The 217,032-nt window shown below is 40.5% G+C and overlaps 3 protein-coding genes across 10 annotated transcripts in view; all 3 read left to right on the forward strand.

The window, feature by feature from the left end:
• The first annotated feature begins 50,258 nt into the window (after positions 1 to 50,258).
• Positions 50,259 to 174,808, forward strand: FNDC3A (fibronectin type III domain containing 3A). 6 transcript variants are annotated; one of them, XM_074913067.1, is made up of 26 exons: positions 50,259 to 50,369; positions 68,589 to 68,717; positions 91,979 to 92,054; positions 117,447 to 117,523; positions 122,244 to 122,481; positions 125,451 to 125,723; positions 127,741 to 127,799; positions 138,392 to 138,549; positions 139,726 to 139,785; positions 142,059 to 142,197; positions 142,864 to 142,917; positions 143,507 to 143,631; positions 147,801 to 147,975; positions 148,612 to 148,698; positions 154,341 to 154,479; positions 156,181 to 156,249; positions 157,511 to 157,629; positions 160,306 to 160,411; positions 160,494 to 160,669; positions 161,752 to 161,865; positions 164,625 to 164,774; positions 164,859 to 165,142; positions 167,156 to 167,365; positions 168,773 to 168,939; positions 169,448 to 169,575; positions 172,339 to 174,808. In XM_074913067.1, exons 2-26 carry the CDS (start codon positions 68,616 to 68,618, stop codon positions 172,651 to 172,653), a joined length of 3,600 nt encoding a protein of 1,199 aa, XP_074769168.1. In that variant the 5' UTR covers positions 50,259 to 50,369; positions 68,589 to 68,615; the 3' UTR covers positions 172,654 to 174,808. The 6 variants fall into 6 exon arrangements, with proteins under 6 accessions (XP_074769168.1, XP_074769150.1, XP_074769160.1 ...); XM_074913049.1 differs by having other exon boundaries at positions 50,261 to 50,419; XM_074913059.1 differs by lacking the exon at positions 50,259 to 50,369 and adding an exon at positions 50,511 to 50,584.
• A 281-nt stretch (positions 174,809 to 175,089) lies between these two features.
• On the forward strand, positions 175,090 to 178,169 carry MLNR (motilin receptor). Its single transcript, XM_074901292.1, has 2 exons — positions 175,090 to 175,849; positions 177,856 to 178,169. The coding sequence occupies exons 1-2, from the start codon at positions 175,090 to 175,092 to the stop codon at positions 178,167 to 178,169; spliced, it is 1,074 nt and encodes a 357-aa protein (XP_074757393.1).
• Positions 178,170 to 202,303: 24,134 nt separating this feature from the next.
• The window catches only part of CDADC1 (cytidine and dCMP deaminase domain containing 1), a 15,248-nt gene continuing 519 nt past the window's right edge, over positions 202,304 to 217,032 (forward strand). Inside the window, exons 1-10 of one of the 3 annotated variants that reach the window (XM_074913119.1) lie at positions 202,304 to 202,406; positions 205,109 to 205,203; positions 206,751 to 206,928; positions 207,762 to 208,340; positions 210,362 to 210,411; positions 211,479 to 211,648; positions 212,182 to 212,371; positions 213,021 to 213,081; positions 214,884 to 214,932; positions 216,798 to 217,032. The exon at positions 216,798 to 217,032 is cut by the window's right edge and continues 519 nt beyond it. In XM_074913119.1, the coding sequence (XP_074769220.1) occupies positions 202,325 to 202,406; positions 205,109 to 205,203; positions 206,751 to 206,928; positions 207,762 to 208,340; positions 210,362 to 210,411; positions 211,479 to 211,648; positions 212,182 to 212,371; positions 213,021 to 213,081; positions 214,884 to 214,932; positions 216,798 to 216,807 (1,464 nt within the window). In that variant the 5' untranslated portion in view covers positions 202,304 to 202,324 and the 3' untranslated portion in view covers positions 216,808 to 217,032. Of the gene's footprint in view, positions 202,407 to 205,108; positions 205,204 to 206,750; positions 206,929 to 207,761; positions 208,341 to 210,361; positions 210,412 to 211,478; positions 211,649 to 212,181; positions 212,372 to 213,020; positions 213,082 to 214,366 lie in introns of all 3 variants that reach the window. The other 2 variants (XM_074913109.1, XM_074913130.1) reach the window with 2 other exon arrangements.

The following is a 217,032-nucleotide window of genomic DNA, read 5'->3' on the forward strand; positions in this document are numbered from 1 at the left end:
GCAGCATCTGGAGAAAAGGGTCAGGTTGAAGGAGTTTCTCTAGCAGGTGCTGTAAAAACACAAATGAAGTCTGTGCTGTGAAAACCTCTCCAGTTAACACATCAGGGTACTACAGATGGATGAAATATAATGAAAATGAAAAGAAAATTATGAAAAGACTGTATAGGAGCTAGAGCAGAGGGATTAATTTACTCTAATTAAAGCATTTGGACAAGGAGAAACAGATACCTCCAGAGAAGTCCTCATGTCCTAAGGTACAACATGTCACATGAAACACTCTCTAGACAGGCCTGTTGATACCAGCCAGCAATAAAAGGAGCTCTGGATGCCAGACACCTGCCCGAATTAGGTGTGATGAATTGCATCTGAGAGTTAAAAGCACAGTGTGGTGGTTTCAGCTTTGTGGGATTTGTGGTGGAATTTTTTTTATTTTTTTTTTTTAAGTATTAACAAAGGATTTCATGGTCCCATGACGAATACCCGGTCCAGTGTTTCAGTATGACAAGTAGGTGCTGTGTTAGTTGAGGACTTTCCCAGGGTGGAGCAGAGCCACCTGAGGAGACTGAGGAGGGTGTACCACGAAGGAGAACATGGTGGGGGAAGCCCTAAAGGTGTCTGTTGAGCCGGTGTTCACATGAGCAACACCAGTCTGGACCTGCTACAGTGGATACAGTGGATATATGTCAGGGGATACAAACCCAGATTTGCCAAGAGTCTGACGTTTTCATACAAATCCTCTTCTAGTTAATAAGGTGCCCAGCACTGAAGCAGCAGTCACTTCCTAAGCTATGATGACTGCTTGTCATCAGGAAACTTCCTTTTCCTAGAAATCAGTGTTTTCCATCAGAAATGCAAGACCAAATTTTTGTTTCAACATCTCAGTGACATGTGCAGGAGGTGGCGTGGAAGGAGCAGTTGAGCACAGATCATGGGGAGAAACATGAGAAACCTGTGACTTTTTCAGAATGTCTTTTGTTGGCTTGATGAGACGGAGGAGATGGGGAGAGGCAGCAGAGACGTGTTAGTTTATTATCGCCTGGGTGTGAAGGGCCCTTGGAGAGGCCAGTGAGGTACGTTGCCAGTAGGGCAGCTCAATGCCTGGGTTTGCCCCCATTATGTAGCCCACTTGTATCAGCCCCCTTCCCAGCTGTAAATGCCAAGCTGGCCAGGTAATATGCAGGGGAAAGGCTGTTTCACTCCAAATCAGGGCATGTTGCATCTGCCTCCGGCATACAACCTGCCAAGCAGGACTGGGCATCCTCCCTGGACTCCTTGCTTGCAGACAGGGTACGAGGTGGTCACCTCCAGCTCCTTCGGGAGTGAGGCAGTGCTTTTGGGGTGAAACAAGTACAAATGCATTTAGAGGGTTACCGTAGGAGGAAAGAATCTGCAGCCTACAGTTTCATTTATGCCTAAGGTGAAGGGAGCTGACAGGCAAATCCTGCTCAGGGCAGGTGCAAGGAGAGAGGTGGGTCTCATCTGTGGGCACCACCATCCACCCCTGCGGTGCCATCCCACCGATGTCCTACAGCTCCAATATCTTCCTCCATGAGTGGGTGGGCTGGCACAGACCTGCACATCTGTCACTTTGCCACTGACCCTTACATCTGGGGAACGCAGAAACCCTTTACCTGGGATCTTCCTCTAAATAAGGCATTGTCCAGTCGAGGGATGGGAGCGTGACTGACCTATGCTGTACAGTTCAGTAAGGCAAGGTGAAGAAACAGTCTCCATATTAGTGAGATTCTGTTCTTCTGTGAACAGAAAAACGAAAATATCCCCTGAAGGCCTTTTTATGGTCAAAATGCTATGATTAAAAAAAATAATTAGCTATTGTGAGTTCCTAAGTTTCTCTTTCTTTTTTTTTTTTTTTTTAAAAAAAAAAGAAATAAATACAGCTGATTCACTTAGATGTAAACTGAATTCACAGAGGTGCAAGAGAAAGCTTTTTTTTAATGGTTCCTGTATATTTTTGTGCCTTGTTCTGAGGGTGTCTTCTGCTTCAGCAGTAGCCATCAAAGGACATAAAGTCAGAGCTACAGAAGCATGGTGTTTTTGTCAGTTCTGTAACTCTAGTTAACCTCGGACGAGAAGGGCACTATTGCTGAAATATAATAACAAAAACCTGAAATATAATAACAAAAAACATGATCTCCTGTTTCTCAAGTGATCAAACGAATTATTCATCTTTCTAAACTGAACCTAAACTGACAGCAACCTTTTCATTTAAAGCAAATTAAGGATCTCAGACTATCTAACATGCATGATTATTTTTTGTTGTTTTTCTCCCCCCTTAATTAAATGAAGAGGGTTTCAGAATTTAAACATTCCCCAATCTGTTGCATGAATGCAAATTTTTTCTGTGATTATTCATGCAGTACAGCAGCAGGCTGAAACCAGCACTGTTAATTCCCCAGTGATTCCTCCTGAACATATAGGGTGCATACAGAGAGTTACAGTAGCTCCTGAAGACCCATCACATAGGGCCTTATGTCAAGTCGTGGACAGAGTAATAGGAAATGGCAGTCTGTGCTCCAGAGTTTCCACTCTTAAGCAGAGGTTTAATGTGGTGGAGAGGCTGGGAGCGACAAGGAGATGCCCTCTTCCCCCCCCGTTGCAACACCCCACACAGTGCACGCCTGGTGACATTTGATAGAGCAAAGCCTGGACCATCGCACAGCTCCTTCCCTGGGTCCCCACTGTGGTTTTGTCCATCCCTGCTTAGCAGAATGAGTCAGGGCAAATGCAGGATGAAAGTGGAAGAGATGGATAAAGAAGTGAGACGTGCTGTTTTGAAGGTGGCAGCTCTGCCCGCTGCAGCTGTGAGAGCCCGGGGAGCTGGGCTGACTGGAGCACAAGGGCTGGTTACACCGTGGGGCACAGCTGCCCTTAGGGTCAGTCATGAGCACAGCGCACCTTGTGCCATTGCCATTGGGTGTTTTGCAGAAGAGATGAGGCTGGGAGGACAGTGCGGGTCCTGGCAATACAGATGTCTTCTGTTGGAGATCTGCATAGTGAGAAACCACCAACTATACCAATGCTGGTTGCCTGAGCAAGATGGGTTGTTGAATGTCCTCAGATGCAGATAACTTGATTTTCTCCAGTGCCATGCCAAGAGATATGAGCTCCCTTTATGGGCAGTGGGAGACAAGGGCCAGTAGGGGTGGGTGGCTGGGATCTCTCCCAACACCTGCAAGGCTGGGTCTCCCCAGGGTGTCCTAAGGAGCCTTGGCTCCCTATGGTCCTTCCTTTAGCATGTGTTACCACCCACAGGACTCCCCACAATGCCACATCCCCCCTGAGGTGTGGCCACAGCCCTGGTGAGCATGGCCACCTCTCAGGTGACCCTGTGGTGTCACCCAGCCGGCAGCAGGCTCTGCTCTGCTCCAGTACACCACCATATTGCCCTGGCTTTTCACATTCCAGTGCTCCCAGTTTTTCCCCCCAGCAGAGACATCCAGCTTTGCCTTTGCTTATAGCTTTGGAGCACCCATCCAAGGCAGAAGAGCACACACACACGGAGGTCATGTATGTTGTGGGTGAAAGAATTCCAACACTATAGGCAGCAAGGATCCCAGACATGGCTCCACCTCCTTTCCTGAAAAGAAAGACATGGTTCACTAAGAAAGCAATCCTGGTGAAATTGCCCAGACAGCACTTCCCCTTTCACTAACAAAAAATCAAGGTTTCCTGCGACCACCTGGTCCAAGCTACCTAAGAGACATTGTACCTGTCTTTTCTTTCATTTCCTATGAAAGATACTGTTCCCTGGCCCGTGCCTAAAAGCAGACTCATGCAGCCAGAAGAAGGAGTTCTCTACAGATATCCTATGAGCACAGAAATCCCCAACAAAGGGATCAGGAGGAGAAGAAACACAAAGATGTCCAGGAAAAATGTATAACTGCATTCCTCAAAGGCAGCTATCCCTTGAACGATGGTGGGAAGTGGGGAAAATAAGAGAACAGCAGAAATGGGGGCAACCTGTCTTCTTGGTAAATTCTGCCAAAGGAGGGGTTAGGGGCCTTCCTGAGCAGGAGATTGTATCTGCAATATCATGCTTAATAATCACAGTCAGAGGTAATTTGTTCAGTCTGGCTTGAATACCTGTATGGTTTCCACCTTCACAATTACCACGACAATCAGTTCCATCATTTCATAAGTACTCTGAAAAAGTACTTCCTTCTGTTTGTGCCAAACCTGCTGATGGCTGGAGTTTCTCTAGTTCCTCTTGTTCTTACACTGTGAGGTTCTTCTACAGGTGAAGAACCTCTATTTTTTCACCTTCTCTATGGCACCCCAAATTCAATGCACCCCAATGGGATATATAAGTCGCTATAGATCCTCAGCTACCTGTATCCCAAGGTGGAGACTCCTGGTCCACTTTGCTTCTTCTAGTCAGGAAACCATTTAAACTCATGATTGTCCTTTTCTGAATGTTTTCTAGCTCTGAAATGTGGGGAACAGAACAGCATCTTGAATTCACAGTTACACTACTCATTACTTAGTAACATAATGACATTTTCTGCTCTATTCTTGATTAATTTCCTAACAATTACCTTACAACATCTTCGAGCCCTTTTGCAGTTGCACTGTCTTACCTCTTGGCTGACAATTTCAAACCACATTGCCTAATATTAAACACCTTAGTTCACAGGAAACTCTGACCTGACTTTTCAGTGCTTCCCACAATTCCCATTAAAGTTGTTCTACCCAAATTTCCCTGAAGTGTAATCAGATAAAGATACATACATTCCTCTGAGGAATTAACCTACATATTTCTAGTGAGCAAACAACCATCTGTCTCTATCTGAGATATGCAGACTCCAGAACATGCCTGACTAAGCCCTAGGGTTGCCCACATCTCCCCTGTGACAGCCCTGAACACTGGATATTGCCACACTGAGGATGAAGCACTGTTTTAACCCAGACACCTGTTGGCTTCAATAAATGTTAGCCAGACTTTAAAAGGACTCCAATCCATCAGAAATTATTAATTAAATTTTATTTGTTTATTTATTTATTAGGAAAAGGAATGGCATCTAAGCAAATGCATCATGAGTTGGAATTAGGCTTCATTGTAGTGCTAGCCTTGGTGATTGACATCTGACTTATTCTAGTATTCTAGTATTCCACTGCAGAGGCAGAACGAGCTTGCTGTGTCCACATCCATGAATGTATTGCCTTGCGTGGCCTCCTAGGCCATCAGAAGAGATAAATTCACATTTTTCTGGGCTTCATCATCTGAGAACCTCCGGTTCTTCCCCATCCAATCGCAGAAAAATGCTTTTGTCTTCCCGGGTAGAGGAGGGGCTCATTGGGAGGTACTGGAAGGCTCTCAGTGGTCTCTGGTGAAATATTTCAGTTGCTGGAAATCTTGGACCTTCCCAGTCTGAGGTCAATGTCCTGTCTCTGAGAAGGGCTGACAGGGACTTCAGACAAAGAAGCATGAAAATCACATCAGACTGTTGTGGAAATACTCTCTCTAACAGAAATGGCTCCTTTGCTCCTACTTACTTGGAGCACAAACATGCCTCACACTGAGGATCCTCAACTTTTTCAGAACTCACAGAGGTTTTATTTATTTTGTAATCTTTGCTAATAAGACTGTGTATTCCCATCATACAGAAAAATATCTAGTTTTCTTTTGATTCATACTAAACTCTTGGCCACAGTGACACATTACAGTTCCTAGAATACTGCAGCACAAATGTTGAAATTTGCTTTGGAGTAAAATTTTGTAGCAAGGACCTACCTCACACTAACATTCACAAAAAGCCTATGCAAAACATCTAACTCTTACACGGCACTTTTCCATAGACCTCAAAACTATTTGCAAAAAGGGTCTACATCATTTTACTTAAAAACGAAATGATTCATTTTTATCTTGTAAATCAGGAACTTAATGATGTCAGACTTCTGGTCTTACTCCAGGGATCTACCAAATAGTCTACACAGTCATCCACAAAGTGGATGAAATTATGGGCAGTGTGACCATATGTAGATCTCTCCACTGACCCACGTCATGTCACTGCTGAGTACTCTTAAACAGTGTAGACCCTTGTGGCAAAGACCGGGTGAACACTGGGCTGTGTTAGAAAGAGTGTAGCCTGTAATTCAAGGGCAGTGATCATTGCCCTTTACTCAGCATTTGTGGGACCACATCTGGACCACATACTGTGTCTAATTATGGGCTCTCCCATACTGAAAGGCATGGGCATAGTGGAGCAATCTCAGTGGAGGGCCACCAAGCTGGCCAGGTGACTAGACCACACGGTGTATGAGGGGAGGTTGAGAGATCTGGGCTTGTTCAGCTTGGAAAAGACTGTATTTTCCTATGGCTCCATGATTTTGAGTACTGAAGACCCTAGAAATTGTACTAGTTCAGCAGTGGATAATAAATATCTGGATGTGCTCTGTTTACCAGTTGGTCAAACATCTGAGGAACCTTTGAGATAAAAGTCACAACATAGAAGTTAAAACAGTTATTAAAAGTTTTTGAAGTCAGCTATAATGTGAGTTTAGCAAATTTCCCAGCTTCTCCCTGTTAAAGGTGATAACTTCCATGCTGAACTGAGGGGCATTAAAGCGAACTTGAGCCCAATCTGTCTTTTATATAACCCATTGTACTAAATCCTGAAAGGTGGAATAAGGCTACTAGAATCAGCTGATACTAAGTGAAAATGTGAGTAATGCTTGAATGTTTCAGAAAATATATTTTTTTCTCCATAGTTAGCAATGTATGAGTCACTCAGGCTCCCTAGCTACTGCACTGCATGAATGACTCAAAACTCCACCGAGAACGGAGGGAGGCACAAGCAGTTCTCTCTTTGTGCCAGATTTTCTCCTTTTAAATCACCCTTGCTGTATCTCACCCACTTCAATAAAAGGGGAATCTCTTTCCCTATTACTTCCTTCCGCCGTCCTCATGCAAGCCCAGATAAAACATCGTGCACAAGGATGGTCAGTGCTCATTGTCACTGAAAAAAGCACAGGATATGATGAATTAAAGTGAATTCAGTTAACCATATTTAAGAAGTGAAAACATGTATAAACTAGGTGCTTTGCTAATGTTCTTGGAAGAGCAAGGACACTGCACTTTCAATCATGTTGGACCCAAATGTCCTCTATGCAATTTTCCTGTGCAGCAAAGCTCAGAGTCTGGGGTCTTGGAAATTTTAGTCAATCATTTGTTTGGAACCAAATTTTGAATTCAGTTAATTGTGGACCTTGAAACACCTCAGTCCCTAGAGACCTGTATGGTTTTACAAACTAGTAAACCCTGCTTAGTTTAAATGGGATAAATTGCTGCTGAGAGGATCCATTTTAATTTGTAGTAGGTATCTCCATCAGAATAACACACACATCCCCATATTTAATGATTGCTGGCCACATGACTGAACCCAGGTTCCTTCTGCTGAGATCTGAGCAGCTTTTCAGAGTAAACAGGCACATCTGTCTTTGGTGTCACGTTCCCACTGTCTTATCACTTGATGCATCACATGAGTCATTTTCCAGGGACTGAAAGATGGAGAAATCATGCTGGTCTGTATATTAGTTGTCACTTGAAAAAGATATGCTTCATAATACCTCATCCCTAGGCTGATCACCAGCCTCTTGTTCTCTGGACCAAGCTCTGTTGAAATGGGATATTTTGGACAGTGATTGTTTCCTCTTCTCAAAATCCTTCCACTGTAAGACCAGTCTGGTCACATAATGAAAAAAAGTGTAATATGGTCATTTGTTAGAGCAGATCTCAGTAAGGTGAGCTACTGGTTTCAGTTCTGCAGTTTGTTTCCTATTTATGAGAAAGTTACCAGGTTCAGAAGGAATTACTGTGATTTGTTTCCCTAAGCCATTTTTCCCATTACACATTTTTAATTCAAATTTTTCAGAAGTTATTTGAGCTTACTTCTCTTTGATTTTGCTAATCTTCAGCTGAGCAGATACCTAGTCATTCTTCCCACCAAAAGCTGCTTTGTACTTCACCCTTATCTGAGAAGCTTGTGCTGCCATTGAAAAAGAAAGGTTCCGGTCCTCAGGGCTGTAGGTGCAGCCTTCTGGATACAACATCTTTATACAGATGGAAGCAACAGCTGTCCAAGAGTCATGAACTCTTACTGCTGTTAACACAAAGTCTGTTTGCTAGAATTTCTATTTCAGAGTTAACCATTTCACTGCTGGCCACCTTAACCATTCAGAGCGAACAAAATGATCCAAGAGTGGGGAACTCTGCTAATTAGGCAGAAGCCTTCACTGCTATACATGCTTAGTTTGGATGAGTCCCTTCAGGTTGTCTAGAGTCTCTTCTGTTACCACCATGAAACACAGCATTCTTCTGGGCCAGTCATTATTTCTTTTACCCTGGGGCTTCTGAAACAGTTTTTGATCACAAGTCTCAAATTATGGTCAAAGACCGTTGACTTTGTCTTCTCTCTTGGCTGACCCAGATTCATTCCTTTGGTGTTAGACACCTAATTTAGGAATTCAAGTTATGCTACAGTCAACCGAGAAAGCATATATCCATAAGAAGCATGTGGCTATACGAGGAGCAGAAGAGGGATTTGGACTTGTTCAACCTGAAGAAAAGTCAGAGGATCTCACTGCTGATCCCAGATACGTAATGGTATGATGCAGAGGACACAGACTCTTCTCAGAGGTGTACAGCAATCGGACAAGAGGCAGCAGATACAAACTTCAAAACCAGAAATTCCAAACAGATTTTAGGAAACATTATTTCACCATGAGGATGGCAAAATATTGGAGCAGGTATTGGAGAGGTAGTGGCATCTCCATTTTTTGAGATATTCAGAACTCAGCCAGACAAGACCCTGAACAACATGCTGCAACTGGATGTGCTTGGAGTGTGGGATTGGATAAGAGGACCTCCAGAGATCCTTTCCAACCCAAATTTTCCTATGGCTCAGTAGTTCTTTGGGTGTGCAGGACATCTCAGATGTTGATCAAAAGTCAAAGCTACCCTGTTATGTTGCCTTTCACTGTGTAGTTTAAGCAATTTTAATTTTACAGTGGTAATTTCCCCACCATTAATAATGAGCTCTTCTCTTTTATGACTAGTTCACTGAAGTTTAATTTTGTTTCAGGTGAGGACCTATTTGTTGTATAATAAAAGTACTTTATCCATAATGCTACCTGAAATCTTTTAGACATCATCTAAAAATATTCATTTCTTTCTTTCTTTTTAGCTCTGCCTAATGGGTCTCATTTTTTCCTTGCTCATCATTCTACCAGCTGAATTATTTCAGTACATAATCTTTTCCATTCATTAACTTTTTTTTTTTTTTTTTTTTGCCTGTTAGCAGCAAAGATATTTGGCATTGAAAATTTTCAGAATATCAGTATATGTGGACTTTTAACATGATTAATTAGTGTTTGGAAAGAACTTTGCAATCAGTCAAGGAAAAACTGCAAGGCTATGAGGATTAACAGAGAGGCCTTTTCCCTTACTTTTTCCTTGATTTGTTTTATAAACAGTGATGCAAGCAAATACATCAGGACGCAAATTGGAAAGTCACTTCTTACTATGTTGGGTTGAATGAATAGAAGATGAGTGGAAGGATTTTGCTTGCTTTTTAAAAAGATATGAAAGCTCTGGCTTGCTCTATACATTTGAAGGCAGCTTAGTTCTCCATCAGCCTGTATTTTGTCAGTTAAATGCTTATTTGAAACCCTTGCCCAGCAATCTTACCAAATGATGGCTTTCTCACTACTGTTGCTTTCAAAGCAAAAACTCACACAACCTTATTTGGCATGTTATCTCCTATCAGCTCTTATTCAATTGTGAAAATGGCTTGAAAAACAACGGGAAACCCAAGCAAATGTGGTAACAAACAGCAGTGTGTCAGGGTTTAGGAAAGTGTGATTACAAGCACCATGGAGACCATTGTCAGGTCAGATCTGTCTTTTTTAATTAACTGAAATGGAGGGAAAACACTATGTTAATAAGATTATCAAATGAAAGCACCAAATTGTAGCTGATAATATCAGTATATCAGTAGTATTAACTGAAGATATCAGTCTAAGAAATAATTTTCTTTTGATTTTCAGTATCTATGTTTCTCACTTTTTTTTCTTTTCAGCTCACAGAGGTATGAAAATGTTCTGTGAGAGCCTCCTGAGGACTGGGCTGGAATTGGCCTTCTTGCACATTAGCTCAGAGATCAAACTCTCTCAGGGAAGAAAAACAGTGCTTTTGGCTTCTCCCTTTCCTGTAACATGCAAACTTAAAGATGTCCATACTGATTTGTCTAGGTCCCTAGAGCAAAATTTTAGGCTACGACATGAAGCTTCTCTATTCCTTTTGATGTTTTCAGAATTAGATCCTGGAAAATTTATTTAGGGCCAGGATTAATAAGTACATTTTTATCCCATTTTAAAGCTTGTTAGGATCTTCTCCCAGAAGATGGAAAAGAAACAATTGTCTTGGAGGGAGATACACGTTTCTAAGGAGTGGGCTTTTTTTTTTCAGAATCTTTATCAGTGATTTGGAGGTATCTAAAATCACTGTTGGCAAAAATTGTGACTAAACCAAGCACTGACTAACAGGTAAGTAAAGAGGAAGACAAAGCTTGTCATAGAGACTGATCAGGATTGATCAGCACATCAGTAGCATTAAAACATATTTTGTAAAACGCTATAGTGAAATTAAAAGATAAGTGTGCATCATTCAGTAAGGCAGATAAACCTCCTTCTATACAGAGAAGTTATCCAGTCACTCTACATTTACTGTAATGTTAATGCTTGTAATGAAAAAATAAAAGATAACACTTGTAGCACTGTCAAAGACTGCAATTCTGCCAACATTTATATGAGCCAGTGTGGAAACATTGAAAACTACAGAGAAGAAAAGACTTCTGCCCCTTTGATGTCTGTGCAGCCTTGGCCACTTCCTTAAGCACTTGTTTTGGTGGGACTTCATATTCAAGAGCAGTAATTCTATTTCTGTCTCACTCGCCCTTCCTATTCCTCTATCCCAGACGGAAACTACTGGCAATTCATAACATCCTAGAAAACTTTGGTAATGCCCTTACAGATGCTAGGAACTGCTCCTTCCACACACGCAATCCTGTTCCAAACACTCTCCAGTAAAAATTTACTTTCCCTGTGCTTTTTATAGTGCACCTCAGGAAGGCTTATGCAAAAAAAAAAGTAAACAGCTACAACTATAAATCATACAATTCCCCTAAACCAGAACTCTTTTATTCTAATTGGTTTCCTAGGACAAAGGTATGTAGCAGGCTGTTCTTAACATGAGACAGCTAAATGCCTTCCTCCATCATGCCACATCCCTGGTTCTCAATATGAGAGACACATGACAAATACAACTACAGCACGCAGAACGTCTCATTGAAGTTGCTATAAATATAAGGAGAACATATGCCCCATCAGTGTTTCAATATTATTCAGAGTGCTTGCAAATACTACAGCAACAGCAATGCCAACCCAATGCCAAAAGATTACAGACCTGTTCTCATAGCAGGAAAATTAATAAAGGCTGCCTCCTTCAAATAGATTCAGTGGTTGGCAAACGCAATACCAAACCTTTTCCAAGAAGTAAAGCTCTGTATAAACATTGAAAAATACATTTTCACACTATCTTCTACTACACAAGGGGATTTGAGGTAGATATCCCACCCCAGCAAAAAGATCTAGACATGTTCATCTTCTGCCTCCCTGGGGCATGGGTTAAGGACATCATTAAGAAACTTCCTAGCCTGGTACAGCCTTGGACTATCACTCATTACTGCCCTTTCATGGGGGTGGTGATGAAACTGCAACACATAGTCCAAGGGCAATCAAAAGAGACTTCAGGACCTTAGGATGGTTGGTAAGGGAATCTGGAACACAGGTTATTTTTCCCTCTATCCTTCCAGTGTTGGGCAGCAACACTAGAAGAAACATATGGATCCAGTCTATTAATACATGGCTCGATGGCTGGTGTCACAGCCACAGTTTTGTGGGTTTTGATAACGGGATATCCTAGATGGCACCAGGCCTGCAAGTGTCAGATGGGATTCACCTTTCTCAAAGCTGGAAGAGGGTCTTTGCTCACGAGCTAGTGGGGCTCATTTACAGAGCTTTAAACTAGACTTGAAGGGGGAGGGGGATAATAACAGGCTTGTCCATGACAAGCTGTGGGACGGGATGCCAGTGAAGGTTCTCAGCCTGTTGCTCTGAGATGTTTTGGCTATAATGGAGCACACTTCAAGCCTTATGAAGATGAGTCAGGGGGTCCTGAGGTAATAGGAGCCAATAGGGAAATACCAGTGAAATACTTCAAAGAAATTAAAGTGTGTTCCTCTAAGAAGGTGACATAGCCAACCGCTCAGCTGAAGTGCCTCTACACCAGTGCATGCAGTATGAGCCACAAACAGGAGGAGCTGGAAGTCATCATGCTGCTAGAAAGCTAGGACCTAGTTACCAGTGCTGAAACTTGGTGGGACAAATCCCATGACTGGAATGCAATTATTGACAGCTACAGGCTGTTCAGAAGGGACAGGCAAGGAAGGAGGGATGGAGGTGTTGCCTTTTACATCGAGAAGTGGATAGAGTGTGAAGAGCTGTCTCTGGAGAATAGCCATGAGCAGGTTGAAAGCTTATAGGTAAGAATTAGAGATGGAGGCAGCAAAGTTGTCAGTGTCTATTACAGGCCACCTGATCAAAGGGATGTTACTGACGAAGCCTTCTTACTCCAGCTACAGGAGGCATCGCACTCGCAGGGTCTCGTCCTGCTGGGGGACTTCAACCACCCTGACATCTGCTGGAAAAAATAGCACAGCGAGCTGTGGGCAATCCGAGAGACTCCTGGAGTGCATTGAGAATAACTTGTTAAGTCAGGTAACAGCCCCACCAGATGGGATGCAATACTGGACCTGTTGGTCACCAATGCAAGTGATGTCAAGATTGGAGGCAACCTGAGCTGCAGTGATCATGCACTGATAGAATTCACAGGCCTGAGGGATATTGTTGAGGCAAAGAGTAAAGTCAGGACCCTGAATTTTAGGAGAGCAAAATTCCAGCTGTTCAAGGAGTTAGTCAATAGGACACACTGGGAAACTGCCCTCAGAGACAAAGGAGCAGAACAGAGTTGGCAGATCTTCAAGGGCACTTTCCATAGGATACAAGAGCTCTCAATCCCCAAGTGCAAGAAATCAGGTAAGAAGGCAAGAGACCAGCATTGCTGAATCAAGACCTGCTGATCAAACTAAAGGGCAAGAAGGAAATGCTCAGGCAGTGGAAGCAGAGACAGGTATCCTGGGAAGAGTACAAGGATGCTGCCTGTTTGTGTAGGGATGGGGTCAGGAAGGCCAAGGCACAGCTGGAGCTGAACTTGGCAAGGGATGCAAAGAATAATCAGAGGGGCTTCTGCAGGTATGTCAGCCAGAAAAGAAAGATCCAAGAAACTGTAACGCCCCTTGATGAGCAAGATTGGCAAGCAGGTTATCAACAGATGAAGAGAAGGCTGAGGTACTCAACAACTTTTGCCTCAGTCTTCACTGGCAACCTCTCTTCCCACACTTCTTGAATGGATGGACTGCAAGACAGCGACTGCGGGAGTATAGTCCCTCCCACTGTAATAGAAGATCAGGTTTGACACCATCTGAGGAACCTGAAAATACATAAGTCCATGGGACCTGATGAGATGCATCCCAGAGTCCTGAGGGAATTGTCTGATGTAGTTGACAAGCCACTCTCCATGATATCTGAAAAGTCATGACAGTCAGGTCAAGTCCCTGGTATCTGGAAAAAGAGAAACATTGCATCCATTTTTTAAAATGGTAGAAAGGAGGACCCTGGGAACTACTGATCTGTCAGCCTCACCTCTGTGCCTGAGAAGACCATGAAATAGATCCTCCTAGAAGCTATGCTAAGGCACATGGAGGACAGGGAGGTGATTCGAGACAGCCAGCATGACTTCACCAGGGTCAAGTCCTGCCTATGATGGAGTCACTACATCAGTGGACAAGAGAACAGCTACAGATATCATCTGTCTGGACTTCTACAAGGCCTTTAGCACAGTCCCCCACAACACCCTTCTCTCTAAACTGGAGAGATATGGTTTTGATGGATGGACTGTTCAGTGGATGAGATATCTGTTGGATGGCCACATCCAGAGGGTAGTGGTCAATAGCTCAATGTCCAGATGGAGATCAGTGATGAGTGGTGTCCCTCAGGGGTCAGTATTGGGACCAACACAGTTTAATATCTTCATCAATGACAGAGCAATTGAGTGCACCCTCAGCAAGTTTGCAGAAAACACCAAGCTGAATGGTGTGGTTGACACGCCTCAGGGATGGGATGCCATTCAGAGGGAATAGGACAAACCTCATGAGTTTCAGCAAGGCCAAGTGCAAGATCCTGCACATGAGTCAGGGGAATCCTGGTATCAATACAGGCTAGGGAATGAAGGAATTGAGACTAGCCCTGTGGAAAAGGACTTGTGGCTACTGGTGGATGAAAAGCTGGACACGAGCCAGCAATGTGCACTCACAGCCCAGAAAGCAAACTGTAACCTGGGCTGCATCAAAAGAAACGTGGGCAGCAGGTCAAGGGAGGTGATTCTCCCCCTCTACTCTGCTCTTATGAGACCCCGCATGGAGTACTGTGTTCAGTTCTGGGGCCCCCAACATAAGAAGGACATGGACCTGTTGGAGTGGGTCCAGAGAAGTGCTACAAAAATGATCAGAGGGATGGAACACCTCTCCTATGAAGAAAGGCTGAAAGAGTTGGGGTTGATCAGCCTGCGGAAGAGAAGGTTTCAGGAAGACCTCACTGCAGCCTTTCAGTACTTAAAGGGGACTTGTAAGAAAGATGGGACAAACATTTTACCAGGGCCTGTTGCAATAGGAAAAGGGGTAATGGTTTTAAATTAAAAGATTTAGGTAGGTTTAGATTTAGGTAGGGTAGATTTAGACTAGATATAAAGAAGAAATTTTTTACAATGAAGTTGATGAGACACAGGAACATGTTGCCCAGAGAAGTGGTAGATGGCCCATCCCTGGAAACATTCAAGGTCAGGTTGGATGGGGCTCTGAGCAACCTGATCTAGTTGAAGATGGCCCTGCTCACTGTGGGGGGGTTTGGACTACGTAGCTTTTAAAGGTCCATTCCAACCCAAACTATCCTGTTATTCTATGATTCCACGATCTTGCTCTCCATGTCACATAGCAATTTACACAAACACATGACACCTCACACAAAGCTTCATCTCTGCTACTTCCACACGTGGCTGAATTTTCTCTACTTACATTCCTGACAATTTACACTTCATGTCACTTACTGTGCTTCCCATTCTAAGTCCAGCTCCACAACAGTGGAAGAACAGAAGCCGCTTGGCACAGGAGCACCTCTTTCAATCTTAGTCTCACAGAAAATATGAGTTGCAGATGTTTCTCAAACTGCCTGGGGAGACCAGAAGCTCCAAGGGTAATTCAGGGCATTGGGTCCCCACAGAAGTTGTTATACTATATGAAAGGGACATAATACAAAAGATATGAGAGCAGTAGATTGAGTGTATGGGGACTTCAGGAGCAGTGCATACAGATTATGCTCCCAGGGTGAAGGAGAAGACTCAACACACAATGTCACCATGAGAGACAATTCCCTCATCCCAGAACAGGAGCTGTTTGAAATTCTCTCTCCTCCATGCCCTTCACTGATGATCTTCTTCCTCTTCTGTGGCTGGACAAAGCTTAGCCTGGGATTCACAGTGAAGCCAGAAGGGCAATGTGCTCAACCCCGCACCTCCAACCATTGGCTTGGTACACAAGGACTTGTGTATGGGCACATGTGAGGCATTTGAACTAGCCAAGCAGACACTCCCAGCAATGTTTCCAAGCTCAAGCTCACAGCATTTCAGGGAATGACAGAGGAGGAGGACATCTCCCAGAGCTCCAGCTACCCAAACAGCAATTAGTTTTTCATGGGTGGATGACTTTAAAACAACAAATTAAGTCTACTATTCCAGGTTTTTTTTCTAGGTGGGTCTTTACTGATATTTAGTCTGTCTCCTCACAGACTCACAGCATCTTGCTTTAACTTGATTCATTCTGGGTTTATCAGCAGCATGCTTTTTCTTGGTTTGAACCCTTCATCCTCATCATCTCAGTTATTGTTGCCCTGGGACTCCGTCACTGGCTTAGCTTTCATCTAGTGCTACAAAGGCACCAACTCTAGACATGGATCTATAGAAAGGAGAATGACCCATGGCTGCTTCCTTGGAGGCATTTTCGTTTTATGCAGGCTGGGAAAAAATTCTGAGACAAGGCTTCATTTCTTTAGTAATAAAGTCAGCCAGTTAGTTAAGTGCTTCTGCCAGTAGCTGTCTCCTTATTTCAAAAGAGAAGATTTTTAACTTTGAGAATGAAAATCCATGAAAAAAGAACTTTTTGGGAAGCCTCATCTAGACACAATCTTCTCAGAGTAAAGCTTCATTAAAAAAAAAAAAAAAAAAAATTGTTCTCAGTTCCATAATTGCCAGCTGCCATTAACATCAATGGGAATTATGCATGTATACCTGAGGAAAAATGTGAGTGGTAGTTCTTAGAAATGAGAGAGGAATTAATTAAAAATGGATATTGAATTTAAAATATCAGCAGGATCAGCTGACTATGTGCTATAGAAAGGAAAAGAGCTGACTTAGAAAGCCTTAGGAATCGGGGTTATCACAGGAATTCTGCCAAGGCATTTATCTACAGTGGTAGATACTGCTATTTTGACTTGCAAACTGTTAGAGAAATATAAACTACTTTATTCCCTTGTCCCAGTTAGATTAGTCAAGTACTTAAGCACTTTATCTTTTAATTAATTGTATCAGCTAAGTATGTATTTAAAAACTGATTTTCTGTGCAGAAATCCCCAACATATTCATCACTTCTCGTACACCCCTCTTCTCCACAGCCTGCCAAGTACTGAGTCATAGATCCATTTTATTCTATTCTTTCCATTGCTGCACAACAATTACACAGTCTATGAGAAAATTATATTTGTTGTTTAATCATCAGGGGGACCAGCCATTCATAAGCAAAGGAAAGAGCAGCCTGTGCAGAAGGAGGATGATTTAAGGGAGGGTTTCAGAATGTGATCTAGTTAAAAGTCAGCTAAACTTAGTGAATTGAATATTTGGAAGCCATGGTGAAAGGTCATCTCTTCTGGCAGTCTATTTTAAGAGAAAAAATTTAAAGGAAGAATACAGCTGCTGTATTCATCTTGACCGTGCCAACCTGCAAAATTTTTATTTTCCAAAGCTTTGCTAATCTACAAGAGAGAGAACTGCATGTGACCATTTTTGTGGATTTGTATCGTAAAACAAAATGCAAAGCAAGATTTTCCTAACCCCATACCATCTTATTTGCCCATTGTGGATGGAGCAATACCCTAAACACAGAGATCATTCCAGTCAAATTACTTCTCAACCTCATCCATGCCAGTGTGGGTGTATAGCAGCTATGCTTCCTGAGGCAGCTTCCCCAGAAACACAACCCTGAACTTATCGCTAGTGAGCACTGCAAGGCAATCCCTCCCTCCTGAGTGCTCAAAGAGAAACAGAAAGGGACATAGGAAAGTTTTGCCACACAGTGTTTATTCTAACAAATATTAAATATATAACATCTATTTTCAAAGGCTCTAAGGTTGGACAAATGAAATCACAATGATCTTCCACTTCAGGAAAAGTGCAGACTGCGTTGATGAAAACATCGGGCTTCAGATTGTGTTTCACGGATACAAATATTAATTAATCCTGAAATTGTTCCTGACTAGACAAATCAGATAATGGCCCAAAGCAACATGCCCAAGTCATTCTTCAGGGCTGCGCAGGCAAGCAGCGTATCTTGGGTTGCGCTCAGTGTGTACTTGGTCCGTTATGAAGCACAGAGGAAGGACTGTACATGACAAACACATAAGCTCTTTATCTAGAAATTTCAGTGGAGTCACAACCAGGATGTGATTGCTCTCTTTAAGCCAGCACTTGCAGTTGGGACTGAGGTTGCCAGGCCTGCCTGGACCTGCTCCAAGATGGTGCGGCAATCACCCCTTTCTCATGCTGGAGGTGCCAGCTGCATCTCGGCAGCGAGGGGCACCAACTCACCCTTATTTCCCGACAGCTAGCCCGGCGCTGAGAACATAATGGAGGACAGGTTTTCAGTGCACACTGGACAGACACCCTGCCTGGGTCAAACCCAGGGAAGCCTGTTGTAGATGGGTAGTTCCTTCAGCTGCTGAGATCTTGCAGGTTTAAGGTATTAGAGGTCACACTGCTACAACTGGTTTCTGAAAGCATTGAGTTAGGATCAGGGTCAAGTCAAGCCAAAAAGGAAGCATCAGGTGACAAATTAAAGCTCTGGCAGCCAGGGGCTTGCAGTTACAACTTTAAGCCAAGCTACTGACTCACACTGGATGTGTGAACATGAGCAAGCAGTTGGCTTCTTGCTACCTAAATCAGCTAAGCTGGAAGATTGAGTCATGGCTGGACCTCCCAGAATCCAGATACAACATCTGAAGTGACCTTTCTAGAATAAGTAAGTACAAATTTGAGTGTTGCCTTTAAACTCAGCATATAAGTGTTAGATTGTGGTAGAGAGCTACACTGAAGAGGATGGGGAAGAGGATGACATAAGCTCCCCCTTCCTCAGCACAGTGGGGAGCTTCTTATAGAAATGAATGGGGCCTTTTCTGTCTTACACTGGGAATGCTACTTTCCAAGGAGTTTGCACTCAGCTTGCCTGGATATAGAGTGGTCCATAATACAGAGCACACAAGTGTGTCCAGGACATCAGAAAGAGAAAAAAAGCCATAGAATCATGCGAGAACAGAGGCTGAAATAGTCTCTGGAAGTCACCCAGGCTGACCTCTTCTCTCCTCACCCCTCAGGGCTATCTTCAAAGTTAAATCAGCTGGCTCAGGGCCTTGTCTAGTAAATTTTGAATACCTCCAAAGACAGAGATTTTGTGGGCTTTTTGAGCAATCTGCTTTTGTGTTTGACCACCCTCACTGAAAGTTTTTACCTTATGTCTAATCAGAATTTCCTTTGCTGCAACTTGTTTTTCATCTTTCTCTGTGTACCCAGAGAATTGCCTGGCTCCATCTTCTGTATAATCTCCTTTTAGGTTAGGAAAATAGTCCTTAACTTGTCTTCTCCAGTCTAATCCCAGCCCTCTGTCTATCACAGAATCACAGAATCATCTAGGTTGGAAAAGATCTTGAGGATCATCCAGTCCAACCATTAACCCAACACTGACAGTTCCCAACTACACCATATCCCTCAGCGCTATGTCAACCCGATTCTTAAACACCTCCAGGGATGGGGACTCCACCACCTCCCTGGGCAGCCCATTCCAATGCCTAGCAACCCATTCTGGAAAGAAATGTTTCCTAATATCCAGTCTAAACCTTCCCTGGCACAACTCAAGGCCATTACCTCTTGTCCTATCGCTTATTGGTTAAAGAGTCTCATCCCCAGTTCTCTACAACCTCCTTTCAGGTAGTTATAGAGGGCAATGAGGTCTCCCCTCAGCCTCCTTTTCTTAGACTAAAAATCTTAGTGGCCCTCAGCTGGACTTGCTCCAGCTTTTCAAAATCTTTCTTGCACTGGTGTCCCTAAACTGGACACAGTAACTGATATGCAATCTCACCAGTGCCAAGTACAGGGGACTAGCTTCTTCCCTTGGTCTGTTGGCTATGCTCTTCTCTTTCTATGTAGTTCAGTATGCATCCATCTCTGCAAGGGCATACTGCTGACATATTCAACTTGGGGTCCACTAGGACCCCAGGTTCTCTTCTGAAGAGCTGCTCTCTAGCCAGCCAGACCCCAGCTTGAACAGTTATATGGGATTTTCTGTCCCAGGTACAAAAACATCAGGAGTATATCCATACTAATCAATACACCTAGCGCATTGGTCAGAGGCGGTCCATAGTCAGAGCAAGCTTTTGGCAGTTGAGACAAGCAGTTGTCCAGAACAGTAGACTGCAGGGAGCAGCAAAGGGTCACAGTCCTGCTGCCCGTTTTGCTTTTACTAAAAAAGCTTTGGAAACCCAGGCTCACTGATGTTGAAGTACAAGACATACACATATATGTGGATGTACGGCTAGTGCTAGGCAAGATGGGACTCCCGTAAAGCTATCACTGTTAGCTCGTCTCCCATATGCCCGGTGGCAGCAGGAAGATCAAGTCCAACGCTCCAGGGCTCTGCTGCTGGGACTTCATCCCAGCTTGGCTCTTCCCCCTAACATGGGGACTCATTCTCCCCCAGGCTTACACAAACCTGGACAAGTTCTCATGTTTTTCAATTACATTACTGAGATTCTTCCTGTGTAAAAAGCTATTCAGCAAACTACAGTGAATTAAATTTTTCTCATCCAACAGTACAGTAACAATGTACAGATGCGGTGAGAAAATATATTCTGGATTTAAAATTAGTTCTAAATCTGCATTAAACAATCATCTCAACAATGCTGAACACTGTAAGTCCAATAACCTTGAAAAGTGCTGCATACGCTCAGCTCTCTAGATAAGCTGAGATAGTCACTGAACTGTATACAAAGCAAGGCATGTCATGATGAGCTGCATGTGGGTAGGGAGACTCAGACAGGCTCCTCTCCGCTGTTACTAAGCAGGGCACAGGGGCAGTGGAATACAGGGTTCTGTCTGGTGAGCAGAGACATATTTGACCCATGATCACAAGAAAGGGGACAATAGGTCAGCTGGATCAAAGATTTCCTGTTTCACTGGTCTGGCTGGCTCCTCACTCTAGGTGGGCTTCTGAGAATGTCCTGGGACTACCTGTGCTGAAGCTGATCCTGGAAAATGGGAGGAAAATTCTGGGTATCACTTTATAACTGCTCCCCTGGAAGCTGAAATCCCAGTTTTACCCATTCTCAAATGAAACAGCAAGTGTATTAAAAGTTGAAGAAATCTCTGGTTACTGCTGTGACCTATTACAAACTTCTGTCTATGTGCCCTGTAATGATTCAGCTGTAGAGGTGGTGCAGAGTCAGGCAGAAGTTTGACACCTAGCCTGTGGGCGTCCTAAGTGGATACAGATCTCAGGATATGGTCTCTGCCGAGGGATACGCAGGAAACAAGTGGGTATTCAAAGACATGAGGCTACCACCCACTTCTCTGAGAATTACAGCCAACTTTCAGCATCCTGGTGACCTTTAAGACAGAGAGGTGAGTTGTGGTTGGCTCATCTGAAGCAACATGGGAATTAATTTCTGCTGCAAAAGCCAGTGAGCACATCCCGCCAGCACCCGGTCAGACATGACTTGAGGAGAGGACTCTATGCTGCCCATGGAGTGTGAGATAATGTGAAGGTGTCCCTTCACCTCCTTCACTTCTTTACCCTGCAGTGTCTCCTGTAAATCAATGTTATACTCCTGCCACATCCTTTAAGTGTCACAGCGGTGACAGCCAAGTTAGATTACGAGTGCCTGGGGCAAATTCACATGAGTCCTGTTCCTAATGTGAAGTCAATTAGAATCAAGTAACACAAGGAACACATCTGGTTCTAGATGTTCATGATAATAAAGAAACCCCATTATGCTACTCATGCATTATAATTACTAAATAGCGATTCCTGAGATCACCATGCCAGGAAGTAGCCTGAACCACAAAATGGAGACATTTGTTTTAAGGTAGATTTCAAGCTTTTAGGGTCTGTAGATAAATAGACTCCATTTTCTCTTCAACTTATTAAAAAGCAAGATCTTAAACACAGCATTGAGCCATACAGTCAGTTCTGCACTTCGAACATCTCCTTCCCAGCAACTCTACCAGAACCCATTACAAAGGAGGCACCTGTGATTCTGGTTTGGAGGAATGACAAAATTAGGAGCGTGTGGAAAGTTTAAAGCTGGCATCAGTCAATTCAGTAACACAGAGCAACACATCAACATCTCAGTGGTCTGAAGCAGCTAGCTCAGCCTGATTCTTGTGAATTTAACTTAATTTGTTCACTTTTAGCTTTTTTTCTTTTCTATAACATCTATGAATCATTGCACCATCCAGAATGAATACCAACTGAATGCTTCCCTGGCTCAGAGATAACAGAGCCCCTTGCTTAGTCAGGAAAATAATTTTTAAAAATCAATGACATTGCTTTGGTTATAACATAAATTTTAAAAATAAGAGGGTAAGAGCTAAACAGTTGGGACGCCAGCAGAGGAATGTTTCAGTCCACTGCCCTTTCATACCAAGAGTTTGCCTGACAGCAATTAGATAAACATCAAATCTTAGGAAAAATCCTATAGTCATTATTTCATCACTAAAATATTATGACCAAACACATTAGGGACTTCCCTTGGGTGAATAAGAGAGCCCCATGCACCCCTGCTGTAAGCACCCTAACACAGAGCTGGCCTAGATCTTAAGGCTAGATGATCTTGATAGAATGATGCCATTAACTTCCAAAATACTCGCAGTTGTCTACAGAGTTGAATGTGGGTGCTGATAATTTTTTAGGCTGAGGCACAGTTCAGTCCCACCCACAGACATTGACCTTGAGCAGCACATGTAGCTTCCCAGGTCAGGGACTCCCATGCTTTCTTTTTTGGGGTGTCATGACATGGTGGTGGCAACACGGCAGTACTTCCTATCCTCCTTGTCCCCACTTTGTTTGATTTCAACTGCCAATACACTACAAGAACATATCTGCAACACACCTTTCCCTTCTTTCCTATGTACTAGGACCCTGCTAGCATCTATTTTTGTCTACACTGTTAGCAACAGCAAAGCCTTGTGGATTGTCTGTGACTCCTGCGTTCTCTTTGGGTTTAAATAGTGCTAGGAAGTTATTCTGCTTCCTCGGTACATATTGATTACATATATCGTTCACAAGAGGTTTTCTCCATTCTCTATGAGTTTAAACTGTGAGTCAAAATCACCTTGTACTGTATGAAACCTGCAGAAAAATACTGGGCATGGAGAGAGGAGGTCACACAGCTTAAAACAGGAGCCACTGCCTCCTTTGACCCTTCCTGGCACAGGTCTGCACAAATGTATGTGTGAGAGTACTTAAAGCAGCAGAAAACTGCTGCAGCAGAGAGGAGAATCTACGTGCAGTCCCAGCAACTCCAGACACTCCCAATGCATGGAATTGCCTTTCCTTGCTGAGTAGATTTGCCTGAAATCCTTAGGAGCTGGCATATAATAAAGGAGACACTAATTTCCTTCTCTCCTTACCCACGTAGAGTCACACATGCTCAGCTGCATGATCACATCTTTGTGCATAGCAAATACACAGAATAAACATAGATAAACAGTCCAGGGTAATCTACCATAGGGCTGAAATAGCTTTAAGAAAGAGGCCCAGGAAAACTACTGAGTAATACTTCTCAGCATCAAAGTATTGTGAGCGCTAAGGTTATAAGTTAAGCGTAGATGAATCCCTGGAAACTACTTGCTGTGAACAGAGCCTCTGAAGAAGCATCCATGACAAAATAGAGCAAATCACAGAGAATTCAATAAAGATCTCAGCTGTCTGTTTTGTTTTGTTAAAGCAAAATAGTTAATTTTTAGGGTGATTGTTTTTCTAAGGGAAGACAAACTCTAAACTTGCACAATAAAATAAATCCTTCTCTATTCTGAGTTGTCTGGCACACAGTACAGAAACTGAGAAAGGTCTGTGTTGCTCACAGCTCCACATGGATGGAAGAGTGCAAACAGCACACATGAACAGCCTCCTTGAGTTCGAATAGGGCTGAAGGAGGACACAGACTCATGCTTGTGCAATCCCTGGCCTTGCACTGCCCAGCATAAGCCATTCTGAAGTGGCTCTTTTTTCTCATCATTTTGCCTGAACACAACACACACAGAAGGCATTGAATTACCACCATCTCCTGCGCTACACAGGTGATCTGGTGTTAATACTTGCAGCAGAAGTTCCCTTGGCTTGTCCTGGCAGGCTACCTTCAGCCCTTGATTGGAAATCTCACTCCAGAAGATACATCCACTCCTGCTGTAATTCACTTCATCGAGGCCAACAGTGGCATTACCTTTCACCATGAGGTCACTAGCATTTCAACTGAATCACCTACGCTCTTTCAACATAAGTCACTGAGCAACCATGGCTTGGTAAAATGTTCAGTCACAACAGATGTGGGCAGAGTTTGGATTAGTCATGTAGGAAGAAAAGGCTTCATCAGCCACTCACCCTGAGAAATGACATTTCCATAAAAAATAAATTCAGTTTAAAAAGAAATTGATTTCTTATATATGAAGGAAAGCCTCCTTCTAACTTAACTTTTGTTTACTGTGAGCATCAGTGAAGCCTTCATTGGACAACAGCCTGCTTTGTGCCCAAGGCAGCAAGCACCTCTCTTGGAGAAGGTTTCTTATACCCTGAGGTCATCTTCTGCTTCCAGTGGGTTTGTATGGGAGAGGTGAAAGGGAAGGAAATGCTTGGTTCTCTGACAGTAACCCAGAAAGGGCTGTCATCTGAGGGAAAAGACAGCTGAACTAGCCGAGGTTGATCTCAAGGTGTGGTTATATCCCCACAATTTTATTCACATGTTCCCTCTAGGGGAAGCCCAGCAAAAGCTATTGGGGTTCCCAAGGGCAGCAGGTTTTTTGGAAGAATGGTAGGACTGAAGGAAAACAGAAACAGGCTGAACACACAAACACCCTTAAACCTTGATGCCCAGGCTGATGCATGACTGAAAATGGACATCTGCACTACTGTGCTCAAAACCAGAGGAAATAGAAAAAGAAAAAACAACAACAAAACAATCAAGAAGTTCCAGCTGAAGTGTTGGCTGAAGTATTTGCAACTGTCCACTCAGTACTAGAATAATTGCTCCTTGCACACCTCGGGCTCAAACCCCACCCAAAGGGGGCTGCAGACCAGGGACCGCAGAGTGTGATGAGACTTTAAACTCCAGCAAGCATGTCCACCCGACCACAGGCCTCTTGCCATTTCAACACCCCCTGTGCTCTCTGCCAAACACAGAGATCACAGCACAGGGGCTATCATTTCTATCTCCAAGCACCTCTACATCACAGCAACTCCCATAGCGGTGTGATCCCAACTCATGCCCCAAAGGGGAAACAAATTGATGTCTTCCACATAGACTGTGTTTGTAGCCCACATTGACAAACGGGATATGGACCACGGAGGAATTTTGTCTAATCAGCATTTTTTGCTCCAGATGTGTCTAAGGTTCAGCTTTCAGTGAAATTTAATGGTGTCTCCTGCCATTAAAAAAACCCAAAAATAAAAGGACTGTATGAAATTTCTAGGTGATCACTTGCAAGCTGGGTCCTGTGAGGAATTCACTGGAGGCAGGTGGACATCTATAAAGTAAAGCCATGGCTGGGATCTCACTCTTTGTGACCCAAATATTCAGCTAAAATGTTTCAAATGAAAAAAGTTAGTTGGCTTGCAGTCATCAGTCCACTGTGGATTGAGGAGAATCTCCAGTGGGAAAAAGAAGCTTATTAAACAGATGCTACAGAATACAGCAATATGGGACAGAAAGGAAAATGATATTATGAAATTACTTCTGTCTCAGATACCCTGTACAGTTTTTATTAAAGTCAACAGGAATTGCACACATGGCTCCAGGAGCAGGCAACGTCCAACAACAGAGTGTTAAAGCACAAGCTATGGGGAAAACTGAAAGGTTTAAACTCTGCGATGGCTAAATAAACACAAGCCTCACTTTTTTATATTATGTGTCCAAAAACCCAAGTCTGACACCTCAGAAGAAGAGGAATTTTGCACCATTTCCTACGTAGAGAGGTGCAGCAGACATCCCACAGGCAGGCCCATGCAGAGGAAGCTGTTTGGCACTTCCTTCCCTAATGGAGAAGCAGAAGCAACTAAATAGAAGGAAGCAAGCAATAAGCAAAGCTTGCTGAGATTTTTGCACCGCAAGCTGGGAAGATTTATATTTCATTCAGTGATATTAGATTGCTTTATGCACTTTCTTTTGTTGTTTTGGGTTTTTTTTTTCCCCAGACCAGGTGAAGTATTTATGGAATTTTTGAATTTAAACACCCACGGACTATGCTGAGTGACTGGTCTGCATTAGGTAGTGGCCATGCGATGTTACAAACGCCACAGTGCTTTGCAAGATGAGCTGCACAAAGAGATCCTTTCACTTACTACTGAAACGCAGTCCTCTTGCATTTCAGCTGGTTAAGAGTGCAAGCAACGTGTCACCATGACCTCAGACAAGAAATGAAATGTACTTCTGTAAATTTGCCAGCACAGCTACCAGCGTCTCCATTAGAGCTACCAGTGTCTCCCCACAGCACTGCGCAGTAGGAGAGCTGAGAGACCGCAGCGCGCTCCCAGCCCGCCCCCATGGCAAGTAATGCCACCCAGCATTAGCTACAACTAGGTCACATCACATCACAGCTGAAGATGACAAGATCAAGCATATAGTTATGCACATAGATGACATCAGCTCAGCTGATACATGATAACTAATGAAGCCATTGAGGGAGCTTAGATTAAGGATCCTGGTTAGATACCTGTTTGAAGAACCACCTTTCTGCTCTGTAGGGAAACAGTAGCCCAGTGAAAGGTCTGAGAAAGAGACAGGGAGGTAGATGCCTCTCCCTCCCCTGCAACAGCCCTGCAACTGGAACAGCCCTGCTCTTTCCACACTGCACAAAGTGACTTCATGAGTCACTCAGTGCTCTCTTTCAAGGACTCCCACCTATTTATGTAATGAAAAGCAAACAGAAGTTCTCACTGTGGTTTAATGATGTGATTGCACAGCTAATTTGTTTGCTACAAATCTTTTTTGGCTTTAAATTCGCCATCTAAGTTCATACCAGGTTTGTAATTCACACTGTTGAAAGGCAGCACCAACTCATACCAGTCAGCTGAGTGTGTCCTAAATGGAGGACTCCATGCATGTGACAAAATAAAAATCTCATTAACACAGGAAACTTTTATTGCTGTGGGATTTCTTGCCTCTGGCATAAAGAGGTTGTTCCTTGGGAGGGTAGTGCAGCACTGGAACAAGGACCCAAAGACACGATGGCGTCTCCAGCCTTGAAGGTTTGCAAGACTTGGCTGTACAAAGCCACATCTGATGTGACCCAGCCTTGATAATATTCCTATTTCAAGTGGGACAAAAGGCTACAGCCCTTTGCAATCAACTTTTCTATGATCCTGTGAGCTCTTCCTGCAACCTCATTATATTTCTGATGCAAAGAATTTTCCACACTAAAACTGAGAGGTCATGCAGGTTTGCATGGGATTAAAGTATATTTGATCTTTAAATGATCTTTAATGAAAATGGTGGGCATTTGAGAGGGACGTATTAATAGACTTGTGCAGCTGTGCACAATACTGAGGGCTATTTAGGGGCAGACCCTGAGAAGACCCTGACTGATCCCACATGCAGTGATGCCAGCTCTCTTACTAAAGAAGGGAATGTCAGAGAGAGACTGTTGACCTTTAAGACGCCAGCACAGTTGTGTTAAATTTCCCTTCACAGTGAGAAGCCAGTCAAATGTCACCATTCATTGTAGAACTGGTCAAAGCACAGGGCAAAGCTGCTGCATTTTTCACACTAAAGCTTCGAAACAAGCCATTTTTATTTTTCATCTCTCACTCAGGCCAGCAGTTTTAGCAAGTCTTCCTCTGCAAAGCAAATCGAGGTGTATAGCATTTTATTAATCTTTCCCAGCTTCACATGCTTTAAGATTTCCATAAAGCCGAAAACATCTGTATGAAAACTCTGTCCATAATAGAGATAACTGCCAACACTGAGTCACATGTTATTTCACATGATGATGGGCACTGTTGTCGCAATTCAGTTTCATATACCACAAATGTATTTCTCTGCAGGAGAGGAACAGTTGTTAAGTGTTGCGTAGTCTTTCATCTTAGAGCTGCCCCTTTTACCTTCTCATTGAAAAGTATCCTCTGTTAATCCAGGTTATGAATCAACCCTCATATTAGTCTCACCACAGTGCTCTGCATCAGCGTGACTAATGCTTGCCCTTTAAACATCCTGTGACACTTCCGACAAACTTGTCTGGTACTGACCAAATTCAGTTTGGGAAAGGCAAGCTTGAATAGCCCTCACATCATAAAGCTCTTGAGTACTTGTTTGGTTCCCTTCTCATTCAATTCTAGGGTTATTTAGGTCTGGCAGCTCCCAAAAATTGTCAGAGAGGTGATTCTTGCAGTGCTGTCAGTAGGATAATAGCAGGGAGCCAGAGGCAGCCTACCCTGGGGTCCTACGAGCCAAGGCACAGGGCGTGGGACTGCTGTGGTTGTGAATCTCTCTAGGCTGCACAGACACACATAGGCATCTCTTACCAGGCTGAAATGCTATTTTGCTCAGTATAGATCATGCCTCTAGAGAAACAGAACAGGACCTGTAGGCAGATAAATCCTATAGACATTCTCCAGGCCCCTGACTTTTTATTTCATCAGCAAACAAATATTTTTTCAAAAAACTCTTGTATTATTTTGTTTTCTAAAGAGCAAAGTCTTTCTTTGTGGTGGCTTTGGAATGGCCTCAAGATATGAAATGTGGATGCCTGATGCAGAAATAGAGTTTGCAAAGCATCTGGAACTACAGCTTTTGAGTTTTAGTTTCAGTGGGTTCCCAGTCAGACGTTTGTGATATTGATTTAATTGTCAGTGTTGTTAAAAATTTCACAGCTCAGAGAAGGGATAAGAGTTATAACATTGAATTGCTCTGCAATTCAAAATGTGAGAGTGTGTGTGCGTGCGTGTGTGTGCAAATGTGTGTGTAGGGATAGAAAAGTAGAGGAAAATTAAATAAACCATATAGGCCATCACCACACGTAGTGAGTTCAGAGGGTGATCTGTTTACTCTTTTGTAAGGAATTTTCTATAAAGGAGGGGCTCAACATTTAGGAAGCTGGCTTTTAGGCAGCTTTGCCATTCACAAAAGCTGTCATGAAGTGAAAAGTCTCGGCAGAGGTTATGAACGGACTTCAGAGTGGGTGGTAAAATTAGACAAAATCAATCTTTCCATCCCTCAGAGCAGACATGGCAGCAGGTGTGGGTGGGGACTGAAGGTGCACCACAAGGGAACACAAACATCCTAAAAAAACACTTTCCAAGGAATAATGATATCATATCTTGTTGCCAACACTGACATAACGCTCACGCTGTCTGCAAAATCGTTATGTTCCAAGCAACCCCTCCTGAAGCCTAGAAAAGAATAGGCACTGAGAAAAGAGACAAAAAATTCTTTTAAATCTCCTGCATGGAACTGGCTTAGTTCTTAAGAAAGTGCTATGGAAATAGCCAGGCCCTATTGAAAATTTCTAAAAAGGAAAAATATCACCTTCAATTATTTTGCCATGTACTGAAAATATCTTGATCTTAAAATATCTTCAGAAAGATCCTGAGCCTGAAAAAGTAATGCCTTTGCTCTCTCCGTGTGTCAGTGATGCTTCTTGTCCCTCACATTATGAACTCCAAATTCAAAGAAAAATCTGTAAGAAAGGAAAAATGATGACAAAGACCACAATACCCTGCAAGTCATCTCTCTGCTCCTGAACATCGCTGTGAAAATGGCCACACTGATGTCAACTCAGAAGAAGGTAATAATTGTGTACTGTGTTTTGATGCTAGCAGATATCACAGTGAAGGATGTAAGCTCATTGGTTTCTGCTACACTAATGGTGTGAGATACTATCTTATCTTTTATATGCATGAGTTAAGGTAGTTAAAAACCAGTGTAGCTTCACGGCATCCTTTCTGTAAGCCAGGTTACTACTCAGTCCCTACAAGGTCAAGAGCAAATCATACTAACTTGATCAGGTCATGAAAAGTCTTAAATCTTTCCTGTGAGGTAGCAGCTCATCCTTAGGTGTACATGCCAGCAGGACATCTACTGATCTGCCTGTAGTAAATCTGATCCTCTTCTTTGGCTAAAGATGATCTTTTAGGTATGCTGGACTACTGGATGGCATGCAAACTCATACCTATCCTCCCATGTAGCTACCTTATCTGTACAGGTAGATATATACATATCTATATATGATCATACATAGATAAATATATACAGATATTGCAATATCTGTAATGTGAGCATTTCATAGTGTTCAGAAATGTATTAACTGGACCACAGGAGACATAGAAAGTGACTATTTCTATAACTTTTTGAGAGACACCCTAATAAATCCACACAAGTATTTTCATAGGGAGAAACTGAAGACCCCTTTTCTCATTCCTTGGTGGGTATACATATGTCTGGGGAAAGGGACATCCCTAGTCAGAGGGCTGTGTCTGGCCTTACACTATATATCGGCTCTTCAATCCAATGGTCCTCCTAAATCCTCTGGATACAACCTCATTACCTGGGTGTGAAAGATCCTCATAAGGGTGTTTTTTTCTCTGGCCAGCAAGAGCCCTGGCTCCTATTTTACAAGATGTGAACTAAAGTACGGAGAAACTTCAGTAACTGTCAAAAGTTATGGAAGAAGTCATAGGGAAGTGGGACCAAACATGACTAAATGAGCCCAGCATCCAGATCACAAGGCAAAACCCTAAAGAGCTTACACAGCTCATAACAAAACAAGTGAGGATGACAAATATTTATGTAATGAGTATTTGGAATGCAAATGGTATGCATTGGGCAATACAGTGCAAAAGTTCCCTGTGATAACAGCAGGGTTTACTCAAGGGCATAGGGATACTCATTCCGTGAGGTAGCACCTACCACAATTTTATTTCATGTGCATTCCCCTACCCCCAGAGGTGAACCCCCAGGCACATCTGACTGTCACTATAGAGTTAGTAGGTAAAGTAAAAGCCCAGCTTCTTCCTGTCACTCCATTCAAGGAAATTGTTTTGATTTGGTCATTGGATTTGCTTGTTTTCAGAATGACGATGTGACTCTTATTGGAAAGATGAGTCAGTGAAATGAGTTTTGTTATGTTGGAGGTGAGGGTTATTGGCTGCTTTTAAAAAAAAATGTAACCCCAACGGGCCTCAGGGCAGCCTCTGAACCAAGTTTTGACTCCACACTTTAACATTATCCTCGAAAAATACAAATATCCCGAGCCATCTGGTGTCTGGATTTAACAGACCTTTCTCTCGCCTTGAGTAAGAAGGTTTTGTTTGATCAAAAGCAGGTTAACCATAAATGTATGACACTAAACTATATTATTTCATAGTAGAAGAGTAGATAAGCAGCAGCTTATTTGAGTGCAAGGTAAATTTGGCTGGTGTACTTTTCAGTCTACACAATATCAGCCATGTGGTACAGCAAAGCTTCCTTTCCCTCCAAACAGCCCTCTGGAATTTGAGAAAAAGGAAGCAGTTAAATGTCAAATGATGCCCACTTTCTTAAGTGGGCATAATTTTTAAACTGCATGCTTTTAGACTATTAGAAGAGTGTTTTTCTTGGAGTTACAACACTGAATGCTGTTATGATAAATGGAAATGCCTAGATTTTGAAAGTTTAATAACAGTGTAGCTATGGAGATTTTTGAGCATTTGCACTGGCTACGTAACCTTCAGATTCTTCGTGCTCTTACACACATAAGCCTGAAAGCCTGTGCCTCTCCTGGAAAACCTCAAATGGAGAACTGTGTGTGATTTCAGGCTCCCCAGTACAAGACTGTACTGGAGCAAATCCTGCAGAGCACTACCAAGGCACCTGGTGCTGAAGCACTAGTTGTGTTTTGGCGGCGTGAAGAGGTCCCTTTCAATTTAAATTATTTTATTATTCTATCTTTTTTTCCCCTTCTTTTTCCTTCTCTGCAGCTAGTACATGCCATCCTGGTAAGCCTATTGACTTCATCGCACTTTTGCAAATGAGGATGTATAGCCCCGGTGGTTTGACTTCACCAGGTTTCTAGGTGTGGTTTGAGACAGTGGTTTTGTACCTTAAAAACCAAAACCTGGCCCCTATATCAGCAGAGAAGGCCTGTTAAAAGGCCCTGCAGAAACCTGCAAATGTCACGAGGCTCACTTGCTAGGATTGCCAATTCATACCCACCATTTCCCCTTCCCATTGAAGAGCTTCATCCAGCACCACTGTCTTCTAGGGTCAGGCAGATTGGTTTCTCTGGTCCCCTCAAAGTTCCCCTGGTACTGTCTGTCCAATTAAAGATATTTTATAACAAAATAGGTCAGAATTAAACTTTTTAGTACATAAAAATTATCTCACTTGACTTTGTTCTCTTTTTCTCCTTTACTTATTAACTCTTCCTTTTGCACCTTTCTTTTTCACCCTCCCATTTTTCAATACTTTACTAGATTTACTTGCTCTTTGATCTCCAGGAATATTTCTTTAACCCTATTTTTCTTACAAGATCCCTTTTCATCTAATCCTGTTTCTGATTTTAGCCTCTTTCTTCACTGTTACCATTTCCACTCTTACTCTTTCTTCTCCCTCTTTGAAAATAAGTAACCATCTCTTAAGTCCCTTTTCCTGCCTTCCTCATCCTCTCATTTTTTCTCACTTGTGTTTTCTGTTCTTTTTGTGCTCCAAACCTTTATTTCTTTCACATGGCTTCCCCATCACTCTGAACTTCAGGTTGTTTCTCCACTATGAGTTCCATGTTTATTCTCCCTGGCATTCATAGTGTCCCTAAATGACTGGCCAAGAGTTTGAAGCTTTTTCCTCCTTCCTCCTCCATGGAAAAGGGTGAAGAGAAAAACTTGTCCCTTCTCCCACCTATTGGTATTGGCTGTGTGACATTATTCTTTTGCCCTCAAAATACTTCCAAATTGTGAGTGAAGTTGCTAAGGCATCCCAGAAGTCCTTCCCCTTCAGGGAACTCATCTGCAACTTTATTTTTCTCCTGTGACCTACACTGGTCATGCCAGATAAACTAGTAAGATGGTATCTCCATCTGTCTCCTCCTTTCAGAAGCTGCTGCACACATTCCCAGTGGCCACCTTTAAATAATAATTAATATTGTTTAAAGCCTTCCCAAAGACTCCTGAGCAAACCACACAGTTCTTCCTCCCTAAAATACAGTAACAACATCTTGTGGTGGGTTTTCCCCGGACAGAAGATGAAAACACTCATCTCTCTGTTTCCCTGCAGGACAAGGCAAACACAGCACTCTTCTGCACACGGTGCTCCGAGGGAGTGGCTCAAACCATCCTCTCCATATAAATCACATCTCAGATGTTTTCTGTAGCCAGTCACTTAAGTATATTCTCAGAAAAGCACCTCAGAACATGAAAGAAAAGACATCAGAAAAATAAGCATTTAAGAGCTGTGCTTTGCTTCCCGTCCAAGGTTAATTTTTGGATTCTCTGAAGCTACAGATGGATGACAAGAAACACAGAATATTGAGAGTGTAATAATCTTGTGCAAACCTCTCACACCCACACACTCTCCCTTTTCTGGGTCTGGCTGACTCATACAAGTCAACTTCAGGGAAAAAAATTACTTTAAAAAAGCACACACCCCCAGCCACTAATCTCTCCTGGATATAGGGAAGGTGCTTCTTTGATCTCACCTTGCTAGGACAGACAAAACAGCACTGGTTGGTACAAATGCAGACTTAGGGAAAGAAAGCTTCACTCAGTAGCTGATCCCTCTTCCTAAGGTGTATTTGTTTTAACACGGCAGTCAGGGTTCAGTGGCTGCAGTAGGATTAGAGGGTGACTGAAGAGTAAAGGTTCCGGGGAGTTTGTAGACAATCTGTTGTGTACCTTTTTATGTCAGCTGTCTTATTCTTTCTTTACCCACTCTGGCAAGATCTGTCAGCAAGCTCCCTTATGCCAAGTGAGAATATTTAAGTTGCTGGATAACTCCATTAAAATTTGTTTCCATCTCTCAAGGAACAAGGCATCACTTTGAACCTGATGAGCCACTTTCTGTTAGCTCCTACCCAATGATTTTGCATTAAAAACTCAGGAATAATATTTCTGCACAATGGGGGTACATGAGCAGAGGATTCTAGTGCTGGAATCATCAAAACAACCCTGAAAACATCAGATCTGGAGCCAGGAACAGTGTAGCTGAACTGTAACTTTATTTCCAAAAGACAGACAAGACAACGTGGAGGTAGCAACTGAAGGTACTCTGCTTCCAGGACTCAAGCTGGCGTCTCCCCTTGGCATCACACTGGTTTCTGTGCTCGTATCCAGCTATGCAGACCTAAGGCAGGGATTTTTAACACCATGCACAGCCCAGACATGTCCTCAGATATACCCAAACCCCTTGGCAAGCTCTCTTCCCCTGAGTTGAAAATTCTGGAAAATCCATGTGTGTGACATCCGATCTTAAGGAAAATGCCAGGATTTGTCCAGTAACAGATAATAGTACTCAGTTACACAGACCACCATTTAATTATATTGTGAGACATTCAGGGGAAACTCAGTAAAAGCAGACTTTAATATTCATTAAAGTCTCTTCAAAGACTGTTTTCTCTAGCAACCACAATGAACTTTGCAGGGTAGAAAAGACAGCCTTATTTTCTTTTGCAGGAAAACAGATTTCAATTAAGAGAGTAACACTGTCATGAAGACATGGACATGAAAACAACAAATTGTTTTCCATGTTCACTTCTTAGTAACATCTTCCCTCCACCTCCGTGTTTTCCCACAATAATGGAGATAATCTAATTCCTTCTGAGCAAGTTGGCCAAACTGTAATTGTGAATTGGAGCATCTTTTCCCTATATACCCCAAAGTGATGGTGAAAAGCACCCAATCAGAAAAGCCAGGATGGGATGGGTGTATATCTTGCTGCTTTTTACCCACAGGGGTGAAATACCAATGCCAGTGAATTCAGTATCCAAGAGTTTGGTGATACCGAGATGTCAGCTCCGATTTCCTGCTTGGAGCTTGATGATTCCTAATCAACACCACTGTCAGTAAGTATTAACTGGCCAGTACATCTCACAGGCAAATTCACAACAAACCAATTACTGTGTCACTATTCCTGTCTTACCAATTTTTGGTACCCGACTTAGGTGTCTAAATTAGAAAACCAGTCTCCCTGGCTCCCTTGGCAGTCAATGGAAAAGGAAAAGTCACACTGCCAAGAACAACTCAGAGTAAGGAACTAGTACCTGGGTGTGTTCTTCTCCATTAATTGTATAGGAAGATGAAGATCTTGTTCAGATGTCCACACTTGGGTTCTGTACCTCTCTTCCTTCTGCTTCTAATTTCTTATCTGGAGAAGGAGTCTCTGCAACACCAATGACCTGACAACCTAACTGCTCTAAACCACTAGTGCTGAAAAATTATTTTAAAGATTTAAAGTCAAATCTGCTGTCAGTTTTGATGTTTCTGTTCACATTTTTAGCAGGTCTTCTGCAGACCAGCAAAGCACGAGGTCTGCAAAATCCCCAAACCTTTTTCTCTGTGGTAAGATAGGAGAATCACCAGGGAACCTTAACTGTGCTCTATGCAATCAACACAGTGCAGCTGAGCTTAGCTTGGACTTGTGCATTCCTCATAAGTTGTCTGTATCTCCCATTTATACCCAAAATGGGCTGCTTTAATTCAAGATTCAGACAGAACATGGAAAATACAAATTTAAAAAAACAGAGCTTATAATAAAATCATGTATGACTTAGCTAATGGACAATTGTATATAATTAACCAGTTGCTAAATCTTAAGAACACCATCTTGTCTGTTAATTGCTATATTTTAGCCAAATAACTCTGTCAAGTATATTTATCACTGAGAGAGTCTGGACTGTAAAATCAATATGGGAGACTATGAGTGGAAACATTGCTTTAAAACGTATAGAAGAAGCATTGAATTTTTTTTATTTTTTTTATTTTTTTTTGTCCTCCTGGGAGAAATTTTCCTCTATAAAAGCTATGAAGGAGAAAGAAAAGTATCACTGTTTCATTTTAGAAATTCCTGGGAACCAAACCCACTATTTCACCTATGATTCTGTCAGCTAGAATTGCTAGAAGGACTGTGTAACTACATTTGCACTAAAGCAGCTGGAGAGTAGCTATTTTGTTTGCAAGACAGAAAATAGTTCACTGTTTCGGTGATGTTTTTCTACAGAGGTTAAGCATTATTTTCCTGACAGTTTCCTAAAAGGACAATTGTAGAAAACAATGATTTACATATAAAGTAAGATGAATAAAATGTTGTGGATTTAATTCAGGTTGGGAGTATATCAGAGATTCAAAGCAATTAAAAAAATCTAATCAGAATGATTTTACAAACCACAAGTAACAGAAATCAAAGGAACTCAGTTAAAGTTAAAATGAGAAAACACATTTAAAACACTCTGAACTGGTCTCCCAGCAAACTTGATGAAGGAAACAAAATTTCAGAAGTAACTTAATTTGCCACAACCAACCATATCAATACATCAGTGACCATGAGAGAAGAGAACATTTTCCTTTTAATTATAGGGTCATCACAAACAACTTTGGTCTTCATTAAATCTCTAGAAGAAGATACACTTGGCAAGTTTGGATTAAATAGCACTCTGCAAATCAGTATTCTTATTCTTCACTACTTCATTAGTTCTTAATCTTCGTTTACTGTAACTGCTCACAGTTTTATAAGAGTGACTAAATCCAGGGTAAGAGTTTTTACATATGCAAATCTCCAAAGTCCAGGAGATCACACAATAGCATTGACATGAATAAGCAGAGGCGGGTGGGATGAAAAACATTGTGCTTCCGACCAGTGTAATGCATGAAAGCATTTACAAATCAGCTAAGGGCAAGACCATGTGTACATTCAAGCATACCCATGGTGCAAAGCTCGGGGTGAAGGAGGAAGCCATGAACCCAGTGAATGCAGCTCTGTAATGATTCCTTGCAAAGTGAACATCTGGTCCCACCAAGGAGGATGTCTGGGTATTGCACCCCAGTCATTTCTGGATGCTGTACCAAAACTGTAGGTAGGTGTCACAGCTCTAAGAAGTTTTGAGCCACACCAGGAATCAGGCAGTGATTGACTTCAGGACCAGGACTGACTTCAGGACCGGGAAATGAGAGAAACTCCCAGGCAGAGGACTCCTGACTTTCCTTTTACAGTTAGAGTGCAACCCATTCACATATTTTACACTTCTGTCTTCAATGTGGATGAAATGCACCCAAGAAGTGCCCCTTGCTCTTCATTGGCTATAAGGAAACCTAGAGTGCCTGGCTGGTGCATAGAACATGCATAGCATTGCCAAAGGGATGCCTATCAAAATGTCCACGGAGACATGACCTTCGCAGGCAACAACCATCCCTATTCATTGTTGAAAGGGATTGCTCACTGTCTGCCAGGTTAAGGAGTTACGCGAGTTTTTATAGATTTTTTCTGGCAGAGAATCTACAAGAAACAGAACTTTTTCAGGAACAGTGGGAGGATAAGTATACGTTTAAAATAGTAACAAATGAGGAAATGAGTCTCATATGTCATGCTAACTGTGAACTCATTCATTGAAGAATTCTAAAAAAATGTCACTTCCCTTCCTCACAATGAAAATGGTCTCAAAAGCACTTTGAAATCCCAATTTCAGATATAACAAAGACAAAGAAGTATGGAGTTTGCATATACACTCAACTGAATAGATCAGAACTTACTTAGCCCTTTTGCGCTATAGGAATTAATTTTAAAAATTCAGAAAAGGAACAGAGGAAATAATTTCTATTAGCTTTTATGTATCTTCTTACAGAATTCTAGTGCAAGATAAATATCTTTTATATTTTTTTAAGGGAAAAGTATAGAAAAAACTAACAAAGCATAGAAAAATATAGAAATGCTATGTACAGCTTTATTACATCATCTCAGAATATTGTCTGAGGGTGACAGACTGGAGCCATAAATAATATGTTTCAGAACATTCTGTGGCAAATGACTTCAATAAGTTGGCTGCAAAGTGAAGAAAATATTACAGCTTAAAGACAATATAGTGGAGATGGAAATCGCCATATAAACAGATATTAAGCTGAAGTCCAGATTAAATATTTTATTCTATGCAATTTATTTTTTTTTATAACAAGGAATACCTAATACAAGAAACCAAAAGTTTTCTTTTGGTCTCCAGCAATATTTGTGCATGCTTACATCCTCCAAAGAGGAAAACCAGCAAGTGCAGGCAGGCCTTGTGGCCCCTGAGTGGACCCTTCACAGAGTCCAGTTATGGACCTGTTGCCATTTCAGCTGCAATTCCTCTAACTGCAAATCATCTGACTACTGTCCTACAAATCAGCCAGTTGTTTTAAGTCTTCTTTAAAGTCAGTGAGAAAACAGGCATTTTGGGGATGTATATTGATATACCAACTGTCAGGTGGCAAATGCTGGGATACAAGCAGGCAGCACCCTACAAGAAAGGCCATGTTAACATGTGGGAAAATGACCTAAAAACGTTTATTGATGATATCTATGCTCTTCTCAGAACTTACTGATCTCAGGTAGTCCTAAGTAGGTATCAGAGGTAACAGATGAAAACTCCTGCTACAGGAGGCTGCAAATTAGAGATATCTCTACTCATAAGCTATGGCTGGAACAGTGAACACCCCCATTAAGAAATTAAAGTTGCTGTTTACAGCTAACAGCCTGGTCCAACACTTTTTGGAGAAGTGCTACTCCACGCTGAAGAGACTTTGCTTGGAAATGAGTGGGAACCCAATGCATACAAACGGGGTAAGCAACTTCTCTGAGTGAGAAAAGGTAACTTTATTCAGCATTTCAAGTGATGAAGAAATACAAATGCACGTACACATATGAAATCGTGACATAGCCAGACACTGAAAAAAAAGTCAATCAGATAGTAACAAGGAGGTGAGACAATATTAAGAATGTAAAGAAATTCACATGGTACCATCCAGAGAAACTAGCTGAAATATTTCATAAAAGGACCCACAGACCATGGGCGGGCTCCACCCAGCACCCCGGGGAATGAACCACAGGGCTCTGGTGCGCCTGGACCAGAAGAAGGGTGATGTGCTGTGGGAAGTCTGAGCAGGGCGACACTGTTGAAGTCTCAGCACTTGAGACCAGGAGGTCTGTGCAATGTCATCTGCAACCACTGTAAGGCCTCTTGGCACAGTCCTGTAAATAAGAACCAGATCCTTTGATTTAAAAATCAGTATTTTTCAAATGTAACAAAGACCCTCTGTGGGAATGACTAAGTCTGTGATAGCTGTGCTGTGGTAAACACAAGATATTTTGAGTAATTGACTTCATAAACCCATAGGAATATATCTATATTTTTAAATAGATGCTACTTCTCAAAGTAGCATAATGGTTCAGGAGTGTTCATTTTAATGTTCCACGTGGAAAATAAATTCAGTCTGAGAGTGAGATTTAAGTATGGAGAGGACTGAGCAAGAGCGTGAAAAATAAGTAAGACTCCTGTGATTTAACTGCGGAGTGATAGCCACAACCCTGTAATTAATCTACCTAATAAAATAAGAGATAAAATACCATATACTTTTACCACCCAGAGATACAGCTTTATTGGTGTACCAAAGCCTTTTTTTATACAACATATCTCAACTTTCATGACTTGAGCTTTGCCATACAGTCCAAAATGTGTGTGCCACTGCTAACATAGTGATGGCAAATAGAGATCATCTGTGTAGAGGATCAATGAAAAGAGGATGCTTTCCTTGGTAATAAGACTCTTCCTTCCAAGTGTTTCAGGGAGAGTGGACATATTCACCCTTCATATTCACCCTTTAAAGCAGATCAGAAATAAGTATCTCTGAAAGACTTAATTTAATATTTTACCACTTAAAAAACTGGCTGAAGCAATTTTCAGTTGATTGAGGTTATTTTGTGGAAAATGACAGCAGATTTTCTCAGAGGATTAATTGCGTTTTTCTGCTTTCTGCACTGATGACTGATGCCCCATTAGTGGGTTATCAGGAGGCGTTCACTTGCTGTTGTCCATTCTGACAATGTCCCATCCTCTTTCTATCTCCCCAAGTCAGGGCAGACAGGAAGGTGAGTCAGTAATGCCATTATCTGGCAGCGTGCTTACTCACGATAAGTACCATAGCAAAAATGTAGGAGTGTTTTATTGCTCTCAAATGTTGTAAAATACACTGGTGCTAAATTAGGGACCATTGCTTCAATTTGGCTTTTGTTACACAGGGTGGACAGAATTTAGCCTACAGTATTTTAAGGAAAAGACACTATCAGAAAACTGTCTCCTCTACACACACAACTCTAAACAAGTTAGTCGGTATGTATTTAGATCAGCAGGGAAATTATTTCCTCTTTTTTCTTATGCTTGTGTATGACAAAATTAAAAAAATAGGTTTAGGGCAGCATGGTCTGAGACATTCAAAAAGGGAGTTTAAATTCAGAACAGAGTAGACCAGCAGTTACTAAAGAGCGGTTCATCTAGCAAAACCCTGTCACTGACAGTATATGGACTGAGATAGAAAGCTAAAAAATCCTTTGATGGACAATCCTTAATCGTATACCTCCAGTAGAAATGTCTTCCTGACCCTAAATAGGAAGTGACTGACTCTCATCTGGGAACATGAAGTTCTATAACTTCTTGTATGTTATTTTCTATTTCAGGTAGCAGCAGAAATTCTCATTCAACTCCTCCTAAAACTTGTGTTTGAGTAATGAGTTCTGAAAGTCTGTGTGGTTTTTTGGAAAGACACATTTAATCAGTTTGAGGTGTGCTGCCATTTTAACCTCATTGGGAACTCCCTTGAGCTCATGCCTTTGCAGAACCTGAGGAAAATTTTGCATATACCTACTGTATCATCCCTTATTTGTTTCTTCACAGCATCTAATAGCCTGACCTTTCTGTTTCTGCCTCACACAGCAGCCTATTTTTGTTGCTTCCTCTAAACCTTTTTCTGCTGTATTCTTATTTCAGAGAGGATCAGAGTTCAACACAGTGACTCCAGCTATATCACTTTCCAACAAGGTTTTCTAAAATTCTGCTGGACATAGTCTCCCCCTCCACTTACATAAGACTCTTTGGCAGACTGCCTGCAGGCACCAAAAACGTGCCTGGAAAAGTGAAAAAGTGGTCTAAGAGGTGTGTGTAAGTCTATACGACAGGTTTTCTGTCTAACAGCCCACAAGTCTAGTCTTGTGGATATTTGGGGGTTACTCTTCTGGTATGTGCAAATCTATCTCAAGAGAGGCACTGATTGATTCTGCAACAACGTGGTATGATAACATGGTCCATGCTATCCTTTAGTATTCCTAACATAGCCCTACACCTTTTCGACACATACCTTGCATCAAATGCCCCCACAGCCTGAAATGTCAAAACACCATTGTCAATGTCAATGAATACACATAAATTCTTCAGGTACTGCACATTAAAGTTGTTTAGTGGGAATATGGAAATCCTTCCTCCATTGAAAGAAAATGTCTTTAGTGGGACTGGCAGCCTTGAGCACAGGACCTAAAATCCCAAACAAACTACGATCTGTAGGAGGTTGTGAGGCTAGAGGAGTCTGATTGCTTCTCATAAAAATCCTTCAAGAAATAGGATGTCATCACTAAAAATATAAACTTGCACTAAACGATTGGAACAGAACTTTAGATAGGTAAAATAATCTTATCCTGTTTGCTTAGACACATCTGTCTAGACTGCTTTCTTTATCTTGTAGCCAAACTGTTCTCCCTGTAGCAGTCAGTTTTGCAGTGGACTCTGTGTCCAGACACACAAAAATATCCAGGGGACAAGCTCTGTAAAAAGCTCATGTTCTGTTAGGCAAAAGCTGTTGGAACTGTGTCACCAGATAAAGACAATTTCTTTCAAGGACCTTGGGTTGGAGGAGTTAATGAACATGCCATTGTGCCAGCAGCAGAAAGAAATTAAAAAAATAATCTTAAATTGAGGAGTGGAACAAATGGAAGTCCCGGAGAAGCTGAATCCCTACAGGTATACAGAAGGCAACAAAAAAGGATTTATACATTGCATCATTCTATATCTTCAGTCAGTATTGCCAGTAGAAAGAAAGAGTGTAAGAGACTTTTATGTCTGACACTAGCCAACTTAAGGTGGACGTGGTCTCTACCCATTTTCATTTAAACTCAGAGGGAAGAAAAAACATGGACTAGAAAAAAAATAAAAAAAGGAGGTGATCTGCACCACATAAAATAACACAAAAAATAGTGTCAAAGACAAAAAATTATGCCAAAATCATAGAATCATAGAATGGCTTGGGTTGTAAGGGATCTTAGATATCATTTAGTTCCAACCCCTGCCATGGGCAGGGACACCTTCCAGTAGACCAGGTTGCTCAAAGCCCCGTCCAACCTGGCCTTGAACACTCCAGGGAGGGGGCAGCCACAACCTTTCTGGGCAACCTGTGCCAGTGTTTCACCACCCTCACAGGGAAGAATTTCTTTCTAATGTCTAAACTCAATCTACTCTCTTTCAGTTTAAAACCATTACCCCTTGGAATGGAAGGATCTGTGACTGATCTAAGACTGAAGACCCAATATCTTGGAGGAAAAGAGGAGAAAGAGTTAACCAAGTCTTCAATGACAGGTCACACTGTGACTAGAATCTGAAATGGGAAAAAAAGCGCATAAATCTCATGCATTCTACCAGGAAACCCAAAATTAACATTTCCCCAGACATCTTAAATTTTGCATGAAACAAATTGCTCGTTCCAAATTATGGTTCTGTAGTAAGGGCCATGCTTTAATACACTCAGCAAGATGAAAACCCAAAACACTACACAAAAGGAGGTCTGAAGCAAACCACCTTTTTTACATTTTAAATGTGACATTGATGTTCCACATCAGAACATAGACTTACACTTAAAAATTAAACCATAAACTTAAAAGATTATGAAAACCAGGGGAGGCAGAGAGAATTGCTTTAAGAAGAATCATAATAATGATGAAGTTCTTATATTTTTGAAGTTCCTATGTCCATATTTTAATAAATGCTTAGAACATTGAAGTACTCAGCATAGAAAGAAAACACTCATGAAGAAAATGTGTAAAAGATAATCACTGTTTCTTGTGGATTTCATGCCCATTTCTCAGACAAAAGTTCCAAATCACAGTTTTGCCCACAGAGAGCTCTGGTACATCTGGCTTTCATCTTTCCAAAAGAGAACCTGATCTGCAAACACAGACAGGTATTTCTTGCACAATCCAGGGTGAGACAGTGGTAGAACTTCCCACTGTGACACAGAGCTTAAGGGCTGTCTACTGGGGCAGGAGGGTCATGCTGACTATGTAGATTGTGTTCCTGGACTCTTCTCACTTGCTGGAGCCTTTGGAGTAGTGCTCATCTGCTCTGGAACAAATGGGAAGTGATTCCTAGAAGACCAAAGACCATGCAGAAGAAATACAATTTTCTCCTTTTACACCATCAGCAACAATTCAAGCTGTGTGACCCTCACTTCTAAAGATAGGTCCTTCCAAGAAATCCAAGGCTGCTATAATTTGGAAAGTCAACATAAAAGAATTCTGCTTGATCACTGAACACACTCATTGCTTGGATTCAAAGAACACTTGAGTTTAAAAATATCAAATAGAAGCTCAGACTATTTACTTTTATTTCTTTTTGTTTCGTATTTTTAATACTTTATTAGGAAGAATTTGTCAGTCATTCATTTGTTGTAGAAAGACACAAAAATAAACAGAAGCTGCTCATTTCTACAGCCAGTGGAGTCTCATGGGTTGCACGGAAGTATCTGCAGTAGGATTCAGAATCAGCCATGCACAAGGTTTAACCACCTACTGTCTCTGCTTGAAGTGTATGGAAAGATTACAGGTTACTTGGGAGAAAATTAAAGAAGAATTGAATAGTTTTCAGTGTCAAAACAGAATCAGCTAGAAACAAAGATATGTGTCAATGAAAACAAAAGGATTTCACTTCGTTGAACAATATTTCCTGGCAATAATCTAAGTCCATAGCAGGTACTTACGTTTTCTGCTGATGCCTCACATACACTAATGTTTATCACCAGCTATATCAACATACTGAATTGGACAGAACTTTAGCTGGGTCCTTTGTTCTCAAAGTCAGGGTAGTTTTTCCTTACAGACCAACACAATGTAATTTAATTTCTTTATAGACTATTCTTTGTTACATTTTTTTTGCACAGACAAAATATAAAAGCAGATGTAGATGAAAACAGGCATAGTGGGTCAGACCAAAGAGCAGTGCTTTGTAAAAGTCCTGCACCCTGTCTCCAGCAACGGCCAACAGCAATGCAATGGGCAACTGCACAGCAATATTTGTCCCCAATATTTTCCCTGTCCTTAGCAATTTGTGGCTCAGAGACTCCTAAATCGGAGGTAGTGTCTTTGTTTTTAATAGCCCATAATGGCATAGGCTATTCCCCTTCTTCATCCTGCCGTGCTTCAAACTTTTCTGCAATAAATGCAATTGCATAAACCAAGTAACCAGATAAAAATTTCAGTTTGCCCAAGAGCTGTGTGTACATTAGCCAGTACCATTCTTACCAAATGAGCAGAGACCACACAAAAGCAAAATATGTATTCTCCAGGGGCAAAACCAAATTCACTTAACAACACATGATGATTAAACAGGAGGAAGCTACAATTCCAACAACAATAAGGCCAGCTTCTACTGCTTGTAGCACTGAGCTGCCTTTGCTATTTCCTGCCACAGGAACCAATTGCCAGTTGTTTGACACTGTTAACATTTCTGAGACACCTCATCAACCATGACTTGAGCTTTTTCCTGCACAGAACTTCAGAAAACAAGACTGTTCTTTGTGCTCATCCTGGTTTGAAGATTTTTCAATGGCTCCATTATTCTGAAGCTAGTGAAGTATACTTGATTTCCACTGTCATGGAGTTTTTAGGTGCAAACAGTATTTCTCTGAACACACAGATGATGCTTTCACATCGTCTGGATACTTCATTTGGAAGAAAAAGACTTGAAATGAGAGGAACCAGTTTTCTCCAAGCCACCATGAAGCAGTTAAATACTTCCAGAAAACCACAGGGAATGTTGGCGACATGCTAAATATTCAGTCTTCGGGGGGGGGGGGGGGGAGGAAGAAAACAGGAAAATCTGAATGAAGAGACTAATTAGTATTCCATGAGCACATTGAACTCAGGCTGTTATCTTGCCAGACAAGGACTTGCACTGCGAGGCTTTTTTACTGAACAAGCTTGAAATACACCCTTATGTGAAGAGGTTGACAAAAACTTTCTTCAACTTCTTTCTTTGTAAGCACAACATGAGCCTGGTATTTCAAAGGTCTGGAAAAAAAGAGTCACAGCAGAAACCCCAAACCCAGCATTTCAGGATGAGATAATGGAAATCCTGTGTGTCTCAAAACTCCTCAAGTTAAGAGTCAGAGCTGCTCAAATGGGACAGGTAACTTCCTTACCAATCAACTAGGTTGAAAATCCTAAGCATGGTCAGACCATCCTTAAGTCCCCCAGGTACATCTCTTTCACCAAATGATCTTCCAGAAAATTCACACTTGACTCTCAGTGGTCCATCAGATGAAAGCTACCATTTATTCTGAGAGCAAATCTCCTGGAAAAATCTAAACTTGGGTATGAAATTCCTGAATATTCAAGGAGGAAAAGTATCCTAAATAAATACAGACCGGTAACCTAGTCACTTAAATTCCACACATGAATTTTCTAAGTCTTTCTGTTTCCATACAATTGATCTTTTAATGCCTAACTTTTCACCATGGTTTGAAAAGGAAAGCTACAAAATTATTTCAAACCAACTCCAAGCAGAAGCACAAATTCAATGTTTCTGGTAAACATTCTGATTACAACCAGGGCTGACTGATTATTCAGCTTTATCTATCACAAGCCAACTGTTAACTAGGAGATCACTAAAGACAGTTCAGAAATATCTTAGCTCACAAAGCCAAAACAAACACCGGTGTTTTTTAAAAGCGATGAGGCCAATAAATACTGCTTTGTTGTGTCTACAGCCACTGCTTTAAGTATCATTTCAAGGCAGTAGATAATATGAAATCATAGCTTTAATTCATGATGGGAAAAATCGCAGTTCAACTAATGGGTGATTTAAACAAACAAAGATTTGCAAGGTTCAAAATGATCAGTTGCAAGAATGCCAAGGTGAACATCATTGTCGGGCAGTTTTCACTGTTCGTATTTTGTTTTTTTTACTTGAGATTGAAAAGTAATATTATAACAAGTAGGCTTGTGCCATATATTTTTTTTCTCATTTTAATAAAGTGAGATAACTGAACTTCAGGTCTAAACCATATAAGCAAGTTTCTCTTGCTGTGCATGTAACCCCTGACTCTATTTTGCTGTTCCGGTTGGCAAATAAACATACTAGAAATTAAATGCCACACACTTGGACTGCTCTGTCAGCTGGGCTCCAGCTAATGTTTTCAAAGTCTAAATCTTGGCACAAAGTTTGAAAATTTTTGACTAATTAATATTTCTTATAGAGTTTGGTTTGTTTTAGCACCTGAACATCTTAAGTGAAAAATCTATGTCTGTTCTTTTTAAGCAACACCCAGTTCTTTAAGTAATCCCAGTGACATTGGTGGAATTTCTTCCAGAAAATGAGACAAATCAGTAAGCAGGAAATGGCAGACTCCAGATATCCTCTGAATTTAATAAACTGAAATTTCCCTCAGATTCCTGATACTGCGTTACAGTTATTTCTGTAATGTAGGAGTTGAATGGTCGAATTTTGTTGTCTCTGACAGGATTAGCATTTTTATCCATTTCATACTCCCATTCATTTTGGTACCATCGTTCTAAAATTTCAGCTGGTTTAATCCTATCAGAGAATGATTTACTTCATCATCTATGTCCTGAAAAGCAGGTAAAGAAGCCAAAGAGCTGTTGATTTGTGTATTTTTAAGGTGTCCATCAGCATTTTGAGAAAAGTATGGTAAAATATATCATACAATATTTATTATTTAACAAGTGTCAAAAACCAGTTATAGACACAATAATATTTTATTATGTGCCACTGCCCAATGTGTTTTGAGTTCTACTGGTCTGCCAAACTATGTAAAAACACAGCTGATCATATCAGTTAAATCTCAGACTCTTTTTTCCTCACAAACATGTATTTTACTATTGAAATGAATCATGCCTACCATTAAACAGTTCTCATCAAACTTTGATTTTGAGACATCATTCTGGTATTAAATTGAGATTTTTACAGTTCAAATCCTTCCATACAAATCAGAAACCAGCAAATAATTTATACTGATTGACAGCCTCTTTGAAAGCTATCTGGACAAATACAATGAGTATTACGCAGCTCAGATGAATACACAGCATACCTGAGATGACATAGAGAAATCAGTAACTCAATTTTGTGATAATTAAGTTTTCCACAATTTTTTACCAATACATCAAAATTAAATGTCACTCACCTTATGAAGCTGCTATATTCGTGCATTAGTTATCTGGTTTAGAAAAAAAAAAAACACTGGCTGTATTTCTTTAACTGTTTTGTATTACACAGATACTACTTGTCTGGTAGAAGACAGCAGTCGTACTGACTCCATGGCTTTCATGGTCCACAGTCCAAACTGCTGTCCCTGTGGTCTGTGAGACCATGGTAGATGTTCCCCGTGGTGTTGTCAAATGAAGTTTGGATGATAAACCTCTTTGTTGGCGGTACACAAAACACTGTAAAGTTTGACAGCAGGTCTGCTGATCTGCATTTGGCAACCACTACCCTTACAGGCTCAGGTTGCTCTGCGTGACAACAGCAAAGCTGCCACTACCAAGAGTGGTCACCGTTCTCCCTTCTGGCACAGGTGACCTACAAATTTGGTTGAGTTGCAAAACCAGGTCATTCACTATCGAGAGGGGTGCTGCATGTAGGAGACTTGTTGAACTCTCCAACTTAAGCTATGTTATTTTACCTTTAGAACAGGAGGTTTCCCCCATTTCATCATAGAATGATTCATAGAATGGTTTGGGTTGGAAGGGACCTTTAAAGGTCATCGAACTCAACCCTCCTGCAATAAGCAGGGACGTCTTCAACTAGATCACATTTCTAAGAGCCCATCCAACCAGGAATGGGGCATTTTGCAAAGGTGGAGAGAATTGGAGAACTGGATCAAGTGAAGTAGATTTTAATATTAGCATGATTTGTCTAATTCTGATCCCAGACACTACATTGTTAGATATTTTGCTGAGTAAATACAACTTAATGCAAACATGAAATAATGACTGTTATAACACCAGTTCTTCAGTTCTCTGTACCTTTATTTGACTGACAAAATGAGAGACACAGAAGGGGGGGGGGGGGGGGCAGCATTACTATACAGTCAAGACTATACCTTAAGAGGCTACTCTGCAAAATATTCCCCTAATGGATTTCTCTCCTCACCTTCCCTTTACTGGGTTTAGCTACAATATCAATTTCATAAATGTTCATTGTTACCACTTGGATATATATCTGGTATGATACTGTAAAGAAATTCTGTCTCCTTGGGTCCCTCTGGGAAGTTCTGCAATGGATGAAAGCAAGAGCATTTGATCAGTCATCTAGAAGTAGCTGAGATTTGTATAGTCAATTCAGACTGGTAAATTATTCCAATCTAGTTTAGTTTTGGTTTAGAAAAATCCATTTATTACATGAGCCCCTAGAAAGAGATCAATGGGTCATTATATTGGTTCCCCCATGCCTTCCGTCCACTTTTAATATTATTCAGAATGATTTCCAGGTGACTTTAATTGTTTTTACAGCAGAAAATTGAGTTTTTTTATACACTTATTTATGTATCTATGACCTAAAAAGGAAGGAAGCAGATGAAGGACTGTGTCATGCAATGCAAACCTGCATACCACAAGGACCAGTGTTTGGACGGGAAGAAGAGCCCTAAACACTCTCACCTTTTTCCTGTCCAGCTGTAGGTCTGCACCCATACACCCAAAACATCACACAGATTTCTTAATTTCACCTGCAAAGGATGTGAGGGAGCAGCCCTCCTGGGAAGCCATGAAGGACGATCTCTCCCAGGGCTCTCGGGCAGTGGAGCATGTACAATTGGTGCTGTGTTCACCAATTCAAAACCATATGGTTTGACACAAAGCCAGGGTCTGTGGTTGCCTACAATGATGCCCATGGTCACTGCTGCCACTGGAGTTCCCAGCACCACCACCACCACCAATGAGTGATGCCTGACAAAAGCAAACACAGAAACCCTTTGCTATATTCCACCAAAACTGCCGGCTAATTCTGCAAACCCGTATTGAAAATAGAGTAAGTTAGGAAAATCAGTGATCTCCTAACAGCTGCAGTTGGCAAAGATCTCCAGTTTTATGCCCCTGGATGGTACAATCCACAGATGCTGTGCAGTGGCATTTGTTCAGCCCTGACTCATAGACAGATGAATGCCATGGAATGAATCACCAGCAGCACTTTCCGCAGTACCTAACGAGGTAGCTCATCCAAATATTGGTCAGGCCCAAGTCTCTCTAGTTTCCAGATCTGACATATCATAGTCTAGAATGCTATTCACCAGTGAAATTATGAATTTTGGAAAGGGGGGCCAATAGTGAGCAAGCAGGATGGCAAAACATCGGTTGGTGCATCCTTTGTCAATAGGAGCTACCTTCAGCCTGCTGTTAAGCTACAAAAACTACATGAACACTGCTGAAATGCAAGAGAAATAGCAACTTATTAGCAGAGAGGTTTAAGGCAAATTAATAGAACTACTTTATAAAACATCTCATTCTGTTCAGTCTACTGCTGCAGAAGGTCATTAAGCCAAACACTAGTAAAATCATTTTGATCCATAACGGTTGAAAGGACAAACATTAAGCAAAGGATAATCACAAATTAGCATTCAGGACATCAGCTGAGCATTGCAGGTGTTGTGGGAAGATAGTTCCTCCCTGCCTAAGCGCCTGGAAAAACACATTTCTTCCCCTTTCCCCTCAGATGTTGGGCACTATGTGCTTGGTCAGTGGGCCGGGGATGCCTCAGGTGCTCATAGTCACACACATGCTGCTGGGGCTCTGCTCAGCCTCAGGGCAGGTGGGCTGGAAATCCTTTGACTTTTGCTGTTAATGGCTGCATCAGCGTATGGGGAAGGGGCAGCCCTTCCTACCCTTCACTCTACCCAGCAAGGGCCGGGCCGGGGCCATGCCCAGATCCCAGGGCCAGGGCCAAGGCCCAGACCCGGGCCGAAGCCCCGCCCAGGGCTTTCCAAGGCCAGACCCGGTCCCCAGCCCCACACCTCTGCCCCACCGGCCCCGTCCCGCCTCCCAGCAGGCTCCGCCCTTCTGCCGCTCCCGCCCCGCCCTCCCCACAGGCCCCGCCTCTCGGTGCTCTCAGCCCCGCCCATGCGCCTGACCCCGCCCCTCCCGGCGACACCCCCTCCCAGCGGGCTGTTTCTGCGCAGGCGCACTGTGCGCCAGAGTCCACTGCCCCCTCGCGGCCCCCCCAGCCCTCCACTAAGATGGCGGCCGCGCGCCGGCGGGCGAGGCGGAGGGGAGCGGTGAGGCGGCGAGGGGACGGCGGCGGCAGCAGCACCAGCGGTGGCGGCCGCGGGAGACAGTGACAGGTGCGGGGAGGGGAGGAAAAGGCGGCGGAGCGGCGGCGGCCGAAGCGCAGGTACCTCGGGTGGGCGGGTAAGGGGGTGGGGGAGGCGGCCGGCGCGGCGCCGCCCCTGCCCGGGCGGCGCCATCGGGAACTCTCCTCCGCTCCCCGCCCTGGTGCCGCTGCCCGCCGGTGGCGGAGATCGAACCGTTAGCCGGGAGAGCCCGTGGGGCCATGGCGGTGAGTAGGCGCGCTTGCCGACCCGAGGCGGCTGGCAGGCCGCCCCCTTCCCCTCGGCAGGGCGGGGAGAGTGGTGCGACGGGACGGGGGCAGCGCCGCCACCTGCCCCCGGTGCCGGGCGCGGCGGGGCAGCCCGGCCCCTGAGGAGACGGCGCTGCCTGCGCCTCTGCCCCCGCCTGCCCGAGGGGGGCCGCGGAGCCGGCGCCTCCGCCCGGCGCCCCGCTGAAGAAACTTTCTGTCTTCTTTCCTGGGCTTCGCCGCCGCTCGGAGATGCCTCTCCCGGCCGGGGCGGGGGCATCTTCCTCCTGTCAGCGCCGGGCAGCGGGGCTCCCCGGGGCAGGGCTGCTGCGCGGCCGCCGCCGAAGGAGGGCGGTTGTTCGGGGAGGAGAAGAAGCAGATGCGAAGCGCGACCAGAACAGCTGAGCCGGCTGTGACAGGCGGGGAGAAGGAAGTGCTGGTTTTCAACACCTCTTTCTTGTTGTTGTTCTCCTGCTAAGCCGTAAAGGTTCCCTCGGAACTCCCAGCTAAGGGGATTGAGTGTTTCTGTATGTAGACAAATCTTCCCGAAAACACCATAATCTTCTTGCCGAGTGCTAGCAGAGGCATTCTTTCAGCTAGATTCATGCCCGATTCCTCCTTTCCTATTAGCCAAGATTGGTTTTAACCTAAACAGAAACTTTTTGTTGCTTCCAGGCAACTGGAAAGTGAAACCAACTAAAAGCAAAAATGAAACTTTTCAGCTGATTTTGTTGTGCGGAGTAAAGAAAACAAGCAGTTAGAAACAAGGGAAAGTATGTTGGGTAGGAGCAGATCATGCTTTATGAGTGGCATCTCAAGATGTGTTAGTAATTTGTTTAACCTTGTCAAAGGCAATTTATTAGCTACCTTGGGTGTCAGGTGTTATTCCAAAACATCTCACGTCATGAATTGATTTCTGTGGAGTGTTCTTTGTTTTTAGAAGTCTGTGTTTGATCAACTACATACCTGGCTATACATGTTTTAAGTTATCATGAAGACTTCATATCTCTTTAATTTTTCGCTGCTAAGTATCTGTTAGCTTCTGTTTTAGAAGCTATAGGTTCCAGTCCTGCTAGGCTTTGAGCTTAAAAGAAACTATTTTGTTGTTATGGCCATGGGTAACTTTCTGCTTTACACAGCATAGAAATATAACTGTAGCCATGATGTGAATCTGCATCTATAGATGTGTTTATATTCTGTGTCATGAAATAGTATGAATCACAGCAAATCAGCAGTCCTTAAAATTCAGAAACTACAATCAGTTTTTTTCTGTTTTTTTTTTTTAAAGGAAATTATCTCAAATAATTATGAAATTTAATCACATGGATGGAGCAGTAGCAGGTTTTCAGGCAGGGAGAAGGCTGTGCATGCATGTGAAAGTTGGAAACAGCTGAGTATAGTACTCAATGTTGCAAGTTGGATAGAGTTCTTAATGGCTGGTGTTCCTACTAAGCATGGGGAGCAGTAAGGGTGCTGCTGATCAAGTCTGGAAACACAGCATCTAGTTCTAGGTTCACCCTGTCTATACTGAGTGTATGCAAGTCATTTTGATGCATATGAATTGAATCTAGGACTTCTTTTGACAAACTACACCAGAATGGTTTTCTGGTGACTTGGGGGATGGAAAATTTACATGCTGAATTAGTTACATTGGGGCATTGGACACTGATTTTTGGCAGATGAAGCCTTAGTTAAAAGACAGATCCTTGTCCTCAGAAAGGCCAGGACTTGGTGATTGGTTGCTTAGGTCATTTGTTCAGGATGAGAGCAATCTTCTTTGAGCAGGGTCACAGGCTGACTACTGTAGTTTATAATATTCAAACAGACTTAGATGAGTGTCTCAGTTTTTTCAGGGCAGATGGAGATGTTCTGAGGCTTTTTGCTGTATGACAAACTCTAAGTGTATGAGTTGTGTGAATCTCAAGTCGTTACACACAATGCTTAAGTTATCTGATTTCAATCCGTTAGTGGCATTTCTACCTTTTTCTATTGGTTTTGTGAACTTAAAGCTCCAAAGTTTTTGATTTTCGTAGGCACTAATGTAATGGAATTGCAGAAACATCAATTATGTTTCAGACTAGTAACTCATTTACTTTGGACTGTGAGTCTTCTGGATCTTGGGATGCTTTTGTTTGTTGTTCTTTGCCTTGTGGCCATTTAATTTTACTTGAATTTGGACATATATCAGCTAACTCTGTGTTATGCTGATGATCATTTTGGCTCAAGATATCTCAGAGATCCTTTGTAATTGTTATTGCAACTTTTAACTACTTAACTGAACACTCTTCTGCAGTGTTCTGTCCTGTTCCCTTAGTGGGAAGCAAAAGCCTTAAAACCTGACTTCAGAAGAGGTACAATTTTTCATCTTTTCAATACTTTCTCTTCAATAGTTTGAACTTGTAAATGCCTTTAGGCAACACACTAGCTTACCTTGCTGGCAGGTCACTTCTGAAATAGTGTAATAGCCGATGCTATTGTAGATGTGTTGATCTCTAGAAATATTTAATGCTTGGAAGGTGTCAAGTGCTGGTGTTCTAATTGTCTATTGATACATCTGTCAAAGTGGCAAATCCTACAACCTATTCCAGTCACTGGTTTTGGGTGGATGAGGAGGCACTGGCAAAGATACAGTCTTGTTCGTTCCCAGACAGACAGATACTAGAGAAGACCATTTTTGTGAGGCTGCAGGCCTGCTTCCCAGACAGCCGCCATTGATGGTCATTGTTGTTGCCTCTTAGAATCTGAGGAGTTCTTGTCTTCCTCCAGTACTCAGCATCTCTGTACATTTTTTTGACCTCCAGCTTCTAATTGTTATGGGATTTCTACTTCAATCTCTGCTAAAATGTCTATCGGTAATGTGCCGTGTTTCATCGGTGCATTCCTGTGATCTAAAATATGAATCGGTTTTTCTCAGTTATATCTGTCAATAACACTTCTATATTTTATCATCCTTTTCTTTAAGACTGTTGGCTTGGGGAAATTCCCAGGCAGTTTGTAGCAAAATTCAACTTGGCTGCAGTTTATTGTGCACGAGTTGAATTGTGAGCCATTGCTTTTCCTGTAGGACCAGATCTAGTAAAAAGAGATTTGACTTGAACTGTCAACTCTTTAGCTTAACTAAAAGATACTGCCTCTATCTCAGGAAAGCAATAATAGTTCAGAATGAGTATGTTGCTGCTTTTTCTCTTCAGCAAACACAAACAATGTTTATTTTGCTCATGGGGCCAATGTTTCCTGAGCTACAGAAATGACCATTTTTTTGCTTGTTCTTTGCCATATGCAGTAAACTTTGAGCTTCCTTAATGCTGGTGTTCAGTTAATGCCAGTAGAAAAACATTATTAACCCTTTTTTTTTACACTTGTCTATCCGTAAAGTTTAGTGGTTTTGTTTATGTTGGTATTATTTTGGATTGTCATCCAGGGGTATGTATTTTGTAGGTCTGATGGGGTAGAAGGATGTTTAGGAAGTGTCTGTAGCATGTTTCTTGTAGGTTGTCATCTTTAATTCTTCCAATTAATTTACATTTAGTTTCAGATGGCACAAATGTTTTTGAAGTCATTATTGTTGTTCTTTCTGCCCCCCAGAGATCTGGTCCTGTTCCAGCTGCACATGTACTCATGAGCCTGTAACCAGTGAAAATCTTGAGACATTTTTCCTAAGCTGTCATAGATGGCTTTAACAAAATGTAAATTGAAATAGAATTTGCTGTGCCCTTTTGTCAATAATGAAATAGAATTTTTAGCTGTTGTTTTCATGCTGGACTCCCCTGTATAATGAAAAGTCTGTTTATACTTACTTGCTAGGTCATGCACCCTTTCTTATATTAATAATCTGTTTGGTTAGAATAGGTGCTGCAGAAACTGTTGATCTTCATCTTGATGGCGTAGCTGTGTAGAGGACTGCATTACTACTCTTTTTGAATGTAATGGTTTAGAATGCTTTTCTGTTTAGAGCTGTAGTACCTCAAGAATGGGATATCCTTGTGTTTTCCAAACCCTTTATTAAAGCTTTAACACCACGTTCATTGGTAGCGTCTTCACAGCACCTCTCATGTTGAAGAGAGTTAGACTGGATATACTTTGCCCTCTTTGTGGCTCCAAATAAACCTTCACCATTTATGTCCAAGCAAGCATGTTTTCTGGTCTCAGTTTCACCAGACCTACCTGTGTATCTACCAGTTTGATTAACTGAATTTATATTTTTGTCTCCAGGTAAGTTTTTCCTTTTTCAGGATGCGTGGACCATCTGGTTATACTGTTTTGCAATCAGAACATCACCTAGGTTAATATTGGTACCCTCTCTTTCAGTTTAGTATCTTGGCTGTCAAACACCATCCCAACAGCAGTTTGTGAAAGTTAAACAGAAGTACTGAATATGCCTGTAGTGTACCTCCCCTCCAGCTTTGCTTCCAGAGTTGTTCCGAAGCATGTAGAACAGATGAAAAGATAATGCTGCAAAAACTCTTCATTTATAGGCAATGGAAAATGTTGTATCTTATTATATTTAATTACTTTGGGTGTAAAGAGTTGTCAAAAATTAAAATATATTCAAGTTTTCAATCCCAGTTTAACCAGTAGACCTCATTTTTGTAATCCATTAGTAAGAGAGAAGCACAGCACTTTCTAAGATGCGATAAATGTCTTCTGCTTTCCAGAAGCACCAAAACAGGTTCTTCTAATTCCTGGTAAGATACAGGCTTCTATAATATAGTGCCAAAAAACTGTTTCACAATTATGAAAATTTACAAAATTGAATCAATACGCTCCATGATTTGAAAAAAACCTGTTTATCAAACTCTGGGAAATTGTCTGTAGGGAAAGCAAGAAGGTCCAGAAGGATTTATACTGTGACAGGTGTGGATAGATAGTAACTTGATTGTGTAACTGGGAGTGAAAAGGAGTATGTGGTGCACAAATGTTAACTTCACCTTCTGCATGATAGTTATCTCCAAATTTCCTTCCAGTTTTTTGTATGTTGGTTGCATTTAAATCTGTGAAGCTCAGTTCTTGATGTCTTTAGATTTTTAATAACTTGAGGTGTAAATGAACTTAACAAACCTAGAAGTTTTGCTGTTACTTGCAGTATAATGTAAAAAAACCCTGTAGTTCACAAGTGTAAATACTTCCTTGTAAATGCTATTGAGTTTCCCCGATGTACAAATCCAATGCCTGTGGTAAACAAAGCCCAAACTCTACTTACGTAAGATCCTACAAGCATGGGCTACTGCCAAGCTGCTGTCTCATTTTCCCTCACTAATGTAGTATAGTCAATACCATATCTTACTCCTTTGATTACAAAGTAAATACTTATTCTCTAACTTTCAAACTGCAGGGATTTGTTATTCAGAGTTTGTTGTTCTTTTAATTGGAAGAACTGTATCTACTAGATGACTTGACAGAAGGAAACCAAGACATAAGCAACAGAATATCAAGTGGATTAGTTTTACTTTGGGGCAGAGGAACACATTTTAGATGGTAGCAAATCAAGTAGTAGTGATCTGCAAAAAGCATGTGTGTAGCTGAAAACTAATCCATAAGCAGAAATTGAATGGATAAGAAGGTCCAACACAAACTTTGGTGACTTGCAGTGTCTTGGCAATGAAAGATAATCATGACTATAGCTATTCACTAGTATTTTAAAATATCTATTGATAGTCTCTTAGGGGACTTTCTAAGTGAAAGTAAATATCATAAGCCACAAGAGTTATCATGCCTCTGCATATCCTATAGGATGTATTAAAAATGTAAATGGAGAAGACCATACTTTAAGAAAACTATTTCTTTACCCATTTAGTTTAGGATAAAAGTAGATTGAAAATGCTGAAACACAGTACTAAGAAATGAAGACTAAAAGAAGCTGCAGAAGTAGTGACTGTTGACAATGATGAGTCTTAGATACACCTGAAATGTAATTTGTTTTAATTTCTTCAGGCTTGCTAATAAGTTGACTGCCTGCATATAACAGTATTAGTTTATATGCACATTCCACTTGATGGCATTTCAATGGTAAGGATAAATTACCATAGTTCAAGTAAAATATCTTAAGTACTCCAGTACATTTAATTATGTACATCATGACACTACAGCTCCAGATTAGTTTCTGATTTTGTGGCTTTATTTTTGTTAATGAATTGACAACTATTCAGTGTTGAACTTTGTGTGTAAAATAGGAAGCTGAGAGCAGCTTTGCTGACTCAATTGGGCAGCCAAACTAGTTGGTCCCATGTTGTTTTGAGTGACTAAAACTTTTCTTGGAGGATGCGGTGGAACTTGGGAGAAGGGGGTGCTGGTATCATCTAAGAAACCCACTCGTGTTTTGCTGGTCTTCCCCTTCAGTAGCTGCAGAGACTCCTCCACTGGAGAAATCTTGCATGGGTAGCATATTCAGCTTGAGATCCTGTTTGACTACCCTGCTTTAATTTTTTTTTTATGTGGATGCAAGTAACTGCTTCAATACCATTGTGACCAAGTTTAACATCAGGGAAGTGAAGCACCTGCCAGGGTGATGGACTCTTGACCTTTTTTACCGTTGTGGTCTGTAGCTTCATGAATGCTATGCATTGACACAGGAAGCAGCAGTTCCTCTCTGCTTATTCCTATGCTTGGCATTCATTTGTGTATTTGCATAAGTGGAAGGGATCAGTAAAAATGACCAATTTTTTTAAGATTAATTTTAAACTACATCTGGCCTACAGTTTAATTCACCATGTTGTTGACCAGTTGCTTGCAGTCGTGCACATGAGAGCTGCTAGTATGATTCAGCAGAACTGACTTACAGCCGTTCAAAGTCTTGATAAAAGACCATCTTTCGAATGTGTGTGTTAGACCTTAAAACACCTTCTTTTATCATGGATTTTTACTCTGGGGAAGTAGTTTCCATATGCCTGTCTTGACTTGTCATGTTCTGTGCTATTATCCTGTTCCTTATGGAGGCAGAGACCTACAGGTTTTCCAGAAAGAATCAGTGGAGAGAAGTTTTAAAATCTGTTAGACTTATAGCCTCCTTGATCCTATGTCATTTGGATAGCATAGTTTTCATTTTTCAGAATAAGCAGGAAAAAGCTGTTTCATAAGAGTTCTTTAGAAGCTGTTCATTCTGCTTGAATCATGCACTCTTTGTAGCTTCAACACCAGCGGCTGTCTCTGCAATAAATTTATCTCACTGGCCAATTGCATCCCATTAATAAAAATATATCTGTGTTTTTAGTTTTCCTTAAAGTAATCCTATAAAAAAATTACTTTGAAAATTTGTCCTCACTATTCATAGCTACCAAAAAGAGGGAATCAGTAACAAATGAGGAAGTAGCTTGATTCTTGGCATTGTATTTGCTTGTTTTCTCAAAAAATAAGCATGTTCTTAAACAGAAATGAAGACAAGAGTAATGGTTAACTGGGAAAGGCCAAGTTGTTTTTGAACCCATGTGATTTTCAGAAAATAAACTGAAGGAAATCCAGTCCTGGCAGAAGCTTAGAAGAACCTAATTTAGCTGGTATAAAAGTAAAACTAGGAAGGTTTAAGAAAGTTCTTGAGAGTAGCAACAGTGTAAAACAAAACAGCCCCATAGTTGAGATCAACATAGCATAAATAAAGTGGAATTGTATTGGAGATCTTTAGAAGTGGTGCAGAAAGTATACTATGCAGTTCACTTTCCTCATTTCTTTTTGAGGATGCTTCTCAGGAGTATCTAAAAGGAAGTTGTTCCTGTAAGAGAAAGGAGGGCACAGTGTAGCTCCCAAACAAGGTGTGGCAGTGAATCAGATTGATATACCTGTTAAAGACTAAGCATAAGTTTGCACCTGAGTGCTGGCAATTTACTTTTTTTTTTTTTAACGCACACTATCAAATTAGTTCTGAGTAAAATGAACAGATTAATTTTGATTTGTGATATGGTTGTACTTACCATTTCCTAAAAGTTACAGAACCAGTTTAGGCTTCGCTTCTTTGAAGGTATAAGAGGGAGGGGCAAATAGTTGGAAAGTCCTGAATTCTTCTTATGCAAGAACTTCAAGTTATATGTACTTCATCTAGATAAGGACTGTGATTTTTTTTTTTTTTTTTTTTAAAGGATCTGATAATAATAGCATTTAAAACCAGAATGTGGTGTTTTCAGGTAGTCTCCATTGCACTGGTCTTGTTATGTACAGTTCAGCATTTAACAGTTTGTGCTGGACAAGATGAGGTGGTAAGTGTCTGTGAACATACCCTGCCTTTCCAGATGACTGGATGTCTAGTTCTTCTCTATGTAGTCTTCACTTTCAAAAGTTTAGTTTTCTACATCAGCTGCTAGTAAGAGCTTAGCCTCTTTGACTCAGATTCAAAAACTACTGGCTCATAAATATGAATGCATTAAACTTGAACAGCTGGAGTGTTTCCAATTATCTACTATGCATTCTCATATAGGTTATAGTACTCATGACATGAGTGCATGAACTGCATTTGAAACTGCTCCTAAATCATTGCGGTTCACAACCTGGAGTATGAAGGTAACCTGAGGTAAGTATTCCTTCCCTATAAGACGCTTAACTCCTGCAATGTGGAAGTTTACCGTTGTGTGGTACAGCTATTATTGCTTTGAGAAGAACAGACAGGAATTATTAGGAGTGAGTTAGATGCAGTAACCATTTTAGCTGTTCAGTTGCAACTTGCATTTGCTCACCAGTCAGTATTTTCCTCATAACAGCATTGCATTAGTTTTACAACCTTTAGTGTTCACCTTCCAGTGTGGTGGAAGTGACATAGTATAAAGAGAGATGTGTATTGTGTTTCTCAAAGAAGTCTGAGAATTATGTTTAGTGAGTGTCGTGACACCTCTTGAGAGCTACAGTTGCAGTATATCTGTATTTATGATAGAGATTGTAGATTCTTTTTTCCTGTAGGGAGTTCCCATGCTTATTAAAACATTTTGCATATGTTCACTTTTAATTATTTTGATTTACAGTTTCTAGTGAATGTCTGACTTTGTTGATTTATTTTACGAAACTATACTTTTTAAAATCATTTTCCTGTATTGCCTACCTGCAACTCTAGAATTAGAATTAGATTTCTAGAATTAGAAATCTAGAACTGAAGGGAATAGCCATTTCCATTTCACTTTACTTAAAAGGAGATTGTCAAATTAATGAAATAGAAACGTTTCACAGAACACCTTTCTTCTAACAAAAAACACTGTTCTGTTGGAAAATGGTTTATCAGGTTTTGTAGGAAATACTTTTCTAAAATAGGAAAAATACTTTGAGGAACAAAGCACATTTTTAAAATAAATTGCACATTAATTGAACTAATTAGTTCAGAACTGAAAAAGAAAAACTGATGTATCATAATTGCCACATCTGAAACTGTGACTAGAAAATATAGTAAATGTATGGGGGGAAAAAAAATCATTCTGTTTAGTCTGATTCTTAAAAACAGAAAACTCTTCAGCATGCTTCATAACTTTAATAGCTCAGCTACAACCTTATGGATCTCTGGATAATTATATTCTAATGCATTTCTACAACGGCTACTTCGCTGTATCTGAGCTTTTTCCAGTAGTTCATTAAGTGACATGACTAACATCTGTTGCTTATGCTTTGTTCTTTTCTCTACACCCTAGGGATGCATTGGTGTATTTTGTTTCTAGAATTTTCTTAATTTTAGCATATTTGGACATCTTGAGCACTTGTATTTGTCCAGTCTTACCTGATGACTTCTGAACCAGATGGCTGATTTGACAGATTGGAAGGAATCACAATAGTAATTTTTACAAGTCTCAAATTGTCAGGCAGGAGATATCTTTTAAGGACTGTAGGAAGAGTAAAGAATACATTTATCTCACAGTAGGCACTAAAGAATGGACATGGTGAATACTTATAAATGCCTCAATCACAGGAAAAGTTTAAATAGTAGCTTGCACCTTCTTGAAAAGAAGACTCGCTCAGATGTGAGTCTCTAAATAAAATAGGGCTTTATTACTTCAGCTGTTTGAAAGATACTTATTTTTAAAGTGCACCTGCTGTCTTCATGTTGGAGAAGGCAAAATCAAAGCATTTCATGCATTAGGACTGGGTGAGGGTTTTATGGTCTCTGGTTATGTAAGTTCAGTCCTTGTTCTTTGGCAAAACACAGGAAGTGTTGTCTGCTGTTCAGGGGAGCTTTTCCTTCTTGTTGGAAGTTGTTTGGACCTGAGGATGAGCCTTGCCTGTAGTTCCTGCAGGAGTGCAGGTGCAAGAGGACCCTGGTGAAGGGGGAATGCACACCTGCTCTGCTGTACCAAGCCCACTGGGAAAACACACCTCATGGCAACCTCAAATTGTCAGCCGTAACATGATACAGGCTGAAGCATGTGTGAAACTGCAGTACTGACAGAAAAATTGTGGAATGGTCCTGGTTTTGTCACTTCTCATGTAATAGCAGCATGTGATTTGGAAACATTTAGGATTGATTTTATTGAGCCTGTTCCTTATGCTGCACCTTTCTGTGTTAGGAACTTTTGTCTTATCCGTGCTTAAACTTCCATCCTCATGTTATGTAAAATCAAGGCCCTTGTGTGCAGTCTTCTGTAATAACAAATGTATCTGCTGGTGACCAGATTTGACTGAATTGGGATGTGAAAGAGTATTAAGTTACTGTGAATGTTGTGATAATAAGTAGATAGGTAGAGAAGAAGGACTCTGCAAATCACAAAAACTGAGGAAAAAAGCAGATTTCTCCATCTGTAAGCACCAGAGAAGCCATTGCGGAGAGAGGAGCCTTAAGTGCTCCAGTTGTAGAAAAAAACTATTAATTGTACCAATAACCAGAAGTAGTGAATCTGTAGGAAAGGTGCCCTTAGTTGGGGTGGGGGTGGGGGGTGGTATACACAGCAATGTTATTAGCTATCATTACATTTATCATAGTAGTGCCTACAACCCAACCAAAATGGAAAACTTGTTTGTGTTGTGTGCTTAATAAAAAAGTATAACTTCAAAATTTGTAATTTATCTTCTCATGCAGCTTTCCTCCTTTTCTTAGGAGAAAGGCCAGAGTGTAAAGTAATTCTGTTATGGACAGTGCTATGGGTATGTCTTCCAGAGTTTGAACCTTAAGTCTGCAAATTTGTAATTTTTAATAGCACTGTTACTTTGACATTCTGGATTGAGAATCCAAAAATTAATGACAGCTTTTAAGAGCTCACTAGGCAAAAGTACAGTTACCTCTAGGTTTCAATCTATTGAAAATCATTCAACATATGGCATTACATGTAATATTTTGATTGACTAGTACTCTGGAATTCATAGAAGAATTCAGCTCGGGGGAGTCTTTGGAGTTTGCCCTCTTCCACCCTTCATCAGGACCATGAGTGGTCAGGTTTTGAAAATAGTCTCCAAACTTTTTTTTGATCATGCACACACACACCCCACCTCCCCTGTAAAAATGCTTGAAACATGCACCTCCAATTTATGTATATTTATTTTTTAAATATATGCATGTACTAAAAATGTATTGATACATATTATGTACACTATAAAACATACACAAAAAAGCAGAGAGGATAAGGTAAAGATGAAAAACACTGTTTAAAAATATTTTTTATTTATCAGTGACATAATATTTTCTTCCCACACCCCAAAGGATTGTCTTGTGTATTCCCTGGGGTGTGCATACCCCATTTTGGAGACCACTGATCTATCGGGTTGAGATTTTGTAGCCTTTCTGGTCAACCTATGCTAGTGCTACACCACTCATTATGAAGATGTCTTTTTTTTCCCTTATGACTAGACAGAATTTCCAGTGGTGCAGCATGTGTCCCTCACTACTTGTACTTCTGCTGTGTGCATCCAGGAAGAGTTTGATTTAAGGCTCTTGATAAGCATCCTTCAGGTAGTGGTATCCAGCCACTAGGTGACCCCCTGGCTACTTGAGTGTTCTTGGCTTAGACGAGGGTCTTCCATGGGCTTAAGTTCAGTAAGGGTCTTTGTGGCAGGGGAGGAGGATGTGGCTGGGAAGAGCAAAACTGGGTGTGGTATTCCAGATGCCACCATATAAATGCTGAGTAGTGGGGAATAATTACCTCCCTCAGCCCATTGGCTGTGCTCCTTTGCTAATACAGCCCAGTACTACAAGGATGCCTGCTGCTGACTCATGTTGTTTTACTTTGGTGATCCTGCTGATTTAATGCTGATGTGTTTTCAGAGATTATCATTAAGATCAGCTGCTAGTCTCTTGGAGATTGAAACACTGATCCTTTGCATGTGCAGAGGAAATGCACTGCCTAATGATCTCAACCTTAGAATATTCCTTAAACCTTATTGAACAATTGACTGAGTAAAAACCAGAGTTGTATATGTCTTTAGAATATGAAAGTAATGCCACAGAACCATTAAAAGGACCAAATCTGAAGGCATTTAAAGATTGAGTTAAATTGTCATTACACTTCAGGACAGCAAACTTGCTTACTGAACTGCTGCGTGGAACTCAGTCTTTGAGCCTTAATGTCATTTAGCCTTTTGGCTTGTTAGTGTAATCCATTCCTTATTGGTTCTTTCAGGCATAAGCCCTGGAGTCTCTAAACAAATCATGTCCAGTAACTTTAGATGCCTTCACTTTGTTTCAGCTTTGAAATATTTTTCTGAAGGCTATCAAAGTCTTTTCAAATTTGTATGATGATTAGGAAACGAATAGCAGTTCAGTTGTGGGTAGTGGGGAGTAGGTAGTTTGCTACCGAAGTCTTGTTCAAAGGATTAACCTTCTCAACTTGGTTGAAATCTCAGGAGACCTTGTACTTCCCTTGTATCTTAGGACAGACTCAGTGCAGAAAGAACAGTGTCAGCTGAGTTAGCAATCCTGAATTACACTTTGAATGTCTACTACTAGTTCAGTATATTCAGTAACAAGACAAGAAATGAGATAGCTGTTCGTGCAGCAGTTGTTGCTGTGCATGAGTCAGTGTAGATTTCTAAATAACCATACCTTTAGTGTACCACCAGTAGAAAATTACTTCTCAGCTGCTTCTGTGCTTAGCAACAGCAAATTACCTATCTATGCATCTGATGTGTCATACTCCTTCTCTGGTTCCTTTTAATATGTTCACAAGGGTGGTGCAGTGAGTTGACCTTAAATAAATCCTTAGATTTATCCCACATGTTGTTTTACCCCTTCTGAAGGCTGCTGCATCCATTAGTTTTCAGTGGTGCAGGAAATCTGACAGTAGGCTAGGAAATTGTTTGTAGTGGCTCTGCAGGCTGAGCTTTACCAGTTGTCCAAATGCAAGATGCTTTTCTTGTGTCCTTTTCAAGACCTTGCTAAATCCTGAGTATACGGGGAAACTAGATGGAGTTGGAAAACAGTTTTATCATCCAGAGCACTTTTATGTGGTGTAAGGCTGAAGCTGTGGGACGCACATGTTTTGCTTTCAGTATTTTCAATATGGAATTATATTTTCAAGAAGTTGTAGTCACTCATACCACTCTTTTGAACAAGTATCAATAATTTTAAATCAGCAAATTAGAGGCAAAGCTTGTTACGTTATTCCAGTAGAGATTGTAGTTATCTGCAGCCAGAGGCAGGGAAAATATCATCCTTGTTGCTAAGTGAGCTACACTTGTTGATATTACTGATACAGCCTTTTTGGGGAGCTTGTGTTTGACTGTCCGCTTCTATTATTCTGTCCTTTTCAGAATTAACTCTTCATGGGATTGAGTTCATTCCTTTTTGTTTTAGAAAGAATAGCTTTTACCTTTACGTATGAAAACCTTTTGTTATGCCTACCTTTTAAAGCTATTCATGCCATTTTAGTGGGGTAAAGTGACTTGGTCTCTTATCACTATCGTGGTTTGTCATTTCCAGACTTTCTTCTGACTTCTTTTTTTTTCTTTTTCCTTTTTCCTTTTTTGTAGTGAGAAGCCAAGGACTGATACCTTCCCTTTCTATTGGAAATTCACATGCTCAACAACTCTCTATTTACTGTTAATATTTAAGGGCTGTCTGTCCAGTTTTAATCCATGTAATAGCTCTTCTGTTTTTGTTGAAGAGTAATGTTTTGTTGTGTAATGCCAAATAAGGTTGAAGATTGTTTCTTCCAGTGCTCTTATTAGTACCTTTATCAGCAATATCTGTCACCAGAAGATTCTCAAGTTAATTGGATAAGCTTTTTTCCATCGATCATACTTGTATTTTAATTCTTTACAAATAACATCCAGTGTCAACTATTCGCTTTGATTTGTTCTCAGATGTTTGGTAATGGGCCTAGATTGTCCCATTCACTCTTTTACAATAGAATATTTAATGCAAGACTTCTAGTTTTCTTCCAGACCTCTGAGACTTTCTCAGGACTCACGTTATTTGCAATTCTTTTTCAAAGATCTAGGTAAATCTCGTCTTCCATAAGTCTTGAATACAAGCTATCTGGGTCTGCTGATTTAAAAGCTCTGTGCCCGTTTGATATCCTTACATCAAATGTAATATAATGGCATTTATTTCCAAGATATGTTTATTGAGCATTTCTGCTTATTTTGATGCAAACCTTTTGTCCATTTTTATCTGACTTCTCCTCTTTCTGCCATACAGTACTTTCTCCTTTTCAAATTCCTATCTGTCTTTATCTGTCCTCATAGCTAAAAAGAAAAGGCATCTGCAGCTGGTGGACATAACATGTCTTGCTGCCTGACCAGATTATGTGCACTGCCTTGTACAGGTTGCTGTCCCTTGACTACTGATAGGAAAAAGACTTTTGATGATACGTGTAGCATAGACCCACATTGGTGTGAAGTTTAAACCTTTAGTCTTCTAGACTAGTTTAGTGGCATTGCAGAGAAATCTAATATTGTATTGTCAAGAAAACATTGATTTATTTTTTCCCCTAGATTGATTACACAGTATGACAGGTAGCACTTTTATTATTGTTGTAGAAGATGTCAGGAATAATACTGAACCTAATATCTCCTGTCAGGGTTTATCGATGAGCAGTGTGCTTTGTCTCCAAAATAAATCAAACACTTGGATCCAGACATGGAATTTAGCTGTGTCCCAGTTAAGGCACTGAAGGCTGTGTGCCAGAGGTGGACTACCCACCTAAGCATTTGGGTGCCTGTGAAAACCTAATTTTTGTACAAATCAAATCCTTAAACACCTGTGCAAGAGAATGAATAAATGAATGAATGAATCTACCTGAGACCAAATGTTAGGTATGTCCAGAGCTGCTTCTGTCTTGGAAGGACTGAGCAAGTTGTCATGGCAGTTGTATTTGAGTCAGTTTGGGTTATGTTTAATTCTCACTGGTGTCCTATTTGATAGACATGTTTTGATTTATGCCTAATAAATGGTGATAGCACTGATGCATCAAGTTATGAATTCAATCAAAAGCCATTATATGTGATAAAGGAGGCTTAGTTCTTTCTTATATAAGAGAGTAGTCATTGGCATGGTGGCTTGGGAATAATGAGCTGGATTCAACTTAAACCTGGGGAAATTCCAGACTAACCTGGCTTCGAGTGTTGTGTTATAGCTTGGAGTACTGAAATTACCTTTCTGCCTGTGACACTTTAGATAGGAGCGCAAAATATTTGGAACTGTAACATCAAGAGATGGAACAAGAGCAAGCCTGGTTATAGCTATGGTGGGAGGAGGGATGCCTTGATTCTTACCTCTGCTTCCAGGCTGTGCATTCATTTTACATTAAACGGTCATTGGATAATATCCTGGGAAGCTTACCATCAAACTTGCTAGCTTGAAAGATGATCCAAGTAACTTTCATCAGCCCTTTGCCACCTGCAGAAGTGGTGGGGACTGACTGTAGCCTGGAGGATTTTTTGCTGAGTGGGGAAGCTTTTAAAATAAGGTAGGAATATAAAACTCTGTCCTCATTGCTTGGGAGACTAATTAGTATGGCTAAGCAGGTATAAATGACTTGGCATAAGTGGTAATGAATTCTTAAGTAATCACAGTTAGATTTCAAAGTCTTTTAACCTAGAGGGATTTTTCTTTCCCAAAATTTAATCTTTGCAGAGTATGCCAGGAAAGTAAATGAAACTTCTAAAATAATTTCAGAATTTTTTTTTTCCAAGTTCATAGTTTTATAGTAGGACAATCTTCAGTATGGGAATAGCTAAATCGTACAGCTATATATATACAGTATGAGAGGCTTATAGTGCTTTGTTAATACATTTTCTGTGTAAAGTCTTTGTTCTGCGTGAGTCTTCTTGTACTGACAACACTGTACTACAGATTTCAACCCACAGCAGATGTACAACATCTGCTTTAGAGGGACGAACAAGTAAAAGCAGTCAGTTGCGTGGGATAGATAGTTTTAGAGAATGCTTCTGAGTAGTAAGCTGTAAGAGCAGCTCTTTAAATTAACCAGGAATCTCTAGAACTTGGTACTAAAGTCAGTGTCATTAAGCTGACTTTACCACTCGAATTTTATTGGGTATGTCTTCATTTAAAGTAAGTTACATACTGTAACTAATAAGCACCTCTGTTTATGAGCAGGCAGTATATCTGTGTTGGAACTTTAGAAGTGTTCGTAGAGAGTTTTATTAGCCAGATGGCATCAAGGCAAAACTGTAAAAACCTGTAACATTATTGACTGTCAGGCTGTATAACTTTAAAATTGTACCTACTTATTTTCAACAGCCTACTGTAAGTCCTGGCTAAGAGAGGCAGTTCTACTTTAGAAATACTGTACAAGCTTATTCTCGGCTTAATCTTTATGTCTGTTTGATGTTAAGCACTGGTTTCAGATGCAAAATGTGATTACTTGTGGGATTCTGAATGTACCATTCACCTCTAGTGAATTCTTTCCATCTGTCTTTCTGTTTTGTTAAGAAATATCAATTTCTCAATTCTTGTTGATCTAATTCTTTTTTATTTCAAAAGCTAAATGTGCTGAGTCTCACTGGGATGAAGTTAAGACCAGTGCACTAAACCAGTATAACTTAGCAATTTTTTTTTAACAAAATGAAATACAGTTTCAGAAGCAGCTTATTAGACTTGCAATATATATGTCCAGCATGGAAAAGTGGTAATCTTCGGCTCTTCTGGGCTTAATTCTTCCACCCAGTCTTTATATAGAACTAACACACAGAATATTGTAAAACACATTACTTATGACTTATTAATGTAATTGAAAGGAACGCTCAGCTGAATCCTGGTTTATGTTATGCTGTTACTTGACACTCATCAGAGTTGAAGTGGATCACTGCTTTCATGGGCCTTTTGCCTGTGTGGCTTTTCTTTTCTTGTCATCAGATTTCATGTAACTTTACAGTGTGTACCAGTGAAGGCTTTTTCATAATGTAGTTATGAGGATTATAATTTTGTGTGCAGGCATTACCTCCCCCTCACCCCCAGGTTTTAGCTGCTGATATTGCTACTAAAGGGCCAGTTGGTTATCAAAATGACACAGCTTTAGTTCTGGGTCTAATACATTTTAAAAGTAAAGAAATGGCAGATTGTGCAGAAGATTTTTTTATTCATTTGTCTCACTTGGACATTTCATAGTAACTAGTTATTTCTAAATTATTTCTAAAATAAGTGTCTCATTCATTATAATAGTAGAAAAAGTGGGTTGGTGATTAAAAAAAGAAAAAAGAAATAGTGTCCCTGTTTTTACCTGTCATATAAACAAGAACACTATATATGTAAGTTCTAAGGTAACAGCTTGGTTTTTGTGGTTTGTTTTTTTTTCCTCAGTAGACATTTTGTCAGCAGTGCCAGACAAACTTAGTCAAAATCTTGGTTTATAGTCAAAGTTAAAAGATTCAGATTTGTTAGCTCCAAGGGTGTGATGTACCACCTTCTAAGGTTCAGCCGCTAGAGGGGGTCTAAACCACCCTCTGTACAAATGTTTTATGCTAGCTGCCAAAACACTTTTTCAAATTTACATGTTTGCTGGATTGTTATGGAAACATACTTTTTAAAGGTGTCTAATTTAATAGTTGTTTTTATTTTTTTAAACTGAGTTTGTTTTTTAAGGGTAACTATTCAGAAATACTTAAGCAGTGTAACCATTTGAGTAACTTCTCTTTGCAGGTGAACTTGTGAATTAGTGTACCATCAATGATGGCAGAACATCCACCGTTACTGGATACCACTTCGATTATAAGTAGTGAAATCCCTCTTCTAACTTCCCCTATTGTTAGTGGGGATGGAGCACAACAGGTAAGGAAATGTCAATATTTTTTTTTTTTTTAGTTCTTCCAACAGAATCATTGATACATTGACACTGTAAAAATCAGTAATAATTAATATAGAATATTTTTGTGCAGTTTTGGTCATGCCTGTGTTTTTGAGATTGAGGTGAAGGTAGAACTGCTGCAGGGAGAGATTTGTAAGGAGCACAAAGCAGAAAACCTATCTTGTGACAGAACATCTTTGTACAAGGATGGGACCAAACAGCTGCCTAGTTGTCTACCCATGCTTGAGTCTTAATTTGGAAGCTATGTATTTACATTACCACGTGACCATGTTAAGGTTAATAAGCTTTCCCCTATGGTAGATCTTGCTAGCTCAGGCACAATATGTGCTAACAACTCTGTGGTCTCTATACTGACACTTGCTTACAACTGGGTATCTTGAATAATGGGACTTGCTTTTGTGTGTTAGTGTCTGGACACTTCTTCAAATTTTTTTTTTTTTAAGACAAAGCCAGTCAAAGTGATAGAAAAACTTACGGTTTCAGAACACTTGAGAAAGGTCAGCTCCAGTGAGGAAGATGTGTCGACAAAAATACGCATTATCCATTTCTTTAACCTAAGAAGAATATTTTAACGCCCACATAAGAACAGTTCTGGAGCAGTTTCCAGAGGGAGTAAAGAATGAGAAATTAAGTGGTTGGAAGTATCTGAATGGATTGAGAGATCACTGTTAATAGCAAGAGATTGAACTTGATGATGTAAGCAAGTCCCTTTTAGTCTGCTGTTTGCATGTTTGAACTTTGTGCAGAATAAATAATTATTTATCATAAAGAGGAATTAATTTGTAGAGTAAAAACACAGATGAGCTCTAAAATGAGACTGGAGAATGGATTGCAACAGTTCATGAGATAAGGTTTGAGCTGCAGTGAGATCTTCACAATGCAGGGGAAGCTTAAATACATAGAAAGAGCTGACAGATCTTTTTAGTAAATATATGGATAGAACATTCCAGAAAAAGGGGGGAAAAAAAGTATCCAAACTTGCTTTGTTGTCCAATTCTTTCAAAAACTGATGTTTAGAAGTAGTAATCTGTAACATGCAAGAGGAGAACTGTTATTGTTTCCTTACATGTTCTGCCTCAAAGTTCAATTTTAAAGCCTTGCAAACAAAAAAGAATAAAGCATGCCTACGCAAAGTTAAACATTTCACCAGCTTTGCTTTTCCCAATTGTGAATATTTTTTTTTTTTTACTGCTGCTGCCATTTAAAAATTCTTATAGATGTGTCACAGAACCCTTGAGGTTGGAAGGGACCCCTGGAGATGCTGCAGTCCAGCTTTTCCCCACTCAAAGCAGGGCCAGCTAGAGCAGGTCACCCAGGACCGTGTCCAGTTGGCTTTTGTGTATCTCCAAGGATAACGGACTCCCGCGCAGCCTCCCTGGCAGTCTGTTCCCCAGTATTCAACCCACCCTCACAGTGAAATAATCTCTTGCATTTTAGTGGAATTTCTGTATTTGTTTGTGCCCATGGCCTTTTGTCCTTTCACTGGGCACTGCTGAGAAGAGTCTGACTCGATTTTGTTTATTCCCCCCACCTTCAGGTATTCATGCACACTGATAATAAGCTCTCCCTTGGTACATATCTTCTCCATACTGAGCAGTCCCAGTTCTCTCACACTCTCCTCACAAGTCAGATGCTCCAGTCCCTTCATAATCTTTGTGGCCCTTTGCTGGACTCTATCCACTATGTCTATGTTCTTGTACTGGGGAGCCCAGGACTGGACCCAGAACTCCACCAGTGCTGGGTAGGTAGAAGGATTACTGCTAGCAGTGCTCTTCCTAATGCAACCCAGGATGTTGTTGGCTTTTTTTTTTTTTGACTTGACAGTGCTTTGCTGACTCGTATTCAATTTGTTGTCCACCATTCCTTTTCTGAAAGGCTACTTTCCAGCCAGTCAGCCACTTGAGTACTGGTGCATAGGATTATTCTTCCTCAGGTATAGGGCTTTGCATTTCCCTGTGTTGAACTTCATGAGATTTCTGCTGGCCTTTCTTCTGCTTGTCAGGGTCCCTCTGGATGGTAATGCAGCCGTCTAGTGCATCAAGCACTCCTCCCGCCTTCATATCACTTGCAGACTTGTTGATGGTGCATTCTGTCCCATCATCCAGGTCTTTAAAGAAGGTAGTAAAAATTATCTGCCCCAGTATCAACCACTGAGGCAGATGACTAGTAAATGGCCTCATGCTGGACTTTTCACTGCTGATCACAACCCTTTGAGACTGGCAGTTCAGCCAGTTTTCAGTCCACCTCAGTGCCTGTGCTCATAATCAGTTGCTATGCAAGGATGTTATGCAAGGCAGTGTCAGAAGCCTTGTATCAACTGCTGTATCTACTGACAGTGTCAAAACAGTATCTACTGCTGTCCCCTCATTCACCAAGCTAGTAATTTCATTGTGGAAGGCCATCAAGTTTGTCAGGCATGATTTCGGCTTTGTGAATCCATACTGATTACTCCCAATCACCTTTTTATCTTTAATGTGTTTAGAAATGGCTTCTAGATTTGCTCGCTCATCTTACCAGAGCTGAAGGTGATGTGGACCAGCCTGTAGCTCCCTGGATCTTCCCCCTGGCTCTTTTTTGAAGATTGTAGTGACATTTGCTTTCTTCCAGTCCTTGGGATCCTCCCCTAATCACCATGACCTTTCAAAGATAGTTGAGACTGAGCTACTTGTTCTGTCTTTCCCAAAAATAAGACTGTCAAGCTGTGCTGTCAAGTTTACTCTGTATTGGTGCAAAATTTTGAGTCAGATATGAGCTTAAATGTTCTTTTGGGGATACTTTTGCGTTAAAATGTTGTCTCTTTTTCTTTTGCCAATCAAGATTAAAACCGGAAAACAAGCAAAGAATTTCTTCAAAGAAATGAATTTGAGGGGCTTTCTGTTAATCTTCCTAAGGGAATAACGTCATATACGCTGCTGGTATCCTTTTTTATTTTTTAAAAAAGCAGCTCATTAAGAATACTGTCTAAAGTGGAGCTGGTAGTGTTTATTTTAAAAAAGAAAAAAGAGAATCTTCAGAAAGCATTGGCCAGAAAGCATTGGCCAGACTCTCAGTCATCAATAAAGTCAGTTTCTTCATTTCATGGTAACTAGCAGTTATACCACAATGTTGTCTGGTGTTCTGTGTTCCACAGTGTCTAGTGAAAGTTGCAACTTTTGTTTTCTGTCCTTCGCATCTGATACGTGACTCATGAAGAATCTGTAAATGCATTTGTTCAGAGGCAGGAAACTTCACTGGAAATTCTTTTTGCATCTGGTGATTTAAAAGCTATCGCTAAGTAGGAAATACTTTGTATATCTGAACTATGGGAAATCCAGAATTGCAGGTACTGCTTACTCTGTCAAGGTTGCCCAGTTAAGATTTAGGCCACAGAAAGGTCAGGCAGGCTATTATTTTTTTTTTATAAGGGTCTTAAAATTATTTATGTTTGGATTATATGGTATGCTAATGAAAGGGGTATATACTTTCAAATTGAGTGATGTATTCAAGTACAAAACATTGTAATTCTGAGTACAAAACATTGTAATTCATTGTATTCCTTGTTGTTTTTTTTCTTGTAACTTTGAAGCTACAAGAAGTGTGAAGACTTTTGCCTTCATGATGGAGTTGCTCATTTTTCTGAAAGTTTTCTATTTGCTTAGCTACAGTACACACATTCTGTAGAGGTTACTTCCCTAAAATATAAAAACTACTTCTCTAAGTTTCTTTCATAACAGCGTCATGCTGTTGGATTGCATAATCTGTAACATAATCTGTAGCGCTGACAGAATTTGTGTTCCCAGAATCAAAATTCAGAGCTATTTTGTCCGTGTAAATAAAAGTGTGTAGGTTGGACTGTAGCTATTCTAATTAGTTTTAGCCAGTCCTAACTGAAAAGATATTGAAAACCTAGTGGAAAATTCTTTATTTAAATATTTTGTTTATATGTTGGTATTTCCTATGTTAGACTAGTTAACTGTATCCTAAACTTGCAAGTTTTTGTTCAGCTTTAAAACATCTGAGGATTTTTTAATAAATTCCCCCCCTTCTTGCTTCTTACTGGAATTAACTATTATAATTATTGTGACTTATGTTGTATATACTGCATAACTGAGTTACCAGATGAATATAGACCATTTAGTACTTTTCTGGAACAGTTTGTATCTTCAAAATAATCTATTTCAAACACTTGAAGTTCTGCTACCAATTTAAATGTGAAATAGCAGTACAAATATTTGAACATGTTAAGATGAAGGGTCATATGCTTCAAATAGTGGAAGTGTCTGATCACGTTAAAGCTGTAACTTTCCACCATGTTTTAAAACAAAACAATTTGACAAAGTTAGAGGAATGTGCATATGCAGGGAGACAACATGGGGAACTTAAACTGTGTGGATGTTCATGTGCTTCTCAGTGCTGTTGTGGGAGACTGCCTTGTTCCATGTCCCACAGAACAAGGTACTATTGTTAGTTTCATAGGACAAAACCAGTGGAAAAGGAAAGCAAAGACCAAGCCTGTCAGCTCATTCTTCTCTGTTTGGCACAAAAGTACTGCTTTTGCACCTTCTCATCACTGTGTTCAGTGTGAGTGGGTAATGCGCTTATATCCTGGTGGTGGGTAAGATTGTGGATGAAGTATGGAGAATATCCATAGCAGTTAATAGAAATCAAGTGAGACTGAGGAAACCTAGTTTGAGGACAGAAGTGCTTGAGGGTTTTTCCATGTAAGAGTAACTACTGCACTGGGGCTTTACTCATTGCTGAGGCTGGAGAGGAAGAAATGTGCTTGATTCTGTGAGTCTTAATTTGGTGGGAGGAGGTAAATTTGTGTTTGAGAGGAAAATGAGGAAGCAAGAGTTCAAATTACTTTAACACACTGTTTTCCTCATATTAGACTGATGTTAAATTGTTTTGGAAAGTTTCTGCAGCACCCAGTGCTATTCTAAGACAAATCAGTAAATTGCTGACAAAAGTTTGCAGTAGCCTGCGAGTTCTGGACCTGCTCCGCACCTTCCCACTAAAGCTAACAGTTACAAAGCAAGACACCCCTATATAACCTTGGTGCCCTTTTGTTAACAAGGTAGATAGCACTCTTAAAATAGCCCAATAACTGTTAACCATTTCCTTTTCTTTGGGGAATGGGACACAGTATTTGACCTTCAGTCAGCTTTATTTCTCAGCAAGGTATAGTGAGAAAGTAATACTTCTAGTTTGGGAAGCTGGTTGCTTATCTTCCAAACTTTATTCAGAAGTTTAGATGCTTAGTGGGTTTTCCAAAGATCCCACTATGTGTGTATATATGTAGTGTGTGGATATATATACTGTGTGAGTTTATCTGCAAATTCTTTGAACTGAAATAGATATTTAGCATGAAATCTACAAGCTAGTATTTCTAAAATCAATTTCTTCTTCAAATATGTAAACCTCTGATCTTAAAGTTGTTATTAACCTGTTATCATGGGAGGAAGTCTCCAGCGGAGTAATAGATGGCTATAAAAACAAACTAAATAATTCTGAGAATCCTCTTTTTTGGCTTTCAGATTGTTTACATATGTGGAGTCACAGCAGAAAAATAATGGTGAAGATGTAAACTAGATTACTAAATGCTTTTCCTCAGCTTTAGTTCTGACACTTTTGTTTCTGAAAAGCATATGGTACATTATCAAGTTCCAGCTTGCTTTGTTTTTGCCTTGCTGCTGAAAATCAAGCCTAGAACTGCATATGTTTCATGATCTTTTCCTCTACAAGGAAAAAAAAAATCAGTGTTAAAAGTCATTTAACAACATACACTGTTATAACTGTTCTCATTGCTCTCCATATTGTTCTGTTTTCCTTTCTTTTATCTGTTTTGATTTCACAGAGTATGGAGTACTTTACATGACTGCTTCTGTCTTTTTTTGGTTGGGGTTTTGTTTTGGTTTTTTACTTCCTCTTTAGCTCTGTTGAATTAGCAGATACATCTAACTTTACCTTTTGGAGATTCATTAGTTTCTTTTAGCTGACAATTATTCTTCCATCCTTCAGTGACTTCATAGCATTGAAGTGCACCAGAACTCTGTTCACCGGAACCATTGAAATACTTCCACATGAAATGCTGCAGTGCCAGTTTACAGAAGCTGATTATCAAGCTGTATTTTTTCCAGGATTGATTAGTAATTTTGTTTAGCAACCATCACTAGAAAATACATAATCAAACTGATATGGGACATTCTGTATACAAAAAATCTTTTCCCTAAAACTTTGTAGCTGCTTGATAGCTATGATTTTTAAAAAAACAACACCACAAAGAAAAATAGCTATGAGAATGTAAGTTTTGATGCCTCAGGATTATTAGATCCTTTCTGTATCTGAGCTGATCACATTTTTAGGTCAGGAAAAGTAAAGTTTTGTCTTAGTTAAGTGTAAATAATTTTTTTTGCCTTAGAGATCAGAATTTTCTCTTAAGCATTTAAACTGTATCCTTGATTGCAGATTCATTGAGTTACTTTAAATTTCCTAGAGAAAGTAAGGATTCAAAATTCTTTGATATATAGTTTTATATGAATACTATGCTGCTTTTGGTTAGCAGAAAGCAGCATCAGGCTTATTGCACAATTTATACTAGCATCCATTTTAATGGATTAATATTAATATTAAAAATATTTTCATATTTGCTGTCTGAAAATAAATGTAGAAACAAGAGCGAAGGCTGTGTAGTTCATAGCCTTTCCTACTTGTATTCAGTATGAAAATTCATGGAATGAAGTATCATCATAAAAGTTCTGAGTAATCTTCCTTTCTGTCTAAAATGTCTGTTTTCATTTGCGTAATAGGAATCCTAGATTAATTTTGGTCTCTGATATAGAGTAGATTCCCCTCAAGATACTTGAGGCAAGATTTCCCCTGTTGAATGAGTCTCTTCAGAAGCTGACATTTGGGAGAATTGGATGACATGTGAAAATCGGATTTAAAGTCAGTTAGTCACTGTAGATTGTTAATATAGTCAATGGGGAGAAATAAGCATGTTCAAAAGATTATCTATTTCATGTTTTAGGAAGATGACTAAAGATCTGTGCATCTTCGTTTGTTTGTCTGTTTGGTTTGTTTTAATGAAGTGAAAAGTTGCCTGGAGTTACAAGCATTGAGGTAGCCCTGTTCTTCTCTGTGGTCTGTTGCAAGTGGGCTGGTTCCTGAGTCTGCATGCCCGTCTATCAGTAAGGTTTGGAAGGGTACAGTTATGTCCAAGCAGTGTCCTGGACTCAGACATGTTCCTTGGTCCTCTTCCCTTCTCTGTGCCTTGGAATACGTAATGCCAAGTAAGCCAGGACCTGAATGCCAGAGTCCAAGACCTATGAAGTCACCCCTATTGCTTACATACATTTCCTCAGAAGACAGCTATCATAATCTCTCTAAGTTGTAACAAAAATGTAACTGCTTTACAAAGTCATATTTTTAACTGTAGAAACTCTGTTCTTAAAATATGTGAAAATTACACACTTTGTGAACAAGTAAACTGAAGTGCATCCCCTGCTAGCTGAAGTCTCTTTTCTCCCTAGGAAGCATTTCTTTACTGAGAGGGTGGTCAAACACTGGAACAGCTTCCTAGAGAGGTGGTTGATGATCCAGGCCTGTCAGTGTTTAAGAGGCATTTGGACAGTGCACTTAACATTCCTTAACTTGGTCAGCCCTCAGTTGATCAGGCAGTTGGACTAGCTGATCATTGTAGATCCCTTCCAACTGAAATGGTCTATTCTATTCCCTGGAGATTGAGAGGTTTCTCTATTTATAACTGGGCAAAGTCTATCTGACCCTCTGCGTATTACAGAATTATATACTTTATAGAGCAGCCAGAATGACATTCTGCAGGAAGAGAAACTCAGGTTTACACACCATAGCAAAAGTGGCCCTTGGGCTCTAATTTTTCTCCTTTTCTTTTTGAGGTAGAGAAGAAAATATATGGGAAAAGGTTGATGTTGTAGAGATTTGTCTGATCCAGCCCTGGGTCCAGTACTGACTTGAGCATTCCTAACCTGATCAAATTGAGAACATAGCCTTTAATTTCCCTTTCAGCTCAGGTTCATATTGTCACGCAGTGATTTGATATACAGTGATACCCAGATTTCCACAAAACTGGGTGTATAGGGTACTTTTATCAGGGGAAATAAAGGCTACTTAGAAGTGCCACTGAAACTCCTAGCATTCTGATGTTTTTTAATGAAATACTGTTTTGAATAACTAGAGAATACAGCTCTTCCTCTGACACTTACTTTTGTGTTCTATTTAAGGTAGAAATGTTAAAGACACATCCATCAGTCTTAAATATTATGTGCTTTTAACTTGCTGTATCACCAAACAGGAATCTGAGTTGCCAGAAGCAATGCTGTGAAACAAAATTCTCTTCTAGTCCGTATATTTTCTAGACTAACAGCTTACATGTTTCTTAAGTCTTCTAAACTCTTCAGAAACTGAATGCCCGAATTCAGTTTCAGCTACCTTAATTGTATTTTTCTCTTAATTGTTACTGTTGCATTGCAGGAAAGGGATTGTTTTTAAAGGATATTTATTACAAATTTTGATTTGAGTTGTTGTTCGGCAGAGTTCTTTAAAAAAGAAGATAGTAGCTTTTTCTCCCACCTATCACTTCAGCCCTTGAAGCAACTATGTAAATTACAGAATACTGCACAGTCAGTGAGATCAGCTGCTGCATGCTTCATGGAGGTCTCCACCAGTAACTTGCTGTTCATGGCACTTACGGGTTGTAGGGGAGAGAAACAGTGTCTGTCCTGCTTGTTGGGTCCTCATTTTGTACTTCAGAAAGATGAAGGAACTCAGGACAAGGGCTGAAAGGGCTCTGCCTCAGCCTACAGAAAGGGAATCAATTCTAGCTTTATGACCTTTCTGAAATAATGTGTTCAGCTGTTAGGCCAAAGGTTGATCATGACTACTTTATAATGTTGGATATTGTTTCTCAGTGAATGCCTAACTGGTTGCACACACTTTCAGACATGTCCAGATATTACTGACAAAGAAATTCTTTTAAATAAAGTGCCATTGACTTGCGTCATCATTAGCAAATCTATCCACCTCACTTTGTTCATCTTGGCTAGCTTTCATAATCGTTGTAAAATTCTTTTTTTGTTTATTTAATTTTGTAAAATTCTAGCAAAACTCCCGAACAGTGGCACAACTGTTCAGCTTGTTTCAAATGTGAGCTAACCAGCAAACTAATTCTTCCCCTCTTCCCAGCATTAAGATCTTCACAACAGGTTCAGAGAGCCTGGAAGTGAGCAGTCTTCTGAAGTATTTTTTCTGCATGGGGAAACACCAAATAATACCTCTTTGACATAGTACTTTGGGGCAACTGCTGGTACAGCCTGCAGTCAAATTGCAGCCTGCAGTGGGAATTGCAGAGTACATACAGTTGAAGTACAGCTGAAAAGTGTCTTCAGTTTTGATGCTCAATTGAAATAATTGCAAGGGTGTTTGATTCCACAAGTGTTGTGAAGAAGACAGGATTATTACAGTAAGAGAAGAATTTTAAAAAAATAAATGCTATCTAAAAAACTGTTGTGAATCAAATCAAAAATCTCCAAAGTGCCTGGCTTTCTTTGATCAATGCCACATGTAGCACTTTACAGCACTTTTTTTTTTTAAATGAGGTTTTTGATTCTCTGAACAAGTAGTAGCATCTTAAGAAACTAGGTGTTTGGTGTCTTTTAATTGTAATTTTCACTTCAGACAATCTTTGTTAAATTACTTGGTTTTCCAAAATTAGATTGGCAGTTTTCTAACTTTCAGTGCATCTAGATACAACTTAAATGAAAGTCTGCTCCCTGATTCTTTTTTGGACTGTTGCAAATACGCAGGGAAAGTGCCTACTGAGGGGACTAGCCCCTGCAAAGTATTAGCTGAAAGCTCAGCCCTTGCTACCAATTTGCTGTGCAGTATAAGCCCTGTCACTCATCTAGTTGTGCTTAGCATTGTAAAACTGAATTCCTGTGGACTTCAAACAACAAAACGTTGTGAAATGAGAATAATCTGAAGTCTTCCAGTTTTTATTTATAGGGGTTGATGTGTCTAACCACTAGCCAGAACCAGATGCCTCAAAGTTCCAGAGTTCAGTGACTGCCCCTAACAGTGCTTCCTTCTAATTCCCTGTAAACAAGGATTAGCTTAAAACTTTGAAGCACAAATGTTTGTCTGTTGCGTTATCCAGATTCTTTGGAACGCTTCTGTTACCCTTGCAAATTTTCTGTACGCTATCTGCTAACCACAGACTGTGTCAATGCTAATGAAACAGATTGGGTTTGCTGTAAATGACACAAATAAAACTTTGCTTAGCCAAGCTGTGAGAACTGAGAATGCAAAAGAGAAGAGACAAAGCAGAAACAAGTAGATCAAAATTGTAAGTATTTCTCAATAATAAAGAATGAGACAGACACATTTATGGAACGTACAGTGTTTAACACTGTTACACGTGGACACTGACAAGTGTTGAACATTTATTGGTGACATTAGATGTAGATTTTAATGTTTATCTTTTGCTGCGTTTTCTCAGACAACTTTATATTTTTACAAAACAAGGCCACAAGCCATGGTTTTTTTCCTCGCCTTGCCCCCAGCAATCAGCTTTCTGCTGATCATCTTTCACATGAAAAGGGAGGAAAACATTTGAATGCAGTAAGAATTTAAAAACCCTTTTCATAAATCAATATATGTGCTAGAATTAAAAAAAAAAAATAATCACCAATTCTCAGATATTTTCAACCTGCCTTTCTATGAAAAGCAGTGAAAGCTTATTGAAATCTATAGTTTTTGAATGTCAGTGCCACTGAACAGTCTAGTCATCTTTCCAACCTCCCTGTTTCTAGTTGCTTCTAGGGATATTCTGTCATCTTAGTGTATTCAGTGGTGCTGACAGTATCTTGTAGCAGTAGTTAAAGATGAAATGTTTGCTGATTTTATTATCTGTCAGCTGCCTTTTAGAAAAATGATGCAGAGTTGCTCGCTCTCTCCTCTGAAAATATACATAGGCCTTAGGAGCATGTCACTGAAAAGATGGCTTTGTTCTCTCACTTTCATCAGGATATGCTGCTGCTACCAGTGTAAACTGAAATAGTTTGGTTTGTGTTTGTTTTTTCAAAATCCCAAACATATAAATTGTTACTGCAATGTATTATGTAACACTTAATTCTGTATGGATTTCTTCCCTAGTCCTGAAAACCAAGATCTGTTAATGGTCTTTGCTACCCAAATCTTTTCTGTTCTTTGTTAGGAAGGTGTTAATATATGGAGTAGTTGGATCCCTCTAGATTATCAGTTGTTATTAGCAGATGTGAGGGTAGAGAATTGTATAGTTGTAGTTTGCTCAAATAAATTTGGTGGAAAATAGACTATTTTAGAATTTTAATGTTCGAGCCTTGAATTGTGTTACTTAGACAAAGATCAATGTCTATAGGACAGTTCTAAATAACAATGAGAAGCCTGTTTTTGTCTGTTATTCATACTAAAACCAGAAGATAATTTAAGGCAAAAAAGAAAATTCTAACATTACTTTTCCTTATAGATACCATAGAAACTTTGTGTGCATGGTCTGCAGTGAATTGGTACAGCATAGTACAGAGCTCAGCCTAAAATTTTAAGAACTCTGGTTACTAGCCTGCATGAATGGGAAGGGAGGAAGTCCTTAGGAAGTCTAAAAGATAATGGAGAAAGAAAAATCTTATGAAAGATGACATTAAGAAAGAATTGGTTGGAAGTAATGCTCTTCACAACCATAAAATTTTTAAATTGTTTTAAGAACAAGGCTTAAGAAACTGTTTTATTTAGCTTTTATTACTGTCAACTTTCCTATTTAATAATTTTATGCTGTCTGCAATACCTGTTACTTAGATCTTTTGCATTTTTTTCATTTACTCTTTTCTGTTAGTGGGTTTGTGGAAAAGAGTAGTTCATAGCCTCATTAGCATCGTTATGATATGAACAGCAGATTTTGAACACACAATGAAAAACAACTTGTGCTGCGTTTGTAACTGCCACCACCTTAGCTGGACCACAGATGTGATACCATCTGGCAATTCCTGTGCTGCTAATGAATAACAATGCTCAAGTCTTGAAGTGTACTTTGATCAGTAGCTTTTAGGGACATGCAAATACTGTTGTACTAGTCCTACAAACAGGGAAACTGGCATAGATGAGGTGACAAACCCACAAATCACAGTAAGTCCACATCAGAGCCAGAAGAGAGCCACACAGCATCTTTCCCTGTTAACTGGACCACAGTCTGTGGAGCCACCCTAGGTGTAATGATTTTCCTTGTAACAAAAGACTGTACATAGATGGAAAAATGTCTACTTTGAAAACTAAAAGCAAATGTGTTCAATAATAAAGTGATACTGGATATGAATAACTGATATCTTGAGCCTGGAAAGCTCTTACTTGGTAAAAATTTTATGCCGATCAAATGTTAGGAATACAACTTGAAGATAAAATAGTGGAAAGGTCCTTTTTTTTTTTATTATTCATAAGTGGGCTGTAGGTTTGAGTCCTTTTACATAAAAGTGTGTGTGTACCTTTGAAGACGTTACCGTCCAAGTAATTTTTAAACTTTTTGATCTTGGGCAACATCTAATCAGTAATTTCATGTTGTTGCATTCCAAATATCAAGTTGTTCCAAAGTAGTTTCATATATCTTGTCTGCCTGTGGGTTAGGACTTAAACCAGTGATGCATATGTGGTATTTGAAGTAATTTCTCACAAGAAGGCAGGGATGCGTGTTTTGCCCTAGGTGGCTGTCTTTCCTCAGTTGAGGGTGTACAGTGGGCCCCTGCTATTGTTGGGTTTAAAGACCACAGATGTAAGATTGCCAGAAACTAATATTGGATGTTTTCATTTCAGCTCTTAAGTGGAGATAATAGATGGAAACAATCTTTGTCAGCATCTGAAATGTCTTATATATTAATATGTAATAAAAGGCATTTCTAGTTATAGTATTATTTAGGGCAGACATGTATGTAAATTATAAAGCAAAATTGGGAAACACACGTCTTTTCATGCCTCTTTCTTAAATACTGTGTTACTCTCTACTGTGCATTTATTGAGTGCAGTAGAATCCAGATGATTTATTTCTTTGCTGTATCTTTTTATTCTCTTATAGAGGGATTTGGGGGTTTTTCACCCCCTCCTCTGGTTTATTTGCTAACTGAAGTCATGAGCTGCATCACAGATTCAACTATAAAGTCAGAAGTTGGTTCATTCCAAGCTAGTATATCCTATGTGGGAATCGGGAAGCTAAATTAAAAATGCAGTTATAAAATGGCATATATTTGGAAGCTTTGTTCTCTTAAACCCGAACCTTCTGTTGACTGACGTTAGATGATCCAGAAGCAGATGCTGCAGCAGCTATTTGTTGATTTAGTTGCTATGGTGACATGATACATTCGTGTACAGCAGGAAGCTCACTGTACGTTGGCTAATTTGATAGGAAGGAAAGCTTGAGGTAGGTATTGCTGACTGTGTTGTTAATTGATCCTACCTTTCGCATCCTGCCTCCACATGCTTTGTGGATGCACAGCTATAGAGGAAGGTAAAGGGAGATACTCCGGTGTGGTGTTTAGGTTAAGGTGCCCTGTTAAAAGAAGGGGGGGGGGGGGGGGGGGGAGGGGAGGCAGTGCTCAACACATCACCGAAGATTACCTCAGTATTAAGTGAATGGAACAGATTGGAGCAGCCGGAGTGGTGACTATTGAATCTTCCTTCATCCTTTGTCACTGTGGTAGCACCAGTTGAATGAGAGAAATAAAAGGATGCGAGCAACAGTAAGTGAAAGTGCTAAGGCTTTTGAAATGGGTTATAAGATAAAGCATGTCACTAATTAACATCTTGATTGGAGCTATTAGTGGAGAAAAATATAACTGTTCTGAATAATGTGCCCTAATGACAGAGCATAAATGTGGCTCTGCCTGGAAGTTGTGTTGTATTCTATTCTCCCTTTTCCAGAAATACACCCTTTTTTAATCTTGTTGCAGACAGACTGTTAAAGATACAGTGTACATCTTACAAAGGGCTTGGCTGTACCACCCTCTTAACAGGTTGAGTGTTTAAAAATTTTTGAAGTCAAAATGACCAAGAGCATTAGCTACAGTGTTTTCCTAAATTTATAAAATGTTCAAAAATTAATTTACCTTTGTCCTTTTGGCTAAAAATACTTATCAGTACTGCTGAGCTAATTTCAGTTGCAGTATTTTTAGACAAGCCACTGCCATCTTTATGTTGATATATGTTACTAGTGCATTTAGAAATATGATTTTGGTCTTTCCATTACTTTTGATTTTTGCTGACAATCATTTGCTACTGACTCAGCACCTCTAACCATATATATATAGGTGTTTTCAGATTAAGAAAACCAAAAAACAACCCCAACCCTGAAGCTCTTGTCTCTTTCCTAGTAAAAATCTCAGAAGATAATATTGTTTCTGCTAGTATAGAAACGGATTGTGATTTGATTCTCTTTAAATTGTGGTTTCAGAGGTCCATGGAAATGTTTTGGAACACTTTATCATCTTGGTTTCTAGTAAGTTTGTTTAGAGAAAAAAAGCAAAACAGTCTACAACCCCAAAAAACCACACATCCCCCAAAACCACTTCAGAATGAGAGAAAAACAGAACTCTGTTTTTCTGTAGTACTGTTTTACTCCAATTTGTAGGAACAGTCTCTTACTATGTTACTTGAGTATGCTTTAACCACAGTTGTAATATACTCATTTCTTCATATTATATACAATTTTAGCAATGGGTAAAATTAATGTAATTAATGTATCCTAGCTTCCCCCCCCTTCTCCTTGCCTTCTTATTTCCCCACATTTTTCAGTACTTTAATATGTATGCCAGATTATGAATTGACTTTGCTGCTAAAGGATTGCTTTTCTGTTGTTGTGATATATTTCGTGGTAGATCTATTAGCATTCTTGTTATGTATATTCAGAGGCTTTTAACTTGGAAAATTTGTTCAAGATTTCACTCATTCTAGGAAAATATGTAAATTCGCAAAGTGTAACTAACTTAGAGGAAGATACCAAGTAACCCATTCAGTTCCTCTCCCCTTCAGTGGGAGGTGAGGGGTGGCTGGGGAGAGGGGAAGGATTCCAAATATCCCTTTACACTGAAATTCAATCTGTTTCCTTTGGTTTTCTTGCCTTTGTGGCAGTAGACAGTGCTAGCCTGTATAGAGAACAGAGTGGCAGCTCTCAAATGGGATTATCCCACAACTTCACACCTGACACAAAGTATTTAATGTTCTTTGGTTTCTTTAGCCTCAGTCAGGATTAAAAAAACTAACCTTTTTCTTTTCCCCTTCAGAAGGCTGATAGTCCTTGGTGCTGAAAGATGCATTTGAGAGCTAAGATATTTTGAAGAGACACAGAGAACTTGATGTCTATAGATTTTTCTTTAATGAAAATGCAAAAATATTTCTCTTAACTCTAAAATGATAGTTTCAGTCTTTCAGCTAAGACTTTGCTGGCTAGAAATAAGCCAATAGGTATTAGGAAAACTAAATATTTTAAAATTATATTGTAAATTCAGTAGCTAATAACATCTACAGACAGAGAAACTTTTAGGCATAAAAGCACTTATTCGGGCAACACAATTTGTTACCTGATGCAAAAGATGTGAAAATGTAGCTGTAAATACCAAACATTACCAAAATTTTACTGTATCTGAATTGAATCTCTTGGTGTTTATGCTGGTTTAGAAGAGTTAGAAACTGTATTTCAGTCAGTCCCGTCCTTTTAGAAATTCAGGTAATATTTGAACTGTGGCTGTAAAATGTATGATACCTAAGATCATCCTTATGTGGTAAGGATAAGCTAGAATCTCTCTCATAAACCTTATTCAAATCTGATCTGCAAAAATTTCCCCAAATTCGGTAGGTCTTCATAACTTTATGGAGCAGAGTGGAGGAGAAAGTTGGCAACTATCTTAATTCTGGATTTGTTTTGCTTTGTGTCTGTGTGAAAGATCATCCAGTATACTTCTAGACACAATAATTTGTTGTTTGGGTCGGTTGGCCTGTTTTTTTACTTCACACTAAATTTAAACTTCTAGAACCTAAACAATAATTTTAAAATATTATTGCTGTATATATATTAGCAATAATATTTTGCATATGTAGGTTTTTTCCCAAATATCTTTTGTCTTACAGATCCACTGCATATATGTATTTGAAAGAAGTGGCAAAATATTTTTGAGACACTGTTTTTTGGCTGGCTGCATTGTGTGTGTGTGTGTATTTGGGGAGGGAGCCTTTTTTTTTTTTTAGCCTTTAACTTTTATTCAGGGAGCTGCTTTTGCACATGTATAATGGTGATCAGAAGAAGAAAAACGTGTTAAACTTGCTATGTGACATCTTTTATTAAGTTTGTTTTTAAAGCTCATTGGCTTATTTTGGGTTTTATTTATTGGCTTTTTATTCCTCTGTAGGGACAGAAGTAGTCTAGACTTCTGATGTATTTCCAGTTTCTGCTATGGAAAGTTATTGCTTTAAAACAGTGAAGTAAAATGTTTGTGGATTAGTCCTAAGCTTTTTGCTTTCCTGCTCTGCAAGTCTTTCACCTCATCTAGGACCCTTATCAGGATGAATCTGATTCTGGTATTGGTACTTCACAATGTCCATAGGTTATTTCAGTCTTGCTTACTAACCAGCTGATGGAGAACAGTCATTAATTGTGGAAGCCTATTTATAGTTTATCTCTTTTTGTGACCGAGAGCACTGGGAAAACTTTTCCCTGCTTGTTGTAATGTAAATCTGCATTTCTGATGATGCCACAAGTCTGATGCTGCCTTTCTTTCCCATCAACTAGCTGAAATTATCTTGAAACCTGGCAATCTGTGAATACGTCACTATTTCTATTAGTAGGATGAAAGTGCAAGTAGAGATGCTTGTAGAAATGTGTATCTTACTGACAGAATGGTCATTTTTAATTGTTATTTTAGTGGAGTTAATGGGCTTTTGGGCCTTAATTAGAGTGCAAATGAACATGTTCAAAGCAGGATTAGCTAGTTTGGTATTTTAAATTCCATTCTGTCCCCCTGTGCTCCTATGAAGAAATAAGCTGCATATTCATCTAGCACAAGTAAAATGTTAGACTGCTTATGGAAGTATTCTGTATTCATAAAGACAAGGATTAGTAAGATATAAATCAGCTACATTTTCTATCATTACCATTCTGCTTTTAAAAAACATTGCTGTGACCATATTGGTAGAGCAAAATACCTCTAAGAATCTTACTTTGATTTCTGCAGACTCTGCTTCTTGCTGATAAAAGCTACTTCTAGACCTTTCTGGAGATAAGTCTTAACATTTGGCCTTAAGTTTTCCCTTTTTTTAGAGCAGCTCTCTGAGTCAAAGTGGCTGCAACTCTGCCATGCACAGATCTCCCTTCCACCTTTTGTTTGTATTCTTGGTCTTACAATTTTTTTTTCTGACTCCAGCCATTTTTATTGAATTCATTTCTTCGGTGTTAGAAATAAGATAAAACTTGAAAAAACATTCAGCTCCTTTCCTGGTTCAGTCTGCAGAAACATCCTGTAGTATCTCTTGCAGATATTGAAGAGTTTACTAAATAAAAACAAGAAACATTCAGCATTCTCCTCTTTAACATTTGTATTGCCCTTGATACTTTAGATGCAAAATCAGAATACTTTCTCATCCTGCTCACACTGATGTGGTACAGCTAAATCATATATGAGATCTTCAGATTAAATTATTGTTAAATTATCATCACATCTGTTGATAGTAGTCTGTCCAAGTCAATGTTGCATGTCTCTGTGGGATGTGATCATGCTACTTGAGCTACAATAACATTATATTTTAATTTGGGATTCTTGGAGAGAGAAATAGCATAAAATAGTTTTCTATATCTAGAATTGTTGTGCTCTGAGGGTGTATTTATCATAAGATCTGCTCAAATTGTGATTTAAGGTGAAGAATAGATTTTCAAAATTAAGAGATTGTAATGCTTCTTCAGGCTACTGTTGGGAATTGCTTATATATTAGTAATTTAAGTGTGCTAAAGAATGTCCAAGAGACTAAGTGTCATGGAACAACTCATTTCTAGTAAACCATCTTTTCTTCCAGAAAGAGTGTGTGTGTGCAAAATGCCTGGTAAGAGTGGTCTCAGGAATAGTTTCTAGTATTGTCTGGGAAAAGATTGCTCGTTTGCATCAGCCTGTGTGGTGCTCAGGTCTACTCTAACATTGCAGGTGACTGTTCCAACACCTGGGAATGTTTCCAAGCACTGCTTACTCTTCTAATACAGATGTGGATTTAGGTACCACTTATGTGGTCAAGAGAATGAAGCAGTTCTGCTATGAGAGATCAGAAGCATGAGGACCCCTCAGTTTGTAGACTGGGGACAAGGAGGGGGAAATTGCCAAGGCTTAAGAAATATTGAAGGAGGTGGGTGAAACTTACTCAGAACTGTTGTTCAGCAAATCCCATAGCACAGAAACTAGGGAACATTTAACTAGTAGGAGATGGTTTTAAAATGACTACAAAGTGAACTTAAGGAACTTGCTGCCGTATGAGGTTGTGGAGGCAGTTCAAAGCATAAGTGAACTCAAAGACTTTAGGCAAACACATGGACGATAACAGAGATGGACTGCAGAAAGTGGCCTGGCTCACTTGCTTTCTTTAAACAGCTTGATATATTAGAGACAAAGTACTGGGCTAGATGGACTGCTGACCTGGACTGCTGACCTAGATCATGAGGACATTTCTTATGTTCGTATTTGGCTTGAGCAGTTGCCTGAGTTTAAACAGCAAGTTCAGGAAAAACATACTGAGCTTTCTAATATATGGCATGATTCAGTTTTGTTAGGAAGCTGGTCTTTGCCAGTCAAGGCTATGTATCTTGAACTGACAGTGGATGGGCAGCAAAGTAAATGTTTTGAAATCAGGAAACAAAGTCAAGTATTCCATGCTAAGAAGGGGGTTTCGTGAATACTATTCCTTTTTGTAAACCCTTTCTATGTTTTTAGGATGGATTTTGCTTTTAATATTGTGCTTAGAAGAAACCTGTATAATCTATACCTATTTAAACTACTACAAAGTTTAGTATGTTGTTCATTTGATCTGGATTTATCTTCTAAAATATCCTTTGTAGAATAAATGCCAGTGAAAAGTATGAAACTTCACTGTTAAAGTTCTGACAGTGTTGGGCAACTGATGTTTCAGGTATTTCAACCTTAAGCTGTTGGGCTGGTCATTTTGTTTTATTTATGCAAGAACTGTTCTTAGCATAAGTACATAGCTGCACTCTTGTCAACTTATATGCTAATCTCTGGAAAAAGATTCTGTACTGTTTTTCATGAGGAACTGTATTGAGGTCATGTGGATCATCATTAACTGTTTAAAGGAAACAGTTTATAGTCCCAGTGAAACTGACATAAAGTTAGTTGTTGAACTAATGCTCCCATTTCTTCATAACAATGCCTTAACATGTTTTGAACTTGAAACAAAAATACGTTGAGTCAAAGTTGTGTTAGCACAAAGAGAAATTACACTTTTAAAATTTATTAGGTTCTGTTATAGTTGGTTATGCTTTAAAAGTGCTTGCAGGATTCTAGAGCTTCTATCAAGGCCTGTGTTTTAAGATCATATTATTTTGTTAAGCTTGTGAAATCCTTAATTAGTGTTTTGCTGATTTAGAAAGAGAAACGGCTTTTGAAAAGTGGCTGTGTTAAAGGTGGCTCCTACTGAGACTGACACATCACAAATGAGTTTTTTCAGATTATCGTAGTTATCTTAGAGGAGCAAGCAATGGAAATCTGGATAGAATAATGCATGTTAGCCTTTCGATAGTAAAACTTTAAATGCTGTGAGTAAAGCAACAGGATTTGTCACAAAAAGCTTGAGGTATGGGAAGAAAGGCCAAACCATCCGATTTTTCCAAAGCTTTTCACGTAGTTTGAGCCAACATGAATGTTTTGCCCAGAGAGGAAGGAGATCAAGGTCTAGAATATTCAGCATGAAAGACGAGGGCCTTGGTTTTCATAAGTACTCATGTCAGGGTTCATGAAGCAATGTGTTGGATAATGAGATGTGCCAGCCTGTATAAAGCCACCTAGAATGAAATGAAAGAGCTATGAAGCAACCTGTGGATTTTATTTGCCTAACACATGATGCTGTGAAAAATCCATGTTACCTTTTTCTTTAGAGAAATTTTCTTGCGTCTTTGGTTATGTGCAGAAGACACTTGTTAGATAAGAGGGAATCCCTGTGAGTGAGTGTCTGTCTTTGATAATATCTTTTCTGACCAGAAAGGTGTCGCGCTCGCTCTCTCTGTGCATAGCTTTAATTTTTCTTATTTTAGATTGCATCTGCTGAGGTGGTAGGTGTCAAAAATATCCTTCTCAAAGCAGTGATTACTCCATGGGGTTCAGCAGTGATAAGGCTGGTCCAGCAACCAGTGCTGGTCACACTGACACATGTTACCCCAACACAAAGACTTTTGAAGCCAGCAGTTCTTGAAAGTTCTGAAATTACTTCAGCCCTGATTCAGACTCTTTTGGCACACTTGGCAACAAATACAGCCTATCTTGGAATCATTGTAAAATACAAATGTAAACGTACAACATAAAAGTAAGGCTGAAAGTAGGAGCCAGCGAAATAAATACACAGTCAGGCATCAAGTAGACAAATTGACCAAAAGGCTCTTATTTCCTGTTCCTGGGAACTGAGTATCTAATTAAACCTCATTAAGTCAGTGAGTCTCCCCACCCTTTTGAATGGAAGTCAGATGTCCTCAGAGATGTGAAAATCTGATGACATTCTGAGGGTCAGAGTAGTGCTGAACTCCATCAGGAGACCTGCTGCCTTATGGCACAGATGCTGTTGAGCAGTGCCCCTGCTCACTGTGTTACGCCATGGCTGGTATGCTGAGCCCTTACCTTCGTAGGCTAGCTGTGAACAGCAAAGATACTCACACAGGAGAAACCACTATAAAAGAAAATCAGGAAGCATAGGGCCTGCTTGCTGCAGTTGGGCCAGTACGTGTATTCCCATGCTCAGGTCCACTCTGCTAGCTGGAGCCTCCAGTTTGGGTGTCCTGCAGCAGAGGTCTGGGGCAGAAAAATCAGCAGGTTCCCAAGGTAACATTATTGCCTGTTACCAACCTCAGGTACTCACACAGAAAAAATGGGAACAGTGCAGGAATACCTGTCATTCTCCATTCCCTGTTACTTAAAAATAGGAATTAAAGGAATTATACCAGCCATTGCCCTAAAACTTGAGGGCTTTTCTGCTTGTCATAGTGCATATGGTGGAGACCAAGAATACTGAGCTGAAAATTGTACAGATGGACTTCTCAGCTGCAGCCAGAATGGCTCCTCTCAGGAGTTAGGACATACTAAATCAGTCAAAACACTTGGGTAAATGCAGTTATCCAACCCACACATAAGAGATGGAAAGGCATTGTCATGTATTCCTGCGAAGCCTTTAGGTACTTTTATTCCAGTCTAAATTTCAAGCTAAAACTTCCAATTGTAGCAGAGAGGGAAAAGTAAATCAGTGAAATTTGTCTTCAGAAAGTTATGCTTGCTTGGGGAGTCTGAAAAAGAAATTGTAAGAGCCTGTCCACTCATATTTCTCTCCGTCACATTCTGAAGGTGATAGCCAGTTGTTGAAATGCTGCCTTCAAACACTTTGAAATAAACTATGGCAGTACAGTATTTTGTGAAGACCTGTAAGTCTTATTTGAAGTTCATGTCTAAAATCCTCTTGTTTCTAAGTTTAGATTATACTATGAATGCTAATTCTTACTGAATTTTATATTCAGATACACTTTAGAAGATTTGGAAAATTTATTAGCATGATAAAATGTAGATATTGATATAGTTCATTGTTTTTTCTTAAAGAGCCTAAACCTTCTGGAGACATCTTTCTCCAGTAATAGCACCGTACCACATGAAACAACTTAAAGTAGTATTTTTAAAGTCCATGCTCAAAACTGAGCTAAATCACCATTGAATCACATGGCCCAAGTTTGGAAATGTGAATTTCTATCATATCTCATCGAAGTTGCAGCTGTGTTGGGTAGAACTTGTCATCTTCTAATTCGTAAAGTTGGTCTACCAGAGGAAGAATAATTCATATGATTTCTGCCTTTTCCTCCCCCTTTCCTTTCTCTCTGGTATTCGTAAAATAATAACACTCAAGTTTCCTGTTTTCCTTTTCTCTAAAAAAGATCAATTTTATTTTCTTTTAGCAAGTTAACAGAGTAAACTTTTGTCCATAATGTTGAAGACTTGTGTATAATAATCATCTCTTTGATAATAATATTATCATATTATCATTATCAAATATAAGGGATATTTGATATCCCTCGATATTATTATCAAATAAAGGGATAATAATATCTCTTTGATTCACACCAGGAAGAGGACATACATTCTGTTTAGACATGTGCAAGGGAGACAGAAGAAAGATGTGTCCAGAAAGGAAATTATGAAATGCGCTTGCTCTTCTGTTGTGGGTTTTTTTTTTTTCCTTTGTTCATAGTTTTAGCTAGGTTCTTTGTGTTTACTAACTTTTTCTCTCACAGAAATGCAGGTTACAAATAAGAATACAGAAGTCTAAAATGGTAACAGGCTTCTGCTTCGGTACATGTGAGACTTCCTCTGTTTAGTTTGACTGATAAGTGTGCTTTCTGTTGCTTGGGTTTACAAAATTAGGATAAATAAAGCTACATATTGTTTCATGCTGTGCATCTGGTGCACTTTGTCATGACTGCTAATAATGTTTTATCATTAACGAACGTACAGACATGCTTGGATCATGTGAAGAAAGAAATGAAACAATATTGGTTATGATGAACATTCAAACACTGGGAATGCTAGACTTCCTTCTGAAACTTTAGTTTGATTAATGTTGATGTTAATGTAATTTGTTGAAATAATTTAAACTGTACAAATAGGTTTTCAATTATACTAAGCAATCAAGAAAATAAAATTTGTACAGGTACTGTTTTACTCAGTTGTTATTCTCTCCTTGGTTCTTTGAAAAATGTTTGTTTAAAAATATCTGTGTGTATTCTTGCTCTTATCTCTTTCTCTGTGGGATGAAGGCAGCAAGCAGTGTGAAGTGAAAATTAATGTATTTACTAACCAGAAAAAAAAAGTTGTTTTTCCCCAGTAAAACTTTTTTTTTGCACATACCAGACTTCTGTAACATATTCCTGTGTAATGGTTGTAAACACTCTTTTATTTTTAAGGTTATTCTTGTGCAAGTTAATCCAGGGGAAGCATTTACAATAAGAAGAGAAGATGGACAGTTTCAGTGCATTACAGGTAAAGCTGATAAATTTATTTTAATACTTCCTGAGTCTGCATCAGGATTAATAAAAGGCAATTTGTAGTTTTGAAAGTAAAAGACTGACAATTAAAAGATTATGTGCTAAGGATCATTGGATTTAGATTTCACTACCATAAACAAAGTACTTTTTCTTATACTAGATGAAATTAAATTCTTGGGGAGGGGAATGGTGGAACATTTTCAGTTTGCAAAGCAAACAGGGAAGTGCTGTTGTAGCAACTTTTGACTAACGCCATTTATTACACAGACCTCAAATTAAAAGCTACATTTGTTAATTTGGTTTGAGTTTATTTTTTATTCTTTGCCGTCAGGTGGACATTGTTTGCCTTTCCCAACAGTAGCTGTCTGTTATCTCGCTACTAGTTTTTCATTATATCTCTAGGGGCCAAAATGTGTCCTTTCTGAGGTCTAGTAAGTGCAGCTTCAAAATATAAATGCTTTGTCTAAGCATAGCATCCCCATATGCAATGGTCAGTTTGGATGTTGTTTTCTATTCTGAATGAAAATAGCTACCAGTTAAGCCTATCTACAGCTGCAAGAAATGAGCAGTCAGCTATTGCTGCTGTTTAGAATACCACTTTTACTGTGCTATAAGAGAGTATCCACAGATTCAGCTGTGGGGTCACTTTTTTTCTTGTTATCTTCTGGGCTAATGAATCCTACCTTCTTTTTTTTCTGGATGTTGGCCCAGCTTCAACAGATACTGTTACAGGAAGTTGAAGCAAATATTTTCCAGCTCCTTTCCCCACTCTCCAGTCTGAGAGGAAAGGTCTGGTTTCCAGTGTCTTAGGTCCTTTGGCCACAAAATAGCTGATTAAAAGGAGCCCTTAGATTGTAATTAAGTTTATATCATCAATTCTTAAAGTTTATGTGTCTGTTATTGAGTGGCATGCTTTGCATTTTTGGTTCTAATTTTTGATTTATCAGATGGGCTTAGTGAGGGGGGACAGGGGGGAAATGAATTGACACTTTCCTTATATGATCATCTTCAAAGCAGGAAGTGTGTCATGAACTGCAAAAATATTGAGATAATATCTTACGGTTCTAACCTTTCATGGTATGGCTTTTATTTTTGCCTGCTTCCTCTTGCTTTCCGAGTAGGTAGCTCAGTATTGTGATTTGATTCAGCTGCTGATTTCTTCATGCTTTAAATATGAAACTGTGTGTGAGGAGTTATTAGACAATTGTTCCTGGGAGTCGCTAAGTTTAAGCTCAGGTACATTCTTTACAACTTTTCTGAGAAATGGCACTGGCAATCTAGAAACCTGCATCCCAAATCAGTTCCACTGCTTTTGCAAACCTCCTGTCATATATTGACATTCTCCTTGTCCTTCTCTCTTCCAGGAGATGAAAATACATTTTCTAGTTTGTAGTAAAACAGGGGACACAGAGGCTTTTCATATCTGTACATTCACTAATCTTAGTACGGAATCCAAGTTGCATATGATCTTACGCGTATTGCTTTTCTGGTCTTGCCACTCCTGAGACACTTTTGTGTTTTATCAGCACTATGCCGATGAATCTTTCTACCTTTTGGTTTCTTAGGTCTGTTGGCTTAAAAGTCCCTTAGTAATTGATGCTGTACTTTTATCATTGTATGTATTGTAACTGATGAGGAATGTCTACTTTCCTGTTTTCTGTGTAGAGATGTCTATAAAGTGAACAATTTCCAATGGTGTACACTGTAGAGAGTAATTTGGTGTTGGTGGTCCTTTTTGCTCTGCCACAGCTTCTCAAACGTAGTTTGCCCTTGACCTGGCTACAGAATGGATGACCAGTCTGCAAAATATGTTACAGTCACAGGAGAATTCATTGTCTCTAAAGAAAGAAAGCTCACATCAGTTCCCTGTTATTTTCTTCACTGTATGCACTCAGTTATTAGGTCAAATCAAAGTTAAAGATGTGGAAATACATAACGAGTATGGTTTGGAGGAAACCTTGTAAATGTGCGGAGATGCTTACTTTAAAAAAGGCATGAAGAAAGCAAAGATTGCTGAAATTCAGTGGAGATGCAATCAGTGGGAAGTTAATTCCGTCATTAAAATGTATCTTAATACTTTTTTCCAATCTTAGTTTTTCCTGTAAATATTTACCCACCTTTATACTCTTTTCTGACTGTATTGACTTAAAAGTCTCTGCAAAGAATGCATACACAGGTTTTTCTGTGATGTACAATGTAAAAAGAGGTAGTATTACATACATTAAAAATGTGTATCTGTATACTACTTTGCAAAACCACAGCACATATTGCCCACAGAAAAACTGTAATTATGTACAACAAATATATTGCATATTGCAATTAATATGGTTTTTGTCTTGTATCACACTTGGGATCCATCTGGAGGAAAAACATTAGTACAAGCAAAGATTTTTCACTTAATACTTTATTACAGGCTTTCCCTTATCCCTTTCAAAATGAGGCTTGTAAAGCTTACATCTGTCATTCACAACACTTATTTGTGATGGAATGGTAAGTGACCACCAAACAAATACCTTCATTTCTGATGTTTGCTTTCGAGAATGAACTGGTTCTGAGAACTTCATTTACTTGATATTTTGTGGGATGTTCAATAACAAGGACTTCAGTTCAATGCTGAACATAGTACGATTTTTTTTTTAAGGAACAGAAAATTTTCTAAGTCCATATTCTAATTTATACTTAGCAAAATGGTGGCTAACAATTAGGTTGTCTCTTTGGAGTAAAGTCTTAACCAAAAGATATCCAAGGAAAAGGAGAAATAATTAGAGACTACAAAGGATAATAAGAATTCAGAATGTTACATGTTGACCGCAGATGAAAATGATAAAATGTAGATTCAGGTTCTTGCAAGGCAATTCGCATGGTTTTATAAATGGAAATTATGTAGGTATGATACTAAAAAAAAAGAAGTTGAGAGGTAGCAAGCTGCTTCTGGATAGATCCCCAACAGAAGTGCAGATAATGCAGATACAGTAGTTGGGGTGATTTAGTAAGTGACTGTTTCTTGGATAATTCTAGATCTCTTTTGTGCTTTATTGCTGGTGTATTCACCTTGAGATTACGTTGTCTGCTGAAGTCAATATGGACTGTTTATAAATCTAACCATAATGTTAATTGTATTTTCTTGCATCATATCCATGTCTGTTGGAAGCATTAAAATGCTCCATCAGTCTTGGTGCTGCTCTTGTTATTTTATTCGTAAAGAGAACTATTCTTACTTTGGATACTCTGTACATAAGGTAAAACTTTTCAACTTGAAAACAGGGAGAGTCAGTGTCTCCCCAGGAGAAAGGAGAGGTGTTCATGAAGTGATTATTTTAGAGCTGTCCTTGAATCAATGAAGTAATGAAAACTTAAAACACCAATTAATGGGGAAGCACACCGTGTTTTTTCTGTGAGCTAAGCTTCTGAAGAAAATGCTGCATTTATACCGAGGTCTCTGTGCTGACTTACCATCTGTTTGCTGGTATAACTCTCACAGATGATCTGTAACGCTTTGACTGTTTTGGAGTTATGGTAACTGAGAAGTGACTTCTTAATGCAGGCCTCTTCCATGACAGTTAAGATTGGGTGAAAAGGCTCTTAAGGTTATTTCCTGGTTTGAAAAAAGTTTGGCAAAAGAGCAGTGGTGGTGAAGGGACCCTTCCTCCTTGGTGAATCCCAATCCTTTATTCTGGCGGAGTTTTGATGATTTGAAATTTTATTCTTAGTGTCTTACATTTATATTTCTGTAAAATGGTTGCTTTGTATTTCCTGTATTTGGTAATCTTGGACCTTACTTTTCTGTTGTACATATTTTAACTTAAATACAGCTTCAAATGAGCACTTCTGTGTGCAAATGGCCATTTTTTCCTGATTTTTATAAAATATTGCTTTGGCAGCCTACTGGTTTGTCTGATAGCAATGACTTCTGCCCCCTCTTGACGCAACTTCAATTTAAACCATTTATCAGTCTCTTACTTTCCAAAGACGCTGTGCTTTTGTTGCTACATAGATAGGAAGATAGCTGTCTGTGTATCCATGTGTTAGACCAAAATGTTTATTTTCAGATCTCTTTTATATCTATGAAACTGTTCTTACATCTTACTCAGACTTCTGTGGGAAACTTTCCTTAAGCCAAAATTTTGTGCTCTTATAGTGAAATAATCAGCTACATTACAGTGATTCAGAAAACCAGGTTTGAAATGTATGAATGGGCTCTCTTCGTGGAAGTGAATTACTGCAGATCACTCATTCATGAATTCTTCCTATTGCAGAATAAATGAATGAAGATGACTCATCTTGAGTACATTTTATAACAGTCCCAAGTTACAGCTAAGGGCTATTAAATGTTACTTGACATAATAAGAGAGACCATGTTCTATGTGTCTCTGCAAAGGAAAATTGCCATTTTCATAATAAAATAAGAAAATGTATGTAAATTAGAATGAGTCATAAATACTTCATGCTTTGAAATGAAATGAAGTATCAGTATTAAGGTTAGTCTCTGGGATAAAAGTTAAGCAATCTTAATCTCATTTTTTTCTCTTTACAATAAGGAATAAAATACTTCTGAAAAGTGTTTTCAAGGAAATCAAGAGCAAAAGAAGATCACATCAACTCTGAGACTACAATAGTGAAACACAAACTTTTTTCATTCTAAGATTAACTTCAGCTTTGCAACACCAAATCTATACCCAGAATACTGTGTGAATAAAACTGTTAGAGTCATAGAATGGTTTGTGTTGGAAAGGATCTTAAAGATCATCTAGTTCCAACCCCCCTGCTGTGGGCAGGGACACCTTCCACTAGATCAGGCTGCTCAGAGCTTCATCCAACCTGGCCTTGAACACTTCAGAGAGGGGGCAGCCACAGTTTCTCTGGGCAACACGTGCCAGTGACTCACCACCCTCATCATAAAAAATTTCTTCCTTATGCCCAATGTAAACCTACCTCTTTCAGTTTAAAACCATTGCCCCCTGTCCTGTTACAACAAGCCCTAGTAGAAAGTCTCGCTCCACCTTTCTTATAAGCCCCCTTTATATATTGAAAAGCCATAATAAAGTCTCCCTGGAGCCCTCTCTTCTCCAGGCTGAACAACCCCAACTCTCTCAGCCTGTCCTCATAAGGGAGGTGCTTCAGCCCCCTGATCATCTTCGTGGTCCTCCTCTGGACTTGCTCCAACAGGTCCATATCCTCTTATACTTGGAGCCCCAGAGCTGGACACAATATTCCAGGTGTCGTCTTGCAAGAGTGGAGTAGAAGAGGAGAATCACCTTTTGGCTATGCTTCTTATACTGCAGCCCAGGATACGGTTGGCTTTCTGGGCTGTGAGCACTCATTGTTGGCTCACACCCAGTTTTCCATCCACCAGTACCCCCAAGTCCTTCACTGCAGGGCAGCTCTCAGTCTATTGTCTGCTGTTATCTGCTGCCAGGTCTCATGTGGTTTTGGTTGTTTTCAGATGGTATTAGAGCAACCAAGCTGAACAACTTAAAATCCAAATGTAAATGCTATTTAAGCACATTTGAACCAAAAGGAACCCTGGATTTATTTTGTTCTCGGTATCATCTGATGCTCTTCTGTTGATTTTTATTTAAAACTAATTTATTAATATTGCAGGTGGTTAAAGACCAGTCATAAATTATGTACAAGTTGCCACAAAGCCCTCAGAAGGGACCTTGGCATCTGCCTTAGCACTGAGCAAAGTTTAGGAATAAAAGAATATTTATTTAAATATATATATCTATAGTAATGGAACAAATTAGCAAAACCAGTACAACACTGTTAACAAGAATTCTCTTCTTGAATATTTCTAGTCTTCTAGGTAGTTTAAGAGCCTGGATAATGAACCCTTACAAGTATAAACCCAGATGTGTATTACAAAGTTTTTAGTGCTGTAGTATTCCCATTAAGAACAGCCTACTGGAGCCACCCAGGGAAGCTGCTCTGCATGATCTTTTCTTTCTGTAGCCCAAGAAGAAAATGATTCTTTATCCTTGTTTCCATTTACCTGATTCTCATTTCTAAATACTGAGATGTTACGTGATGACATGTGCAAGTTTATTTCCTTTTCTTTTCATCTTCAAAGATGCTTTACAGCTTTTCTCCACCATAGCCTTCTGAAGACACAGTTGTAGGGTCTTATACATCTGTTCATTAAAAAAAAAACAAACCACTAAACAAACCCCAAACCATCCTAAATGATAAACCATTTAAGTTGCCTTATCCGTTCCTTCTGTGTGAGTGCTGTAGAAGACTAAACATGATATGCAAGGCTGAAACTAGATATGGATACTTAGATTAACATCCTTTTCTACATAGTAATTTTAGGATCTCCATCAGAAGTATTTAGAGGGCCTTAATAAAAGGTATTGAGGAAAGCTAAGACAAGTCAACTGAAAGTGTGAGGTCACAGCAAGCTACAGTGACTTAAAGCCACTTAACTCTTGGTTGAGGATATCCAAGTAGGGTTTCAGAGCTGAGTCTAGGAGTAGCTTAACTTTAAAGCACCTCTGTTTGGAAATGACCTTCAATATACACATTTTAGAATTGTTTTATAGATGCTTGTATTTTCAGGTACCTACAGTCAAGCTAAAAATAACAACACTGGTATTGGTCAGCTATGCAGGAGTATGACTGCAGAGGAGACTTGATTCTCTTCTGTATTGCAACAAGATGATGAGGAGAGAAGGTGGCCAAGAAGTGTGGTTGTAGCAGTTTGATTTAGTTATCTCTTTCCAAAATAATTGTAAGTAGGAGCTGCTTTTTTTATAGCTTAGTGATAAACAGAGTGCATGGATGACCTTGCAAATTTTGTCAGACTTGCCCCTCTGCCTTTAACAGGTAGGTTAACATAAAAGTTGGGTTGGAGATATGGCAAATATCCTTCTGGTATGGTAAAGAAATAACAATGGATTTAAGCCCTCACTGTAGTCCACATAAAAGGCTCATGTATTGCCTTTGGCACACAGAAATCTAGTCCATAATTCAAGTATTATTGACAAGTGAAACTTTCATGCAAGCCCTGCTGCTGCATCTTTTCTAGTACTACTGCTAGTACTGTGATGAATTATAGCTAGCTCGGGTACATCTACTTGATTCTGCAGTCCCTTTTGCAATAGAGGAGAGGCAGTCTTCACTCTTTTCAGGACCCTCTCTCACATTTGTTTTACTAACTCAACAAAACTTGCAAAGTAGTGCAAAACAAGGTCATTCCCCTGACCAGAATTAACCACAGCAAAGTCTGTTGTTCAGATCTGGCTCTTTCTGCTCTGAGAGTGGCCATGAGAATTAGCCTTGTAACGGAGCTCCCTCAGCCTTCTCTGGGAACTGCCTGACCTCCTCCTCTGTTAAGTCTGATAGTTGACCAGGTCTTGATGATCCCAGTCTTCTTTTGCCCTTGATAGGATGATACAAGAAACTGTTGCTGGAAAAAGATTACTTTATTATGCTGCTTCTCTGTCAAAGCAGCTTGCATTACTGTTGTGCCCACTTCGTTAGGATGTTCTGAAACATGCTATTCCCAGAATAAACTAAACTTAGCAAAAATTTTATTAAAAAGCAAACTAGACCTGTTTTATCACCCTCTGCAGCAACAAATAAAAAAGCCAGATTAAAAGGGAAGTGCATTAATTCAGATCTCTTTCACAATGTTGGCTGCAGTGTGTTTTAAGGAAAACTTAAATTTTCTGTTATTGATTTCTGTTCAAAATATGTTTAAAAGATCTAATATCTTTATATGGACAAAACATGTCTGACCTTTTTCTCTTGGTTGTTTTCTCATTCTTCTATTAGATATTTTTCTAACTTTTATTCTATCTTGACTTATTTCACATATTTTGAGATGTGAATGAGTTTATAATTTACTATATTCATTACAGGGTGTTCAGTCAGGTTCTCCTTTTCCTGTCTCATTTTCCTGTATATTCTGATCAGATAATCTTCCCTTGTTAATCTTCTGTAATGTCCTCCTTTATTCCCTCATTTTACTACACTGCAAACCCAGCCTGACTGTAGGAAGGTTCTGGAGACATTTGTTTGAAATATCAGTGCTTCAGTTGCATACTGAAGACATCTAATTTTAGGTGTCTAAATGTGCGTTTCTATATGTGTCCTTGGATCTAAGCTCCCAGTATAACTAGTGAAGATTTAGTCACTAGCTGGTACAGTCAGTGCATTTCAGCTGACATCAGTTTGTACTGAATAGCTCTCCAGGCTCCACTGTCTGTACTGACTAGATCTCCACTTGCTATAATGGGAGTTTAAAGTCCTAACTTGCATGCAGACACATAATTTTAGATCCCTAAATGAGATGTCTCCATTCTGGAACTAAAGCCTGTTTGTTATAAGCTGAAATAAGTAAGGCTACATCCTGACAACATCTCATTTCAGTGTGTTGTTTCACAGTTGGGCCCACAGTGAATGTCTTTGTCCTCAAGCATTTGAACTCTTTGAACTCATCCATTTCCATGAGCTTCTAACATCTCACATTTTACAAGGATGGTACCAGTACTTGGAGGTGCATGTTAGGAATGGAGTTACAGCCCTAAGCTGCAGCTAGAGAATGCCCCTAAAACTTGGTTTCTATGACTGTATCTAGCATTAACTCAAACTGCTGAGATTCAGGTGCTACTGTGGGCTGAGTCTGGAATCAGTTGGATGAGTCTTGTATAAAGCATGTTAAGCTTGATAGGTCTCTGTCTGGCAATATTATAATAGTCCCCTGGCATTGCAGTCAGTTCATCGGATTTCTTCCTTGACTGTGCTGTTGATGTGAAAGAAATAGCCCTGTATTACTTGCTTTACCAGGGGCAGGGGCTAAAGAGGGGAAAATGTATACAGGATCACTTATTGATTTCTAATGTAAGTAGAAGGTTTGTCTAATGTAAGTAGTTTGCAATTTGAACTAAATCAGAGATAAGAGATGCAGGTGGAGGAGTCTGAAAAAGATTTTACTTAGTATCTTCACGTAATATCCTAACATTTAGAATAACATGCTGATAGCATTTTCTGTATCTTAATTGGATGCAATCTGGTTGATTGAAATAATAGTTTCATGAAGATAGCTAACTTATTAAATGGAGAAAGAAGTTTCACAATTTCATTATCTAATTCTTTAAAAACAAATGGTGATTTAGTTTTATAGAAACTCAAAAACATTGCCTTTGCACTGGGTTTCATAAAAATGGAAAGGCTAGAACTTTGTGCATAAAGGGCTTCTTTGTGTCGTCTATTGGAAAATGCTGCAGATTGTTAGATGAGACCCCTGGAAATTTTCTTTATAGTTCCATCCTGTGAGATGCAAGTTGTATTGCTACATCCTTGATGTGTAGTGGTAGCTATGAAAGTATTCAGACTTCTACCAAAAAATTACTGTTAACAAAGAACTAGGTTTGAATTAGTTTTGATTTACCCTTTTTTCTATTTGTACTCCAAAGAGTAGTGGCTGCCTTATATTGTGGACCACTGTTAGGCATGTGGTAATTGTGAGGGGTGACAGATGGATTAGGAAGGAAACCAAAGTCTTCACGGCAGTGGACCAGCTCTCCCAGACGTTATTTTTCCACAGCTCATCAAGACAGAGCAAGCTCCCCATGCATGCTCAGGTTGCCACAACCACACCAGTAGCTTACAGGGCCTGCACTGCTCTGCCTCCATGCTTTCTACTTCAATGCTGAAAGTTGTTCTGGCCAAGATAGCAACAGAAAGAGACCAGGACGTTAGTATCCCTTTCCTTCATTTTCACCTATACAAGGCTGCTATTTTGTCTGTGTTGGGTCAGGGTACACTTTCCTTGCCAGAATGTAGCATCTAACTGATTTGTAACTTTGAATCCAAGGGTGTTTTTAGTCTGTTCTTAGTTTTGCTTTTTTTCTAATGGATGAATCAGCAGCACATGGCTTGATAGATATGGCTGTGCATGTGTTATTAATAGTAAATGATTATGGTTGTCTTTTTTTGACTGTCTGTTAAATGACTGAGGTTTTGTCAACTTGCATGACTTACATGATCATGACACTCTTCAACTTCATTAAAATCATGGTAATATAACTGCACTTCTCATTCTTCCCTTTGCAGACATGCAGCAATCTGTTTTACATCTAAAGCAGTCTATTATCCAAATGAGGGAAAGGAAGAAGAGGAGAAAGATAACAAGGTCATTACAAACATATAGGCTAGCTGTGCACAAATATAAACAGCGCACGGCGTAATGTGTGTTAAAGACCAATTACAAGCATGTAAGTTCAGCCACTTAAAGCCATTAAGAAACAGTGTAATTACATGGGGTTTCAAGCAGACTTGGAAGGGCCAAATTCACTGGTAGTAAACACTGCTCTCCACAGTGCTGTTCTTGTTTACTTTTTGCCAACAAGAAGCTCTCACTCGGCAAAGGGCTTTTCAGTTGTCCTACTAGAAAATGCAGTTGTCTAGAGCAGGTGCCCTATGGTACCACCCAAAGAGCCTCAGATTTTTTTCAGGTGACTGTACAGCACCCTATAACTTGTAGATGGGTCTCAAGTTAATGGCATCAGAGCTACTAGAGAAACTGACTACCCATTCCTCCCCATTTGGTTAATCAGCTGTTCTGTGGTTTATCTCCTGTGCCTGTTCTCCATTTGTTTTTCCAGTAGCCTGTTCTCCAGCGGTTTCACTTATCCTTTCCCTTTGGTGCTCTCCTACATATAGGCCATCTTCATGTATGCTGTGTTTCCCTTGGATGATCTTGACAGTTGTACTCAAAGGTAGAATGGATGTGCCTTTCAAGGCAACCAAAGAAAGAGTTGCATATAAGAACTATAAATGCTAAACCGATAGTCTATATTATTGCTTTTTTAATAATTCTTAAAAGGAGTTGTTATGGAATTGTAGATTGAGTAAGATATAAGTTACTGTGAGTAGGATAGTGATAACTTCCTCATAATGAACTATTGCAACAACCCTAGAAAAATCTTATCAAACACGGGCAGGTCATCTTAAAGTAGAAGAACTGTGCTGAACAAAGACCACAACAGGACTGTGGGCTGAGACAGAGTCCCAAAGTAGGGAAAGCCCTACTTGTAAAACACAGCTTTAGCATGCCAGTTCCAAAAACAAACCAAAAAAATAAAATAATTAAATCAGGTGGATACAAATTCCCAGGAAGAGGGCAGGGAAAGAACTATGTAGGTCTAGGTGCTGTAACTTAATGATACTGCAGCCTTGTCTTCCAAGAATCAGACTGAAAATTGAAGACAACATAAAAGGAGAAAGATGTGTCTACATCTGTTCTCTGTATTTCCCAGAGTTTGTGTTTAAGATAGTCTCTTGAAAGACAGCATTTAAGTGAAGTGCTAGTATGTTACATCTTCAGCTGCTTTAGCCTTGAAGAAATTGTGCTACAAAAGACACCACTCTCTTGACAGTTGGCTCTTACAGTTTATACAACCAAGAAACATCTCAGTAAAACTCTTTAGCAGCAGGTAGATATAGAAAATTATATGAAATGTACTTAGGTTTGCATTTATGACATAATTGTTTTGTTAAAGTAAGTTGAATCTTACATCTCATCTGACTTTTTACTCATTTTTCAAAAGATACTACATATAAATAAAGCTGTCTTGCAGGCAGATCCTTGGAGTGCCTAAAGTCCCAAGATGAGTTTGGAAATTTAAGCAGCTAAATTATTTTTTTCTTAAAGAGACTTTTTTTCTGAACTGGGTAGTAAGGGATCAAAAGCAGAGTGATTACCTCTGATTTAGTCTGACACTGCTGGCAGTGCAGTTTTGGGGAGCATCTGGTGACTAAGCAATGCATCAATGAGTGAAAATAGTAGGTTACAAAGGCAGTCTGAACAACTGGAACCAGTTAAAGTTCTTCCAGCACGAGTTTTAAAAATCACTTGCTGAGAGAGCTGAAAAATAAAAATGCATATCAGAGGGCTGGCTAGTGTGACCCTAACATCCACTCATTTCCTTGACTTGTACTGCAAATGGATAGAAGAGGACTGGCAAGCATGAGGCATTGAGACTGATCATTGATGATTTGATCACTTCCTACTGTGGACTTCTGGCCCGTGTGTGTTGGAACAGTGCTTTTCTACACAGGTTGTAAATCTGTCATGAAGTTTATGTAGCCTTTTCAATAAAAGGGTGTGGTTTTATGCTTACTACACCCTTCTAATTCTTACGCAAGGAAAGATTACATAAAAAGGAGGAAAATGTACCTTTGAAAATACCCTATCTTTTCTCTTAAATGCAGCTATATACACACTCAAGTTTCTTTGCATTCCTTTCCAGCAAAGATATGACACATGATAGACTAGGAATCTTATTCACAGGCCCACACAGCTTTATCTGTAGGTTGTTTCCCCAGTTCATTCTCTGACAGGTCTTTAAAGTACCATCCACAGCACCAATTTGCCCATAATGCCTTCCAACTGTGTATTATGTTCATAGAATTTCAGTGTGTTGTAATTTTTTTTCAGTTACTGAGCTTCATCCTCTCATCTGAAAAACAGATCCATTATTTTTGATGAGAAAGAATCTAGTCTCATCCTGGTGACAGCAGTTAAATAGAAGGGTGTGAGGTTTGGGGTTCTTTTCAGAAGCACATAAATATGTCTTGCTGGATCATCTTGTATGGTGGTGGTGTGCTGCTGGGTCTGGGCGAGTAGTACATTTGCAGGTGAATGTTTCTGTGCAGCTTCAGAGAACTGGAGGGAGGTCTGAAGTGCCTGGGAACATGTCACGTAGAAAAAGAGGCTGAATGTCATGTAAGGTTATGTCTATATAGGTTATAGCCTTGGGGGCCATGAAGGCCAGTGGGAAGTAAATAGAAGGACTAGAGAATGCAGGTGTAAGGAATTGCAAGTATGCAGCGGAGTCTTGAGGCCAGATACCTGCATGTTGCCTACCTCCATGCTATAAAATTCAAAGCGTAGTAAAGACTGGTTTTTGATCTCTATCTCTGAAGAGCTTTAGCAGAGTCAATATAACCTTACTTGTTTTTTTATTTAGGTTCTAAATTGTGGTTGAAATAGGAAAGGATTGAATGCTAAAGCGTGATGCACAGCTAGCCTAGAGTGTAAATATATCCCTCCTTAATCACTCAGTAACCAATGCACTCGGGTATCTTTCAGCTATCAAGATATTCTAGAAATACTTGGCATTTTAGCAAAGCTGATCATCAAAACAATTCCAATGGCAATAGGAGATCTGTATTCCAGAAGTAGTAAAAGATCAACAAGAACATGTATTAACTGTCTACAGGAGTGTTGTTTGAATGGTCACCCTGACCTGGGTGAAATGCAGTTATATACAATACAAGGTCATGCATAAGATTAATAAATTATAAATGGGGATCTCCTCACTTGAAACTTGATAAGGAGGAGGAGGAGGAAACAAGCAAGCTATTTGACTCACAAGATGAGTATTATTTCCAGTATAATGTATCTGTAAAGGTTACTGTGATCATAAAATATATCAGGGCAGTTTTTCCTAGTACAACTTGGGATGTTCAGTAACATTTTACAGGATTCTGCTGAGACTTGAACTGTAATTTGATAATTCATGTTTACAAAAGAAGCTTATTCCAGGTCTTGTAGAAAAGAGCTATTAGGCTATTCAGGAGAATGAGCCGCCTATTTTAAAAAAGGAGAGTAGAAGAGTATGGTTTGTTTGGCTAAAAATGAGTTTTGTTAGAGATAGGTGAGTAAACACCAGGGATTTAAAAAAAATAATAGTAAAAAATTAATAGTTAAAGCCAGGGCTGGTTTAGAGCCCAGCTGAATGCTAAATGGCTGTGAATAACTTTTATCTAATTACAGGAAGCCTCCTTGCTACATAGGAGAGTGGTGCTGTAGAACAGCACTCCAGGCTGTTCTAAGATTGGTCTTGATGCTTTTATATAGCATCCATTTATGATGAATCTTGATGTATGATAATGAGGAAGAGAAAAAGCTGCAGTTGCAGGTGAATAGACTTGATTCATGAGGTCTTTTTCAATCCTTGAGTCCTGACAGTCCAGCAACAGAAAATGTAGATCTCCTGCACCCAGACAAGTAGTGAAGCAATAAAAAGGTTTCTGCACAAAAGACACATTTACTTTCCAGCTGTTAAGTAATTTTCTTGTCTTAACTCCTTTAGTAGAGGGATATATTGATCCATACATAATGTATGGTAAGGAGCTCCACTGTATGCATGTGTCTTTTTTCCATTTCTTATGGTTTGGAATGGACAGCTCTTATATGTCTGAGCCAGGTTAGTTGTTTCATCCCTGGCCTCTTGCTTGGCACACGTAAGTAGATTCCTTACATAGTTCTTTCTGGCTCTAAATTAATTTTGGCTGTCGAAACAGTGGGTATGTTACTTTTTAAAATGTATTTGATTACAGAGCAAATTGAATTTAAAGAGAATGCTGCAATGGCATAGGCTTATCTTTGTGTCTGGTCCCTGCTTACTGCTTTACCAGATACTTTCTTTCTGATAATACATATTTATTAACATTGTTGAAAGCTTTTTATCTACAACAATCTTTGTCATAGATGGTCTTAATGTTTGAGCTTACATACTTTCCCTGTGTGGTAACTTGCTTGAGATTTGGAGAAAATAATACCTTGTTGAAGGGATCCGTGAAGAGTTTATTGTGGAGAATCAAGGACCCTTTGTTACATAAAACACCAAAAAGACCAAATTTTAAACTTCAAATGCTAAAACAAATTTAAAAGATTTAAATAAAATTTTAAAAAGCCTTTATTAGTTAGCTTGTGGGGGTTTTTGGTTGTTTTAGCCCTGAAAAAGGTGACATTTGGTGACAGCCCCTGAAAAACACTTTCAAATCACCTTCAACAGTAAAATGTGAAGTTCACAGTAGGAATTGGTTGAAGATGTTTAGTGATCTGTTTAACAGTAGAAACATTTCACTACAGAAGAGGCTGCAGGTGTTGGTAGTAATCATGGTGCCCTTCTATGTTGCTAAGTCTGACTGAGAACATGAGTTCTTTTTTCTGTGTACCGTGATTTTGGGTTAATTTGGGACTAAATTTCTGCAAAGCTTTTAGAACATGAAAATTTTTGTCTGTTGACCGTAAGTCATTACTAGAATCAGAAGTTTTAATCTAAAGGTTTAAGTATTTATCACATTAGCTGCCATGTTATTAATTTTCAAGATCAGTAGTTTTTCAGACTTCTATTTCACTGTTTTCAGAGCATCCCCTATTGTAGCTGCATTCATAGACTTGTCTTGTTATTGGTGAAAAGACAGAGAAAAGTATGTTTGTGCGATGAACCATAATCACAAGGGGTCACGTTCAGGGTGTTTGGATTCCACCTTAGTTCTAACTCAAGAAGCTTTTAGCTGCAGAAATCTCAGATGTAGCCCGAGTCACCCACTGAATCATGACCTAATCATAGCAATCACACTGAGTCCATTGCTTCTCCTGTTTTGACCATGGAATTCCCTACATGCCTGTAATTGTACAAAACATGAGGCTGTAGGGGAACAGCCAAACATCAAAGACATGCCGGAGCACAGAGACAATATAGAGACGGTATGTAAATGTTGCCTTTCTCTCTCCAGAAAAGAAAGGCTATTTCTTTACTTGGGCTATATTAAGTTTGTCCCCAAATGCAAACAGTATCAGCAGCAGGACACTGGTTAAAGTAGTCGCCCAGAACGGAGGAGATTGGAGGTTTTTAGCTCTATGAAGTACCACACAATCTGAACCTATAGCTCCCCGATTCCAGCAGACTCCACTAGCCATGAGGATCAGGGGTATTCTGAGGTTAGGCTTTTCTCCATGTTGTCTTTTGGGGATGGACATCTTCACCTCCAAAAAAGATAAGACTCTAGAGGGAAACTACCCAGAAAGGCAGTCTGCCTTTTTCTGTTGATGTAATGGGGATTCCTGTACGATTTAAGTGAAATCCTGGGTTCTGGTTCCCATTTTGAAGGCTGTCTCTGTATTTTCCATTTAGAAACTCTTGGATTAAAGGAGCTAGAATGGACAGGAGCTTAGTCTGTTGCATGCCAGTTTCTAGTGGCCCATCTTCAGCAGAGGTGACCCAGGTTATTCCACAGTCTGGTGTTCATAGCACTCTCCTAGATGGGAGCAAGCTGTAGAGTTAATCTGCTTGAGCATAGCCCAGAATTTAGCCTAACTACTAACAGAACAGAAAGACCTCCTTTTCCGGACAGTAGGAATCTACTCTCAGAAAACTGGATATACTCTACTCAAATTGGATAGAAGAGTGACTAGAGCAGGTCTGAACCAGGTATCTACTTGAGGACACTATGTGCTTAATAATTTGTGTCATTTGGTATAAGGTGACTCTGTGACAAATGTGCAGAAGCACAGAATTGTCCTCTGGAGGCAGATGGTGAATCACCCGGCTGAAGCCAAGTGTTTGCTCTAGGTGCTGCAGAGTGTAAGATGTGTAACATCAGATGGTTTTGGTTTGGTCTTATGTCTCATTTTTGTTGTGTAGCTTGCCTGGGGCTTGTTCCCTACAGTTTGTGTCATGACAGAAGGATTTTGCATTACCAAATGTCACCTTTTGAATTCTCAGCTTCAGGGACTGTTTTCCTCACTCATGATTTGAAACAAAACTGTGTAATAAAATGTTACATCTGAATATTTGTTTGTGGAACTGCAATTTTGGTAGCATCTTTGTTGGTGGACTCAAGTGAACACCTCTAATGTAGGCATAAAAATAAGTATATGCAGTGAAGAGAGGTAGTCCTGTAGGACTGAACTCTGTGTCTTTGTGTTGTTACAGAATATCTTTTCATCTGACCAGAACAGCAAACTCACTCTAATGAAAGAATTGCATCTAAGAGATTAACATTTCAGTGGGACAGAGCAGTTAGGTGTGAGGGTTTTTTAAAACCAGCAGTTATCATTAGCCTTTTACCTTTACTAAGAACAAGATTTAGCCCTGGTTTTGCACCCTAGAACTCTAGTTGTGGAACCAATGTCATTCTAGATTAACATAGTTTCCCTCTTTCTGCTAAATTATGTAGGATCCCAGGTTGCGGGATTCCTGACAAGCTGAGACATCTCATGTCCTGCTAACTTAGTTTTAGGTCTTCCAGCTAGGAATGACTGCTCCCAAATTGGTCCCCTTAAAAAACAGTGTGTGTGGTATCTATTTTAGATATTAGAGGGACTTTAGTTACTTAAAATAATTTTTGCTCTGCTTTGGTTTTATTTTAAATGGACCATCTGAATCTGCATTGTATTTTTTTATATAATTATCTTGAGGCCTGAACAACTCAGATATTTTCAAATGAAAGTACATGTTATTAGTGGATTCCAGGAACTCAGAGTAGCGCATCTTTAGAGATGTCTGCCTTGGATAGAAATAAAAACTTGAGTTGGGCACCGAATTTTCTCTTGGCAGCCTTCTGTGGTATCAATTTCTTGCTTGAGTTTCTGCCACCATATGTGTTGTAATAATCACAGTTTGCAGAAACAGAGTTTTCTGTGTATTTTCATCCATAGTTTTAAAATACCCTACCCTAGAATTTGATAAAATTTGTTTTCTTAATACATCATATTCATATAAGTAATATTCAGTGTCATATTCAAGTCATAATCTTTATATATATGCATGCACACACACATATGTGTATAGAGGTGTATAATAATTTGAGGGGGCAATAATAAGAAATTTCCACAAAGGAGGGGGGGCTTCTCTGGATGCCAGCTCTGAAACAGGAGAATGTGCCAGATAATCCAGTTTCAAATCAAAGTAGCCAGGTAAGTATGCACAGAGAAAAAATAACTCAGTGTAATAAGTTGAATATAATGATGCTGAGAAGGCATTTACAAGTAATTATACTATGTAATTTCATTTTTGGCACAACTTGGGGGGGGGGGGGGGAAGTTAAAGGTAATGCTTATTTCTTTCAAGATGTCTCTTTAAATCAACATGCTCTTTTGTAGAAGCCACTGTCTACATGTCAGGAACTGCCAGCTGTTGAGACTCACTTGTGCTGTTCACCTTTTAACCACAACCATCACTAGTAGCGCTTAAATTTTTAACTTTCTGGTCTGCAGTGCTATGTGGCCAAGAAAAAAAAAAACAGTCTGATTAGAAAAACACAACTTCTAGTGGCAGCAATTGTTAGATGATTAAATTGTAGTTTATCCCAAATGTTGTGAATCAAATGGAACATGATTAAGCAGTATGCACAAAAATTAAATATTAGTCTGAAAAAGTTGCGGATCGGTAATGCTCAGCGTAAGTGCTAGGAAATTAGACTCTACTTGAGGAAAAAGCTAAGCAAATATGCAATGCAGTTAGATTAGAACGAGTGCAGATTATTTTTCCTGCTAAGAATAAAAACATTTTCATCAAAGCTTCTCTGTGTTAAGAACGGTATATCACATTTGACTCCCTTTGAAATGAAATGATTTATGGCTCACCTGATATTTAAATTGGAAGACTACAAGGCAGAGAGAACAATTTTTTAACGTAACTCTTCCATGTAGTTACTAAATAATCTAAAACAGCAAACAAAATGGAGCAATTTAACAATCTAGGCTTCACAGTACAAAGTCTGTGTTGTATTTCCACATTAACACCTTTGATTCATTGGTACTTTTTGTTAATGGGGGATAGGGTTGATCACTGTACCATACAATTTCTTCAGAAAGAATGTATAAAAACTTTTTATTGTTGGACTATCTCAACTAAAATTATCCTTCTGCAAGTTCCCAAGTTTAACTTCATGTTGTGAAGTTGCACTGTTCAAAGGCATGGGCTTGCAGTCTTTTTTAATCATAAAATTGCACAGGGGTCATTGTTTAGAAACAGATGAAATGAAAGTACATTGAACAGTTGAACATCGAGACCACTGTTACCTTCTTCCTTTGAACATACCTGAGGCCATTAGAAAACCAATAGCTGTATTAATGATAAAGTGCCATAGGAAACTGTCATCTCTGCACTTTGCCTATGAGAAGGGATTTCATGTCTTTTTTTTTTCTGAATACTTATGTATGGTTTCATGGGAAAGATCAGGATCTCATTAGGATGTAATCTTTAGAAATACCGTAGTTAGGCTTCATAGCTTTCTGCTCTTTTATCCATGATTCCAAGGTCTCTGTGGATGAAACGAATACTTTTTTTTCCCTGCTTTTGAAAAGAACTGTGAATGTTTTACCTTCAGTTTTTCCTTGTTTGCCAGCCTGCAGTCTCTGATAGATTTTTGTAGCCAATTAATATATTTAAATTGATGTTGCTGCTTTGTCAGCTGCTGTTCCCCAGCCTTGATGGCAGAAGTAGACAGATGGATGGGGGAAGGGATTGTTTTGTCGGGATGAATTTACAGCATAAAGAATATGTTAAACTGACAGCATTGCAAACTGAAGTCTTCTGATTGCCTGTGTCCTTGCAGTGTTCACAGTTCCTTCTTGTGCCTCTTCCCCAGCTCAGGCCTAACAGTAAGTTCTGTGTTTGCTTTTCTTTTTTGTTATTACTTGCTTTGATTACATCGCACCTAGTAAATGCAAAGCTACCGATGCTTTGTGACACTTTTTTAGTGCCTGTTAACCCAAAGTCATAATTTGGAAGTATTTTCCAGGCATAGCTTACAAGGCAAATGTAGACCAATTGGTGGTGGTGGTTGTTACTGGGTTTTGTAATTAATTGTAGCTGCTGGGAGACCAAAATAAAACTTTGAAGTCTTAGCCATTATGTAAAAGACAGTGGTGCAACTATTTGTGGCATCTGGGACTACTGATTTACTGCGGCCAGTCAGTGTTGGAGGAGCGCGCTGCTACGTCAGCGGTGCGCTCTATTGTTTCAACTGCTGTGGCCTTTGTGTTTGATCCTGTCAGTGCTTGCGTCAGTGATGCATATCATCCCCTTCGTGATGTCAAAGTGTGGGTGTTTGGTTATAGAGCCATAGTTAACCTAATGTGCTGCAGTAAATCCTGAATGCTATTTCCTCCTGGGGATAACAGTGATTCATCGCCGCTCACATTAGGCTAATGCTAAGTATAGCAGTGTTCATGAGCCGCAGTATCCACATAGATTAATATCAAAGTCATTGCAGCTTTCTAAACGCGATGCCAGAGAGTGTTTGTTTGCAGCCAGATCTGTTTGCTCACCTCCTGTCTTAGGTGTAAACCGATTAGTAGTTCAGCTAAAGGTAAATCCTATGGAAGGTTTGGTCTGAAGTAATCCTTTAACTTAATTGTGCTAATTAACGTAAAAGCTTTCAGCTCCAGAGCTTGGATCACACGAGCCCACGGCAATCGGCAGGCCACGGTAAAACCAGAGCAGCAGTCCTGCGGGATGGCTAAGGAAGCCTTTCTCGGGGGTGGGGAGGGGGGCTCACGCCCCCACAACACCCGCCGCGCCCGCTCCCTGCTGTGCCGGCCGCCGCTGGCTGCGGGCCGGGGTCCGGCCGCCGCCCGGGCAGGGCGGAGCGGGCCGCGGGGCGGAGCGGGGCGGGCAGCCGCGCACCTGAGTGAGCCGAGCTGAGCCGCCCCGCCCGCCGCCGCCGCCGCGCCTGCCGCGGCGCTGCCGCCCAGCCCGGCCCCGGCCCCGGCCCGGCCGCTGCCCAACCCGAAATGAGCGGTAAGGTCTCCCGGCCGCACGGCCGGGCCGCCGCGGTGAAACACAAAAGCAGGGCGCGGCGCTGCAGGCGGCCCCTGCGGCTGGCGCGGCGGCGGATGGGGAAAGCTGTGGTGGCTGGAAAAAAAAATAAAATGTGGGGAATCCGAGCGCCGCTAAACCCCCCTCTCGGTGATAGGCGGGTGGCCGGCAGGCCCGCCGGGGCTGCGGGGGGGGCCGCGGCGGCCCCGAAGCCGTGAGGGGAGCGGGAAGGCTCTGCGCTGGGAGGCCATGACGAGCCCGGTTTTGTAAGCGCGGGGCTGTGGGCGGCTGCTGGCCCGGCAGAGCTGTGCCCCCGCCGGCGGGAGGGCGGCAGGGCCGGGGCCGCCTCGGCGCTGCGAACCCGCCGGGTGCCCCTGCCCGGGCGCTGCGTGAGCGGCCCCCAATGCAGCCGCGCTTAATGGTTAAAACAGAAACCGTTTATCTGCTAGGCAGGCGGTGGCGGTATCCTCCAGCTTCCAGGTGTTGCTATGTTTGGATCGGTTTGTCACGGTGCTAGCCATTATGCAGCGCGGATCATTTTGGTACCCGTTTGTGGTCGCTGTAACGAGCGTAATGAGGCTTTTACAGCCTGCTCAAATAGGCGTGTTGGAGAACTTCACCCGCTCTTGCTGGGGGGGAGGTATTCCCCCCGTTGTTGGGAATTTTTTACGTGTTTCCTGTCTCAGGACATACATGCCAAGGTTTATGTGATCTTTAATAGGCACCTTTGATTTTATTTTTTTTTTTTAAGTTAGAACAAAATGCTTACATAGAGACTAGAGTTTTCCCTTTCGTGCTAGTAAAATAGCAAGTTTCAGGACAATAATAAACAAAGTGTGGTGAAACATCTGTTTGTTGGGTTCAATAGAGTTAAATGTTTACAATGTTTAATGAGTCATTCAAGAATAAAGTATAAAAGTTTGTTTTCTCTCTCACTTCTTTTCCACTTCTTACATAACTGAATTTGTATACCTGAGACTCAAGACCTTCTCTTACAATGGTTAAGTCATTAATAATATAGTGATTTGGATGAAGTCAGTTCCATTTATGTGCAATATAGAAAATTAGATAACACAAATCTCTGATGCTGTTGTCTACTGGTACTTTATATTCAGTCTCACCTCATGGTAAAACATACTCCCTTGTCATGCACCAGTCTAGCCAATACCTAAAAGCACAAAAATTATTTTTACAGTTTGTCGCTGAACTAGAGCCAAGATCTTCACATTAGTTGGAAAAAACAAACAAACAAACAAAAAAAACCAAACCCAAAACCAAAACAAAACAAAATCTGCTCTTATAGCATTTTAGCATTTTATCTTTAGATACAGGAAAGCTTTTTTCTATTTTGCAGGTAGTAATATGCTTTCTGTCAAGAAATCAGTAATTTCACTCTAAAGACCCTATGTTCATTAAAATATATAGTCTGCCAACTTTTCTCCCATGCTTTCCATTTTCTTGAATGCTCCTCTGCAATCTTAACTTCATTCCACAGCCACTTTGTAATCTAATCAGAAGTAAATTAGAGTTCATCCTTACATCTTGAATATTTAAAATACATTTTAATTAATTCTGGAACTTTAAAGTGGTAAAGATGAGATGTAAGCTTTCAAACTACTGATCTGACTCTATTCTAACACTGCAGTAATTTTTCAGGTTCATACATTGTGTTTATGTCTTTGGTTTTGTGACCACTACATTATGGGTATACTGAAAAGGGTTTGGTGGATCAACCTTTGTACCAGATTGGAGATAGCCACCTTTTTTTGTTTGTTAGAGAGATTAAAGCACTAAATAAATAAGCTTTTAAAAGATTGTTAAACAATGTTCTTTAGATGTTTAAGGCAAAAAAGCCAAACACAGCTAGCTACAAGTTCACAAAGAAACAGGCTGTTCATGTTAGAGTTCCTTCATCCCACGAGGATGTTGAGTTTGCTCTAAAATGTACAAGTAGCTATGGTCTTAATCTTCTCAACTTAGCTGAAACTTACATAGTTTGAAATTGTGAGTTCAATAAAAGAGCTAGTATTTTGTATCTCATTACAGAAAAACTACAAGTAAGCATTACAAGATACAAGCTGTGTAAAACCCACCTTATTTAAGAAATTAAACCATTATTTGGTTGAATGGTTTCCATCACTGTTGACCTTTTTGAATTTATTGTAAGCTCATGCTGTAAAGCACTTTCAGCTTCTCTTTATCTGTTTTTCATTTCACTTTCATTTCTTTTTAGCACTTCATACTCAGGAGAAACTTTCACTGAAACATTTTTGAGTTTCAGCTGAGCAAAAGGACCTGACAGATTCAGTTCTCAATTTATAGCTTACTGTAGTCCTTATATTCTTTACTGTTACAGAGTTCAGTTAATCTTTCAATTAAGACTTTGTTCTTCAAAAGTCTCTTCACCCCCTCCCCCAGCTATGGGTTAACAATTTGTCAGTAATAAGCTGTGATTCTTTTTAGGTAATACATTTAAAAACTTCTGTATCGTATTTTAAAGAAGTCCCTGTAATACGTCTAATCAAGTTGGATTGCATGCTACTTTTTTAAAAGAATTTTATTTGTTCCTTTTCTCCCCTCTTAGTGTTTGTACATAGTTGTATTTATTTTTCTGTCAAGTTCATACTTACCAGAATGCAGTATGCTAATCTTACATACCGTACTTTGCATTTACTTAGTACTTTCCATTTGCAGATTTTAACTGAGTTTATAAAACATTAATGTGAAACTATGAATGCCCTTTCAGAAGTATTACTGAAACTTCACTAAGAGTTGGATTGGTGCTTGTGGTAGCTCCACTACACTGAATTGGAAATTTGGAGAATGCAGCCTGGAGTGTCTGAATCCCAGCCTTGTGTGTTTGCCACAAAACCTAGACAGATTATATTGTGTTTCAGTTTTTCTTTAATAATTAAACTTCAGTGATGGTTGCTTGTATTTTAAACACAAAAATGTAAGGACGTCTGTAGACAGTCTCGCTTGAAGCCTGTGTCAATGTGCTTGCTCTGATAGAGGCTAATCTATACAGATCAAATACTAAAAGGGAGGCCATAAGGATAGGGCAGACACACAGAAATAACCTTCTTGTTTCTAGCTTCCTGAAATGAAAGTGATACTTTTGGGTTTTTTACAGCTCTTAATGGATTACCTCTCTCAGTTTTTTTTAATTTCTTCTGAACCTAACCTTTAGTTTCCACAATGTTCTTAAAGCAAGGAGTTACACAGTTTGGCTGTGTATTCCATGAGAAAGTCCTTTACCTGTTTTAAACCTTTTACCTGATGATTTAATTTAATATCTCTGGTTCTTGCACATGAGAAACTGTAAATGATCTATCTTCCCATTTTTAGGCAGTTGAAGGAGTTACAGGTCTTTTACTATTCCTCTGCTGCCAGTCCTTTTACATTTTAACTGTCTTCAGGTGGAAGAATCCTGATCTCTTTAACCTTTCTTGATAAACAGGTGGAAAGGGACTGTAAACTTTTTTTTTTTGTCCTTTCCTAGTTCTGTGTGATGAGACAAACTTAGGGCTCAAAGTATTGAGATACAGCATGGTTTTATACCATAGGGTAATAATGTTTTCTGCTTGTTCTTGGTTCTGTTAGTAATGATTTTTAATGTTCGCTTTCTTTCTGCAAATGCCACTGCACAATGCTCAGCTGATATTTCCTTAGAAATATATGTAGTAGCTCCATAGTCTGTTTATTTACAGCTAATTTATGGTTTATCACTGTAAACAAATATTTCTGGGATTGTCCAGGTGCATTACTTTGCACTTACCGACACTGTTTCTTCTACTTTTTTATCCTCCGGTCATTGAGTACTTTGAGATCCTTTACAGCTCTCTGAGAGTATACCAAAAATTTGTCACCTTGCTGTTCATTTCCTTTTCCAGAAGTTTTGTTAATACATTGAACAGGTGGTTCTTTGTGTGCCTGTGGGACTCCTTTGGTCACTGTAGGTACTTTGAAAGCTGATCATTTACTTGTCTTTGTTTCCTGTTGTCATCAGTTTGTTATTCATGAAAAGCCCTTTTCCCTTTTTAACCAAAGGTAGCATTACTTCTTTAAGAATCTGTGAGAGAGACTGTCAAAAGCTTTTTGAAAATCCAGGTATGTAACAGCGTCCTTGTGCTCTTTGCACATAGCAGGTTTTCCAGGCAGTACTTAATCTACAAATGCCACCTTAAAACATTCCTGTTCTGTCATATTTATCTAAGTGTCTGCGAACTCTGTTCTTTCTGGTTTGCATGGTGCAAGGATCATCATGGTATCACAATTTTTCCATTAGCAGTAGACTTACTTGTTGGTAATACACTGGCTTTCCCCTGGGACCTTAAGTTAGTGTCCTATTTGCCACCTCCCACTCTGTGGTACTGAGACTACTTTAGGTGGTAAGACCTACTAGAGCAGCAATTTTGTAAGTAATTTTCTTTACAACTCTTAACTGAATATTACCTGGTTTCAGCAATTTGTTTCAAATTTTTTGTTTGTTTGTTTTAAAGTCTCTTCTACCGTCTCTTCATCTTGGGACACTTCTTAAGAAGTTTTGACATAGGCTCTTTTCTGAGCTTATTGACAGAAAAGGGAGAAATACCTTCTGGTGAATCTTTTTAGTTTTGTTTCTGTTGTGGGTTTTTTTTCCTAACTGTTTCTTAGGTTTCCAAGACTGTTGTTTGCTATAATTTTATCTGTACAGTTCATTGCCTTTGTTTATCCATGTTATCTTGTATATTTTTCACAGAGACTTTGCAGTTCAGTATGTTTTTTCAACTTTCTCAAGTTAAGTGGTGCTGTACTGAATATTTCTGTAATCCATTTAGGTCCTGCTCAGGTTCCAATGATGTCCCCAAATGGTTCAGTGCCTACTATTTATGTGCCTCCTGGATATGCCCCACAGGTATGTCCCTTCATTTGATTCTTACTTTATTTCTTTTCATGCAAATTAGGGCAGTAGAGCCAAAATAGCTAATTCAGTAAATTAATGTATAAAGTTTCAGAGTCACTGTGGTCAGGAAAGTAAATAAGGGGAGATATCCCATAGAATCTCTGTCATGGGAGACTTCTTATGCTGTATTTGTGTCTTTTTAGTTATGTATTAACTACTTACATGACAATAACAAGTACAGTTCCTTGTTGAGTTCAGGATCCTAATGTACGAGATGTCTTCTGAACATAAAATACAGTCATGACCCAAATAGCTCATTGTGCAGGACCTGTACTTGTTTCTGTGTTTGTGGATGTTTCTTCTTGACACCAGTATAATTTTATGTACATACACAGTTCATATCTGTGAAGTTCCCTGCAGGTGAGGAGTAAAACAGATCAGTTCAGCTGTCCATTTGAGATAAGTTATCATATGATGTTTCCACATCTTATCTTAAAATGGGTCTCTCATTTTCTCACTGCTGTGTGATTCTTAATTTAGATGCCTGAAAATTAAATGTGAGCTAAATAACCTGGACATCCTTTAAAGTAGATTAAAAGGATGATTCCTTTGGGCTATTTTTGACACCTGTATTATAATGAGATATGTGGCCTTCTAGATGGTGTCTCTTTCTTTCCCTCAACTGTAGAACAAGTCTAGGAGTTAGTAGGTCAGACCTAGAAGTTAGAGTTAGTGGATGAATGCCACTCTCCCTAACGCAAGATTTTCTCATGATGTTCTGTTGTTGTGACCAGTCTACCTCTGACTCAGCACGCATCCCATGATGTGCACTGAAAAGAGACTTAAACATGTGAAATGCAGCCAAAAAATCCATGGTGTCTAGCAGATGTTGGACTCATTATCTGGATGGCATGAAGAATTGCCCTCTGTTAAGTTATGCAGACTAATACTCTGTGGTTTTACCTTTCATCTGTTGAAAGTTGGCTGATAAGTTGATTCATGTATCCTTCATAGCTGTTCCCAAACAGGCAGAGAAAAATTAATTAAAAATAATTATGAATGTCGATTTATCTTGGGTCATAATAAAAAGTCTTGATTTCTATTAGAATTCATTTTTAAAGAACTTAAAGAATTTTTGAGATGAGTGAAATTCTGAATTTTACCATATTCCTTGAGTACTTAATTTCAGTTGATGAAGTAATGTTTGAAAAGTTGTGTAACCTCTGCCAATCTGAATAATATTTATAAAATGAATTTATCCTTCCTTTGAGGACAGCTTGCAGCAGACAGGCTGAAGGACTGGGCCTTGCTGAGGCATGCTCGTGAGCCTTTCATTGGAGCTTGTTAGTGCAAGCAGGTGGTGTGCTAACACAGATCTCTGACTTTTGAACTGAAGGTGCCTCACATCTATCCAACTCAGAGTACCGGTGGAATGAGCTCATGTCTGCTGTTTTCATCTGAGTAGAAGTATCATAGTCCAGGAAAACCTGTAGTTTATAAGGCTTCTGAAGTATTTACTGCTGACAAAACATACCAGTCGTTGTGGTTTATGATGGAAATTAATGTTACAAGCCAGAAGATTTGATAGTAGTCTTGCAAACAGGAAAGTCTAACACTATTGGGCTAAGAGTTATCCCAGACTTAATGCAGTCTCAGCAAAGTAACTTATGTGGTTTCTTCAGGCATAGTATATTTTTAGATGTCAGCAACTGCAGATGTATTTTGAGAGAAATTGGAAACCAGCTAAATGTCTAAAGCCATCAGCCTGGAAGAACAACTTCAGCATAACCATCTTTTGCCTATCCTTTTTCATGTAGTTCTTTTATGCCTCTGCTTGCTTCAGTTCCTGTACTGTCCTCTGTTAGAAGTTGGGGTTAACTACAGAATAAAGCATATTTCTTACATCACATAAATAAAAAACAATTCATAAGTTGATTTACTTCCCTCTTTCCTTTTGGAACTGTAGTTGTAAAACTCAGAAAAAAACCACTTTATTCATCCTCTCTAAGCTGTCTATATTCACTGTCAGGAATGAGTTTTTCAGTGCTGTTTGGTTGGTTCAGTCAACCAAACAGGCCTATGCCAGAACTACATGTTTTACTAGCATGATTAGGATAATAAATAGATAGTTTACTTTTTTTAAATTACGATTTTATACTTAACATGATGCTCTTACTGGTTTTTGGAGGGTCTTTATCTGTGTAGTTGCCTGGTAGAGGCCTACCATTGAGTTGGTGTTTGGTTTAGAAGCAGTTACAGACTTCTCAAACTCTTCATTTTACACTACTAAACTTAAGGTCTCTCCTGCTGTGAATTGGGTATCTATTTCTGAGTTAGGCTATGAGCAGACCCAAGAAAACAAATAGATTATAAACTAAGCCTGGTTTTTTTAATGAATTCTGCTTCCTACATAATCTGAATCTGCTCATAAAGTCATGACAAATTGCAATTTATTTTGTAAATTTGTAATTGTAAATTTTTGTTTTTGTATTATTGTACAATTTGTTAAAATTGTAATTTTTTTTGTAAACAAAACTTAAATAATTAAAACTACATTTCAGTGTTTAGAGAGTTTCATTGGACAGCAGAAGTTCTAGTTGTATTTACTGCTGTTAATATACCCTGCCTTTAGGGTACCACACAGCTATGGTTGCACAGACAGGAAGAGCATTGTCTTCAGTGAAATTACTCTTTCCCAATAAGGAACAATTTCTGTATACTGAAAATAGCCTATTTTTTAAAGTCACATGGTATGTATATATTTTAAAGCTGTGTTTACTTATGTCATTTATATTAATTTCCAGCTCTCTATTTATATAAGTAAGGTAGGATTAGCTCCATTATGTACATACTTTTATGTCTTTGGAATGTTATTGCATATTCATAGAGATCTTAATTCTATCATTACTCCAGAAGCATACAGCCATGTCTACGTAACTATCTCAGTACAATAGTGAAGTTTTGGAACAATTTCCTAGATGAACTTCACTTAGCTTGAATTGGTGCACGATAATTTTGGGGTGTACAAATTAGATTGCTGTCAGAGAAAACAAAAGCAGAAGCTCAGTGCCAGATGTACCAGATGCACACCAACCCCTAATAGAGGCACGATAAAACCAGTGACTGATCCACAAAGCAGCTTTCTGTCATGGATTTGGTGGAAGTGTTCATACCAGGGCACAGGACTAAATCTAGCCAAGCATTAAGCTTAAGCTTAAGCTTAAACAGTGGAGTTGGAAGCAGCTTGGCAAAGTGCTTTGATCTGCTTCCGTTGCACTTATTGGTGTATGTGTACATGTCCTCACCTCATTTCAAATGTCAGTGAAAACTTATGTCATAGGGTTGCCTTGTCCCCTGCTTCTGAATGTAGTCATGATATTTCAGATTCTTCTCCTCCTTTTCTGGATAAATGTTCCATCCTAAATCTTACATTGCAGTCCCTGCTGGCATTATTTTACAGCGTTTTACTAGGAAGTGAAGAACAATCTATTCACTGGCATCCCAGACACTGAAGTTATGGACAGCACGATACATACAAGTTAAATTATGCCTTATGCCAAATTATCTCTAGATATTACCAACAGTCACATATTTTTTTTGACTTTATCAATAGTGATACAAACATCTAGATAGGATAATGATGGCAGTCTTCCCTGTCTGTGGTGTACTTCAGGGATGGACCCTTTTCTGGTCCGATTGATGACCAACCCTTGTTTAGCAAAGAGCATTTTCTGCTTCAGTACTTCCTACGTTATGTGTCTTCGTGCCTGCTCTCCACCAGACCCCTATATGCAACAGAGCGCAGATGTGCTATCTGTACCTCAGCTCCCTGCACACACCTCAGCTCCCTGCATCTTATGTGACCATGCTTCTTCTCATCATGGTACTGCATAGGCTGCTTTTGTTTCTTTGAACTTCTAGCAACATTGCTTAGGGCTGCACTTGGGTCCCTCAGCTGAAGGCAGTCCTGTCACATCTCCCATTTGTCATTTTTGCACAACAAGCCTCTTTGCACACCAGAGTCTGGCAGAGGCTGCCACAAAGGTCCTGTTTTCTGAGTAGCATGTGGTTTCCTTCAGTGTGCAAGATGTTTTAACAGGCAGGGGGAAGAAAAGAAAAAAAAAAATTTTTAAAATTACCTTGAGTTGTGAAGGAGTCTTGAGAGGGCTGAATACTATCCTGTTAGTTTTTTTTTAACAGCTTGATGCAGGCGATGGCTGCTGCACGCTAACAGATACAGTATAGCAAGTGCCTCCTGGGTTAGTGCTGGTGGACCAATTTGGGCACAGAGCAAAGACCAGACACTGTTGTGCCTTTTCTCTCACCATTTATGCTGAGTGAGGTCTATCTACCCACCACATCACTTCTACAGAGCAATATAGTTGTTATACTGTAGAACAAATCCTAGGAGCAGTGTAGCATACGAGCAGTGTGAATGAGGGTGGAAACAAGACCCTGAGGAGAAGCTAGGCTCATGCCAGAAATATACTTGGTTGTTTATAAGATGTTGCTACAGTCAGGTTTTTTTAACAGTATTTTTCCCTGTCACACTGAGACATTAGTGGCATTGTTGCAGTTAATACATTTAATGTAGATAGCCCTTTAATTGTCTTTTTTTTTTCTGTTTCTCAAATTGGAGGGTTTTACTCTTCCTAGTTTTGTTTAAGTATCTACAGAAACACCTTTCAGACTGTTATTTCTCTTAAGGTGCATGGTGTCTCTCACTGTACAGGTTATTGAGGACAACGGTGTTCGAAGGGTTGTGGTGGTTCCCCAGGCTCCAGAATTTCATCCGGGTGGTCATGCAGTGATACACAGGCCTCCGCATCCCCCACTGCCTGGCTTCCTTCCTCTTCCAGCCATGATACCCCCTCCACCACGTCATATATATTCACCCGTGACCGGAGCTGGTGACATGGCAACACAGTACATTCCACAGTATCACACCTCACAAGTATATGGGGACCTGGGTAAGTAGCTTATCAACTATTTCAAGTTCTATCAAAAGACATAACGCTCTGCTCATTTCCAGCATCTGTTACACTGATGTACAGGCTTTATCAGGAAAGACTTAGAGCTTGAATGGGAACTACACACAGAAGTTTTATGAGGGTACCAGTCTTGTTTTCATGAAGCTTATTATTCCAGAATAAATTATTTAATTTGACTAGTCTATTCAGTGATCTGTTAAACATACAGATTATTTCTTGTGTATCAGTTATAGATTTGCCCAGGAAAGCAATGCAGGAAGCGTTTGTAGTGATTCAGTCGATGCTTTCCCCTGAGATTCCATATTTAAATCCATACCTGAGCACTGTTCTGAGATCTTATGTCTTGCAAGTATCCTGCTTGAATCATTTTCCTGGTTCAGCTAGGATGGGGTTAAGTTTCCCCAGCAGAGAGGGGGAAGGGATCTCCAGCCGGGTTATTCATACCATGCTGATGTCAGATCCTGAATGGCAGCAAGGGAATTTTTTTTCTCTGTGGCTCTGGTGGTGGGGAGCACAGAGCTCTCTGTATTCATTGCGGTATTTTTCTGTATATCTTTTGTCTTGTTTATTGTTATTACTGTTTATTGTTGTTATCATCGCTACTGTTGTTGTTCAGGTTGTTTATTACACTGTTGTATTAAATTTCTTCTTATTTTAACCCGGGGTTTGTGCCCTACTTGTGTCCGAGGGTGGGGGAGGGACAATGGCAACGTGGTCTCCGGTCCCGGCAGGGCCTAAACCAACACAAGCATGGGTTCTTAGTATTGATTATGAAAAAATGTTTAACATTTTTCATAAAACTGCATACATTTAGTCCAATGTCCATATTGAAGTCCAACTTGAATAATTAGGTGCCACCAACCTAAACTTAATACTGTAGTTGAAGCTGTCTTTGGTAGTGCTATTGACATCTGCCTTTAATAGGGTTTAATATGGTTTAGTGGCAAAGTGTACGTGTGTACTAACTCAGGGTTTGGATTGTTAGATTAATATTTACATTTCTGGTAGACTTGCTTTTCTTTAGATAAACTTCTGCTACGAGGCAGGTGCTGACCTTGGAAAGACTTTCAGATAGGTTGCTGTTTTTAGAGAAAGAAGCTAGAAGCTATGGAGGGGGAGCCCAAACAGAACTTTGTCATGTCTTTGTAGATGTGTGGATTCTCAGTGTTCTATGGTACTACTAAAATGATCTAAAAATGTCCTCCAAATCGTCACTGTGATTAAATAGTCATGATTGATGTCTTGATCTTCCTGGAATTCTTAGTGTTTCTGTATTCTTTAAGTGGTATTTTGTTTCTTCTTTGCACTACTTTGATAACAGTACATTATTAGATTCTATTTGGGTGCTTATTTATAGTTTTATTAATTTCTTGATTTCCTGTAGATGGGCAGTTGTTTGCTTTTAGTTTGCTAGATTAAGAGATTGGAATATGATAATTAAATTCATAAAAGGTAAAGGAATGGAATTCTTAATGGAATAACATTTTTTAGATTTCTGCTGATAGGTTATATCTCTTTAAATATTAATTCAGTGATAATTTGTTAAAGATAATATAAAAACAACTTATCAAGTGGGATTCTTTGGGTCTGCTTTGTTTAAAATATGTACATAAGATGCCCTTGGATTCAGGGAATTAGAGGACTAAAGATGCTATAATTTGTTACATACTTGCTACAGATTTCATATTTCATTCTGGACCACTGACTTTGCCTATGGCTTTCAGAAGTTAAAGCCTGGAATTAGGCTCCTATATGAGGAATCTGAATTCAAGGAGGGGAAAAACCCAAAAGCACTTAGAGCATGGTAGTTCTTTAACAAGAGCATCTAAATCTCCAATGGTAGTGAAAATCAAATTTCTAGATAGTCACAGCTTATCTGGTAGTCCTCTATCAAATTTTCTGGGAATTAATCTGACCTAAAAAAAACCAAAAACTGAAAAGTTCTCTAGTTTTGTGGGTTTTATCCTTCTTGAAAGGAAGTTTTATTAGATCTTGTTTTCTGTGCTTCCTAGCACATAAGGAATAACAAATAATGACCGAGTGATCCAACTTACCTTAAAATGGACAAATTCTGTGCTGGTTTGAAGGATGTATTTTTTGAAAGCTTTCATCATTTATAGGTGGGATTACAGTGAGGAAAGAGTTGGTGCCATGTGATACACTCTTTTGAAGTCTTGACTCAGTAAGCTGTTTCTAAGCATAAAGGTGAAATAGATAAAAATGTTAGAATTGGACAGAAAAGTTCACCAATCTGCAGGGTTGTTTTGGGTTTTTTTCATTAGTCTTGTGCTGACTTTTTTCCAAAGCCACGTTCTGACTTAGAGATGGAGCTTTGGTGATACTGCAGCAATGCCTCGGGTATAGTGTACTTAGAAGACCTAGCCATACTATCATCAGTCTTTTAGTGTCTTTTAGCTGCCCTGTGTTTTTGTGGGGTTTCTCCCTGTTGATTTTGGCTGAAACACCATTAAAGCAATAGAGCTCTAGTTGCATTCCAAAACTTTTGTCTTTTTTATTCAGCATGAGAGAAAACCTCCAATGTAATAAAATAGCAGGTTTTTTTCTGTGTTGACTTTATCCTGTACCTTACAGCTCAAGGAAGATTATAGAAACGTTTTAGGAATAATTTTTAAGTAGAAAAAAGATGTGGGAAGGAAAGATTACACTTTCTCCCCTAACATGTTGTTAACGCCCAGTTTTAAGAATAATTTTTAAGTAGAAAAAAGATGTGGGAAGGAAAGATTACACTTTCTCCCCTAACATGTTGTTAATGCCCAGTTAGTGTATATCAGTTTACCTGCTGGACACTTCAGTTTCCCAGTAGGAGTAGAGATGTAATTTTACACACAAGTGTGCACTTAATGCACATAGCATTTTTTAAATCAGTTTTTAATTATGTTCTGTTCTTAGTGATTATTTTTAATTTTTTCTTCTTTGCTGCCATTTAGATACTCTGCCTGCCCATGGAAGATCCAACTTTAGAGATGAAAGGTCTAGTAAGACATATGAAAGGTTACAAAAAAAGTTAAAAGATCGACATGGAACTCAGAAGGATAAGTTAAGCAGTCCTCCATCATCTCCTCAGAAATGTCCTTCTCCTACAAGTGAACATAATGGACTTACAAAAGGACAGGATGCAGCTGGTATAAGCACAGGTTCTACCAAAAGCAAGTCTTTGGGTAAAGGAAAAAGCAATTCTCAGACAGACACAGAAGTAGAAGGTAAGTATTAACAACAGTAATATATATATATAAAATGCAAGTCCAGTGTCTGGCTGAACATAGCATCTGTAGATAGAACACCACATTTTGACAATCTGGAAGCTAAGAAGCCCATAAGTGCCCTGATTTCCATATAATGGAATTAAGGGCAATTGACCTGCTTGTCACATTGGAAAGATGGGCCTAAGGGAACAAAACTACTGACATGCAAGTCTCCACATAGATTTGAGCAAATCTTATTAATCATAATTCATAATACTGCTTAAAGAAAAATCTGTGCTTTTTCCAGAGCTATTGATGCTTACATTTTAAGGAATCATTGAATATTGGTGGCCTGCTTGATATTGCAGAAAACATGGAAAGAACCAGGTGTCTTATTTATTCAACTTGTGAAAGAGGAATATTTTGTAAAGAGATACTGTTATAAAAAATTCATACAACGCCTGTCCCTACCAACTCATTATTGAAAGGCCCTTGTAGAGAAAGACTGGTCCTCACACTAGTCCATGTGAGTTCATGTTTTCTAAGGCACTACCATAGGAAATGTTTATTATTAATATCTGTATTTCACTGGAAAGCTTGTGATCTTATAAATGGACTGAATTCACTGAGTCTTGTTGAATCTGATTGTGTATCACCATGCAACTTTCAGGTCACTGGCATAGCACTTCAGATTCAGAACACAATGTCAAAGACTTTTCAGCCAAGTACAATTTTCTCAGAATAGGGAGCTGTATCTAGTGATGCTGAGAGAAACAAACCATGGTTTTTCAACTCACTGAATCTTGCTTTGAGATGATGAATTTGTGCCAATGTATGTTAGATTGCTGTAAGCCAAAAGGAATGTGAAGAAAGTATGTCTAATCAAGACCAGGAAATCACAACCTATGAGAGCTTTTTAAAAACATGTGTAGCTCATACTCTGTGGAAGCATGGTACCAAGGGAGACCTTTGAGAATGCAGAAGTTGGGAACTATTGCTTCAAACTTGAATGAATACTTGTCGTTACAGTACCAGAGTGGCATTTGTCTTGGCTTCACTTTACTTTGTTAGTTGGTGTTTATCTGTGAGCTAACTTTAAGGCACAGGTGGTAAAATGTACTGTTGCTAATATATGTTATGAAAATTATGTTAAAGTTCCTTAGAAGTATTTTATATGAAAAGTTGAAAAGTCCACTTTTCAAAATTATTTAATTCAGGATACATTTGGGAAAAATATGTACCGTGACTTAGACTTGTAATAACAACAGAAGTCAGAACTGCATTTAATTACTTTCAACAGTATAAGCTGTCTTAGAAATACAAAGTTGTAAATAGATTTGACATGTGTGTTTTAAAGAATTTTGTCAGTTTTTTTTTTCTTTTAGTTTAAGGCAGGTTAAGTGAATTACAGATGCCTGGCCACACCTTCAGAACTGAGTAACTTTTCACTTAACACTGTTGAGATAATAAAATTTTAATACTGTGTGGGAAAAAGCACATAAAACATTTCTATGAACTTAGAGTTCTTTATAAAGCTCAGCTATACCTTCAGCTGAACCAGAACACCTTAGATTCTTTCCCTGAGATGCAGCTGAAGGCTAAGCTAAGGTTTGCCCTTGCAGTTGAGAGAGGCCAACAGTGTTATCAGTAGTCTTTTCAGCTGATGTGCAATAACATATTTAAACTACTGTAACTTGACTGCATCTACATCCAAAGAGGAAACTATAGGAAATATCTCAGCCAAGAGCTTAAGTTCTCCAGAGCAGTTGTTTGTTTGAAGTTACACATTAATAAAAGATAACCAGGCTTTCTGTATTCCATAAATCATAGAACAGATTTAGAAATAGTTTTATATGAACAACTTATTTGGGAGCTTTCTTCATTTTATGTTGCCCTAGATGAATGCAAGTTGGCAAGGTGTTCTATTTTATAAATACATAAGTCTATGTGCAGTTGTTGAAGAGCTATTTCACTGTAAATTCACTGAACAGTATTCATGGGTACTTTTTGTTTGCTTTGATTTTTGTTTTTTAAGAAAAGGATGAAGAAACAAAAGCACTTGAAGCACTTCTTTCTAATATAGCCAAGCCAGTGGTAAGTAAATAAAGCTTTCTATAAAATCAATTCTTCCTGTTGCTGTTTTACACAGTTACACCTCCTTCTCTCTCTCCAAGTTTAAGGATCTTTAACTTCTTGCGCTAAAGAAAATACACTTCACTTCCAATCACTGAAATGTAAATGACCAAAGTAATTTTTAGTATGTTAACATTTATGAAGCTAAAATTGTCTTGATATATTTTATGTGGAATTCTTCCTGGCTGTTCTGTGAAATCTCAGTATTAACAGAGTTATAAAAAATATATATAGAAAGAGCTTGTAACATTGCCAGTAACATGATGATGCTTAACATAAGATGATGGCTCAACATCATCTCTGACTCAAATCTGTTCTCAATTTACTGTAACACTGTTTAGTTTTAACTGTTCAAGGAAACAGTTTTACACACCAGATACCTCTAGGGATGAGAGATGCCCACAAGGTTTTGGAAGCCTCACCAAAAATGAGGGTTTAAAAAACTGTACTTGAAAAGCAAAGAAAAATTATGACATATTTCTTTTTAAGAGGCTCTGGCACCTCTTGGGAAGAGGTACATAAAGTTTGCCAACTGCTGACTGTCAGCAGTGGGCTTCTGACTTATCTGCTTGAAAATCTACCTATTTCTTTTCAGTTTGTAAAGCTGTAGTTCATAATTCTGAGTAGATATACTTGAAAGCACTGCTACCAAATTCAGTAGTTCCTTGTGTTTTGAGCAGGCCTGTGTTCTTTTCTTTCATCATCTGGACCTTCCCTGGTCCTAACTTTTCTGTGAGAATTTACACAGCTTTTCCAAAAGTCTGCATCTCAATCCTCAGTCCCACCAGCTTGCCTGAGTAAAAACAGTCTGTGTTTGCTATTGTAAAGTACAAAAAGGCCATGCAACTGAAACTCCAGGAGGAGCTTGTCATGGGCTTGTTCAGTCTGTCAGCTACTTTTTCCATAATCAGGCACCAGGCTTTGTCAGTCCTCAGCTTACGATACCACACATGTGCACACATTCACACACACAGGCTTCACAACTAATAAAGAGGAAGGACATACAGAGAGAAGATGAAGAAGGAAAAGGATCAGATGGAATGATCATCAGTCTTCCAATGCTGCCATTCATCAGCTACATACCTTCTCCCCTTCACTTCCCAGACAATCTGGCCCTGGTTTTAGAGCCCCAGTCTTGATTATTTCATATGTTGCTTTACAGCCAGATGAGAAGAGGCTGAGAAAGCTGGAACTATTTAGCCTGGAAAAGAGGAGGCTCAGGGTGGATCTTATCAATATATAGAGATATCTGCATGGTGAGTGCAAAAAGGATGGAGTCAGGCTCTTTTCAATGTGCACAGCATCAGAACCAGAGGCAGTGGGCAAAAGTTGAAACATGGGAAGTTCCCTCTGAGCATCAGGAACACATTTTTATTCTGGGGATGACGGAGCACTGGCACAGGTTGCCTAGAGAGTTTGTAGAGACTCCCTCTTTGGAGGTACTGAAACGCTGTCTGGACATGTTTCTGGGCAGCTGGCTCTAGGTGGCCGTGCTTGAGCAAGGGGGTTGAACCAGATGACCTCCAGGGGTCCCTTCCAACCTCAGTCACTCTGTGTGATTCTGTGGTGCTGAGCAGGAATTATAGAGGAAGTCCTGAATATTTGGCAGCTCCTGTGTCCAAGCATCAGAATGGGTTAACATGTCTTCAGTTTCCCTGTGCCTTTAGTGGCTAAGCAGCATGGAGGCAAAAGCTGTCTGAATCAAATCCTGTAAGAAAGGGTTGAGAGAGCTGGGATGAAGAAATGGAGAGGAAAGTTAGCTGATCCTGGCTGTTGCTGTGCTATAGATAGCAGCTGGGACAGTCAAGTTCATTAGCACTTAACAGGATGACCTTGGTGATTGGAGACAGTGGAGGGGCAATAAAAAGAAACTGGGGCTGAAAAGAAAGCTTCAGGAGATTAAGGTGTGGGGAAGAAAGGAAGTGAGTAGAGAAGAGAGAGCTCTGACAAAAAGCACGGGTCTGAAGGACAGTCAAGGCTTGAGTGGTCCTAAAATAGATGAGGAATCTAACATGCGAAAATGAGACCAGGAACAAACAGAATAGTAGGTGTGAACTATTGGAAAAACAAGATGGAGAGCAAGTAGCTTTTCTATTTGTTATTTTTACAAGCAGACTGATAATGAAAGGGTGATGGGAGACTGAATGTCTTGTTAGTAAGACTGAGAGTGGTGGGGGCAGTAGTAACAAAAGATTGAAACTGCCTGAGAGGTGGAAGGTTGGTGAGACAAGAATATTGGAACTCTATTGAGAGACTGAAGGGCTGAAGTCTGTGGTGGAGTAAACAAGGAGTACACACTGGAATGAAGAACCGTTGATTAGGACCAGACTTTGAGAAGCTGGAGAAGAAGGGTCAGAAGGGTATTACGGCTGTAAGAAATGAATCTAAGTCTACATCTGATAGCACTGATTTTTATCCAGGATCTGGAATGTAATCCAGCTTTCCCACATCTCATCTCTCTTCTGACATCAAATACCTGCAAAGTCATACCAGCAGAGGTTTTGTTTTGCTGCCTGTTGTTTTGCTGCCCAACTGTGCATCTCATCTCCACAGATGTTAGCAAACACCTATTGCTATCACCTAGATTAAGCAGTAGAGACTTGCGTGGATCTGAAGGCTTCAGACTTGTAGGATGATGCCAGAAAGAACTTAAGGGAGTTACTTGCTAATATAAATATATTAAATATATAGAAATAATATACACACACACATATATTGTAGGAAAATATGCATCAGAATACTGTTATAAGAATTCTATTCTGTTCTTAAAGTGAAGCAGGAAAGATTTCATACTAATGCAGGTCCGTTGTGTTCAAGGTTACAATCGTCTTTTGGTTCTGTTTTGGTTTTTTTAACACAGCAACATGATGTTCTTTCTGTATGGTCCCTGCCATTCCGTGTACAAAACATATCTGCTTAGGGAATGGATCAGAGCTCCATAACTAAAGGGACTGGTGTCTTTCACCCCTTTTGACTCTGAGTTGTGAGAGCATCCCATCAAGGGAGCACGTGCCTAGTTTAGCCACATACTGCATGAGAATGGATGCAGAAACAAGTTTTGCTGCAAGGTTAGCTTACTGCAAGGTAGTGCAGTCACTGGGGTGTGCTGGACAACAGTGTTCTCAGCAGCCCTCAAATCATGAGCACCTGCTGTGCCCTTCTTATTGTGAGAATGTGGAAGATCTTTTCTATCCTGACAAGAAGGATGAGGATTAGTTCTCTGGAAGAAGTATGCATGGTCCTCTGCCAGTGGCATACAGGATCCATCCAAGTTGGGTTGTCATCAGGGGCTTCCTTGCCAAGGGGAATGACAACTCTGAGCTTCCCTGGGGGGGTTAGAGTGAGACTGTGGGAAGCATGATCAAGAGGTGGTGTCTTCTGCTGTGTCACTAATGGCCTTTGAAAAAGCAGTGGAGTTCCACTACTGTCTTGTTTTCTTTCAATTCCTTGCCTCCTCAACGCTCAACTGTCACACCTTTTAGGAAAGCATGCTGTTTGCCCTCCCCACCATGTCCTTACTTTGAACATCATTGCATGTGGCTGCATGCCTACAAATGATCTCTTTGCAGACCTCAGAAGACATCACAGGCTTAGGCAGGAGTAGTCTTCTGCAGACTAGACAGTGTACACAAGGCAAAAAGCCAAACTTGCAGCACTTGGAGAGGTTTATGTTTTGCGAAGGCAAGGGACTGTCAGTGTTGTGGGTGGGTGAAAGACTAGCTAATGTTGCAGCCTGGGGGAGTGTGATGTGATGTGATCAGAGAAAGGGAGGCAGTGTTACCTACTTAGGCCTTGCAGTATCAGAAGCAACCCTCCCACAGTTTCTCAAAGGAAACATTTTCCTCACCATCCCACGAGTGAACCAGGAGATTGTTTTTTCACACCTTCTCTTTGTAGTTCTCATCAGAAATATTCCTGCAGGTTTTTGATTAATGTTTTGCTGGAATCACTGTTGGGATTGTGCCATGATGCTGCTCTTGATGGATCATCAACACCCTGTTCCCTGATTGAACTCCAGTGCTAGCGCAGGCAATACTAGCTACTGGCCGTGATGGTGATTAGATGATCAGGTGATCATGCAGGTGTTGTCTATTACAGTGTACATTGCACCGTATCCTGTTCCAGAAAGCCTGGATTAGTGCTGAAGGCTGTGACCTGACTTGTCCTGGGCTGTCCCATGTCTTAGAGCCCAGGTCCAGGGCATGCACATCTAAATGAGGTGGTGGGCTCCATGGTGTGCTTTCATTCACACATCTCTTTCAGTTCTGTGAAGTATATGGAGCACATCAGCTTTGTTGCCTCCAGACTTCCCATTAGGTGTTTTTATGAACATGTTCTCATTTTCTTAAGCATCTCCCTGCATGGATCCTCCATCCTTTCATACATGGCAGTGTTAAGTCAAGTTGGTAATGTGGTACTGCCACAAGTTGACTCTTCTACTTACAAAGGTCTTGAACTTTTTATACCCAAAGGTAAGTTGGGGTGGTTCTGCAGATTGCACCATGCTGAGTCCTCAGCATCTGAGCAGAGTCCTCACCAGCTGTCATATCCATTATAACAAATAAGCAGAAGAGATAGCACGGGGACCTGAAAAAGCAAATGCAAAATGAAGAATGGAGGACAAGGCTGAGTATTTAATAAGAAGAGGGACTCAGAATTTGAGGGCTGGTTATATAGCATGCAAATCCCTCTGTAGGGCATCGTGGTTTTGGTTCATGCATGTTCTGTGGAAGCTTGCGGACTTTTAGAAAGCGATGCACCTCACTCACCAGTTAAGTACCTTGTGTCACTGTGAATGCAATCCAGTGTGCACATGCTAAAACTGTTCTTTTGTTTGACCCAGGTGGCATATGTAATACAGTTAATGAGGAGATTCAGTTTTGCAAGCTGGACTGCTAATGAAGACGTGCCCACCTCTTAGTTTCCTCAGTGCTAGGGCCTGACTCAAGTATTGTACTCTGCTTTGCAGAATCACACAGTGCTCAGCTGCAACCAAAATCAATTGCAGTTGCTTGAATAAGCATACAAAGTAATGAATAATGCCAAGTTTTCTGAAAAAGTCACTCCTGAGTGTCTCAGGGCACCTAAGAATAGTAGATTCTTCTGATCTGAGTCTTTGTTCTTCAACAATGCCTTTTTCCTCTTCATATCTCAGAGATATTTTGAAAATATGCTAGTGTCTTCTGCTTGAGAACTAACAGGAATTTCTGAAACTTTAATAATCCTTTTCCATAGTAGAGCTCTGGCTAGTGTTCAAGAAGTCAAATATTGGGATATTACTGAATATCAAGGATAGATGAAAATATTGAGTAATTGCTTCTTAGTGAAGAAATTAGTAATTACTGTCATATGCTTGCATCATGTGAAGCTGGAGTTTTGTGTTAAAATAGTATATGCTTATGTAATCTAAGAGCCATAGTGCATATATACACAGTAGAGAAAAGTTTCTTTACAAGAAATCTCCATTTTAGCAATTCTTGAACTTTTAATACTTTGCTTTTGTCCCTTATTGATAGTCTTGTGAGGAGGACTGTAGCTGAACCTAGACTTGTCTTTAAGAATCATTCTCTTAGCTGGAGGTTGAATCTGAAAAACGGTACAAAATATTTTATAAATGAGTTGAAAATTACTTACATTACATTATCTGATTCTCTCTTGTTCATGCTTGCGGCTGTGATTTAAAAAAAATTTTTTTGAGCAACTGTGGTTGAAAATATTCAAACACCTGTATGTGAATTTACTGAAAAGTTCCAGAACTTATAAAATATGTAACATCATATAGAATGTAGGTCCAGAAGAAAAACTTTGATGTTACTCAGTACCACTCCTACTGCCTCTCTTCTTTTTGCCTGATTACTGACCCCTCATGCACAAACTGTATTTTTTGGGACCCCACACTCCCGCACTGCCATTCTCTGGGGTTGCAGAAAAGAAGGTAGCCACTTAAGTGGAATTCAGGTGTGTGAGGGACAGGGTTGGAAATTAATTCAGTATTTATCACTGCCAAAGAGTTAGAGTGTGGAAGTGTTGTTCCTCTTTCTGTTCTTCTGCCCATGAGCCTGTTCTCCTAGACCCTCAGGTATCTGCCCCTTACACTTGTTGCCTAAGTAGTTCACTCTCCAGTGCTCCTCAGCAGGGCTTACTAGTTTAGGCTTGGCTTCTTACAACTCCTTGGTTTAATGTGAGTGTACGACACTGATGGGAAGTTGTGGTTTAACCTGACCACCTGGTTTATTGCAGACCCCTCAGTTTCACTGGGTACTGTCTACTGGGCTTGGTGATGTCAGTGTGGGTTGCAAAGTTTCTAGTCCAGCAACAGGGTTACATAAGATGGATAATGTAATTGCAAATGCAGGATGGAAATAACATTTTACAGTTTTAACTTCTACATCCACCAGTAACAGAGCAGTGTCTGACTGGAGTTTCCCTGATAGATTTCTCTTTTTTTTTTTAATATCTTGTCCTTCATCCTGTTAGCTGTTTTTGTTTCACTGAATCTTTTAAATTCCCTTGTAAATTCTATTAAATCATAGTTTATTGGCTAACATATTTCTCCCTTTTCCCCATATATGTATGTGTGCCTGTGTATGTAGAGGGAATTTATATATTTTTTTATACATTGCAGCTTTTTATGTGCCATTAGGATGTCCTTAATTCCCAGCTTCTGTGAATACTTTTCACTTTGCATTTCTGATCATGTTCAGCTCCACTGACTGTTGCTTTTAAGTTCTGGCAAATTTGCCACAGCCCAGCTTCAGCTCTTCATAATATTCTTTGGTCACATACTCTCTTTACACAAAATAGAAACCCAGAACAACCTACATAATCACTGATTTTTAGCTTGGTACATAATACCTCTTCACTGTGTTATAGTTCCTGTGTTAACAGTTGTCATCTATTGTTGTAGAATTCTTATGGAAGGTTTATGTGAGTTGACCAGCAAACATTGCCCTAGGGGACTAACTCAGAATATCCAGTCAGACACTTAAAGAACATTTCACCCCCCTGTTCTCTGTTGACTCTTGTTGATATATAATGATTTCCACTAATACTCTAGATTTAATTTTACTGGTCGAAGTCCTGTGAGTTGTCTGTTACTTTGTAGTCTGTAATGTAGTCTTTGATCTCCCTCCCACTCTTCCTGCCCTCTCTGTACTGAACAGCTGAAACCTCTAATCTTTTAATGTTTCAATAAGATGTGTGGCGGGTTGACCCTGGCTGAACATCAGGTGCCCACCAAAGCCACTCTCTCACTCCCCTCCTCAGCTGGACAAGGGAGAGAAAATAAAAGGCTCATGGGTCAAGATGAGGACAGGGAGAGATCACTCACCAATTACTGTCATGGACAAAACAAACTTGAAGAAAAAAAAATAAATATTGCCAATCAAATCAAAGTAGGATGATGAGAAATAAAACCAAATCTTAAACACCTTTCCTCCACCCCTCCCTTATTCCCTGTGGCTTCATGTCACTGCCAACTTCTTTACCTCCTCCCCAGCAGTGGCACAGCTGGGACAGGGGATGGGGTTTGCAGTCAGTTCATCACCCATTCCTTCTGCTGCTACTTCCTCCTCAGGGGGAGGACTCCTCACACTCTTCCACTGCTCCACTGTGGGGTCCCTCCCATGGGAGACAGTCCTCCATGAACTTCTCCAGCATGAGTTCTTCCCATGGGCTGCAGCTTTTCACAAGCTACTCCAGCGTGGGTCCCCCACAGGGTCACAAGTCCTGCCAGCAAACCTGCTCCAGCGTGGGCTCTTCTCTCCATGGGTCTGCAGGTCCTGCCAGGAGCTGCACCAGCGTGGGCTTCCCACAGCATCACAACCTCCTTTGGGTGCATCCACCTGCTTCAGTGTGGGACCCTCCCCAGGCTGCAGGTGTAGATCTGCTCCCCTGTTAACCTCTGTGGGTTGCAGGGGCACAGCTGCCTCACCATGGGCTGCTCCACGGGCTGCAAGAGAATCTCTGCTCAGGCACCATCTTTCACTCATGCCAATTGCATTACTTCTCTGGTGTGAAAGAAGATAGACTTACATGAGGAGAAGTGGGATCTGTCAAGTGTATAAGGCAGTTTGTCATTAGGAAAGCGTTAGATGGGATGTTACTTGTGGTTCTGGGCAAAGCACTGAATATAGTGTAACAGTAAGAGATCAAGAGAACAGTAAGAATGATGAGAGATTTAGATAAGTGAGAGGAGATGCAGTAGCTAACAGTCTTCAAGCACATAAGAAACAACTGCAGAAAGGAAGGAAACATCTAATGTTCAACTCCAGAATGGCAAGGACTGGTAGGTTTAGCTGGTAATAAGAGAGATACCACCTGGACATTAGGAAAAAAACTGTTAAGGTAGCTAAACGTAGGAATAGATTATTCTACAGTGGACTTACTAGTCCTGGAGCAGTAGGTCCTCCAGGAATCTCCACTTTTTTGCTTCAATATCCCCTGCTGCCTTCTGCAACCAAGGAAGGAGGGATTAAGATTGCCTGAGAGGGAGTTTTTACCACCCCAGAAGCTTTCCACAACTCCAGACTTCCAGAAATGTTAGAATTGCACTGAGGTGGTTGTAGTTAGTGTAGTTTGTGACTACATCAAGATTATAGTGGAATTTCTCTTACCAAACTCTGAATTATGTTTCCAAGAACTTCAGTGGGTAATCTTACTAGCATTTGATCCCTTTCAGGATGTGCTATACAGTCCTGTTAGCATGTAAGGGCTTAGTGATGTTATTTCCAAGACATTAAGGCTCATGTTGTTTGATTTGTCCTCCTTTCTGTTTGTTATCAGTAAGTCATTTCCTCTCTGCTTCAATTCTTGAAGTTGACCCATTCAGGTTTTTAGTTCAGTAGATTATAGCAATTTAAGAGCACCAGTTGTGAAGATAGCATTTTGATTCTGATACCCTGGTAATAGATTTCCAAAAGCAATTATTCCCAAAATAGAGATGTATTACAGTCATATTGTAAAACTAGTCATTTCATATAATGAAACGTGTTTTCGATTCTCTTACAAAATGATTGGAAATAGTAGGCGGGTGCAATATGTGAACCACAATAGCAGACATATGCAATATTAATAAACACTTCTAGACTTCCTTCTGTAATGGATTGTAAACATTTATAATCACATGCATGCACTTGTGCACTCACCTACAATATGCGCTTCCCCAGCCCCTTGCAACATGTGTGGTTTCAAGCAGCACCCCCTCTTCTGCGAGTGTGGGTGTCCCTAACTGCATATCTCCTATGGAAGACATGGGTGCTCTGGCTTTGCATGTAACTGTGTTATTCCATGAAATCTGTTGTTCCTGACAATCTGCTAATCCACAGGCCATTGAGAAAGCTCTCCACCAGATCACATGCACCCACCTGAGCTGTGGGTCCCTGCCTGCTGCCCTCCAAACTGCAGTCACACCAGCTGGGATGCAGCTGCTCATGGCATCCATCAAGCCTGGATGCAGGTGTCAATGGTGGCAGGACAATTTCTCACAGTCAGGCCAGATTTTGATCATTTCTCTGTTCCACTGAAGCATCTTTTATCCTGTTATGAATTTGATACTGCTTAAGCTGATTACTACTTCATTTCAGAAGTCGCTTTGCGATTCCCTGGTTACTATTTAATCTACCAGAGGGTCGCTGCCTTTAGCATGATGAGTCTGCTGCGGCAAATGCTTCTCAAACAATTGGAGGTGTTGCATTCACACACATGGTTTTACTCTTATTTCTATCACACCAACTGTTGTTGTCCAGGCCTTTCTGCAAAGGGTGGGCTGTGAAGGAAAATACCACCACGGGGACTCTTTAGAATGTTCCCTATATATATATATATATGTACATGGACCTTGTGAGCATGCCTTCTTCACAAGCACCTGAGCTCAAACTATATTATGAGATACATTCTAATATTCTGTTCCCTAAGAGAGTACTAGATTAGAGCCTCAGGTAGTTGTATCCCTATTAATATCCTGATTAAAAAAAAAAAAAAAAACAAACAAAATGTGCTGGGGTAGTTAACCAAATAGGTTCTAATCTGGGAGAATCTACTTGTCACAGTCATAATTAAATGCCCAAAGCAAAGTTTCTTTGTGCCAGACATTCCAGAGAAATTCCTGGGTTTCTATATATTTTATAAGCAAACCGAGACGACAAGAAAGTTTAAAAAAAAATTCTAGTGGCAGTGACATCAAAGGAAAAAAATGTCTGAAATATTGTCCTTTAATGACTGATTTACTGATTTCACAATATGTTTGCCATCTCCTATGCTTCCCAAATGATACAGTTCATTTTTGTGTAGCCCACTAGGTGGCACTCGTTACTCAGAAGTTTCTTTGTACTCGGCCCTGTGTCCTAGGATTGCAGTTTTTTCATGGCATTTCTTGTATTTCTAGCTTGTTTTCATCTATCAAAACTAGTTAGTAGCTATTATATCAGTATAAATACTCTGATATGCTAATGGTATATGATTTTATTCTCTCTTAGTTGGTCCTTTGTGACAAAGCAGCATTTATATATGACAGCATTTAAATGGCAGAGATCTCAAAAGTTGTATTTCTACAGGTATCAGACATTCAGGCAAGAACAGCATTGCTTATGTGGTCCCCTCCGTCCAGTGATACCAGAGAAGACACTGACAAGAACGACATACCAGAGGTTTATACTTACGAAGTGATGATTTCAAATACTGGAAAAGATGGAAAGTACAAAACTGTATACATGTAGGTGTTCATTATTATTATTTATTTGCTGTTAACGGTTTAAAACCTCGTTAAAAATCTGTCTGTTGTCTGGAGATCTAAATAATTAGCAGGTTTATGCAACTTCTGTTTTGAAATGAACTTTATTCAGTAGAATTGGTTCTGTTACTGAAATATCTACCATAAGTTAGAGTGTAAAGACTTTGTTCTTAGATGTTGGAAGCATGTTTTAATATCACTTAGCTGTATTTCAACCAGCTGTGCTAGAAACTATGGGTTCTCAATTGGTGAGATATACAAATAGTGAGAAATAAGAATTGTGTTTGTAGTTATTTACTTCAGCACATGCTTCTGCTCCCAGTAAAATTATCCTTCCTTTCCCTGAAAATGCTCTTGGTAAGAGACAGTCTTAAGATATGAAATAAAGTAAGTAGATTCACTGAGAACACAACTCTAGCAGCAGCCAAACAAACAAAACTCTTCAATTGCTTCATTCCTAATACAGTGGTTTTCAGTTGTTTTTTTTCAGCTTGGAGAAATATAACAGAAAATTTACCATTAAGGGTGTAGAACTCTCTAATAACTGTAAATCTTTGTATTCAGCTAGTTTATTTTACTCATCTTTCATGGATCTCTTAGAAGCAGTACATGAATCACCAGCTGGATATCCCTGTCCTAGAAGCCTAGTGGAAAAGAAATGAGCTTTGCTAACATAAGCTGATGTCAGTAAAAGCAGATTAATAGATGTCACTCAGAAGCCTTTTCCGTTTACTGGACTAACAAGTATAGGCATATGCAGTCATTTACAGTTTTAGATAATCATTTTTGCAAGGCTGAACTGAGCTTTTAAAGGCCCCTGTACTTTGATGGGTTTTGTGTAATAAAATACATGCGTACACATGCAGTTGATCTTACTGAGTAAAGAGGAAAATAATTACTCTTAAAAAACCCCAAACAAACAGAACAACAAAAAGCCCCTGAATCCACCAGGGCAAAACAACAGAAAGCAAATGTGAGAAGCCCCTAAAAATTTAAAGATAAATGCATTTTCATTTTACTATATTTACCAACAGAAACAAACTGTTAGCAAATACATTTCTTAGAGTGTTGGGTGGATGGGTTAGATGATGTGTGTCTTTTTATAAACTGTATGGGATTCTGAAACAGTCTCTTAAACCAAATCATATCTCTTTCCAGTGGAGAAGAAAATAAAATTACTGTAAATGATCTCAGGCCAGCAACTGATTACCATGCAAAGTGAGTATCTCCTCCTCTATTCATTAAATTCAGTGGATCTGTGTATTTGCATAAGTCTTCAGATTTTTTTACTGCATCTCACCCTCCTTTGAGTCACAAATCAACTTTTTTGGTTTAGCCTACCAGTCAGTCTATTTTGAAAAAATTGTTGCACCCTCATCCAACATCCATACTCTTTACTTCTCGTGTCATGCCAGAAGAGTGACATTTTTGTGTCCTCTGAGCCAGGCACAGATGCTGTTTGCTTTCTCTATTTCCCAGAGGCAGCAGAGGGAGATACCTTGCACAAGAACATGCCCACTGCCTGCCAGTTGAAGGTCAGGTTGTGCTGCTTTTGCTTTGCTCCAGCGGACCAGCAAACCTCATCCTCTTCATTACTAAATATGCCCCTAGCTCAGCGTGATTCTACCCTTCTAGCAGAATTTGCTCCTTTGCTATGTCCCACTGAAGAAATAGCATAGGATTGGAAAGATGTAGTTAGGTGTTCTTCTGCCCTTCTTTTTACATATTGGAGGGTTGTCTTTTTTCGTGTTCTGAAAAAAAAAAACCCACACTATGAATACAGCAGTTTATACATGCATAAAATTGTGAAGGCCACCTTAAAAGTACTGCCTTTTCAAGAAATAATTGCAAGTGGAGAGTGCAACTTTAGAAGTGATTGAATGTGCAACATGTGAGGGATTTTCCTCTCTTGACTGTGTGGAGAACCCCAAGACTCATATGTACTGACCAGGGAACCAATTTAGAGAAAGCTGATAGGAAGCACAGGGAACAGAAGTGAGTAAGGATCCAAGTCAGAAATGTGCCTCTTTCCAGGTGAGCTTTAGAACATCAGGAGGAGGGATAGGAGGATTTCTGTTGTGTTAAGTCTTTTGATAAGCATTTTCTCAAATGGGAGAGCTACATTCCTGGTCATTGTTTTCTAAGCTAAACCAGAACCCAAAGGGGGTTGGTCTGTTCTTCATCACACACTTCATTTAATTTGGGCCACTATATGGCTTGCAGCACAGCTTCAGGAGAAGGATAAATGGTAAATTGACTCAAAGCTCTTCATATGCAAGTGTTTTCCCTGTGATTTTGTTCCTGGTTTTAGTAGTGTTTATGCACTTTACCCAACAGTGTTTAAGCTGAAAATGCATGCAGCATAAGGGTCAGACCCTAGGAATTTTTTTTCTGTATAAGTCCTTTTTATCAGGCTGTGCTCAGATTCTTTCTTGCTTAATTCTCATCGTTGTAGAGAATGCATGGGAATAGATGACTTGGCCATCTAAACTCTTCTGAACTAGGAGTTAAACAGAATTCTGCCAGTAAGAATGCTGCCCGAGAAAGACTGAACTAGGAAGATAACAGACAAATTACATACTTGCAACTCTGTGCAAGCACAAATGACTTTGTGCAACATGAGTCACTGTTCAAATGTCTCCCTCTCCCTGTTCATGAAATCTACAAAGCCAAATTTCCTGTGACTTGCTGTTCATGCAACAAGAACACACAAGGACTTCTGCATCTGGGAAGCAGGAAACGCAGGTCTTACACCAGTGATCAGAGAAAAGGTTGTTTTGTGGTGTTTTTTTTTTTTCTCTCAGAGGAACAGGTGAATCAGAAGAACGTAATGTGCAGGTTTGCCCAAGGAGGAGACAAGGCACTGCTACACAGCTGAGGGGGGTGAGGTGGAAGAGCGCAGGGGGAAGCCAGATAATAATCCTGTATTTAATTTTGTAGAAAAGCTATTAGAAAAACAAACCATTTGTTTTTGAGACAGAAGCAAGAATTCGTTCTTTGGAAGTACATGGAAGAGTTAATTCATAGCATTCCTAAAGGAAAGGACAGGGTGAACAGACTCAGCAAGGTCAGGAAGGAGTGCAGAAGGTACTCTGAAAATATATCAGCAGCTTCATTGTGCTCATCTGACAAAACAACTTGCAGAAGAAGAATTTTCCATAATAGCAATTAATATGTCTACAACAGATAATGAGCTTGCAAGATGTTACCATTATTTCCCAGCCAAAGTACAGTAAATAACAGGCAGATTTCAAATGTAATTGTGAGACTAAAGCTGACTGATGATAATGATGTACATCCAAAGTAAAGGACTCTTTTCTTTTGCATTACTTCTGTTGACCAAGATGCTTCCACCAGTTACTTACTTCTAACAATGATATCTTAATGATGAGGTAGCAAGGCAATAACTTAATTCTGAATACTCAATTTTCTTTGGACACTGTATATACAGATTTTTGAAGCAAAATGTTATTGGCTCTTTTCTACTTTAGAGTCCAAGTAGAATGCAACTGTGTAAAGGGGAGCCCTTCAGAAGCAGAGAGTTTTACCACAACAAGTTGTGAACCTGATACTCCAAATCTACCCAGGATAACTAATCGGACCAAAAATTCTCTTACTCTGCAGTGGAAGGTATGAATTGTTTAAAAACCCGTAAAATAAATATTTGAAACTCTTCAGAATTGTTCTGGATTTGTCAATGAAATGCCAGTTCATTGAAACGGAACATTTTTACCAGACATACTAATTCCAGTCACAGTTCTGTGACTGGCAATACATGTACTGAGCTAAATGTGGACCTCAGTAAAAAGAGAAGGATTCCCAGAAAAGCAAAGAGTAGATTTTGTAGATAAATCTTTGTAGATAAAGTTACTGAGTTTGAATGAGAGACAGTGGTTCAGTTCCAGTCCCCTACTGTTTTGTGGAACTGATTCCTTTCTCTGCTGTTGAACATAGGCTGGTTTGTGCAAAGCCAATGAAGTAGTCTGGAAAGACTGAGATTTGAACAGGCCTGCAATCTAGCTGCTCAGAAAAATACTGTAGCATTTTAAACTGCTGCCAGAATACTTGACCAAGGTATTAAAGATACTTCAAATTAAAAACCAATACCATAAACATGATACAGGCATTTATTGGATGGAGATTGAACTGCGAGTGTCTTGGCAAGTGAAAAAATCATGTAAGGGGAGCATCATTTGCCCTCCACTGGTCTTGTCATGATTTGACCTATGCAAACATTTTTTCCTTAAATGGTCTTGTACCCAGTAAGAGCTCTAATTTCTTCTTTTCCTGTTGCAGGCATCTTGTGATAATGGTTCTAAAATCCACAGTTACCTTTTAGAATGGGATGAAGTAAGAAAATTATTCTATTTTTCTTTTGATTTTGTAGTTTTTTAAAAAGTAATTGTATGTGACTGTGCACATCAAGTACTGTCTAAAGGTAGGTGACAAATACGTAATTCCTGAAGCGATTATGAAAATATGGTTATTGCCCAAACTTTTTCTTGGGGAATGTAAAATAATAGGATCTTAATTACATGATTCTGCCATTCCTAATAGTGGCTTTTTCACTTGTAGTCCAGTACTTCTTTCAAGAGCTGATGCTGGAGGATCATTTTCCTGTAACAGTCTTTCTTTTGTACAAAAAGGGTGGATCTACGATTCCCCTACAAGCATCTCCCAGTCCCTACCGGGACAGCTGATGGCAGAGCTGTAGAAGCTTCATGGCTTTTTCCTGTGGAGCTGGGAAATGGAAAGGAAGGAAAAAATCCTCTAATTCAATATATATGCAAAGTTTCATATACTACTGTCTCACTGTATGGGAGATTCTTGAGTTATGTTTCGTTTCAAAAAATGAGTTTACTTCATGTTTGTGTGTTACTTTATTTGATGGATGCACATATAATAGGGTGAATAATGTGATTAACTTACTCCTTTCTAGGGAAAAGGAAATGGAGAGTTTTGCCAGTGTTATTATGGCCAACAGAAGCAGTATAGAATTACTAAACTATCACCAGCAATGGGATACACCTTTAGGCTAGCAGCCAAAAATGACATGGGAATGAGGTAAGTATTACTATTATATACATAAATATGGAATGCATATGCATGCATATGTGTGCTTGTTAAGGAAAAACATATGATGGTATTTAAAGAAACAAGTCTTTTGTCCATCTGGGATAAAATAGAATATAGAATGGTTTGGTTAGAAGTGACCTACAGTGATCATCTAGTCCAACTGCATAGTTAATTCATGGTATGTGATTGGATTATTCCGTTTGCAGATTACCTGTGTACTGTGAACGACTTGAACCCGCTTTGTGCAGGGGAGGTTGGACAAGATGACCTCTGAGATCCTTTCCAACCTCAGCTATTCTGTGATACCCAGCATAATTTGTTTTGTCCAGGCATGGTATGGCTTTGTACTACAACCGTTACGTTCTGTGTATACTTACCATATAAATGCTACAAATCTCAGCCCCTCTTAGAAGCAGATAGTACATCTACTTCTGCCAGGCTTAGCCTCATTTCCTGAACAGTCTGCTCAGCCAGTTGTACATTATGCGCCTAGAATGGGAAACACGAGCATGGCACAGACAACCTGGCTGCTCTCACATGAAATCAGCTTAGGCTGTGCTGGTTTTTAGTTTCAGTCTTTGTAGACCTACGCTGACCACTGTAGTTGCTAGCTTGGACATGTTTCCTACTGCATGTCCTTGTAATAGAATTTTTTGGCTAAGCACTACATTGTAGAGACTCACACATTCAGCGCAGTTGTGGCTTTTGTGTCTGATGTAATAAACACTTCTACTAAAGTTCTGGGAATCGTACTAAAAGATAAGTAACTCAGCCCTTGGGCCAGAATTTAATAGTTTTAAGTGATGAGGTGCTTGCACTGCTGCTGTGCTGACCAGAGGGTATCTTCTGCCATGCTCTCTGCTGCTCTGGGTTCCAGGGAGGTTTGACACAGTGCTAGACATAAGGTTAGTTCCTGAAGCTGGTGTAGCAATTTGCCAGGGCTTATCAGGCCTCCTTAAATTTAGAGTTGTAGTGATGACAGTATAAAGAGGTGTCAGTAGCTGCTGGAGCAGGAGGTAAGTCTGGCAGAACCCCAGCTGCCACCTGTAGGTGTATTGTGTTCTTTGCCATGTCCCATTACTTGGAAATGTCCCTTTATCTAAGGTGTCTGTTAGTCTCCTGATACCCTGAGAAATGGACAGAATATGATGACATCATATCACCAAATTGTTTTGAAGTTCTAGAGCATATTATGAATACTTAAGATATGTGGTTAATTGCTGCCTTTCAGAAGTTACGGAGCACTAGACTTTCTTTTGAATTTTTTGAATGAAATTACATCAGGCTTTAGTAGAGGATATAAGTAAGATCTTGTAAAAATGCCAAAATTAATGGTTTCTCAAGTTATGCTTGCATGACTGGGTGTGTTAGTTCTTGGAAATGCTTCTTGGTCTTCAGGCAGAGGTATAAACTGGGCTAATAGTCAAACTACCAGGGCTCTTCATCTCTAAAGCAGACTGCCAGTGTCCACAGTACATAGCAGCACTTAGACCTTGGGGTCCTGTGTGGCATAAAAACAGGGCTTCTCTAGCCACAAGCCTAAAATTGCTGATTTGCATTTGGTTTTTTTCAATTCATTGCTTGAAATAATATGAGCATTGTGCTGCAGCTCACCAGAGTGGTCTTTTTATAGCATGAAATAGAGGATATGTGTTGTGTGTCCTTCAGCTGGTACGAGGAGGTGCTTGAGGGCACAATACCTGCTTGGACAGTGTTGAAGGACAGCATAAAGAATGTAGAGAATAGGGAGCCAGATCTGGGGTTCTAATTCATGCTGAGAAGAAGAAATCTTCTGCAGGCTATTAAGAATGTGAAAACTACAGCTGGCTCAAGAGATCTGAGGTGCGTGTTGGGAGGCTTTGAAGAGTACTCGGGGAGTGCGTTGCATATAGTGTCTGTTCGTACATCTTTCCTTATGCACCTGCTTTGGGCCACTGTCAGAGGATACTATAATGGGCTAGAATGATTTTCAGTGTGCTCTGACACAGTCTTTATTATGTTACCGCCTTCTGGATGATGTTTCTGGAATAAGTTATTCTGAGTTGCTCCTGGACTTTGTCTTGATGAGATTTAGTTAGAACTGTTAAAAAAAAAAATAAAGGCAGGGAGTGAGCTGGCAGTTAAGGAGGGTCTAGTGCTTAGGGCTCGCTTCCTGTTCCCCTTTTACATCTGAGTGTAAATGTACCCTCTAGGAATACCTGCACGTATTACAGATTCCTGCAGCATAAGCTGATAGAAGACGCTGATCACTTACGTACCCTTCTTAAACTAATCATGCCAAATAGATTTTTTAAATCAATACTTCATAGCCTTGTAAAGATGCACTTTGTTGTCTTTATGGTATTATTTAATTAAGAAGTCTCTTGAAATAATATTTCTTAGGGTAGAGTGCCTGATTATTCCTTATGAAGAATGTTGAGAACCTTAGGCATCTGGAGACAGAATTTTGTCTAAATGATTTTACCAACAAGAACAGATATTTTATCTTTGACTTACTCATATTTTTAAATTTAATTTTAACCGCGCATGAAACAGTGGCTAAAGAAAACGGGAAAAATAAAATCTATTTAAAAGATAGGTAGCAATGTTGTACTTCTGAGTGAATTGTTTGAGTCATTCAAGTGTGGGTATCACTGGAACTCTTAGTTGATTTCAGTGTATTTTTGAAGTGGCTCTATTAAGTAGAGATTAAATCTTTCTGAGGTGTAGGGGGTTTTGCTTTGTATCTGCTTGTAAAGTGACTCCTTCAATTGTTTGCTGTGAATAGAGTTTGACTTAGTATTTGTCTAGCCTCTCTTCATGCTTTCTCTAGCCTACCTATATAATGCTGAATATTTTTTTTAGTAGGTATATTGTATGTATCACATAATCTTCAGAGATTTTCTTGTTTGTGATTTTTTGCAAGAAAAAAAATACTCCCGAAATCAAAAATGTTTTGTCTGGTTTTGAACTTTTTAACTTCTTGCTTCACAATCTATTTCACAATCTGCATGTCTGCACAGACTTCATGTCTGCTTTGGGTGCTATAGACAATCTTAATAATGTGTTTTCTGTATGATACTTTATTTTTTATTATTACTATTTTTTAATGCCAAAAAGACTTTAGAGCAGACTAAAATTTACAACTGCATTATTACAGTGTAGGTTGCTTGTGTAAGAGAGAATGTGAGGTTGAGGTATCTTTATATAGAGATTTTTCAGGAAAGTCAGCTTCAAACACACAAGATATGTAACTGGTACTGTTGTTTAAGCCATATGGAGAATTTTGTTCTTAGGGCTTCCTGATGCTCACTTAGGTAATGCTTAGCTTTTAGATTAAAATTACCTCTTTGACATTAGTTTCTTATGGTTAAAAAAACTAGACTAGCTCTTAAGCCTGTAAATGTTTCTTCAGATCTGATGTAGAAGCCGCAAATGCCAGCTGAGAACAGGTGGGGATTTTTTAGTCTAGCTGGATACATGTCAGACCATCTGTGCAAGCACAGTACTCATTTACTGGCTTTTGCATCCCTCTGTTTCACAGTAGGTCTTTTTATGTAACTTACTTGTATTTTCACTTTAAGGCATGTCTAAGTGTCATCAGATAAGGTTAACAGTTGTGTTAGGAGATTCACTGGTGTATACTTCATTTGTTCTGCAGTAAAACTTTCATACTGGCAACGAAGTAACTTACCGTTGAGTGAGGATATTGTTCTATTATTTCCTGAATTACTAGAGAAACTAGGACTTCACAGTGTATTTGAAGAGAATAATGCTGCCTGGGAAGCAAATCTTCTTGAGGTCTTCCCATACATGTTTTTATGTCTTCATGCTTTCATTTTGAATAGGAAGGACACTAGTATTAATACATTATTGCATGTAGAACTCTACTGTTTTAGAATAATGACTTAATACGGAAAAGCAAAATATTTTGGTTAGCAAAGCATTGCAATTATAACGTACAAAGGAATCTTTCAATTGTGAACATGTTAACCTCCTTCAGGTGTTTTGCTACTGGCAGACTCTTGGGCAAGTTAAGTCATCTGCATGTACCAGCTTGCAATTTCCAGTTGTGCACATGTCCAAGAAACTGTCATAGCTGTATTTAGTAAGAATTATGTTTTTAGAGATATTAATTATTGTGTCTAGTTAGTTTACATACTGTCTGTTTTAAACAGTGGTTTTAGTGAAGAAGTCCTGTATCATACCTCAGGCACTGCCCCAACCACACCAGCAAGTCCTTTGCTGATTAACGCTGGAGTTACTTGGTTATCCTTACAGTGGACAAAACCCTCAGGAACACCATCAGATGAAGGAATCTCGTATATATTAGAGATGGAGGATGAGAACTCAGTAAGTTTAGAATACTTATTCTCAATAAGAAAAGAGACTATAATGTGTATGTTTGATATATTATTGTATTGGGTATAATAATGATTACTTTTGCTAGAATACTGTACAAGGAACTGTATTTTCTGAAATTGAGCTAGTAACTTGTCATTGCTGAGACCAACCCACATAGCTTTCTCCTTTTTATTGTGACAGTAATCATTATTAGTGTTATTAAGCTCCAATCATGCAAAGACTTTTAAATTACTTTTAACTTTGAATTTACATGTGAAGGTTACATGGCTATGTAAGAGCTGGATCATGAAGTGAGGTCCCTCAAGATGTCATTTCAGCCTAACCACCCTTGTTTTGAAATGAACCCTATTCTACCCTTTGAAAGTGTTAAGTACAATTTCTGTTGACACTGTTGATGATTTTTTTCACTGTTCTTTTCTACTTCTCTGATTGGAGAATGGTTAATTAATTTCCCCCTCTCCAAAAAAAAAATAAATCTTATGTTTACACAGTGAAAGTGAACTTATTACTTTGTCAGAGGAACGTAGCAATTACAGCCTGAAACTGTAATTTATTTTCATGAAGTATGTTACATGGTCTGGTCTGCAAATGTAATGTTTCAAGTAATCCTGTTTAATTCTCCAGGGATATGGTTTCAAGCCAAAATATGATGGTGATGATCTTACCTACACGGTGAAGAATTTGAGGCGTAGCACGAAATATAAATTTAGGGTAAGGTTTTTTCATATGGGGGGGGGGGGGGGGGGGAAGGAGCAGAGTAGCTTGTGATTGAAGTGGGGAGGACCTTTTTTAAGGAAAAACACATTTGATGCCAGTTCCTTAAAATTTCAATATCTTAAAACTGTTGCCTGAACACCTGCTTCATTAATCACTTCTGCAGAAGAATAAGAACATCTGCAAGGGTATAACACAGTTGTGGGTATCTTGAAATTCCGGGTCATAAGTCAACATTCTTAACAGTTGGGTTTTTTTCGTTTGGCTTCTGCATTGCATGTACACAGGTAATATTACCTAGTGTATCTGTGGGGTACTTTGATAGCCTCTAAACACATCTGAAATGTTGGGGTAAGAAGCAACTTTGGTCGAAAAAAAATTTGTCAGTGCTAGCATAGCACTGATCCCAAGTTAGTAAATCATTCATATTATCATGCTGCTGAGCCCATTCTAGTAACTCTTGTGGGCTGAACTCAGTAGCTCAGGATGAAGTCTGACTTAACAGTGAAGTTTTGGATGTGGTTAGAAGAAAAAAAAAAGCATACTGTCTATGGAAAGGCAACCAAATGGCCATTGAGCATTACAAGAACCTTGCTAGGACATGCACAGATGCAATCAGGAAGGCTGAGGATCAGCTAGAACTGAAATTGGCCAAAGATGTAAAGAATGACAAGAAAGAGTTCTTCAGATATATAAGCAGAAGCACAAGGAAGACATATATAGGCCCATTGCTAAACAGGGCAGGGAAGCAAGTTACTAATAATGCCAGTAAGGCAGAGATTCTCAATACCTTCTTTGCTTCTGTCTTTACTGGCATAGCTGGACCCTAGAGCACGGGATCAAGTAGCGATGACAAGGCATGTGTTGACCCACCAGTGGTGGAGGAAGGGCAGGGCTGTGGCCTCTTGCAAGGGTTCAGCCCACATCAGTCTATGGGCCAGGAGAGAATCCACTCCAGGATGTTAAGAGAAGTGGCTGGCATTGTTGCAAGGCCACTGTCTATAATATTTGAAGTGATGGAAATCAGGGGATATCCCTGACAACTGAAAGAGGGCAAATGTCATGCCCACCTACAAGAAGGGCCCAAAAGAGGAACCAGGAAGCTACAGGCCCATTAGTCTTACTTTGGTCCCCAGGAAAGTAATGGAACAAGTCCTCCCAGAAACTATAAGCCAAATGAAACAGGTGATTGAGAAAAGCCAACATGAATTTACCAAAGGCAAATCATGTCTGACTAATCTGATCACCTTTTATAACAAAGTAACACTTGCAGCTGGCCTGGGGAGAGCAGTGAATGTTGTTTTACCTGGATTTCAGCAAAGCATTAAACACTGTTTCCTACAGCCTTTTCCTGGAAGAACCGGCAAGACACAGACTGGATGGGTGGTCCGCGAAATGAGTAGAAAACTAGCCAACAGGCCACATGCAGAGGGTGGTGATCAGTGGTTTTTACTCAGGCTGGTGGCCTGTCAGAAGTAGGATCCCCTAGGGACTGATATGGTGCCCCACACTATTCATCTTCAGAAATGATCTGGATGATGGGTTTGAAAGAATCCTCACAGCTTACCAATGAAACCAAACTGAGTGGCAAGGTGGACCGTCAGAAGGGAGAGTCATCTTACAGAGAGACATGGACAGGCTAGAAGAGTGGGCTAGCAAGGACAGCATGAAGTTCAACAAAGACAAGTGCAAAGTCCTGCACTTGGGTCAGAATAACCAAGGAGCCCAGTATAGGCAAGGAGCAGCCTTGCTGAAACAGACGTGGGGTCCTGGTGGACAAACTGGCTATGAGCAGTGCAACACTGCCACAACAAAGTCATATTGGATCCTGGCCTGCAGGGACATTACTGTCAGAGATAAGAGATGTGATCATCCAACTGTGTACAGGTCTTCTCAGGCTGGCCCTGCAGTACTGTGTCCAGTTCTGATCCCTGCAATTCAAAAAAAACCAGACAGACTGGAGAGGATCCAGAGGAGGGCCACAAAGGTGATCAACAGGCTGGAGAACTGGCCCGGTTAAGAAAGACTAAAGGAATTAGATTTTTTTTCTCCCTGGAGAATAGAAGGCTTAGGGGGACCTCATCACAGTTTTCCAATGCTTAAAGGATGGCTACAAAGAGGAAGGAGCCTCTCTCTTCATAAGGCACCACATGGAGAGGACAAGGGGCTGTATGTGCAAGTATGCACTGGGAGAGGTTTCATCTTAGTATAAAAAAGACATTTTTCACAGTGAGAACAACCAGTCACTAGAACAACCTCCCCAGGGATGTGGTGGAGCCCACATCACTGGATGCTTTCAAGACATGATTGCACAGGGTGCTAGATCATCTCATCTGGGCTCCATTTTCTCTGAAATGTTGGACCAGATGATCTTTCATGTCCCTTCCAGCCTGGGCTGTTCTATGTTCTAAGTCACTCTTGAACAGTTGTTTTGTTTTTGGAATAAAACTGAAGGCATGTCTCGCAGTATGAAGCGTCTCAGAATAATCTCATCTCTGTCTACAAGGGGAAAAATGTCAATAGCTGTCAATACCATTTCATAAGGAAGAATTGTGAACTGCTGAAGAACAGCATCTCTTTGCAATATGAAAGGTTCAGGGCTTGTTTGGTTTATTTTGAGTGAGCACTAAAACATACAAGTACTTCCTTTCAAATGACAGCAGATATTTTGCACTTCTGAATAGGATTACTTTATTAAGCCCTAAAGGTTATGATGCAGATTAATATTACAGTACTTGGGGGTTTTTTACATAACTTTATTTAAATAATTAAAAATATACAGTGTATTCCAGGGACTGTACCAAGCTAAGACTGCTATGGCCACACGTGAACACACACTAAAGAACAGCTAATTACCTTGAAACTAGCTTTTGCAGGGCTTGATCATAGTCTTCCTTTGAAAGAAATCCTACATGTTAATCCATATACGTTACTAGTAAGTATATAGTTAACTTAAACATCCTAAGTTTCTCATTAAAATAAATCAATGTTTATGCCCTGTTTTTCTTAACAGTAAACAGAAGTCTCTGTTCACTCATTCAGAGGGCATAAAAAAGAAACAAATGTTGTGTTAATCAGGTCTTTAATTTTTATTATACAGAGGAAAGACTTAATTAGTAGTAATATTCCTTAAGGCTTTTGAAAGAAGCTTTATAACCATTGGAAACCTTATTATAATACGTAATGCTAACTGTGCATGTTTAACTTCATTTGTAAGGGCAAAGACAACCAGATGATTGTTAATCTTGTAAACTGTATCGGGAGACTTAGTGTCTGAGAGACATGTTAGCTCACATTTCCTTTTCTCAATCTGTACTAACATTACTGCTGTCATTTCAATTCTGCTCATTTTTAAAACAAATGTAAAGGCAACAAAAATTTTTTTTAGGTTTTTGCTAGGAACAAATGGGCATACATAATAAACTAACTGCAGACACAGCTAGAAAGTAAAGAATAGCAGCAATTTGTTTTTCTAGAATTACAGAAAACTCTAGGTTGGAAGGGACTTTTGGGAATCATCTGGGTCAAACTTGTGTAGAAAGTAGTGCCTTAGATTAGGCTATTTAACCGTGTCCTAGCCCTAGCCTAGTCAAGCTGAGACTTCAGTATTTACCACAAGAGATTTGACCACTTCTCTGGGCATCCTGTTCTTAGGGTGATTAATTTATTTTCTTACATCCAGCTAGAATTTTCCCCATGCAGTTTGTGACTACTATATTTTTTTCTGTCATCACAGATCCTTGTGAAGGCAGTATCTTCATCTCTTCTGTGACTACCTTTTAGGTATTGGAAGGCTGTGATGAGGTCCTCCTCCAGTGAAACCTCTTTTTTCTTAGGCAAAATAAATGCAAGTTCTTCAGCCTTTCTTCTGTGTCAGGTTCTCCAACCCTTTAATCATCATGCTGGCCCTCTTCTGGAGTCTACAGCTTCCCAGTGTCTCTCTTGAACAGGGAGGACCAAAACTGGACAGCCTAAAAAGTGCTGCATAAAGTGGTGTAAAATCACTTCCCTTGTTCTGCTGGCTAAATTCTTGCTGATGCAACCCATGAACCTGCCAGGATGCTTTGCTGATTCATTTGGCTTGCTCTCCACCAGGATCCCAAGGTCCTTCTCAGCAGAGCTGAAAGAAAAAGCTGACTAGCCAGTCAGACCCCAGACTGTACCACTGCTGGGATTATTCCATCCCAGATGCAAGACTTTACATTTACTGTTGTCAAAGCTCACATGGTTCTTGATGCAATCTTCCAGCCTTTCAAAGTCTGTCTGTATGGTGGATCTTCCTTCCAGCATCAATCTCTCTGTTCCTAGTTTGTGTCACATGCAAACCTGAGGGTGCATTCACTCTTGTCATCCAGATCAGTTATAAAGTTATTGTATCTGATTTATTGATGGCCAAGGAAATCCACTCATGAACAGCTGCCAATTTGCCTTTAAACCATTAACCACTACCCTTTGAGCCTGGTATTCTCTCAGGTTTTCCACACCCTTCTTGTGGTCTGTCTGTCCTGTCTGTATCTTACCAGCTTGTCTACATGGATGTTGTGGGAGACCATGTCAAAATAAAATCAGGGTAGAATGATGTCTACAGCTCTCCCTTCATCTATTGAGCAACTTGTTTCATCATAGAAGGCACTCAGGTTGGTTGAACATGATTTGCCCTTGATCATTATAATCACCTTCTTGTCCTTCATGTGCCTGTAAATAACTTCATGACAACCTTTGCTATAATTTCCCTTGGGACTGAAGGGTTTATATCATCTTTGCTGTTGTTAATACAATTTATCCATAAAACCACTTTTTTAAATCTCTGAATGTATTTCCTTAAAAAAAAAGGTTCTGTAGTAACATGAGAGCGATTAATTAATCCCAGTTATTCAGGGTTTTTTAGCAGTTATTAAAGTATCACGTTTTGCTCTTAATTGCAAAAAAACATTTTGACACTAATGGGAAAGGAATTGCAATTAAATTTTAATACTTCCAAGTTCCTTCAATGAAAGTTTAAAAGTGGCCACTCTGCTGTATGTCATTCTCATCACCTTTTGTTTCCATACTTTTATAAAGGTTTCTCTCATGCACGTATTTCATTATCAATAAATTGCACAACTCCAATTAAAAAGGGTAGTCTTAGACTTATCTAATGACTGAGTATTTTGGATGGTTTTAAAGAAAAATGTTTTCAGATCCTTGACTTGAAATAAAGTGGTTTGTGCTGTATTGAGCACCCAAAGATTCCATTAATGTCACTGAGATTTGCATGTCCTGGGTACCTTTTACAGTCAGGCAACTCTGAAGTAGAAGCCTAAGCTTATACACCAATGTTTGAAGTTTGGGGGATATGGAAGGTTATTTGATTTGTGAAATAATTCTTTTTCCAGCTTCACAATTACTGGAGAGGGTTAAGGATTTTTTTTTTTTTTCCAGCCAATTTGCAGAAATTTTTCATTTCAGTACGGTGATCGACTAACTGTGGGGCTAATGAAAATGTAAAATTAAAGTATATAATAGTGTTCTTGTGATAATTTATTATGTAGCTATCTATCTAAGCATACATATAAATTAATTTGGTATTACTATTGACAGTGAATAGCATACTGCTAGCCAGTGCGTTCTGTTTATAATATTTTTATATATATTTACAGGTCATTGCCTATAACTCAGAAGGGAAAAGCAGTCCAAGTGAGACAGTAGAATACATTACTTGTCCAGACAAGCCTGGAGTACCTTCAAAGCCTGCAGTGAAAGGAAAAATTCACGCACAGAGTTTTAAAATAACCTGGGGTAAGATTGTTGTCCAGCTTTTTAGAGTTTAGGACATACTGTTTAGAGTATGTCCTCTGCATTTTTTATATATATATAAATGTATTATATGTATATTTGTATATAGAAGATCAGATTTTACTTCAGGCAACTGAGCCATTATGATCCATTTTTATGGAACTAAGAGAGAAATATTGACTCAAAATACTTAGGGTGGCAATATAATAGTGTAATTATGTAGGAAGAATAATATACAAATTGTTATAGGGACCATTACTGCAGAGGACTACAATAATTAAAAAAACAGTAGTGTTAATTTCTGTGCTAAGAAGTTCTGTTTCTCTGGCACAAAAAGTAGATGCTACGAAATCGGGTTTTTATCCAAAGAAAATATCCAAGTTCAACCTATCTCTTTGAAATGTTTTGTTTTGATAGATAAATGCTTTTAATCACTAAGGATCTTGAGTTTTCCTTAGGCTCAGATGTTTTTTACCCTTACGCTGTGAAATAGGAGAAGGTGAAACAGTACTGTGTGGTGCAGTACTTTAACAGAAAATGAAACAGCTAAAGGTTTTATTTATTGTCACAGGTATTAAACTTCTTACCTGTTTCTGTTTAACAGTATGTTTAATTCTTTTGCATTAATAATAAAGCTACTTGTAGAGTATAAGTAGTACTCAGAAAGTCCAGTCTTGCATCTTTCCAGATTGCTTTGCTACATCAGGGTCTGATACTTGATCTTGTCTGGATGATAGGTAATGTATGAAGTTATTAGAAATAAGTAACTTGTAAATCAGAAACTATCTAAAATAATTATTTATATATAAAACCTTTAATAGTCATTATTTTGAACAGTAATGCTCTCTTTTTTTAAAATGAGTGATAATTTTATTTTTCATTTGAAATAATTTGTTACCTTCCCAACCAAAAGTGCTACGTGCCATATAATAAGCCTAATTTTATTTAGCAGGTGTGATATGGTATGTAACCCTTGCCTGAAAGCCAACACCATTTCATCCAGCACATATATAATGTATGGTTATGGCAGCAGTAACCTTCTGTATTGGAGTATCATGTTGTAATTATATTTGTTAAAAATGTTGGTCTTCTGTATTATTTTATTTCTGCTGTTCTTTGTCAGCTCTGAGAATAGTAGGATTACATGTCAAAAATAGGTCTGTAGGTTCATATCTTATACATAAAATGAATATTATACCAGGGAGGATAGTGCACTCAATTTTTAGTGATGTATTAAAAATTGAAAATACTAAGTTTTCAGTGTAGAACTCCTGACTTCTGTTCTCTCACAAAATATTTAGGTTTTTGAATGGCTGTCCTTTAAATTGTTTTGAAATACTCTTATTTGCAAATCAGCATGATAATCTTTTCCTGTCTGCAGTCCAAGTTACAGGACCATTAGGATCTGTGTCCCTGAAACCATAATCAGGTTTGCTGTGGCACCTCTCAGGTGCCTGATTCACTTGTCACTCTTCATCTGTAGACTACAGAATCGGGTTGTGAGGTGTCAGCTTCACATAGTAGAGAATTTGGGTGATTAGCAACTGTCTTGAACTAGGATGCTACGGCTAGCTAGGATGCTCACTGTCTAAATAAACACCCATCTCCAGTTGGCTGTTGATTTTGCCTTTCGTAAATTTTCCCCAAAAGCTACAAAACCATTTAATTTACCTCGCTTAGTTGTAATATTGCTTGTTTTTACAGATCCGCCAAAAGACAATGGAGGAGCAGCAATAAATACATATGTTGTGGAAATGTCTGAAGGCTTAAATGGTAAGTATTTAGGAGCATATGTTGACATTCAGCTGTGTTCTTTTTTATGCATGTGTGCTCCTGTGTGAAGAGTAAAATGTCTGTTATGATAGAGAAAATTATTGTAGGGGACTGCCATTCAAGAAACAGGGGTGCTGATGCTTATATACAAGAAGTTCTTTTTCTCTGTGTCGAAGAAGATGCTCCATGTTTAACTTATTAATTAGGTGTATTCTGGTTTAGAAGGTTTTTGAGCAAGAAGACAGTGCCATGTAGCTTTGTTGGAAGTGTGACAGATGAAAGAAAAAGTATTACACCGTTTATCACGGTTAAAGGAGAGCAGCGATGCAGTTGGGATAACTGTTTCTGCAATTTGCTTTTCTCTCCTTTCATACAGAAGGGAAATTAACAGTATCTCTAAATTAAACATAAAGATATTCAGCTAAATGAAAGTGAAAGTTTATACTTCTCCAGTGCTGTGTCAGATTAAGACAGCACACTGTCCCCACATTATAATGGCAGCCCTGTTGGGTCTCAGATGTGGTTCTTCTGATACTTCATCTGTCACTTTCCTTACTCCATCACATGTCCACGTTAAGTCACTTTTGGAATGATTTACCCAAGCCTTTCATGCAGATTTAGTGAACTGTGCATTATGTTTTATTCCCAGTTCTCTAAATTCTGTGATGTATTGAGCTGTTGGAGATTTAATTAAAAGTCCCCAGGTTCCCTGCTTAATCTCTTAAAAAGGGAGAAAAACTGCTAAAAGAGTTTCTGATTTAAGAGTCTGGCTGAATGGTAAAGAATGAAATTAGTATTTCAGATGGTGCTGGGCCATTCAGGAATACAGGAACAAGCTGTATCAATTGTAAACTGTAGTTACAGTCAGACAAAAGAATGTTGTAATTAAAGGTTTCTCTTGCACTGAAAATTTTGCTTTTGTATCTTTCTTGTTTATTTGGTTATGATGTTTGAATGTGCTTTGCTGGCCCGGTAATAACTACTTCATTAAAAGTAAATTTGCTCCTAGTTAACATGTATTCCAAATAAGGAAGGTAACTCACTTCAGGAGATCTACACAAATTTACCTATGAAACTATCTTTATGAAGATGACTGGATCTTTTTCCAGGAAACTCAACGCAAGCCTTAGAATTTTTATTTTTTTTTTTAATATACTTCAGGCACACACTTACTTAGTGAAGCTAGGATGCCTGCTATGGCTGGTACTGGAGTGTGGCAAGTACACCTTGGTTCATTGCACGCTTTTTCTTAACCTTTCAGGAAACAAATGGGACACAATATACAACGGGGCTGCTAGGGAACATGTGTGTGACCGACTAAATCCTGGCTGTTCCTATCGCTTACGTGTATATTGCATTGGAGAAGGAGGACAAAGCATGGTAATATGAGCTAATATTTTTATTAAATAAAATTTCTCGTTTTAAGAAAATCTGGTCCAGTAGTTAATAAGCAAATACTATACAGAAATGCCTAACAAAATAGCCATAATTAATACCTCAGAAAGTTCCAGTACTAATGCACAGCGTTTCACATTTTTGCAAATTTCTTAAAGAAATAAATGTGAATATTCTTTTCTGATATTATATTTTGTTTAAAGGTATTTTTCTTATTTACAGATACTATGTCTGTTCTTGTGTGTTATGTTGATAGAATGTAATTTCTTAAGGCCTGAGCCAAGACAGCAGTGTAAATTTAATGTTTTCCATGTGGTCAGTGTCTGAGCAGTCAGGCAGGCAGGGGAGGACAGTGTTTCCTCAGGCTTTACAGGATTGTGCTCTGTAGTCTCTTCCCATGCTGTCTCAGCCACAGTCATAATGTTTGTACTGCTCTACTTTTCAGTATTCCCAAACAATTTGGTTTGCTGTACTATGCTCCCTCATATATGCATACACACATCCATACATACACACACACTTGCTCTGTCCCTTCTGTGGTGTAGTTCAGCCAAAATGTCATGCTGTATTCTTCTCCCTTCTTCCCAGCAGCAAGTGTAACAAAGCCAGCCCTGACTCTCTACAGACTTTCAGCAGGGCTTAACTGTCAAGCTGAATTCCTGAAAACTTAAACCTTGCATTCTTGGTGTTTGCCATTTCTTCCCCAGCCCCCCATTACTATATGAAATTCTTGTGTTCTTCCTCCACATAAAAGTCTGCAAAGACAGCCTTGCTCACAGCCACCTTGTCTTAAGAATAAATCTGGACTCCTTAGTGCTGGCTCAGTTGCAATGCTTTCCCTCTCACCGTAGCTCAGCTTGCTGTGGTACAGGATGTTTTGTTGTACAGGATGTTGTTCAGGGTGGTTTGAGCCCAGAGGGCAACTGAGCACCTCGAAGCCACTTGCTCACTCCTTCCCCTCAGGGATGGGAAGGAGAAGATACAACAAAAGTTGGGAATAGAGGCAAGGACAGGGAGGGATGACTCACCAGTTATGGTCACAGGCAAAAGACAGACTTGTTAGGGGAAGAAAAAGAACATCGATTTAGTTCAACCACCAGCAGCAACACTTAACAGAGTAGGGAAGTGTGAAATGTTACCAAAACTTAAAAACACCTTTCCCACACACACGCGTTCCACCACCTTCTTGGGTTCATCTTTGCTCCTGAATTCTCTACCTCCTCCTCACCAGTGACACAGGGGGCAGGGGATAGAGGTCGTGGTCAGTCCTGCCTCTCCTTCCTCCTCAGACTCTTCTCCTGCTCCAGCGTGTGGTCCCTCCCACAGGAGACAGTCCTCCATGAACTTTCTCTGACATGAGTCCTTCCCACGAGCTGCAGCTCTTCCCAGGCTGCTCTGACATGGGTCCCTCCTGTGCGTTGCAGTCTTGCCAGCACCAAACTACAACAGTGTGGGCTTCTCACAGAGTCCCGGCCGCCTTTGGGTGCATCCACCTGCTCTGGTGTGGGATTCTTCACGGGCTGCAGATGGGCATCTACTCCCCCACAAACCTCCACGGGCTGCAGGGGAACCCCACCACACACACAAACCCAGCACAGGTGAAAGGGGAAGGCGGTAAACTTGTCCATCACCTAACCACAAGTGCATGTATGTCTTTGGAGATTTTTGCTCTCCCAGCCTTCCACAGCCCAAATCCATTAGTTTAGAATAAACATTATTTGAGTACCAAAGAGAAAATAACTTTCAGAAAGTCCTGATTCTTTCTGAAGGTGTCAGAAGTCAACAGAAGAATAGTAAAGAAAGATGTAATTGAACTTTTCTGTAGCTTGTCATGGACATACACCTCCTGAGAAACATTCTTCTTTTTAAGCAGCACCAGTTGTTCTGTGCAACTGCATTTCAGAGGAACTGAAAAGCAGTAGAGCTTCCACTCTTTCTGGAACATATGTAGAAAGCAGTTATGAAATGAGACTCTTAAGATACATCTCCTTTGTAAACTAAAAGGCTTACCAGCTTTGTACTTGTTCTGTATCATGCTGAAGCTAATAACCCTGCATTGTCTCTGAATCCTTTCTGTCTACATCCAAAATAGTCAGTGCCATCTGCTGCATATTGTTATGCTGGGTATTTTTGCACACAGTTCAAATCAGAAGTGGAAGTTTGTTGCACATTTAGTATTACTAAGCAATGAAAAAATTGAAATCCCAATTTTTTTTAATCTCTTCAGATTGACATTTCTGCCCACTTTTGTTTTCTGAGAGGTTCTTGCACAGAGAGTATACAAGCCTTAAAGTAAGGTTTTAGAAATCATTAAACTGCAGTTTGATGGAAAAGAGAATGAGTTTGCATTGAACAAGTCATTTCAAGCATCTATACTAGGTTTGTACTGATAATTAACCACTCTTTTTAGTTCTACCCCTTGCACATGTACCAAAACATGAAAGCAAAAGTTGATTTTGCATATTATGTGATTGCTGTAGCATGTTTTATGTAGTTATTATGAGAAATACATACTGGATCACTTAAGCATCTTCATGTATTTGAGGATGTAGTTCAGAAAATGGAAGATCCTGGTTTTGACTTATTTGCCTTTACTTACGGCATAACTGATAGTGCTTGTTTTGGCCTAGATGACTTCATTAATCTGTCTTTCCTTTGTAGGCATCTGATTCTTTACTGGTGCAAACACCAGCAGTGGTTCCTGGTCCATGCCAGCCTCCAAGGCTACAGGGTAGACCTAGAGCAAGAGAAATTCAGCTGCGCTGGGGTAATTCTATTACAAATATTGGTGAGTGTAAGGGATCCAAATGTGGTAATTAAAGAAGTTTTTCTTTCTTTCTTATTTTTAGGACCACCTCAGGTAGACGGGGGTTCACCCATTACCTGTTACGGTCTAGAAATGTTTCAGACAGAAACCGATGAACACAGAGAGGTTTACCAAGGCTCTGATGTTGAATGCACAGTAGGCAGCCTTCTTCCAGGGAGGATGTACAACTTCAGACTGCGAGCAGCTAACAAGGCTGGGGTAAGGAGGCAATCTGAAATTAAATTAGTTGCAGAGACAGCAATCACTGATCTTCTCTTTTAAAAGAAGCATTTAACTAGTTTTAAAATGAGGATTTCCTAATGTAGAGTCATTTGATTCACACAGCTTATTGTTGGGTGGGAACAGACAGTTAAGCATCAGTTTATAATAAAAGGGGCTTTTAGATAAAGGGAAGAGAAAACAGTTAATTATGTCTTGTATCTGAGTAATAGCATTGGGAAATGGTTAGGAAATGCCAAGTACTTTATCAAAGCATTGTTACAACGTTTATATTCTTGTGTGAAGTAAGGTAGCAAATTATTTTCGGTATATAGCTTTGTAAAATGATTGACCTTTGTTTTTACAGCTGTTGGTGTTCTAGAACATAATGATTAGTGCTTCCTGACTCTCTTTTTTTATATTTACTTTAACTTCTGAGTACATTGTTTTATCAGATACGAGAATATTTTCTCTATTTGGGGTATTAAATGTGTTTAAATCAATTGTTGCTGTAGAACAAGCTTTATTTAATTATGTATCCAAAGTTCTGATTTAAAGACAGAGAGGCAGGGTTGCTCACATTTGTTCAGTAACATTATCTTCATAAAAACTCCCATGACCAGTTGACACTGTTTGTAGGGAGATATGCAACTTAAGGCTTTAAAGCACTGACCTAACATTTTACCCTTGCCCCTGCAAAGAGTGTTTTATAGCTCAAGCATTTTTTGAATCCTTTATTTATTTTAGATATAAATAGGCAGTTACAAATTGTGTTCTGTTACAGTGCAGCCATCATGTAACTTCAAAAGAAGGATTTGGATAGCACTTTCCTGTTTTGCCTGAAAGTTTGAAGTGTCAAATTTATTCTGATTGCGTTTGCTATAGAGAATAGTCTTGCAGTTATTCTGGAGAACAGTCATATACTGAAATAAATTCTGAATGAACAGTCACAACGGTTTCATTTATAAGGAAGTAATAAAAAGTTTCAGGCTGCTATTGTATGTTCCTACTATAGTAAACTGTTATTTCAAAAGTAGTAATTTATTTTCACAAATTAGTTGTATCAACTCCCTTTTTAATAGTTTGGACCTTATTCAGAAAAATGTGAAATAACAACAGCACCTGGACCGCCAGATCAGTGTAAGCCCCCTCAAGTGGTGTGCAGATCTGCTGCATGTGCTCAGGTGTCGTGGGAGGTAAGAATGCCATGTTACACCTGTCTTAACATGATTGTCTTCTGCATTTTAAAGTTCAACTTCAAAAGCTTAAGACTGTATTTTAATCACATTTTTAAACATACTTAGCTGATTATCCAATACTTGGTATGTAGAACCTTAAAAGTCATTCATCATACCGTTATTTGACAGCTCTAAGTTGGCAGCCTACAGGTGCTTGAGATCTTACTTTCTTGTAAGAGTTTTGCCACAACTGCTGCAGTGCATTTCTGAGTGATGCAGGCTCTTCTTAAAAATTTTCTTTAATGTAATTATCTTTCCTCAGAGCGAATATATCCACATAATACAATAGATTATTGTACATTTGCTAGTTTTATAAGCTGATTTAATTTTATGTAATTACATCAGTAATAATGTAGCAAAAGCCTCACAGACTTCCTATAAACCCATAGTATTTAGATATCTGATTTTAAAAATGCAATAGATAAAAATCAAGCTTGGAAAAAGGAAGATTCTATCTGGGAATATTGTTTAAACACGGCTTTTCAGTGGCTTGAAATTGAGTATCCGAGTTAGAACTGTACAGAAACAAAAGAAGGAACTATTTACCTGGGAGGTAAAGTTCACGCTTCCTACTGGGTATGTCAGAGGAGCTCTCCTTCGTTGTCTACAAGGCAAAGTCTTTTGAAGAAATCTTTTGCAGTGTTCAGATAGGATTAATTTGACCAGTGTTAGATGTCTGCTTTATATGGAGTCACAGAGTAATTAAGGTAGGAGTGGACCTGTAGATGTCTTTTAGTTCAACCTTCTGTTCAAAGCAGACCTAACTTCAAATTTAGATCAGGTTTCTCAGGTTTTACTTATCTCCAAGAATGAAGATTCTGCAGCCTGGTAAAGCTGTCTCTGGGCAAACTCTGTCATGCTGTAGATTTTTTTTTTTTCCTTTATGTCCAGTCAAAATATCTTTCACTGCAAGTTGACTCTTGCCTCTTGTCTTGCCACTGTGCCTCCTCCAAGAAGAATCTGACACCATCTTCTTTGTACCATCCCAGTAAGTAATTGAAGGCAGGAGTAAGATCTCCCCTTAACCTTATCAGCTTAACGTCAAACAAACCTTATCCTTTTGTTATGTGTTGCACTCCCCCATGGTGACCATCCACTGGACTACTCCAGTTATGTCAGTGTCTGTTGTATTGAGGAGCCCAACGTGGAACACAGTACTGGAGATGCAGCCTCACAGGTGCTGAGTAAAGGGGAATCATTACTCCTTTTAGCAGCCTTTCTGTTCTTTTGCTAATGCAGCCAGTATGTAGTTAGCCTTCATCAGACATACATTGTTGAGTCACATTCAGCTTGCTTACCAGGACAAACAGGTTCTTTTCTGGAAAGTTGCTCCTTACCCTGTACTGTTTTAGCCCAAGTACAGGACTTAGCATTTGCCTTTGTCTTAGTAGAACTTCCTGAGTTTTGTATCAGATCCTCCTTGTTGAAATTCCTCTGGTAGCCATACCCTTCACCATATTAAACACTTCCCCCCAGTTTGTTGTCAACCCTTAACTTGTTGGCTTGGATTCCCCTATTTCTGTTAAGGTGAACTCTGCTAGATCTACAGTGGCATCAGTAGTACCATTGAGAAATGACTCCCATCTTCAGTGACAGTTGCACAGCCATCTACAGTTGCATTAGTTCTCTGACCAAACACATATCACTGTAAATTAGAGAAGAGAAAAGGAGTCCCTATCAATCACAACTCAAAAGCATCAAATATTACCCTGTGAAATGCTGTTTGTATTCAGTCACTTATCTTCACATAGCCTAATGGGAATACTTCTATTTCAAAAGAAGGGGAAAGAAAAAAAGCGTGCTTTCAGGCAATTATTACCTGCACCTCAGTGTGACTGCTGTCTTGGTCCAAAACACCAGCAACATTTTCTTCTGTTTTCTTCACAATACAGAATTTTTTTCTGTTAACTTGGGGTGGGGTTTTTCACTTTTTGGTTGTTTTCTTCTTTATTACTTCACTGACTGCTGATATCTTTCCATAGTTTCATGTCTTAGTCTGGCACCGATACACAGGATTTTAACTGCACTTTAAATCATTATTTCTAAGGAGTATGAAAACCATTCAACTCCCAAACTTGGGAAGCTAAGTTTGGCTTCCTAGGGCAGGTAGTAAGGAAAAACGGGCTCCTTGAGCAGGCATTTCAGTCCATGTCTGTGTTGTTGCTTACATGCCCATCTCAGTTGCTTCACAACTTGGAAAAAGACAAGAGTGCACAATTCTCTGCTTCTCACTATGCTTCCGACCTAGTTTCCATGCACAGGAGCCATGATGTTCTCCAAAGGAGGAGTCCTTTCATCTGTAATGTGAAGACACTAGCAGCAGTGGGCTTTTGCATATTGTCATCCCTGTGCTATAGACCCAGTCAGTGAAAACCCCAGTACCCCAGATCACCCGCTCAAGAAGACCATCTCTTGCCATTGGTCATTCAGGCTACTAAGCCAAATGCTGCGTGCTAAATGATCTCTGTATTTAAGCAAGTGAAATCAGTTATTTACTTTGTATGAAGAGTCTGCAACAGGGAATAGTGATTTTAAAGTGTAAGTGAGCCAAGGCCAGTAATGAATTCTGATTTATTTGTATTGTACTACATTAAAAATCAGCAAAGAAATTGGAGGGTAATGTTTCTGCGAAAAAAATCATATAGCTGTGGTGACTTTGGCTGAATTTTTTTTTGGTCAGTGAATTTAACTTCTACCTCCTTGTATCCATTTTAAAGGTTCCAGTGAGTAATGGAGCTGACATCACAGAGTATCGACTGGAGTGGGGCGGTGTGGAAGGATGCATGCAGATCTCCTATTGTGGGCCCGGGCTCAACTGTGAAATGAAAGGGCTTTTGCCTGCCACTATATACTATTGCAGGGTTCAGGTAAAGATTTAAAACTATTGTTAGTGAAATTTGGAAATGGGAATCGCCCCTGCCATAAAGACATGGTCTGCTTTGCATTTGCAGGCAGTGAATGTTGCAGGTGCAGGCCCTTTCAGTGAAGTGGTGGCATGTATGACTCCAGCCTCTGTACCTGCAGTTGTGACTTCTCTTCGGGGACTAAGTGAAGATGAAGTTGAAAGCCCACACTATTCTCCTTCCACATGCCTTGCTATAAGTTGGGAAAAACCTTGTGACCATGGATCTGAAATCCTTGGCTACAGCATAGACTTTGGAGACAAGCAGCCAATAACTGTTGGGAAGGTTCTAACCTATTTTATAGATGGCTTACAGCCAGATACTACCTACAGGTACGACATGCACATCTACTTGACAGCCTACTCTTTCTTCCACAAGAGCAGATTCTTTGTTTGTCTCCTTTTTGTATACTCTGCATTACTCTGAGGAGCATTAGTACATAGCCATGGAGAAAAAAGAAGCTTTGTAATGATGATCATCATAAATAGATGAGCTGTGCTGTTATTATTTTCTTTCAAGAACAATTTATGTTAGTTTATTGTGGTATCATTGTATCTGTCTGGTTAATGCTTAGTTTAACTGAATTCAGACTTCAGATTCAGAACTAGTTTTTGGGCTGGTTGCTTCATAGATAGATGGCCTCTAATCTGTTTGACCAGATAAAATCCATCCAAAGAACCAGGTCCAAGAAGGACCATGTCCAATCCTGACTGGATTGTCTGATCTAATGACAGCTCATTGCAGCTTGCCACACCTGTTCTGCAGAAATAGCAAGTATTTGGGTGGCAGTCAGCATGAAGAATATCAGTTTGAAAATATGTCAATCAATTTTAAATCTCTTTTAAAGAATTTTAGTCGCTAAATTCGTCCTTTATGGTTGGCCTAAGGGTTACTGAAAAACATAAATGTGAAAATCAATAATTCTGCCTGAAGGGACTCTACATTCCTGTTACAAACACGTCCTCAGTGTTCAAACTTAAAGGACAGTGTCAGTCCCACTGAAGTTGGAATTTAAACACACACTGATTTCAGTACAGTTAGGATATCTTCTGGCTATGGAGTTTTCTGAGTCGTTAAGGGTTTGGTTTTACTTTTAATGCTGTATGTATGACAACAGTGATTCTGTGTGCCTTGTAAGTATTTAACAATAATGCTGGCAATTTAAAGAGACGTTGCTCTCTATGTCAACAAACTGAAAAAAGAGCAGCTTCTATTGCAGAGATACTGCTGTACTTCTACCCACAAAAGTGATTTTATAGAATACACTGTGAACCCTATGGAAATAAAAAAAGAAATGCATATATTAACCTTAGTTTTGTGCTATAATAAATTAGCATAATGTTAAATATTACTGTAGTGAAGGAGAAATATTTATTCATAAGCCTGCACACACATTTATGTTTCAGTATTTTGAAATGTGTAGTTGATTGCTTCAGAATTTAATTATTGTGATTACCTTTTTTTCCAGTTAGCTAGATACTCTTTTAGACAAGCAAATCTTACTCTGCAAAATAACATGAGACACACTTTGCTCTCTATGGCTACCTGTAAGATACGTAAAAAGCCTCAGATTTCTTTGTTTTCTGTTTTTTCCTTGTAGAAATAAATTTCTTGGCTAATTCTTTTAATTCTTACTTGTAAACCTAATGCCAGCATTGGTTTCCATGGAGTATCCAGGGAAAAAATAAAATTATCCCTGAATTTTGAGTTCTGCAAAGCCCTCATCCATGTGTCCTTTGACTTCTTTTAGTTTCCCCCTCTCCCTTTCCAAGCAGACCCAAGATGGCTTGTGTTTGCAGGTGCCCAGAGATGTGTTACCAGTGAAAACAGCAAGAGAGGTGGCTGGGCACCATCACTTTATTTTTTACATGAATCAGATCTGTTCCAAAAAGCCCTTAAAACTTTCCTGTAGTCATCCTTGAACTCACCTGATACAATAACCAAAGATACAGATTCACCTCTTGGTGGCAGGTTTTTTTATCTTCCCCCATCTCTCCAGTGTGGCTATCAGAAATTTTGGTACACGGCCTGTGGGGACAGGAAGATGGACTGCTCTTGAAGTAGCTGATAGAGCTTTTGCATCTTTTTGCTAATGTGAATGATACAAATACGCTAACATATTTTTATTTTTAATCAATCCAACTCCTTAAAATGTGGCAAGGAAAGTGACACTCCTGCATATTCATGACAGTCTATCAAAGCGTAATATCGATAAAAGTCTTCATTGTAGAAAGTACCATCCATTGGTACCATTATTCTCTCTTGAATATGAATGCTGGAAATGACCAGTTATTTTTTAGTATCTAATTTCAGATTAACTGATTTTCTCTTTTTTCAAACACTAGAGTGCGAATTCAAGCCCTGAACAGTCTCGGAGCGGGTCCTTTCAGCCACACCATAAAACTGAAAACAAAGCCTCTCCCCCCGGATCCGCCTCGCCTGGAATGTGCTGCATACAGTTCTCAGACTCTCAAACTGAAGTGGGGAGAGGGAACTGCAAAAGCATTAACTGACTCCGTTCAGTACCACCTTCAAATGGAGGATAAGAACGGAAGGTTGGTTTTGGCATCACTTTAATCTGCCCTGTATCTCTGTGGTCTGATGCGTGGGAGATGGCGGCAAAGGGCAAAATTCCACATGCTTTGCTGAATTTGCAACAGACATAAGAGGTCATCTCATGTGGCAAGGCAAGAAAGGCTCTAGTGTTCTGTGCTGGGAAGTACAAGATCAAAAACTTCATAGTTTTTTTATTTACAGTTCAATATGAAGTGTTTATTGAAATGTTCTGCACCAGCACACTTTTCTCTCTCTCACATTTGGTTAAGTATTTTGTCGAACTATCAAGTCTAATCAGTCTTGTGTATTTTATATACTTAATATTGAAAGGGGTGAATTCTGTACTCTGTTGTCTTTATATGCAGTTATTTTTAGTGGAAAATAAACTCGTGTAGTACAAATAATTATTTTAAAGGACCCCTTCTCTCATGTTAAATTGGAGTGAAAGCTGAGATGTTACAGCAAATAGCCTTGCCTAAATGGTAAAATGAACAGCACTGCTGTGTCTATGTCTGAATCTGTGAGTGGCTTTAGCTTGACAGTGAGACAATATAGATCTGCTAGGTGAAATTGCTCTGCTGCAAGGAGGAAAATAAATTAGACTCTCAACTGGAAAGAAATTCATTGCAATTACCAAAGACTAGGTCATGTGCAGCTACCATCTGTTTTAAATTTAAAAGAAAAGGAAAAGTCAAAAGTAAATTAAAACCCCTGCAGAAAGAGCTAGATTTGTGCTGTGTCCTGGGGATGCCAAAATTGAAAATCAAATGAGACCTGCCAAGATCAGTCTGTGTAAGAATTACAACATGAAGGAGAGTGGCCAGCCTACAGAGCTCTTGGAATGGGACTTGGTGTGCACTACAAGTGTGCCTCTGGCCTCCTGTGCAGATCTGAGTGAGCTTCATCCATTGCCAATCTTTGACAATGATGTACAAGAGCAGTTGGATCCGTGAGCCTTTCTTAGGCATAATAAGGGAGAGTTGCAAAGGAACAAAAAGCTAAAATCTAGTTACCTACTTTTGAAAAGCTAAAGATGTTGGGGCAGTAGATGCCCCCAGAAAAGCCATGTACACAGCTCACTGAGAGAGAGAACTGCTATCCTTTTTCATTGTTTCCAGCGCAGAAGTGTTTCTGAAAAGGCTTAGGATCATTTTTGCCAAGAGCCGCTATGTAGTACTCTGTGTAGAAGATATTTTTATTTCAAAGACATGAGGAATAAAAATTTGGCCCTGGAAAACAAGCTTATTGCTTTATAGTAATGACAGAACAGTGTTTAACCCTGAAATAAGTATTTCTAGGCTTCTCATTAGATTCTGGGAAATTATGGGAATAGATTTCCAGACAATACTGTAGCTACTTCAGAAGTCCTTTCCTGTGTTTAAAATAAGCTACTCTTTCATTTTCAGGTTTGTATCCTTATACAGAGGGCCATGTCATACATACAAAGTACAAAGACTCAGTGAGTCAACATCATACAAATTTTGTATTCAGGCATGTAATGAAGCTGGTGAAGGTCCCCTTTCCCAGGAATATGTTTTCACTACTCCCAAATCTGTTCCAGCTGCCTTGAAAGGTAAAGGTCCTTCTTTTCTTGTTTGGGGAGGATGGCAAGTTGGTTTTGGTATTGTGTTGCATTGGGAATGCTAAGACCTTTTCCAAGTGCAGGTAGGTATAGTAGGGGAATGCTCCTCTTATGTAATTGCCTAAAGCCTAAAATACTCACTCCAAAAATGAGAGACTTGGGGTTTATGCATTCTTGGACATAAGAAGGTTTGCACTTAGAATCCTTGCTTATGAAGAGAGAGTGACCAGGCTGTTAGAGTAATTTGAGGTGAAAGTTCTTCCTAGCATGTTTAGAATAATTGTAAGCATAGCAGCTTTTTTTGTGTGTTATTTGTTTATGTGAATTGTTAGCTGTTGTTCCAAAAAAACATTGTAGACAGAATACATTTGAATCTGATTGTTTTGTTTCTCTGAGATAGAAGAGCAGATAGAATTACAGAATTTTACAAGTCCTTAGAATATAAGGATAAGTGATGGGGAAAGCGGAGCTAACTGTCACCTGTGTTTTCTTCCATCAGCACCAAGGATAGAGAGAATAAACGATCACACTTGTGAAGTCGCGTGGGAGGTTCTGCAGCCCATGAAGGGGGATCCGGTTATCTACTGTCTTCAGGTCATGGTTGGAAAAGACTCAGAATTCAAACAGGTACGATGTGTTTAAGTTAATTGTATTTTTCTTGAATTAGTATTTGTGATAACTAAGATTAGATTAAAGATGATTGTGTTCCAGTATGTTTTTAGTTACTATGCTAACTTCTGGTTACTAAATAATACAAGGTAGTGTCTCCTAAAACCCTTGTCATAGAGAAAAGAGATTTAAATAATATAAATACTGCAGTAAGTTGCAGCCTCTCTGGGTTACACTCATGTTTACTAAATATAGCTTGACACCTTAAGTGGTGAGGAAATTGTCCACTAATGAGAACTGACAAAAAAAACCCATCCACCCAGTGGTACAGAATTGAGGCTTAGAAGAAAAAGAACAAAAGGCTCTCTTTGCACTGAGAGCTGTTTGAAGGCAATAAACAATATAGAAGCTTTGGTGTTGTAGAAGTCATACTTCTGTACAAAGAACTACAGATAGGAAAGACCCCTACTTATGCACCGCAGACATTCAGGTGCAGGGAAACATTTTTAATATAATTTAGTAATTAGTTTTTTACCATAGGACCATTTCAGTAGTAGGGCATGCTGTAACCACAGGGTCGAGCAGTTGAGAGTGTGTTTTAATTTCAGGTTTGATTATCCAAAGATGCAGTTCAAAATGCCAAGCTACAAATTAGTCTGTATTTAAAAGAGGATGTGCAGTGCTGATTTTGCTTCCCTATAAACTGCCTGATAATTGACATGAAATTAGGCTTGGAAACTCTGTTTCACACTATTAAACAAGCAGGTTTCCTTATAGAAAGGAAACACAATTAATTCTGGTATATTATAATTTTGTTATAGGTCAATATTAAATAAGTTTTGCCTGTGCCTTGGTAGATTATAGACCTTAATATTTTCATAATTCATAACTTTTAGTGTAGCACTATGTTTGTTATGTCCATTTGTTAAATCTTTCAGTAAAAGACGAACCATAATCCAAGGTGTTTGTTATCTTGCCATGTGAATTTTCTTTATTATAACTTTAAAATTGTAAATACGACATTAAATATCTAAGAAGGGCGTGATCAGAGTTGCTTCTGCTCACAGAGTCAAATCACACTTGGATTAGAAATGCAAGTTGCCAGATGAGCTGGACAAGAAAATAAAGCTTATGCTTTAAGCCTGGAAATAACAAAGTAGTCTGGGGTGCATGATTCCTGTTGCCTCTCCAGAACAGTAAATTGAGAAGACTAGTTTGCAGAAATTAAAACTGGAACAGTCAAGAAGTAAACGTAGTGGAAACAGCCTTTAAAATACTTAGACACAATGAGAATTTTCTTTGACATGGACAAAATTAAACTGCCTGAACATTCACTCCAAGCTGTTTACTACCATTTCCCTGCCAAACATTCACTCTCCTCTTCTCCTTCTCTGTGCTTCATCAGCCGAGTTGCTCATGTTGTTGCTCCTTACATGCTTCAGACAAAATAAGTTAGTAATCTGCTGTTTGAGCTACATACACCAGTCAAGCTCTTAAAGGGGTTAGGAAGCAACCAAGTAAATACTCCAGCAAACAAATGTGAGGGGAAGGCCACGTCTGGCAGGGCACTGGAGACAAGTGGCTGAGGACGGTAACCCACGCCAGCTGGCATAGTTGTAGCTAGAATAAGATGTGTGTCTGTGGCCTGTTTGCTTGCTACCAAACACATGTTACAACTAGCAGAGTTTTGAGGAAGCTGCACTTCTGATGACCTGCCCTGTCTCAGTGTGGGAGCAATTTCTTGAGAAAACCAAGTCTCCAGGTTGTAGATTCCAGTGAAGCTGGGCTGTCTGGCTGTCAGAGGACTTTCTCAGTCTATGAGTAACCACAGGCACAGCTCTTCAAAGAACAAAACTGGAAGAGATTGCCTCTTCTTTCATTGAATGTTTGGTAGTTTGCATCTGTGAAATGCTGCCCAACAGTGAGACCTGTAGGGAAAACTTCCACATCCTGCTACCAATTAAATAAAGCAAACCCAGGTAATGGGGGGTGGGGGAAGGTGAAGAGAGAAATCAAATTGTACTGTGCCTCCCACATAATAGTTCAGCACCAACTGATGCACCTACAAACAGAAAATGGCACTCGCATGGGATTTTGTTGGCTTTTACAGGACCTTTACATACCTGCAAATTAATTGGTTTTGAGAAATTAGCATTTAGATTTCACTGCATTAGGCACTCCATGCCAGAGAATGGTGAACTGAACTTGACAGCCTCCTTATGTTAACCAGCCCATGGAGAACACCCTAATAAAAGGAATGTGTGTCTTGCAATCCGATGACGTTAAGAATCACAGAGAGGACTCCTTGCAGCTTTCCTGATACAGCATTTATTGGGATATAGTATTTTAAACACATGATATCTTAACTACAACACAGCATTGGGTTGGATTAGACTTAATGAAGTAGCTTCATACTGAGTTAATTACCTAAAATCCTCTGATATGATGCTGTATATTACATCCCATGGGGTAGTATTTGTGTTGGGGTTGCTGAAAAACATCTTAACACTGGGGTTTCTGAAATCTTATTTGACGTGTACTCATCATGCCATAAAAGCACTTGTTCTTTTCCTGTGTTCCACCAAAAGGACTGGAGGCTTTATCTGGCATTTAAATTGCGTTTGTGAGCTTTTTGTCCATTTTTCTTTGAATGGCTGAAACACTAGTGAGGAGTCATCTTTTTTACAGTTACCTTCACCGTAAACAAAACCATACTGAGATATGCATGTGTTACGTAGGATGTTGTTACTTGATGTATCGTGTTTTTTCCTTTCTTGCCAGATCTATAAGGGTCCGGACGGGTCGTTCCGATACACAGGCCTCCAGCTGAACTGTGAATACCGTTTCCGTGCATGTGCCATCCGCCAGTGCCAAGAGACAGCAGGTCATCAGGACCTGATAGGCCCCTACAGCGCACCAGTGCTATTCATCTCTCAGAGGACTGAACCACCGGCAAGCACCAACAAGGACACTGTGCAAACCACAAGGACACAATGGTCACAGAGCGACCAAGTGTGTGCTGCTGTCATCCTTGCACTTTTTGCTATCTTTTCCATTCTGATTGCTGTTATCATCCAGTACTTTGTAATAAAGTGAAGAAAAGAGGTTTATTTTAGAATGCTGCCCATTACATTTTACTTTCTCATAATCTAAAAGTAATTCTGTTCTCTTGCTTTTACAAAAACAGGCATTTAGCACCGGCATTGGGACTGATGCAGACCTTTTCAGCCACTCTAAAATGCTTACTGGTAGGTGTAGGCTGACACATGTTATTAGAACGCAAGCCACAGAAATACAATCTTTTCTTTAATATGCCTTCTTGCAGTACAAACTCTATATGGGGCAGGCAAGCAGTGTTTAATGTAAACGGTTTGACCAGTAAACACGAGTGTAAAAATGGTTTCCTGGCCCACACTTCTAAGGTTTGCTACCATAACAGGGAAGAACGTGTAGATCGCATTTAAAACTTACACTAACACACTTGTGCTGTATACAATATTAATCTGATGCTGTGAAAGCAATTTAGCGCTGTATTTCTACCTCCTCATTTGTCTTAATTATTTGGGAAGCAGGATTTATGCTGAAAAACAGAAGGGGCTTTTCTCAGGCAGCAAATAATAAACTGGATGGAAGAGTATGCATGAAGGAAGCTTCTTACCTGATAAATGTGGAGTTCTTCACTGCAAGTAGATGTTTTCGAAAGACTACAATGGGATGCACAAGTGGTTTATCTTACCCCCAGGATTTGATGTTTACTTAAAAAATGCCTCTTTTACTTCTCACGAATATAGAAGGGAGAGTGTGAGAGAACTTCTTAGACTTAATATTTAAATCAAAAACCACATTTCTGAAGTTGACCTTTGATTGGATGCAGTTTATACAGATGTCTGTGCCCTCTGATTTTGGCTAGTTAATAGATTTTTGAGATAAAATTCATTACCAAATTTTTGCTGTTTCCCCAACATGCACTTGTCATATCCACCAGAATCGAGCACTGCCTTTTTCTCGTTTTCTTCCTGTCTGTCTGTCTTTCTTTGGGGCACCAAATCAGAAGACAAAGTGTAGTAATTTGCACCAGAAAACTTAAAGCTGCTTTTTTCTTGAGATCCTAATGTTTAATGTAATGTCTCTTTGGATACTGTACCAAATTGTTGATTGCATGTAGTTAATGTTGCATTAGAGCACTTTGCAATTGCATAACTCATCGTTTTGTGAGCTTGCATTTGTGAGTTCTTGAATGACCAGACTGAATTTTATCAAGTATCCCATTGAACATCTTGCTAGATGTCAATGATTGCCAGTGACACAAAGCTTGTAGTGAAAATATCTTTAAAAAGAAAAAAAAATCCTTGTCTCATCACTCTTACGTTATTTGTTATACACTTTGTAATTAGCTATTTTTAATTTATTTGAGTTACAAGATAGTGGATCATTAATGACTTCTAGTTGTGTTCAGTTTAGCATTTTTAATGGTATTAAACACTTCTGTCAGTCTTAATAATAATAAAAAAAGGAACCTCTGTCTTGTGCTTTGAAGATCTCTGAAGAATTTCTCTTATATTAGAACGGGCATGTATTGTAATTGTTTATACGTCCAATGATCTGTGCTGTAGAATAATGTTGCTGAGTTTCGTTTTTTAAAAAAAAAAAAAAAGAAATGGCAAGGAAATTGGCCTCCACGTGGCAAGAACGATCTGTCTTTAAAATGTACTGTATGTTTACATTTTATTTCGAATTTGTCATTTGTACATATAGGCTGATGCCCTCCTGCAGGATACTGCGATAACTGATGTTTTCTAGAACCTTCTTAAAAGTGCCATGTTTGGCAGTGCAAATGAGGTTGCGTGTAACAGCCCAGAGATTTCTTACGGTTGAATGTCTAAAACGGTAAGATTTGTTACTACAGTTAATCTGCAGTGACTTACGTTTTTCATAGTAAAATTCAAATGAGCTCCTATTTTTGATAGTCATTTAATAGTGTATTTGCCATTTGAGCCTCAGTGCGTATTACTGCATTGATGACAGTTTTTAATGTAATCTTAATTTTACCTCATATACTGTACATTCCAAAAATAAATTAAAAAAAAAAAAAAAAAGAAAAAACTCAACTTTTTAAAACGTTATAGATACACTACCAAACATATCACTTTACAGTTGTACAACGTCGGACTCCATGAAGACGAACCTGTATAGTCTGATAGAAAATGCATAAACTATGTAGCAAAGTATCTTTAAACCTCTGTGGACAATAAAAGCATCCTTCTTTTTGGTGGTGGTCGCTCAGTGTCGAGGCGCCCTTCTCCCCGGGCCCGCCGCTCCCCTGCGGGCGCCCGGCGGCGCGCGCTTCCCCCGGCGGCGGGGCGGGGCGCGCGCGCTACCTGAGGGGCGGCGGGGCCGCCCCCCGCCCCGCTCCCGGAGCCCCCCGCCGCGGGGCGGGGACGAGGCCGGAGGCGCGGCGCTGCCCCCGGCCGGGCGCCTCCCGCCTCGCAGCGCCGGCGGCGGGGGCTGAGGCGGCCGCGAACCCCGGGCGGCATGCGGGGCGGCGGCGGGAACGGCAGCGAGGGCGAGCCGTGGCTGTGGCCGCCCTGCGACGAGCGGCTGTGCTTGGCGCTGCCGGCGCGGGCGCTCGTCCCCGCCACGGCCGTCTGCCTGGGGATCTTCGTGGTCGGCGTGGCGGGCAACATCCTAACGGTGCTGGTCATCCGCGGCTGCCGCGACATGAAGACCACCACCAACCTCTACCTGGGCAGCATGGCCGTCTCGGACCTGCTCATCCTCCTGGGGCTGCCCTTCGACCTCTACCGCCTCTGGCGCTCCCGGCCCTGGATCTTCGGGCAGCTGCTGTGCCGCCTCTCCCACTACCTCAGCGAGGGCTGCACCTACTGCACCATCCTCCACATCACCGCCCTCACCGTGGAGCGCTACCTCGCCATCTGCTTCCCCCTCAAGGCCAAGGTGGTCGTCACCAAGCGCCGGGTGAAGGCGGTCATCGGCATCCTCTGGGCCTTCGCCTTCCTCTCCGCCGGCCCCTTCTTCTTCCTGGTCGGCGTGGAGCAGCCCGACAACCACACCGACTTCAGCCGCGAGTGTAAGCCCACCCTGCAGGCTGTGGAGTCCGGCCTGCTGGCCACCATGTTCTGGGTCACCACCTTCTACTTCATCCTGCCCGTCATCTGCCTCAACATCCTCTACGGCTTCATCAGCCGGGAGCTGTGGCGGAGCAACGCCCGCCTGCGGGGCCCCAACGCGGTCCTCCGGGAGAAGGGGCACCGCCAGACCGTCAAGATCTTGGGTGAGTCCCTCCTCCAATCCCCCCTCGGGCTATGGCTGGGGCTGGGAGTGGGACTGGCGGGGCCATGGCTGGGGCTAGGGCCGGGGCCAAAGCACCCACAGCTCCTGCGCAGGGTAGGGACAGCACAGGGGAAGGTCCCAGCTGCACTGCGGGGTCCTCCAGTGCTCCCAGGGACCGCTATGGCAGGGCTTTCACTCCTCCTCGGCTGACGCTTCACCCGCTGTAGCACTGCACATCCAGCACCACAACTGCCTTCTGTAGAAGTTACCTTTTTTTCTGAATTCTACCAGGCTGAACCAAGTACAAGGTAGTCTGCAACTTCAGAAAAACTGTAGTAACATCAGTAGTCTCTTCCAGTGGGCAGCAGCACCCCAAGTTAGTAAATTCCTGCTTCTGAAAAATAAGTTTTGATTTTCTTAGTGGTGTTTCACAGCTCTCCTACGAGTAAATCCACTGGTTGTCCAGGCAGGCTGAAAAACGGCAGCTTAACCCTTACAAGCCGTTTGCAGACAAATCGCATAATACGGAAGCGCTTCCTGCTGATGTAGGATGCTCTTTAGTTCGTCTTCTTAGTTGTGCATTCATTAACCTGCATCAGGCTCTGGAAGGTTAGAGATTGCAGTCTGCCCTGGCACTTTAAAGTTTGTACATAGAAAAAGAGAAAAGAGAAAAGAGAAAAGAAAAGAAAAGAAAAGAAAGAAAAGAAAAGAAAAGAAAAGAAAAGAAAAGAAAAGAAAAGAAAAGAAAAGAAAAGAAAAGAAAAGAAAAGAAAAGAAAAGAAAAGAAAAGAAAAGAAAAGAAAAGAAAAATCTGACTATTGATTAATGAGCATAGAACAAAATGCCCTGGTTTGGGGAGGCAGGGGGGTTCTACCTTCAGTGAAGGTTTTACATGCTGCATGAAGACTTCTTTTACCAAGGATGTAATCAGTTGGATGGAAATAGCATAGCACAAAGGAAAGACGCTAAGAAGCCAGAGAGAGTACATGTTACTAATTTATTTGAGGAAGGTATTTACTCTGCAGTAGGCACAAAGTTTTCCAGCAGAAACACCCATGTCCACGATCTCCTCAGAATCCACAGAACCAGACCAATTCCCCCTTAGCTCAGATTGCCAGCGACACAATGCATGTGATGTATTTCAGACGTAAACTTGCTTTGTCTACATCCCTTTTTTTTAATCTCTGAGAAACACACAGGATGCTCCATAAATTATTACTTGTTTTTCTTACATACATTTATTTTAAAAATTATATATATGGATACAGTAATATGCGTATTTAATTGTTCTTCATCTGCTCCTGCTATTTTGCCGTTGAAAGACTGTATTTGTTTATATTGTGCTAAAATGTGGCACAAGACCATGAGAACAGCTGGAGAGACTCAGGCTCATCTAGTCAAATACCTGTCTCCAGCAGTAATTGTCTGGGGATACATGTAGGAGCTTTAGTGGAAAAAAATCAGTAGATGAACTACACTGTAAGTCTTTACGTTAGCAACCAACCTGCCACAACAGTGCAAGTTCAGTGGGAGCTTGGGTGACTGGGGTTCAGCCCGTACACCTCGGTCTTTTTCAGTAGTCTAGATGTGGTAAGGAACAGCTCTGTAGCGAATGGAGCTGTTGTGTGCTTCCACAAAAACACCTCTTATGCTGACTTTCGTTTTGATGGCACACACAGGGCATTACAGATGGAGCCAAGGGGAATCTTAGTTGTGTCTGATGGTATTATATGGATGTTACACCACTGTTAGCTGTTTACATTTTTCTTAGCAAACCTGTGGTTTAGCTGAAGATTTTACCAGTTACCTTTCAATCCAGAGACTGACAATCAGACTTGATGTTAGTCCCATTTTCATGGTTTTCCAACAGTTTAATGCAGTTATTTCTATCTATCATTTGTACCAGTTAGAAGAACCTGTAAAATCAGCCATGTAAAATTTGGTTTACTGGATGGTTGAAAAGTTAACTCACTCCTTAACTATCGCATGTGTTATTTTGTCTTATAGCTGTGGTGGTTCTGGCCTTTGTAATTTGCTGGTTGCCTTTCCACATTGGCAGGATCATATTTATAAACACCCAGGACACCAGGATGATGATGTTCTCCCAGTACTTTAATATATTCGCTCTGCAGCTTTTCTACCTGAGTGCATCCATCAACCCAATCCTCTACAACCTCATTTCGAAGAAGTACAGGGCAGCAGCTTACAAGCTGCTGTTGCCACACCGAGCTGCAGATAGGGCTTTCACTGTAACGAAAGATGCTGGTGGCTACACAGAGACCAGCGCGAGCACGAGAAACGAGTACGCCACCAGCTTCTGAGACTGCAGCCTGCACTTTTCCAGGCATTCTCTGCAAAGGAAGGGAACTTCCTTTCCACGGGAGAGTTGCAAAGGGATGGACGTTTGTCAGGCCGTGTGGTGTTTTGTAACTGTTCATATTTTGAAGTACTTGTGTTTTTGTTAACAGAGCAAGCAGGGACTACAAAGTAGTGAGAGTGATGTGCAGCTCATGAAAAAGAACTCAGTAGGAAAAGCTGGAGTAAATTGCCAGTGAAATTGTGCTTTCGGTTCATTACATTTGTTCATTGTGTGTGTTCTGTCAATTTCCAGTATTTTCTAAAAACTGTAACATCAAGGACCGCAAAGGAAGAAGGAGTTTGAGGTAGTAGCTCTTCTTGGGTGCAGTAATAGGTAAAACTTCAGGCAACCTTTGCCGTTTTAAAATGGTTTTCTTATAAACAAGATCTTCTAAATTAGTCTTGCATGCAGATGGACCCAAAAGAAATGACCCTTCACCTTGAACATTCTTGGAAGAAGGGGACATATGTTTTTAGTACCTGGTCTTGTAATCATGAAGGGGAGTTTCCCGGGCAGTTTCACTGACTTCCCTTGGGAAAGTGTCTCCTCTGCACAGCAGCCTCTGGGCTTTAACCCTTTTGGTCTGCCCCATGTGACTAAATAAGGTCTCTTGTTTATATACTAGCCACCAATCCCCTATATCTGTAAGAGTTCAGACATTCCTGATCACTTCCTGGTGATAGACCCATAGCGTCTGGTAAATGTTAGTGGTGTGTCTCCACTGCATCACGGTATGTACTATGTGTGCAAATAATACACCAAGTTAACCCTTCTGACCACAAACAGGACCTGGGCTGCACCCAGGTCTTACTGCTATGTAACGCTGCACTGCAAGTCAAAAACCAACTCACTAATTTTGCTACAAAGATTTTAAATACAAACTTTATATGGTTTAGGAAGGCAGCTTGTGAGGAAGAGCTAGAAGGAGTTGCAGTACCGTTTCTCTGGAACACTGTCGCACTTACGCATTTTACCTGTTACCTTCCTGGCCATAATGGTACCCGTCTGGACCAGAGTCAGTGAAGTGGGACTGTGCTTACAGGAGCATCACTGGTGGTATGTCCGCGCTTGCCCTTGGTTATCTGTTCACCCTTTAAATTACATGTCTGTGGACCAAAAAAGTAACGGTGATGGTATGCAGGTCTTTACTGCAATGGCGTTTGCTGCCGCACGAAGGCAGAATTCAACTTCCAGCCTTCTCTCAGTTTCAAAAATATGACCAGTTCTCCATTTAACAATCCATAGCTCTGAGTCACTGAATAAAAAAAAATAATCTAAAGGCAGAAATAAACCCCTAGCTCACTGCACACACATTTTTGGCTTTCTCCTGTCGGCTTTGTAATGGGGGAGAGCAGTTGTCTGCAGGGCTTGGGTTGGGTTGCTCTTCCTGGGGGGGGGGTGTCATTAAAATGTCGTATTGTAATAAAAAAAACAACTGGTATTTTGTGTTTGTTTGGACAAGCTATTTTTAACAGTAATCTTTGTAAATGTAGGTAGACCAAGGGAAAAAAAACAGCTTTGTCTCACTGATACGTGGCTGTGGAGCCTGTGCTCTCCTGGTAAAGGCTTTTCTTTTATCACTGGCTTACTAAATCGTGCAGGGAGGTAAACGCTTCCCCATCAGAAATTTCCACAAAAGCGATCGTGTAGGTACCAGGAGCATGAGGTGTGAGCGGGAAGAGGGAGGGAAATGCCCTAGTGGGATGCTGCACAGAACACCCCACCCTTTTCTGGGGTGCGCTCCCTCCCGCAGAGAGCCCTGGCACCCCTCTGCTCTCTGGGTGCCCAGGGCAGGCCCCGTGCGGGTCCTTCACGGCCGGGACGCCGTCTCACTGCTTGCAGGCTGCTCGAAGTGACAGTGATTCTGCAGGGGCCTTCAGGCTTGGGCTGCTCCTGCTCAGCCTCAGCCACCGCAGCAGCAGGTTCTGCTCCCACTGGCAAGCAGGCTCTGTGGAAATGGTCTGGTTTTCTGGGAAAGTGATTTGTATCCCTCTTAAAAATCCCTCTTGCATACTTAATAGAGTAACAGATACAGCAAACTGCAGTTGTGAGCTTGCAGTGCCTTTTTTTAATGCTCTCACCACCAGAACAAACGCTTAGGAAATAGATGGAGTTTGGGGAGTTTCCACAGAATTACCAGGCCTGGCACTATTGTCTCCAGCAGTTGGTACTGGATTGTAAGGATGTTGTACATAACAAAATAGTGCTGTCTCATTTATTCCTAGGAACTCTGTGTCCAGGTGCAGCCAGGCTATTTTTAAAAGAAATATTTCAGAAGTAGTTTCCATGCAGGCTGTAAAATACAAGAGAAAATGGACTAGAGGTGCAGAGCAACTTTGCCAGGCAGAGAGGAAGTAATGATGATGATGATCATTTTACAAAGAGAAAGAAAATGGGGAGGAATGTAAAAGAAAAGCGCAAAGAATAGATGATAAAAAGCATGTCAAGGTTTTTTTAAGGGAACACTTAGTTATGTTGAAATGCACAGGAAAGAACATCAGTGATTCGACACAGCCCATGACTGACCCTGGAGACCTGTTAGAGCATGATTGTACTTAAGACATTAAACCAGAATTAACCACCTGAAGTTTGCAAGGGATCTAAAACTGTTCATTCTTAAACGTGTGAACAAGGTTTTTTTCTTAACGGAGTGAAGGAAAATCCTCCCACTGACTGCCAAGTGTTGCAGTAAAATAAAGAAAAGAAAGAAAAAGCACTGGTAGCTCAAGGGCAAGTTGAGGAAAGACACCTGGAAAATTCATGGAAAGCCTTTTCTGGGAGGGAGGCTACATCTGTGAAATCTTACTGGTTTGATGCAGAGACATGAAGCTTGCAAAAGCTTTACAGTCTAAACAGTTGAGAGAGAAAGCAGAGTGATGGTCTCTGATTAATAGATCATTCGTACGAGATCTCCCCGTGGCTGCTTGTGTGTCCAGCCTCCTGCAAGCTCACTCCGAGGGCTGCTGTGACTGCTTAATAAATGTGTATACTGATACCTGCTTCTGGGTCAGCAGTTTGTCATGTCTGCTAGACTGACCCTTTAAGCAGGCATAAACAAAGCAGCTGAAGTTACTGGGAAAACATGTTTGCATATTCTGCTAACTTCAGTTAAGTAAACTGAAAGAGGGTAGATCTAGATTAGATATAAGGAGGTTCTTTACTGTGAGGGTGGTGAGACACTGGCACAGGCTGCCCAGAGAAGCTGTGGCTGCCCCCTCCCTGGCAGTGTTCAAGGCCAGGTTGGACGGGGCTTTGAGCAACCTGGGCTAGTGGAAGGTGTCCCTGCCCATGGCAGGGGGGTTGGAACTGGGTGATCTTTAAGGTCCCTTCCAACCCAAACCATTCTATGATTCCTGCTGATAAGACCCAGGTTCAGTCCAACAATGGTCAAGTCTTCTCATACTTACAGTCCCAGCGTATCAGCAAGAGGGAAAGCAGCAGCCACTGCAACAGGCAATGCTGGGGCAAGTGCCAGAAAGTCACTGCCCAACACTCTTCTTATTTTCTATTTGATTTCCATATTCATTAAACAGCTATACATGGGGTATGTAACTCCACAATAAACTTGGGGTATGATATGCCCTGGCTCTAATGTAACTGCATTCGCATTTGCAGCATGATAACACTATGTCACCATTTCACTTAACTTTAAATATGTATTAGATTATCTAAATTAGACAACAGCTACTTGGTATCTCTTCTAAAAATGGAATTTCTGTTCTAAAAGAAATGTGGAAACTAGTTGTTTATTACTGTAAGAACGAGTATTTCTCTCCTCTGTTTAACCAGATAGCCTGATCTGCATGTGTTGATCCCTGTGTTGATACCCAAAGTCACAGCACCTTTCACTCCTAGTAAATCAACACTTCACGGTTTATTGCTTATTTCCCACTCAGCAAAATACATACATATGTATGATGTACTCAGTGTTTACTAAAATATTTTCTGTATTGGAAACAAATGGTTCTTCTGGTCCTTATGGAGCATCTGTATTTGTTTTTTTACCAATTGTTATACAATTTAGAAATAATTTTACAGCACTTTATTACAAAAAGACAAACCAATCCTATTTTCCTTTTCCTTGTCCCTTCAGAAGTTGTGTGAACCAAGCAGAGGATTTCTGCCAAGGGCATCTCCTGCAAGAAACTGAAATCTTTAAACATCAGTTTCCAAATGCCACCATCCCAAAAAGTAATTGCCAGAAAGCGGATAGTGGCACCAGCTTTGCAGGATCCTTCCAGGGAAACAGCACAATGCTGCAAAGAGCCCGGGCAGCAGCAAAGACCCACTGGGGGATGTGCAGAGCGGCCCTGGGGCGTCCCACAGGCAACTCCTTCCCCCTCGCGGGGGGATTTTGGAATCGGGGCAGGGCAAGGGGACTGTCACCTCCTTCCGCACCTGTCACCTGCCCTCTCCACATGGCAGGCTCTCCTCTCAACTGGTGCTGGGCTGGGTCTGTAAATAAAAAATGTTTTTTTCTGTCTGTTTTTTCTCTTAAATGTATCAATTAGAATTTAAAAAAGAACCAAAAACCAGACAACTAGCCAGAGGCGCACCAGGGCCTAAGCACCATTGCTGGTTTATACAGAGGTTTGGCAGCTCACAGCAACTGACCTTCTGGTGAACAAAGACCTTCCATGTTCAAAGCTGCTCTTTTAATTGCTAAAATGCTACTGTCTCCAAAGGCAATGTGCAGCTGGCTGGAGAATCAAGGTGCAGGGACACGTGTTTTCTCCTTACAGCATCCCCTTGCAATCCCATTTGGTACCGCGCTGCACCACTCCCACAGGAAACGCAAAGCCTAACGCCATCTCTGCCATTCAAAGAGATTACACAAAATAAGTGGAAAAAGAGACAGGTATAAAGTGACTCAGGCGTGACTCAAACTGCTCTGAATTAGCTAAACTGACTGAACATTGCCCTGGCCTTGGATCAGTCAAGCCTGATGGGAGCAAGCCCCAGCATCCCTGGGGTGCCACCTCCTATTTGATTTAGGAACAATCTTAACTTCACCAAAATAAGCCACTTCTGTGTTAAAATTAGTATACAGAGGTATATTTCTACTGCTTTAGGGAATGATTTACAAACTGCTTTACTGTTATGACATGCTCTCGGGCACCTGTGATGCTGCACTCAAGCTTTGGTGGGGTTTTCCTGGAGCTCAGAAGAAAACTAGGGGAAAACACTGCAACGGGGGGGCAAGGTTTGCACTTGAGGAGCTGAGGACAGATAACAAAATTAAACTTCTCAGGCACTTTGTACCAGAAGCTCTTAAAACATTTTTCCATGGGGCACAGGCCAGCATTTCCGCTACGCAGCAGGCTCAGGTCCAGCCGTTGTTTATTGGTGATGCGGGCACAGTGTCCCTGATGACAAGGCAGGTGCAAGCTCTCAATAATGGGGTGAGTATCAAGCAACCGAGGATCTCTGGAGCCTGCCCAGAGGGCACTGAGGGCACCCCACTGAGCCTCAAACCACTGGGAGCAAAAGCAACACTGTCTTCTGCCCAGCATCCTCCTGTGGGAACCCTCTGGTGACCCCCAAAGATTAAGGCTGATGCCACCCAGTGCTCCCATGGGCTACACAGGTCTCCGAGCACACCCCCTAAGCCTGAGGCTTACAGAGCCTTAGAAGAGCCAACCTTGGACCAGAAAATGGCTGCCCAGGTTGGGAAGTACCTAACAGAGATGAGCTCCAAACCTCCTCCTGCAGCAGCTCCAAGCAGCGATGCCCACTGCTCCATCCCCCTGGGGCTGGGCGCGTCCAGGAGTCAGGGTCCTCGGCCCCCTGCAGCCAGGGGCAGAGCTCCCCTCAGTCCCCTCCAGAGGGGCTGGGGGCTCCCCAACCCCCCTGGGCAGCAAAAGTCCGATGGAACGTACCCAGGGTGGGGGTGGCACTTACCCAGGGAGAGGACCGAGAGCAATGGAGCTGACAGCTCTGTCCTGACTCTCACTTGCTTCATCTTCCCCTGGGGTCACCCCACCTGCACGCCCCCCGCATTTCCGAGGTGAGCCCCCACTACTTCTACCTCCACCTTTGGACTCCACCTGGCATCTTCCTCCCCTCGCTGCGGAGCAGGGATAGCGCTGTCTGCCTGCCTTCCTTTTCCCTTTCCTCCTTCCAGCCAGGACTCACCAGATGGAGTCATTTATTTCCCTTTCAGAAGCTGCCTGTGACAAATATCTCTGCCAAGGGTCTCATCCAGGCTCCCAGGGGCTGGTGGTGAGCCAGACGCCTCAACCACAGCCTGTCCCCATCAGCCATGAGCCTGTATGAGCTCATTTCAAAGTTTTTAACACCAACCCCATGTGAGCTGGTGCAAAAAAAAATTAACCCTTGAGAAGGGCTGGGTGGATTTTTTTTCCCCCCAAGATATGGAGGGAGGAAGCCCTTGCTTTATATGCCTTCCAGTTCGGGGCACTAAACCCAACCTCAAACTCCCAGCAGCGGCAAAAAATCTAAGTTCAGCCTGGATTAGAGTTAAAGGTGGGGAAGCTCGTCCTGAGAGAGCAGCCACTGCACTAGCACGGGTCCCGTCCTGCCCCACAGCCCCTCGCAGACACTGTCCCGGGGCCTACAGGGCTGAGTGTAGCTCAAGCAAAAAGTCAGGGCGGGAGATGGAACTCAAAATATCTTCCCTTTTCTCATGACGCTTCAGGGCAAACTGAGGCAGCTCGTGAAGACCCCTCTGCTCAGTCGGTCTCAGGCCAGGGTTTCCACTTTTGCTATCTCTAGAAAGTCTCAGCATGGAGCAATAAGGGGCACAGAAGGAATCAGGACTTGCTGGGAGCAGATTTGCCTCCCTTGATCTAGCCTGTTGGGTTTCACTCTCAGTGTCACACATTTTGACTAATTTCTCTTTCTGAAAAGAAGATAAAGGAAAATAAACAGATGCCACCCTAGGAGCTCCCCAGCGGACAACCAGCTGCGGGTCTCCTCATCCCAACTCTGGGTTATCACTTCCTCAATGCCGGACACTGAGATGCACCAAGAAATAACAAGGCAGAACACAGTTTTAGGGAAGATGCTCTGAGACTCCATGAACCCTCTGGGGAATCCTCTGAGAGCGATGAAATGTCCCCTGAGCACAGCAAAAATGTGAGGAGCTCTCAACCAGTTTCCCAGACATGTTTAAATGCAATAGGTCATTTATATGAATGCAAAGGAGTCAAAAAGTAACCAATGCACCTCAATTAAGTAGGCAAGAACTGAGCCCCCTAAAGTGCAGTGACTGAAACCAGGAAATCTGCTGACCCTGGCTGACATGGCGGCAGGAGAAGTTGTGCTCAGTCCACAGCCAAGTTGATGGGTACCGAGGCCTTCAAATACAAACACTAAGTAAAAATAAACAAAAATAAAAAATAAGCAGAAACGCAAGACATGAAGAGCTCAAACTCATACAAGGCTTTCAGGCTGTGTCTTGCTTCCTGATGTGTCCTTTCTTCTGAATGCTTCTTGCATGAATGCAGTCCAACCAGAAAACTGCTGTAAAGACCATTTTACCAGCATCTTCCTACAATCGTTTTACTTTCCTCCTTGCCTTCTTTCACTGTATTCCTCCTTCCAGGTGCAAACTTGTTTCACATCCTCTTTGCCTGTCATCTCTCTGCTATCCAGAGGCTGATGTCAAGCACCCTGTGATGCCCACCTCCATATCCACATTTGCTGGGGGTGGAAGGAGTTCACAGACAAGAATACTGGCACCCCAACCCGCTTGCGTGTTTTGGAAGAGGTCTCCCCCTAAATGCCTGCAAAGATAATCAGCCTTTAACTCTCTCCTTAAGAACTCACCTTTCTTGTGATGCCTATTGAAAAGTCAGAGCTGGGTACAAGTCAGATCTAAGGGTAACACAACAGCATCCTCAACCTGGGTTTTCCCTAAATAGCACTGTTGTTAGCAGCGAAGACCCCAAGTTTGACACAGCAAACCAGCCTGAGAGGCATCATCTGGAAATCGTTGAAACCAGTATGGAGTGGCAGAAATGCAAGCTGGGTGAGAGGGTGCGTTTACCTGGAACAGAAGGAGAACCATCACCAGTGTAGAGATGCCAAACGAGGTGCTCCGATCTCTCTGAAGGATGATGACAGCTACCCTGGCCAGAGTAGGAGATAAAAGGCAGCAAAAGGATAAAAGTAACTTTTTTTTTTCCCCAGAATTTATTTACGAGGTCCTACATGCATGACAAGATGCAGCATGGCAGAACCCAAAGGATGGTGGGATCCCAGGCACCCTTGCACCCTGCCCTCCCAGGCAGCAGCCACTAATGGGTGTCCTAGTTGCCACAGCGGAAGCAACTCACCTCTAAGTCAGCGCTCTCAGAAACTCAGCTACCACGTCAGATATCTACAAACACTTATGTTCCTGCTCAGTGAGTGTCACGGAGCCCATGACAGCTCCCCAAGACTCGGTAGCCGCCTGCTGTTGTACTGAGGGTATCAATACACTGCAGGACTCTGCAGTGGTTTTGTACTCTGAAGTTCTGCAGAGGTTGCAAAGCAATTCCAGGAAGTCTTTGAAAGCAACAGAAAAAAGGCCTGGCTTCTGCTATAAATCAAGGATACCAGCACAGGCTGGCCTGCAGCTAAACTGATTATGAAGGGAAGCACAAGGCTCAACAAATGCGTAGCTCCTATGCAACAAATTTTGCCCATCTTAACAAGGAAATTTGTTCCCTAATTTGAATTTAGGTCTGCTCTTTATCTGCACTGTGCAAATATGCCCCAAGGCAAGCTGTCTTTTGACCCTGTGAAAGCAGAGGCTGCCCAGAACTGCAGAAGAGGAACCTAGAGAGAGGCTGTTTCCCCTCTCCTGCAGCAGCTGAGCACAGCATAGGGAACATTTCCTTAATCCAGGGTTTCAGTTCTGCTGACACCAAGTCAGGCAGCATTCCCAGCCCTGGAAGTTATTTAAGGCTTCCAGGCATTACCTCTTCACAGTGCTTCAGGTCAACAGACTTCAGCAGAGCCTGACGGACTGACCTGGACAAGCTGTATCTGTGCCAGGGAATCAACTCCCCCTCCTCCTCCCCCCAGCATCCTGCTCTGCCGGAGCCAGCCCGTGTGCTGAGCCCAGCGTGAGGGACCGACCTGAGCTGCCGGCTCAGGGCAGCAGGGCAGGACGGAGGGGCCGCTGAGAGAGGACGGCGGGCAGCCTTCACACCTTGCCGTACGCAGGCTCTTCCCCTCAGCGAGACCTTCCCAAAACGCACACCTAGATGGAAACGAGACACCCCCGTCCAACAGCTACTGCGCCATCACAGGCCTGCGGGGTCCGTGCCCTCCGACCCAGGCCTCGCACTGAGAAGCTGTGCTAAGGGCCGAGGCAAGGCCCGCTGCTCCCCCGCGGAGCAGCGACCCATTTTTCCTGCCTCGGAGAAGTTACCATAAAGCTGCGGACAGGACAGATTGGGAACACAGTAATGTTTTTCCCTTTCCATGTCACTTGTTGTGAAGGGAGATCCCTCCTGCAGAGCCTGGGAACGGGAAGGAAGCAGGGGAGGATGGAGTTGCCTGAGAACAGCCCTGGCTGAGACAGGCCTGGGAAAGGCAAGGGAAAACACAGAAGAGCAGCAGGAGGTGGTCCCACAGAGCAGAACCCCACTACCACACAGAAGAGACCCACCCTGCCCTATTTCTTCCTCATATGCTCTATTCCCTCCTGATGTATTTTCTCTTCACTAACTGATTTGGTCTCCAGAGTCCATTTTGCAACTGTTGGTGAGAAATAACAGTTCTTGTCAGGAGCTTGTAACAGCCAGAGCCTTCATTTTCATTTTGTTTCCTTCTTTTCAGACACTTCTTGCTTTGTGAAGTGTGTATGTGTCTGAGGAGCAATCTGTCTCCAGGACACCTTTCTATGTGGAAATGTCAAATGTATTTCATTTTAGTCTGGGCTCTAGGAATACTGTGTTTATTTCTAAATAGCAAAACAAAATTGAATTCTTTCCTCCTTGTCACCAAAACATGGGACAGAACTGTCAAAGGAAACACATAACAGTAAGAAAAATTGACAGGTAATCTCTGTTACGGAATGGGAGAAAAATCGAAGTCAGGCCATTTGACAGCACAGAGCACTGCATTATAACTGATGTCCAAAAGACACAGCCTTATAAAAAATTGTCTCTGTTGCAGACTGGAAGAGCAGATGTGGTGTCAGTTTTGTGCCGGGCAGCCCTTGGGATATTTGCACTACAGAATTACAAGCTTTATCACATGAATGACAGGGAACCAAACCCCATGCCCAAACTCAGGGGCATTTGACTGTAAATGAAATTGGATCACAGACCGACAGGGCAGGGTGCTATGAAGTGCCCAAGACATTAGGCTCATGTTGAAGCCAGTGGAGCAAACTCAGAATGGTTGCTGAGCGTCCAAGGGACCCCACTAGTGCTCAGCACCATGCGAGAGGAACCCTAATGCAGCCAAGGGATGCTCACCACCTCACAAAACGTGTCCGCTGTGCCAGAGTGGTGGTTGTTTACTAGAAAGCATAGCCAGGAGAGTGCTGGACTCCAAGTATCTGCAGAAGCAATCACTTCCAGGCTGTCAGCATGAACCTGGCTCTGTTAGGAAAAAGAAAGAGGCATCACTAGCTGCCTTCGGTGACCAGCATGGAAAGAGCTGTTCATAACCCAATTATCAGTGGTACTGTGTGCCACCAGCACGGCGGGACGCTGAACTCTCCCCTCAAAAGGGAGGGACTAGAGCTACAATTTCCACAGCAGGAGAAAGGTGGAGGGTTTGCACAGCTATTTTTGCTGCCTCCATGTTGTGGAGTTGACAGATGCTGTCTTCATTGCTGTCAAACTGACTTTTACAGGGCTCCTAATCTTTTCAAAGCAATGAAAAAGGCAGCAGGCCGAAGCTTTGGGAGAAAGTCTCTGGTTCATCTCCTTCCTTTTTACGCTCCCTGTAGCTTGCCCAGCAGGACAAATCACAAGAGGAGTGCTTCACCTTCTGCTGGTGAAGGAAGTATTTCAAAAGCTGAAATACCGTGGGTGAAAAAGCACTGAGCTTTTCACCTCAGTGCTACCAGACTCAGTCTCCACTTGCAGCCGGGCAAGAACATGGAAACTAGTCTGGCAGGGGAGCGGGCAGGAAAGTGTCCAAGTTCTGGGACATGTTACAGCCAGCCACGATCAACACCAGTCTCCATATGAAAAGCCTGTAGCAGGGACGGCCAGCACAGGACCTGGGATTCCACGTATCCAGCAACAACCACTACACCAGTACCCTCAGCACAGCTACCCGCAAAGACCATACAGCAGCTGTAGAGATGGAAACTGAGAGACAGTGAGGCACTCTTCTCACAGCCACCTGAAAGCTCCCTCTTATACTGCAGTCTAGGCATAGCCAGTGTGCCCTGGCTTGTGCCCTGTGAGACCAGCTGAAACTCGGTCACCTTCTCACAGTAAAGTCCCCAGGGTTGGGCTCAGGGAGGGGCTACTGCTCAGGGTAGGTTCCCCTGCACAGCATCTCACCTGTCACAAGTCACACTACTGCCACTGCACGCTCTAAGTATTTCTCTTTCCACGCATGTACTTCAGAATGCTGCTTTACAAAGCAAGCACTCTGTCGTCTGTTCCAGGTTCATTTCTACAGGTTTTGTCTGTCTGATATCCAGGTTGTTATCTATAGCAAAGTTATACAGTTTCTTAAAAGAATTTAAACACATGGGAAGTGTCTGCCATTTATCCCAGCCACTTGTAAAAGGTGTATTTTTATCTTTTCCCAAGCCATAGCTGTAAGATAAAATTCTCTCTTGACATTTTGATGTATAAGACCCCACTGAATGTTTGTTGGTAATTAAAAAGTTCATTTGTGTTAATTAACATTGTAGATTCAAAGCACAGTAGCAACACCTCAATAAATTCTTGTGTTCCAGTCGTATCTGCAGGTGTATGCAAGTATCTGAAGGAACCTTAGACAGCACTACGGATTAAATGCATAATATGGGTATAACACGCAGTGGGTTAGCACGGCTCGGTGAAACAGCAGTTCATTGCTCAGATGCTGAATATACAAATTCTGGGCATCTAAGTCATCAGCTACTCCAGTTGACCAGTTGTTTTGCTGATTAAGGATACCAGTTAAACTCCAACACCAGAGTGAAAAGAGTAGGCGTATTTTACTGGGGGTAAATACAGAATAATACAGAAAATATATAGTAAGAAAAGGCAGAATAGTGCACTTAAAGCAAAAAAATAGGAAAATACGGGGTAATGCATCAAATCATTACTACATGAGAGGGAGAATAGTGATTAAGAAAGATCCATCACCACTTGCATACATTACCATCATCCAGACCCGCAGTCGCTGGGCAGCCCCGGTTACAGCGAGGGTTTGGGGAGCCTGTCCCAGCAAGTGGGAAATCCTGCGCGGTGCGTCCACCTGTAGGTGAGGCTGCCAAAGTCGCTGTGAGCGGATTCCAGCCTTATATACCCCAAAATCAGCAAGCTGGAATAGCTGGCACCTTTGTTTTAAGCGGAAATACCTGGTTTCTTTCTCACATTAGATTCCCTGAGAGCCTGGCCAGGGCTCAGGGGAGAAGCTAAGGGAATTCCCCTGCTTATCTAATCGATTTATGAGCAAGGTCACACATCAGGTCACAAGGCCAGACAGCTGGCTCCATGACCCTGTTATCTTATTCACACACAAAGAAAGATAAAGATATATTCAGGATAGACATGTTCTGTGCTATCTAAGCTACATCTTTCATTAACGAGCATACATATTTCACTAATGACTACATACTAAGTTAGCAGCTTCGGCTCAGGGCCTGTTGTTCAAGATTCACTACTTGAACACTTCAGCACTTTATACATCAGCATAGGTGGTTTGTTATAACCTGGTACAATACCTACTAGCACAATGGTTATCAGTTATAAAATATACAGGATTCATCTATAGGTCAACTCTGGCTTGGGCCTGTTGTCCAAGCCTTAGCTCTTCAACCAGTCCTTTGACCTGTAGGTGAATCATGGCTGTCCAACCTTTTCTGTGGTTAGTAACATTAGTTTTCATTCATCAGTTGATGTCTCATCAGGCACAACTACAAATTGCATTTCCTTTACTGCATGGTTAATCAACCATATACCTCAAAGTAAGCAAGGAATAAACACTAGGCTAGCAACAGCACAAAGGAAAAAGAAAAGGGCACATTTGATCCAAGGGTCACTGTCTTCAAACCAAAATCCCATTCTTTCATGTATGTCACTTCACGTGCTGACCCACCATCTAGGTGACACCAGCTGGGCTATCCAAGGCCAATATTCAAATCCACCTGGGCTCCAGCAGACCCAACAGTTGCAGAGATCGAATATGTTTGCTACTGTTTCTTTGAGGGACAAGAATCTTTTCCCAATTTGCAATTTGATGACAACAAGAGTATATAATTAGTAATACCAACAATAGTTTTACTGTCCTTGTATCCTCTGTTCTTCACGAAGATCAGTTTCTTAGATCAAGTGACGTGGATAACACCCTCTCCTGAATGGGCCGTTGCAGTAGACTGGTAGATTCAGTCATGTAGAACCTATAAAACACAATTCTATACCACCTAGTTACTCTTGCAAATAACATTTTGTTGAAGGGACATAGATGAGATTTGCCTAAGTCTTCTTGTCTCAAAGCCATATACATTGCATATAATTCAGCATACTGACTGCTTTTTCCTTCTCCTGTGGTTTCTAAAAATTTTCTGAATGAGGGTGGTAGGCTACTGCTTTTCAAAACCTTTTCCCTCCTATGTACTTTGCTGATCCATCAGTGAACCAGGCATGTTCCTTTGCAGAAAGTTTTAATTGGTCTAGAGCCTTTCCCCATTGTACCAGGGATTCCTGTTCAGCTGTAAAATCAGGGTTTACTTCTTGATCCTCCATGGGGGTAGTAGCTACTCGCTCATGGAGAGTGGCTACTCCACCCACTCCTACCTTAGCTCTATCTTGTATCTACCATTTCCACTTTATGATACTTGATTCCTAATCATGCCCAACTGGATGAGGTTTTGGAGAGCTTTTTACCCATTGCACGATAGGAATCTCAGAATGAAGAGCCACTTTGTGTCCTATCATGTTGTTCAGTCTCAACTAATGCCCAATAACATCCTAATAATTGTTTCTCAAAAGGAGTATAATTGTTTCCTGCCTCCAGCTGCTTTCTGCCCCCAAATCCTAAAGGAACATTTTTCCTTCCTTGTTTCTGCCACAGGCTCCAGTTAGCATGTGATTTATTTACTGGCACATTTAACTCTACCTCCCCTTCCTGCAGGGACCATAAATCTAAAGCCTTTTGAATGGCTTCTTCAGCTAACTCAAAAGCAGCTTGTTGTTCATTTCCCCATTCAAATTCATATTTTTTGCTTGTCACCTTATACAAAGAGGTTAAAATTTGTCTCAAATAGGGAATATGTTGCCTCCAGAAGCTGAATAGCCCAATAAATCTTTGAGCTTCTTTTTTATTTTGTGGTACAGCAAAATCCAAAAATTTGTCAGGCTTTAGGCAATATTTCTCAATGTGCACAATGCCACTGAGTTCCCATAAACTTCACTGTCCGAGATGGTCCTTGGATTCTTGCAGGGTTAATTTCCCAACCCTTTTGTTTCATGTGATCTACCATTAGCTCAAGAACTTGTGTACCTCCACATCATCATTTCCTTGAATCAAAATATCATCTATATAGTAACTTAATTTTGTGTGAGGAGGCAGTTGTATTTCATCTAAGTGTTCAGCTACAATTCTATGACAGATGGTGGGGCTATGCAGCCACCCTTGTGGTAACCAGGTGAAAGTGTATTGCTGGCCCTGCCACATGAAAGCAAATTGGTCCCAATGCTCTTCTGTAATCGGGATAGTAAAAAATGCATTAACTAAATCTATTACAGCATACCAAGCTCCTGGATGTTTCTGAACCTTTTCTATTAAAGTGACGGTGTCTGGCACAGCTGCTGAGAGCGGTGGGGTGTGTTTATTTAGTTCTCTAAAATCCACCGGCATTCTCCAGGATCCATCACTTTTCTTGACAGACCATATCAGATTGTTCCAAGCTGTGGTGGTTGACTTTAAAACTTCTACATCTAATAAATCTCTAATTGTCTGTGATATCTCTTCATGTCCTCCTGGAATTCTATATTGTTTCATTGTAACTTAGTTGCAGCTGGAATCTGCACAGGAGGCATTTTACTCTACCAACCATAACAGGTCTGGCACTAATACAGGGTTTAACTCCCAACTGATACTGACCATCAGAAAGATTTAAAGTTAGTCTTTTTAGAATCTCTATACCTTTTATATATTCAGGAACGGGGACAATCATGACTGAATATAATCATTTTGGAAGGTTTTCTATTTTCATTTATATTTGTGTTTGTACAACTTTAATTTATTTTCTTCCCAAACCTGTAATAACTACAGGTTGTCCTTTAAATTTCCTGGGATTCCCATATATTAAGGAGGCCTCTGCTCCAGTATCAATTAGGACATTTACAGTCTGTGGGGACTGGTTGTTCTAAAAAAAATTTTAAGCTCTACATGGGGCCATCGGTCCTTCCGCACTCACTGCCCTGGAGCTTGGCCATTAATTCCTTTGTGCTGATCATAATGTTGATTCACTTCCCTTGCCTGGTGCGAAGGGTACAAGTCCGAAAACGGTGCCCAGTCCTCTTTCACCCCCGGAACCGGTGATCCACTCATGGGGGGCCCTCCGTGAGCAGATGGAGGGTCCTGCTGAGGTTTGAGAAGAGGCACCGTAGGTTGAGTTGTTCCTGGATCCTTAGTTTTAAAACTCTGCATTCTCTTGCTAGGTTTATATACACAGAGAGGGCTGAATATTTGCCACAGCTCATTAGTTGAAACACTGTCAATTTTTTCATGAGACATGCCATCTTTTAACAAAGCCATAAACATTTTCTTATGAGAAATCCTGGTTTTACTGCCTTTAGGGCTGTCTCAAGTATCTCTATTCCCTGCACTTCCTTGGAGGCCCCACTCTCCAAGGCCACATAACTGTTGCACTTTTTCAATTACTTCATCAAGGGGATTCCCTGTTTCATTAATGAGGAGAGTCATAATTACATTTTTATATGCCAGTGGAGCGGTTTTAATCACTCTGTTTCTCATAGTGACTGACAAAGGATGCTGCTTCATAAGGTCAGCGTCTCCTACAAAAATAGCTGCTTTCATCCCTTCCTCTTTCATTCGCTGTATACAATCTTGCAAAGTATATCACTGACAGTCAGATGCCGGCCAATCATTTTCTGTAGGATATTTGGTATCACATCCCAGAGCAGCCAATGCTAACAAATTAATATCCTGAGTATTGTTTCAAAATGCATCTTGCACAAAAAAATCTGAACTTAGAATCAAAAACTTTTTAGAATCTCCTTTATCTAGGATTATCCCTGCAGCCCCCGATCATGCAAGCGCACCATCCAAGAGAGCAGGGATTCCCCTGGCCTCTGTTTAAATCTCACAATTATATCATTTACCTCATGCTGAGTAAAATCTTCTATTACATCCTTCCTCATATGTTGCCCATTATTAGTAGGATCTGCCTCTAGCCTTCGCCTTAATATGGCCACGTGAACTTGCCCCTACACAAAGAAGGATAAAGATATAGATTAATCCTGTGTATTTTATAACTAATAATCATTGTGCTAGTAGGTATTGTACTAAACATTTATCTTGAAAATATATATATCCTCATCTTTACTTGTGTATAGGCAAGATAACAGGGTCACAGAGACAGCTGTCTGGCCCTGTGACCTGGCACGTGACCTTGCTCATAACTCAATTAGATAAGCAGGGGAATTCCCTTAGCTTCTCCCCTGAGCCCTGGCCAGGCTCTCAGGAAATCTAACATTAGAAAGAAACCAGGTATTTCCGCTTAAAACAAAGGTGCCAGCTATTCTGGTTTGCTGATTTTAGGTATATAAGGCTGGACCCACTCACAGTGACTTTGGAAGCCTCAGATACGGGTGGATGCACCGCGCAGGATTTCCCACTTGCTGGGACAGGCTCCCCAAACCCTCGCTGTAACCGGGGCTGCCCAGAGACTGCGGGTCTGGATGACGGTAACATATGCAAGTGGTGATGGATCTTTCTTAATCACTGTTCTCTCTCTCAGGTAGTAATGATTTGATGCATTACTCTGTATTTTTTTATTTGTTTAAGTGCACTATTCTATCTTTTCTTATTGTATGTTTTCTGTATTATTCTGTTACATTATTTAGTTATTTTAAGTAAAAATACACCTGCTCCTTTCACTCTGGTGTCTGAGTTTAACTGGTATCCCTAATCAGCAAAACAACATGTTCTATGATATCTAAGCTACATCTTTCATTAACGATCATACATTTTTCACTAATGACACATACTGAGTTAGCAGCTTTGGCTCGGGGCCTGTTGTTCAAGCTTCAATACTTGAACACTTTAGCACTTTACACATCAGCATAGGTGGTTTGTTACAACCTGGTACAATACCTACTAGCATAATGGTTATCAGTTATAAAGTATACAGGATTCATCTATAGGTCAACTCTGGCTTGGGCCGGTTGTCCAAGCCCTAGCACTTCACCAGTGTATGGGCATGGACACAGGATTAGCCTCTTACCCCACAATCTTTCATAGCCTTCGCATGATCCAAGCCTGATTGCCTTTCTGATACCAAGGCAACACCACATCTTTACTGTGTCTAAATAAGACACCCTCACTATATAGCAACATCTACCCTCTACTGCTTCCAAACACAGATGCACACTAGGCGCATGGATGGCTTCATGGGAAAGTAGACACGCCTTAGGTTGTCACAGGGTGGGGGAGGAGTTAGATCACTTGAAGAACCACCACCAAAGGTATCAGCACAAGCGGTTTTATTGAAGTAAGATGTTGTAAAAGTGAGACAAAGTTGGATGGCAAGGTTCACTCTCTTACTACAGAATATATAATAATGATTCCAAGTTACCAACGCAAAATCTAGTGCACTATAATACAAGGTTATGTGCAATATCGGTCACTTACCAAAGACCCACAGTTGGTACAAGGTCTCTCAGTCTTGAGGAGTAACCTCGAGAGGCATCCCACCTTAAGGGGAGATCGCTGCTGTGCAGCCAACTGCTTAGCAGGGAGAGCTCAAAGGTAAGCTCACACAGGCTGTTATATTTATAAAGTGCTTGGCTCATAGTCAAATTACATGTGATGGAAAAGGTAAGCATGAGACTCCTTGTACCCACAACTTTGTTTCTTGATAAATGAGTCTTGAAAGAACCACCTGCTATTCAAGTGTTAATTGCATGATCAATATTTCGGTTTCCAAGCCCATACGCATCAATGCTCACCATGTCATCCTGTTCCTGTGGGGGTTTTCAGGGAACAGGCTGGAACTAGACAATTTCTTGGCTCAGTTATGGCAAGGCCTTTGCTTCCTTTGGAGACTGAACCAAACTACAATGAGTTTGGTCAAGGAGTCAAGCACATCTGTCACAGAAGTAAAACATGGCAGCTGCAGAGAACAGAGCACCAGCAAACTCAACTCTAAGTCTGGAGCATCAGAGTTCTCAGGTTTACATCACATGGGCGACCAATCTGTGGCTGAGCTGATGTGCAGCAGATGCCTCTGTCCCAAGGTGAAAGCCTGTCCTCCAAGAGGGGGACAACACATAAAACCCCTTCTTAATGCAGTGCACTGGAAGGAAGAAATTGCCATCTTGCTTATAAATTGATTTATTTTCCTCTCTTATTTTAATTAATGTAACTAATTCCTGGTTGTTTGATTGCTTGATTTCTAGTTACTAGATTAACAGTTATTTTTTAATACTTAACAGACTGATGAGGCTGAAGGATGTCTCTGGTTTTGCCCAATAGCAGCACAAAAGCTTTCTTCTAATGGCATGTCAAAAAACACATCACCAGCAGAAACTCCTTAAGCATGGCTTGCAGAGATAAAAAGAAGCTTATTGTATTTTTACAGTACAAATAGCAGATATCTCCTATATGAACTGACGGGTTTAGCTCTTACAGTGATGTTTAACAGCTCACCAATAAAACTTTCTAAGAGGAGGGTTGCTTTTTTTAAATCCAGAAGGCAAACCAAGGGTCAGAGTGGAAATATTAAAGATGAATAAAGATCCAAAACCCCATGAATTAAGTACAGTAAGCTCTTCTTACTAGTTTTGAAACAGATGATCAGCTTCACTGTAGATCATTATACTTCAGCTAAGACTCTGGGGTAGGTGTAAAGTCATCTGCGTTAAGCAGGTGAATGGTAGTGCAGGAAACCTTGTTTCAGGATCTAAAACCTGTAGTGCACAGATGCAGAAAGACACTGTAAAGCGGGTAACTGTGACGCAGGAATAAGTTTTCTCAGCAAATCAACACTAAAAGAGGTGGTGATGAGGAATGAGATTCTCAGTCCATGGATACTATCAAGATGAGGGTGTAAAAATGCACCAATGGTGATACAAGAAGCATCAAGAAAAGCCCAGCAAAACAGCTCAGTAAATTCTGAATAAACACTGCAAACACTGTTATATTGAATGTCTATTAAATTATTCAAGATGATAAAATCCTTAATCTCATCAGCCAAGATGATCACACAGCTTCGTAAGACTGAAGGTATCACAAGGTACCTTCACAAATGGAAACACCTCAGAGGTCTAAGAATGCAAACGATATGACAGTTTGACCTCACAACTTCCATTTTGGCACAGTAAGCTTTAGGAATGGGCTTTCTCTCATCTATCAGATCAAAACATAATACATCACAGATGAGAGCCTTCCAGGCCATGCAGAATGAGAAATCCTAGCAAAGACGTCTGCTAAGTAAAGAAAAGGGCAGGGGGAGAGGGGTGTTAAGCAATCAATCACTTGAATTAGTTGGGTTTGTAAGACACAGATGCAGGAACAAACTGCAGCTGTTGAGAGAAGCAGTAGGTTTTTCCAGCAGGTCTGATTCAAGCAGAAAAGGCCCATCCAGAAATTCTTGCTGACCTGTAAAGTGACATACCCAAAATGTCAGCTCAGAAGCTAACATGCTGGTTAACTGGAAAGGCTGAATTGCCTTGAATAGTATATAGAAGAACTCCTCTTCCTCATTATGTTCCTCTCCCATCCTTTTCTCCATTGCCATCTTGCCAAAAGAAGCACCCTTAGTCCCTGGGCAGGGATGCTTTCTGCATTAAGGTTGGTGCCATTCTCCTTTTGACAGATTTTTCAGGAATGAGAGAGTCTCTCCTGATTCTGGAGAGAGAGGCCACCCCTTCCACAGAGATGCTGTAATCAGCTGCCCTCTAGCTTTTAGCAGGAAGCAAACAGGAACAGCACATTCTTTGGTCCCAGTAGACTGAGCTTTCAAATTCAAGATCGGAATTAGATTAAAAAACAGAGTAGGATGGGACACACCTATAAATTGTGCTGCCTGCCCTCTTATGGAGAAGACTTCTGCATGATGAGGTAACTGTAACTTACAGGTGACTGTTACTATGAACTTGATTTTGATGTACTTCAGGCTTGTGGACCCCCGAAAACCCCACCTCCATGCCCAGCTGTGAATGGAAACACTAGGGCACGCAAGCCAAATACTGTGGTCTGAATCAAGAAGTTACTGGTAAAAGAAGCCAATTCTTCAACACAGTGGAAAAAACACCACAAAATTTAACAGGGCAGGAAGCCTTCTTGTGAGTGTTGGTTTGGTTTTGGGATACCAGGGGATGATCATACTGAAAGGTGTTACCCTTTTGCTTGCTGCAGGTCTATTTTAACACAAAATTACTCTCCTTCGCTTTCAGCAGTGGTCCAGACACATCTGGGAGACTGGTAAGTGAAAATGCAAACATCATTTTGTAGTCTTTCATGAAGATGGGATCTAGAAAGGAATTTTTCCAAATGGAAAAAAAGTTCATCTTAGATAGTCATGCAATGAGTGGTAACTTGCACAGCAAAGGAATTCATTTTAGGCCACACAGGAAATAAAAGGATCCTCAAAAAGAAACAATTCATTATCTAATTCATGCTCTCATTCCATTTCTAGGCTTACATTGACTTTATTTGAGACACAAAAGATTCTGTATTGCTTTAGGTCACATCCTCAGGAATCCTTTTAGTCTAGATGGTCTGGGACTCACTTCCAAAACTTCAAGATGGAATTTTATAGTCACTGGCTCTGAATAATTATTTTGGTTTGTTATACATCACAGCAGTTTATGGATTCATCTCAAAAAATTTCACCACAGAGATGCTTTTCCTTACCCTGATATTTAGAAAAAGTGGTGGAGACATTAAACACTCCACCACAGAGGCTCCACTCAAAATACCCATAGGTCATGGGTAGATGCCTTGGTTTATACAGACCACAAAGCCCAGCCAAGCTTATTAATGAAGGCTGATCCCTCTAGAAACCTATGGCAAAAGCTGAATAAACTGTCAGAGCACAAACTCCAAATCCCTAATAACACCAGAAAGTGAAGTATAGCAGCAGAGGCTTTGGTTCTTGCTCTACCTGCACCATTTGCAGCTGAGCCTTCTGTTGTGGAAAAATAACTTTGAGACCCCCTTCCAGTGTGGCTGACCAGTCCAGACAGGTAGTTGTAGTCTCCTGTAAAGGTAAACCACCACTGAACTGTGAAACTATATTCTTGGTCACTACATGAGACCCCAAAACTGTTTCCCAGCTAACCACAGTTTTTCAGAGAGCTAACACAACCCAAACATCAGAGTTTTACAGCAGTTTCTAGGAGTGAGGAGATGAGGCAGCAGACAAGCAGTTAATTTTGCATAGGCATGAAGGGGCATGTCAGTCTTGGGCTTCTTCTTGCTTCTCTCAGGCTTTCATAGCAGTACACAAATATTGATTTCTCTTCAGAGGGTAAAATACCACATACAATTAAATCACATCTGAGTTAAGTACGAAGAAATTAAAATATATTGAACATGGCACTTGCACAAACACCCCCAACCATAACTTTCAGGGGGAGATGACTTTCACAAGCATTTTTTTTCCTGCACTGTTTAGGGCCAGCACTTCTAAGACAGGATGATGCTGCCTCTCTGTTGAGGCCCAGCTACTTGAGAAACGTCATCAAACACATCCCGATTTAACATTTCTGCAAACGTCACAAGGGCAACTTCATCTACATTTTCAGATCTTCCTCTGAACAGTCACTATTTTTAACAGAAGTCCCAGGGAGATAAAAAACCTTCTGCCCTTGAATCCCACACACATCACTTCAGGATAATAGTCTCTTGCTAGAGGAAAAAAAAAGGGAAAACCCAAATAGCAAACTAATTAGGGGATCTTAGTATCACCTCAGCTGTGCAGCAGATTTGCCTGCCAGTACCTTGTCCTTCATCTTTCCACAGCATTGCCAAAAACAAGGCAAAAAGTCTGAGTGTCCTCCTGTGGGCACTGGGGTCCTTCTGAAAACCTGCTCTTTGAGAATTATTTCCTGGAGAAGGATTTGGGCATTTATTTTTCAAATGACTGCAACATACAAGTGATTCTCTTCCTCTTTATCCTTCCTCCAGCCTCTGTCCACAGCCCTTCTGGGAAAATAAGTCTTCATGTAGTTTTAACTGATACCTCAACCACTTTCAGGGATGCATCGCATTTCTTCTACAAACCTTGCCATCCAACTTCTACAAACCGTTGTTTGTTTGTAAATATACACAGTTTTGGGATGAGCTAACTCCCTTTTATTAAGTTTAAAAATCTTGAAGCTATTGCATACCACAGTCCCTTTTGTAATCAATATAAATTATCCAGGTAATTACAAGTCATTCTCTTCATAGAAGATATTAAATACAAAGTCTGGGTATACTCTAATTTAACTTCAATTAACGTGTTATCCCAGGAACAGAGGCAAACAAACACCATCAAACCAGTTCATTTTCCAAGACCCCAATGCTTTGGTATCCAAGATGCAAATATACCCTTAATTATTGACTCAAGACAAAGATTGTTTTAAAAACAAACAAGCAAAAAAAACCCCAGCAAAACCAAACCAACAAAACGCACAGAAACAAAGCAACAAATACAACCCAGAAGAAAATCCCCAGGCCTTTTCAGCTTTCTTCCAACCTTTCTCTTACCATGGCCTTTGATATGGTCAAAGCAGCAGTCCCAGAGCCAGTCTTCCTCAGTCTGAACATTGATTCCTACATGATGGAAGAGTTTCAGTCTAGTCACAGCAGGCACAACACATATGTTAAAAGATTAAGAAAATCCATTCTCATAGCTTGCTGTACACTGACAAGGCCTTGCTCAGTCCTGCACAGGTGTAATCACCATATAAGAAATCCGTACTAGAAAGACAGTTTCTACCAACAAAACACCAGCTGGGGAAGCTCTGCTGTTGTTCCCCAGAAGCAAGGGTGAAAGGATGGGTTTTGCTGGTGTAACATCCCTCTTGAAAAACAGTTGTACTGCAGCAATGAAAGAAGGAACACAGTTTTTCACACACTTAATCAAGGTAGCTTAACTAAACTAGCAAAACATTTAGCAGGGGACGAGATGATCCCCAAAAAGCAGAAAACCTCATGCTACAAGCCACCTGTTTAGCAAGCCGGCCACAGAAGCAACTTCTCTGCTGGGGCGCAGATGCCGGCCCAGCCCCGGGGTCCCAGCCATGGTGCCCCTCGGGCCCCCTTTTTGCCCACGGGTTTAAATTTTCCCTCGGGAGGCCACCCGGCCACCTCGGAGGACTAGGCCGTGGATGAGGACCCGGGGCCGGGGCCGCCAGGCAGGAGGCCGCAGGCAGGGGTCAGCGCGACAGCCAGCCACCAGCGGGGCACCCGGCTCCCAAAGCAGTGAAACGGGGGAGGGGGGGGGCGGCACGGGTATTTCAACGTTAAAATCCCGCTGGGAAGGGCAGGGCCCGCCCCTCGCCGGGAGCCGCCGCCGCGCCGCCGCCGCCAGCCCACCCAGGCCCGACAAGCCCCACCCTCTCCTGCCACTCCCGCTCTCTATTGGTCTAGGCGCCCGCCCGTCAGCGGCGGTTGCCATGCGGACGCTACCGCCGCGGCGACGCCCTGAGGGAGGAGCGGGGCCGCCATGGGGGCGGGGCGGGGCGGGGCGGGGGCACCGGGCGACACCGGGCGGCACCGGAACCGGCACCCGCACCGGGACCGATGCACGGCGCAGAGGAGGCGGCGGTGGCGGCGGGGGGGCCGCGGGTGAGCGCGGCGAGCACGCAGACCGACAGCATGGCCGGTGAGCGCCGCCCCGTGCCCGCCGCGGGGGCCCTGGCTGCGGGGGCCTGGGCCGGGGCCTGCCCCGGCCGTGGGGGAGCCGCCCCCCCGCCGTGGGGAGCGGGCGCTAGCGGCTGGCGGGGCGGGGAGGCGGGTCTGTGCGTTGACCGGGCTTTTGCCGGTCACTTCTCGCCCACTGGGGGCTTCGAGGGGTTTAACGAAATGCCCGGAACTGTCCGGTTTGCCCTCTCCTGAGGGCGCTTGCAAGGCTCTGCCCTCCCCGGGGCTGTTACAGAGCTCCTGCCTTCGCCCCCCTCAACTGCTCTTTCACAGCGCTCTGCCCTTACAGACAGTGCAAGAAAGTGTATCCCCCCGCGCCCCCGGCGTGCCTGCGCTCTTATTCATAAGGCCTTTTGATAACATATGCTTGGATTTTGCATTTCCCCCCAACCCATTAAAATGATTTCTTTTTTCCAGTTCTATACCGTGGATATTTAATATGCATAAAAATGCTTCCTTTCTGAGGGGTCTTCCTACAACCCCCTATAGCAAGACCCATATCTAAATTCAGTAGAGAGCAACTTTCTCACAAGGCTGGGGATGCCCAGATGAAGCAGATTTTGATAGATTTCGTATACCCCATCACTGCAGTCTCAGGGGAGTGGTGTGTACATACAGATCCCCCATGGGCTGTATATATAGCTCCCTGAGCACCATGACAGGGCTGTCAGGTCTTCTTGAAGGGTAAACGGGTTTTGTGAAGATCCTCCTTCCAAGCAAGCAAAAAAGATGAACTCTGAAAATGGTTTGTGGTTTCGTTTTCCCAGACAGGAGGGTGATGTCACTGATTTCCTCCTCCTTGATGGTGTCAGAGCACAGTGTTAGTTTCGTACTTGTAAGATGACTTCTTCTAAGCCTTTCAGACTTCAAACTAGGGACTCTGGTCTTGCATCCATGACAGAATCCTGTATCTGAGCCATGTCCGGATGGGCTGTGCACTGCTCTGTTTTGCTTCCAGGTGCAGGAGCAGCAGGGTTTTCGACACTGGCCTTAACAGCGTGCTTTTCTTGGAGCATGCCGTGCCTCACTGAAGCAAGATCCCTAGCCTGGAGAGATAAAATCATATGTGTGAAGAAGGGAAGCTCTGTAAAGTAGGGAAGCTGTGAGGATTTGATGCACCTGAAAAGACCACTCTTTTCAGACACAGTTTTGCTCTCAGCAGCAAAACCTGATTCCCTTTCTTCCCCAGTCTTCTGTAGTTACTTTAAATTCTGTAAGATGTCTACAACAGGAGTGAACAGAGGCAGTAATGAGAATGAATTCAAATGCCCATTAAGAAAACAAATTCTACTTGTTTAGACGTGGCTTGTAGACTTACAGTTTGCTTTTAGTAGGAGTGATAACAAATCTTCATGTGTGCTGCTTGCCATGTACATTTCTAGCACACGTATCTGATCGTGTTAACCAGGTGCCCCTTGCAGTTCTTGGCATTGCACAGCTGGGCAGCCTAAGGACAGTGTGGGATCAGATGGTGCTGCTGTGAGGTCTGTAGTTGCTTTCCAAAATTACACTTCTGTGGGAAAAAAAGCTGCTAAAATACTGACTGAAGATGATATTCCAGTCATGGATTGGATATGTTTATCTGCTGTCCTAATGGTTTGGGTTCACAGACATGTCATTAAACTAACCCTCTCCCCCACCAGAGCAATCTTGTATCTGATTATATCTCTTCCAAACTGCTGGAACTACTTAAATGTTTTTCTCTATTCTATTCTTGCCTCTGCTTTTTTCTCCTTTGCAAAAACATTAACGTTTGCTGCAAGGGATAAAAACATAAATAATACTACTGTCAAGAGGACATGTGAGACCTGCAGAGGAATATGTGTTTGTTACAGCTCTCTGTAAGAACCTCTGAACCTGGAATGGAGCTTTTTCAAAGACTCAATTAACTTCTTGCCAAGTGTGACGCAGGAGAGTTTTACATCAGGAGTGGTACAAGGATTAGTGAGCAATGCTGTACTTCCTCCTTTTTTACTTGTGGGACACTCAGTAATGCTGAGCACTGGCCCTCATGGGACAACACCCAGATTTTGAGTAGAAACAACACAGCACAAGGTGGTGGTCCGAGAAGGGATTCCTTGCTGCCTCTTTGGTTATTTAGTCAGAAATGACAGCCTGAGCAATAGGTTCAAATTTTTGTAAAAGTCTAACCAAAATTTAAGCAAACTTTAAAAATCCAGAAGCAAGTTTCTCCAGAACTGATGAAAACCGATGGATAGTGGCTCATCCACCCTTGCTGTTGGTGTCACTGTAAGATCATCATGCCTCAATATTTTCACTCTCTTCTGTGGTGAGCCTGAAGCTGAATCACAAGCTATGTCTCAAATTTCTGTAAGCATCTGTGAATCGTTTGAGCACATTAAGTTTTGTGGAATCTGATACGTGATTTCTGCTCTTATTCTCACTGAATTTCAGTGAAAGTTTCACCACTTTCTCTTGCTGCACATACCTGATCTCTGCATCCAAATGTGAGCATTCTGAGTTGACAGCTACTGCCCTGAAGAGGACAGCGTGGATTTGGCTGCTGTAATAGCACAAGTGGTTGATGAAGCAGCTTCTGTGGCAGCTGTTGTGTAGGAGACCTGGAAACTATTGTTCAGCAATGTGGGGTTTCTTTACAAATATTCTTTAATAAATATTTCTCTTTTTTTCATCAAATGACAGGTCAAATGCCAAGACTGTCTAAGGTCAATCTTTTTACTTTGTTCAGTCTCTGGATGGAGCTCTTTCCCTCAGCTGAGCAACAGAAAAAATCACAGGTAAAATGTCTATGTTTACCATTAATTGGTCTTTCTGAACACATGCTAATAGCTCCTGCAGTGCATTTAACCTAACAGCTCTTTACATGAGAGATAGTCCAGAGGGAAGAAAAAAAAAGGCTGATAAGTTATTTTCAGATATTTCTTAGAAGTAGAAAAAAAATTCACTGGTGAGAGACAAATAGCAAAATGGTTAAATAGCATGCTATTTCTGAAAAACTTTGAAAGGCAAGGTATGCCTCGACAGGTGAAGCAAACAGTAAAAAATGCTGGTGGGTATTTTGAAGAGCATAACAAATGAGGAATGGTGTATACTGTGTACTTCTTAGTATATACTAATTATAACGTTAAATTCAGTGTGGTTGATGGTGTAGAGATACTCTTTAAAATGTTGATGTTCGTGATTATAGAAGAGTTCTCTTATACCGTGGCGGTGCACAGAACTACTTGAAATGTTTGCTGATCAAGAACATGTAGGTAACTACCTTGGTGACAGTGAAAAGAAGCCATCCTTGAGAATGGGTCTTCTAAATAGCTGCCAGTTACTCTTCAAAGTAGAGAGGCATTTTCAGAGTGTCCTGGAACAGGGTGTTTCCTTTTGTGCTGAGTTCTTATTGTGCTCTTTAAAATGATCACTTCTTTGTGCAGAGCATAACCATGTGCTAAGATCCATAGCACATGTATCAACCAGGACAAGAAAAGACAGGAAAATCATTTGAATGACAGTTAGGCCTAATTTTCAGAGCTTGGTATGTCCCAGAATGGATCTGAAAGAGAGGTAGATGAGCAGCGCCATACAGACTTCACATGCAGTTTCAAATTTAGTAATTCAGTCAGGAATAGCACTTGAGTTATATGTAGGGCTTTAGTACAGCCTCATTTCTGTAACCACAAACAAATTGAATAATTTGCAGATCTAAGGCAATAGTGTTCTGGTAGCAGCTGGATTGCATAATGAGATCTGGTTTGCCAGCTTCATCAAACTAACCTGTATCCAGTTTCTTTGAGATACATGGGAATCCAGATATATAAGAGCTCTTGTCTGTGGTATGCAGACATTTTCCATGGAAGATTCTTTAGAACCAGAATTCATTTCTGTAAATGAAGAGACACAAATAAAACTAGAGAAGCTATTGACTCCCAGGATGGTCAAGTTTAAGACAAACTAAATTCATGAGCGTTTCCAGATCTGGATGATTCAGAGGGGTTTTCAGCTATAGCTGACAGAAGATGCCGTTTCTGGGTTTTGTTACAGGCAAAGCAATGACCAGAAAAATCAGGAATTTGCGACAAGTCCCTATGTGAGGTTCGACAGGGACACAGCACTGATATTAACGGGCACATGTAGAAACCACCACCAAAAAAAACCCCCAAACCTGTTTAGGGGAAATGTAACAGAGATTGCTTAAAGATTCATATCACAGTTTGTACTGAAGAGCTATATGCTTTGATCCTGGCTGATTACTGTTACCCGAGGAAGAGTGGTAACATCTCTGTGGACTTGGTGTTGAAAAAAAGTAAAATAATAATAATGCATTTTTCTGTAGGTAAAGAAGAGTGGTCTAGTTGTGGTGAAAAACATGAAGATTATCGGTCTTCACTGTTCCAGTACAGACTTGCATGCTGGCCAGATTGCGCTCATTAAACACGGATCAAGACTTAAAAACTGTGATCTTTATTTTTCCAGAAAACCATGTTCGACTTGTTTAAAAATGATTGTAAATGGTAAGCAATGGTTGTAGTAGAGTAGAAGTAAATGTTATGCTTGTGATTGGTGGTATCAGAAAGCCTGTTTTCTCTTTGAACTGTCCCAGTTGTGAACACCAATCCTTAACTTGTGTAGCCTGCACTGGTATTTTCCACAAGGCTGAAAACAGTATTGTGCATTTCCTGGAGCTGATGATCAAGAAACTAGGGTTTGCTACTGAGCCTCTATTTCTCTGTGCAACTGTTATTATTGGTGGTGCTTGTCTCTTAGTTGAGATGCACTGCTGAGATTCTGACATACCTGTTGCACTTTGCCAGAGCAACCCTAAGTCTGATGACTAGGCCTAGATTGCTACATTTTTCCTTGCCTTCTCATTGCTTGTCAGTGGCACCAGAGGAAGGGTGTTTTTTATGCAGAAATCCCAGGGAGGAGTTTCGGGTTTCCTTTTCCCAAGTGAGATGAAGACAAATCAGATTACTCACTTCTTGAATTGTCACCTGCTGGTACAGCCCTTCTGCAAATATTGGGTTTTAATCTCAGCAGCAACTTCTGTTAGCGCCAACTTTTTTTCATGGTGTTAAGGTATCTATTGTAGGTCAGATGCAAAATTAGGCTGTCACAAAGATCTCAGAAAGTAGGAAATTCCAATTTTTGTCTACAGTCTGATTATCAAGTCTGATAAATTCTTGATACTTGTGTATGCTAGCGTTTTTGTTGTCCATATGCCACTGAAATAGCACTCATGGCCTTAAAGGAGTAAAAATAGGGTTATGCAATGGTGTGTTGAAAATAAGGTTTGTGTTCCACTGTGCTCACATGGTTCCTTTTGCTACGTTATCTTCTCTTCCAGCTGGGGTGAACAGGATTTCTTACTGGCCTGCAGATCCTGAAATCAGCTTGCAGAATGAGGCGTCCAATCCCATCACTACCGATGATGCAAAGCTAGATGCCAAAGCAGTAGAAAGACTGAAGTCAAATAGTCGTGCTCGTGTATGTGTGTTGCTTCAGCCCTTGGTGTGCTATATGGTGCAATTTGTTGAAGAAACTTCCACCAAGTTTGATTTTATTCAAAAAATAGCAAAATCTCAGCCTGACTCAAATACTGACTTTTATACTGCATGTAGACAAGAGAGAATAAAAGAGTATGAAAGTTTATTCCTAATTTCAAATGAGGAAATGCACAAGCAGATACTGATGACAATAGGACTGGAGAACCTCTGTGAAAATCCATACTTCAGCAACCTTAGGCAAAATATGAAGGATCTTGTCTTGGTCTTGGCAACAGTGGCTGCCAGCGTCCCTGTCTTTGGATGTTTTGGATTTTACAACAGCGAACCACAACGAACAAATGAAACAGACCATCAGAGTTTGCCCCAAGAAATTGCAAGGCACTGTATGATACAAGCCAGACTACTTGCATACCGGACAGGTGAGTTGTTACAGTAGTGGAGGAGGAATGGGTCTCAAGAATAGAGCGAGTTCCTGATTTCAGTCTTACTTCTTTCAAATACTTCCTTGAGCAAGCTGCTGAATGCTGCTCCTACACCTGTGAAACAGGAGCAGCAGTAGTAGTAAAAACTCCACAGAGGTACATAGTATTGTGTGTGAAAATACCGAAAGTTTCCAAGACAAAATCAGAGCAGGTATTTCACATACAGGGCTAGTAAAGCCTGGCTTGACAACATGTCCAACACCTGTCTGAAAATGGAATACAATGACATTTAAATTCTTCAGGCTGCTCCAAGGCTCTTTTTTACAGATGTTTCACAAGATGTTTCTTCAGAAAAGAGCAGTGAAATAATACCCTTCCAGGAGGCCATTAAGTACAGTATTAAGTTTCCTATTTCCAATCTTATTAGTGGAAGTGATTATATATCTGATGGGGGGGGTTCTTTGCAAAGATGCTGGACTTTTTGAATAAAGGCTTTCAGGGTGGAAGGGGTAGTTATTGACTGTCTTTTCATACAGATGATTTCTGTTAGCTACTTTATTCTGTCTGGGTAGCAATACAGTAAACTGCTAAGTTCTTCCAGAGAACAGAACACGAAGACTTAAAACTTGGTGGTACTCCTTAGTGATATTTTTTTTAATCTAGATAGGAAAGTTGCTTTTTTAAAACCCTTGTAAACAAATAAACAGGACATAGTTAAAGCTTAAAACAAAACTAATCCCCCAATACGCACACACAAAGCCAACCTACCGAGTCAGGTGCTGAACGTGCCTTTTGACTTATTCAGACTTTGTTATTTGTAAAGAAGAATCTTCATATTTTAGAACCTTTCCCTTTTTTGTTTGTTTGTTTGTTTCTGTGTTTTTTTAATGTACCCTTCGCAAATTTGGTTACCCAGAGTTGCAGAGAAGATTACATTTTTAGAAGTAATTCAGAAGTTTCATGGAACCAGTTGTGAGTTTTTTGTACAACTACTGTTGTACCAACAAGACAGAGTGACCAAGCTTGAGTACTCATTCTCGGGGCAGCAAAATTCAGTTTTATCTGTGCTCTTCAGCCTGGACTCAGGTCCGTTTTTTGAGTAAACTCTTATTCCAGTTTAGTCCTGGAATGGAATTAAAATAACAGCACACACACATAATTAGATGCTTTACTTTATTATATAGGTGCATATCAGGGGAGAAAGATCATAGGATGCTTTCTACATTGGCTTAATATACATCAGTGACTAGCAAATATGCAGAATATAAGTAAAATCAGCCCTCATAAAACATGTCTTTGGCAGGAGAGACCCTCTGAGTGATTCTACATTGTGGTGATACTAAGGAATCACTAAGGAAATGGTTAATTAAAACAGCATCTTCTACACTATTAATCACTGGAAGCCTGAGACCTTTTCTTCTCCTTGATATGCTCTGTTTTAACTGGTCAAGACTCTCATCAACAGCTACTGGGGAAGATTTCCAAATTCCATAAAAATCTTCCTAGTCATATAATGAAAATTCTATTCCAGTCTTCCTGTGGTGGTGATAGGAAACACCCCCCAAAATCCAGTTATTAACATTTTGTCTAATTTTGATAGGAATTCAGACCACAGAACCATAAACTTAAGGAATGGCAGAAATTAAGTAATTAAGTAGTAAACAACAAGGTTTTTATCAGTTTGCCATCTCACATCAGTGAACCTGTCTACATACATTCTTGGCACACATTTTCTTATCCAATATATGTATTGGTGGCTTTTTAACGTTTGTGAACAAATGTATGTAGCAAAGTCTTAGAATGGCTGGCCTGGCAGTTAGAGCACACCCAGCTTTTGCACTAGAGTCATATGACTTTGAAGCTCTTAATCCTTCTGCATTTCTTTTCTCCATGAAGCACCAGTTGTCCATGAAGCAACAATGAATGTTAATCGTTACTCTAGGACGTCATATGTTAATGTATAGGTAACTTAGAAATGCTTTATTTGTTATTTACGGCTAAAATGTTCTGTATTTTAGAGGATCATAAAACAGGAGTTGGAGCTATTATTTGGGCAGAAGAAAAATCAGTAAGTATTGAAAAACTACTTTTTCTTGCACTCACAATTCATACACTTGTATCTGTTTTGAGCTTGTTATTTTGCTTTAAGTCTATACACATGCATTTTTCATACACACAGCGCTATAGAAAGCTTGCACTTCTCATTCTTTAGTAATTAAGTTAATGATCAGTTCATTGTTACGCTGTCAAAATGAAGGGGAAGTGTCAATGAGTTTAGTAACTGTCACCATGTCTCTGCCCAGCTTTTCAGCGTGCCTGATTCCCTGGTCATTGTCAGTTACTCCAGGTGTCCTGGCTACAGAGTTTTGTCACAGCTGCTCATCAGGCAGCGTGTGCCTACTCTGCACAGTGCCTCTTTGTAGCTGTTTTTTTGGAGAGGTCTCAGTGCAATCATAGCCTGACAGTCTCTGAGGAGTTTTGTTGCAGTTGAAATGCTGTACCGGCTTTAGCACATTCCTTTTCTACAAATATTGCTACTGTGTTTTTTCCCATCCAAGCATAAAGTTTTTATTTCTTTATGTCTCTGATTATGCATGTTACCAATCCCAGGAAGCCTCAGCCTTCATCCAGCTGCAACATACTCTTCATTTGTTTTCAGCATTTCAGTGATCAACTGCTTATTGCTGTTTTGTTTCTTGTCCTGATTTCAGTTGCTGATTGCTGCTTTGTCAGCCCACTGGTCACTGGGTCTGTTGAGATAGGTGAAACAGTCTCTGGCACATCAGGCACTACAGCTGTCTTTAATTTGTACATGGTAGAAAGGCTTAGGACTAAAACATTGGAGAAAGGCTTAGGACTAAATCCTTCAGACTTTTTGCTCCTGCTATCAGTGTTACTTGCTAAAAGGAAAGCCCCTAAAGCCTGGTGCAGTGTGTCCTCTGCAGTGTTGCAGTTTGCCCTGTGTGTGGCTCCTATGGAGCTTAATGGAGAAGCTTCATACAGGCCTGGAGCTATTAGCAAAAACTGAGTTCTCTTTTAACTGCTGTAACTTGGTATGAACTGACATCGCACAACACTTTGACTTAGTACTCAGTTTAAATGTCTCCAACTTTGATGCTTTGCTTACTGTTGCAGAGAAGCTGTGATGGAACAGGAGCAATGTATTTTGTTGGCTGTGGTTACAATGCCTTTCCTGTTGGATCTGAATACGCTGATTTTCCACACATGGATGATAAACAAAAAGATCGGGAAATCAGAAAGTTCAGATACATTATACATGCAGAGCAGAATGCCTTGACATTCAGGTAATGGGTTTATTTTTACCACAGAAAAGAATGAGACAGTTCAGAAACAATGCATGACAAATGCATGATGTCACTGTGATGAAGTGTGGATTGCAGTCACAGTTTTGTTTACACCTGTGATGTAGAACTTGGATGTGCATGGACACAATCATCTCCTGAGGTTTCGTCGGACTTCTTAAGTGAACTTGGTTTTTAAAGGATATTCATTCCAGTGCATGGCAGCTGTCCTTCAGATAAAGGCCACTGCCTCTGCTTACTGCTACGACCGTGCTATAACCTGAAATACCGAACAGTGGTGATTGTTGAGGCTTCCGACAACAATATTTGTGGAGAGGTGGGATGGGTGTTTTGTTCACAGATAATAAAACCAAATCAGATGTCGTTTACGTGTGCACTTGAGTAGGAGTAAGTTGCTTCTCAGAGTACATAATACAACACTTCTTTTCTTGGTCTTACGAGGTATCAAGTTTGTCACTATTCAAATCTATCATCAAGATATAAACTCTGAAATTTTGTTTTCTGAATCCTTGTAGGTGTCGAGAAATAAAGCCAGATGAGAGAAGCATGATATTTGTGACAAAATGTCCATGTGACGAATGTGTCCCTTTAATCAAAGGGGCTGGTATCAAGCAGATCTATGCAGGAGATGTTGATGCTGGAAAAAAGAAAGCAGATATATCCTATATGAAGTTTGGTGAACTTGAGGGTGTAAACAAATTTACAGTAAGTGTCTAAATATACTATATTCTAAAAACTGGGCAGCCTTGAAGGGGAGGGTGGAGTGAGCAGTCATCTGCAGCCCGCATAGAGGAGGGTTTTCTTGTGTTGTTTAGTCAAGTGAGTGGAGTGGAGAGATTGCTTTGTCACAACACTGAGGAGAAGTGCTGTGCCATATGCCAGAAGGAGGGGCCAGGTGTGTCTGTAATTTTGTTGCAGATTTCACTTTAACTCCTTGCTGTGTTTGAGGTGGTCTCTTCACACTCTGAAGTTCTCTCCCAGCCTTCCTGTCACAGCGCAGCAGCTGGTCTGGGAGATCCCTGTGTGATTTTATAGGCCCTTCCAGCAGCACCTGAAAGAGCTGTGGTGGGTTTTGAAGGTGGCCAAGAGCACCTGCGTTCAGGTTGCTCACCATGACAAACTGCAGCACTATCAGTTTGAGCAGGCTCGCTTCCCCTTCTCAAGGGAGTAAGTGGCCATGCATCGCTTAATAGCTTTTTATCCTCAAAGAAATAGATGTTGGAAAGGGAGCCCTTCATTTCCCACCTCATCCCTAGTCATGCCTTACAGTGAAGGATTGTAGGGTACTTTTTCTTTCTCCCTTTGCTCTTTCTTCTGTCTTCTGGAATAAGTAAACTTTTTCTTCTTTTACCAGTGGCAACTAAATCCATCGCACACTAATGCCCTTGAATTCCATGACACCACTGCCAGGGAAAGTAAGTATTTTTCATTAATTCATTTTATGACTGAAATCAGTAAGGAGGATCACATTTTAAACAAACCTTGAATTGCTCTGGGATTGATTAGTCTTAATTAATCTTGATTTTGATTAGTTAAATCTTGCTATGAAAACTGTTCTGAGCTTTTTGAATAGATGAACTAATGGTAAGTCAAAATCATAAGCTTGTTTTAACAAATGCTTGGCATTGGTGCACATGTTACAAAATCTAGTAATACTGTTATCGTAGTCAACGGAAGGCTGGGTTGCACATAGATAATTTCAGACCGTTTTATCATGTTTTAAATTTTGTTCTATAAAAACTTTTTATCTTGTGTTCTATAACAAGTGCCGTTCTTTTTCAAGAGAAATGGGACTCCTCCAAGTCATTTAAATATGTTCTGCAGAACATTTCAGTGTTTCTTTTATGAATTAGAATCTATGCCAATGCTTTTCAATCAACTTATATTTTTTTCTGTATATATACACACCATAAAATCCTCATCGACCTGCACCCCTGCAGCAAAGGAGCTGCCATCCTCTGAAAACAGAGTTTAGATGAATCTTATGTTAAAGCCTTTTTCTGCTACAAAAGGTACCCACCATTGGCATCTACTGTCAGCTGTCAGCCCTTAAAATGTTTCTCATCTAGAGGGGAAAATAATGTGGAAAAGGAAGCTACATTTTTTTTGTGCCTCAAGCATGAAGGTATGGAGCATAGAGACAGAGAGTTGGGAGTTACTCAAAGCATTGAGCACCATGCCAGGAGCATAAAAAAGACTGGAAGTGGTTTTTGTAGTACGTGAATAACTATGTACTACAAGCTAATTCCTAACATGTAGTGAGCTAGATTAGTGGAGGAGTCTCTTTGTTAGCTATTTCCTTATTAGCCAGGAACAAAGGGGGGAGGGAAGGGCTCAAAATAGTGTTTATGTCATTAGTAAACACTGCAAAATGTTTGTCCCTCTTCCTGCTAATGGTTTTTAGACCCAGGTGGAGAAATATTCATCCTGGGGTACTTTTTTTGACAACCTTTAACGGGGCTCATTTTTCTAACAATATTTTCTTTGAGATGGTCTGCTTGCATTTTCAACAGTGAACTGTTTTAAGTTGCTATTTTTCCTTAGTATGTTTCTTTTACTATGATTATTGAATGTTCCTCTGCATGGGAAAGAAGACAAGCTCGCCCACCCCAGTGTTATTCCAGTGTGTCTGTATGTGTTGACTGTTTAGACTATGCTTACTATTGTATTAATGTTTCACACATACTTTTTTTTCTTTAGATGGGGTCCAGAAAACAAAATCGCTAGATGACCAGCAGCACCAAAACAAGAAACTGTGTCTTGGACACTATTGAATTATTAAGCACTTCTTCAGGCTTGCTCTGTACTTTTTATAATGCAGCCTGTTTGCACTTTCAAATAAGGAAGAGTTTTATTTATTGTTTGGAAAGTGATTTTTAGAATAAGTTTATTTATGATGTCTTAAATGTTTTACAGAATTACCTGAAGCTCTTTTTAATTTAGAAGTTCCTGGGGAAAAAATGCTGCTTGTATTTTCTGTGAAAGTAACTTGGTGGCTAATCATTGTTAACATGTTAAAAAAAATACTGAAAGTTTATTGGTGGTAATAGTAAAATGGCATCTATTTTGCTTGTTGTACGGATTGAGGGAATGTAAGTTCTGGGCAAATGGAATGCAGAAATAAGCCCTAGTTCTTCAAGCACAATCATCAAGGAAATGGTAGATAAATAATCACTAGCAATTATTCCTGTTCCTGAAAGTGGCTTTTGCTTTTCAGTCTGCTTGTATAAAGGAGACAAAGCCATTGGGATGGCAGTCGTTGCTAGGTAAGTGATCTGGAGATCAAGCTTGTCTCTCAGACATAACCTCTTCCAACTACCATAGCAGCAGAGCTGTTTTGTTTGGTGATACTCCCACTGATGCTCTGTGTGCTTCCTCAAGGGTAGCCCATCTGAATTAATGGAGACAAGGATTAGCTTTGCTTTTTCTCAGCTTCTGGATGCAGACCTAAAAGAACTTAGTTGTATACAGCTTGCAGGCCCCTACATACTATGTGAAGATGGCTAGTGTTTAGGTTTTGTGAATCTTCACTAACAGGCTTCTAGAACTACAGAAGCTAATGAAGTGCTGTTGTTTCTTAGATAGGATGATCTGTAGCAGTGGAATAGCCTGAATCTGTTCAGATCCCAGTCTCTTGGATGGCTGCACGTGGAGCAGGGGTGACATTCAAACAGCCGATGAAACTGCAGTCTAATGTTGTGCTAGTTTTGAGGGGGTGCTGGGTAGGTACTGGATAACCAGAACTGAGAGTTGTACCCAGCATCTTGTGAGAGATCACTGTCCTTACAGCCATCTGTTTGCTGCTTTGAGTATGACCTCTAGCTGTTTGTTTTAGCAGATGTTCTGAGACTTTCTGTTCACTCCTCTGCTGAGCTCTCAAGTGCAAACACCTTAAACCTCTTTTTTTGCTGCTGCTGGCTTTTTGCCATGTATCAATGGCCTTTTCCCAGTTCTTTCATGCATCTTGTCTTTGCTGCCCTCCTTAAAGTCCTGGAAAGGGAATCGTGCCTTAAGATGCTGCTGAGGTCCTCTTTGTTTCTTTTAGGCTTTGGAAAAGGTTGGAACTAGATAGAGAAACTGTGTTGGATAGTGTCCAAAGCACCCTTAACATGGCATTAATTACATGGGGTCTGTTCTCACCCAGTTTGGCTACTGGTCCTGTAACTTAAGATACAGATCTCGATGCTTGGTGCTGCAGTGAGGAGCTGTGATTCCCTGTGGCTCGTAGTATAACGTTGTTCTCGAGTACCTGGACTTTAGAACTGGGGAATGCTTGTGTCCTCTTACTGCCCTGAGAATTCACTCTTACTGGAGCTGGAGAAGCTGCTGTTTCTCTGAGCCTCGTTAGGTTGAAGGCTACTCCAGGGCTGCTGGCTGGGTGCTGTGCCTGCAGAGTTAGCAGTGGAAATCCCATCGGCTCATCGGCTGACCTGTACCACTGCTGTCCCCCTAAGCAGGGTGCATACAGCTTCGCTTCTCAGAGCCAGGTAGTGAATGAAGGAGAACAATCTGACACTGTTTCTCAACTAAGGGAAGGATGATGAAATCCATTTTTGCATCACACCACAAAAAGTGGGTTTTCACAGTAGCTCATGAAGAAATTGCTGAACTGCACTACAGGTTTTGTAATCTAGTGTGGAGGAAACCAGGTTCTGAATTTAGGACCAGCAGATCCAGCTGCCAGAGCTCTACACTCATTTAAGTTATTGTTCTGGATGCTGTACAAACCTCAGAAAGACAGGTTTTTTCCTCTCATCAAGGATTATATAATTTTATTGTTTGTAACTTCTGTATGGAGTTGAAGTGTGGTGTTTCATAAACAAGATTATAATCTGGTTTTAATCATAAGTATTTTACTTTGTCGTATTTCTCCCCCCTTGGTGTAAGCGTCTTGCATTAGAATAGTTACTGTTGGCTACTTCTACAAATCAGAAGAACACTGTTCAGATTAGAGTAAAAAGTCTGTCCCACTCCACCCAATGAAACCTTCTTGTTTCCATAATCCATGAGCAATGCTCTTCTCCTTGAGGTAGAAGCAGAGAAAAAAATGGGGAGGTTTAAGGCCCCTTCAAGTTTTATACTGCTCAATCAGCTGATATCAAAATCAGTAAAAAAGTCTGTGTCTTTATAGGAACAGCTGAAACTGAAAATTCCCTGAAACATCATAGGTACATGGAAAAGTAAATCAAGATACAAGTCAAATATTACATGCATTAAATAACTACACTGCAGTGAATGCTGCTGGTAACCTGGACTTCATGAGGAGTTAAGATTCTACATTTACTTTTTATCGTTTTTTAAAAAGAGGATTTTTCTACAAAACTTTCTGTGAAACTTGGAGTTGCTTGTAAGGCTGAAGGCTTGGA

The sequence above is a fragment of the Athene noctua genome, chromosome 1 (assembly GCF_965140245.1).
Source record: "Athene noctua chromosome 1, bAthNoc1.hap1.1, whole genome shotgun sequence".
Lineage (NCBI taxonomy): Eukaryota > Metazoa > Chordata > Aves > Strigiformes > Strigidae > Athene > Athene noctua.

Coding starts and splice junctions, on each gene's coding strand:
- FNDC3A (XM_074913067.1), top strand. CDS start 68,616: ATGATGGCAGAACATCCACCGTTACTGGATACCACTTCGATTATAAGT. Junction 138,550..139,725: donor AAGTACAAAACTGTATACAT/GTAGGTGTTCAT, acceptor ATCTCTTTCCAG/TGGAGAAGAAAATAAAATTA. Junction 164,775..164,858: donor TATACTATTGCAGGGTTCAG/GTAAAGATTTAA, acceptor TTGCATTTGCAG/GCAGTGAATGTTGCAGGTGC.
- MLNR (XM_074901292.1), top strand. CDS start 175,090: ATGCGGGGCGGCGGCGGGAACGGCAGCGAGGGCGAGCCGTGGCTGTGG. Junction 175,850..177,855: donor CCAGACCGTCAAGATCTTGG/GTGAGTCCCTCC, acceptor TTTGTCTTATAG/CTGTGGTGGTTCTGGCCTTT.